The sequence below is a fragment of the Xiphias gladius genome, chromosome 4, assembly GCF_016859285.1.
Source record: "Xiphias gladius isolate SHS-SW01 ecotype Sanya breed wild chromosome 4, ASM1685928v1, whole genome shotgun sequence".
NCBI classification, from domain to species: Eukaryota; Metazoa; Chordata; class Actinopteri; order Istiophoriformes; family Xiphiidae; genus Xiphias; species Xiphias gladius.
In genome coordinates, this window is record NC_053403.1 from 6,493,897 (window position 1) to 6,701,447 (window position 207,551).

Genomic DNA, 207,551 nt, shown 5'->3' on the forward strand with positions numbered 1-207,551 from the left:
ATGAGAAATTTTTTTTTTTTTAAAGAGAGCAGCAGTTTCCTAAAAACAGTAGGCTTTGCTTCAGTACTTGCATATTTTTAACAAAACAACAAGGGGGGTTTGTCTTGTCACATATTAAATCATTCACGAAGCACCAGCCCTTTTTGAATGAAGAAATTTACTAACATATGCTGTAGTAAGAAGAGTAAGAACTTTGTCGCCAATAAACTGCAAGCGATTTTGAAATATAATAATATAATGACATGCTGGTCATCATCACATTCAGAGATTTGACCTGAAATGTGACCAAAAGTTTGATGAGTTGGACCTGAGATTTTGGCAAACTGCTGCAGACAATTGTGAGATTAGGTTTGTGTGTGTTAATGACCACCTAATATGCATTACACTGGACTTCCAGAATGAATTATGACTAAAGGCAACTGTTAAATGGTTCAACTCCCTCTAAACATGCTCCTAAACCCACATTTATGTGTTCAAAAGGTAACCTTAACATGCCAGGTATAAATTTAGCTCCCGAGAAATCATTTACTTGTAATGAAAATGATAAAAATAGAAGATTTAACCTTTATACAGTATCTTCTCTACTGTATTTCCAGTCTGTCTTTATCTCAAAGAAATATATGCAAAAGAAGGGTAAAAAGAATACCTCCAAACATTTAAAAACTAAAAGAAAAGGGATTTCAGGTCGTTCACTGACACGTTAGAGCCAAAAAAGCTGTAACCCACTGCAGCTTTTTGGATCCCTCACTAAATGTCAGGATGCCATTTGAAGTTGATTTCAGTGCGTAATGTCGTCAACTAACCTAGTACAGTATGCTTCAAATCAGGATTGTGCTTGAGTACAATGACACACAGAAAACAGAAATTAGGCCCTCGGTGCAGAGGTAGGTGTATGCTTTTCTCTGTGTGGAGTGAATAAAGTGGGCTGGTTTGACTTTATGACGGATTTCACAAAAGAGTGAGAGTTGAGTTCAGCAACACTGAGTGATTGGCCCGGGGTAATGTTTTAAGTATTGCTTAAAGGCTGTGGATCGGAGAAAATAATTGAGGCATGCCTGAACAAGTGGTGGTTAGAGCACACCTAACACCTCCGTCGTTACAAGGCCCCACAATTGACTAGCATAGTTTTTGCATTACTGGATCATGGCTTAAAGGAATACTCCACTGTTTTTTTTTTTTTTTTCTTTAACCTTATCTTTATGTCTTTAGTGGTTGGAGTGACAAGAGCATGTGCAAAAAGTAGCCATTGTTCATATGCCGTGTATTGTTATATTAGATGCAATATTCCTCTTTTCAGGCAATTTGAAACGTTCGCATGAATATGTATCCAATGTAAATACGAGCACGCTCAAATGTACGCAGACCGGAGCTAACCAGGGAACCATGGCTGGTTAGCATCGTGGTTTAATCCCGAGGTCACGTCATCTGGGATGGATGGTAGAGAAGGGAAAGACTTCCATGTGAACAATTTATGAGCATTCACGACATCAAGATTTTTGTATGACTACAGACTTGGCTGTGTGAGAATTAGTTGATGTGACCCATATGTGTTTGGTTTTCAGGAGATATTTGAGTTTTCAGGGGAGAAAACATAGTTTCCCCGTCGTAATTACGATTTGGATGTTGGAAACACATAATTACGATAACTCCAACGTGACATGAATGCAGCATAACATACAAGGTTTGCAATGAACAGTGGGTGTTGCAGGAATGGTTGAAACAAGTTTGAGGAATGGTAAATGGTTTTTGCACAGCCAGTAACACATCTGAAGGTAACATTCAAGATCCACAATAAAATCAGTGGAGCATTCCTTTAATCAAGGGCAGGCAAATGAAATCAGTGATATCCAGCCATTTATAACAGATGGCACAGTATATGAAATAATTGGCATACTGAAAAAAAAACAAAAAAACAAAATCATCAAGACGAGAAAAAAATTGCCAGTGACAACCAGCTATGGCAAATTTGTTTTCAGGAAAAATGTTAAGACCACATAAATTTTGAAAAGGTAAACAGGACAAAAACTTAAAGATACCTGCTGGCAATGAGACAAGGGGCCCACCCTCCGTCATGTACCAATAAGCAAAAAGGCAACACAGGATGAGGAGCCATAAGGGAAAGAGTGGATGTGCTGTGCCAGTGTTTGATTTAATTTGGAATAAATGGTAGAAAGAACGTTGGTTAAAACTAGTTACACATTGGTCGAGATCTTGTATTTGGGAGACATGTTATTATGAAACCAGATGAAGCTAAAAATGACTCCCATGGTTTTGGGTATACGCTCATCGTAGGCGAACGTCATGGCCTCGTGCAGCGGGACTTTGACCACCTCGATAAGCTCTCCCTCTCGTGGCTCACCTCCACCTGCGCTCACGCAGTTGTCATCGGACACCTCGGCGTAAAACATGGTCTGCTTTGCGCCCGTTACACCTACACCTGACCTGATGGGAAAAACATGGAAAAGGAAAAAACGGTTGGTTTCTGTATTTCCTGTATTTTAAGATTTTACATGGGGCTGGGTCTTTATTTTTCTTTTTTGCCTAATAAGATACTTGATTTGCAATACCAATACCAAAATGATACTCTTTTTGGTAACCTATGATAAGGGATATGGACGTGTTTTTGTACAAAACTTTTTTTCATCCATTTGACAAAATAATTCAGTCTTTTTAAATGTAAGGTCTTCTCAGTGTGTCAGCGCATCAGGGTACCCCATCTCACCGAGCACTTCATTGGCAACACCTGTTCACCTGGTTATTCACGCAATTATCCAAATCAGCAAATCATGTAGCAAGCATTGCAATGCATAAAATCTTGCAGATACAGGTCAGGAGGTCAGGTTCAGTTAACGTTCATATTAAACATCAGAATGGGGAAAAAATGTGATCTCAGTGACTTTGACCATGGCATGACTGTTGGTGCCAGACGCAACGGTTTGAGGGTTTCTGAAACTGCTGATCTCCTGGGATTTTCACTCACAGCAGTCTATAGTTTTCTCAGACTGGTGCGAAAAACAAAAAACCGCCTTTTTAATGAGAGAGGTCAGGGCAGAATGGCAAGGCTGGTTGGAGCTGACAGGAAGGTTACGGTAACTCAGATAACCACTCTTTACAACTGTGGTGAGCAGAAAAGCATCTCAGAATGAACAACACGTCAAACCTTGACTGTTGGTGGTGGTGTAACGGTGTGCGGAAGGTTTTTCTCAGCACTTTTTGGGTGCCTTAATACCAACCATCAGCACTTGAATGCTACAGTCCATGTGCATCCCTTTATGGCCACAATTAACCGTCTTCTAATGGCTACTTCCAGCAGGTAATTCACCATGTCACAAAGCAAAAGTCGTCTTAAACTGGTTTCATGAACATGACAATGAGTTCAGTGAGCTTCAGTGGCCTCCCCAGTCACCAGATCTGAATCCAGTAGAACACCACTGGGATGTGGCAGAACGGGAGATTTGCAGCATGAATGTGCAGCTGACAAATCTGCAGAAATGATGTGATGCAATCACATCAACACGGACAAGAATCTCAAAGGAATGTTTCCAACCTGTTGTGGAGTCCGTGTCATGGAGAATTGAGGTTGTTTTAAAAGTAAAAGGAGGCCCTACCCAGTATTAGAATGGTGTTCCTAATAAAGTGCTCAGTGAATGTAATTCCATAAAGAGATTACTTAAAATTTTTTCTCAGACTTGACAAATTTAATACAGAGCCACAGAAGACATTTACGGCTAGTAAGCTGACATGTAAACTCTGTCTCTTCAGCGCCCCTTTAGGATACAGAAGGTATAGAAGAGCCTTTCCCAAATACAATCTAAAATGAGCAAAATTATTATTTCAATCCGGAAATATTTGATCAAAGAAAGACTAAATGAGACTAACAATCGGACAAAGCATTCAGTGCCAACTTTGTTTTCGTGTTGCTACAAACATGTTTAGTAGCCTTTACAGACCTCTGAGTTGCTGTCCACATCTCAGATTTGTTCAGTTTATCAAATAGGTCTGGTGTTGTGCTCACTGATGACTGTTTCCGACGGCTGGAGAAACAGGTCAGAGGGACATTGTCTTCCTTCATAGCTAGCTACCTAGCTAAATTCATGAATTTGTGTGGATGAGCTTTATACGTTGCTGAAAGTTGACTTACAGAAATAACAACTACTAAATTGACATACTTCTTTTACTACTTTTAATCAATGTGTGAAATGTTAGCTGCTCCTACTGTTGCAACCACGACTGCAGCCTCCATGTCAACTAGTAGATACGTCTCTCACCACTCATTGGTGAAGGCAAACAAAAAAAAACAAAACAAAACAAAACAACCCCCCCCCCAAACAACAAGAAATTGCAGAACATGAACAGATTGAATAGATGAAGTGAAACAAAATGGCAAATCAATCTGATTATCCAGCAACACATTTTGGTCTGTACTCAAAAAGTATTAAGTTCAAAATGATTGCATCTGAACAACTGATCTGTACCATCTTATTTATCAATCTACTCTGATGCTCAAAAGATAAAGAGCTTGAGTATGGCTGTTAGACAGCACATTATGAAAGTCACATATGAAAGCTGTGATTCTCTTATCTTTGAATTTTGATACCATGCAACATACACCAACGCCAGTATTGTTTTTGAGTTTCTTTTTGCCATTTAAACCAAACTGAATTCCTCTGCTTCAGAGGTTTGTGACCTCAGGTTGCCTGCTCTTAAAACTGAGCTTCACCACACAATCTGCTTCTGCTAAAAACACCCTCATAGGGGTCATGAGGGTTAAGACGATATGTATCTATATAATAGAAGCAGCCCACACATAACAATGGCCCTAGACGACACCAACAAACCTGGAGGAGGTGCATGAGTCAAATCAAAAGCACAGTTGCGAGAGCAGTCAGTCAACGCTGTCCAGGTGCTGCTGTCTAATGTGGGACTCGTCTCCTGACACTTTCAACTGCTATGTCTCAATGTAGCTTGTTAATAATATACTGACAAAGATGGATGGTTCGCCTAATGCTTCTTTTAGGCTCACTTACATAAGCTCGGCACTTTTACTTTATCGTTTTTTTGAACTTCTTCCCAAAAACAATGTCAGCCATTGACTGTAGGGTATATTTTTTGAACCTTGATATATTTTTCAACCAGAGCATTTTGATTAATCAAAGAATAGATCATGTGCCTGATTAGAATATGTGCCATTACCTAAAATTTTACTTTATAGTATCACAATCTCAGGACTGCTCTACCCTAGTTTGCTCAAGAGCTGCTGACTTATTCATTTTCTTCCTGTCACCATCCTAGATCTAGATTGTCATACAGTATACCCGTGGGCACTTTCACTAAAAAAGCAGTACATTACAATCCCTGTTTATTCAACTGGATCTTAGTAACAATGCAGACTCAGAAATAGACCGCAAGAGGCCCCTGTAAACCTGTGTCGTTGTCGTGGACTTTTATCTGTTTTTGTTTTTCATGGATGTAGCTATTTTTGTGGCTCTAGCACAGGAAAATGACATTTCCATTCCTAACCTACAAAGCTCTGACTGGCCCTGATGTCTTTTCAACCAGAGAAACAGGCGTCAATGAACACAACACCAAATCCAGTTGAATTGTTAAAAAAAACTGGAGATGTGGGTAGCAATTCAGAAGCAGGCTACGTTCTGAGAATAGTGGTTGACGGTGGAGAACTGGATTATGCTGCGGAAGTGTATTAATATACTGACAATGTTTGGAATCCATCTGTCAAGGATGAAACAAGAAACGTTTTACCAGCCACCTTTTTAAGCATATAGGGATGAGTGTTTGATGCTCAACAGATTTGGGTGTAGGATCATTTTAAAACTTCTGAATGACTTTTTTAATACTTCCTGGAATTGAATTTCATACCAATGAGTCAAAATAAAGTAACAAAGCTGCAAATGTAGGTCATTTCTGAGTGAACATAGCTTAAGGAGATTCAGAAATTATAGATTACACAGAAATTGTACAAAATAGGACAACAGAAAGTTAATTGTTATGGGACATGGAGGCCGGAGAGTGTAACAAAAGCAGATATTCAAAAGATAATGAAAAGCATTTTCCTAAAACTTCTTTGTGTTGGGAATGGATGAGTCCATAAATTAAAAAAAAAATAAAAAAAACCCTTAAAGACCTTTGTTAAGTTTATTTACACAGTATTTCTTGACTTAAACCTCAACCAAGATGTTTCCCAGACGTTCAGTACACACAAATGTGCAGTCAGCTAACCTGTAAGACGTAATCCTCTTCAGCTTAGAAGCAGGCACATCGTAGCCACACTCCTCCAGCACCTCCTGCCGGGCGATCTCCTCCAGGGAGAGGTCAGGTTTGTCCACCAGCCCGGCACAGAGCTCGTAGGTGACCCCCGCTGAGGCTGGGGGCCACTGAGAAGAGCTCTCCCCCTCCGGGGCCGACTGGCCCTCCTGAGACTCGGGGGCGGCGGCTTCGGCGGCGCCCTCCTCGGTTTTCTCAGCAGACTGAGGCAGCTGCGTCTTGGTCCTTTCCCACTCACACATGTATACAGCTGGTGGTGGAAAAGACAGAATGTGTTGTTATCCATTTTGCCACATATTTTCAAAAATGTGTAATGGTGCCTATTATTTACAATAACTTACAGGACAATTTACAGAGGCAGAGTATGGAAATTTTTACAAATATCTGATAATCTCCCCAGTCATTTTGGCAAATAATGACAGATACTATTAAATTCACTGAATTACCCCTAGGTACTGTATAGTTTCCTCCAGTGGCATTTAGCTATTATACTTTTACTGTGATGCTTAGTGCAGAGTCAGATAATTAAAACAGTACCTGACCTAGCACTGAAGAATTTGTGTCAGTGTAAATTAAAATTAAATTAACTCAAATGTAGACTACATGTAACATCTCTTTCGCCCTAACACATTTAATCATCTTTATCAATTTGCTGCTTTCATTTGTTTTATACCAAAGTAAACTGATTATTTGGGGGTTTTGGACATTTGGTTGGGTAAAAAAAAAAAAAAACTTATCTGAAGACGTCCCACTGGGCAATTTAAAATTATTATCAAACATTTTATAGAGTAACTGACTAATGACTAATAAATTAAATGGAGAAATAATGAATGGATCAATAATTAAAATAATCATCAAGCCCTACAGCCCAAATTTTACACCTTGAAGGCTTCTCTGCTTCGTATGTAAATATCAATTGATATCAATTGAAATTCACACTTTACATAATCAAAGAAAAATGACAAATGTTAAGCACATGCAATAGAATACAATCATAACCCAGTATAATCATTCAGACATTAAATCAGTACAATATCAGGGTTTCCAGCAGCGTTTTATAGTGGAGGTGTCCTGCCCCACCTGAAACAAAGAGCGCCTCTGCTAACGTCAGTAACGTTGTACTTGGGAATTAATGGGAATTCAATTTCCTCAGGGAAAACCCTGAATATACTGATTTTTTTGTTTTTTTGTTTTTGGCCCTCGTACCTCGAACATTTCTATGCATTTGTTTTCTGATATCAATAAACTGACCAATATATTGTACACTCCCTGTTTTCAGATGAATGAATGCCATTCTTAGCTGTAGACAAACTCTGATTTCTTTCAGATAAAGAACAGTTTTTTTTTCCCCCCAACAGCAATGAGAAAGGGGAGGAAAAAAAATATATCAGTGCCCAGACTTCCTTGAATTTAGCACACTGCGGTGTGGAACAGTCCCTGGCGACTTCTAACAAAGGAGGCTGGGCTGCTTTGTAATGGGGCCTCTTGCGGTCTATTTCTGAGTCTGCATTGTTACTAAGATCCAGTTGAATAAACAGGGATTGTAATGTACTGCTTCTTTAGTGAAAGTGCCCACGGGTATACTGTATGACAATCTAGATCTAGGATGGTGACAGGAAGAAAATGAATGGACTGTACTGCACAGTACTGAGACTCACCTGGACGGAACTGCTTGACAAGGACAAAACAGTGTGAGGTGGTGTTGAAGATCAGCACTGACACACTGAGGAAAAGAGAAACCAAAAAATGTCCATGTTAAATAAATGTCATGGTCAGACTACTTTTTCTTAAAATACTGTATATCTCAATATGCCTAAATGATATATCACTGGTGTGGTAATCTCTTCCAGTATATCTGAGAATTTAGATTCAAGAGGGCAGTAATTAATGGCTGGATCACCTTTTAAATTCCTTTTAATGGAGTCACCTGTTATCAAAAAGAAGGGAGACGGAAGTGGGGGGTTTCTGAATTGAGAAATCACTATCGAAATACCACAACAACAAGCCCCATTAAACAAAAATCAATTGTCAGGATGAATGGACATGTTTCTACTGATTGTATTAAAAACTAAATCAACTCTCACCCAATCAGAATACCACGTTCCACCTAGTTTGTCTTTCATTGGACAATTCTTAAATCGACAGGGCAGATATAGTCCAAAAATGGAAGTGCACATGGTTATTTTTATTCTACAATGGGTGCCTTCATATATACCTGAGTTCAGGTTCACACAGAGTTTGCAGGGTCATAAATTTTGGGCTGTAAGTGAACACACCACACCAACCCTCCGTGAGCAGGTGACGAAATTTATGCCACACGTAATTTCATGGCCGCACAGATGTGGAAAGTATAATCTGGGCTCAAACTGTGGCAAAAATGAAAACATGTGCAAGGGACTAAAGTCAAAAAGGAAAGAAAATGTCATTGAAAAAAAATTAAGAGGAAACAGACTCCAGGAGTGTATGACACATGGTAAAACACCGATGCCTGTTGTTTTTAATGCCTACCCATACACTGGCAGCATCATTCATCAAGATACGCCACTATGCGTTTTACCAGCAGCATTCCAGGAGAGCAGCAAGTATATCACATTTGCTTCCTGGATTGGCACCTCCCAGTTACCGTACCAGACCATACTGTCTCTATGGCAGATCTGGTGTGTGCTATGCTCCTCAAATGATGCAGGTTTGCCCTTAATGCTGAAGCTCTTGGGCTTTTTGTCAACTACATTTTAGGTATTTTAAGTCACGCATAACAGCATGTGATAACTAAAATCTCATTTAAATAAAATTTTGCAATGTGTGAATGACTAAGCATTAAAACTAAAATAAAACTATAACGCCTTCCAAAATTTTCATTATTTTGAAATAAGACACTCACATCATTCCAGATTGAAATGATGAGTGTGTGTGTGCGTGCGCGAGTGTGTGTGTGTGTGTGTTTGTACTTGTGAGTGTGACTGTCGCTGCCAGTGGAGACTTGAGGCCTGGGGTCTGTGTTGGGAAAGCGGATGTGTCTGAGGCGGCAGGAAGCCCTGCCCTGTCTTTCCCATGGTGAGAGGGAACCAGGAGATTGCTATTACAACTTGTTTCTAGCTGCAACGCCAGGGATACTGATTTAATATCTGTTTGCAATACATATGTTCAGAGTGAAAGTCCAATGTGTGTTTTCAACAGGATGTAAAAATGTTAGCTGACCTGGTTTATCCTTGCTAAATGATTTATAGTCATTGTCTGGCAACTGCTTTCTGTCTGCAGTTAAAGCCTGTTTAATAGCTTCTTCTAATTTTACTCTTTCCACACGATTCAGGTGACATTTAACCTTCCGTAAAGTTGAGTGACCTAAAATTTCTGATCCTGATGAAAATAAGAATTTAATTCATTAAGTTGGGCAAAATTATTTTCGATAATGCTGAAGTCATTACGTTGCTGCTTGGCTTTGCCAACAACTGCTTGCAATGAGAGAAGAATGGGTCAGTTTTGCTTCAGCTGCTGATCAAAAAGCTTCTGGTCCATTTTAAGTATACTTCAAATAAAGTGATTATCGTGTCATCTACCGGTGTCTAAAGCCCAACTTCCGATGGCACAATCAGGGGTGGAGGTGAGTATTCTTTGAATACACATTTTTCATGTGTATAAAATGATGAAGACCTTCATGGAAAGGCTGTCCAGAAGTGTGCACCGTCATTCCTGTTTGTACATTTCATTGTGTTCAGACTACAAAGACGCAAAAGACAGAATGTTTGAAGTGAGATGTGGAAGCATTAACAGCCCCGTCTTTGAGCGTGGCCTTTCAGAATAGCTGTCAACAATTGTTCCTTTAGAGATGGCAGAACAACACATCCAACAAATTAGCCTGTTTGAAGGATACGGAGACCTTCAGGGACTCATATATAGGCCCAACCAGCTACAGAAACCGACAAACAGCCAGTTCTCCATCCCCTGCCCACTAGAGTTTAATACGGCATCATTTATAATGCCATTATTCAAGTCTTAGCTTTTGTACACAGAGTTCCCTGACATTTCCAAAGGGAATTTTTCACAAAATTTTGGGTTTGAAATCCCTTCAAAATAATCTCTTCCTCCTAAAATCTTCTGAAAGTGTCTAACAATCATTCAACAAATTTAAAAATGTTACTGATTTACGTGACAGTCTACAGCTGGAACAGAAAGAGCATCACCACTTTACAGCACAAGTATGGACTAGGTAATGTGGTAGATCTAGCCCAAAAGTGCCACACAAGCCTGAGGCATGAAAGCTGTCCGCTGAGGCAGGTCTGGGTCTTGTAGAGCTGTTCCACACCATTACTGCTGTTCTACAGCTTCCTGCTGATTTTTTTTTTTTCCAATGGTTAAACCAAAAAGCAGGCTAAACGGACACTCAGGACTTTTCATGCTCCGTTAAGTTTTCTCTGCAGGGCTTCTGGCTGGACAGCGGGAAAAACTTGGTTATGACAAACATTAGGAACACAACTAAGGTGAGTAGTAATCCCAGCGGAAAGCTTTTTGTATCAGAGCACTATCATCAGGCTCTTGCTATACAAGGTCTATATAATCCGTCTTCAATACTAGAACTGAGGCCATGACTCAACCAACAACTCTACAGACAAACTTGCTTGACGTTCTTGTAACTTATTGTAATTATTTGTAACTATTTGTATACACTGTTGGCCTTAATTTAACCTCTGGTTTTCATAATAGTTAAGTACAAAACAATTATGTAACTAACAATTATTTTCATTATCAATTACTCTGCCTCTGATCTTTGACGTGATTAATCACTTCCTCAATCGTTTAGTCTATAAATTGTAAAAAAAAAAGTGAAAAAAATTATATTTACAATTGTTCAGTTTGCTTATTTTGTGCAACCAAAAGTCAAAAACCCAAAAGGTATTCAATTTACTTTACTAAAGAAAAGCAACAAATCCCCACATTTGAGAAGCTGAAACCTCAAAATTTTTTGGCGTTTTTGCTATAAAAAATAACAGAAACAATTATTCAATTATTTAAAATCGTTGACAATTAATTTTTCTGACAATCAACAATTTAATTAACTGTCTAATCCTTGCGGCTCTAGTTCATTCTACTCATAATACCCCATAATTACAAGCAAAACATATTTTTAGAATCTTTCTTTAATTTCCTGAATTGAAAGAGAAATTCTTCATTCATTAAAAAACAACGTCTGCTAGAACATACTTAATTGAGTATGGATGCATCTTATTTCCTTTAATTATCTGAAATTTCAGAGATAAAACCACTGGTGCCCAACAGTGGGAAATTAAACTGATTGTGTGTTACAAATTGATTCAAACTAATCCAAAACATGACACACAAAATAATGTTTCCCTCCACAGGTATTAGCTGGCTGGAGATAGAGGAATACTGGCATGGAAGTGAACAAAGACACATGAGGAGGACTACACCAAGACCTCAACATATGCAAATGACTTCATCTTTCTGCCCATAGTCTCTTACATTTTTTGCACTGATAAATAATCTGGCTCTCATTACAAGTCACGTCCAGAAATAAACAAGCACCACTATGCAAACACTCCCATAAACACATAGTTCTCAAAATAACAAAGCAATGGGAATTTGCCAATGCAGTCCACGTGTTTTTGTAAATTTAGAAAAGGCTTATGAGCGGGTCCCTCTAGATGTGCTCGAGACTTTGCAATCATGGCAGTTAGTTACACAAGTTCTAGGTGGGCATTTTGCCATGTTACCAATGTTATTTCATGGACGACATCTCAAGGCACAGCCAAGAATTGATCAGTCTCCAGTATGGAGATTTCAAGATTGCATCTCTGCTTTTTTGGCAAAGATGCAGTTCCCCTGGCTTCATCAGGCTGAGACTTTTAGCGCATACTCGGAGGTTGAGGGCCAGGACCTCCCATTCAGAGCCCATCCGACATTTGATTGAAAACAGTGGATTACCCCTTTTCCAGTCCCGTAGAATGTGTGACCTGGTGTGAGCTGATGGAAGGATTGGTGACGCCAGCGTTGTACTGGATTGTCATGGTGAAGAGGAAGCTGAGCCTGAAGGTGCAATTCCAAATTTACCAATCTACCCTCCAGCTTTTACATTAGAGACCAAGAGCTGTCTGTAGTAACTCAGTAAATTTGATTGCAAATATACTGCAAGTACACCAAATCTCCACCCTGCCCCCTGAGGTGAGTCTTTAGCTCTAAAGGAAGCTTGAAGTAAGACTATTGCTCCATCACGCTAAAAGGAGAAAAATAAGTGATGATCCAGCACATGGTGAAGTTAAATATCCCATCAGATCTTGGAGCACCTTGGAATCCCAATGAAGAGCTGGAGGACATATTTGGAAGAAGGAAGTCTGGGACACCTTACTATTAATTTTAGCACTGGACTTACAGCCAGATAAGTGTTTGGAAATGAAAGAATTGATGGATGGTGTCAAAGTAATGGTGACTATCTGAGTGGCCATCAACATCTTGAAAAACCAACAAAGCTTAATGTTGAGCTCAATTTGCCTTGTCAGTTGCCAATTCAAGTGACCAAGCTGACCAGAAGAACTCATCATATAGCAGTCACTTGGTGGAGTAATAACAAGTTAAGATGAAGGTGATGTTTGTTAACCTTACAGCCAAATTACTGTTACTTAACTAAGAAGAGTCTTCATACTGTGAGGAATACATGTCAAAACCTACAAAGAAGCAGCTCATAAGAAACTGATCTTTGGAAAAATTTGAACATCAAGCAAAGAAAAATCTTCATTTAGACACAAAATTAAATATTTCCAGTTACTCTCATGACGTCATACAACCTAATGTGGTCTATGGAATAGAGCAATGTGGCGCCTGCTGAGAAGAAAATGTTACGCACACTTAAACAAAAATGCCAAACAGTCCTGGGTCCATTCAATACTAGCTAATGGGGGAATAACACTTCGGTTGAATTTCCACCTGAGGAATAGCTGGATGTTCCCATGGGCTCTTTTCTCTTTACTGCTTTTGTCTCAGTGGTACTATTTTTCACAGGGACCTCCTTTTGGGGTCAGGGGTGGAGGAAAGAGGGCTTAAATGACCTGAGACTTACCTCAGGGCATTATGGTACCCTGAGCAAAACAGAGAGGAGGAACCAAGGTTTTGACACGATTGTGTGATATTTCTCTTACAGTGTCCCCTGTGAAGTTCAGGCATTTATAGCCATTTCCAAGTAGAATAACAGGGCACTAGATCCCAAAAAAAACAAGATCTGTTTGGGTTGACCATCCTCCCAGTGTGGGATCATGAGGAGGAGATGCTAATAACAGCTACAGGTGACAAGTTGTTTTCTTTGACTGTATTTCTGTCAAAGTGTCCACACAGCATCAATATACTGCTTCATTATTACATGTATATGTATTTTATGCTGCACCAGAAAGCCCCCCCAAAAATAATGAAAAAAATTACAGCAGATTTTTTTTTTTTTTGTGAAAAACAGACAGTGCTTTCCTTGAAATTTTTACCCCGGTTGGATTGCAAAGATATCCAAAGGCAAAGGATGGAGAGAGGAAATAAGACTTAGAGTTACAGAGAGAGTATGGGTCAGGATTGTTGCAAATCAAGCTCCTTAGCACTCAGATCACCACATTCATCCTCATTCGTTGATCCCTGAGAGCTAGATCAGATCCAAATACTGTAGGACAAGCTCTTTAGATTGCAAAATGCCTCCTGACATAATGAACATGCCGCCGTTTTTACATTTCAGAGCAATTTCACTGGCAGACATTCTTTAGAAGTGAAGTCTTGGCTATGCAAGCCAAACTTGTTTCTTGGCTATTCCACATCAATGTTTCTAATCCAGTCTTAGTCTTAGTCTGAAAAAAATTGTTTTGACAGTATGTGTGCATGCATTTGTGTGTGGACACAGACAGTGTGTATAGGCGAACTGCTTCCACCCAGCAGTAGTGAATAAAATTTGTTTTACCTGTCATGAGTTCGCATGAAGTCCCAGGATTTCTTTGTGCCATTCTGTGAAGGAATAAGACAAAACAAACAGCATAAATAAACACAATAGAGACTATATGAACCCTCCAACACTGTGGTTAGATAGTAGTTAGGTGGAATAAGATGCATTCGGTTTACCACACCGTCTCCCTCCCTTTGTTGCATACATCTTGTATGACAGACTGTCAAATCATCTCAGATTTACTTAACGTGCTTACTGTAAATGCGACAGCTGCTCCATAACTGATGCTTGCTTGGGCACGTAAAGCAATATCACAAACCACACCTAACAAAAACATCTGCCGATGCGAAGCAAAAGAAAAGCACGGTGCCTGCATCAGATGACCTTCTTAAACTTCATCAACTGTAACAACAAGCACATGAAAGGAAAATGCAAACTTCAGCGTTTATAAGACTATAAAACCATATTAGATTACTTGCATAATATTTTAAACTTTTGCCAAAATATGAGAAAGAGCAATGTGTGTTATTCTTTCATCAAACACTTGATATCATTGTGGCTAATAACCTATCAACTTAAAGCAAATGCTGGCAATAATAGATTGTTTTGCATAAGTCAGAAATGGAGGGAATTTCTGTTGAATTAAAACTGATTAAATAAAAATTTAAAAACTTATTTTGTATTGGGTTTTTTTTGTCTTATTAATGTCCTAGTATTCATTGATTTTTATTTACCCGCCCCCTCAAAGACTTCTGCAGGTGATTTCTGGGAGTCTAACACAGCGACTGCTTCTTATGCAACCTCAGTCAGAAAAGGATGCACAGTCCACGCTGTTGTGGAATATATACGGAGAGAGACTTGGCCTTGAAGAGCTGGATCGAGTTGCAGGGACAGATTCCTGATGACTAAATGCTGAAACCTGTCCTGTAATTATTCAACTTAAGTGACTGAAGTTGTTTTTAGTGTTTTTATGCCCTATGGTCACATCATAACATCAACAGGATGTGAAGCTGAACGCCTCTCCAGTAAATTTCCAGCAGGACAATTACAATCAAACTGCCGACGCAAGGTGTGTACCCAGCACAAAAGAGATCACCAGAAACACTCTGGCGTACAGAAATCTTAAATATGTGGGCAGTGACACACACATTGTCTGAAGTGTTGGTTCATCACATTGCAGACAGTATAAACCGACAATCAGGTAAACATCCTAAGAGTCTGGTTCATTTTCTTTCATACCAGGTGAAGTGAGGGAAGGTACTTGCAGTACTTGCAGGTTGCCAAACTCTATAAAGGAAAATTAAAATGATATGGGATTCATCATTTCATTCCACTTTACTTTTAGTGTGAAGTCAACAAATACTTGTCATCCACTGACGTGTAAGTGGCTGCGGCTGTGGCTCTGTCTGCACCAAAGACTGAGAAGAGACTTCTGCCCTAATGGTTTTTAGTTTAAAACATTAGGATGTGAACACGGACGGGGAGAGTGTTATGCAAAATCTGGTCATTAAGTCCTCATTCAAATAAATTGGCAAGGTGCATCATGATGGCCTTGGGACGAAGACAAGTAAGACATCTCTCTCCCCACGTTTCCTGTCTGCCTCTGCCTCCACAGAAGCATGAACTCTGCAAGACCTCTGAAGGTGCCCTGCGGCATCTGGCATCAAGACTTGAGCAGCAGATCCTTTAAGTCCGGGAAGATGCAAGGTGGAGCCTCCGCAGATCAGACTTATTTCAGCACATCCCCCAGAACCCTGTTGCTGGTTCGCGATGAGTCCCTCCTCAGACCAGTGTCTGACAGTAGGTACTCACCGCCGCTGACCGGGAGCACCCCACAAACCTTGCCGCTTCGAAGAAGTTTCGTTCGCAAAGTTAGCATCACCCATAGAGTCCCAGTGATCACATTTATGGGAAATACACCAGGTTGAAATATACAGGGATTTTCGCTTAACAGTAATCGATCGATCATCTCAACCTTGCAGATATCAGATATTTAACCCCCTAACAATGTGCACCATAACACAGCAGAGGAAAGTTTAAGTCCAGTGGCTGAAAACAGTCCACAACGAAAGCACTATTTTTATATACATACACACACACACACACACACACACACACACACACACACACACACACACACACACACACACACACACACACACACACACACACACACACACACACACACATATTTATGAACTGTTTTAAAGAATTGGACTGGTAGGAACCAGTGCGCTTGGAGCTGAGTACCATGGGACAGGGAAGTCAGAGACAAAAACAATATTCCCCTCAATATAATTTGACTTTTATTTTTTATCATTCACATCAAATCAGCAAATGTGTGAATTAAACGGAATCATTAACATATTCCTCTCTCCACTTGTATAAGTATGGTATACTTGGCCTACATTTTCTATGCCTGAGGAAATATGGCCTGGATTCAAATTTAGGCTACATCTCCTCTCCACCCACAAGCTTTTCCAGACACATGGATGACAGCTTTACAACAAAAGGCTTATTTCACCTACAATAGATGTGCCTTCTTGTGTGCGAGTGTGCTGGTGCAGTTTCAGTGCCACCCAAGAAATGGGAGGAGGTGAAATGGCAGGCTAATTGCACTGATAGAATCCGAAATAATGGAGCTACTGTTGCAGCAACAATATTTGCGTTAGGATGTGCCGCTGTTCCAAAGAATTACTTTGAGCTGCAACGGGTAAGGTTTAGATTTCCCTCTATTAGGGAATAAGCCCTCACATGCAGTTTTACTTAAAAGTGACTGATTGTGCGGGAGATTGTTTCCTTTCACCTAAGACTTTCTGATGTGGGCGAACATTTTTCCCTTGTCAAACGTAACTAGAAGGTTCCCCAACGAATTATGGTAGCATGATATAGACCTGGTTTTGACCAGTTGTTTTTGAAGAAATACTGTATGTTGTGGACAACACAGGAGGAACATCTGTACAATATCGTGCAACCAAATGCCACAAACTATGGCCTCAAAATGGAGTTTAATCTACAACTCTGACACAACCTCCTCATAAAATGAGAATTGGAGTTTGCTACAACTAATGTTTATCATACTCATTATCAGTTACTTAATCTGTTCAGGTAAATGACTACTTATTTGGTTGATGGAATGTCAGAAAACAAAGAAAACAATTCCCAAAGCCCTGGAGGTTGTATTTGAATTCCTGGTTTTGTTCAAATGAACATTTACAATATTAACACAAATGGGAGCAAATCCTCACAATTTAGAAGCTGGTCCCAGCAGGTGTTCGGCAGTGTTGTTTGATAAATGTCTTAAAAGATTACTTGATGATCCAAATTGTTGACTAATTGCCTAATAATTTCAGAACTACACTTAACCTTCAAATTGCAGTATTTATGGCAGGGCTGTTGGCTTGTGTTCATCTCCTTCCTTTTTGAAGACAGATCTATATCCAGAGCCTTCTAACAACAACAGGTTAAACTGCTTTCCATTCATTGGCGTTTCCAACTGGATATCATAATTAAGCCTTTAACATTACAGATATGGTGATAGTAAAATACATTCACAGGTGCATCTAAGGAGAACGACTGACGGAAACCACTGCAATGTTTTGTGTTATTATTCACAAAACCCTATCACCATCCTTAAAAACCACTCCTAATTCCCACTTTTTACCCAGTTTCTGTTTTACAAGTTTGGGCACAGAAAAAAAAAAAAAAAAAGAGAAAGAGATGCAGCTAATGAAGACTACTTTAAATCATGTCAACAAACAATCAAATGACTGGTGGATGACCTAACGGGTCACAGCCACAGGGCCTGAATGTGAAGCCAAGCTAGCATAATGCTGCTCATGCATCATTAACTAACGTGTTGTGGTGTGAAATGAGAGCATGAAGCCAAACTTTGTGAAGGTTTAGTTGTGGTCTTACTATGGTGTCATCTCTGCGCACTGTAAAAACTGCGTGAGGCTTAGGTAAGAATTTTATACATTTGCACAGGGGGGGCTGAGAAGACACTCTGAGGCAACTCTGAATCGCGATTGCAAACAACGGGCTTGAATCATAGCAAATGTTTTCCATCATTAAACGTCAACAATGTAACAATACAGCAATTTTCATTTTAGTTGGGCATGTACTATAACACAACTGAATTGCTCATATTAAATAAATGAATTTTACTTTGCCAAAAATTCCAAATTTTTAATTATTAAAGACATGTTTTTTGGTCCAACAGTAAAAGATTGTTCTCCAGCCACGTCTGCAACGTTACAATATGCATACTGTATTTAAGGGGGTTAGAGGTGCAAAGATTAAATCGATCAACAGAAAATTAATCAGCATCTATTTTGATAATCGATTTATCGTTTTAGTCATCAAGCAAAAAACATGCCAAACATTCGCTGGTTCCAGCTTCTCAGATGTGAAGATTTGTCACTTTTCTCCGTCATATATGACAGCACACTGAATATATCTGGGTTTCGGACAGTTGGTCGAATGAAACAAGCAATCTGAATACACATCCCTAAATTGTGGGCAATTATAAAAAGGCATTTTTCAACTAGTTTTGGACATTTTGGAGACGAGAAGAAGGGACTAATTCGTTAATCAGCCCAAACTTGTAAACTATTAAACGCTAAGACTAACAAAAAAATCTATCAACAACAACTCTGTAAAATGCTTTAACATATAAGCCATATTATAAATTATTACTAACATTGAAAAATGTAATGCTTTTGGAATTAGGACTCTTGGTCAGATAAAAAAAAGGGATTTTTTTTCTCGATGTCTTGACATTTTATGAATTGAAATGAATCAGTGTATAATTGTGAATAAGTGAATAATTAAAATTATGCATTAGCTGCAACCTTTAACAAATACTATAATATTTAATGTGTGTGTATAAGTGAGGAAATTTAATTTAAAAAAGACCATACATTATGTCAGATTTAGTTTAAATAAACCAAAAGTGCCGGTTCATACTCTGGGAATCCGTACGCTTATGACCTCTGTAAATGTAAAAGCGATGGCAAGCGATGATAAAGACAGATACGATGCCTGTCATCTCTTCTCCCACTGTCAACCATTAGTGAAGCGTTGACATCATCAAAACTCCTGGCTGTGTCTTTCATGTTATGAAAGACGCTGTGGCTGCGCTGCCGACACTCAACTGCTCTCACAAAACCCTGTCACGTCAACAAAGTGTGCGAGTGTCTTACATGCAAATCATTCCTCCGTGAGGTCGAGCCAGCCGCACCCCTCTCTCTTTTCATCCGCGAATGCAAAACGAGTGCGAAGGCTTGCGTGTGTGTAAAACTCACTTGTCGCCACTGAGGCGGGGCCGCACATCTTGTGCGTTGTTGCTTCGTAAAGAGTGGTTACTGAATAATGTATGAGGGATAGCAGTTTTCCTGTCACTGAAACTTTTACAGGTATATTATAGGGTATTTAGGTAAATAATAATATAGATACTAGGACTATCCTTTCCCTGATGCTGTTGCTAAAACCAGTCCCATTTTGGAAAGAAACAACAATTTAAACATTACAGAATGAGGCAAAACCAGCCTCCATCACACTTTTGTTCAATGATTTGTTGGACAAGATAAACAAACAAAAGAAAACTGTGAAACACAATGTTCCGCTCTTTTAGGGATACACTCCTGGTTTCGTCGCACCACTCAGCAGCAGGCACACATTTCCTCCCTGCTCCCTGTTGAACTCACTCACAGCTAAGGGGATTTTTACCTCACAGAAACCTCTGTGACAACAGTTATGATTGTGATATTGCATTGTATTCTACATTGCTGCCAGAATATCTACCTAATAACTACCTAAAAGTCATTCAACAGGATACTATTGGAACATCTTTCATTTTTGGGACATTCTATTCTCTCTTTTGCTGAGGTTCTTGAGGTAATTGTTTTAATAAATGTTAAGTAATTAGAAAGTTGCTTTCTGGAGGATGAAATTAAAAAAAAAGAAAAAGAAAAAAAAAGGCACAAATATTTAGAAAACAAATATATGGTTTTTGGTTCTGAAAAAGTTACGATAGAGGAAGTCATTTGCAAAACAACTGACAATTCCCATAACTTAATCAAAAGCCTACTTAGTCTCGCCCGACCACAATACATGACACAGACATTAGGGTTCAACATGCAGCAATCCTACTGTTTGGAGGTATTTACTGACCATCACATGCTTATCTTAGCCCCACGGGCCATGAAGCAGCACCAGGGAAGACCTCACCTAAGCCTAAACCTTAAAACAGGTGATTCTGAATGTTGGTTTACTGGTGGCTACTGTTAACAAATGAGCTAAGAAGACACAACGTTTAAGTACGACAACTTTGGAGTTATAGGGGAGTTGTATTTTCCTGTTGTGGTAGAGGCGCACCACCTCCCCACACCCCGAGGCCCAACTGACTCTCTTTGGGTTTTGGAATAATAGAAGCCATCAGTTGACATCAACTTTGGACTGAGGGAAATTGTAACATATTTTTTTTACTATTCTCTGACATTTTATAGACAAAACAAAATAATTGATTAATAGTGAAAATAACCGTCAGATTAACTGATAACTGCAATCATCAGTTGCAGGCCAAGATGGCATTTTCAGACTTATCCACTCTGCAGACCTTTGTCGAAAAAGCTCCACTTTTTAGTGAGCTGGCCACCAGTAGACCTGGTGTGAGACTGCTTTACAGCACAAACAGGAAAAATGCGCTGTCCTGCCAACTGTAAACGGACATTTGTTCGGTACAGCCGATGGTGGAAGGTGTTAAAAGCTGACGGAGAAATCACTTCAAGAACAGCAAACAGTGAAAAGAAAGTCATCCAGAGTGATTCCAGGGAGGGGAAACATGTTGTTCCTCCAAAGGGAAGTTGCAGGATAAAGAAAATGTGGTCTTCATTTTTGAAAAACACCAGTACTAGCAATACCAGATATATCAGTTAGGGACTATGAAAGAAACCTGAAACCATCTTGATTACGGTCTAGTGTGTTTACAGTAATCACAACAAAATATCTCAATTAACTAGGCAATGATTGACGTTTAAAACACAACAAAGATGAGATCTTCCTTTTCCAGCCACCGCACAGTGTATGAGGTAAAACTACTCATCACCACACATTGACACACACCCACACACACACACACACACACATATTCCCTCTCTAGTATCCTGTCACCATTCACAGATGGTGGGGTTCCCCTCATTACTTGGGCCACTTGCTGAGAGAAGGGGGGCGGGTACAGCTTGAATGACCCAGGGGAGACGGGGAATCATGGCCGACATGGATTACGACAGAGAGATTAGCCCATGGGGAGAGAGAGAGACATAGACACAGACAGAGAAAGAGAGGGAGAGGAAGGGAAGCAGGAACAGGCTACACAGGACCTTGAAATTAATGTGGTCCCTCTGGCTTTGGGCATCAGAAATGCTCCTGTGTGAATGGCTATTGTTGTGGGGGGGGGTGTATGGTCTTGATCTTTTAGGTGCTTAAAGTCTAATAGCCATCACACACACACACACACACACACACACACATCTCCTGTGCTGACTGCACTATAAAGCTGGCAGCTGCGGCAGGAAGAAGAAAGAAAAAAAAAAAAAAAAAAAATCAACTACCTCCTCAAATACAATAGAACTCTTTGATTCTCAACATGTGCTCTTCAGTTTTTTCCTGGATTTAGCCACAGTCCCTGTCCTCTCGCCAGCCTCAACAAAGACAGCACGAGTGTCATACAACCATTACAGCCAGTGAAGTAATGATCAGCAAGGTCTAAAAATGACAATGGCAAAAGCATCTGCACCTGCATGAACGGATCAGGCTGAATTACAGGATCTGCAGCAATTGAAACAGCTTCCTTAGTGGGACTTATGTATATGTGTCAAATCCAGTGTCAAGGACACACTCTTCAAGTACACACCCATGTGACTGTGTCCTCCAGTGAAATCCACAGAGAGCATGTAAACCGCAAATCAGACACAGTCAGTTTACATGTCAGTGTCCCCCCAGTCCAAACTGACTACTTGGGGGAACTGTCCGCAGCTCATTTCTGTTTCAGCCTCTTTTAAACACATCTGCCAAAATGCTTAAACATGTTTTCCATGGTGCAGTCAGTAGCACTGATATGAGGTTGTTATTTCAAACACATGCATGCTTCGAGTCATCATAACACGCTAGGGCTGGCACCGCGCCGACACCGTCGATTTTGATCATAGATCACTCATCTGTCATCACTCAGGAGTTGCACCGTTGTGACAGTTTATCGGTTAGTGGATTGACAGGATATTTAATCAGCAACTATTTTTATGATTGATGGATCTTTTCAGTCATTTTTCAGGCAAAAATGCTCAAACTTTGATGTTTCCAGGTCCTCAAGTCGAAGACATTGCTGTTTTTTTTTTTGGCAGTACGCTGAATATCTTTGGGTTTCGACTGTTGTTTGGACTATACAATACTTCTGAAGATATCTTCTGAAGAAACTGGGATTTCACTGTTTTCTGATGTTTTGAAGACCAAATGCTTAATTGATTATATGAAAAAATGATCGGCAGATTAGTCTATAGTTCAAGTAATTACTGCACTTATAGTTACAGCCTTATCTATTTTTAATTCCGTTTAGTGAAGCCAAAGACAATTTTCCACATTGTGGACTATGAAGACTGACTATTTAACTAACTAAATGATTAATAAAATTATTGAAAAACTAATCAACAGATTAATCAATAAAGAAAATAATCATTATTTGCTAGTAGCTGATAGACAGGGCTCAAATTAGTATCATAATATTAATAAGAATACTTCTTACGGGAAACATATTTAAAATCAAATATAAAGCGACCAAATTGAGATGCGATGTAATGTTATTCATTACTTAAGACAAAAATGCTGAAAACAAGAACCTCAATAACTCATTTGGTTCATTTTTAATCACAATTTGCTTTGAATCGTTGAATTCAAACTGATTTTTGTGAAATTAGATACAGTTCCTCTCAAAGTTAATAAATGATTTAACTGAAATGTCACTCTGCCTTAAATCAAATTTTTAAAAACACGCAGACAATCATCTCTCCATGTACAGAACATACACAATCATACAAATAAGGGGGAATTTTACTGCCATGATTCAAGCTCAAGCCAATAAATAACTTTTCATTTGAGAAAATGTGCGTTTTAACCACAGATCTCATATTCACTGAAGGAGTAAGGGACCAAAGACTGTATAATTACATATGAATAATTCAAATCATTATAATGAATAAATGGAAGGCAATTATCCTGCTCTAAGTATCAGGCTGTGATTCAACGTAAGCACAGGGCAACAGAGATGAGAGGGGTTTCCCAGAGTCAACGAGGGACAATCAACTGCTTTGTAGGGCGAGGCGAGGGAGAGGAGACAAAAAACACCAATAAACACTGATGATGAAGAGAGCCTCTTATGCATGACATCTACTTTTAGAGTGCGTTTTCTGTGTGCGTGAGTAGATTTCGGTTAGTGACCAGTGGCTGGGCTGCAGATGTACTGATGAACATAAAAAGGCTTTGGGGAAGAGGTGCTCCCTCAGTGCGACTGAAAAGCCTTTGTGGGGAGTCCCTGAACGAGCCCCTCCTGAGCTGCAGAGGAGAGACGACGAGGATGAAAGGGAAGGCAGGACGGCGAGGGAGTCCACCATCATCTCTTTTGTTGTCCATCTGCTGTCTTAACCCGTTCCGCCATTCTCCTGACAAGCTTAGCCGCCCCCCCCCATCACAGGTGTGAGTCTTTGGTAGGCAACACTACAATAAAGCATCTTCAAATCATATATGCACACCAGTTGCAGTTTTTTTTTTTTTAACTTTTCTTCATTTAAAACAAACACTAAAAAGCAAAAAAACAGCCTTTTTGCATCGACTAACTACACAAATCTGACTTCATCAGTATCGCTAGGTTAAACAACATCTTCTTATCATCTACAATGTACGTCATAAGCATGACCATGCATTTTCTGATTTCTAAGAGTGAGGATCCTCTACGATACTTCATCTGTGCTACTGTCACTATTCAGATTTTACACAACAGAAGCCAATTCAATAACCCAGGAACAGAGAAAACTGCATGAATATTTTGAGACCTAAAAATAAAATTCATCCTGGCCTGCTGCCTGTGTTTGGGTAAGGAAACCTTTCTCGCTTTGCTGGAGACCATCACACAGTCATCACACTTCGCTTTCCTTTAGATTGAAGACAAGTTTTTACATGCCAAACCTATAAAAATCAGACAACCTAGCCAAGGTAATATTAACTTGGGCTGATGCTTTGGGGTTATAATTTCATACCTTTCCATTCCCAGTACGCAATTAAATATACTGAGTATTTACTGCTAAAGACCGAGGCAATTTTTGTGAAACGTGACAGCTTTTAAACTCCTCCGACAAAATGTACAGTTAACAAGATTTTAGTCACAGAGGATCCACTCTGCCCACCCTGCTTGCCATCAGGACCTGGGTAAGCCGCCAAAAATGGATAGACGAATGATTGGATGGGTGGATACTGACTATACCTGCACCCACAAGCCCTCTACAAAACGCTAAATATGCTTTGATGGCTCAATGCAGAGCCATAACGAAGCAAAGAGGGCTGCAAGGGCATATAAGAGATGTGTGATGTTAGGAAGTGACTTAAAGGCTTGAATGTTAACCTGTCATTATTGATTTCATACTAAGGTTGGGCAGTATGATGATACAGTTAGGTACATAAGTATTTATGGACAGTTACACAATTTTCGTAATTTTGCTTCTGTACACCACCTTTATCACATTAACTGTTTAGGAATTACAGCCATTTTTATACATAGTGCCTCCATTTTCAGAGGTTCAGCAGTAATTGGCCAATTGACTGACAATCAGTCTCATGGCCAGATGTTGCCTGTTCCCTCATTATTTCATGACAAATTAAGCAGATAAAAGGTCTGGAGTTGATTTTAAACACGTGTTGATGCAAACGAAAGATGATGATTAGGCAGAAAAAACAAAACAAACCTATCAGACAGACAGCAGAAACTTTAGGAGCGGCCAAATCGGTTTGTAAAAATAAGGAATGCACTAAAGTGGAAGATCGCAGAATTCTTTCCTTGGTAAAGAAAAACACCTTCACAACATCTAGCCAGGTCAAGAACACGTTCAAGGAAGTAGGCATATAATTGGTAAAGTCTATAATCAGGAGATGCCTTCATGAATGTAAATACAGGGGATTTACCACAAGGTGCAAACCACTGGTACGGCTTCAAAACAGAAAGGCCAAATAAGACTTTGCCAGAAAACATCTAAAAAAAAAAGAAAAGAAAAAAAGACTTGTCCAGTTCTGGAACAAGATTCTTTGGACAGCGGAAACCAAGATTAACTTGTACCACAATGATGGGAAAAGAAGAGTATGGAGAAGGAAAGGAATAGCTCATGATCCAAAGCCACCACATCATCTGTCAAAGATGGTGGAGGCAGGGTTTTTGCATAGGTATGTATGGCTGCTAATGGAACTGGGCCACTCTGTGTTTCTTGATGATGTGACTGCTGATAGAAGCAGCAGTATGTATGGCCAAGTCAGTCACATGACCTCAACCCAACTGAGCATACTTTTCACTTACTGAAGACAAAACTGAGGGCAGAAAGACCAACAAATAAGCAGAAAACTGAACATAACATACACACATACATACTGTATGCATCTATGAATATACAACACATAAACTTAAAATGATCGCCAACACGTCTACATACACATGAAGAAAAAAAGCTAATAATGCAAGGGATTAACTGATCCAAACTGTTCTCTCGTGGTACTTTTCCCAAATTTAAATACTTTTACTTCACTGTATGGAACCTAACACAAGGCCATAAATTGATGTGGCACCAATAACTGAGTTACCTTGACTAAATGAATGTAACTGATAGCAGAAACGCTTAATTTTAGAAAAACATCGACAAAGAAACGTATTTAAAGGGGCAACACTCGCGTCATGATCGATACCTGATTTGCTTAGTAAGGTCAGTATCAGCAAAGATCTGCATCTCTAAATTGGGGCTGCAACTAACGATTATTTTTATTATTGATGAATGTGCTGATAATATTTTTGATTAGTCGTTTTGTCTATAAATACTGGAAAAATATCTTTAATAATGACTGAAAGACCAAGGTGACATCTTCAGATGTCTTGTTTAGTCTGACTTACAGTCCAAAGTCCAAAAATATGAAGTTTACTATCATTCGAGACAAAGAAAAGCATAAAAATCCAAATATTTAGGAAGTTGGAAATTGCAAATATCTGACATTTTCTCCTATAAAATAAGAGTAAAACGATCATTCAATTATGAAAATAGTTTTAGATTAATTTTCTGCAGCTCTGCTCTAAATAATACCACCATCAACAAATCTTTCCAAAATAAACATATCAAACCACCATCTGTCGCAGCAAAGGGCAACAGTTTAAGGCTTTATTAGGACAAAATGTGATTGGTGGATTTGAAGGCACCGTATCAGGCATGGTTTACGTTTAAAACAGAAATTTTTTTCGACACGTTCAGTGCCAACAAAATGCAGTATGTGGGGGTAAAGATTCTTACAGACTAACTAACGAACTTCAGGAGCATGTATTTTTCCACATTTTGTGAAAATATGAAAACACACTCTTTCACACTTTTGTCAATATAAAACAGCAAACAAAAGTATGGAATTAGTGACCAATGACCAAATAATGATCCCAACAGGCTCCAGTCTGTCAACATAAGCAGGCCTGAGACGGACTATAAGACAAAGAGACTTGCTAAACGTTTACCTTTAAATAATTTCACTTTCATGTTTAAGACTGCACCTGTCCTGAGCTGTGTGCATATTTCACTGCATTTTTCTCATGTTATATCCTGGACTTGTATTTTTCTTATAGTGTGATAAAAGGGATATTTAGGGTAGTTTTAACTCTACAAAATTACCATAGGGTCTGGACAGTCAAGGCTCTACAGTGTTTCTCATAGAAATGGGCAATTAAGCTCAATGTAAACCTGACCTATCAAGACCTCTGATCAACAGACTAATACCAACCAGACTGCATTCACAAAAAGGCCAATTTAACAGATGACATCAACCAGTCTCACTAGACGGAAAACATCTTCCCTTAGCACTGCTAAACCGTGTTATCCACACCTCTTACACTAATGTAAACCATGTGCTAATGTTAACGTGATGCTCCACCATAAAAAAAAGAAAAAGAAAAAAAAAAACCCCTCTGCAGCAAGCTACCGTTAGCACGTTAGCTCCCAGCTGCCCCTTAGCCGTCTCGGGTTCACGTCAAACACAGTGGCAACTGTTGATCCACCGTTTGTGAAAACACGGCGATTCCGGCGGTTGTGTGATTGGTGGTTAAAGCCCTGACAATTGTTGCTGTCAGCGTCTGTATTTAAGGTCATAATTCATTCATGTTATGCTAGCCTGCTAGCTGCAATATGAATGGAGGGCTGGGCTAGCCCACAGCATCCAGCAGCCTCCGTCAACCGTCATCGGACCGAAATGACTCACCTGATTATAGTGCACCCTGAACGGTTTCAGGTAGTCGGACTCTGTGCACGGAACCACTTCAATGTTGTTAATCTCCTCCATAGTTTAGACTTGCAGCAGGGCTGGCGGCTCAGCGATGGTTGTCTGTCAACGCACACTGACAGTGAAGGAATGTCTACGGAAGCCCGAAGAGGACCCGAGACTCGACCCTCCGTTTTGATCAAGTTCTTGTACGCCGTGGAGCTTGAATTTGAGCACACGGGAGTCTGGGGACTGAAACGTTGCCACTAAAGCGAACGCAATGCGTGGGATTCTTTGGCCGGCTTCACCCTCAGAGATCGTGAGGTGACACCCAGCTCGCACTGGTTGAGAGGGTACACCGTGGACAGGCCACTCAGAGCTGACACATACTGTACAGCAAACCATTCCCACCCACGTTTACACTTATGAAGGGTAATTTAGAGTCAGCAATCCACCTAGCCTGCAGGCAGTATCGGGCAGTAAGGGATTACTTAGTAACGTATTAGATTAATGTGCTCACTTTCCCCCGGTGAAGAGCAGTGTCAGGGATGGCGGTTTGAAATGCAACGCTGAGTAACACCAGGGCTGTCTTATCCAAATTCAGTCAGTCCTTGGCTGATGTGGCAAATGTTAGCCACGAAGTGCATTAAAGTGGCACCCCTATTTCAGAGTTGGAGGGCGCGTAACCGAACCTCCGAAAGGTCTGGGACTTCTTGATAGCTGCGTGCAGTCCCAGAACACAAGAGAGCATAACATAATATAACTTAATCTGTACTGAGCAACTGATTGCACTTGCCCGACACTGACTGCAGGTGTTGTGGTTGTAGGGAACAACCGGAGCACCTGGACGAAACCCACGCAGACTTGGGGAGAAAGTGTCCAGAGAGGCCCGAGCCTGCTGGTGGATTCAATCCCATGACCTTTTGGAGTGAGACTTACTACTGTTTTATGCATGTAGCGCCTTCAGTTTGGCCTGGTGACATGAAAGGCATCAGCACCCGCTAATTAGTTTAATTTTGTGTATTTGGAGGTGGACTGTACCTGTAGCTGTAGTCCGCCTCCAGGTTATGAGAGGCTTTGCAGGAGAGCACGCTGCAGTACAAAGACTATGATAAATAGCTTGCCTCTCAAATACAAACAAATCTGCATCCCCATTGGCATCATTTTAAAAAGAGGAAATCTACAGTCATAAAAATGTTCAAAACGCATGCCTGACAGCAGACACAGGTGACAGCCAAGAACTAAAGACAAAGACAGAGCCTGGTGTAATGGGTTCTGCATCTCACTATTATGTTTTGGTGTTTTTGTTATCCCACTGATTGGCTCAGGGGAAAAACCAGCAGTAGGTCAAATAATTGTTACTAATTGTCCTAGAGGAGGAGTGCATTATTCATCAAGGGCATAATGTTTAGCGTTTTCGTGCGTTATTCTGTGTAAGAAGAAGCTAAAGGTATTATATTATATTTTAATCTGCACCCTTCAGTGAATCTAATTGGACAAGATTTCTTTAAAGACCGAATTGTTAAGTATTACACATGGTTTATAATAAAAGCCTTTTTTTTATAGATGGAAAATCTGCATTTAACTGGTCATTCAATCAAGGTCATTGTCAAAATGTGTGAGTGTGAGATGCAGTTTAAAGCTCCAGAAAAAGATAGTTACTAAGATTTGTTTGTCAAACAACTATTTCCAAAGTCAGGAATGAACTTTCCCCCTCAGAACATCAGCAGGTTGAGAAAACCTCAAAGGAGTAGTTTGACATTTTGGGTTTCAGGCTTACTTACTTTTATGACGAGAGTTAGATGAGGAGATTGATACCACTCCCATTTTTACACTTTTGTACAGACTGAACAATGGAGATGTCACGGACAGATTACTAAACGGGCCTACCGGGCACAGGCCAAGGGGACCGAGAGGTCAAGAGACCCCTGGGCCAGAGCCTCTGCACGAGGAGACTGTATGTTAGTATTTCTTGTTTGAAAGTCATAAAGCTCTGTTAAAAGGCAAAAAATTACCACAAAGTGACGCAAAATGACCAGAGATGCAAGATGAGCGCAAAGAAAAGCAAACGACAATAGAAAGATTCCAAATAACCACAGAGATGCAACACAACTACAAAAGAGACTAAAAGTTACGACAAACAGATGCAAAGGACTACAGAGACATGCACAATAACCATAAAGAGATGCAAAATGACCAAAAAGGGACTAAAAATGACCACAGAGGGAGGCAAAACAACCACAAAGAGACAGACTGACAATAAAGAGACTAAAAATGACCATAAAGACCAAAACTACTGCTATGACTATGTCATTCGTGGCCGTTCTGCGTCTCTTTTCAGCCTGGGGGCGTCCTGTTTTGGAGGGGTGATGGGCCTTTTACCTGTCTTTGCCCAGGGACCCATTTTCTCATAGTCGGTCCATTGAGATATAACATATTAATTAATGAACTTTTTGGCTGCTGGAAAGTTGTTGTTGTTGTTTCAATTAGCTCAAACTATTCCTTTAACAACTCGGTGGTAATAACTTGGTTGTTGCGTTGTGCAAGCCACGGAATTAAATAACCTATCAATCTGATCCTGCGATTCGGGTTCAAGATGGGGGACCCTTTAGATCCCAGACTGCACCTTTAAAAACCCTGCACAGCTTCATAGAAATGGAAACATGACGAGAAGCCCGGCGTCCTCGCCATGCTGCTGAGTAATGAATACGAGATTGGTGTGGGACCTCTTTCTCACCGGCCCTGCCTTGAAGGGTGAGGCTGCATGATGTCACCCTCTCACATCAATAACAGTCTTATAATGGAAAACAATCTGCAGAGCTCCAATCTAGATGGGGCTGACTTCCTCCAACAAATGAGCACAAGTCCACCACCCACTACACAAGGACAGGACGTAACACTTTTGCGAGCTGATTTACATCTAAATAAATACAGGCCTAGACAAAACAATGTGTGGACCCAAAAGAGGAACCGGCGTCTCTCTTCTGGGCACGTCCAATTTATATTGCCCAATCCGGCCAAGCTGCAGTGCACGATAAGACGGGAGGGACTGCTGAGTTGAAGTATTGTACGGGAGTCACGCTGCTCTGGTTTATTGCCATTCTCAGAAAAGTGGACACAAATAAACTATGGCAGAAGAATGAGGTGATAAAATGACACTTGGAGATAAAGAAACAAGAAAAGTCACTAAGCATACATGAATCATTTTTGAACAAGTACCCATAACCCACTACCATTAGTGTTTAAGAGATGGTTTGGGAAAGCTGATGCTGATAATAATCTTTTTTTGGACTAAAACTCTTTGCAGCCAATATTCTGTGTCGGTAGCTTCACATGTGCCTGCAAAGAAAATCAAAAAATGACCAGGAGTCTGTGATTTTTTTCAACATGCGTCCTTGATGAAGGGGAAAAGTCTCTTTAATCCGCTGTGAATATTGGTGTTCTCAGTTTCCAGTTGGTGTTTGTCGTTAGCTGTTTGTCTGTTAATTTTTTATAAGGCTGTCTGCGCTCATTTATTTCCAGGCCTTTTGCATCTTCCATTTGACAAGTCCAAACATCTTCCCCATCATCCTACCAAAACAAAAGCTCTCGAAACATCTGCTGAAAAACATCACACGACCATCTGCCGTAAGTTATCTATCTCTGTAGGATGTCTCTTCTGTGATCTCTCCCTGGCACGCATTCAATCAACCGACCAGTCTAGTAATGACTTAAGCACGCAAATAAATAACAGTTTTAACCTTTTCACTGGGAAGAAGGAGTATTACAAATTATAAAAATGTTATAACATTCAAGACTCAAAGATTTACAGGATAAAGCTGGTGTTATTCTGTATTTTTCTGTTAGTTGGTCTCTCACTACTTCAACATTTCTGCCTAGTCTGTGGCTCTCACCTCCAAGTCCACATCGAAGATGCAAAACCTTGGAAACAGGTCACAAATGCTGTATACACTGTGCATTGTTTCACTTCTCAAAAGGGGACTATTTTTAGCAGCGGATTAATACCCATTTGTTTGCTCCAGTGTGTATTTACAGCAGCTGAACAATGCATGTGAGATAGACTCAGAAACAAAACACAGTGCCCATGTTCATGTTACTGAATGAACATGTCACGCAGTGCAACAAAGAGGTCTACTGATGCGGTTTTAATAGTTTTGGACAACAGTGGAGCTCTATACAAACTCTATACTTGTTAGTTGGTTTTGGGCTTTTCGGGGGATATGTTGAAAATGGGAAAATATAGAATATCACCAGAATTGTTAATTAAAAGCTTTATTGTCATATGCGGTGAGTATTAGTTGTGCTATACAATAAAATTATATTTTCCGTCACTTACGATGTTTATTTTGAAATATAATAATTGTTCATAAAAAAGGAGACTGGGCCTGTTTTCAAACCGTTCTCTGTCCTCTCTCATTGCCATTCATAAACAAATATTGAAAAGTTAAACGTAACAGGAGGTTGCAAACAGAAGAAAGAAGGATACTCCCTCATGCAAAGCAGAAATACAAGATGTGCAGGAAAGAAAGTGAAATACAGGCTGACAAAACACTCCTTTAAACGGCAGTGAATATCAGAGAGAGTTACATGTTCTTATTCATAAAGACTTGTCTGACATGTCTACACTGACACCTTCACATGGTGCAAATGGTGCATAGTAACTTAATGGCACTTATTGGACACAGGTCAAAATAACTTACTTACTGGCTGCAAGAGGTTCCTGCTTGATGTGTCATCAAGATTTACATACTACATGAAAACGGCCTCTATTGGGTGATACATCACTTCTTTGTGTACTTGGAAATGCATCTGAACTTCTTTCAGTCACCAGAAGAAGCTAATACTCTATTTTTTTTTCTTTTTTCTTTTTTCTACACGGTGAACTTTCCTTACACTGGATCCTTTCAAGGGCCTCATCTGAACATAACCCACAAAAAGGCCTCCCAAAATCTTATCAGCTTCTCAGCCGGGTCCTGGGGTGCCCATAATGTGTTAATCCCGTCCTTCCACGAACACGCAAGTGCAGGGTCCTGACAGTCACGACCAATTACTGTCTGCAGACGGTTGATGCAGGCCAGACTTTCCTGAGCTTAGCACCACGCCAAACCTGGAGCCTCCTGAAGCCACCGAACCTTCTCTTCCCGTCTGTCCATGATGCTCTGTCTTTTTATGTCTCACTGCCTCTTATTTAACTCACATCTTCATCCTGTGTAATTATGTCCATCTTTTTTTGCTCTTTTGCTTCATGAAATCATAACTTTTACAGTAATTTCACTACAGTTTAATACTTTTCGATGTGTCCTTAAGCCACTTATTTATTAGCTATTACATGTGATACTTATGTGAAACTACTTGTCTTTTGCAATATAAGTCTCATTCTGTTCGCAAGGTTTTAAATGCCTTAAATAATGTGACTAAGAAGCAGTTTGATTAATATTTATTAATCAAATTCACAAATCAAATCGAATTATCAACTGTACCCTAATTTCTATGGGATGTAGATATACTCTAGAGCAACATTTTGATGATTCTAATTCTGTTTCAGTGAAGTTTGTCGTTTTTTGTGTTGTGGAGTTTGTGTTTCTTTGTATGAATGAAGTTCACGTTTCAAGAAGTAGAGGAATACATCTGTGGATGAAAACGGATCAGAAACCCATTCACTGTCTCGTGTGAAGTTATTCATATGTTCATAAAGTCACAATATTGATTCATAAAATACAGATATTGGCAGGTCGATTGGACACATCACATGGGTTTTTGGGCTTCAAAAACCTTTATAGATGATAACATGAACCACAGTAGCCTAAAGAACCATTTGTTGTTATGGAAACCTTGGACTAACCCTTATTTTCACAGGAAAAACTCTCCAGTGGTCTATCCATAGAATAGTTTATCAGTCAGGGTCAAGCAGGGATTTGGGCCAGGACCTCGGGGAATGCACTTAGCCAAGGTGACTGCTGCACCTCTGTTAGCAGGCTCAGAGTGTGGGTCAAGATGGCCGGTATCCACCCGTCCAGCGGTCTGGACGTTCAGCCGCCACTGGCCTCGTCCAGGAGACGCTCCTGAATCCTCCCACGCGAGCTTGGATGTCAAAATAGCGCCACGTGTCAAAAGGCCACTCGATATCTCAACACGGAAATACGTATGTTGTGTGCTGGAGGCGTGTGAGGTGTTGATAGAGGCTCCACGGTGAAGACAGTAAGGCATGATGGTGACAGGACTGAGGTTATCAAATTCCACATAAGCTGATCATGCATAAGGTTCTCACATTGTGGCACATGGCAAAAATATTTGAATACTTAACCTTGAGTTAGACTTTAAGCTTTTAAACAGTGGATTAAATGACCCTGTGTAATGTGAAAGTCATCGCTGGTAGTGTTGAACCCACAGAGCATTATCACATGACTCTAAAGTTCCCCTTTGTTTTGGTTTTGCAGCCCACAACTCAGCTGTTTAGGGTTTAGTCTCACTGCTCTCATCGCCTTCGTTTCCAGCAGCGGGCAACTGTTTTAAGTGAAAAAGCTCCACAAACCCCCCAGTGGGCTACTTGCTCAGCACCAAACAGCAGTCAGGCGCGGCTAGACACTTAGCTGGTGAATGTAGTGGAGCATTTAGCAGCGAAAGAGCCAGGAGTTGTTGGCGACCAAAGCGGAGGTGAAAAGAGAGACTTAAATTCATCAGGTGGCCAGAAACACGACTCCAAATGAATGATAACGTTGCTCTCTCTCTGCTGAATATGTAGATAGGAAGCTGTCTGCTCACAAGTTCCCCAGATTCACCTTTATAAAGTGATAATATGTCACTGCTATGTTTAAAGCTTGTTGCGCTGCCCCCAGGTGGCCAAAAAATCTATTCGCGTGGGTTTGAGTCACAAAAATGACTTGAGTCATCTATGTATTGACTTAACCGAGACTCGAATTTACTTCAGTTGAAACTGAACGCAAAAATATTCGAGTCTCAAATTTTGTGCATGGAAATAGTGACATGGTGGCTTTGAATGCCTGCGCTCCTTCAATATATAACCATATGCACTGAAACAATTTGGTGACCAGCAATGTAAAGAACGCTATTACAGCTCTGAAAAGAAAAATATGCAAATGCCAAGTCATCTAATGGCCAGGATGCAGAAACCTGAAAGACTTTCAACTGACTTGCATTTTGGTAGTGAAAACTTACACCGAAAGATTTAAAAAAAAAAAAAAAAAGCTCTGCAAATGATCTCTGCAAATTTACTTCCAGTACTGTGTATCGACTTTATCTTCAATAAAATGTTTATTAGCAGAGATTATTGCCAAAAAAAAAAAAAAAAAGAAAAAGACCAAGATACAGTGTGTACAGTAAAACACTACAGCCAGGTGTGTGGCACGTGTCTGCTCGCTAGCTTCCTCGGTACCTCTCTTCCAAGCAGGGCCTTAAACAAGTGAATCCAATCTATGTTGAATTGTCTCTTGAAGAAAAAAAAACCCCCTCCTCCTTTGCAACCCCTCAAGGCCATTGTAATGGAAAACCTCCTCTGTCAGGCCCTTATATTTTTAGGAAAAGCTATTATTGTTCTGTTCCCTTGTTGCTTGCGTGCCCCACGATGTGTTCCCCCAAACAAGGTCAGAACTCCTGTTTTGTCATCCTTACTCCACCGGGGAACAGGCACCTCGACCGCGGTGCTCTCTGTGCGCTGGGGTTCCTGGCGCTCCTTTGTCTCCCATGGATACAAATAGACCTGAGATGGCATTCGGCCGAAGCTAAGTAAAGCCACTGTGGCAGAGAATCGCAGGATTTCAGTCTAACTCAGCTGGAGGTTACACTGAAGTCATTTGCTACAGATGGACGTGGCTTTTTAAAAAACATTTAATTAATTAATCCCCTTTAATTAATCCCCTTACAGCACATGGCTGGACTGGGTCATTGTTGCTGGTGCTGGTCTTTTTCAGTGACTAGATAACTTGATGTTACTACAATTCACACAATTTACATTGCGGTAAGTATCCCTTATTATATGCAGTAGATAAATACAAGTGAAAATGTCCTACACATTGTCTCTTACCACTGGGTTATGTAAAATTTATTTTATATAACATCAACAAGATTGTAAATCCGAATTTCGTGGGCAGAACCTCATCAACCAAAGGAGTATTTTTTTTAAAAATCACAAAATTTCACATTTTATCTATAATTGAACTGTTTGGTCATATTTCCTTTATCAGGGTTTAAATGTTGTGTCGAAGTCTTCCCTGCACTGTCAGGCATGTGAAGTCAAATCCTTTTATTGTGATAGAATTAGGTTGTGTGGCCTAAAAACTATTAATTTTTAATATACTTAACCTAAAAAAATATCAGAATCTGACTTAAGACCTCCAATACAGGTAAAATAATCAGTATTACTGAAGACATGGCCTCTGTTTCCTCACTGATGGCTATGATCGTTGCCCTCTGACACACGCCACACACTCAGGTGTGCAAAAGATGTTGCTTTACAGTTTTTTGATGGGATGCAGTAGGTAAACCTTTATTTTGAAATCAAAACTATCCTTTAAGTTTAAGTAAGCTTAATATATAGTGTCAAAACTCATTTTTAAAAGGAGTTTTCAACAGGTTTTGAACACTATGTCTCCATACAACAAAATAGAGATTGAGCAAACATTTACGTTAATGTTTCTTGCTGCTAATGAGATGTATTTTTTTTTTTTTAAAACCCAAAAACCTCTGGACTGGATGGTTTCTGAGGCTGCTGGGACCTGCGAAGCTTGATACTGTGGGACAGCTGCTGCAGCTCCTCTGTCCCCCCGCTGAGAGGGAGCCTATTTTAACAAGCCAGACCTATTGTCTTTTCCCAAGAATGACCAGAGAATGTGGCAACTCTTTGGGTCACGCAGTCTTTATGTGTGTGTGTGTGTGTGTGGGAGTGTGTTTGTGGTTGGGGTGAGGGGGTGGGACATGGCTCTGTCCTTGTCATTCGAATCGCTATGGGAGCGCATGCCATCAGAGCTAATTACCTGCCTGGAAGGACCAATTGAGACGCCCTCCCATGTCCCCGTAACAAGAAAAACCTCGGCTCTACGGAAGGCCAGCAGCGGTGCAGGACGGCTGCGAGTGGGGAGTGGGGGAGGGTCCGATATGGACATAAGAGCACGACGGTGACATGAGCAGTGACATTTGAAGTCAACTGCGCGGAGGCGTGGCTCCCTGCATCTCTGTGTCAGACATACGGACGGTTTATTTGGGAGCCATCGTCACAGCGGAAAGCCTCCACATGACTGTCCTTTCTATCAAAGATGTCCATTACTCCATCCTTTTGGTCACAGGAGCAAAATATCATACATACAACACATGTATGAATGTTTCCCCTCATCTGAAAGTGTATTTCTGGCATGAATAACGGAGTGAAATGAATGGGTCAAGAGTGTTACTATAAAATCAACACTACTTTTCTTTTTTCTTTTTTTTTTTTTAAACTACCTTTACTATAGTTTTGTGCGATTTTTACTGATATTTCAGCCACTGCTTTTGTCTTGGCATATTTATGTGTCCTAACCTCGCATGGTCAGACCCCAACTTCATTACGCTCATAAATCTGGAGAAAAAAAATCTCATGAAGAATATAAAATAAAGAACACTGGAAATTCCCAGTTAACTATTACATTGCCGTGAAACTGAAGCATAGATTCACTGGTGTGAAGAATAATAACCACTGTGTCGCTCTACCTTTTTTCAAACCCATCTTTTCCCAGCATTTTCACCTTTATGGGACGGTGTGACTGGTACAGACGGAGACGGGAAAAAGGGGGAGAGAAAGACGGCATGACATGCAACGAAGGCCCCCCCCCCCCCGGACTCATGTGCTTCTTCAGACCTCTGTGAATCTCATGTGGTCAGAGTATCTGCGTGCATGGCTGTACATAAAATATTACAGTAACTCTATATATTTTCCTAAAGCTTTTGTCTGCTCCATCTTGGCCTAATATAGAGACATGTACTGGCTTGAGGCGTCACGCCTGTTGTGGCAGATAATATCTAATTAACATATATTTAAAAGCGCGTACATCATCGTCTTTATCTCGATCAAAATCAACAGTATAACTCTAGTAGAATCCCACTTTACAGACTGGCAATTTTTTCTCATTGCAGTGGCAGATCTTAATAAAGAGTATGCCTTCACAAAGCAATTCCTCACTTCCACATACTGCAGTGTACCATGGGACTGCACCGATGCATTCAAATTCTCACACATTGTGTTAGGGCCTCCACACAAGCCCTCCCCCTGGACTTGCAGTAAAGTCCATCGCTGCTTAAACCGTGCTACCGTCATCATTTCCTAAGCGTATGAGTGAAGCCGCCACAGCTGGACTCCGGCTCTACAGTTAGATGGTCATGATAAGACATGGCCGAGTTGTTCCGTGAGCCAACGTGGCCACCAAGGCCAACGGAAGGGAGGGACAATGGAGGAGAACTACTGCAGACTGAAGGTGTTGGCAGTCTGTCAGTGCTGTTACAGCAACAGTTGTTGGTTTACTGCGAACGATCTCTCCGTTGAACTCTGACCTTCTTTAAATAGGGCCCGCGAATGAAAGCTCTGCTGATGAGCGTCTGAGCACTCAGATGCTCGATTTCGTGGCCACATATCTGGTTCAAATATTTGTCCATTAGCCAGCCGTAAAACCATCATTATGACGGTCCAAAAAAGTCCTGGCCGAACATTTCGTTCTTGACTAACTGCACTATGGAGCACCGATACCCCACTATCCTTGAGGTCTTTTCTTCTCCTTCTGTAGTGGGAGGCTTTGGCCACTCAATCAACCCAACTGGACGTTTTTTAGAGGTTCAGCCAAATTTCCATAATGTGGGATACCCCACATTATGGAAATATAATGTGGCAGCTGTATCAAAACCATTAATAGGGTCTCAATTATATCTTAAAAAGTAGTTTATTATCCAAATTTAATCCAAGCAGGAACGCTGCAGGTCCTGTGATGGACAATACATTTAACGTTTTGGGACCACATACAGTGGGTGTTCTTACTTTAACTTGTGGTCCCCTTGGATTCAGTTGTGTTTTTGTTTTTTTGTGTCAGCGTTTTTATGTATCCATAAAAAAAAATATAATTATAACAGGCTGGTCGAAAATGCGGTAATCACGATTCTGTATAAAATGCACAACACTCACAGCAAGAAGTTATGAAGTTTCTAATCTTATTTCTAATCCTATTGCTAAGATTAGAAACGGAAACTAGTCCTGCTAGATTAAACTAGAATAAAGTGCATATGCCCTTCATTGTGTTTTTGTCTTTACTTTAAGAAAAAAATGGGCCCCGATGCCGTTTTCCATCTTCCAAAACCAATTCTACCTGCCTCACTGCTGATGTTGGTGAACGACACTGATGAGGTTACTGAGGTGAAATACTGCCCCTGGATCTCGGGATAAACAAATTACAACCAGGTCGCCTGCGGCCAAATGTTCCACTTTACAGAATTACGCTGTTGGTGTGGTGACAATGTGTTGCCATCTAATTTCATCTAAATCTCAATTACCTGCTACATTACATTACATTACACTGGCTCAGAGGGGAAAACAATATTTCATTGTACCTCTCATATGTGACGACGCTTTTATGATCTTCACTTTATTGGGACATACATGACTAAATACAGGTCTAAATGTAAAACTTACCTCTGTATAGTAGATAAACTCTGACGAATTGTATCGTTAAACTTTCACTTTTTGCAGTAAGTCTTCTGCTCTAGTTTTTTTATTTGTGTTTTGACTAATTTGGATCCTCTCTCTCAATAAACTTTTTCCTGTGATGTCATAAAATGGATTTTAAGAAATCATTCATGGTTTTTGAGCGAAAGGTCTTAACAAACTATAGGACGGACTGTCGTGAAATTTGTTAGACGCTCACGTTCGCCCACAGGGTGGGGGATATTTTCTTTAAAGTAGTTTAATCAAAGTTCAATCCATTCTCAGTCCAATTTCGCCAAATGGCATTCTCCCATCTTATGCCCAGTATTTTGTTTATGCAACAGAAAGTCCTGTTGTCTGCGTACTGTAGAAAGAGCTAAAAAGATTTTAAAAATCAAAAATGAAGCTCCTGGAATTAGGTTTTGCTTTGCCAATGTTATAATCAGGTAACTACATTAGGATGAGATGTCACATCGTAATAGAAGAAAGGGCACAGACAAGCAATGATTGATCTACATATCGAAGTATTTACAAGTTAGAAATTCAATCACAAACAGAAAATGAGACAATAAGAATTGTCAATTGACAATCAATTTGATTGACTATAAACCAGAGGGGAAAAAAATGTAATTTGTACTCGTATTGTTGTATCATGAGCTAATGAACGAATCAGTTTCATACGTGTAAATAATGAAAAATCCTTCAGTGGATCGATTGAAATGAAATTGAGTTGACCCCCAGGCTGAGGTCAGCAGACCTAAATGCCGCTTCAGTCAAACTTAACCCCCACCTGGACACCCTGTGTGTGTCCCCTGTCTGGTTTTGACAGCGGCCGTTGTTCCCGAGGGAGGGAGGGAGGGAGGAACTCGTCTCCCCTGATGGCTCACTCGAGGGTGACGGTTTGGAAAGTCCACTTTGACCCTTGACGTCAGGGCTTCAGGAGTGTCTTCAGTCATAGTCAACCCCCCCCCACACACACACGCACACACAGCCTCTCAGTGGCAGTTCGACCTTTCAAATGACCCTTCGACACTGTCCTTGTCAGTCATGCTTTGGTTGTTGCAGTGTGGGATTGGACACAGCAAGATCATGCAAACGTTCAAACGTCCCACTTCCTTTGCAGCTAAAGAATACTAACTTAAAGACAGGTTTGTCCCGTCTTTGATGCTGTGGTGCAGCTACTGTCTTGTCATTGCTGAGAGGAATAAATCATGCTTGTACTTGAACATAAATTGCAGGATTACAAGGCTGTCTGTGGTTTGAGAAAACCGTATAAGTCTCAAAGTGAAACATTGTACAATTACTTTTTAAGAAACACTCTTTGGTTCAACTGCTCACAACTCATATTGACACTAAGGCCACACACTTGTGCCCCGCAAGAAGGTTGGGAACCACTGCTTTAGCACACACCAACACATTCTGCAGAGATAGAATTTATTCATCAGGAAAAAAAAGCCGATTCCTCAAAAACCTCTCTGTTTTTAAAGGTAAACATACATTGCGATGTTAACTTGACACAAAGATACTGTTTTCACTCAGGATGGGCGGTGGCATTGGAGTAAATTGTAACTCTAGCCCATAGCGCCATCTGAAGTCTAACCACAGTACAGCAAGAGCAGAAACTGACACTGAAGATGCAGTGCGACATCTTACTTACAGGTAATGCTTTAAATGTCTGTATAAGTGAGAATGGAAGCAAAAAGTTCAAAACAAAAGCCCATGTTTTAGGTTTGACTCTCTTTTTTTTTTTTAATTTTATCAACCAATCTCAACACTGACACCATATCTGTATTTAGATTTCACATTAAGCAGATTGATCTTTATTATTGATACATTAGAAAAAACAGTTACAATGTTGTAGACCGCAGATTACTGCTGAGATGTATTATCGTCAGTGACGTAATATAAGATGAAAAAAGACCCCCCCCCCCAAAAAAAAAAACCTCTGAAAGAACATGCCACAGAAAAAAATCATAAACATGTTTTTTAATGGAATCCTGAGTACATATGTTTTGTTTTCTAAATTACTAAAGTTCAAATCTTTTAAAGAAACTGATTTACAATGAACAAAATGAAGTGAAATATATTTACATATGTTCAGTACTGCACAAAGCTTCAATAACATGTGACAGATATACAACCTTCTGTTGAAGCATGTCTCAAATACAGGGATATGTAGACTGTAGATATCGGGATCCCTCTGCAGGCGAAACAAAATACTTTAAAGTCAGTCCATGTTCACCATCTGGAGGCGACCCTGGAAACTGCACAGGAAAAACTGCACTGTCTGCAATTCAGATCAATGAAAGACAACTGCGTTTAATATTTTAAAACGTGAATCATGATAACCAAGCAAATATTAGTTAAACCCAATTTTCTACCTCAATAATATAGCTAACACAATAATGTAAAATATAATTGGGAGCCTAAATGTTCTGAACACAGGAACTAGAGTTGAAACTGATCTGATTTGCTGTATTGTAGCAGTTTGACTATTTGTGTTCATGTACTATGTTGCCCATTGTTCTAACACCAAAGTTCTCTATTTCTAACCAAAAATGCAATGACTGCGAATTGTTAATGGGTGTAGTTGCATTATGAGGACACAAAATACAGTGAAATCACTTCTTGCACAGTGGAAGAAAAAAAAAAACTGACTGGAAGCCTGTACACTGTATTTATTTTTTGATTTGTAAAAAAAAAAAAAAAAATTGATAGAATTTAAGGTCTTTCATTTTTAAACAGCTATATTTTACAACAGAGTTTTATTACAAACAACTGGAAGCAAAATTCACCGTATTCCTGGTCTCAACAGAGTAGACTATCATGAATCTTTTTGACGATCTTCGTCAAGAGGTTCTTGACTGGACTGAAAGATGCCACAATCTCTTCAATCTGTTGGATCCTGCAAATACATTAAAATATAAAATATTATAGTGGGTTGTTTTGTTCTTGCTGGTCCTTAAAGAAATTGTGTAATGCAGCTTTAACAGTCCTACCAACAAAGTCTCTATGCTAGCACAACACATGGCTTTAAGTAAGTGTTAAAGTTACATGTACCTCCACCTGAATGTCAAGAGAGTACGAGGTCCTAAATTTGTCAGCTGGTATCTTGAGTCATACTTACGCTGTGCTTCCGATCATGTTTTTAAAGCTCTCTACTTGTAGGACACAGAGGTTGCTGATCAAACTGACGGAGAAGACCACCTCAAACTTGGAAAATTTCTTGAGACTGCTGAAGACGATATGCACTCTTTAAGAAGAAAAACCAAAATATTATACGTTTGTGATGACCTGAGCTTTGTCATAGTTTCAAAAACGCACAATGGAAAATTAGTGAAAAATTTTTGGAGCAGTTTTTTTCCTGATGTGATGTTGAGTAAATGTTGTAAAGTTATTAAGTCAATGTCCATAAGTAACAGTGCCTTAAGCGGTTTAGGGATCAGAAAGATTTGAGGCCATTTGTTCGTCTTTGGACTTCAACTTTATCAAATTCGGGCAAATGGCAAATGTATCCTGGTGCTTTAAAAGAAAATGTGCATGAGGATGTTATCACAGTTTCGAAGCCCCATCCTTAATAAATGCTAATTAAATTAGTTCCCTTAAAGAATTTGTTGTGTAAATTCACCTTTAAAATGTGCTAAATACGGCAAGCAAGCAAGCTATCTTTCAAGAGGAAAAAGTCTTACTGAGTGTCCACACAGCTGACGTCCAGGATATCTAGCCTTAGGCCTCCCCACATTTTCAGCAGGCGCAACTCCTCTCCCAGCAGACGACAGCGACTCACCACCAGGCCAACGTCATGGAGCAGCTGCATACAACAGGAGACAAAAGGTCGTCAGTGGGAAGTTTCAGTCCAACTTAACTGTTCAATGTTACTTCCACCATGGCAAAAACACAATAAAAATGAAAATGGTCCGATTTAAGCACTGACTTATGGCTGTTAGTACCCTCAGTGTAAAGTACAATAGCTGTTCTGGATTCACGAATTGACAGAACTTTAACAAGACTGACCATAAATAAAATGTACATACCGTTGGCACATGTCTGCTTGTTGGGTACTTCTCCACCCAGGAAGTTTCAGTCTCAATGTACTGAGAGAGCAGTTTGTGAACAAGGCGGGCATGGCAATGCGACTTTTTATCTAGTCGGGAGACAAAATGCACAAAATGTACAAAATTGTTTTCACAAAGTACCAGTGACAGCTGTCCCCCATACTTCAAAATATATCATCATTATAAAGGGGCATGGCGAACAATTAACTACTAAAGATTTAAGTAATATTAATAGGGCATGGTAGGCAGTCAGATAGGTGAGTAGATAAGAAATAGACATAAATCTGGATTTGAATCCATGTTAGTCCAAACACAGAGATTTGGAAAATCTATAGCAACTGACAACTCGTGATATTATGTTTTGTATCGTTTTTTTCTCACCATCCAGTAGAAGTTTGAAGGTGATGTGAGATATTTTCCTCTCAGCCTGATTATCAGCTTCAGTTCCTTCAAAAACAATAAAAAAAAAAGGAAAATTTTATATACATACATATTTTTAAAAACTAAAAAAAATTGCTTTAAATGAAAACATAAATCAGTCAAGTCTGCAAACACACTTTCACCCAATATCTACCTAGTACACAGACTACAATTCTATAGTTTGGGTCATAAGCAGTTATAATGACAAACCGTGTCCTGACAAAAATGATTGAGGTGTGGCTAAAAGTGCCACATGTATCTATTTTTCTTTTTTGCCTGTACAAGTGGATAAACATCTTAATTTAAAATGTTAAAACTACAGTAAAAGAGTATTATTGCTGTTCATTATATAGGGAGCTTATGAGCATGCTACTGTAAAAAAAAAAATTTCACCTTTGGACTTTTCATACACCAACTGTAGATGCATGGTCTCATGGAGAAAAGTGTAGATTGAGCAGTTGTCCTTCTTCTCTCCAAACTTCCATTCATTCACCCTGAGGTAAATATACAAAAAGGTATTAACTTGAATATACTTGTGTACAAATACTGAAAACAAAGTCCAATAAAGAGAACTGACTGAAATAAGCTAAGGGCCTCATTAACCAACAGTTGAGGAGGGTAACAGAGAAAACACACGTGAAAATTGTAAAATCAAAGGAGGATTTTCCCAATGTGTGTACTTTAAAGAACAGACCCGGTTCAGCGTAAGCCGGTCCCACATGTTTTTGAAAGCAAGACGTGCCTTAACATGGTAAAACTCATTAAACCTACATATGCAGCATGTAGACATGGCTCTCGAGGTTTCTTGTCTCAGCTTTCAGTCTGTTGAGTTTATTTGAATTCTGCTTCTTCTGCAACTCCAGTTCACACATTTGCCTGTGGCAGGAACAAAGCGAAGAATGAGAAACGATCCAAATTCCCGTCAAATGTTCCATGAAAAAGATACTTATCAATATTCGTAACTCACCTTTCATTATCGGCCAAAGCTTCGGTGACTTTATTCATTTCTGTTTGAGAAAAAAACAACAACATTAAAAAACAAACAAAAAAAACTCCCACTGGCCAATTCAAAAATAAAACAAATAAAAAATTCAATAATCAGAAATCATCCAGTACCACACGTTACCTTCCTGACGTGATTTCAGACTTGGTTTGTCTTCGAAGCCTTTTTCTTCAACTTCAGCAAGTTCTAACAGAAGGGAAAAATAGGTAAGGTGTTTCAGCCGTTTCACCCACTGCTCTACCTGTACGTCCACCCCAAAACCGGCCCTTTCTCTGGTGTGCTGTAGTACTGTTGTTGGTCTGAAGTGTTAAGTCCATTTATAAATTCTGCACAGATAAGGCACACAAACCGAACAGCCATGGGTCAATTTCCTACAATAGCCATACCTTTTTCTAACTCACAAATACAGTCATCCAGACTTCTTATCATTTCATCTGCTTCCCCAATCGTTCCTCTCAACTTCTTTTGCTCATCCTGAAAAGATTAAATAAGGCCAATTACCGTCCGCTTTTAAAAAACTCTCCAATGTTGTAAATCAGAAATTCTGTGTGAAGACTCTTACCAGATTAGCCTGCACGAGATTCGAATACAGGACCTCCTTCATTTCATGTGACTGAGCTTTGCTCAACTTTCTGAAGAAGTTATTTCTCTCTTTTAGTTTTGCACCAAAAGATCTGAGCTGTGGATTCAAACAAATAGTTAAGGTTAGAAATAAGGCAATGCCATTCTTATTGCTACATCTACACACAGCAAAGGGCATCAACTAAACCCAAAAAAACTATTCAACACACATCCTTAAAAAACAAAAAAACAAAAACATGGCAATTATACTGCAAATGGTTATTTATGGAGAATTCAGAAAAAGCAATATTTTCGCTGTGATCATGGTAACAATTAGGAAAACAAATTGCAGTTATAAATAAACTGAATTATCCGCTATCCAATACCTCTTTCTCTGAAAACGTTCTCATCTCTTCCCACAAAGGTCTATTAACAATTTTAAGAGGTTTGTCTAGGTCCTGCATTCGCACCTTCAACCTGCAGAAAAAAAAAAAGAAAAAAAACAGGCCTGTTTCAGGGCTTCATTCGTAAAATCTGAGTTTCCAGAGTTTAAGTGTTATCTTGAACTTCTCATAATAGGGTTACTATGCCACCCCCAATTTTATTCTGTGACTTCTGGCACTCTGCTAAAAGAAGTGATGCTTCGCATATTAAAAAACCGAACAAAAAATTCCTTTGTAAATTACGACAAACTCCTAGTGAGAGTTTTCTGAGGTTTGAAGGGAATTCATGCCAATCTAAAATGAGTTATAAACCCCTCTGATGGAAGTAAAACCACAAGGATAAACAGTTTCATTTGACTAACAATATTTGAATAGTTTTAGTCTTAGTGATAAAAATATTTATACAATCTGACGCATACATACCCCTCCACCTTTTCTGTGAGGTCCACGACATTTGTCTCGTACACCATTTGTTTAGGACGCATGATATGCCGGTCTTTCAATAAATCCATTGGTGTGCGATCTGTGTCTGACAAAAGCTGCAAAAATAAAATAAAAAGTCACAGCACTACACATTGCTCTTATTTTTTAGAATTAAAAAAATATTTTTTGTAATGAATAAAGATGAACCTACTCTGCCAGGAAGGACGCTTTGCCGAGGATTATGGATGACGAAGTCTATGTTGAAGAGGTTAAAGAACTCCAACACTGTAATGGTGCCATCATCCAATTTCTGTACTCAAAACATGGAAGACTGTTAAATAACTGGCATTAAGGAATTGAAATTTCACGGATATTTTTGTAAAATATGCCAGTAATATACCTTTTGTACATCACTTGCATAGTCTTCAAGTTGAGATTCAAACAGGCTTTGTTTAAAAGCTGAAACAAAAAAAAAAGGAAATATATTTCACAAACACACAAACATTACTAATAATTGTATAAAAAGAAGCAAAACATGGGCAAATAAGGATCTTCATCCCATCCATGTGAAACCATGAGAACTTACTTGACTCAAATGTAGCTTCACATCTGATGCTGGCTGTGTGACAACTACTGGAGCAGTCGGTGGTGTGTGTAGTCATGTTTGGAGCTGTAGTATTGTTACCATCACACTCCACAAAATCAGACTGTAATTCCTAACACAACAAAAAAAACATCATGCAAACAACAAAAGGAAAATGCAAGACACGAATGAAAAATGTCTCAAATAACCACACAAAACAAAGTGTAATATAATAAAGCGTTAATTCTCAAATAAAAGCCAGTATAAAGGCCTCACCTTAAATACTAGCTAGCTATTGAGGAGAGGGGAATTACCTTGAAATGCCATCAGCTCAACAATATCAAGTCCTGTCGTACTTACTATCTGCTGCTCTAAATTTCACTTTTAAACGAAATCACTTCAGTCACTAATTAGTCCCTGCCAAATCTATATTCCTACTTTACCACCATCAGTTACTATCAATTACACCCAAAACACTTCATGCATATGTTTCAAACTAAAAGCTGACAAAGAAAAGGCTTGATTACATCCTCTGGCTCATTGAAAGGATTTTAATGTGAATCATCAGTGCAGGAAGTGTTGTGTTTCACTGACAGAAACTGAATCATGCTTGAAAAATGGCAAAAAGAAACTACTGCAAATAATTGGTGAATAAAAACTGTGGTGGGTATGACATGACTGTGAAACGTACATTACCCTGAATTTATCAAAACAACAAATAAAGATGGAGGAGGTTATGAGTTTGGATTAATAGCACATTGAAAAAGGATATATAAAGGACATATTAGGAATATATTAGAGGCTTTTTACTAAAATATGATATAAATATACAAATAAAACAAGGGCAATTAGAAATTAAGGGTTTTTCCTTACAACCTTGGTTTTCTGTAGTTAATAAAAAGTGAATTAAGGTTAATGAAAGCTAAATAAAGGCCCCTGCCATTATCTGAAGAATTTACATTACTCTAATTTGACTTACCATTTGAATGACATCAGTGGCCTTCTCAGTGAATCCTTTCATTCTTTTCTCATCCTCCATATCATTTTCATCTTTTGGCAAAGGTCTCTTTTTTCCATGGACCGCTCTAACTAGGTCCTCCTCAAATACATCTTCCTCTAAAGGCTCATCGATGTTGGACTCCTGGGAATGACTCACTTTTTTAGGGATTTTATGGGGGCTCCTCGTGTCCAGCGTTTCTGACATATCTTCGTAGCTTCCGAGCTCTTCATCGTAAATATCACTTACATCATTGTCAAAGTTGCTCGTTTGACTAGTAACGTTGACAGTTATTGTCCTTGTATGCTCTCCCACAGAATTCACCTTCTTTGGCTCATCGGGTTTGCTTCTCAGGGGGAGTTTCGGCTTAAAGCCTCCCACTGAGAGTCTTGACATAAGTTGTTTAGTCTTCAAGTTGAAAGGGGTAGTAGTAGTTGAGGCTTCTTCTCCTTGTGTAAGACACTGAGCTTGTGTATTATCTTGACTGTTTACCAAACCCATTTCGAGTTCAGGCTCCACTACAGGCAGGGATTTGGCTTTGTCTTTTGAGTTTTTGTCCAAGTCATGGTCCAAATGAGGTAAAGGTGCTGTGCAGCTTTCCATGGCAATAGTATCAGGAGCTATATTTATCATGTGGCTCAAACGCCTTACTTTGGACTGGAGATCGGCTAAACTCATTCGTCTAGACTTCCTCGAACGAAATGCATCAGCATCTTGGTCGACAGCACTGGGTGAACTTTCCATCTTCTGTGATAAAGAAGAAGTTTTATCTCTTGGATCGGGTTCTTTCCTGGCCTCGATTTCATTTGAGTCAAAAGAATCTGGACAGTTTGTGATTGCCACACCATCAGGGTTGGATGAACCCAGTACTTCATTGCTCTGTTGTGAAGTTACCTCTGTATGCTTCAAATGGTCAAAATTGGGGTACGAGTCCTGTGTTGAAGAATGACGCTGAGGGAGTTCATCTGTGCAGGTTTGTCCCAAAATATGGCCCGTTTGAGCTTCAGTCAGATCCATGTTCACACTGTTTTCTGGACAGTCTGTTTCATTGGTTTCATTTTGTGGCTTCTCCATGGTAGCTGGAACAAAACATGGAGCTACATTTTCAGTATCCATGTCAGGCTTCTGTGTTTGAAGCTGGTGAAGGGAGTCATTTGTACTGACACCTTCTAGAGGGCATAGTGCAGCAGGAGTAACTGCTTTAGTGATCACAGGATTTGCCCAGGGCCCACTCATCTTAGACAGGGAGTTTTTAAATCCTGGATCCAGACCGTGTGCTGACGAGGATCTCTTTCTTTCCCCCTTCATCACAGTTAACGGTAAATCCGTATTTCTCTGAGTGGATAAAATGTGTGTTTCTTGGTGTGGAAAAACTGAATCTGATTCTGAATTACTGGCAATATTTACAGTGAGGCAGTGAGTCATATCCATAGCTGCATCATTTGCATTGAACCCCACCGTTTTCTCACCGCAAGTAGGTAAAAAGTCAAAATTTTGTTGTGACTTCGGTCCCAAATGACTTGCAATGTTTACAGTGTGACTTCTTGTCACATCCATAGCTGCATCATTCGCAGTGAACCTCACTGTTTTCTCTCCACATGTAGGTAGAAAATCCACATTTTGGTGTGACAGCAGTTCAAGATCAGTGGCAATGTTTACAGTATGACTTTTTGTCACATCCATAGCTGCATCATTTGCAGAGAACCTCACCGTCTTCTCTCCACAGGTAGGTAAAAAGTCCAAATTCGGGTGGGACTGTGGTTCGAAATGAGTGGCAATGTTGACTGTGTGACTTTGTGTCACATCCATAGCTGCATCATTCGCAGTGAACCTCACCGTTTTCTCTCCACATGTAGGTAGAAAATCCACATTTTGGTGTGACAGCAGTTCAAGATCAGTGGCAATGTTTACAGTATGACTTTTTGTCACATCCATAGCTGCATCATTTGCAGAGAACCTCACCGTCTTCTCTCCACAGGTAGGTAAAAAGTCCAAATTCGGGTGGGACTGTGGTTTGAAATGAGTGGCAATGTTGACTGTGTGACTTTGTGTCACATCCATAGCTGCATCATCTGCAGAAAACCTCACCGTTTTCTCTCTGCAGTTGTCTTCAGCATCAACCTTGACCTGAGGGAGACAGTCATAAAAAAAATTAATAAGCTTTTTATGGAATTCTGAGTTAGCATCATCATTTAATTTTTACTACTTCAGTGCAACTATGCATTAAAAAGAAACAAACAATACAAAACAGGCTACAACACCACTCTAAAAAAAAAAAAAAAAAAAAAAAAAAAAAAAAAAAGAAAACTTAATTCATGCAATCCTTGCAACATACCACTAACTAAAGAGAATACACCGAATACAACTATCAGGATTTAAACAAATACATATTATCATCTTATAAAATTATTAGAGTGAACGTGTTGGCCAACAGTTGTAGATACACACATTAAATAAACATATCAACATTAGCATTCATTCAGAGTCATGTATCTGTCCTCTTCATGAATAAATACTTACTCTACTTTTAGGTTTATTTTGGTCTCCAGCAACTATCAGACTATTAATGCTCACCTGATGTCTTTGCATCTTTGTCTTCAAAGAAGTCTTCAACAAGTTTTCCATACCTACATGTGGAAATTAAATTTTAAAATTAAAGTGAATTGAGACACTATGGAGGTGTCTCACAGTTCATTTATTACAATCTGTTTAACTGCTTTATTCCAGATACCAGGAAAAACACTACATGAAATAAAACATCATCCCTAAACACATTATAAAATTTGGATTTTTAAAGCCAAATAGCATAAATCACATTGCCAAAATAACAATTTGTTCTTTAGCTCAAATGTTATATTTTCAATTCATGATTTCATTCTAACCATAGTCCTGAATGTCCAATTTTGGGTTGGATATTATTCTCCCTCCAGAGTTTTTGGTCTGCAGTTCATCTGAGGTAAAAATCTGGAAGGTTTGTTGTTTCCATACCTTTACACTTAGATGATCCAGGTACTTTGCTGCTCTGCACTTGTGAAGTCAATTCTGTTTTCTTCAAGTTACCACTTTGGGGGTACATTTCTTGTCTGGGAAAAAGACACTGAAGAGGATGGTCTGTGTCCATGATTCCTAAAATCTGGCCTGTTTGAGCCTCAGTCATATCCATGCTTACATCATATTCGGGACAGATTGTACCCCCATTAGATGAGTCTCTAATGTTAGAGGATGGTGCAGCCGTCGGTGTCATTCTTGCAATCTCAGGATCAACGCTGGGGTCACTTGGTTTTGAGAAACTCGTAAGGAAGTTATTGAATCCTTTATCCAAACTGTGTGCAGTTGAAGACCTGTCTCTGGGTGGACCACATTTCTCACCTTCTTGTTTCTTCACAAGAACTGAATCTGATACTAAATTGCTGGCAATATTTACAGTGAGGCACTGGGTCATATCCATAGCTGCATCGTTTTCATTGAACCCCACCGTTTTCTCTCCGTAGGAAGGTAAAAAGCCAGAATTTTGGTGTGACTGCAGTTTGAAATCAGTGGCAATGTTGACAGTGTGACTTCGTGTCACATCCATACAGGCATCATCTGCAGAAAACCTCACCGTTTTCTCTCTGTAGTCATCTCCTGTGTCAAACTGTCAAACGAAAAAGTAAAGTAAGTGTATTGTCACATTCCTTCATTATTAATAAAGCATTATTATTTCAAGGCCACCATAAAAACAAAGTCATCTACCATTTGCTAAAAGAAAGAAATAAATGCAGTCACTGGGATTCTGCATTACTTGAGCAATGTGTTTATTTGAGGAGATGTGAATCACTAGTGTGTAACAACACAGTACAAACCAAATACAGCTATCGTGAAGGAATTTTTCCTTCCTGAAGTCTTCAGATAGTATTAGGCAATGTTTGCACAAGTCACTTACAAGTGGGCCCTAAAAAACAATAGTTCACTGTCTGTCTAGGACAGCTGTAAAGACACTGTTAGGGTCTAACTGGTCCAGTCCCCAATGGCAGCTCCCATAGCAACCAAGGTTGTAGCACAGACCCTACGCTCGTAAAGATATGACAAACCGAGCCTGCAGGGAAGATGAGTTTCGGAAAGGGGGGACATTACACAGTGTTAACTTGTATTGCTCATCCCAATCCTCATTGGCCGAGCTTCAATAAATGCTCTTGCTTAAGACATCTAGGTCTCCTGAAACTTCTTCCATTGCAAGTTAACCAGCTCACAGATTTCCATCACAGCTTAACTTCATTTGAAATACACAGTGTTCAGTGCGAGTAAGCTGTATAATAATTCGTTCTGGAAAAACAAAAGTAAGTGAATAGACAAGCCCACCTGATGTCTTTGCACCTTTCTGTCTCCTGTCTTTAAGGATGGCTTCAGTGAGGTCTCTGTACCTAATGTGGAGATAAGGAATTTAATAACCAAATTCCCCCATTTGAAGATTATTAAAATTAATTATGGCACTTCTAAAGTTGTTCTTCGTCCTAAACATGTAAGCAAAATATAGGTTTTAAAATCCATACATCATAATTTAAATCAGCAAAATAACAATCATAACCAAATGTTATATTTTTGGCCTATGGTCGCATTTTGTTTGCTCCCACTCAAAATAAACTGGAGGGTTGTGGTTTCCATACCTGTACGCTTAGATGATCCCAGTGCGTCACTGTTCTTCAGTCCTGAAGTCATCTCTGCTTTCTTCAGACTTTCACTGTGGGGGTACATATCTTGTGTCGGAAAAAGAAACTGAAAAGGATCATCTGAACCAGTGATTCCTATAATGTGGCCTGTTTGAGCTTCAGTCATATCCATGCTCACGTCATTTTCAGGACAGATGGCAGCTCCAATAGATGATCCTCCAAAGCGCCGGCTTGTATTTAGTGACCCATTATCTTTGCCTACATCAGCCCTTGGTGTTTTAAGCTGGGACAGGGAGCTGTGTGTGTTAATAGTTTCTTTAGAGAATGCTGCAGTAGTGGGTACCATTCTTTCAATCACAGGATTAACACTGAGGCCACTTGGTTTAGAGAGACTTGCAAGGAAGTTCTTAAATTCGGGATCCAAACCCTTTGTTGACGTTTGCTGAGGGGCTGATGCACCATGGGCAATATTAACAGTGTGACTCTGAGTCATGTCCATGAACTCATTTTCTGCAGTGAACATTATCGTTTTCTCTCTGCATTCATTTCGTGCATCAAAGTTGACCTGAAAGAGAAAAGGTACTTTGTTACATCATACTAAGACATTTGCTTTCAAGTTTAATCTGTAATGGGCATTGAAAGTGAAAGCATTTTGAAAATTATACTGATGCATGTCAACTCCCATATACATAAGCTGATTTTCCCAAACTGAGCATATAAATACATTCAATGTTGTACTTTTCATATGGTCTTTCGTATCAGTGGATGTCAGTAAAGAATAAAGGATTATTTTCAGACAGCAAAGTAAATTTACAATAAATCTCACCTTGTCTTTTGGATGAGAAGCATGCAAGGGACTCTTCCAGGATGCCATATCTAAATAGATAAATAAAATAGATAGATAAAAAAAATTAATCGAAATCTATTTCAATAATCTAAGAACCATTTGAGTCATTTTTAAGCAAAAATGCCAAATATTTGCTGGTTTCAGTCTCTCAAAAGGGAGAGTTTGATGCATTTCTTTGTTGTAAATGATACTAAACAGAATATTTCTGGGTTTAAGACTGTTGATCGGACAAAACAAGACATTTGAAGATGTTACATTGGACTGCTGGAAATTAAAATAGGCACTTTTCACTATTTTCTGACATTTTACACATCAGTTAATCAAGAAAATAATCTGCAGATTAATCAATAATGACAATAATCATTATTTGCAGCCCTAAACAATATGCAACTTTAATTAACTTCATAAACAATTTTTCAACATACCAGTTATTTGTCCACTCCCTTCATCTGTGATCACTTTTTGGACCCTTTAGACAAGAAAACAGAAAAAAATCTTGTCACTCATTCACATTAGAATTTTGACTGGTTTGATCAGAATTTATACCAAAAAATACTTAATGTCTTATTGAACTAACAAACCAAGTGATAGTGTAAGTAATCTCACCTATTCTCAGTAGTTGCTACTGCTGCGGAAAAAGGTTTGGACAAACGTTACAAAGCCACTTCCAACGGATTATGACATTCTGGCTTTCTGATGCCAATTATCAAGACAAGACATGATGTACACTAGTAATGAAAGAATTAACCCATTAATCAGCTATTTTATTGACAGAAACTTCAGTACCTTTGGGGTCAGAATATCCCAGGAATTCACTGCTCTGTTGCTGTTTGGTCTTCTTCATCTCGGTCGTCTGTGATACTCTTTTGTCAGAGTGGGCATACATTTCATGAGTTGGAAAAAGACACTGAAAAAGATTGTCGTCATCAGTGACTCCCAAGATGCGGCCCGTCAGAGCTTCAGTCATATTCATGCTAACATCAACTTCTGGACAGAGTACACTTCCATTAGACAATTCCCCGGTCTTCCTGGATTTATTAGCTGACTTCTCCATCATAGCTGAAAGTGAAGTTGGAACCTGGTTCTCTTTGTCCACATCAGCCTTTTGTGTTTTAATACGGTCAAGGGAACTGTTTGTCTCAACAGTGGCTAAAGAGGAGGGGCCACTAGGTTTAGAGAGACTTGCAAGGAAGTTTTCAAATCCCGGATCCAAACTAGGAACTGATGAGGACATGTTTCTCCTCTCGACACTTAAATCCATGTTCCTGCCAGTGGGTAGTGATACTGACCCATTTGTCACGTTTACAGTATGACTTAGGGTCATATCCATGGATGGATCATCTGCATTGAACATCACTGTTTTCTCTCCACCAGTAGGTAAAATGTCGTAGTTCTGGAGGGAAATATCTGCAAGTAATTCGGCATCACTGGCAATGTTTATAGTGTGACTGTGGGTCATGTCCATGAATGCATGATCAGTGGAAAACATCACTGTTTTCTCCCCGAAGTCTTCCCCAGTATCGAAGTTGACCTGGTGAAGTAACTTTATGTCAGTGAACGGTAACTAAATATTCAAGTTTTACATGAAACACTAATGAAAAATTATTATAAAGCTTTATAATAATATAATAAATATTATTATTATAACAAAGCAATTCAACCATTTATTGCCTGTAACAGTGGTAAGAAATACGAAATTGATAAAACAGCAAAGCAACACTGCAAAGTGACTTCAAGCTCACCTTATCCTGTTGTTGAGAAGCATGCAGAGGAGCATTCAAAAGGGTTTCCATTCCTAAATTTGGAGACTTGAATTTAGTAAAAGCTATCTTACATTGCAACAAATTATCTATGCATTTAGTATTAATTGTTTTAAGAAAAAAAAAGTTAATCTTTCTACCCATGATCTGTTGTACCCCATCTTCAGTAACCGCCACCTGGACCCTTACACAAAATAATAAACAATGTTAAGACAAATTTAAAATTATCATCTGAAATACAGCTGAGCTTGACAGGATCAAGTCAACTTACTTATTTTGTGTGGTTGCCCCTGCTGTGGAATAACACAGGATAAATATTACAAAGCTGCTTAAATTAAAAAAAAAAGATGTGCTTGTAAATATTACAACGCATTTACTACGTACTTGCTGTCATTAACTCTTGTAAAGGACTTCGGCCTGGAGAAGCATTTTTCCCATCCCTGTAAAGATAAAGATTAATTGGGATGAAATATCATTGTATTTGTATATGAAAAATGAAATGACTTTGGTTCAACTAGTGTCTCACTTTGAAAACAGAAGAACATCGTTGGCAGGGGCAAAACTGACTCTTCTTGAATTCCTTTTTTCCACAGGTTTGGCACATTCGACCTTAATTAAAGTAAAAAGAATATAAAAAGGTTAAATGTACTTAAGGATACTTAAAAATATATATTATGGTGTCAGGTAAAAAACTCAAACTAAGCAATCCATGTACCACATTTTCCTGTTGCTCTGGGTCAGGGAATCTGGCCGATTTCCGTGGTGCTTTTAAAATCTGAAATAAATTGCAAATGATATGGCTCAGATTTATTCACGGACAAGTAAAAAGTATACATATTTGTCTATAAAATTATTTGTAGCACTGACCGAGGAAATGCGCCGCCTAGAGAATCCACTGATTTCGCTGTAACACAAAACATGAAACACAGTGAGCTCTGGTGTACGTCCATGTGAGGTGGTTACTATTGTATACAATTTGGATCCAGCCAAATCTCAAGACACATGTCAATGCCATGGCCTTTAAGTAATGTGTAGACAGCACACATAACTCATTCACATTCACTCACTCATTCTTTGCAGGTTCCTGGGGCTCCATCTTCAACTGTGAAAATATAAAAACACGGTTTCATTCCAGTAAATCACAGCTTCTGCGGTATAAGATTGAAGTTACGTTGATAAGACATGGCCTTTTCAGTGACATACAGTGCTGTGCTAAAGTTTTAGGCACTTTGGATGTTTAGATTCTTATCCATCGTGCAACACCATCAGGGCAGCGTCTGATCATTACCAAAGTCATTCTGCAGCATGACAACGAGCCCGAGCATACAGCCAGAATCATAAAGAACTGTCTTCAGAGACCAGAAGAACAACATAAACAACATTGGCGAGTCAGTCTGGGATGACATGAAGAGACAGAAGACACTGAGATGGTGTAAATCCACAGAAGAACTGTGGCAAGTTCTCCAAGATGTTTGGAACAACCTACCTGCCAAGTATCTTGAAAAACTGTGCGCAAGTGCTGTTTTAAAGCCATAGGGTGGTCACACCAAATATTTATTTTATTTTGGTTTTTTCTGTTTACTGGACTTTGCACTAAGTTAAGTGATAACTAAAAACTACTCATTACATTGTTTTTGAGCAAACTTTACGTTTGCACAGTACTGTATATGGTAAATATGCCTGAACCACCATTGGCATACTGCACGAACGGCCATCGCACCAAATTAATAACAAACTAAATCATATTTTTGGGTGAGTCAGATGACAAAGCCTGTCAGAAGCCACGGTACGTTTGATAATTGTGCCTCAATGACATCAGGGAAACCTCGGACAGTATAAACATTTGCAGTGAGTTTTTGACTTTTCTAACTTTATCACCAAGTTTATTACGCTGCTCTATACGGAAACGTTTTTGCACAGTAATAGATTTTATCGACACAAAGCTGAAATGAGCACCTAATAAGTAGGTAAGACGTCAGCCGGACACGGATGCCCCCCTTGTCAACAAACGCCAACCATCCCGCCGTAAAACAAATTTTACCCAATTCGTTAATGAGTTCGTAATTTCTTTTCGTTTAATACGGAAAAAAAACGTAAACATTTACTGACCTCGCTGGCAAGAATAAAACACTGACTTAAAGTGCGCTTATTTATTTAATGCTAACGCTCATGTTAGCTTGCCATTCACAATATGAACAAGAAAACAACGGAGCACCAAAGAATCATTACAGCGCATACCTTGTAGGTGGTACGGGTTAATCCCTCGGCCTTTACAACGGTCACGGTTTTGTTATTTCTTATTAACAAACTTAAAATACTTTTCCATGTCGCCTCGTTTTAAATGGGTCGGTGTGCGAACCTGCGAACTGGAGATAACGTCAACGAGCGTCGATGCTAACGTCTGGAGTTTTGAATTTAGCCGCCTCCACGCATGCGCGATGCACGATGGGCGCCCGTGGCCGTCGTCGACTTTCGCCTGTTTATTTCTGTTACCGCAGCAGAGTAACCTCGACAAAAGCATGCCAATAAAATATTACACGACGTTTCGTAATTTGACAATTGAAAATCATTTGACAACCCAGACATAGTAAATGTACTTCATTCGTACAGGAAATAACGTAAACAGACCGGAATTGACAACAGAGGGCGGGACGTTTTTAAAATTGGTGCGGCACAGTTTTGACTGTTGACAAATCTCATTTAACGTATCCATAAAGGTAAGCACTGGTGTTTTGTTATATCTCAAAACCATATCTCACATATTAGCATGTTTCAGTTATGTTGAACGCTGAACTTATACTCAAGCCAATCGAACTAGAGCTTGTTGTGGTACTTTTTTGTACTCCTGCACTGAATGTTGTATTTGAGGGAAACCCCCCCCCCACCAAATTCCATTCAAAATCTGTCAATTTTTATGATCCGCGTAATAGCAAATTTATCGGGATTGGCGAACCATGTTTTAGCTGTTGAATCTTTGGAATAAATATAAGCAGACCCTGTCAGAAAAGAGACTAACTTGTTCAATTATAGTCAACAAGCCGATTCTGTAACGATGTCCAGGCTAGACTAAAATCTAACGTTACTTAACCAGATTAATTGTCAATAAAGGTGGCCCTGTCCTGGCTGGCATCGCGAAGAGAAAAATGTCTTCAAAAATTCCTAGAGGTGAGCAGACTTATTTAGTCGTTATTTTTTTTTACTTTGTAGGCCATCAAATGGAGATGTATTTTAATCTAATAAAGTCAGACAAAGCCGATGTCTGATTACCAATCTAATGTGTCTTCCAGGTGTGCAGTTACCTGCAGAAACGAAGAAAACAGGTCATAAATTTGAATCCAGAGACACAGCAAATGCGGCCCAAAAATCAGATGGTATCCTTAAACCTCAAAAAGAAAACGTAGCAAGGTAAGAACAAAGTTATGACATACACAAATGGCATAGATGGTCACTCAGAGGTCCACTTAAGCAGGATGTAATGCTAATCTCTGTCACTTACTGTACTGCATATTCTTATAGGCTAATAAACATGATGCCAAAACCGGTTTTATTTTTGTTTTTCTCAGTTTAACGCAGAAGGTAGTACAAAACTTAAGATACCACACAGCTCAAAAGGAGGAGAAAGAGAGAAAAAGAGAAACAAAAAAAAAATGTAATATTAGAAATAGACAAAAAGGCAAGGATTTCAAGGGTGAGAGACTGACTTTAACAATATATAGTTTACAGTTTGGTTCATGGGACTGTTTAATTATCTCCCTTTTCCTGAAGCAATCCCGTGCAGCAGGCAGTCAGCCTATCATCAGACACCAGTCAACCACTACACGCGAACACGGTGCCGATTGTAGATAAAATTCAAGAGGAAATGCCAAATTTTCCTGCTGACATGACACGGAAATGACAAAGCAGAGCTTTCAGTTTTTTAACCTTCCTACAGAACGGTTAGGGGATTGGCGGTAAATAATGGGAGTGAGTACAAAAACGTAGAGTGAAATAGAAAGTAAGTACATGAAGTGAGTGCTCCATCTAGTCCAGAGAAACCTGGACTTAGTAGCATAAGATCTTCACAACCTCCCATCTTCTCCTTTCTATCTGGTATTTTTTGGTGTAAATCATCAAAACCTATGCCTGATACCTGCCGCGCTCCGCATGTTTGCTTCGCAGCTGTTGAATTAAAATGTTTTCACTTTTGCCTTCCAGAAAAAATGCTGCCCCTAAAGCTCACAAAGGGTAAGTCGTGCATTATACTGCACATCCGGGCCATGCAGTGGGCTTCAGGCTTGTTTTCACAACTTTATGTTGCACTCTTCCACAGGGTCTCCACCAGGTATGGGCAACAGGCAGAGCTCAAGGAGCAAAATCAGCATCTGATGACTGTTAACGACGAGCTGCAGAAAAACCTCACAGAGACACAGGTACAGGAAGTACTTGTAGGATTGTAACAAAACTAAGTACTTTTATTAATACTCAAGTGTTATTTATGAATAATTAGGCTCTTGTTAGAATACATGTCACTAGTTGGTTGTCAGCTGTAATTGTACAGCATTTATTCCTTTTCTTTTTTCTTTTTTTTTCACCTTATGCTATTAGAATTTGTGTTGCCTTGCGTAAGTCCTTGTTCTATTGCAGCAAAGAGTAGCTGAGTTGGAGCTGCAGTTCAGTGACCTTGAAAAGGAGAATGCAGAGTTTCAGAAAAACCTGAAGGACTGTCACGTTCTCCTAGTCGCAGCAAAAATAGACCCAGGTGACTACATATCCCTAATTTCAAAATGTGCTTTTGTCTGCGCAGTTTCAGTCGCTGCTGGGTAGATATTTACGTGAAATCTCCTGGACTCTTAGTTTTAGGAGAAAGGGTTGGAGAAGCTGCACAAGAGAATGAAGATCAAAGGAAAGAAGCTATGGTACATACACTTTATTTCTGTTTTCTTACATGATGTTATACATATTTAAAGACACATTTTATTTGTTATGTGCTTTATCAAACTTCACATCCGAGTACATTTTAATCAAAGTTCCACAAATAACCACACACTGGGATATAGAGGAAAATAGAAAAGTGCACTTATTAATTTGTTCCATACCTCATAATCACACAAGTCCCAACAATGAAAGAAGTTACTTTTTTTTTTTTTTTTACATTATTCAAATCTACAACATACTTGTATTCTACACACACAAGCGTTTGGTTATTATAGACAATAGCATCTAGTCAACACATCTTTCCTTGTCTCTATTTCAGAGTGTCTCCGCAGACCTGCTGAATGAATTGAGGACATTTGGTGACATTGCGTCACAGCAACGTGCTCGGCTAGAGGTGAATCAAAATAGTCACTGAAAGATTTTGCATTGACAAAATTTCTGCTGTTTTGTTGTAGATGATTTTAGGGATGTCTGCAGTGTATTTGAAATGTGCCCTCATTCCCACACACCTGTAGGAAATCCAAAAAACAATGACAGACCTCACTAAGGCACGAGAACGTATGATGCAGGAGAGGGAGGACTTTTCCCTGGAGGCTGCTGAATTGGAAAAAGCTCTCAAGGAAGCAGAGGCTCTCTTACTGTAAAAGTGTACAATAATCTCTCAATTCAAAAGAATCTTTGTGTGTTAATATTTAATGTGTGTTTTAATGTTACTGTGACTGAAAATGAATAAAGGAAATTAACATTCTTTTTTCCTCACGTTCCTCGTCTCTTCATATTTCAGCCAATTTCACATTCTTATGGCTTCAACAGGATGTAAAATATTTTTTAGTATGTCACCTCATTTAGAATTACCTGTGTCCTGTTTGAGAGAAAGCTTTATTTTTACAGTATGTCTACAACTGACGATATTTTGTATCTAAGTTGAAGATTAGAGGGGCCTGAAAATGTAATTTAAAAAAAAAAATACCAAGCATTGAAGAGACTCAAGTCAAAGATTTTTTAAATGTTTTGCAGTTTACCATTTGAATGTCGTTCACATATTGTTGGTACATTTCACTGTTGCATTAAAAGAGGGCCTGAAAGTCATTCATTTAACTGCACGAGACATACACCCTTTCCGATCCCCACTATATGATTATGTCGGAACCAAATTGTGGTCATAAATATGAGATAAACTGTAGTAGTAAAGCAATTGACCTATATACTAATAATTATCAATGAATATGACAGGAAATAAGCCTGCTATTGCAGCACTCTATTACAATGTTATGCATCCGAACACCTCACGGTCAATTCTTTGTACTTGCTTGCAGTCTGTACATCTAGCGGACCATGAACTCCTCGTCACTCGTCAGTCCCCGTTGGTCCTCCAAGGAGTTACTTTTTGTCTGGCAGATTGTTGTAGGGGTTCTCGAAGATATCTAGATGAGTTTTAAGAGTGTTGCTGTCTGAGTTATCATTACCACTCGCACTAGCGTTTGTCTCCCTTGGGCGCCTGTTGTTGTAGTAGTAGATGAACAGGAAGAAACCTGCCGAGTAAAGAAAGATGGTCACTCACGGGGTCAGGTTTTTGTCCTTTATCCCTATTTTACGCTCACTGTTCATAGGTAGGCTTTATCCCCACAGCCATACTTCCTTTCACTCCCATTGAATATGCTGTTTCGGTTTGTCTTTCAGATTTCAGCTCGGTGAGCAGGGGGAGATGATGCAAGATTGTCATTCAGGGCAAAAACATGACTCCATATTTCAACCAACGCTACAGTAAGAAAATGGTAGAGCACTCTGATTTGAGTCAAATAATAGAAAATTGGGTATGTCAGGATACCCGCAGGCCTTGAAAAGTCTTAAAAAGCATTAAAAATGAAAAATAAAAAGCTATCAAATGTTTTAGGTTTAATTTACAAATTACAAACTACTTTCTCTTGCCTGTCATAGGCAGTAATGCCGTTATAAAATGTTTTTGTATCTGATTGCGGGGTTTCGGTGGACGTTTCACGCCTATGACCTGAAAGTGGGCTCGTCGCCGCAGTGGATTGTGTCTGCGGGAGGCTGCTTAAACCTTTGTATTGCGGCGTTTCGGCCAGCGCCATCAGATCTTCAGCAGACTGTCGCTACTGCTAGCTACTGTAGCTAGGAAGCTCATCATATCATAATGGGCAAGTGTGAATTAAGGCAAAGACTTAAGCGAAACAGGCATTAGATTGCATTCTATGTGGTATTAGGAGGTTCTTTAAAAGTTTTAAAATTAACTTGGAGGACCCTGCAGAAATCCTGGTACAAGTTTTTGACAGTATGCGGGGGAATAAATAAGGAAGTAATTTTAAGAGATAAGTACTGAGTGGATTGTCTGTTTTAAAGGGGCAGTTCCCTTAAATCGCAAAAATCAGTTAACTGTTTTTTGATGGGAAAAATATTTTAGTTTTGAAAATGTAGTTTTTAGTGTCTTGAGCACCCAAAACAAAATTATTATATTAAAATAATGGCAAAACAAATTTTTTTTTAAACTCCGAACCATTATTGTGCATTGGTCCCTCAGTTAAAACTGCATTAATTGCGCTTTACCATGGGGTGGGGGGGAGTAAAAAAAGCAGTAAACATTTACACGTTATCATGTTATGACATTGATATGGCAAATGTGTTATATTCACATGCAGGACGTACAGATCAACATTGGCCTACATTTGGAGTCATGTGTTTGGTCACCTAGAAAATGTAAATCAAACGTTCACTCTCCTTTTAGCTCTTTTTTTTTTTTTTTTGGTCTCCGCCAACTCCTGAGGGAAATGTCTGGCTCATTAGCTACTAAATGGTCCCCTGTTCTTTGTTGCTGGGCCAGTAGTGTACAGTGGTTTTATCAGAGCTTGTTTGCTGAAACCAACGACCTGCTGCGGCTGGAAATGGTGCTAATGGAACAGGTGAGACCGAACCAAGACTAGAGATTCGGGTGACTGTCGGCGAGCAACCCTTTCCACATTGCACATAGTAATTCGACCCATTGTTAATATAAAAATATTGATTAAAGCCGCAATATCCTGTGAGGAAAGTTGTAAAATCCTGCCTACATGAGCAATGAGAGTAAAATAGGACTCAATTAAAATATTAACCAGATTAATATGAGATTATTAGATATGACTGTTGGATCATATCCAGGCTGATCACAGATGTGGATACCTTGAAAAGAATTGAGGACAGTGAAAATGTAGTGGGAGGGGATCCGGAGGATACCTTGGGCTAAGAAGGCAAAACCCCACGTGATACCCAGCATGCAACACAGTCCAAAGATGGTTACAATACTTATGCCATTTCTGTTCACTTGCACAGTGGCAGTTTTGGTTCTCTTGAGACAAATGAGCCAGGACAGCATGATGATGAAGCTATTGAAGGTGAAGAGGAAGACCAACGCATAGTAGCCTATGTTTACAATGTAGTGGACGTCATTGTCTGTTATCCAGCACCTTGGAACAGAGGGATATGTCAGTAAAGGAAATGAAACGCGGCTCTATGGCATGATACTGGGTATTAAATATAAGATTCACAGACTTCAAAATTGTTTCCCAACTCACATGGCCACGTTGTCTGCAGTGTTATCAGCGTGGATGACTTGCTCACCATATTTTCCTATGATGAGCAGGACAATCCCAATGACACAGGGTATCACTGGAAAAGGAGAAAGAAAATGAACAATAACCAATTAACCGCTGAACGGCAAATGTCTTGTCGACTGTCGGGTCAAACAGCACGGAGAGAGGTTTGCAGCTGTCAAGGCCAGAGAGTTTATAGACTCTTTCTCTTCTCACAAAGGAAAATATCGATGTGAACTTACCCCAGCTGATGATGGAGACTTTGAGTAGGTAGCGATGGATTACAATTTTGCCCCCCTTGTACAGCTGCAGGCAGAGGTGGAAGGCCTGCGCCGCGAACCAAGTGAAAGTGGCCAGCATGAAGTAGTGCATGAGAGCCGCCATGATCTTACAGACCACGGAGCTCTTCAGCTTTGCCACAAAGTTGTTGATCAGGAACGTGAAGTTAAGCAGGAACATGGCCGACACCAGGTGGATCAGGATCCTCGTGCCGTTACTGGCCTCGGTCTTCCTGCGAGGGGGGATAAACAGAGCAGTCACGTTATGCTAGGATCTCATCTGGGTGCTCATGATCTTTTGATTGCTGATAGAAAAATATGTTTTCGTGATTGCACATTCTGGTGGAGGGGTTAAATGTGTTTTGAACCAATGATGATGTACATTATATTCACGTTATTTTGGCTACGAGCAAGCTGTAAAGAGGAAAGGGTAGGAAACAATTAGTCGATTCAACGATCGGTCGATCAGCAAAAAAATTAATCATCAACAATTTCAATGAACAATTCATCGTTAAGTCATGAACTAGTGTATTAGATAAGAACACCAAATATTTGTTGCTTCCAGCCTCTGAAATGTGAGCATGCATCACTGTAAATCCAAAGCATTTGGTTTGGTAACTGTCCAACTGTCAGTTGGAAACAAACACAAACAGTTTAAAAAAACTAACAAATTCTGACTGCAAAGTCTATTCAAAAATTTTGACATATATAAGTCATATTTATTAACATGTTACATAAACATATATATATATATATATAAATATATAGAGATGATTATCTTCACTGCTTTTGTCTGACAATAATATTTGTTTGTAGAGGCCGACACAAAACATTCCCGTGACCATACATGGTGAGCACAGGGACAGATGTGATGTTGTTCTATTTGCATAAGACATTCACTAAACACGGTTTTTTAACATGGCACTCCAACAATGAAGCTACTCTTCAACAATCTCATTTCCCTAAAGGGACTATTATGACTCAAACCACCACAGTCTTCTGCTGTTCTGCAGAAGAGTGACTTTATTTACATGAACTTTCACTACACTGACCACTATGGAACAGGCTTTTTGTCCCTGGTTTCCTTGTGTGTTGATACTTGTATTTCAGGCAATTGGCTTAGGATAAACACTCAAGCATCCTTGAGCTTGTGATTTTCAATATAAATATTAATCATGGTAGTAACTCTGGATCGATCTTTACCAGTTGCCTTCATCTCTCTTCGTTTTTGCTCACCCTGCCTCCATAGATTTCTCTCTCGCTCTTTTTCGTACGGGAAACATCTCAGCGTGTACGGCTACATACTGAGAAAACTTAACAGGCAAATCACCCGCGTGCTCACATCGCCTCACGAGCTCAGCGGTTTCCATGCAGATGCAACTACCGCGTTTGCTGCAAAAACACAGTTTCAGTCTCTGAAAGGTTGCCGTCTACTGCCAGCAACATCTGCACTGTAGCTGGGGTGGCACCGTTTAGTACAATGCCTAACGTAAATGACGGAATGATTTAAGATTGAATCGAAATCGAAATCGTAATGAATTCTGCCGAGGCAAACCATCCAATACAGCCAAGGAACGTGCAACTTGTCTGCTATTACCCCTTTCCTAAAACACACCTTTTCTAACTTGCTCTACCAAAGAAACTTTGGCTCCATCCTTCCTACGCGACAGTATTCCTGGTTTTCTTTTATCCACCCAGTAAACCTTTCAATAGTCAGTGAGCATTCGGACACACACTTATGTGGGTGGTTTTTAAAATTAAACCTGAAGGCATGGAAACGGACGCAAAGACTTTTATGGGCGGAAAACGTAGAAGTTAAGACTTTTTAAAAAAAAATCACCTCTATACACCAACTTTCAAAACAGAGTTTCCAGGTACAAGCTTAAATGTAGAAGCGTAAAAAAACAAGACAAGCATAAACCTCTATTTTCAAGCATGCATTTATAAATAATTTAATAGTCATTGGATTTTCTCTGTGTCTACTTTTAGCAAGTCTTTTTATGTGCATTCTCATCTGTTGTAGAAATATTTGTATTGGATCTATTTCAATAGAAAGTGCCAAATAAATGAAAAATATAGTGAATAAAATTACAATAAAAATAAAATAAACATGGTTCCATCACTGTTACCTTGAAAGGAAGTGCATGAAGAGGACTATGCTGAGGAAGAACATGGACAAGCCACAGCCAACTTGGGTGATGATGGTGAGGTTGTTCAGATCAGAACTAGAGATGGTTTCATTTAGGGGAGCCTGCAAAGGAGCAAAAAAACCCAACAAAAACCACACTTTTCGGCACTTTGTCACATGCATTGGCACTGGTAATCAGGACGGTTTATGATGAGATTCATTACGGAGGGCTGAAAGTCGATACTGAGGGCAGAGATGTGAAATCAGGCAGCTGCAGGGTGCAAACTGGTAAAAATGGCCCTGGGAATGCAAACTAAAGGGGTGAAGTTTGGTGCAAATGTTATGAAACAAGAAAAAAAAAAACACACCAGCAAGATGGCAAAGAATGTCAAATGTGAACACTGGCACGTAATGTTGTTTCCATTTTTCACCGTCTGACATCCGTCCTCAGTCCAATTTGGTCGATTGCCTATGAGATAAGAGCAGCACGTGTGAACAGCGCGGAGCAGAAACCGCAGGGTTCATAAACTCATGGGAGCGAGGAGCAGAAAGAAAGGAAATTCTAACTTTTGATTTCTATGAAATAAATTTCTATCAGGAGAAATATCTTAATATTAAAACTAAAGAATTCAGCAGGCGATCGCGCTGGCTGTCAGGACACACTCACACTGTTGAAGACGCCTTCACACGAGCCAATCCCCTCACTTTTCTGCCTGCATTCAATACTATATACATGTCCAGTAACATACATGTCTGTTCCCGCAGCAAAGACTTCGAGTTTCCAAATGAAACAAAGCACCACATTAGCCTCTGCTCACAGCAGTGTGTGAAGACTAACCAGCAAAGCTTGGTAACATTTTTTTTTTTTTTTTGGCAGCCTTGTGCAGTGGCCCTCCAATATACAGTTGGCCAAATATGTAAAGTGACAGATTTTGTCTCTTTTTCTGTTTTGCCCTCACGCCATGACCTTCCAGCTATAATGGGATATAGTGCACTATATCCAACAAGAGTCCCTTTATTGAATACCTATACTCATGTTTAATAATAGACCTTTTTCACAGCGCACATTTTGTCTCGTCATAGCAGCAAAAAAAAACCCAACAAAAAACACGTGATACTGATAATGTTAATGACGATTCTGCCCCATTTTGGTGTCCCATTAATGGTGCCTGTACACTGTATATCTTGCAAGTTCATAGGGCTTTTTCACAGCAGACGGTTTGACGTGTCGTGGTATGAGAAGCACAGGTTTTAGTTATAACGATAACGTGGCTCTGTTCTCTTAAGTGGCCCCGTAAAATGGGACATCTAAGTGGGCCCGCAGGCATCCTTGACGTCATTAATTACACCCGCTCTCATCCGGCTATGCCGTGCCAACGTGTCTGGTGAGGAAAAGGTCTGACGTAGTCTTCAAAGGAGCGGGAGTTCGGCTTTCTTATACGACCTCGCTCAGCTCGGCTCACAGTTTTCACACAGGAACATTAAATTACATGTAATACATTAAGTGACAAATATATACAGTGGAGGGAGCGAGGGTGGCCGTTACTCCTCTGGGGGCGTCGGCCCAGCCGTTATTTAATCAATGCAGATTTGTAGTAGCAGTGTCTTACATACCATCACCGTTCCATGAATGACAAGATGGAATTCCTTCCTGTAAACAGAACAACAGAGCCCCATTAAAAACGTGCTCTCGAATGGCAAACAAACTTAAGTCAAAGAAGAACAAATAATGTGCATTTCATTATACACTTTTTTAACTTACGTATTTCATGTTCCAAAAATTGATGTTTATTTTGTCTGTGAGTTTGGTGACAGTGGCTCCCATTTCAAGGGCTAAAATCTCATTACCTAAAACAGTGCTATTCAAGTCATCCTGAAAGAAAATGGGATCACCACAAATGATTACCATAATCACATATGTAAGGCGTATCCATCATTAAAGGTGATGCTGAATTTTTTATTTTTTTTCCTTACCTGAGCCAGATTCAGGAATCGCATTAGAGCTGCAAACGGCACACTAACGTTCGCACTGACAACTTTCTCAAACGCTTCTCTTGACACTGTGACAGACCTCGAATAGTGAGCCAGAGTATCTCGGTTTTCTATAATCTGCAGGAAAGAGCACGACAAGTGCGGCGTCAAAAGGTCAAAAAGTGTAAAAACCGGCGGTCTGTGACACTGAATGTACGGCAGATCCAGAGAGATGCTTTATTTTGAACCCCTCCTACTCTGTGTCTGTCAGTTGGCTGTCTGATGAGCACCAAGCTGGAGCCATAAGACACACACTAGTTAATACATAATAAAATAGAGTTTAGTCCGCCCGGACTTATTGAGAACCACAAATTTCTCGCTCAGTTTTGCATGAAGTTTTTGTCATGAAGGAAGTATTCAGATATTTAAAAATCCTCCATTATGAGCTAGTCTTGCATCCTAATGTTTACTTTATACGCCAGAATTATCAGCAAAGAATACTTAACCGTTAAGTACATTAGTACAAGTATTAATCATGTACAGTTTTCCACTTTCAGACTGTATTGTTAGATTATTATCACTGATTTAATCACATGAATCCAGCATTGTCATGTTTTATTTATTTAGCTGGAGCTGATTATAACTAGCTTATAGTCTTCAGTAGTTTAATAATTAATATTGCAGCAAATTATATAGACATTGCGGATTAAGGTCAGTCTTAATCTGCAAAGTAACTAGTGACTGTAGCTGTCAAATAAACATGGTGGAATAAAAATACATCCCTCAGAACTGCAGTAAAGTATGAGTATAAAGTAGCAGAAACTAGAAATACGTAGTATAAATGCAGTAAGTGAAGTGTAAATGCCTCACAATACCTCAAAGTATTGTACCAGAGTAACTGTAATTTGGGGAAGTTGTGGTTTTAGGGGGAGAAATGTGCAGTAACTATATTTATCCATCCACCCAATATGTTTATACGGCATCTTTGGTAATAGTGCCAGTTATGTGGTGGGCGAGCACAGGTTTCGGTCACGGCACCTGGCTGTTGTTTGCCAAGAAATAGTTCCGGCGCGTAACTCTGCCTGAAACCTCGCAAGGTGTCCTGTGAACATGTCTGTCTCCGCACAGCTTAAACAAATGAGACACAACCTGTTGATGTGTGAGTTTCAGAGCTGTCGAAGGGCCTATACGGTAGCCGTTTCCCGTGCCTCCAGTCTTTACGCTAAGCTGCTTTAAGTTACTCTCTTTACATACTCCACATGTATGACGGTCAAACCAGAGTAATGCACCCACGATTAAGCTCTCATTTGGAGACTCATACGCAAAGGAGACTTCTTCCAGGTGCTCGGGCTCTGTTTCTCTCACTATGATACCCTCGACTCCTTCTCCCCCATACAGTGCAGCTGCTGGCTCGCTGATGGAGGAGGCCAGTTTGGCCAGTCCATTCATTACTTTACTGTTGACAGATAAAAGGGTTTCATGCACACGCGCACACACACACACACACACACACACACACACACACACACACACACACACACACACACACACACGTATATATGTATATATATTTAATCGTTGAAACCACAACACAGCTCCAATAAGCAATCAGTAAACAACAAAATCAGGCTGATGTCGGAAAGTGGAAACACAGGAGTGAAACTAAACTCCAAATCACAGAGATTCGGGTAGAAGCTACATAGGTCCTGAGAGCTGAAGACAGGACAGATTTTAAAAAACGGAGCCTTTTCTCTGGTCCCCAGCACAGACACAAATGAGTTTAGCTGTCAAAGACACAGCCGAGAGGAGGACACCGTCACAGGTTGGCCGTGGTCGGCCCTGCCACCAAGCAGAGCCACAGCAGCGCGGCACGGCACAGCTATGGTAGGAACAGGGAAAGATGTCATCAGGCCTTGGCTCGGCACGGCAGACCAACCCGGGCTAATGGCAAAACCCTACTAGATGAGAAGATCGAAGCCACTCTCACGTCTGTGCGTTAGGTATGGTACCCGGAGACGGAGGGCAATTAGCTTAGCTTAGCATAAGGGCTGGAAGCAGGGCGAAACACCTGCCAGCGGCTCTAAGTTCACCAATTACCACGATGAATCTTGCGTCCCCTAATTTTCAGGCAAACAAAAATGTAACGATTTGTGATTTTTTTGGAGGAGTTACACGCTCCAACTAATTCATGGCGAGCAACAGCTTGCCGCAGTGACCTCTTGTCTTGTCGCGCCATGAGCTTGCCAGGCAAATTGTCATATGGGCATTTCTGTTTGTGTCGAGATCAGATAAACAAGATACTGCATAATACGTTAAACAGTGAGCTGTAGAGGTGCTGCTTTGCGGACTTTTTAAAAATTTTTTCTCAACTTTAGACACACCCGGGTTTGCTTTTACCCCCTGCTTCCGGTCTCCATGCTAAGCTAAGCTAATCCCCTCCTCAGTCTAGCTCCACAGTGGTGTGGATCTTCTTACCTAGCCCCCTAGCAAGAAAGCGAATAACTCCGTTTCCCAAAATAACTATTCATTTAATACATTTGTGGAGCATGTCTTACACGGCTTCGACTGGGTCAAGCTTTCCTCCTTTATTTGTAAATGTTGTATTCAGAGGAAATTTCATCTTGGGCTTTTTCACTGGATTATCACAGTTGATACATTGCTTGTTGGTTGCTGTTATGTTGATGATGTACTTGTTCTTGACCAGTGGACCTGAAAGGAAGGTTGATCTAGTTATATTTCAAGTGTCAGCTAGCGTTTTTGTCAACATTTGCCAAGTATCAATTAAGAACTTTCACTTCTGGCAGTTTAATTCATTATGTCATCTTTTTTTTTTTTTTTTTTTTTTTAAATCTTAATCATTGCACTTTACTTCACCAGAACTGACGTCTGTAAGGTCAAATGCTTATCTAAAGGGAACTCACCCATACTCCTGCAGTAGTTTTCATCATAGACAGAGTGGTCGCATACGGTTTTTGTATTGAAACATCTAACCTGGCAAGGATCTATTAATGGAAACACTGTCAGAATTTAGCAGCCATCCACAGCAAAGAGGAAATGTAAACAACATAGACTTAGTGGGATAAAACTATACTATAAGTGCATGTCACTTCTGAAAGTAAGCACATAAAATTGTTTAATATTGTCTTTGAAATGACTCATTTGAATTTATTGATTTGAACCAAGGGGTGGCTGACTATGAGGGGTGTTAAACAAAAAAGGGACTGCCTGACTAATATTTAATAATTTTTTCATTTTTTTGTTTGTTTCCAATTTTTAAATTAAGTGCAAATGCAATTTTGTTTATATTTTCAATAGCTCTGTTTTTATCATTTAATTTTTCCACCCCAGACTGAACTGTGAAAAAAATATGTGAGCTTACCCAAGACAGTGTGATTGAAGACACATATTGAATCTGGATTTTAAAGAAATCGTATTAACAAAACAATACATATCATTAGCTTTTTTTGTCTGTATCCTTAACCTACAAATGTTATTTTAACTTTGTAATGGGCCTGTGCTTCCAAATCACACACACACACACACACACACACACACACACAAGCAAACAAACACATTTCCAACTCCCGCCCTCTTGCTGTGAATTTTTCTGCTTACACCCCATATACAGTAAAGTACAATTCACATTTGTAGCACTCACAACGTTGGAAAATGTAAAATGTAACATAGAGTACTGTAATAATCACCTGTGAGGTTAGATACTGTGCCATTGCATTGCTTTCCTTGCAGGACATACACTTCAAAGGTCTTTTTAGTATGCCATTTTGAAATGTACAGAAGATAAGAACCATTCTGTCTCTCCATTTTAGGCCAGTGAATACCCAACGTTTCTGTCGATTAAAAACAGGAATACAGTTCAATTTGTATTTTTGTTAAAATGCTGATGAAAGGTTTAAAAAATTCGTCATCTGTGAGTATGACAAGTAGGCTGTACTCACGTTTTACAGTTCCATTTTTCTTCAGAAATACTATGCAAGCATTTCCCTCTGAGAGGTAAAGAAAACAGTTTTTTATAGTCTTAATATACTATAAGAATGGGACTTTACTATACTGCACTATTGACTTACTCTTACGTCTCTCACATACTTTTACACGATATTTTACAGCTGTTACTGCAAAGCAGAATTACCTTCAAACAAAGTTTAGTATCTGTGAATAATAAAAATCAGAATCTCCGTATCATTTACAGTAATTCAATGGATGAACAAGGAATTTGACCTGGTCATTCAGTTTAGACTGACTAAATGAGAAATAAATTAAGCAATAAATTACACTGTAAGTACTTATTTAATTACGGGGGACCTTTTTTTTTCTTTAATAAAAGACTTAGCCTGCTTTAGTTGTACTCTCACAATGGCAAGGTCATGAAAAGGAGCCAAATTTCGAACATGTGGTGTTTTCACCCGTGAGACGGGTCCTACATCGTATTTCGCTGTTCCCCAGTATTTTATCATCATTTTAAAAATACAAATATGGCTATTATATAGATATAAAGAGTCACCCTTCCCCCCAGACTTAGCGTGATGTTTTGATCCCCATCAACACCAATAATAATAATAAAAAAAGATATTAAAATTTAAAATAACCAGAGTATATTAATTTTAAAAAGACCAACTTTAAGTATTCCGAACAAAAATCTTTCTACCATATACTGTTACTCTAGGTGCCACTGTCAAGCCTTAAGCCCTTGCAAAGGCCAATCGGGCTTCAGAAACATTGGCAGAGTGTTGCAGCAGAGATACCACCTGGATACCGCAAGATTCAAGAACCATGATTGGTCAGCTCGCACTGTTCCTTGTGTCTCCTACTGGTCTTGAGGCGACCACACGTACACGTACACTGTGATTAAAATGTGTTTTACGGCTTTGGACCTCACCATGATTCCAATGGTTTTGTGCATTGATGAAGCCATTGAAGTTGTCAGCAACAAAAAGAATTGGCTTCGCCTTGTTCAAACAGTTTTTGAGCTCCTCCCGCTTGGGCTTTTGTTCTTCTGGGGCTAAAAAAAAAAACAGATCTCCAATCAGATAACAAGTAAAAACAACAACAAAAAAAGCCATATTCTCAACACAATATCTTTACACATTGTTATAACCGTAGTAGAGCTTAAGACTTACCCAGTTGTCTGTTTTCATTCTCAAAAAAGGCAATTCCAAAAGAGAATAATACAATGTGGTACACAGGGGTTTGATGTGGCGTTTGAAATTGAACAGAGATCCTAAGGTTCCTATCAGGCTTAAGTACGTGGAGATGGTGTCTACTTACAAACAGGGAAAAGCCACAGAAGGCCCGCCAACAAAACCCACGCCACCCAGCTCTTTCCTGTCATGTTGCGTCGATGGAATTGGGTCTCGGTCAGCAGGTGTGATCCATTCGCCGCTACGGTGGACAAAATAACAAACACCGTTTCAAAGTACTTTTTCCGTGAGGTGTTATCAGCCAACGATGAGCCAAGTATTTTAATTCTCACCTTTCCCTGGCTGAATCAACACTGGACAGCAGCAATAAACCAGGGCATTTGGATGTTGTGGCCAGATGACTGTGTCGTCAAACTGACTTTGCATAGCTGCCCGCTGCTAAAAAAAAAAAAAAAAAAAAAAAAAATTTGCAAGAGTTGCAAGAGTTATAGGAAATTAACCCTGATGCCACTCTCGCATGCAAAATAACCCAAATAACATTACGCCTGGATGGGATGATGCAGTGGTGAAGTAGCAGTATAATATACAGTATAATGTATAAACAGCACTATCGTCTGCTTAGAGTAAAATGTGAACACTGAATAAATGATAAATAATTATCATTGCCTGAGTAGACACTGCCCCACAGAGCAATCATATAACATGACCCATAAGCGTATAAAGTGACCATATGGCAGGGGGGCTTCTATACATTGGCCTCAGATTGTCAGGGACTCAGTGCCGGTCTGTGCTGCGGCGGCATACCGGACCGCAGACGCTAAAGGTTTTGCGCAGCAATGTGAAAGCTTTGTGATATAATGAGATAAAATGATTTGTTGTCATGGAAAGAAAAGGTCTTGTAAGAACAGAATGAATTGGTGTTTCATAATAACAAGAAGTATGGTCACGATAACATAAAAAGTTGTTTTGTTGTTATCTGAAAAGGATCTCGTGAGAGCGGGAACATCTGTTTTTGTCACGCCGGCAGCAATGCGCCGTTGTGGGGTTTTTCGATGTCATTTTGACTTTGTGAAAACGAATGAAGCTGCTGATTAAAATCACCTCTACTTCATTAGGATGGGGACAGAAAATGTAATAGACAGTAAACACTATCTGGATGGAGAAATGAGAGCCTGCCTTTCTGTCACTCGGGTTAACCGACCCTTTAATGGGATTAATGCCATGTCGAGCTTTGTCCTCAAGAGGGCACCACGGTGGTTTTGTTGCACCTGCTCCGACTCAAGTCGAATGAAGAAGTCCGTGGCGGAAGGAGGCACAACAGTCGCCCTGCGGCTGAGAGCATGAATGAACGACATTGACCCGCAGTGAGTAAAAAAGGACAACAACTGAAGAGAAATCTGGGCAGTTAGCTAACTGGCGCGATTAGCGTTCATCTCTGATTTGACCGTCTGTGCCTGCATTGATGTTTGCAACCCAGGATCCCGGTTTGTGTGTAAATGGAGAACGAGTTAGTACGCGTAGGACGCCCTGTGCCAAGTGACAGTCAAACCGAAGCTTCGTTAATTCTCCTGGAATTGTCTCCACAACATTACTCGGCCTAGGTCACTGTGAACGTCTCTCTGTCACCTCCAGACTCCCCTTTAAAATCTTGCAGTTTAACGTTTACATATTTATTCCACGCCCGCAGTTATTCAGAATGCCAGGGGGAACGATCTCCGTTGATAACCAAATCATTGTAAAACTTCCCAAAGCCAGTAATGAAGTGAGTGTGGTGTATCCCGAATAACAGAGTTGGCCCCGATGATTTGAAAAAAAAAAAAAAAAGTCTTTACTTGTGACGTGTATGTTTTGGGAATTGACGGATAATTTAAGGAATCTTAAATCAGACATTTTTTGAACGGAGTCTGGTGTGACGGAATGGCTATGAAAACTGGCAAAACTACAACCGACTGTTGGTGTATTGCCGTTGTGTTTCTTAGTTTTAAACGAGGGGGCTACTAATGATGTACAGATTAAGTTTACATCCATTGAATTTTTTCGTAATCTCAGGTCTAACTAACCTGTTAGGTTCAGATAGGATATGAATGATTAATTATGGCCTTTTTTTCTTGAAGTATGCTTCTTCACATAATCACATCTGGGATCTCAACTGTCCCCCTTCTTTTTATTTAGGATATGTCTGGAGGTTGTGTGAGGTGGGTGCTAAACCATGCGGTGAGAGCTGTGTGTGGTTTAAGTCCTGGCTACCGGACCCCAGCGTCGAGGTTTCTCAAATGCAGCGAAAGATCAAACATCGTTGCTGCCTCCTGGAGCCGGCCCCCATTCTCCACAGCAGTAGATGACACCGAACAGACTCCTGCCACGAAGAAAAAAAAGCAGGACCCCAGAGCTCATGCCACCATCAGCAGCGTCGGCCGGAAGATCCCGCAGCGACAGATACAGGTGATAAGCGAGACAGGCGAGAACCTGGGCACCATGCACCGGGCAGATGTGATCAGAGTCATGGACGAGCAGGGTCTAAAGCTGGTGCTGCTCAGCGAACACAAAGACCCTCCGGTCTACCAGCTGATGAGCGGCAAACAGATCCACCAGGAGCAGCTGAAACTGCGGGAGAGGCAGAAGGCGAAACCAGGTATGTGGTGTCCCGGCATCACAACCTTAGTATTACTCAGCGTGTTGAGACAGTGGTAGCAGCTTTGTCAAGTCTGAAAAATAACCTGACATCTGTCATCAGAATTTGAGACGATAGATTTATAACATAGATTATAACATCTGTGTGACAGATTGTGGGTGTGGGGTTCAAAATATGCAGGCATCCAATGAAAGATGCTGTTGAGTCTAATCATTTTTACTTATATAGCACCTTACAAGGTGCTGCACAAGTTTAGCAATGATATTTAAAAATTCAACAGCAACCGGGGTAGAAATTGTGCTTAGGCTGTTAGTGAATTAAGAGTTGCATTATGGGAAACGTAGGATCCAATGTTTTTGGAGCTTGATCCACACCAAAGACTAAAAGTCAGGATGTCTCGGCTTCTGCTGCTTCAATTTTGAACGTTCCTTTCTTATCACAAGTAGGGCTTCAGCTGACAGTTATTTTCATTATCAATGAATCTGCTGATTATTTTCTCAAATTAATTGATTAGTCGTTTGATCTATAAAATTCAAGTTGACTTCTTCAAATGTTTGTTTTTTTTTTTTGTCTGTCCAACACTCCAAAGCTCGATGACGGCAAATCCTCACGTTAGCAGCTGGAAACAGAGAGTATTTGGAATTTTTGCTTGAGAAATGGTTTAAATGATCATCAGAAAAGTTGCCGATTCATTTTGGATGGACTAATTGTTTCATCTCTACTCACAAGTCCTGCAACTTTAAGGAAGTGTTACGCAAAATTTCTGTACCGCCTCTTTCATTTTTCCAGCTGTCAAAAAACATTAACCGTCTGGTGACTGCTGCTGACAGCTTGCACATCAGACCTGTTTTGCAGCACTAGATCTGAACCAAGGTTAGTTCCAGGGAATATACGTTTCGGACCCAAAACTGTAATATCTATTAACTAATGTGTCCCTAACTAGAATCTAGTCCGAAGGTTTCCTAAACGTTGTACACGTAGTATTTGAAACACAGTGTAACACGCTGTCTAGAATGGGACTGAGTGTATTGTCTCCACAGCTCCTGTGCAGGTGAAGGAGCTCACCTTCTCCTGTGGCATCGCATCTCATGACCTCACCACCAAGCTGAAACAGGTGGAGAGCTGGCTGGAGAAGAAGCACCACGTTAGGATTACTCTGCGATCGGGACGCGAGGACCCTGCGGTCAACCTGGTGAGGAAGAACACGCAATATGCATTGTAGAGTGGTTCAGAATTATTTACATGACACACACAATATGGTTTTCTGTTGTCTATTTCCTCTTCCCATGAAACGAGTTTAAAAGAGTTTGTGAGATGTTTGTTATCCTCACAATCCAAATGACATCTGTATGCATTAGAATCCAGCTGAAACATCATCCAGTACTTTTGGCTGAACTTCGGTTTATCACAGGTTTAACGTAATTGGCATATACTGTATGGCTACCAAATTTATAATAATAATAATAATAGTAGTAATAATAATAATTTAGAATAAACTCCATAGTCTGTGCCATAGTCTGTTTTTCATCTGTAAAATGTTCCAGTCAGTCCATATCTCACTCACAAATTAAAGATTTAAAGGATCCTTATCAAAAATACTTTAAAAACAAATAAACAAACAGTTTTTTTTTTCTTGTTACTTTCAAATATCAATGTCTTACATGGAAAATCCTCTTTCCACAGGACACAGCTTTGGAGGAGATGGTGCAACAAATGGAGATAATGGTGGGATTCGTTTCCAAGCCAAAAATCATACGTGACGGTCGAGCGGCCATGTGCGTCCTCCGTCCGCCTTCGGCAAAGGAAATCTCACAAAGAGAAAAGAACAACACTGCAGCGCCGCAGTCTGCCGACTCCGGTTCGAGGACAACTCCGAGCAGCGGATCCCCTGTTAGCACCCCGGACACAACAGACGGGTCCATACAGCAGTGATCTGACGGAAATAAAACATTTTCACGAAAAACAAGTACAGGTCTTTGCCTAAATGTCACGGTTTGGTGTAAATCCCTTAATTCTACCCGTAGTGGGCTGTGTAGGTATTTAACAAAGCTTGGGTAGTAGCAAAGGAAAAGGGAGTAGCCATTAGTCGTCTAAACGTTTCATCCGTGTGTGCTGTGTCCTTTTGAAGGTGGGGCCGAGCTTCATTGGTAACAAAAAGTTCGACATATATACCAAATGAAAACCTTTGTGTTTTTTTTTGTTTTTTTTAAATGAATGAATACCTGGGGCCTAATGTTTGAACACTGCACTCAGCTCTAATACGTCCATTACAGCCAATCATCAAATACCTCTCCTGGGAGGGACGGCACACCGTTCTTCCAGAAGATATTCCCCTCATTTGGTGTTTTGATGACGGTGGCGGCGGCGGCGGAGATGGTGCTGCGAAGGCCAATAACCTACTGTATCCTTCACGTCATTAGCAAGCCACCGGGTGACCTTTTTATGCCTTGTGGATCGGGACATTGTCATCCTGAAGAGACCACCCCCGCCAGGATATAAATGTTTGCATCATACAGGATAAGGTCACTCAGATCTTCTCCTCTTGCCGTCTCGATCCAAAATCAAAATCAGCTGAGCCTTAACAGCATTTTTACAGTATCAGACAGTGTCAGACAGTATCATCAGATGTTAATAGCTTAATTATATCATGCGGTAGACCTGTATGGAGGCATATGCATTGTTTATGTTTCTCCGCTCTTTTATTAAGGTTTGTCCTTCAGTTTGTCACCCGTCTGTGAGTGTAACCAAATGTGTTTGTGGCTCGATGGGAGGCGAGCCCCCACGTGAACAGATTTCTGTTCCTAAAATGCGATGAATACACGGCTCAGACACACACACGCATACGCCGATGACCCTGGCGGTCCACTATGAACAGGTTGACAGCGCGGGAGGTCTGGATTCGGTTGCCAACCTGTGTGAAGCAAGTGAAGATAATAAATAGCGTGGCGAGGATTTTTCACACTAATAATGTGAAGACATTGTGAAAGAAGCAGTGATTCTTGTCAACAATGCCCCTGTTTCACTGGCCCATAAAAAAGATGTGGGGAACATATTGAACCAACACCGGTGTGTGTCTTTCTCTGCTTTATTCCAGATTCAAGATTCTTTATGTTTTTGGTAAAAAATAAAAATAAAAGCAAATTTTTCGTACAGATACATTCACTTGTCACAGATAAACGTGTTGGCTTGACTGAAGCGCCAGTTCCACACTTTATCAACGCCTTCCTCTAACAGCAGAGATACCGTCCCGGAACTTTTGTTTTACTTGTTTTTTTTTTTAAAACTAGAATCAGACTTTTCCTATACATAAAAAAGAAACCAAGGAGAAGAGGGAACTTAAAAACATAAAACCACCTTAAGGCCCAAAAAATAAAATCTTTCCTAGATTGTGTTAGAAAAAACAATGACAACACAAGCAGCTTAACTAGCATGCATGGACAACATTTGTCAATAAGCCTCGAGTACTTTGTAGGAGGAGAAGGGTTTAACAAAGTGATAGTCCAGGTTGCCGCAGTGGGGGCACTGCTGGACGTTGCTGTACTCGGAGAAATACTGCATCCCGACTCGAACGTCCACCACCGGCTTCCCGCAGTGCTTGCAGTTGAGACGGGCCTGAGGACGCACAGGGAGGAGAGGGGACACAGGTCAGTTGACAGCAGGCCGAGTTTTTAAGAGTTACGAGGCCAAATTTGAGGGCGGAGGTTCACTCTTGACCCTGCGTGACGGCATGCGTGATGAAATGATCTCAACCCAAAAGGTCCACTTAGCATTTCTACTGCATCCCAACGTGTTCATCGTCAAAATATAATCAACAAATACATTATTATGTCTTATTATAGGTTAAGATAAGATAATATAAGACGCTGCAATGTCAAAGTGACACATTAGTGCGTCAATATTACATTATTATGCATAATAAGTGTTTTTGATGCTAATAATTTTGTACTTTTACTCAAGTAAAGTTTTGAATGCATGACTTTCACTTGTAACTGTTTCTCCACCCTGCGGTATCAGCACTTTGACTCAAGTAAAAGATTTGAGCACTTCTTCTAACACCGGCTGTCTGTGGACACCAGACCAAGGCCGCGCACAGCATCGACCGGGATGGGGTCGGAGTCATCGATCAGGAGCCAGCAGACGGTCGGATAAAGATCAAGGAGTACATCCACATTAGTCAATATATAGTAGTATATATAATAGTTTTAGTCATTTTTCTAGGAAAAATACCAAACATTTATTAATTCCAGCCTCTCGAACGTGAGGATTTGCTGCTTTTCGTGGTCACATGCGACAGTAAACCGAATATCTTTGGGTAAAAATAATCGTTAGTTGCAGCCCTAAAACACGCTGAACACCGAAGACAGTCCTTGAACCAAGACGGGGGTCATGATATCCTCGGATCACTCAGCCAGTTCTATTTGCTGATGAAGACCCTGAGATGCAGTGGACACCTTGAAAAAGCTGGTAAGTAGGCCTTTGAGTTGAGATTACATGTGTCTCACACAAGGCCAGACTGATTTATAAGAAAACAACTGAGTTGTCAGTGTAAACCACAACAGAAGACAGCACTGCGGCACCTCTATCCGTAGAGCTACAGTATTTACCAACTTTAAATTTATTGGCTCCAGCCAAAAGAAGTGATAGAATAAAACTCAAGGATAAAATAGAGAATTTTTTCCTGCTGTCTTCTGTTTTAGTAGCGAGTATTTTTCTCCATTTTCTCACAGTGGGCTTCTTTCATAATTTGTTCGTAAAAAGGCCAAATTGGCATCTGCTGCACTGCATAGTAAAATCTTAGCAGCTCGACAACTACTTTAACATTCAAGAGCAACAGTGTTGGCAGCTGCAGCTCTTGAATCTCCCACCGCTTTAAAGCCGTGTGGGTTTGTAGACCAGGCTGGGGGCGGAGGAACAAGCTCTAAACTCAAAATTGACATAGCGTCACATTGTAAAGTTGACATGGTGAAGGTGTTACCAAACAGTTGCCTATTCACACATCCTGCAGACACACAGCAGCGTTAGCGTTGATAAGAATGAGGGGGATTGGAGATCACCACTATTTGGTTTCACCGATCATTGACAGGAAGACAGATAGGTCACTGGTTTTTGGTTTTAATAGTAGTCTGAAAAAAAAAAATCACTGCTCTCCTGGATAAAGATCATTTTCTTTTACTAACGCACCCCTTACGTCACCTGACAAAGATCAAATGTTTCTACCTGGCAACACGGAGAAGCAGCCAGTATGTCGTAGGTGTACATGGTGCCCAGTTGGTGCCAGCTCCCGTCCCAGCGTGACTTGCACTTGATGCAGACAATCTTGTGGACGCCTTCTAGACAGTCCACGCAGATGGCGTACAGGTGCATTAGCCTGCCTGTTAGAAAGGAAGAAGCACAATCAGTCAGAACCGACCGTTTATCAGCCAGGAAAATGAATTAAATAACAAACTCCTGACTGCATCCTTATATCATTACCACGCTTTTACACTTTAAGCAAGATAAAATGACAGTGTCTCGAAGAAACAAAACTGCAAAGAGAGGCACACGTGATCACCATGGTGCCAAATTTCCCCCACTGATTCCCGAAATAACAGCTTAGCCAACACCAAAATGAAGCTTTCCCGGCTCTGTACGACTTCTGTGAGTGACTCTCAGTGTGCCGAGAAAGCCACACGTGGAAAATGGTTGCACGTCATTTTATTTCATTTTGGGTTTTATTTCAATCTATACTACTCGACTGAAAATCTGAATGCATTAAGAGCCACTCGCTTAAAATTGGTCACAAAAGGGTCATGATTACGGTGTTCTGTCGTGTTTTCGGTGATTTGTGTTGTAGCATAAAGTCCCTTTAAACTTACTCAGTAAAGCTAAGAAGGCACTTCCATTTTTTCAGAAACAAAACCAAACACTTTCAGGTCTCAGCTGCAACATCTCGACCACTTTCCCTTGGCCAACGTTTATATTCAGCCTGACACAACAGCATGAAAAAACAAAATAAATAAACCTGCCGGCGTGCCGCAGGCGCACAGCCTGACGACAGTATTTGCTTCGTGCGTTTTCGTTGCTCTGTGCAGTAGTCTTAACAGTACCACCGAGATCCTGAGATCTCAACGCACTGCAGCTTTCAGTGCAAAACACGCGTGAATAGACAAAACAAAGGCAAATGAAGAAAAACATCTTCAGCAATCTGAAAACACAGATTCAGCATTTAGGAAACGGAAAAAACCTGCAAAGTGAGAACATACAGAAGTGCTACAAATCAACTTCAGGAACTCCAGTTGCTGCAAGTTGATCTTTCTGTATTTGGTTGTGTTTTCTGTTTTATGTTGCACTTGTTTTAGAATTGGTGCGTTTTCTTGTGTTTTGTCTTTCTGCATGTTTTTCCCGGAATTGCAGGGCAGTGACCTCTCAGGGCCACCTATACCCCTTTTATTAGGGCCCGAGCACTGACCAGTGCGAGGACCCCGTGTTTATTATTATTATTATTATTATTATGTCTCGAAATGAATCGCATTCGTTGAACGGCGTGTCTGTGGCGGTACGGCAAATTTCCATGTTTCGCCATGAAGGAGGAAGTTGATGTAACTCAAATGCACATTGTCCAATCTGCTCGAAACTTCACGTTTGATACGAGTCCCGGCCCGAAGACATTTACACGCCAATATTCAGTTATACTCATAGCGCCGCCTACCGGCAACAGGAAATGCCATGTTTTATACTTTAATGTACTCCTCCTACCAGGTTGAACAGATCCACCTCGAATGTGGTCAGAAAATCCTCAAGACCTTGATGATGCTTTTTTTTGAAGAATGTGAGTTTTTGTTTAATGCCGTTTCCCTGGCGCTGCGGAGAGTGTCAAAGTTTTGACGTCAAAACAGAAACTGTTGTAACTCAAAGCAAACATCATCAGATCTTTCCCAAATTTCATGTTTGATTAGGGTCCCGGCCTGAAGACATCTAAAGGCCATTATTGAATCATAGCACTAGCAGCACCTACTGGCAGCAGGTGGCGCTATTGTGGTAATCATGATTTTACTTACATTAAAGTTTCGTGATCTTGTCTACACATGGTATACAACTGTAGAATTCGTGTTTGGTGCGTGTTCTCTAGCGGCACATTCTGGACACAGGAATTAATACAAAATGTACAACATGTCATGTCCACCGCCATGCACTCCGTGAAGGAAACGACATCTTACTCATCCGCGCAGTCTCCAGTGGTCGCGAAAGCGCACAGCTGCGTCGACCGGCATGCCGTCACCACCCCATTAATGTATTTAATAGTACAATATAATAGTTTCAATAATATGTGACCTAAATAAGGAGCATAAGTAACACAATCCCAGGTCTCATGCCGCGATCTTGAAACCGGGTCTGACCTTGAAGGTGGCAGGGCACGTCGTACTCAATCTCGTCGTGGCGTGAGGGGCTGAGAAACAGAGTCCCGTCCACCAAGGGAAACTGTTCAAACACAGGCAGCGCCCGGTGGCACAGCGCACAGTTGACCACGTTCCTCTGGCTCGCACTGAGGGCTGACAGGATGAACCTACGGGACAACACAGACGGACAAAATGATGACAAGTTGTAATAATATGGCGTTCAGCATTCAGTATAAAGTCCAATATTCTCTCTCCATTTCATTCCGTGTTTGGTCTGTGCCAGCTCCTGAGGGAAATATCGGCTCGAATGCTCCAGTGTGTTCACGAGCTAATCATTTACTTTCTATTTGTGCCATTTGGCGCCGAGCAGATAGTGAAACGTGGGTTTTTCAGAGCTTTTTCACTGAAAAACCGCCGTCTGCTGCGGCCAAAAACAACACAATTAAGAACAATGAGAGTGAACCAAAACAGTAAAATTGCGGGGCCGAACAGCTGAGTTAAAACACATTAAAAATCCCTTTTACATACACGTAGTCATCTTAATATAATTGATTGTAGTCGCTTTAAATATTAATCATTAATCAGTATCAATCATTACTGAGTAGTCAGGTTTATTATGTTAAGTAATTATATGATTTATAATCACTGTAAGTGAAGTCTTCACAGCTATTTTTCTTGTATTTTTTTTTTTTTTTTACCTTGTTTATACCATCAACCGAAATGAAAGTTACTGTCGTGCATAAAAAGTTGGTCTGATTGGCCTTTTGCAACATCGTAACCACCACGAGCATTCGCTGTGTCATTTTTGCCGGTGCTGACGGTGAACATCCAGTAAATAGAAGCGTAATAATAACTGCACCATCTTTTGACAACAGTTCTACAAAAAAAATAAATAAAAAAATGAATTAATAGAATATGCACGAAAGGTGTGTCGTTAAATCCTGTAAATTTTCTTTGGGATGTGATTCCTCAAATTAGGAGCATTAAAGCTCAAAATTAGGAATTGACCACATGTGACTATGCCGTCTGGTGATGTTAGAGCTGCTAAAAGGTGTTATAATTGCTAAGCAGAGTACTAAATAAAGAAAAGTTTTTCTTTGACACATCTTTGAATGTTTTTTAATCATGATTATAGAAGCTACCCTAATGCTGTCTTTACAGGTTTCTCTGAAAGCTCAGAGTCCTAACTAAGACCAGGAAAGCCGATCACTTCACTCCAGTGCAACGGCCTCCCTGTGTGTCGAGGAAGCGATTTTGAAATGCTACTTTTGGTTTTTAAAGTGCTGAGTGGTTTAGGGATAAAATACATTTCTGATCTGCTGCTCCGTTCTGAGCTGTCCAGACCTCACAGATCATCTGGGGCAGATCTTCTTACCGTCCCCAGAGAACCCAGAGCTGAACACGGAGAAGCAGAATTCAGTTGTTATGCACCACATTTCTGCAACAAACTCCCAAACTCTGTCAGTTCTGCTCCAACTCTCAGTTCTTTTTAAATCGAGGCTTGAAACTTTTCTGCGTGCCACTGCCTTTTTAATCTAGCAATTTCAATCAGTAGATGGACAAAGATTGAGATGCACGAAAACTTTGATGTGGCTTTTTCTGGCGGTTGCTTGCCTACGGACGGAGGCTATCTAATGTTGCTGTAAGTTCTTATCAGATATTCGGTAGTGGATGTGAATAAGCAAATCAGGGCTGACAAGCACAGAAATCTGGTTCACAGTAACACAAGAACTATGAGCTGCATTAAAACTATTTTTAAAAATTGAACAATCGTGACAATTTGTTAACCAAGCATAGAGAACAAATGTCCCAGAAGCTCTACCTGCGCAGCTCTTCCCCCTGGCCAGCCTGGGCATCGTCCTCCAAGCGCACGTGGTAGGTGTTGAGTTTATGTCGAGGGACGTGGGTGAGGAGCTCCGAGAGGTCCAGCCTCCTCAGGAACTGCACTGGGTGAGGGTGGGTGCCGTCACTCACACCGCCAGAGGTTAGGCGGTGGTGGAGCGGGAGGGCGAGGGACAGCGGCAGGGGAAGAACAGACCCGGGGTCGAGGTGAGGACCACCGGCTCCGCCGCCGGAGGCTCCCATCGAGCAGCCACCGCCCCTGCTGAGGGCTCCCCCGACCAGAAGGTGTTTCCTCTGCGGGTCCATGTGGACGGCTGATTTGAGGAACTCTCCCAGCTGACGGGAGGCCCGTAGACCCGCCCCTCCGCCTCCTGATCCGAGAGCAGCGGTGGGGGAGAAGGAGAAGCCGGTAGGAGGAGATTGTCCCGGGGAGTCACATGGAGATTTCTGTAGAGGCCCCAGAGGAAAGGGTCCTCCTGAGGTATGTCCTCCCCCTGCTACTGCTGCTGCTCCTCTCTCTGTAGAGTTCTGTCGGTCCACTGACTGTCTACGAGGTAACTCCTGACTGGAGGCTCTGTGGGATAGTTTACCTCCTCCTCCTGCTCCACCAAGTGGCTTACTTTTCCTAGGCTCCTCAAAAAGCCCGTCCCCAGACCCCACAGCCCCTCCGCTGGCCCCGGCCCTGCCCGCACTCCTCTCAGACGGCTTCTTCTTGCGCTCATCCTGCATGCGTTTCACCTGATACCAGTCGGTGTCTTTCTTCAGGTGACCTTGGCCACAGCGGCAGGAGCAGAACCTGAAGGCCAGATCGTAGCCCTTCTTGGTCCACATGTTCTGCCGGCACTGCTTCTCGTTCCAGGACCGCGCACGGCCGATGCAGTTGAACTGGACGAGGATGGAGCTCTCCCACTCGTAGAAACACTGCAGATGCATCCAGTTGCCGTAAGGGCAGAGCTCGTTGTTGCAGAGCACCCGCTGGTAGTCGTCCTTCTCCAGGTCGATGGCCCGGCTGAGGCTGCAGCCGAGAGGGGATGCACACTGGACCTCTGAATGAATAAAGACAGAAGGGGAGGGGGGGGAGAGGAGGATTTTAATGTTTCTCATCACATCTCATCTCATGTTTGACAAACTGGGACCAGAGGTTATTTATCATTTTTTTTTGCATTACAAAATGATATAAATGATTAATCAATTACCAAAATTGCAAACACATTTTGGGGGACACTATATCTCTGAGCCACACTGATCAATAGTTCTATAAAGCATATAACCTATAATTTTTTTTTTGGTTAATTGATTAAATGTTTTGAGAAAATCAAAAATATTCTCGTATTTAAGAAGCTGGACCAGCAAATGTTGATCATTTCTTTTCTTCATATGCGACTTTGCTTGATGAATGGCTTAGAGCTGAAACAGTCGACTGACACAGAAATCAATCACCAACAATTTTGATAACGGATTAATCGCTGCAAGTCATTTTTCAAGAAAAAAAATGCAAATTATCTGATGGTTCCAGCTTCTCAAACGTGAGCATTTGCTGCCTTTCCTTGTCTTGGACAAAACAATCATTCTGAATACATCACTTTGGGCTCAATGGAATTGTGAGTGTGATTTTTTTTTTTTTTTTTTCACTGTTTGGACCCTACTGGTATTTTGTAGACCAAACAATTAATCTGTTAATAGTGCGCAGATTAGTCATCAATCAAAATAATAGTTGCAGCCCCTAAGGCTGCAAAGACATTTTGGCGGACGTTACATCTCTAAACTGATTTAAAGGGACAACGTTATCATTAAGGCAGTGTGTCTCCGTCACGAGCGACATTAGCAGGATCATCCTCATCACACAACAAGAGCACGACACGAGGTGAAAATGTTAAAAGAGTGATTTCCGCGTCCTTGCTGCCTTGTCGGCATCAATTTATGAAATTCAACTAGGCCATCCAAGCCTGTGAGCAGCCCTATTCAAGCCTTGCCAATTGCCAAGTCTGGATGTGAATCAAACAAATGTGGGCACACAGTCTACACAAGGAGCAGCTTATGATAATACACTGTGGGTGTATGTGGGGAGGATAGTTTCCTCCTTCCTTTTCCGGTACACTGTCAGTGCCTTATTTTTTTTTTTTTTTTTCAACCTTGCAAGTCACCATACAATGAAGAAGAAAAAAAAACCACACTGATCTGTGCGTTTTTAAGCCGCGTGCATCACTTTGCTGGATAAAACCGATGAAGTGCTACCCTGGGTTCAGACTTCTCCATGAATGCACTTTACTTATTTTACTGTCCTGAAAAGTCAGTGTACGTACATTTTACTCAGGGCTGCAATTACTCTATCATCTGCTTGTTAATTAAGTGATCGACTGTTGGTCAGTGCGACATTAGAAAAACGGGGAAAAAAATGCCCATCACAATTTCCCTGAGCCCAAGGAGTCAGATTCAGATGGCTTGTTTCGTATACATCAACAGAACTCAAAGATAATTCACTTCACTGCAATGTATGACACGGAAACTGAGAAGCTGCAGCCACCGAATGTTTGGCTTTCTTGCTTGATAACTGACAACTGATTAATCGATTATCAAAACAGCCGCCTACTAGCTTTCTCTCAATCAAGTAACCGACTGACTCTCTCCAGCACTGCTTCGGAGGGATATCGCCTACTGCGCGTCGACTAAAAATACACTTTACAGTTCTGTAAAAAGTAAATGTAGATACACTTAATTAGGATTATTATTTTATGAGTGCAATTACTAAATAGCTAACTTACAGTGTGTTCATTTTCTCTATTGAATTCAGCAGTACAAGAAGAGAAATGTACTGATTTCTGTTTTTCTTTTTTTTTAATTAGGCCTAGTTACAGTAGGTTTACACTTGTAAGTCTTATTACAATATAATAAATAGACTCAGTATGTTTACTAGGCCTGTAATATTGCACTGTACCTACAGATTAAGAAAGGGTCAGTCTACATATGGTGTGGGATGGTTTTTCGAACCAAAGGTGTGTTTTAAACCATATTTGTAATATTAGTGAGAGGGCGAGGAGGCAGGCGTGGGGTGGCTTCGTCAAGTATCGCTGAGTCCGTGCGGGATGAAGTTGAACTTGAGTGCGCGGACAAGCGGCGAGGTGTCAGTATTACCCCTGAAGAGGAAGGCCACAACCAAAAAAAAAAAAAACCAAAAAAAAACCGAGTGGACAACGTGCGCGTCGGGGGGAAAGACCAGCTGAGGCCTTGCACACTGGACGCAACGGGCCATCGATGGTCGGCGTGGATGCATTGGGGGAGAAGTGCTGCGCCGTGTCACTTCGACCCCCCGATGCCGCCTTCGACAACGAGGGAATGTCATTCTCACGAGCGATCGTCCTCCTTTTTTTTTTTTTTTTCCCGGGAGGAGCTCGAGGCGCCGAACTCCATTAAAAGACTCGACCTTTCGTAAAAAAGTCCCGTTTATCGGGAGTTATTGAAACCCGCTAAAACATAACTGAAGGCGGTTTACTGGACAAAACCTGTCGCTGTACAATTCGGCTTACACCCGACACGCCGAGCAACGCATGCTTCAACAATATTTTAACTTGTTCGCCAACTGTTTCCACAATATTCTTGTACCAAAACAGACCACGGTGACGGTAAAGAAAAAACAATGTAAAGCAATTATACGAACCGAAATTTCATTGCAGTTGAGTACTAGCTTTTTTGCTAGGTCACATATACAAAAAAAACCCCCAAAACATTCCATTCATGCGAGGCCTTATGTCGTGATCGCCCAATAGTAGCCTGTATTTGCCGATGATTGAGGGACCGTTAAAATGCCAACATTTTTGACCGAAGTTTGGTACGGCGTTTCTCTCCGTGTAGGAAAGAGCTGTGTGTGTGTGTGTGTGTGTGTGTGTGTGTGGGGGGGGGGGGGGGGGGTAGAAACATTAGCAACGTCGCAGTGCATGCATGTCACAGTCGCACAGACAAGACAGAGCTTCCCCTGGCAGGAAGGCAGCATCACCAAACTTCACCACATCTTTGTCCGTTTCCTCTTACCACTCGAGCGCTCGTTTCTGGGTGCAGCCGCCGCCGCGGCCGCGCCTCCTGTTGCGGTCGCACAGGCTCCATTTTCCTGCTCATCTCCGCTACTGTTGGCGCGTTTGCTTTTCTTTCCCTTGTTGTTCTTCTGGTTGGGCATTTTACAGGATTCGGATGTCAGTGTTATTTTCGACCTCTATCAGCGGCTGCTGTCAACGCTGTCTGACATTTCTGTGGACTCCATTTCTGCAGTGGGCTCTGGTGTTTTTGCAGTGTTTTTTTTTCTCTTTGTGTTGTTATTGGTCTCCTCGTGGACGACAGGCAGGTTTTTGTGCAGCTCTGACAGCAGCAGTTACAACGAATATGCTGCTATAACCTTTAAGAGCGAAGGCGTGTCCGTCTCTTGTTTTGATTCCTGCTCTGCCGTTTTCTTCCAACCCCCTGACGTCACGGGACCACGCCCCCGGCCATTGGCTGTCAAAGATTTACGCTGCGTTCGAGACCTGTCAGAATGCTCGGAATTTCCTACTTAAAATGGCCTCTGTTGGTCGAGCGAAAGAAAATCGATCAGTCGCTTATTTGATAATCGATTAATCTTTTCCACTTTTTTCGAGCTAGTTCCAGTTACTTAATTGTGAGGATTCGCTTATTTGATTTTAAACTAAATATCATTCGGTTTTGGGTTGTTGGTTGGATTAAAAAAAGACATCTGGTCTCTTAGAAATTTTACTTGGTAATTTTCACTACTTTTCGAAATTTACACAATAAATCAAATCAATGAATCAAGAATATAAAAAATAATGACAACAACAGTTAGTTGAAGTGAGATTTTGTTTGTTTAAGTTATTTAGTTTAAGTTGTCAGATATGGTCAAAGGGGGTGGGGGTGGACAGAGTTTCAGCTATACCGTCTTCAGTGTGCAATAGTCAATAGTTTCATGGTTTGAATGCTTTCAACATTTCACCGACAGTGAGTCAGTCATTGGTAATAACCGTCATAGTGGCAACTGCAGTTGAAAGCGCTGGAAAAAGCTGCTTTTTTGTCAAACCACTGGATAATGATTCGTATGACCAATACATGCAGTAAGCAATATGGCAAATAAAACTGTATTTATTACCAACTACTCAAGTACTATTATTTTTTTACTTATTGAGACAAGACATACTACACCACTATTACTGTTTTATTACTTACCCTCTTACCCTTGTGTTTTACCAGGTGTCACCAAAAACCAATAGCAAGTTTATCCGGTGTTTCACTTTTTCCCTGGAAAGTGATATAAAATTAACAACGCTCGTTTGGTGATTAGTCCAGTTTCTCCAGGCTCTGACTCAAGAGACTGTCATCAGCCAGTAAATACAATGTTGTCCTAAATAAGTGATGAAAAATATTATATTCTCACGAAATGACACAAGCAAACGCAATGGGAAAAAAATGCTCTTTTTAACCACAACTTTTAAACTCTCCTAGCAAGACATAACAACTGGGAACACCTGCTAAAAATAGACCAGGAGATATGCATGTTGAGACAAAGGTGCAATTGTGGCATCCGGACAAGGTGAAACCATGTGCTCTGTCAGATGTTCCCACGGCACCCGAACGCAGCGGCAGACTCAGCTAGGAGATTGGGGACATACAGTAAGTTGACGAGAAGACATAATCAGCGTCGCATACCTGTGAGGGAGGCATCACTGTCTTATTTAGCAGTCATGACAGCAGATATTTTTTTCAGGCTGGGTGGTGATATTTCAAGGCTGAACCCTGTCTCCGCCACGCAGTGAATCTGCTCTGGTGGATTCTACTTGAGGAATGCTTGTAGCTGACACATGCATCTCAGTGAAGTAGAATATTCGAAAAAGTTCAAAACTCTGAGCTGTAACTGGAGCATTTTTTTTCTACAAATAGTAAATGTATATTAAAAAAAAATACCCATACCATCGATGTTAGTTAAATTCAACCGAATACTTTAACACCAGAACAGATTAAAAGTTTGACAAGACAAAACTAAAACTATTTTTTCCAGTGGGGAGATTGGGGCGCCAAACTCCCTTCATAAATCTGTCAATTTAAAGATTTTTTGTGTATTCGGTACTGCTGAAGCCTGTGACAACGTGACTAATGGCGATTTATTCAACAATAGCAGCCACTCTCCAATTCGGCTTAACACCCAACACGCCAGGAAGCTTGACACCCTCCAGTCAGGCAATAATGTTGCATGTCTTGTCTCAGTATCACATGGTTGCTTTTATAAATACAGTATATCTAATAATAAAATGTAATTTAAGCCTGTTTTGAGATCAGGAAACATCACAATAAAAAAAAACATGCATCAAAGCAGGCTGAAGGCTTAAAGTGTAAAGTTTTTATTCTTCGGAGTGTATTCAACAGTAACAGACACCTTTATTCTTTTAGGAATCTGTTATTGCCAATACAAAAGACAGTGATGACGCACTTGAACACATCATGCAGGCATCCCATTAGTTCACAGAAATGGCTCGAGGTATTGGCACTGCTCTGATCTTAACTTTCTCCTCTTGCTAAATGCTGACTTCTAATTTGAACTTGTGGAAAGCCATCTGAAACTCACACCAGTGAGACACACAGATCTTAAAATCCAAAATGACAGTGATGCCAGCAGCACGTTTTCTTCCCCTCTCTTGCTTTTCTCCATTATTTCCACAACTTTTACGGACTTCTACTTAGCCCATTAGTTTACTCATGAAGTATATATTTCACGTGACCGATCTTTTATTTTCCAGGCTACGTTTCAGTTTCATTCATAATTAGGTTACAAGTAAGCTCGCTCTCTTGATTTCGGCAAATGTTTTGGTCCCATCCATCCAACGGACGCCGTTTAGAGAGCAACCATGAAGCAAGTGAATGGTCTCTTATACTGTTTAGAAAAAATATTTCAAGTCAAACTTCATCAAAAAAATCAACACCTGAACCCAAAAGATTTAGCGAGGTTGATACAACAGCAGTGAATGTGAAATGGGTCTCAGAAACCTTGCAGACCAGGCGTTCAGGCGTCGTTTCACAAGTTGCTAACTTGCCTCTTATCGCTGCGGGAGGCAAACAATTGCCTGATGTGTGGCTGGTAACACGACCAAGGCCCAGTACGTATTCAGAAATAGAAAAGAAAGTTTGATATTATGTCGATGAGATCAACAGTTGCCAAGTGGATGTAACACTCAAGAAAAACACTGATTGTTGGTCCCTCTTGTATATGTTACAGTTCCCAAAGCCATGGAAACCCCAAATGGTCAAAATTAAATAAATAAATTAGATATTATTCAATAAATTACAGTAGCAAATATATATAAAATATGAAACGTGAAATAATCCAATAGATTTTTAAACTCAATATGAAATGCTTTTCAAAATAAAGGTTATTTTTACATTTTATTTCAGCAGTTTTTATTTTTGTCCATTTTGTCTTAAGAGACTGGCAAATACTGTACTAAATGAAAAGTGGCACTCTGATATTAAATGGTCACTTGGAAAAAGATCATTTTGAAATAGAAATAGCCTTTAAAACAGGGGACATTTTGAAATAAAAACTGCTGGAATTAAATAAAAACGACATGAAATGTTACTGTGAAAAGAAGCAGGATAAAACAACATGTCATATTTCTGAGATGAGTTAAAAACTACATTGGATTATTTTACAATTTCTTGTTTTATTACATATATTGTCTGTGTTAATTCATATGATTATTTCATAATGTCTTATTTATTTATTTAATTTTGACCACTTTGGGCCTCCAAACCGAGCAATGATAATTTGGATTTTTGGATATTTTTGCTTAAAACTTTGCAAGTGATGAGTTTTTGAGTTTGTGGGGAACCGGGCAAAGTGGTCACACCTGATCTGCAAGTTTCATTGGACCTACAGTACAGAAAAAGTACTTAAAAAACCCCCAAAAACAAACAAAAAACAACTAATAAATCTATAAATGCACATCTTGTGTCACAAGTAAGACACCTAATTTAAGCCATAGGACAGTTACTTAACCAATTTTGGTTGTGTTGATTTGGTCCTGAGAATCATTACAAATTCATCTTTTGCATTTGGCACCAATCATCCTGTAATGATACATCAATAGAAATTGCACGAGAAATACATTCGTTGTTTGCTCATCAACCGTTTGTTATGAAAAGGCCAGTTTTGGAGTTCGTTTAGCGGAGAAATTCACTATTGACCACGTATAAAATATTCTTGGACACTGCAATGAGTACAAAAGGTGCGAAACACTTTCTTAAAATGCACTTGCACTTGTCTTTGTAGTTTCTATGAAGGAATTGTTCTTATATTTCCAAAAGCACTGGTCTAATAAGGTCTTTTTAAAAAGTCCACAAGAGGTAGTATAAATGGCTCATGTAAACGAAAAAATGGAATGGCCATTTGGAGACACTGTTGGTGGACACGCGCAATACACTGTTTTAAAGCCGCACTAGATTAATATGTAAAGAAAATACTCATTACAATACATAATTTTTTGGGCAATGAGGTGTTACTGTAACTCCCACTGTCACTTGAGGCTGATAAAGGGAGAATTTGCTAACGCAGCTTTAAAAACAAGTATCTGTCACAGACTATTTTGTGAAGATCAGAGTGCTCCAGTTAAACCTTTGAAGAAGAAGCCTGTTAAAGTTGCTAAATCTAACCAGTATCTTGTCCTGTGTGTCTGTTATCATGACACCGATACCATCAAGAGAGGCATTTGGTTGTGATAATTACCATATCCTGTCATTTTCCCAAAAATGAACAAAAAAAAAAAATACCCAAATGAATGTGTTACACAAATAATTACATTCCTGATGTGTGTGTTTGTAGTCTTAAAAGTGTATCAAAAAGAGATTTGATGCACTCAGTGAGACCCGCATTTGTTGGAAGGCTGTCTGGTCCGTATGTGTCTCTCATTCTTGGAGCAGGACGATATCAACGTTGTCATGGACGCCCTGAAGAAGCAACTCGCCCTGGAAGGCGACCACCTTCTTCTTCTTGGCAGCCTTCAGGGTGCCCACCAACGCTTCGAAGATATTGGCACAACGGTCGTCATTAAACAACACCCCAAATTTCACGCTGGTTTGACCGTCAGCATCTGAAACGAGAAATTAGCAACGATTGATGAAGTTAATTTCCTAGAAATCCCACAATCTTTAAAGAATAATCCTTTTCATTAACGTTACAATAAATGATTTGGGGGTGTCCACACTTCACTGTCAGTGAAGTCTCAGCCACTGACAGAAATTACTGTATGCTAGTGACACATTAGCAGTTCGTTAACAAGAGAAAACAAATACAAACAGTACGTAGTTCCCTTTTAATTGACTGAATTGAGTACGTTAGTGTCAGTACTGGATTTTGTGTAAGTGTAACTGCCAGCGACGGTAGCTTTAGGGCTGCAACCGGCAATTAGCTTCGTTATCAGTTAATTTGTTGATTAGTTTTATGACAAACTGATGAATTCTTTAGAATAAGAAATATCAGGAAAATGATGCAAATGGCTCATAATAAATTCCCAGAGCCCAAGGTGACTCACTTTTACTGCCGAGTCGCTGAATCTCCTGCACCAGCAGATTTATTTCGTGTGGGACGTCCATTGTTGCTAGAGGGGAAAACAAAGTTAAGTAAATGACACAAACATTTCAATCAAAATAGACTTATCTTGAGAATAAGTCTTCTGATTTATTAGAAAGGTCCATACAATTTTTGGAATGGGAACAATAATCCCTGGTACATACCACTCATGAAAGGTTGCCCACCAAGCCCAACGCTATTCAAGACTGTGAAATTTTAATGTTGTGTTGCTTTTATGAAACAGTGAATGCTTTCTTAAACGTAGCTTCTCATGCATTGAAGTCCATTCCTCAAATCGGCATAAATTTAATCCAGCAAGCAGCACTTGTTTCAATTAAATTTTCAGCTTTCCTAACTGACATCAAGGGCACTTTGGACAAATCATGCTAGTGTTAGTGATGTTGGGAGTGATGCTTTAAATCAAATTAAGTGATGCTTGGTGATGTACTGTATGCCGAAAATTCCAAAAAAGGGTAGTAATTCAGAGTAAGTCTTAACTTTTATTATCCAATTGATTAAATTGGATTATCATCACGGCAAATCCAATTTTGACAGATAAGTAAACGGAGTCTGGGACTTCGATTTTCTCCTTAAAAGACAAAAGGGGATTATGACTAGTGCAGCAATACAAACGCAATTTCCATTTCCATCCATCACATCTACGCACGAACACCAGCACAGACGCTAAATTTAATAGGAGAACTGACAGGACTGTGTAGCGTTCAGTTGAACGTAACAAGCCACAGCATGAACAGGGCGGACCGTCAATGCGGAAACAGAGGATTAGCACACAGAGCTAGCCATCACAAGGCACAAATGCTTGTTGTAATACGTTAATTTCAGAGAAGGGTATTAGTTCATATGTGCGGGTTCTTATTCGCAAGTCAATTATGTTTTTATACGACTTCAGGCACGACAGAAGGATTTGCACCGGGAAGCAGACTCGAGCTCGCCGGTAACGTTAGCTTCTAGACAAACGAGCCGCTGAGAGAGGACCGAGGAGTTGCTGAGGTCGCTAAACGGATGAAGATGTATGTTGGCGAGAAAAAAACAAACAAACAAACAAATCAAAGTCAACACAAAACAGTCGTAAAAATAACATTTACATATACACATTTACCTCGTTTCCTCTAATTCCTCTTGCTTGTAATGAGGCGATGGACGACTTTTCTGACAAATCGGCACCACCGGCATATAATGTTGCCGCGTTCAGGGTCCGCTCGGAAATTACCACCACTCAACTTTTGGTAAATCGAATGATCGAGTGGCAACAGAACTCACGTAGTTTTTGCTTGGGCGGGAGCAAGAAGAGGGGGTTGACCCAGGCGGGATAGCCAAACCGGCGGAGCGGACAGCTGCCCGGGGACCCCCCCCCCAAAAGTCCCAGGTTTACTCCATACCATTTGGGTCCACATAATTCCATTTACTGCAAATTTGTTAGAAATTTGCAACACTTGAGGTAGAATATCAGCTATGATGGGCCCTACATCCTCTAGGTTGTAGCTTTGTTTGAGGACCCTGTGCCAAAATACAGTTTTAAGACCGTATCTGTTCTAGCTTATACTGAGTTGTTGTACAGTTCTGTTTTTATCAGATTGCTTTCATCGTGTTCCGTGTCAACACACAGAAAACCCCGGGTAATGTAGTATTATTCCATCACAGAAGTACTTTAAGGCTGCAGCCACTCATCATTTTCATTATAAATAGATCCAATAATTATTTTTGAGTTTTCTTTAATAATTACACAAATTGCTTAGTGTATGAAATTTCAGAAAATAGGGAAAAGTGTCCAACAAAAACCGGAGAGTTCTTTTTTTTCCCCGACCGACAGTCAAAAACTCGAAGAAGGCAAGAATTTGGGGTATTTTGCTCAGAAAATTGATGAATCAATTATAAATTTCAGCTTTAGAGTACTATTGTGTTTTGTTTTTTGTTTTTTTTTTTTTGGGGGGGGGCGTCTGCTGCATAAACGTAAAAAACATTTTCACATGGACAAATGAAAGTGTTAACGTGCTGAAACTCAAATCCCAGAAGACCCTTTTTTTGTTTTTTTGCTCTACTACCAGAGGTTCTTTGATGCGTGTCCCAACTTTCCCACGACACTGGAAGGCACCATTAAGGGCTCATCTGACTTCACCGTGACAAACTGGCGCCTCCACGGGCACTGCCCCATATATGGCGAAGAAGAAGAAGAAGAAGAAGAAGAAGAAGAAGAAGAAGAAGAAGAAGAAGAAGAAGAAGAAGAAGAAGAAGAAGAAGAAGAAGCGCGAGGTGTCTCGTCTTCTTCTTCTCTGCCTCAACAAAAAGGTTCACCTTTTCTAGTCACCCCTGAATGGCTCACACATCCGGTTGACCGGGTTGTCAGTGAGCAAAGATGCACAACTTCACGACAAAAAAACAAACAAAAAAAACAAAACAGCTTTCGATATCAGGCCATCGTAACAATTCGTTGTGGTAAATATTTGCACAAATGTAGGCACGTAAAGGCACAAAGAAGTCTGCAAGGGATTGCCTTTGCTCATATACTGAGCAGGTTAAAATTATTCATGCACTGAATGGCTCCCTTTCCTTTTTCTTTTGAGTTACTTCATCCGTTCGTTTCAGGAAGCCCACTTTTCCACTGTTTCACGGTTATTTCACCACCATCCTGTTCATTTCTGTGGTTCTCAGACCACAGCGTGACTCCTCTCTCTGTCCATCATCTGTCCATCATCTCCGTCACTTTCCAGGTACAGTGAAAGACATGTTTAAATTTTTTTTTCTGTTGCTCATTTCTTCTAATATTTTTTGAAGAGTAAAACGATTCCATTAAAAGTTGTCATGTCATTTTTACCACCAGTCATTGAAGGCTGACAGAGTTAGTTTCTTATTTTTGTGGCAAAAAAAAAAAAAAAAAAAAAATCAACGTGTAGATTTATTTTCCGCGTCTCACTCCGAAAGAGCAGGCGGTATGAGATGTTGTAAGGTCGGGTGTACACGAGTCTTGCGCGTATTTACATTTTTGTCCACAGTGCACTTGAGAAAACTCATGGAAAAGTTTAGATGTAAACCAGAAAACGAAAACTTCATGTGCTCTACACCTTCCTCCTCTTCTGTTCCACCCTGCTTCCCATCCCTTCTCTCCTCCTCCCTGCGCCCCCTCTCCCCTTGTGTCTCCTTCCTCCACCACCTAGTCTGGATGACCAACCGGGCAAGTGGGCAGCTGCCATGGGAATTGGGGACAACGCACAACCAGAGCACACGATGAGGACCGACGATATGTCCTGCTATATTACCCGATCTCAAGGCCGTGTCTTAAAAGAGGGGTCTATGTGTCAAAAAGGGGGTTTAATGACCACCGTTGTTTCAGTTTTGTGTCTACATGTTGTATATTCCTAAATGCGCACGTTGGGAGAAATAGGGGTTAATAAGGGGCCCAGCAGCTAATTTTTGCCCCCCCTCAGCAGATTGATCTGGCCACGGTCCCAAACTGACATGAACACACAAAGTTTTTCAGTAGTTTTTATTGTAAATTCGGAATTTGTGGAAGTGATACGCTTGTGTCCTATTTTAATACGTGAAAACGAAGGAATTATTATATCTATCAATTCACAGTCAAGGACTCAGCGCAGCTTTTATTTTGAAATCAGTCATCCGGGTCCCTGCAGGCCAGGCAAGCTCGCGCTGACTCGGACCGTAGCCCAGTGACGTCGCGAGACATCAAGCTAGCCACATTTTACACTAGATTATACCGGAAGTTTAAAGAGTTCTACTTCAGAATAAAAGTTTACCTGTGTGTTTTTTGTTTTTTTTTGAGCAGTCTTTATGGAATACATGCCAGGAGATTCTCCTGTTAGTATCATGTCCTGAGTTCTATATGTTTAATAGGTATAATTAATTAGTTAAAAGATCTTTTTTTGTGCCGTTTTCATTAATGAAAACATATTTAAAACACTTTCACCTGAGAAAAGAATACATAACAACTACTGTATAATTGAATATTGGCTCATTATCGCAATATTTTGTTTCTAAATTAGTTAAATGGATTGTTTTCTTTGTGAATGAACACCTGACGCTTCATGAGAAGCTTCTACACCCCTACCAACCTCATTTGCCTCCCCATCTCTGTGCTCTGTGTACAGTTTTTCTATGCCGGAACACTGCTTGGCCCCAGGTTTGATGTCTGGTAATCTGAAAATTATTTAAGGAATATGCAACATGAAATCAGAACACAAGATGTGCGTTCATCAGTATTGTCTATATTCAGATATACAGATATTCAGACCATGACCTTGTGCTGCCCCTTATTGTGGCTGCAATAAATCCTTCTAGAGGGCCAAAATTAGATGTGGGCCCCCACTGACCCCACAAATTTATTTAGGAATATGCACCATGTAAATTTTGACATAAGGCCCCTCCTCCAGACAGAATGCGCCACCCACTGGAAGGCCCTTATCATTTCAGTTTCTACTGTGCTTGTACACATCACCAAAAATTTTTTTCAGTTAATCAAATTACCACAAATTATTCATATAATATATTGAGTGTGTTTGGGGCCCCTAATGGCCTGATGATCCAGGACATTTGCGTACTTTGCCCAGTTGCTAATTCAGCCGTGACTGCAATTATACTCACACTTCAGCTGTAGAGGAAAATGTTATCATAACTGGCTTCTGAGCACGGCTGGTTTAAGCTCCTGGGAGGTCACAAGGAAAACATTCATTGTTGGGGCTTTTTTGAGCCCCATCATACATAAGAGATTCATTATTCCACCGAGCACCCAGAAAATTTTATCTGAAATGATTAGCTGATTAATACATTAGTTGATGAACAGAATATTAAAAGGCAACAAGTTTTATAATTGATTAATTGCTTACATTTCCTTTTAAAGGAAAAATGACAAAAATGCACTTGTTTCAGTCGCTTAAATGTGCATATTTGTTATTTTCCCATGTTTTCTATGATAGTAAACTTGACATCCTTCGATTTTTGAGTGTTGGTCAGAAAAAACAATTAATTAATAAACAAGAAATTAGAATATGTTCTCTTAGGCCTCAGTCTTGGGCTTTCAATCAATTATTAAAGAAAACAATTGTCAGACCTATTGAAAATTAAAATAATTGTTGGTTGCAACCTTACAGTGCTCCTATGGTGGAATAATACTACTTTGCCTGAGATTTTCTGTGTGTTAATTTTTTGACACACAGAAAAAACAGAGGGTATTTGATAAAACACTTTACAACAAACGACCACAATACAAACTAATACAATTTAGACCATAAACCTATAAAGTCCCCCTGCAGGGGTCATTGTTGATATTTTTCTTCAGTGGTACACATTTTTACCAAATTTATGATTAATTATTAACTATGTAGACTTAAATTATATAGAGTAAACCTGGAGGTATTGGGGCCCCTGGGGATCTTTGTCCGGTTGGTTTGCCTGGGTAAAATTGCCACTGTAGTTGAGCCTATGAACGGGTCTTTTAATTTGAACACCCGTGCCGGAAGTCTTCTGTTAGCTCCGAGTGGCTTGACGCTGGTGGTGGGAATGGCGGCTATGATCACTAGGGGAAGGAACCCAAAGACCCTGAAAGTTTACGTCTAACGGCCCCACAGAGGAATTTATTTCTAACGAAACGCAGAAACACCGTACCGTAACGGTTTAAAGGGAGAAGAAGTGCTATAACGCGAGTTTGACGCGGTAGATGTCCGGGCTGAGCGACTCGCTAGTTAGCTTAACGTTAGTGCCACTGACTTTGAATCAAGGTAGCTGTTAGCTCGCTGCTCTACTAGCCAGCTGTTGGCTGCTTGGCTTGGCTGGCCCAACAAGTTAACTAAGTGATTAACTGTATGAAAGCGTTCCGCATTTAAGTCGTGGAGAGGGGATCGGCTCTCTTTGTCCGCAGCTAGTATTAGGGACTTTTACAGAGAGCAGGATCAGACGACAACAAGTCTTACTCAGCGCGCTGTGAACATTATTATTCCTGCTAACCTCTACGCTAGCTAGTGCACAAACGCTAGCTAAGTTGGGATCCTGAAGTCTCGCCCATTTTTGGATCCTGCCCCGGCCATTGGCTAAGGGCTAATCATCAGCCAACTAGTCTGGTTTTCAGGTCCGATTGGTACTACGATGGAAAGTCTAACGCTGAGTGATGTCGAACAGAAATACTACTCGGATTTGTTCGTTTACTGCGACACGGACAACACCAAAAAAGTGGCTTCCAACGGGAGAGTTCTTGACCTTTTCCGGGCGGCCCAGCTACCCAGCGAAGTTGTCCTGCAGGTAAGCTAGCGTTAGCGACTGCCAGTTTTTAAAGTGTTATCCTTAGACTGCGAGGCCGGCCACGAAACGCAAGGCCTTTAATAGATATTTTAAAAACTTGCCAGGCTGTCAGAGCCGACCTGTCAGCCAGTATAGCTGTGCTTAGCCTTGGTGGTTAGCAATGCTGCGCAGCAGAAGAGACACACCTTCTTCTCGCTAACGTTAGCCTTAGCCATAGAGACTAGGCAGCTAAGTCACACATTTAACCTTAGTGTGAAAATTGTGGCTCAGATTAACACGTTAGACATATAACAGAGGCTGGTGTGTCTGCTCTCTAAGTGCCTGTTTGTGGGCGTGTGTTGAACACCGACATAACGTAGCAAATCATGCCCTCGACAGCCCTCTGCTTCAGATTACTGCCCACACTTTCCTGCCTTTTCACTCCATCAGCATCTGCTACTTCATTCGTTACTGGGTTGAGCTGACATGTTGGAAATGCAGCACCGATGTCACAGCGTCCACTTGTAAATGTGATTTATAAAAGTTGTCATCTAATCTAGACTGTCCCAGAAATCCATGGCTGAAGAGTCTGTCCCTTACACACACTTTGTAAATATGTACTAACCCACAGATACAACTGTCTCCTTTGCTAATAATCCCATCCAGACCTTCCCCGCTCTGTCTGTTAACTGTGATTTATGAGTAGCCTGTTAAACATCGGCAGCCCATTCTTGTGACTTCAGGTCTCTGAGCAGGCCAATATTTGCAGTTTGTGAGTCAGCATCCTTTTCAAGGTCAACAAGGGGAGCTATTTGGTGGAAGAATTAGGCAGTGTTGTAATCCTCTACTTTCAAAATGTGAACCAAACACTGCTGTGGCACTGCGAGACACACACAGCTTCAATGTCATGTTGTAACAGGCTGAGAAAAGTGACTGGTGCTTTGTATCCAAACATACTCAGAATAAGTTCTTTGTCAGCAAGAAAAGGGATCAGTCAGCTGTGGTGGGCTGTCGGTGTTGTGGCTCACAGTGCCGAAGGACACACGCTTAAGGAGTCGTCCTAACATTATGGAGTTTAGCTCCCTGGGTGTTCCACAGTTTTCTAGTGTCCATATATTAATCATGTAACCACACTATGCGTTATACAGTCTCACTAGAAAATTCTTTATCTCCTATTTGTTTCTGCACACATTTCATACATTAAATATTTTCTGTTGCGCTACTCAATCTACCATTATGCATGAACGCCTATTCAGCATTAAGTCAAGTACAACAAAACATGAGATAATCAGGCTTATTACTTGCGAGACCCACCGAACATCTGCCAACGAGCAGAGTAAATGAGACTGCTGCTTGTGTTGTTTTTGTGACATAAAACCGGGTAGACTGCATCACAAAATGCTTCGGGACTTGTGCGTATGCATGTTTTACACGGTCAGTTAAGTCTTTGGAGAACTTCAGTACGACATTCAGTGGTTCCAGTGTTTCTTGCGACCATTCTCCTCTTATGTCTCGATTCAACCTTTGAAAATGTGAAGGTATAAATTGTGTGAGAGAGAACCAGTTCTTCTCTTCTCTTTATCAGTAATGGTTCATATCAGCGTTTCAGATAAATACAATGTTGTTAACTGTTCCTCCCTGTCCTTGTGTGTGGGCTTAGATCACAGAGCTCTGCGGAGCCACTCGGCTGGGTCACTTCGGGAGGAGCCAGTTCTACATCGCACTCAAGCTCATAGCCATCGCCCAGTCTGGGCTGCCCCTGAGGGTGGAAAGCCTCAACTCGGGTGGGTCCACAGTTGAATTTATTCATTGTCACTGTTTGGCACCTTTTTTGGCCTGTCCTCTTACTCCAGCACCCCCTCTAACACCAGCAGGAACAGATTCCCAAAAAATACCATGGCATAACTGCACACCAGGATCCCTGGCAAGTGCCACTGGACTTTTCTTTTTAATTAAAGTCTTTGAGTACATCAGGATGTTCTGCTCTCTTTGCTGCTCCATACTGGTGCAATTGGTTTTTATGTCAGAATTGATAACTTACTGAATTTTGAGGAGGTCATGGGACAGGAAGCAAAGGACAGTTGTTTAGCAAGATAAAAACAGAAATAGAATTCAAAAGTATGTAATATGCTCAGAGACTGAGTTGGTTGTCCACATATGAAACATTTAAATTGGCCAGTCACTGGGAGTTACTTGGGTTTATCAGCATGAATTCCATGCTTGTAGCACTTGTTTTTGGTATACAATTTATTTGAAGGTTTGCACATAAATGTTTTATTTAAAAGTGTATAGAAGTACATATGATGTTGTATGTTTTGTGTATATGTGTCCCCGGGAGGTGCATGTTGATTTTTCTTCATGTTTGATAAATAGCAGTGTCTTGTAATTGCATATGTGATGGGCCAGATGTTTGGCATGGAAATAAACAAATTAACTAACTAACAAAGTAACTAACTAATTAACTAACTTAAGTTTTAAGCTCCAAAGAAAGCGGTTTATATTACAAGGACAGAACAAAGGACAGGCCGGTGTATATATATAAAAAAAAATATATAAAAATTATTTATTTGAAGGGCTTGTCATTTAACCTTTTTAGATTCTTCAAATGCTATCGGTGGACACAATTTTTGTTGTTAAGATAGATCAGCGACAGCTCATCGACAGTCGGTCATGAATAATGGAGTTGGTGGTTCCACCCCCTGCTCCTCCTGTCCACATGTCCTTGAGCATCCCCAAATTGCGGATTATGTATGGGGGGAAAAAAATATTGGTTAGTTTGGACAGAAACGTCTTATCAGAAATGATTTAATGCATTCGATGCAAGCACTGCCAATTCTGCACTGTGGATCGCTGTTGCCCAATGTTTGTGTTATTGGGTGCTTGAAAATAAGAGCTGTTTCAACTAGTTTCTATTTTCTTAGGTAAAACCTCGAGGGTTTAACTGCAAAATTGCATTTTTCCGTTTGCTTTTGGTGTGACTCCTCTCGAAAAACACAAGGGAAGATGTCACGCACTGCTTGAAGTTACTTGTTTGGGGTCAAATATTGCAACATGAAGTTGCTGAAATGATTTCATAATTTGATTTAAAAAATATAAGGAACCACAGAGGCCAGCCACTTCCTTATAGCAAAATGGTACAATGTGCAATGCAAAACACGGTGTACAATGTGATGATCTTCAGATGTGGGGATGTCTCAACTTTGAAAACTTTTCTCTTGTAAGGATGTTGCCGTCTCAGAGCGCGGTATGGATACAACTTGTTAAAAATGTTGATTTACTTTGTGCTATTAGAAAGCCTAGAGTCACCTTAGTCATGCAGAGATACAGCACTGAATCGAAAGTTAAATCATATCAGGAGCTAGAGCTTTCACAGGTGAATGGTGAGAATTCATAAGAAAAGTTACGTACAATATGTAGAATATGTGTATAATGTTGATTCAGTTGCTGTGTGCTTTCTAGAAGACAGTCAGTTGCACACATTGGTCCTGTGTTTTCTGTTACATGCATTCAGGTCTGTTTGGCCACCACACACTGGCTCTTTCAGTTCAGGTCAACCCACGGGTCTGGTGTTTACTGTTAAGGGGCTTGCGTATCACTTATTCAAGGATCATTTGACCAAGTTAGTCAGTTTTGGTCGTGAATGTATATTTTTATTGAGCTTTAGGGCTGCAGCTAATAATTATCTTCATTATTGATTAATCTGAAAATTATTTTCTTAACCGTTTAGCTTATTGTAGATATATTGGTATCAGCCGATACGTAGCAGGAAATTGTTATTGAAATGACAAACTAGGTTTAAGTAATTTAGAAATAGTGTCACCATTTCATAGTTTGTCCACCAGAGACCAATGACAATTAGATTTTCACAAAAAAATTGTCCCACTAAGTCTTTATCTTATCAAGTTTATTATTGATGTAAAAAGAATCAAATCAAAAACTTTTCTCATTTGATTATGGCTAATTATGAGAATCCAGTACAGCACACACCTAATTTATTTCCCTCCCAGCTCAGTTTGGCACGGGGAGTTTTTAATCAGAAAAAAGTTTTTGGTTGGTTGGTTCATTGTAACATTGATTTTGAGAAATGCATCACAAAGAAAAGATAAACTAGATCTTTTTAGTGCTGCAACGTTAGAAGTTAAAAGCACAGAAAAAAAACAAACAATGCCTGTCTGACACAATACGTTTTAAGTTTAGTTGCCACTCCTATGGCAGAACAAGCGTAGGGGTTCTTTTTCTATTTTCACGTTTTGGCTCTGTCGCTCAGCATCATCCAAATCCCCAGTAGAAGACACAAACACACCATTTACAGCAGCAACATTATCTTTAATAGACAGGCTTTCACTGCGTGTTTCATTTTGAGGAAGCAGCCCTGCTCTCACTGAAAGGGATAGGCTCACGCTGTTCTCATTACTCACTTTCTGCATAAACATATATAAACCACAACTGATTGCAAACCATTCACGCTCCTTCTCTAGGCATTCTGGGAAATGTAGGGAGTCAGTAAGTGAAGTAGAAGTGGCTACGCTAGAAAAGTAAAGCCAAACAGTAAAACACAACTCCTGAAACCCACTAAAGTTCACAGACTGATGATATCTGACAATTTTAGAACAGTGGAGGGTGAATTTAGTCTTCAAGCAACTCCTGAAATCAATCTCTCCTCTAATCCTCTGAATGGATTCCTGTCCCACCAGTCAAGGACCTGCCGCTGCCCAGGTTCGTGGTGGGGAAGAACGAGGCAGAGGCGAGGCACGCAGCGCTGTACCAGGACACAGACAGCCAGGGTTTGTACCCAGCCTCTGCTACTGCGGTAATACCCAGACCCCCGGGCAGGGGACACCAGAACAAGAAAGGTCCCCCGTCTTCAACTTCGCTTCCTGTCCATGAGGTCATCCAGCCCCTGGCACCAAGCATAGAATCACAGGTGTGTTATTCGTCTACCCTTATGTAAGCATGACTGTTTAAATATGTTCTTCTTCTTATCTTTACCTTTTAATGCAAAAATCCATTATGTACTTAGATATTAAATGAAGGTATAGGTTAAGGGTTGATGTTGATTTTAAAGACACACATGCTCTCTTTTCCCACAGTTAGTCATGCAAGAACTGCATTAAATAAGGACTTTACTATTATCTATCATCTGGGGAACATTTTATTTCCTGCTGTAGCTGAAACCTGCAGTTACTAGAAATATGCTACTGGAATACTGCTGCATTTCCTATGTTTTTTTTTTTCCCTTTGTATGTTTGATTGCTTCTAGCTCATAATACTGTCTGAAGTTTTCTGCTGCAGACTTTCCTTTGCTGAAACCAGCAGCGTGTTGCCTGTCAGTCATATAGACCGCTTCCTCAACTCTTTATCTATTAGCATTTAATCTGAAACGTTCATTCACTGCTTGCTTGAACATCCCATATCAGATAAAAAGTTTGTGAAGTAGCCTTTATTGGCCTCTACTAGCTCAAATGTGGCATGTTCACGATCACAATCTTGTAGTATTTGAGATGGGATCAGAAAGTTAACATCAGTATCATGTGAAACCATAATAAGTCAGTAGTGGCGACGCTTTTACCCACTGAACTTCTTTTTTTCTTTTTCTTTTTTTCAATGTGTGTGATGATTTGTGTTGGTCATCCCTAGTAAATCTTAAGTCGCTTTTATGTTTACCAAATGCCTTTTTTTTTTTTTTTTTTTAAATCTGCATGTGTCTCGTGTTTCATTGTATTTCTGTCTGCCACTAGCCCGAACCGACGTCCCCGGTGGTCTCCCCTCACCAGTCTCCCCCCACCTCCCCTCACTCCTGGAGGAAACACACGCGACAGCACAGTGGAGGAAACCCAGACAGACAGGCGGTGGTGGCCGCAGCTGGAGCCGTGTGGACGCAGTTCAGAGAACCACAAACAGGTAACAGCCACTGACCCACTGCTGCTGAATAGTAGTTTCTGAATACCAGTAATGCCATGTTCACGGTGTAATTAGGGAGTTTAGGTCAGCAACAAGGTTCAACCGACAATTCTCTTAGCATTGGTTCATTAGGGGTGCCAGCGTTTTCCAGGTATGGTGGAAACAACATGTATGTTTTCATTATGTTTTGTTTTTCACGTTTCTTTTAATTTATTTAAGAATGAAATAGTGTCATAAAACCGACCATTTTAGTATTGTATAATAAAGGCAGAAGTCAATTTACCACCAGCAACTGACTGGCCAACAGAATTACAGTATATTACAGTGTATGTTATTATTACTATGGCAAAAAAAAATATTCATGTGCAGATTTATTGTCTGTGTTTCACTCCAAGACTGGAGAGTAGGCAGTATGAGATTTTTAAAGGCCAGATTTATTGTGATTTACATGAGTCTTGTATGTATTTAAATTTCTGTTAAAAATCATGTAAAAGTTTTGATGTAAACAAGAAAGTGAAAACTTCAGCTTTTGTCCGGGGACCAGACATTTTTGCTGGAGGCCCACAGCTTTAGCTGACATGCTAGCATCTTTTCTGAATTAAAGTGGAGCTACACTGAGCAAATTAAACAGCAGCTACTTTGGTGATTAATTATCAGTTTTTGAATCATTTTTGTCAGAAAAAAATACCAAGTGTACCAAGTCAGTTTGATCTTGATTTTAAAGACACATATGCTCTTTAGTTTCTCCAGTGTCTCAGATTTTCTGTCTGCTGGTTGGACAAAACAGGACATTTGAAGATGTCACCTTGCACTCTGACATGAACATTTTTCGCTATTTCCTGAAGTTTAATAAACCAAACGATGAATCGATTACTTGAGGAAGTAATCAACAGATTAATTTATAATGAAAAACAAAATCTTAATTGCAGCCCTAAGTTCAAATAAAGTCAATAGGAAAAGGCCTCAAGTTGAAAGATAATGGTTTCTTTTTTGGGGGAGTGGAGTCTAAAGTTGAAAAGAATACATTCAATGTAAAAAAAAAAAAAAAAAAAAGAATGTGAGAGACGTGGCAGAAAAATTGCCACTAGCTCTGATTATAGTGAAAAAGAGTCACCATATAAAGCATACTGGTGCAATTTGTGTTACTTCCTATTCTTTGGAGCTTGTACATGCTGTTTAAAATGCTTGCTAGGAAAGGCAGTTACTGCAGTTAGTCATTAGGGGAACAAAGTGAATATCACATGACCTGTGTCCTACTACTTTTGTCAGCACAAAATGTACTGGTGATATTACAAAAATGATCTTTTCTAGAGCTGCATCAGTTAAATTGGTTAGGCGATTAATAGAAAATTAATCGGCAGCTATTCGGAAACATTAAGTTACTTTTCAAGCAAAAATGTCGAGCATTTGCTGATTCATTCCTAAAATGTCAGAATTTTAAGCTTTTCTCTGTCACACATGACAGTAAACTCAACATCTTTTGGTTTTGGAATGATGGTCAAATAAAACGATCGAAATTGGTTTTCTTTGGGCTTCAGGGAAGCCCAATGAATTTCTATAGCTTGCATTTTCACCTGTTTTTGACAATTTATAGACAAAATCTGAAATTAATTAATAGAGAAAATAATTGTTAGTTGCAGCTGTAATCCTTTCCCAGTAACACTTGCATTATATTTAATTGTGTTGCATGGGACTGTACGCTTTAAACTCTTCCTCCCTCCAGGTCCCGTGCCCAGCGATGGCATGTGGGCATCCCACTCGCCGCCTCCTCCAGGTCAGGAAAGTTGGGTCAGTTTCACAGCAGACACCCCACCATCCAGCACACTCCCAGCAATGCATCCCTCGTCAGTCCAGGTAGGGCAGCGTTATGCTTTTGCTGCAGACTCAGATCGAAAGCTGGACAAAAACACTGAATTTTCCCAGTAAATGACAATTATAGTTTGTATGACTCACTCGCTGGTGCTTCAAATTGCTCTGTGAGAAACAAACCTGCTCTTCTCTTCTAGCCCTTTAAAAAAGAAGAACAAACTGTTCCAGTAATTCTTCACCATCGCCACAGAATTTTCTACGATGCTAAAAAATTAAAAAAAGACAAAGCAAAAATAAACTTACATATTGGTGAGGCATACATTCACAGCCTCAGGACACACCAGGGACCTACAGGAGATAATACAATAATAAATTAATTTAGATTAGCGGGTTATGAGATTAACTCCACACCATATTGTGAAAGCTGTGTTAATCATGATGCTAAACATCATCGGCCTCTTTCATCAGATGGAAAAGTGCATTCAGACACTGCAGACATGAAGCATGAGATAACATACTAACCACAGGGGTGCTGCAAACATCAGCCATCGTTCTATATCAGTGCTTTATCTGATTGAAAAGTGCGCAGCTTGTGTGACATTGCTCAGACAAATCCAGAAACTTTGGAAGCCCCTGTACCCTGTGGCTAATTTTAGATGGATGTCATGCTGATTTTCAGTTTCTTAGATAATGTCATTTAGTTTGTCATGTTTTGATTGTGAACTAGATAACATGTTAAGCTCAGAAGAAGGGATCTGATGATGGGCTTTTGTTTGTCCTACTAGTCAAGTTTCTTAGAATTGTGTGGGATGTTTGGTACAATAAAAGCAAAGCCTTTTGCTATGCCAGCTTTGTATCAGGTTCTTGAGAATTTCTAACAACTTTTTGCAGTTCAAACTGTTGCCAGAAAGATGCATACAGTTCATTCAACCACTGAAGAAACTGCATTTAAATAGAGGGATTTTTATCCTGACCCTGCTTTACTTAATTCTGTAATGAATTATGTATTCCTTTTAACTCTTGCTACTTTCTTAAACGTTTCTGTAAACGTCCCACGTGGTTTCCCACAGGAAAGCACAACAATACGAACAGTGGCCTCGGCAGCAACGACCAATGAGATCCAGCGGCAGTCCAGCGGCTACGATGATCCCTGGAAGATCACGGATGAGCAGAGACAGTATTATATTAACCAGTTCAAAACCATCCAGCCAGACCTCACTGGCTTCATACCTGGTAGGAAAATGCATAAACACACACACACACACACACACACACACACACACACACACAAAACAAGCTCTCTGTAAAACATGAATTGACTGAGCCCTCTCCTCAATGTTTCTTTGTGTCCCAGGTTCAGCAGCAAAAGAGTTCTTCACCAAATCAAAACTACCGATTTTAGAGCTGTCACATATTTGGTGAGTTGTCACTCCGACAGTCATTGTCTATGCTGTATTTGTGATAGTAGTGTGCTGTCAAGCTGTCTGAACCCTCTGTGCAACCATTAATGGTCTCGTTGACCATGTTTAACAGTTAATCGTTTATATATCTTCCACAGACCAGGACAGGATGACAGAAAAAAATGTGTTTAGTTATTTGGAAAGTTCAGTAGCTTGGTAATTATTCTACTTGATATGGAGAGTTTTATAGTTTAGTGCAACTAACGATTTCTTTACTACGATGTGTGACTGTCAAAATGTGGTGCTACTGATCTGACAGTCTGTGCACCTTATCGTGAAGTTGCACAGCTCTCTGTGTGATATGAAATGGGAAAAAAAAATTATCAGTTCCTTACAGTACATTTGAGATGTATTTGGGATTTTACTTAATAAACTACTTTAAATTATCAGTTGAACAGCAGTTCACCGCACCGCCTTACCAATGTGCCCCGATTAATTACACAGTTAGTTCTGCATAACGAAAACCAGGTGTCAGCTCATTTCGCCACTCTTACAGGCTTGTTTGTGTAGGAGCAAACCTTAATTTCAGTCATCACAGCTTGTTTTGAGCAGGACTAATTCCAACTATTATCATGAGCCCTACACACTAAATGTCGTCTGAAATAGCGCTTTCGTGTGTGAATGGGCCATCTGCATAAATACTGATGCTCCCTGCTTTCACGCACCCAATACATCTGAACTAGCACAAGCAGGAGTCGACTTTTTGAGTAATGTGGGGAAGATGTCTTCGCAAATCCGATCCATTTTGAATAAGCTCTCCGCTGCAGCTTCTGTTGCCATTGTGATGCATTTTGTCAGGACCGCAGACTCACTAATGTGTAATGTGTGTTTGAAGGGAGCTGTCAGACTTCGATAAAGATGGAGCGCTGACCCTGGATGAGTTCTGCGCTGCCTTCCACCTGGTTGTGGCCAGGAAGAATGGCTACGACCTCCCTGAGAAGCTGCCCGAGAGCCTGATGCCAAAGCTGATTGACCTGGATGACTCAGCAGGTACGCAGACTGACTCTCTCTGTTGCTCCCTCCCCTAATTTCTCAACCTCAGGTCTCATAAAACCTGTTGGATGACAGCACTGCAGTGTGCAAAACCCGCCTCTTGTTGGTTGTAGTTCATTCATTTATCTGGGCTGTACTTTCTGTGATGGAGCCACATATTCAGCTGCCCATTTAACATGGCATCTGCTCATTAGCTGATTATCAGCATGTTTATTAAACATTACTTATTAACTTACTCATATATATTAGATAATGTTAGAATAGCAAAGAAAGCAAAAAAGTCTTTGCAGCGGAGCTCATTGTTTTCTGTATTGAGAGTTGTAGCTACACGTTAAGCAAAACTATTTAGGACACAAAAACAAAGCTGTTGGGGTTTCAGGTTTCATCGTTTTTAGCAAGGAATTTCCAAGTATAATACCTGTGGACTGTTTGTTTATCATTGCGGTTTAGAAAACTGCTGCTGTGTAATATTATATCCTCCAAAGAGAAGAGTTTATAATATTCACCTCACAGAAGTTGCGGCTAATCGAAATGAATGCTGATTCAAGTGGATCTTCAGTAATTCAGAAAACAGTCCGCCATGACTGCCTCAGTCCCCCCAGTATCATGCTCACCATGCAGATGAGTTTCCAGACCTTCGTAAGCTTTTCTGTCCCGCCTCAGTTTGTAATTTACCCCATTTCTGCCTGAGGTATTTAAGGGGATAGTTCAACCTTTTCGGAAATATGCTCATTTTCTTTATTGACGATCTTTAGATGAGGACGCTGATGCTGCTACTCTCGAATCTGTTTGATAAATTAACTACTTTCAGTAGCCAATAACTTTGTGAAGTCTCTTTGACACTGTGAGGAGACTCCCCGTAAAACCACAGTGTGTTGTTTTTCACTGTGATTTTTGTATGGATTAAACAAACAAGTTATAACCTGTTAATTAGTGAGCTTTTGTGGTGCTGGTAGGAGGATTTCGTTACCTTTAGACAGAGCCAGGCTAGCTGTTTGCCTCTTTTTTTAAAGTCTTTATTCTAAGCTAAGCTCATCACCTGCTGGCAGTTGTTTCATATTACAGCTCAGACATGAGAGAGGTATCATCCCTCCCCTCTAACTCCTGGCATGAAGGCGGATGAATAAATTTCCCAATGTGTCAAACTATCCCTTTTAAAGTGGTAAAATTGAAACAGAAGAGCACACGCACAGCAAACTGGTTTCAGTTGGCATAGATCCATATCATTCATTTATATATTTTTTTTTAGTCACGTCATAGCTTTGGTAGATAATATCTTTTGAGTGTTATATTCTCGTAAAGGAAACTGCAAACACTTGTCTCTCTGATAAAACCAGAAGCAATAACTGGTATAGTTTATGCAGGTCTCTAAACAAACACACCTGACAGTAATTTGTAATAATTGCATTTTGCAGTTAATTGATCAGATTTGTTAATTATCTGAAGACTAAATACATGAATCTAACCTTCGTCTAATTTTTCCTCCACAGAGGGCCCGGAGTCCACTGCCGACGTTGGATACTCGGGCTCTCCGGTGGAGGTCACCCCCAACAAGTCTCCCTCCATGCCTTCACTCAACCAGGCATGGCCAGAGATGAACCAGAGCAATGAGGTTCCAACTTACACACATGATTACTTATTGTACATTCTCCCATACTGTAAGCTCTGCGTCTGTTTGCTTTTGCTGTGTTTTGCGTTTGATTCGTCTTAAAGAATTTCTCAGGGTTAATTGGGTGACGTTGCCTTTCCTTTACCCATCCATCATGAATTGATTGCCACTCTATCCTCTTCGTCATCAAACATCATTACTGCTAATTCACCACCTCTTCTCTCACTTCTTGGACTGCGGTTGGTTCTGTGCGACAGTCTCCCTGCCCGCCGATGATGTCGCGTCACCGCATCGCCCGTCGCCGACTGACCGGCGATGCCACACATTACGGGTGGCAGTGGCGTAGACTGATGATGTAAATGTGTGATGTCACTGCACTGGCTGACTGACGTGTTTTTTTCTCACTGTCTGTCTGTCTCCTGCAGCAGTGGGAGACGTTTAGCGAGCGCTCCTCCAGCTCACAAACTCTGACCCAATTTGACTCTAACATTGCACCAGCTGACCCTGTAAGTCAATCACTTAGTATGCATGGTTTCACCATTAATGGACAGACATTAACCCTCTCTGGATCTCTCTGCATTCTCTCTCTCTCTCTCTCTCTCTCTCTCACCACTCTCTCTCTCTCTGGCTCTCGTTCTCTCCCTCTCTCTATGTCACCCTGTCAGTGCATGATGTTCTTTCAAAAGGCAGTCCGCTGCATCAGCAGCGGATAGTGTGTGTTGTGATTTGGCTGGCTTAGCTTCTATTGGACATCACCTTTTTTCCTACAGTGACATCCACCAAGCACTAGTGCAATTGTAGAATGTGACAGATAATTGTTTCCTTTATGGTCATTGCTGTAAGTATTTAAAACTGTGTCAAATTGTGTGGTGCTTTTTGATTACCTGTTGATCTGTCCAGGTAGTTCGTAAGGTTTTTTTTTGTTTTTTTTGGTCTCTCAGGCAGAATTTCTTCTGCTTACAGCAATAATTGGCTCTGGAATGGCTCTACACAATTAATCTGACAAATTGAAGTCAGTGTTGACCACCACAATTGGGCTTACTGCAAGAGTGTGCATCTTTTTTAGATTGCTTTTAAGTGCTCAGAAATTCTGGGCAGCATAGGAATCACCGAGCTGAACCTAAACAATGACATAAAATGTACCCCTTAAATATTTTAATTTATAACTTTGCCTCACAATTTGGAAATGCAAATCGATGATCTGCCTTTTTTTGGAAATAGAGACTACGTTTTACTAAGAGGGTGTAACATGCACAGAGGCTCATATAGATGGGGAAGAAGTATTCAGATCCTTAAGTAAAAGTAGCTGTACTGCAATATTAAATATTCTGTTACAACTGAATGTCCTGCATTGAACTGTCACTGTCCCTTGAGTAAAAGTATGTTGGTATTTTTTAAAAATTGAGCTATAAATGTACTAAAAAATAAGTTTTCTCCTGTGAGTGTTAAGTGTTTATATATTATATTATTGGATTAGTATTACTGATGCATTGATAAAAGTAAGTAGCATTTGGGGTAGTTTAATACATAACAGCATCATAGTTTTTAAGATGATCATATATTTTGTATATAAATTATTTATCTGCAAACTAACGAGTATCCAAAGTCAAATAATTAAAGTGGAGTAAAAGTAAAATCTCTCCTTTTTAAATTGTAGTGCGGTAGAAGTATGAAGTAGGATAAAGTGGAACTTCTCAAGTAAAGTACAAGGACCTCAGATTTTGTACACAGGAGCAGCAACCAACCAACTCACCCCAACTGACAGACGTTGCCACTGTTAGAGCCCTGTGATCCTACTATCAGAGTTAAAAGACAGTGCTTCTTCTGTCAAAATGATATTTCAATAAGAATGTTCACTAAAAGGTTCTTTGCATTTAATATACACGTCAGGGCTATTATTTGTCAAGCCAAGGCAATGAATGACTCCTGAACAAGTAAACGGATAATAATTGTCGGCTGTTTCTGTGGAACCTGTCTGTCTCGCTTCCTAAATCTGCCTGTCTCACCTCCTGTCACTTTGTCTTTCTCTCCTCCAGGACACAGCCATCGTTCACCCAGTTCCCATCAGGATGACACCCAGTAAGATCCACATGCAGGAGATGGAGTTGAAGAGGACCGGCAGCGGTGAGAAACCCTCCAGCTTCATGCCTGACTGTCGCCATCCTGATGTATAATTGAATAAATGACAGTGTAATCGGTTTCTCTCATTATGTGTGTGCAGCTTTATAACATAAGATTTTTCCTCGCTCTTTGGCTGTTGTTATAGATAGCATTGTTAGGACTTCTACATCACTTAAGAATCTGACTTATTATGGATATGGAAAAACGATTTAAATCTGCATTAGAAGGCATGTCAGCACATTTTAGATCTATAAATAAATCTGATTTGAGCATCCCGCGTATGACGGGTGTGAAAAGATCCAGACCCGACAGTACAGTCAGTATGAGAGTGTATGTTTAACGCCTTGAAACACTGTGTGCCCTGCTGAGGTTGCAACATGGGAAAGGTAATGGCAACCCAGAAGGCTGCCATTTGTTATCAGTAAACAGAAACTGAGATGTCATTAAACCTAATCGGACAGCCCTTTTTTTATTCATAATCATGCAGTGGAAATCTTTGGTGGTCAGGCTAATTATTAGTTTCTCAAACTGCTACTGAAGACACTTTGGAGTCAAACTGATAGCAAGCCTGCCACCGGTTATTAACTCGCCCCGACTTCAGCAGACTCAACACTTTTCCCTTCCCTGTTATTTCCCCAACCTTTTAGACCACAACCACCCCACCAGTCCTCTGCTCGCCAAACCTCCAGAACTGTCAGAGGAAGCCAAACTCCCTGCCTCCATGAAGTTTGTAGCCGCCAACACTGTAGGTGAGTAAAGGAAGGTCTGCTGTTCAAGAGGCTGCACGCCGAATCAAAGCTTTATGTCTATAAGGTACAAGAATATGTTTGAAAGCTTGCAAAAAATAGAAATGGCTGTATTTTTTTTTTTAAGCATGGTATCATTTTGTGCTGTGTTGATATTATATTTCTGTGTACTTTGTGTGGTTAGCAAAACAGTATTAAAAGTTTTATATGTCAGAAGGTTGACCAAGTGGTTTTTTTTGTCTCCATGAAGGTGATGGTTATAGCAGTTCAGACTCCTTCACATCGGACCAGGAGCCAATTACAAGACAAAGGTCAGTGGCTATTGTTTCATTCTTTCTTTTGCTCATGAGCAGAGCTCAAAACGATTTGTCGATTAATCGATCAGTCGCTCAACAGAAAAATAATCATCAACTATTTTTGATATTCGATTAATCGAAATAGTGAACAGATGCAACACAGTGTCAGGTTCCAGCTCCTCGAATGGCAGGATTTGCTGCTTCTCTTTGTCATTACATAATAACTAAAGTGAATACCTTTTGGGTTTTTGTCTTTTGGTCAGACAAAACAAGACATTGAAGGACATCACCTCTGTGAAGTTTTGATGCGCATTTTTTCACTATTATTTTGACATTTCTTAGACCAAACGATTGATCGATTAATCGAAAAAAATAATTGGCAGATTAATACATAATGAAGTCCCTACATTTGATCTTTTGTATATTTTTTCACTACTGTTATCAGTAGGTCATAGACAGTCATGTTGCAAGTCTGTTAGGTGACCATTTCTAGACACGAAGGAGAATTCTGTTTGTATCTTTAGCCATCCTTCCACTTGGATTAACATTTTTTTCTGGATAAATCACACTATCAATAGGTTGAGTAAAAATTTGTATCCCATCCAAAATTTCCTAAACATAAATGTTTGTGTTCAGGTCTCAGTCGGGTACGTCTCCAGAGGCGCTGAAGGTGGTAGCCCCTCCTCCCCCTCCACCTCGCCCTCATCCCTCTCACTCTCGCTCCTCATCTCTGGACATGAATCGCACCTTCGCTGCCGCGTCAGCCGCGGGACAACCGCAGCCCTCTACGATAGCTTACCCGCCTGCTGTGCCTCCTCGACCGCTGCCCACGCAGGTCAGACATACACCAACAGAAAAGAACTGAAAGTGACTTTTTAAATAATATATGTGCAGGTAACCCAATTTAAGCAGCAGTGGGGTCAGGGATAGAAAGCCTCTGTTCTCCTCTCCACAGACGTCCGTACCACACACCGGGCATCGTGTGGAGGCAGAGGCCGTGCCAGGGGGCGGGGCAGCGCTCACCACCACCTCCCCCCAGCAGATTCCTCAGCAGCCCAATTTCGCAGACTTCAGTCAGTTTCAGGCCTTCGCTGCTTCTGAACAGCCTTCCAGCCTGCCGGAGGTCGACAAACACAGTGAGGCAGGACAGGTAAGTTGTTACCTGGACTGGTGTGTATATATTTCTAGGTAGCTGTTCGTGGTAATTATTTAATGAATGATTTTGAAACTTAGCTAGTCAGATGGGTCCCGACCATGCTATTCAACCAGTTCGGACGGACTTGCCGTTTAACTGTGAAACAAGACTGCGTGTCTTAACCTTATATCCACCAAAACAACGGCACTTTGGCAACTCTTTGCCATTTCTCCATGACTGTGTGCCACTCACAGTGATCGAATTCAGATATTGTTTTTGTTCAGATAGCAATGTATGCACACGTAAAAGCTGTAACTGTATAGCTGATGCTCACATGCATGTATTGAAATAGTCTGTATCCGGGTGGTTGTTTGGGACAGACTTTGACATGTCATTGCTTTTGGAAATGTTTTCGTGTCCACAGGCGGATAAGGCATCAGAGGGCGCTGGCCCTTTGAGATCAGTGAAGAGTGACGGCCAAGCAGATGAGAGGGCCCCAACTACTGTCAACTCTGTATGTTCACACGTTATGAAAACTACTGTGCAACAGATTATCCCATTCTTGATAAAATTACTGCACTTAACTGAGTGATTTCTGAAAAACGAAATGAAGTTGCATGTCAAGTGTTTTGAAAGCAAATAGATATCCAGAGTTTCAACCTTCTTATTGATATGACAGAGCTCAGTGCAATACTCCATTCGTTAATTAGCGACTTCTACTCGGTGTTACAACATGAAAACAACTGAAAGTTTTTTTGCAAACAGTTAAAAAGACACAGAGGAGAACATGTAGTGTGTTTTTTATCCTGCTCAGTTACATATATGTTCATTTTATTTGGGTTTTGTCTTCCCATCAGGCCAAATGTTCGTCTGGTCCACTGGCTCCTCCTCCTAAACCTGTACGTCGGAGGTTGAAATCAGAAGATGAGCTACGACCGGAGGACGAGCAGCACGGTCCCCAAAAATCAAACGTCATAGCTGCTGTCCTGGCCACTCAGCCCTCCATCCCCAGGTAGGAAACTTGGCTGACTGGTTAATAAGACTTTGGAAGGTCTTGGTAAACGTAAGTTGTTTTTTTTTTTGTTTGTTTGTTTGTTTTTGTTTCATGTTTAAGTAAAAAGCTTGTGTATTTGTGTCTTCAGGTCAGTAGGAAAGGACAAAAAGGCGATTCAAGCTTCAATCAGAAGAAACAAAGAGACTAACACAGTGTTGGCAAGACTTAACAGTGAATTACAGCAACAGCTGAAGGTATGGAGGATATGCACTTAAATGTATTCTTTCTCACTCTTTCCCCTCTGGCAAAAAAAAGTCACTCCTAACTCGTCGTTTTCCAGGACCTGCTCGAAGAGAGGATATCTCTGGAAGTCCAGCTGGAGCAGCTCAGACCTTTCTCTCATCTTTAACCAATGGAGGAGGGAAAACTCGGCTGTAGTTCATCTGAAGCAAGGCTGTGGGCCTCGGTGTGACCCCCCCCCCCCTCCATCCTTCCCTCCCTCCCTCCCTCCTTCCTTCCATCCATCATCCCCGCTTTCCCTTGAGGCTCTGATCTGCCGCAGCGTGCTCCGTTAAAACTGTCACACTCAGTCACACAGTTATCAATCATAAATCGGAAGGAACTGAGAGCACAGTCTTAAACAAGAGGCAGGTGGTGACAGGAGTGTGGGGGGGATTTTACAAACTGGCACTTTTCAGTTTTCTCTAAAGAGACGTGAAGGTGAGGACGACAGTGAACTGAGAAAAACGGTTAGGAGAAGCAGACAGGACGCTGCAAATGCTTGTGTCTGATTACTTTACTCTCTGAATGACTGAAGAAGACAGGTGGAGTGTGTGGTTCACGTGTTTGTGTGACTGTTTGTGTATTTGTGTTCCCGTTTAGTGACTTACTTGAGGCTCGCATCAGTATCTTTGTTCTCTCTTTGGGTATAGACTCTGCCACACCAAAAATAAAAAAAATTAGGCAAATTTAAAGAAACGACTCAACACTTTGGAAGTATGCTGACATACTGTCTTTCTAAGAGTGAGATGAGAAGATCTGTATCACTCTTATTAGCTTCAAGTACAGAGATGAAATCTGCAATTAGCCTAGCTTAGCATAAGGACTGGAGGCAGGGGGAAACACTTGGCCTGCTCTCTCCAAAGCTCCAAAATCCACCTACAGGCACCTCTAAAATTCACTAATTAACACATAGTTTCTCATTTGTTTAATCCAGAAATGTAAAAACAATAATTTGTGGTTTTAGGGGTGTTAAAAGCTAAAATTATTTCATCTAACTCTCAGAAAGAAAGTGAATAAATGTTGTCCCAAAATGTTGAACTACTTCTTTAATTGTCATCTTGCTTATCGGCATGACTTCTCTCTGACTGCCATGGATACGCATATAAAACAGGACTCAAAAACATTTCTGCTTTAAATATCTTCAGAGACAGTTTCTACTAAACATTTGCCTTCTGAACGTCACTGGCTCTTTACACCCCCACCCCCCTGAAAGAAAAAAAAAAATCATTAACAATAGATCACAGAAACATGCTACAGCACATGTTAGAGGCTTTGAAAACTTTAGAAAGTCTACAGCAGAAACCTACGTCTGCCAGTAAGCAAGGAATGCAAAATTGACATTTCTTTTGACCAGAGTTTGGTGTGGTTGGTCTCCACATAAAACACATTGGGCTACTTCCGGACAGGACTCTTGTGTGTATGTTTCTGTGATGCCTTTAATGGCTAAATCATCGTGGTGAAGGCTTTTTTGACTCATCCTGTGACATGAATTCAGCCCACCTTCTTTTCTTGAAGTGCGTGTGTGTGTGCGTGTGTGTGTGTGTGTGTGTGTGTGTGTGTGTGTGAGAGAGACGGCATGACATGATGAATGAACGCTTCGTCTTCTGTTTTTTCCTTCGTGTTACGCAGTGTTTGGGGATTGATGTGACTGACTGGTTCAACTTTAATGCCAAATGACTGAACTGTCGCTCTGCTCTCTCACCTCTACCTGGGCTGTGTTTTGAAGATTGAAAAAAAAATGCAGTCCCTCTTCCTAAAGGTTTTTCTTTAGCGTAGCTGTGGCTCAACATTTCAGCTTTCCTTTAAACCTCTTATTCTTCATTCCTGAGGTTATTTTTCAGTTGTTTTCTTCACCTGGATGGGAAAGCATTTAGTCAAAACTGACATTGAAGATTTTTCAGCTGCTTGACTGCAGGAGGCGACATTTATGAAGAATTGTGTTGCTGATCAAGAAGAAGCTTTCCTGTGATTTTTTTTTTTTTTCCCCGCTCAGCAAACACACGTGAACAGATCCAAACCAATGGTGCAGATAGAGTTGATAATGATTTGAAAATTCAGCTGTTTTCCAACGGGGCAGTCGGCACTATGCAAGTACGGGCGATACATCTCCACAGACCAACTATACTTAGCTGTTTGTACTATGATAGTAGCAACTGTGTGAACAGTGTACTCTGGTTTTTGTATCGTAGATCTTCCAGACAACCATCTACTGTATGTTTGTGATTCATTTTGCCTTTTTTTTTTTTTTCTTTTTTCGTACTGACGAGCAGTCCACTTCCCCCACTCCCGGCTCCAGAGGGAAGTAAACTCCAGATCAGTGTTTTATCAGGGCAGTTTCACCTGAAATCTGCAAGATGAAGCTTAACAGGACTACAGAGACCAGTCAACAGAATGGGAGACCTGAATTACCCAACAGCACTTTGAACTCACCCCCCCCCTTTTTTTCCGTATTTTTATTTGTTACGTCCCTCCTTAACCTTTGCTTTCTTTTAACCTGCATGTTGTTTTTGTCTTTCACGTGTATTTAAAAAAGAAGATGCTTTAAGATGAAAAAAAAAAAAGAACCACTCAAGTTTTATTTCTTCAGTACAACCCTGGAAACTAAGGTTTTTGTGCTGGTACCTTTAAAATACCCCGTCTTGTGTGGTTAATTTTTTTTTTGTAATACCAAGTGTTTTGTCCCTGGAGCTTCCTGTGTGTTGGTGAAGAATCTGTCTTCTTCTAAAGCCTTACTCCCCCGACTGGTGTTCAGGTTTCCACGGTGGCTGACTGACCTCTCTTCCTTGTTGTATCAAGGCTCGCCTTCTTTTTTCTGCTGTTGAGGACGATGATGTATTTGGTGTGTGTGTGTGTGTGTGTGTGTATGTGTGTGTGTGTGTGTGTGCGCGTGTGTTATATTGTTTCCAGACCTGGAACTAATACCATTTAAAACTCTATTAAACACCTTCATGTTGGATTGATTTATGTTTGCTAGCACAGTAGCTCCCTCATCGTCCCCAAAACCAAAAGGCAATCCAGGCAGGCAGAAGCAATCAGTCATTAACGAAGTCTTTCATGGGATTTTGAATGCTATTTGCTCCCAGATCTGTGTTGTATATTGTATATGATACACACTTTTGGACTCATATGTAAATTTGCATTAATTGCTGACTAACAGCGAAAGAATATTCTATTTAATTCCTTCTCTCTTGGCTGTGGGATCCTAGATGTTTAACTGCATGGATGTACTGTATCTCTGCAGAGTCAACTAGCAGCTGTGTGATTTTTACACAAAAATAAAAACGGCACAATATTTTAAACACTGCTCTCTTTACTGACTTCTCTGTTTATACGAGAGACTGGTCCTAAATTTGGACTTACGGGTGAAAGAAAATCTAGGACTGAGAGGCTCTGTATAAAGAAGCTAAAAGTAACTGAGTGTAATTCTTCAGTGCAGACTGCAGTGACTCCAAAGTGCTTTAAAATATCTACCTAAAATGCCCTCCTGCAATCACTGAACCGAGGAGTCAGGGTTGCATCGCATTGATGATCATACTGTAGCGTCATGATGTATAAGACTACCCATCATGCATGGTATCAATTCATTTTCAACAAAGTTTATCTAAGGTATTTCCCCCTATAGTTGTATGTCTAGCCATCCCCCGTTAAGTGAAAAGAAGTAAATACAACCCCTACAGCAAACACAGGTTTAAAAAAAAAAAAAAAAAAATTGAGCCTTGCATAAACGCACACGCCACAGCTGTGATTTTGGCATGTGCAGAAGTTTGTCAGTAGTCAGTAACCCCCCAACTGTTAAACATGGGGGTAGCAATATTCTGCTTTGGGGCCGTGTGGCAGCCAGTGGCACAGGGAAACATTGCACGGATAGAGTGAATAATGGTCTCTACGAAGTGTCAGCAAATTCTCGATGCAAACGCCCTGCGGTCAGTCAAGAAAGTGAAACGGAGAAGAAGCTTCTACAGCAGGACGACGATCCAAAGCAAACTTCAAACTTCAGAAACACGAGCCGAAGCTGCGGGGGCAGCCCTCACAGTCCCCCCGACCCGGAACATCGCCGAGAAGCTGTGGGTGGGTCTTAAACGTGCTGTGTGTGACCTTGCAGGGCGACCTTGAAAAAAAATATCTCAGAACTTGGGAGTGATCTGCAGGAAGAGTGGGTGAAAAGTCAATCAAGAACAGAAGGACACGTAGCTGCTACAAAAAGTGTGTGCAAACTGTGATATCTGACTAAGCAGGTACGGTGCCTAAACTTGCGAACATGCATTTGTGAAGTTAATGAAATAGAAAGTAACGGTGCAGTAACGTTTTGAAGAGAGGCACATTTTTAATGTGTGTTTGCTGCAGTGGTTGTATTTTCTTCTTTTCACTTAAAGAAATAATTGAGAAAAAAAAAATGGAATTTGCCCAAACTTTTGCAGGCGGTAGGTGTTGACCTAAATTTCACCGGTGAGTTTATATATTTAGAATCATGTTGATTTATCACATCGATGTTTGTTCCTCGTTTTCTTTCAAACTTTTAGCTTTGGCTAAAATCACAGGGATTGTGTCATTTTATAGTGGATATGATGTACATACATGTGATGTGATCATTTGAGTGCGTTCATGCGGGATTCCATCGTGGCATGGGCGTTGTCATGTGTTTCTAGGGGTGAAACACATGAAAACGTGACGTCGTCATGTGTTTCTAGGGGTGTGGTGTTGAGACAGACCTCTTAAAGAACGTGTTAACCAATGCTCAACACCTAGGAACATTTGTGTGGTTTTTTTTTTTTTTAATTAATAGCAAAGAAATGCTTTATTAAACAATTGTCAATTACTCTTAAATGCTTAGGTCATCTCAAGAAGCCCAAATTCAGAAGGAGAGTTCACAGTAATTGCAAAGAGACAGAATAGGTTTGAGCAGGTTTTATTAAATCTCTATGTGTAGCTTCACTTCTATGCTGTTTTACAGAGAGGCTCAAAGCAATCCTGAATTATTATCATGATCATTTTTGCACGTTCATTTGCAAACAAATCAATTCTTTGTTTTACTGAACCGAACCGGAGAAAACATCCATTTAATCTACATGTGTTAGACAGGCTTGATTCAGGGAATAAACCGTTCACCCCAGTCGATTACATCGGTTTTGGCTTTTGAACGGAAACTAGCGTAAACCATTTAAGTGCTACGGCCTGTTCTTGCAAAAGCCCAGCTCACACACGATGAGGCCCTATGTTGGAGTCACAACAGACACGGGTCAGGCCAGTTAACTACTAAACATCTTCTCTTACAGCAGGATAAAGAGCTCTAATGTAACAATATAAATCTCTGATGTTAAACTGTGTCATTTGCAAAAACAAGACATGGGGAGGATGAGGGGTGGGGTGGGGGTTGTGTTTGTCATCAGGGTTGCAGGTATGTTCTGATGAATCCAGAACATTCTCTTGTCAGCAGACAGCGAAGGCCGGGGCTTAAATCCAACCGTGCCTTTACTTGACCACACTAGGGGAAAAAAACAAAACAAAACAGAGAGAATGAGATCAGAGACTGTCGCCAGTGATGCATAAACATCCTACCTTCCTTAGAAAGTAAGATGAGGTTCATTTACATTCCCCGCGATCCAACTGCTGTGTCCCCTACAAAGACAGCAGGATTTGGGGAAGAGCCCTAAACCGATCCCACTGAGTATAACTTTAAAATTCAAATCACATAAAGTAAAAGTACCATGACCACTTTGGAAAACTAATCCGCTGCATTGAAAACACTGGTCCAAGGAAACAAGTATTAGCAGCAAAAAAGTACTCCGTATGAAAGAGCTTAACTTGTTGTTGTTAGACGACAAGGTAATATTTATATTCAAGTTTCAAGATCAGATGAAGAAAGTCAGAGGAAAGAAAAAAGGAAGTAAGGAAAGAACAAAGAAGGATAAAAGCTGCGGTGATAAAGGTGATATTAGAGACAGATCGTGAGATTATCTTACGTTACATATAAAATCCTACAAAGTAGTGTCAGATAAATGTAACGCAGTTTAAAAAGTAGCATATTTCCCTCTGACATGTAGTGGAGTGAAAGAAGAAAAGGTTCTGTAAAAGAACCAGGACCTCACATTTACACTGAAAGGAATGATTTGAGATTCTGGGGAATACGATTCTTCGCACGCTGAAAGTCAGATGAGAAAGACTGTATGGTTAATATGAAGCTGAAGCCAGCAGCTGGTTAGCTCAGCTTGGCATAACGCCCGGAACCAGCGGCAGTTTCGTATTTACTGTAAAGACATGACAGTGGCTTCAGTCTTCTCATCTAACTCTCTGCGGCGAGAGCATATTTCCCGAAATGTTGAACTCTTCCTTTAAATGCGTCTACTTTGCCTGCTGTAGCCCCGTTCCGACACTCACACGGTGGTTCCCTTGTAGCGGTCCAGGGCCTCCTGGGCCACCACCTCGGAGAACTTGGGGTCGGTCCAGGGGATGTCGCCCGGCACGCTGAAGTTCATGGGAGGAGAGTCGAAGAGTTGCACGGACACGTTTGTTTCTCCGGGCTGCTTCTCCTCGCCTGGCTTCTCCTCCGTGTCCCTGCAGATCACCTGCAGCAGCGGGGAGGAAGGTTCGACTCGTTCAACTCGCTGCTCCGCACGTTACGGCATGAACAGTTGCTCAAATAACCGATTCGTCAGTTCACAGAAAAATAATCCCCGGCTATTTTGATTGCTGGTTAGTCGTTAAGGTCATTTTTTTCAAACTAAAAATGCCAGGATTTGTCGCTTTTCCCTTGTTGTGCGTCAGTTGGACAAAGCAACCGATTTGATAAAATCCCCTGTGATCTTTGGAGAATTTTTGATGGGCAATTTTCACTATTTTCTGTCATTTCATAGACCAGATGATTAACCAATAATAGCAGTAATGGCCATATGCAGCCCTGCTGCGCACCGTGACAGTTCTTCTGCATAAACACATCTGCGTTTACATGTCAAGACCAGACTGATATATACTGAATGTGTGCAAATATGCAGGGCAGATACTGGCATTTAATTCTCCGGTTGGGGTTCATTAGAATGACTGTCGTAACTTTCATAACCCGTTATATAGTTTCTGAGTGCTTCTCTAATAGAATGAAATCTAACTAAGCTAAATGTAAGGCTCATGGTTGCTCACATTGACTCCCAAAAGAGAAATGTCTCTTGGAATAAAGGACTTGCTGCACAGACGACAAGTATTCCACAAAGAGACGCTTAATAAATCAAACAAATACCCATGCAGTCACTTGAGGTAACCACACTACTCACAAACACACGTACGGTGTTGAAACGATATGAGAAAGTTTGAGTTCATCCTGAAAGCTTTTTTCAGTGCAGTTCAGCGAAGCAGCCCCACGCACCGTCTGAAGGCGGAAGATGCCGTCCTTGCTGCTAGTGCTGTTTGCCAGAGACGACACCCAGCCGAACTGCCTGTTGAACAGGTCCAGGACGGAGGAAGTGTTGAACATCTGCTCCTCGAACCTCCTCAGGAGGGCGTTGTACTGCTGAGTGAAGCGCTCGGCCATCACCAGAGCCTCCTCCAGCTCCTCCTTCAGGGGGCCCTCCAGGGGTTTCTTCCCGGAGCAGTCTGCGAAGGACAGCATCGTTTATTCAATTATCATTCCAGTGTTATTCCCATTGTGTTATTTACTTTTCCGTGTGGCTCGTTTCTCTTTGCTGCTTATATGTTACACACGTTTTTCAAACTTTTTGACTTCCAACTTTCGTTTTCAAAGTCCATATCACTGCGACCTCCATCATTCTACCTTTTTTTTCGTCTTCATGTTTACATTTTGCATTAATAGTAAGATTTCACCGGAGGGTTATCGTACCGACATGCTGGATGTCTTTGCACTTCTGACACTCCCCGCGGAACTTGAGGCAGCCGGCGGAGTTTCGGCGAATCTCTCTGCAGGTCATCCTGCCGTTGCCAAACGGTTTGGTGATCACCACGTCCTCGTCCACGCTGCCGTCTGCAGCCAGACAAACACACAGTTTGGAATAAGTGTTTAAAGGTTTTTGTCGCCCATTGTCCCCCAATTCAGCACTCAGTGTTTATTTTAACTTTACATGAATGTTTGAAACTAACTTTGTGCGAAGTTAAATGATAAATAAAAGCTATTCATTGTATTATTTTTGAAAGCATCTTCACATTACTTTTAGTGCCTAAACCTTTTGCACAGTACTATGTAAAAACCCCATATTTAAAAAAAAAAAACATAAAAAAAGCCCTGCATTCATATGGATGCATGTAAACAAAATAACATTTACACTTCATTACAAAAAGGACGTTTAGGTAATTAAATACTCAATCACTACATTCAAATTTGCAGTTCAATATGTATTTGTCCATCATATTTCCTGAGATTTAACTTGTGAGTTGGTTGTTGCTTTTTTGACTTTAATGGGAAACATTTTACCCTTGACGCGTCAGCTAATGCTCCAGCTTTTTTACAGTTTTGTTATACAGATGGTTTTGGCTTCTTATAAGGTATTTTGAGGTATTTTGTCTATTGCCTGCACAGGACACCATTAAAATGTTAACCCAAAAAAGAACTATGTTAGAACAAAATGACGGTTGTGCAGTTTTGTCACGATGAATAGTCAAAAGACAATTAAAACGGACTTCTGCATCGGAGCGCACTGGATTTCTCAACCAAACTTGCCGCAAATGCCACGAAAGCATAAAGTAAACGGGGCATCTGTAGTTGGGATTTTAGTTTAGGATGTCAGAAATCGTACCCTCACTGGGAAGAGTGTCAGCGTCTACGTCCATCATGGAGCCCATAGATCCAAAGAAGTTCCTGCCCATTCCCATCATGGGGGAAAACAAACTCTGGAAGCCGTGGAAAGGGTCGTGGAAAAGGGAGCGAATGCCTCTGCTCCGGTGCGTGTAGGGTCCCAATAAACCGGGAAGAAAGAAGACCGGAGGGTCGTAGTGGACATGATCAGCCACCTGAGGAAACACCAAGAACACAGGGACAGAGCTGATCATGTACCTCTTTCATTAGATTAGATTTTTGCTCTTTACAGCAGATTGCCCGATTGGGCTAATACTGTGTACTCTGGTTGCACATTAGTGTATTCCCTTAATGGTAAGGTTAGTTCAGTGTCATGGTCTAGGGTTTGAGGTCTGCGAACTGCCTCGGCAGGTCCGCCAGTACAACCGCCACTCAACACACGAGTCTGGCGCTTACCTGCTTGACCTGCGGGTAAACAGTACCTTCATACTATCCGAAAATATGCTGTCCACGCCATCGGCCATCTCGGTGTATTTCTCCTCCAGGTTCTTGAACTCCGTGTTCTGTCGCTGTCCCTCCTGCTCCAGGACGTCCAGTTTCTCGCCGTTGATCCAGATGGAGAAGGGGGACGTTCGGTTCAGCACCTCCTCCAGCTGCAAGAGAAACGCAGAAGGGGGACTTGTGTTTGGTTACTATTTCATCAGAAGTGGAAAGGAGAGCAAAGGGTGGTGGGAGAGACCGTTTATGTTGCATTTTGAATCTTTCTAACAGGAATTTTTTGTGACGATAGTGATTTGTTTTTTTCTAGTCCAGTATTACCGACATTTTTGTGCCATACGATATCATCAAATTTGATGATTTATACGTCAGTGAAATTCCAAAGTATTGACGTTTTTTTTTGAGTATTTTACTCTTGTCGGAGAAAACACTGAAACTTTTATTCGAGTAAAAATATACTCAAGTAATAAACAAATCTCCGTTGTAAAAGATGGCATTGCCCGGCTAATATCTGGATTATAATCACATGAATATATAACATCTAGTATGAGTGTGTGTGTGTGTGTGTGTACAAGTGAGTGTCCCACCTGGCGTCCCACCAGTCCTGATCCACTGCTGCATGTCCTGGAGTAGTATTTAACGCAGGTGTTCTTCAGACAGGGCTTGCACTCCTCCCACAGAGCCTTCATGGTCTCGTTGCAAACCTCCTCCTCCTGCTCCAGCTTGGCCTCCATCTCCTGAGCCGCACGCATCGCTTCCTGGAGCGAAACAGAGAAAGACTTCAGGGGGCAAACTGGTTTTCCTGGTTTGTTACCGTTGCCTCATGTTTCCTCGGGGTCGAAATCTGTAGTTTAGTACGAAAAGGATTTTTCTTTGTTTGAAAATTGCCTTTAATATAGAAAAGCTTCTCCCTGCAGCTGTTTAACTGCCAATCTCACTCTATTCTACTTGATAGCACCATGTTGGCTTTTTTTTTTGTTCTATGCCGCCGGTGGTTGTCAGCGCTGATCAGACACCAACAATGGTCTTTAAAAAAAACAACAACACATTTTTCCCCCCAGTTTCCCGTTTTTTGTTTTTTCTGCATCCTGTCAGGATACTTGTCAAGCTTTGCTTGCGTGCCAGTATTTCTCATTTCAATTTCACTTTCACTAAAATAACACATACAACATCTGCCTCCTTTTAGTTGCGCTGTAAGAGGCAAACATCGCTGGATGTTGTACTTTGCAGTGACTTTAGTTTTACTCTGCTTTGCCAGAAAAAAGCATTTCAACTGTTCTACAATGGTTAGACTGCTCTACTGGAACAAAATAAGCCCATTCATTTTTTCAGCGGATCATATCTCACCACCTACTCTAATTATTTATGAAAAATACGTTTTTAATCTATTTAACATTGGGGAATTCTACAGTATAAAGAAACACTGTCTCATTCTGGCATCAGTGCTGATATCTGACACAAATATCGCTATTATAACGAACATCTTTCTGCTGCTTGGTCTTCTCCAGGGCATCCAAAAACTTCATGTGGTCCACTGAAGACTTCTGCATCACACCCTTCATCTCCTTCACTCCGTTAATGGCGTTTTCAATCTGTTTATCCAGATACTTCTCTCCCTGAAGGGAGAGCTCTGCAAAGAGAAACATAACACAGGTTCACGGCGAGGCCGGATCGAAACCGATCCCTTCCACAAAGTCATGTGAGAATTATATGTTTAATATTTTTGAAACTTTATGTAATATCATGACAGTTCTTACTGTCCCCTGCGCCCCCTGCTACCGCCACATCCCCAAATTCATATTTTAAGCATTTACATTGAAACATCAATCAATACCTCTGTTACTTAGTTGAGGTTATTTTTCTATCATTTTTGCAAAAGAGCCAATCGACCCCTCTCCTAATATATATATATATTAATATATAGCCATTGAGTTAATGTAACTTTGTTTTTATCTGTGCAAAACATTATGTAGGTAAATGATATTTCGTTTATAAAATACTTTTGAAAGTTCCAATGGAAGGGTGTTTTTTTAAGAAACAATGTCCTGGTTTCTGGATAATCCACAAACTTCAGTTTGTACAGATTTCATTGGGGAAAAAAAAGTCACCATAAAAATGAAAACTACACAAATGCATAAGGCTTATTTTTGTAATTTGGCTGAACTGACCCTTTAAAGCTTTCTGATGTCGGTGCGGGGAAACTTACGGGTAAGATCCTCTTTCGACGGCGGGAGGATACAGTTGGCCGAGGCCAGGAGGAGAGCCACCGCAGCCAGAGGCTTGGAGCCCTTCTTCATCATCATCATCATCATCATTAACATCCTCTCCGACTCTCACGGGGCTCGCGGGCAACGATGAGAACAAACTGGAGAAAAAAAGAAAAAAAAGAACAACACCACCAGGCGTGATCGTGCAGGTTCGGCCTTCCGGCTCTCGACTGCGCTGCACTGTTGCATGTAACGCCCCCCCCGCCTCCAGTGGGGGGCGACGCGCGCCGTAAAGACAGCGGTCGGAGAGCTACGCAGCGGGAAATGCGCGTGCACTCTTCTGCCCTTCCACGCGCCAAAAACACAGAACGAACTGCGCCAATCGATACTCGTAAAAAGATCCGAAGTGACGCCCGGTCGACTGGACCCAACCACCGGCGGGGACATTATCACCAAGCCGACGTGGGATCAGCGTTTCCTGTGACTTTGACCGACAGGGGCCATTGAAAAGCATTATGTAAAGAGAGCCGCAGGCCCCAGTTCTGACTCCGACGTGTGCTTATGCAGCTGTTCAACAGTGACACATTCAACAGAGAACGACCGTGACTGAAAAAATGTTTCTCCCTCCTCCTCACACACACACACACACACACACACACACACACACACACACACACACACACGAGACAGAGAGAGAGCCATCGGACGGATGGACTCGCCCTCTCTCCTCCATGCAGGACAAATCTTCTTCATCTCCGTTCATTATTTCTGCAGCCCAACATAATCCCGCCCTTCCCGCTAAACGCACCAGCCGACCTGCCCTTTGTCTTCCACAGCAATGGCATCGTTTAAACTTTTCAGCCTTGAAAACGGTATTTCGGTGAAAAAACCAAAAAAAAAAACAACCTGTTTGCCCCGTTGTCATGGAGATTGTTCGGCTGTCATCCGTCTCTAATCACGTGACGTGTCGCGCTCAGGTCACACGGCGACTAAGCCATTTCCACGATTACTTCGCAAACTCCATTTGCTGATGAAGTTCACAAAAGCGCGCCCGAAAGCTCCAGACAATTTCCAGTGACGGGGTCTCGATGAAAAGGCGGGACATTATTTGAAGAGAATCGCTGGTTCAAGCCCCTCGACGACCCATCAAAAAAAAAAAAAAGTGGAGGAATTGAATGAGTAACACCTGGAGATCGATTACGCCCCGCGGCCAAAAGCAATGCAAAAAAAAAATAATCAGGTTCAGGTTCTTCCGCACCAAAGTCAGAAACTCAGATTTCCTCAGGGACCTGGCTCTGTGCAGGGGGGTGCTGGTCACGTTGAAAAACCGGCCACTGTAAAATGTCAGTGCGAGCACGAAACAAATCACGTATTAAAAGGCAACGTTGTTTTACAATTCGTCTGGCCAAAAAAAAAACAACAACAAAAAAACGAACTACAGATGTTAAAGTGAGCAAAACTGCTCCAGAGCAAAAGTACACAAACGTGTCATGACTGGGTGTCCACGTAGCTTCGGCCAAATGATGCAAGTTGGTCAATATGGCGGGTCAATAGGTCAGGCGAGGTGAGGAGATGCTGACCTTTTAGAGGCGTCTACTCTCTTACTCTCCAATCGGTACGAATTTTGAACATGAAGCCTGATTTGAATAACATGTATCCAATCTCCACCAAGTTGATATCTTTGCCTGTTTCAGAGGAGAGAGAAACAGCGTTTGTTCGTCTCCTGTAGGGACTTTTGTGCACAGTCACCTGCTCGCCCACCATCTCCTGTTCCTATGGAAACAAGCAAAATGCAGTGTGCACGGCATGGTGTTTTGTTGTTTTGCATCAGTTTTCCTATAAATTTAAGCAGTCGACACAGAAAGATTCCTGACTTTTAAAAAGAACCGACGCACAATATTCATCTTATTCCACCGTCCGACGGTACCAGAAACATCCCGTGCTCTGTTGTTTGCTCGCTCCGGTCCTTCGCTGAGGCTTCACGGAGCACCGAGAGAAACGATCAACCTGAGGACCTCGCGTTTTTTTTAAGGCCGCACCATCCGATCAGATGCGAGTTCACAGTCTGACCTGTCTCGGACGTCATTTTCTACACGCTTCCCTCCAAAGTTCAGCCTGACACATTTGGCGTTATTGCAAACCTCTGAAATACCTTGCAAGGATTTGAAATGGTGGGTTTCGACAATGGGGTTTTTTTTTTTTCTTCTCACCTTTGAGATGAAGCAAGTAGCAAACATTATTGCGCACAACACGTGCAAAAGAGTTTCTGGTATCTGTTCCCACCACGTTGCAGATTAACTCAGTGCGCTGATGGTATAAGCTCCCCTTTATCTCTGTGCATGATTTTAATCTAAAAAAAAACCAAAAAAAAAACCGTCACTAACTGTTCCAGACCCAGCAGGACTGGACGCCCACCTGGGAGCTACAAAAAAAAATATGTCCCACTTCCTCCTCTGAAAATGAGCCTCATGCGTTTGTGAGTTCGACACTCAGAGTACGGCAAACTACAGCCGCCCGCGCAGTAAGGTCGTTTATTCAGAGGAGAGCAACACTGGGGAGGAGAGAAGAAACAAAGTCGGAGAGGGTTAAACGGGGAGAGAACGGGAGACGGGGAAAAGTGAAACGAGTGAAAATGAAGAGGAGAGCTACGGTGAAACAATTCGCGGTGCAGATGCCGGGCTACATTATTTGCCGAACGGCAGCTGCAGGGATCCCGGTTACACAACCGAAAGACTGCAAACCATCCCACCATCCTCCAGTCCAGATGTTGCCTGCAAGGCCTTCCAGAAAGTTCGGTTTCAGCTTCCTGAAATTAAATACAGAGCTAAGGATAACACCTGTCCACTACGCTGCAGATCAAGGAGCAGTTTCTTTTTTCTTTTTTTTTCCTGGCCAGCATCTTCCCATCCCAGTTTAAAGTTGCTGTCATGCACATGTTGTACAGAGCTTGATGTCATTTCTTTTATTCATTTTATCTGACCTTTATTCACTCTACTCACCCAGTTCTTTATGCACCGTGTTGCCTTTTAGCTTGTCTCTGTGCCGCTGTAACATGTGAACCCCCCCCCCTGTAGATCAACGGAAAACTTATCCCGTCGTATCCTCTTGAACTGCCGCGTCCGAGATACCCGTTGTCGTGAGGGAGCTTGCGCCCTGCTGATGCCTGTTTTCACTGGTATTTCACTAATTGCGCAGCTGTTTTCCCCTCCCGTTCTCCCCGTCGGAGGTGGAAAAATCTGCACAAGTGTCTTTCCCCGATGCCGGAAAAAGAAGCAGGGGCAATTAATGAATCTGGATCATTCAGGCTCCGATCACGACAAATGGGACACTTGAACATGTGGCCTCCTTTTGGCCTAGTTTTAGGTGGTTAGGGGATTTTTGCACCCAGAGGATTCACTTGCCAGGCAGTCATGCTAAATTCAGGGCCAATTCTAAAATCCCTAAAATCTAGTTTGGGCAGAGATAATATTGCCAAAAAATAAATAAATAAAATCAATCTTATTTTGCAGTAAAACCTGCTGCTGCGCCAAAGTTTAAAGCCCCAAGGGTATTAAAAGTGAACGGACCACAATGTCCTGGTGCCCTCTACCCTAATCCAGTTGTTTTGATCCAAAGATGGAGGTCACACCCATGAGTAAGCAATACAAACAGCACCTACAAGCAGTCAGCCATGAAGCCCGCAATTCTGCAGGAAGAAAAACAACTGCAGGGGGCCAACATTTCAGAAAAAACAAAATATATATATATATAATCATTTAATGACACATTTTTAAAGCCAGATCAGAGCTAGAAATGTTTACAATATGACACTTCACAAGACAAACCTGGGAAATGCACTATTCTGTTCAAATTTGTCAGGACACAACTGTTATAAAGCATAAAAACTGCACATGAAGAGATCACCATCTTTTCTCCTCCGAGCATCGCCGAGCTGCAGACTCTTAAAAAAAAAAATAAAAGCCCCCCCCCCCCTCTTGACCTACCTCTGCTTGTTTCCTGAGACTCCAGACTGTCTGAAGCTGCTTCCGTCTCGCTGCTGCTGGTATTTATAGCGGGGGGGATAACGGGGACGGTGCAGACACGTGACTCACTGGCCAGGCATGCCGTGTGTCGCCGCCGCTGTCGAGCTGGCGGGACAGAGGAGACGGTTTCCTGCAGCGCCCTTCAAAATAAAGCCGCCGTCGGGGCCGCTTCTTTCAAGGTCGAGACCAAAAAAGTCCGACGCATATGGGAGGACGCGCTGGCATTTTCTCATGGGTGGTGTGTAAAACCTCAGTCGGCATTAAAGGCTCATAAAACTGTCAAAGAATTAGTTTGCCATTTTCCGATTAAATTAAGATATAACCAATTAATTAGTGATCTTATTGTACTTGTTACTCCGCTACATTTATTTGACAGCTTTACTTATTGGCCAATTTACATTAAAAACATAAGATCCCTTTATGAAATACAACACATTGTTATAGATTGAACCGGTGCTTTCCGACCTTTCTGCTTGCGATCCCTGGCTATAAAGTAGTGTCAGATGGGGCCCGTTGTCACAGGTTTCATTTGTCAGTGAGTTGTTAGCATCTCCGGCAAAGATCTTGACCTTGCAAGTGGTTTTATTTAAACGACCATCTAGGCTTAAAGAGACTCTCCGACATTTCACACAAAAGCAAAGATTAGAGAAAAGTCTGAAAGATGAAAAAAAAAAAAACAGATTCACGTTGCAGAACTTTGTTTGTTCTTCTTTCCTTTCCCATTAATCACATCACGACCCCTCAGAATGGTCACTTAGTGTGGATAACACTAAACTAGCTAATTGTATATAAGGTAGTTAAAACCAGCTTCAACTTGTGCAACTACAACAGTAAAATGCTGCTGAGGCATCGTTGCATCAGGTATTAATAATGTAATTTATTATATTAGTCACAAAGGACAGTTTTTTGTTTTTTTTTGCAAAACAAGTACTTTTACTTTTGATACTTTACCTATATTTAGCTGATAATGCTTGTGTATTTTACTTAAGGGACCTTTACTTGTAATGGAGTATTTTTACACTATGTTATTGGTACTTTTACTTCAGTAAAGGCTTCAGTTGAAACACCCACAAGTCCTCCAACCTAAGCAGCCACAACGGTCGCTCATCCCTACCCTTGAATACGACCCATAGGAGCGTACCAGCGGCAGGGATACTCGATCTTTGACATCAAGGTGAACAATAAACATTAAAGGTGCTGTATATAAATATTTTAGTTTAATTTAGCTTAGTGTAGTTTTTTTATTGTGACGAAATATTTTACTTAGGGGCTATATATTTCATTTGAAATTACTTTACTCGCTGTAAAACCATCAAGTCCACTACAGTTCATTGATTTTTCTGTGTACTGTTCCTGAAGAGCTTCTACCTTCCCGCCACTTTTAAATAAACGAAACCTTGAGCTTTTATTCTGAAAAAATAATCCGTTTTCCTGTTGATATGGTGTTTAACTCTACATGACATGACACTCCTGAGCCCGAAGACTTTTCCAGAAGTTTTGTAATTTATTGGCTGGAGCACTCAGAGGTGCTGAGCAGAAAGACAAACATTTGATTCATCCCGACTGTGACTCAACATTTAATAACTTCACTTTCAGGTTTTTCTTTATCTGTATATGATTTAGGCAGATTATATGTGGCCCATAGTTTCACAAAAGAATCATAAAGAAAGAGAAAGAAATTATATAGCTAAGAAATAAAACAAAAATTACTTTTTCAAAATTCAAAATGCAGATAATAACACAGTTTAAACATTGATAGCATGCCTTAAGCAAACCACTAAACACTGTAGTATTTCTAATTAATAATAAATATTAAATAATAAATTTAATAATAAATATGGTAGAGAGAGTGGCTCTGTTGTGCATGTCTGTGTTGCTTTAGTGCCCTGAAACTAATAAAACTGTTTTAAATCAGTGCTAGCTTTCTCAGTTCAGTGGAAGTGAAAGCACTGTTATGAACCTCCTGGCATTTACATAATGCATTATTCAAGCCTAATACAGCTGTTACAGCCGTGGATGGATTACTAACTGGTCCAAACAGGCAAAGTACCCGGGGGCCCAGGATGTCGCAGGGCCCCCCGGCTCTTCACCTCCAAAATCTCCCAGAAGAGACACACAACAACCACAAAGAGACGCAAAACCACCCCAAGGAGACATAAAATGACCACAAAGACATGCAAAAAGGGTACAGACGCGAAACGACAAGGAGGAGACGCAGAACAACTACAGACAGCTGCAAAGCCTCCACAGAGACACAAGACAACACAAAACCATCACAAGGAGACGCAAAACATCCACAAAGAGATACAAAATGTCCTCGAAGAGCAGCATAACAACCACAAAGAGATGCAAAACAACAAACATGGCAGCGTGGTCTTGGTTTTTTGTTGGAGAGGCGAGGGGGCCTTTTACATGTCCGTGACCAGGTGCCCACTGTGTCATCATCCATCCATGGTTACAGAATAAAATTCCTATGCATTATTACATGTAGCCCTGTCAACACTTTTGCTTCAACATTTACATTTTTCTTAAAGTGATAACAGGATTTTTATATACATTTTCTCCCAGCAGATATTCCGACTTGTGATACCAAGAGAAACACAGGTGTAATTAATAACATTAATGACGGCTCTGTTATGTTTCGGGGTCCCAGTAAGCTGCTGTGCACAATATCCCGGCCCTGAAACCGGGACACCGAAATGTACCGCAGCCATCGCTATTAATGACACCTATGCTTTTTCTTCTATCTCATTTTAAAATGTCTGCTGGGAAAAAGGCCTGTTGTTTGTGTCCGTCGTAAAATACTTTTATTAACTTAAAAAATACTTAAGTGCAATGAATTAAAGACATACCAAAGCTATATCAAAACCGTTTCTTGTTTCATGTGGCCTCACTGAAGAACCATTTATCTCCAAATGTGGTGATCGTAAACTCTTAAGGTCAATGAAGCCTCAGAGCTTGTGGCTGTTTTGACTGAAAACGAGGAGCTTGTACTAACAAGCAACATTTTTAAGTGTGACCAAGGAAGCTTTGAGGAATTGAAAACAGCAGTGGGAGGAGTGCAGAAGGGTTAAAACATGAACATACACTCATGAAAACACACGCACACACACACACACACATAAAACAGGGTTGTTAAGTAGGTGAGTCAAGTATGAATCAAGTACCTGTCAAATAGAGTATTATTACTGCGAAAGGGTCCTTAAACAAAACCATGACTCTTTAATACTAATAAATAGCATCTGAGGGCTATATCATCACAGGGAGATGTGATGTTAATGTTCCAGTAATATTCCATTCACACACACACACACACACACACACACACACACACACACACACACACACACACACACACACACACACACACACACACACACATTCCTACCTTACCAACAGTGCACTGTCGGACTACGCTGACCAAGTGTGTACCACTGGCGCTTTATTCACAAGCCAACCCACCCTGCTACTGATCGCAGCGGGAGCTTCCCCCCCTGAGCACTTTTCAGTCTTCCCTTTGGGTGTTGGACTTAAAAATTCACTGGCCCTCATAAGCATCGAACTCACACACTCAGAACTTCCAAGCAGTCCTTTGATCAGAGACACTTGAGGAGCAATTCCTGGAGTCCTTCAGTCCTTCATCTTGGTGTTGGACTTCGACATTCAGCAGGGATTGAACCCACCACCCCAAAACTTAAGACGTTTCTGAGCATTTGAGTCTTTGGGTGTTGCACTTCAAAATTCACTGAGCCTAACAGGGATCAAATCCACATCCTGAAAACTTCCAAGCACTCCCCTAACACCCTAAGAGAGTTGTAAACAGACAGTTAACCAATATTTGTTAGAGCCATTGAGTGTTTACTTTCAGTGCAGTTCCTGAGAATTGAACCCAAGACTTCAAATCAACAACAACATGAGCTATTTGACCAGGAACACTCGAGCTTTATTTCTTTGAGCTTTGACTCTTTCCTTTGGACACTGGACGCATCGCGGCGATAAAACCCTTTGACTCCCTGAGACACTTCCATACTATCCTGGTCCAAGTCGGGTTCGTTCTCTGCAAAAACAGCAAAGCGATATAATCGATACAAACAAAACAAATTTTATTGCAGTGATCAAATATTGCTCACATCAGCAGGATGTTTCCAAACCAGACTACCAATTTTTCATTCATTCTGACTCATGTAGGAGGTTTAAATCAGGCTGACATCAATCACCATGGAAACTCGTACTTCCACACTATCCTGGTCCAAGTCCGGTTCATTTTCTGGTTTGGCTTCACCTGTCAGGTGACATCCCTGTGACGCCACAGTAACACCTTGACACTTTGACAGCACTGTGACACTTAGCCGAGAGAGTCCTCAGTGATTTTCAACTTAATTTAAGTCAAGTTAATGGTCATCTCTTTCATAAAAATGCAATAAGTTAGTACATTTTGTGGGCCTGACCACACTGTTTTTTGGCCTTGTGGTAAGTTTAGGCATATCCAACCATACTTTCAGAGTTTAATCTCATGACAAGTGTTTCCATAATTTCATCATAAGAACTGAGGTTTCAAACTTCAGCTCCTGTTCATATACCTTTACAGGTCACTGTCGACGAAATGTAGTCCTCTGAACGTGTCGATGGTTTGTGGCGCATTTGGCTGTCGGTGTAAGAGTCGAATGTGACACTAGGTGGCAGGAACTTCATTCTTATACACTCCCCCCTTGAAGCCTAAACACTGTCTGATTCAGGTACTGCGTTTTACTCTATATGTTGAACACTTACTAGATGCTGGTGAAGACTAGCAATCTTTGTGGTTAACCAGTGACAGTTAACCGGTGGAGCTGCATGAATCAAGAGCATTGTTGCCATGGTTACCTGCATTTCATATGTCCTCTGGCTCTACCTTAAAATTCTCAAATTCACCTTTGTTCTTTGGAGTACGTTGACATGCACACGGGTGTTTTGATCTCAATCTGTATATGAAATGTATACAGGAAACCTGCCTTTTCAGATGCTTGTAGACATGATCCAAACAGTATCCAGGTTTCTTATGATCTGCATGCAGCCGAGCCTCTGTTGCCCTCCCTGGCCTGATGGGTGCAAGAGTGGGGCGGGTTCATACACCCTGCAGCTGTAGTGAAAGACGAAGAGGCAGAAAACTTCGGCTCGCGCTCAGCCCGCGTGCATGACTTATGCTGCAGCACTTGCGTCGAAGGGGTTTTAGGTTCCTCCCCAGCTCTACGCACCATCTTGTCACCTGTTTGAGCTTCGCGCTGACACAGTAACAACGGATATTGCACAAAGCACAATGAAATCGGCATTTAATAAATATTTAATGACAAAATAAAACAAAAACAAAAAAAACAGGGTTGTTGAACTGTATCTAAGTCCCATGATGAACTGTACTATTACTTTTTAATTGTCTCCACTGCATGTTATTTATATCCTATACATATATATCTATCATCATAACCCAGTTAAAAGGCATGTAAACAAAACTCGTCAATTTGAGCCTGTTTAGAGCGTCACACTGGATCTAAACAAAATAAAGAACAGTGACCAGAACATTTGTGTTAAGATAATAATGATGGTGAAAATGCTGGAGTTATAAACGCGAGTAAAAAAAATAGTAAGTAAACAAAAAAAATTTCCTCTATACTCCTTCCAGTATGGCCCCTGCTTATAAAATTCTAGTCATTAAACAGCGGCTCAGCTGTTGGCGTGACGGCAGCTTTAGCTGATTTCAGCTATTAAACAAAGTTTCTGTCAGTTCAAAACACTGCACGGAAATGTGACAGTATTTAAAGGACTTTTTGTGGCTGTCATTTGCTCCTTTTTTTTACGCCCCTTGCTGTCTCTCTTTCTGGAGACTCGTATGCATCACAGCGTACTCCGGATGGGGCTTCATCAAACCAAGATGGATGTTGTTGCAAAAGAGCAAATTGCTGTCAGAAGGCAGAGGTTGGGAATGTTGGAATGTTTACAGCCTTACTGCTCTCTTACTAAAGTCCCTCACAGTAGGAAAGTTCCTGAAAGATGCTCCTCATCACACACATGCAATATATATAAAAAAAATTTTTTAATAGAGGCTGCAAGTAGCATTCTCACTAATCTTGAGAGTTTGTTATAGTTACTGATATCAATTACCAGTATGAGAATGAAGCCACGGGAACACCATGGCCTTAGATAAAGAGTTCTGGACAACACATGCAGTAGTTTGGTCCAACTAATTTAGACTAAGATTGTTCCAGAGCCTTGACCGGATAAACATGCTAGAAAAAAATTTGCACAGCGCAGTCATGTGTTACTGGGTGGACTGGGGAGATGTTTTTTTTCTAAGTCTAACTCTGCAATAGAAACGCCACCCTGTATTGTTGTACACAAGCTGTTACCAAATATTATTTTTCCCCTCAAGAGCTGTTGTACTTCTGTGTGCCAGTTTTTCGTTTTTTATCCTTACCTTAAATTGTTGTGTGGATCTACTGATATAGAAATGTGCTGGTCCCTCTGATGTCCTCCTGCACAAAGGATCTTCCAGCCTATGCTGCCTGCAGGAAACCTGCCGTATTACCCTACAGATGATAAGTCCAACACCCGAGGTAAATTTTGAGGCTGTGAGGTCAATCCTCAGGTAACTTGGTGTATTTTGAAGTCCTAATTACACAAGATGGACACAAAAGGTCTTAGAAACACCACTTAAATGTCGCTGACCAAATGGCTCAAAGAATCAGAGGACTATTGAGACAGTTTTTTCAGGTCAAGGGGTTCACTACACTGCATGATTTTTTATATATATATTTTTTTGGAATATTTGTCAAAACAAGATGTTTAAGGTTAAAAAAAAATAAATAGTGTATATAATTAAATGGTCAATTTTTGAAATACAATGTTTTTGTATGTATTCGGGTCTCTGTGTTCACCACAGCCAGTTCCACTGCAGGCTATAGAGGTCCCCCTTTGATAGGTAGACATTGGCCAGTGCTGCAAGACCTCTATTGACAATTTTGAAAAGAATATTGCAAAAGCAGTTTTGCACTTGTACTATGAAAGAAGAAGAATTTGTGTTTCTTTTTTGTTTTTTCAAAATGACAAGAAATAGTGGTCCTCACTTGGTCGGCATAGCCTGACAGTCCACTGTTGGTAAGGCAGGATTGGTGTGAATGTGTGTGTGTGTGTGTGTGTGTGTGTGTGAGCGAGTGTGAGTGCATCCTGTGCCAAGATCCTCTAGTGTTTACTTGGCCAACTTTTCAACTGAAACCATGTAGCTCTGCAGCCAATCCTCAACCAGTGGCATGAATTTCAACATTTCAACACACACAGACACACACACACACACACACACACACACACACACACACACACACACACACACACACACACACACACACGGAAAGAGACAGCTCTGAATCAGACGCTCTCCTGGCTTCTAACACAAAACATAATAATCACCAGGCTTAATTGGTCCCATTGGTGGCACTGAATGACCTGTGGCTGACAGGCCACAGATGAACTTCAAACATTTGGATGATTCTGGTATCAATTTAGGGGAAATTGTGTTTCTGTGTGTACGTGCGTGAGTGCGAGTGTGTTGGAATGTGCATGAACCAAGCTGATCAGGAAACTTCACATTCAAATCAAAGGCTGGTGGCTTCGTGATCAAAGACCAGCCAAGCGACAATGGTCATTAAATTGCTTCATGGAAACCTAATTTTTTTTTTTTTTTTTTTTACAAAGGTTAGCATCAGGGCTGTAATAACTTTCCTTTACTTTTCTGTTGAAGGGAAAGAAGGGAGAGAAGAATGTGGCTTCAAAACCATTCAGGGATGTAGAAGTAAAAAGGGAATTATTGGCGCTTATTACGGTGGCAACGGCGATGCAATGCAATCACAAAACAATCAGGTGGCACTGAAATGTCCTGATAAGAGTAGAGGAGTAATCAGAGTAAGGAATGTCCCTCAGGGTATCAGGAGTTTTAGTTCTGGAAAGTGTTTATCTAAAGAGTTTTTCTTAATTGGCGGGCCATTATGTCAGCTTGACTTCATTAATTTTGTGCCTGGCTACTGTAAATAGCTTCCCCTTTGACGTGTGTGCCATTTGCATGAAGAGCCACCAGGGCTCTAACGTTGTCAGATTCATAAAATAAAGTTTGGAAGCTTATAATCTAGTAACTCTTATTAGTAAGGTATACTCGATAAGGGCTTTACTTTATATTAATAAATCATATATTAATGTTTTATTGATCTTTAATAAGCCATTTGTGAGAATAATTTTTGTGTCATCTCGACATGTTTGGATGTGATTAGATGAATATGATGTTACTGGTCATTTTGCGATCTATATATCCCTCACTTCCTCCCCTGAGAAAGATCTTTAGGCGGTCGAAACGTAGCTAATAAAATCAAAGGGAGCTGATTTTAGGGTGCAGTTACTACTTGGATTGCAGTTTTATGGATTGTTTTTGTACCAAACACCTATCCAAATGTGTTTTTTTTGGATGTGCACTACTCTTTTAGCTTGTAATAACTTGGGGCCAAGTTGTGAAAAATCACTTTAGCTGGTATATACGCTTCTCTATCTCAAGGGCTGGGGTTAAAAAAATCACGACCCTTTATCCACGACTTATTTATTTTCTAATAAGACATCAAATCTTCAGTCATAACAGTTAGTTAGTCATTAATTAGAGATCTTGGTTTTCTTCAAATATGTATTTGAGGATGTTATTGTTATAAGCAGCCACAGATACAACTCAGCGGCTGAGTTGTACTCACATTTTGTGGCTGAGTAGGAATTTAACCCCCTAGAAATCATAATATATAACCATCATCTTATTTTGCGGCATATAACTATATTAAAACATCACAGTGAGTTGCTGGAGAGGAAATAAAGGAGCTGAAAAGCCGGGATGCCAGAGAGCCACTGGGGCTGCCTCGTCAGCTGGATGAGTCGGTGAGAGAACTACACCTGCTGATAGTCTTACACACTGGTAGTTGACGTTAGCGGGGCCGACTCCAGACTGGTGCCAGATAGGGATTATAGCTTGTGTGTTACTGCGTGCGTGTGCGTAGGTGTGTGTTCACGGAGGCCATTTTCCTGTCTAGCAGGCCAAGGCCACAGATATTCAAGGTGCTCACCCCACAATGTTCAAACATTTGTTAGCAATTAGCCTCGGCCACAAAACTGACTTTCAACAAAACACGGGGACCCTCCCTCCCTCCCTCTCTCTCTCCCCCTCCTTTTTCTGTCTTTTTTCATCCTGTCCCTGTTCCAGTCCCTCCCTCATTTTCCAGTTTCTTTGTTCCCCTCCCGTCTCTCTCTCTCTCTCTCTCTGCATTGCTCTTTCTTTCTTCCCACTCTTCCTCCTCCTCTTCCTCCCTCCCTCCCTCCCTCCCTCCCTCCCTCCTTCTCTGAAGTTGCACATGGTTTCTGTCTGAGCAGGTTTAGTTTTCTCGGGCTCTGGATGGGAGAGGGATGATGCCAGAGAGCTGCAGGCAGACACGCATATTCAAAACTTAGACGAACTTTGGCCAGTTTCCTTTAGCACTGATAGACTTACAGAAACACTTGAACACTCGATTCTTTTGCCCATATGGGCTGACTTTCAGTGTGCCTGAGGTGCTCCTGTCCATTTTTAAATCTGTGGAAGTCATTTGGGGACTTTTGGCCTTTCTTTTTACTTTGGAAATTTGGAGACAACTGGAAAATGTTGAACGAATGATTTTGCTGTCACCTCAACGGTAAATTGTTGACTACTTTTGCTGTTCCTGTACACTTGCTTTGTGTAAAAAAAAAGGGAAGCATCCCCACTATCATCAAGCTGAGCTTCTGCAAACTGGACAAGTTGTTTGTACTGGATTCTTGAGCCAGGAATCATGAAAGGTAGAGCAATTTCTCTGATTTCTTCTGTTATTTCTGGAAAGTGTGAATTCTGAGCACCTACGAATCACCTACTACATCTTCCTGTTCGCATTTAATGCAAAAAAACATTTCTTTACAATTCGCTTGATGCATTTGCCGGTGTGAAAAATACTCGAAAATGTTGACGGGAACAGTATCTGTCATGGTGGCATGCAGGCAGGCACCTGCACAGGGCACCAGCGACCACATATGTTTCTCATCTGCTCTGAAACTTGGCAGTTTGGCTCCCGAGAAAGTGTCGACTTGTTGCTCTTGGACGTGAGACTTTGATCGGTCAGCTTTAAATCTGTATATGTGTGTGCATACACACCATAGCCCCATTTCATAGAACAGAAAATGTTCTCTAGCCCTGCGAACCTGCCACTGGCTGACTTAATAGCCCCTTTAAAACAGGGAGAGTGAAAACAGAACGTATGAATTTGAGCGTTTTCACAACATGGCATGAAAGGGGAGCTGCCACCGGCTTTAAAGAGTGCAGCGGCTCGTACACGTTTCCCAGAAAGCAGTCGGGTGACAGTGACGGGAGAAAACAGTAAGAGAGGATAAGAGAGAGGACTGAAAAGAAGCAGAAAAAAGACCCACGTGTGGGTTAACAGCTTGAGAAGATGTTGACATGTTCATTACTAACGGTAGTTGATGTATGATGTATCGTGCCCTGAATTTATTATCGTTGCTAACTGAAATATAACAGCATTCTTTCCTCTGTTTTTGATGATGTTTTTAAACTTGGAGGTGTTAACCTGCAAGAGCCTAATTTGCTCAGCGAGGACTGCTGTTTTATTTCAGTGCCCCACTTCCCACAGATCACTTGTGAGTCTTGTGAGTGTGTTCATTACTGTTAAGTCTTTTTTGTCCCGTTTTTTTTTTTTCAGTTTCTGCGGTGGTGCTACTTTTATTGACCATCCGCTAACATCCCTCTGGCCATTGTGCAAATCACAGTCAAAATACTGGTTTGTTTACACTCCAGCAACCCCGGGCAACATTACCGGAGATAGCATCACGTTTGCCCGAATTAATCATTCTGTCGTCATGTCACGTTAGAGCCACGAAAAACAGAGCTGCTGACTGGTGGAAAACACTCATGTTTGTCAGAGGAGTCCTCCAACCTAGATGACAAATTAGGTCAAAGTCAGCGCACTACAAAACAATCCACATGAGCTTTTTCTGATCCTTTGTCCCTTACCATCAGGATGATATTGTTTGTCAGTGCCTTTCAACATGAATATAAGGGCTACAAAAGAGTCATTCAAGCTTCTGCTGCTGAAAAAGTAGAACATAACCCTCTGGAGAGATGTTTTCTTGAGAAATGAAAGGCTGATTTAGGATATTAGACTACTATCGAGACTATTAGTGGAGCTGCTGACCTGGAAAAATGCTCACTTCTGGCACCTAGTGGTATCTACAGGTAGAGTATTGTACCTACTTGCTCTACACTGTGGTTATGGGTCGTGAAATGTGTCAACCCATGCAGAAAAACAGGTCTCAGTGATTACTAAAAGAAGCCACTTCTAAAAGGAAGCCACCCTCCAACAACATCTTTTTTTCATGTATTGAAAACAAGGTATTGCAAATGTAGAATTTTTTACAAAATGAACTGCGAATGTTTAATTTCAGCCTTTGCTAGAACATTGCAAAACATATATATTAGGAGCAGGTTATTACATTAATAATCAGTGTTTAGTCCTTTTTTTATGTAGGTCCTTATGTTTTAGTGCAGTTTTTCTGTTTTCTGACTTTTCTGTTGAATGACTCTGTTGAATTTGAATTATTTTACACAGGCATTAAAGGGAAATCAAGGTAGGCTTATAAGTAAAAATAAAAATAAAACAATTTAAACTCCAATTTGAGTAAGCATTTTGTGTCTCTGGTCCTGTCAAGCTTCAAGGGGAGAAGCTGCCATGAACCACGAGACAACACAGCAAATTGACTCCTAGAACATATGCAGCACACTTCTCAGCCAAACAGTACAGGAGGTCTGCTAATGTGGTTTCCAGTCTTGCTGAGAAAGAGTCCAGCCCAGCACGACCAGAATTAAACATGCTGCCTCATACATTCCTAGCAGGGCTGGAAAGGAGATGTGGGGTTGGTTGGGGGGGGGGGTTAAGAGAAGAGGGAGGCAGAAGAGTAGGGGGAGGACGGGAGACAGGTGTATGGCTGGCAAAGGCAAAGGAAAAGGAAAGAGTGAGTGAAGGGGAGAAGAGAAGGGGAGGAACAGAAAGAGAGAGAAAGAGAGATTTTCTTGTTTTGAATGCCATTTTTCCTGTGGCAGTGTCATAAATTGACAGTCAGACATTGTTTTGATTTATTTTTGCTCATTGGAATCATTATCTAAATGTTTCTACTGGGCCTTTTCCTGAACACTTGCAGTATAGGCATAAAAATGTTGAATGTGCAGCAACTTGACACTTATTTAAGAAGGTAGGGATATTATTATTCTGGTTAGAGGTAGATCTGTGTTGGTTTTTCTTCCATTTTATGTAGATGTTTTTGCAATTCAAAACTTTTGTACTGAAAAATCTGAGTTAAATTAGACTCTATGGCCAGACTATGGTCTTTTTTGTTCCCTTCATTTAGTTAAGAGAGATCTAAATGATACAGCAAACGAGTGATTTTTCAGATAGCTTTGTGCTTCCAACTTTGTTGGATCAGCTCCTGGAAGGCCCTCTTCTGTTTCAGCATGACAGCGCCCCCGTCCACAAACCCAGGATTGTGTTGAACAAGCTATTGGAAAGTGCTAAGTGCTAGGTTCTTAGTAACTGCTACCTACTTTCAGACTAGTTTCAAACTAGTTTTAAAGCCAGTTTTTTACTCAATCAATTTGCACCATTTCACCTTAGAAATGTCTAGGAAAGACTATGTAAATGAGATATAACTGTAGCGTCACAAGCTGTAGCATAACTTCCAAAAATAACGGTTTAAGGGGCCAAGATTACGTAAAGATGCATACAAGGACCAGGATGTGATGGAGTTAGTTGCATTCATACCATTTAGATTGTGTGGGAAAATACCTGATTATGCTAACCTAGCCAACGCTATTTGGACATTTAGTCTAATGTAAGCACAATGTTGTATTTTGAGGTTTATTGTGTAATTTGTGTGAAACTGAAATTTAAAATCTTCCCAGTTCACATTATTAATAAACAGCATTTCGGACCCATTGCCTTTTTTCACTCTTCAGTCTGAACAGGTAATACGCTAGCAAGCTAATGTTGTTGTCAGTTTGTTTCGTAAGAACTATGCAACAGTTATGCCTGGCGGTAACTGGGTTTACATTTTTAGTACATGATCAGTAAAAACTACATGTAACTTTATGTAAGAAATAGTGTGTGTGGTGCAACCCATTGTAATTCATTAAATAACCATTTAGTAAACACTTATGTTTTAACTAGGCTAAGTATGAACTTGCGAATAGCTGGTACAACCGACTCTGGGACCATAAAGAAGAGATGGTTTTCCTGTTTTGGTGCAGAAGAACTTGATTGGTGTCTACATTCTTAATTCAGGTATCAACACACTTTTAACCACATACGTTAACTTCCATTTTGAAAAGCTCTTCTCATTCTTACCTTTAATTAATCTCTGTGGAAAGTTCACCTAAGATATTGGAGAGCAAGTATAAAAATACCACGAAGCCCTCAAATAAAGCATTAGAGAATATTGTACACACCCTTTGGCCTCACAGCCCTGTAAACCCAACCAGGCTTGTCTCTGTGTCTCAGCCTGGCTTTCCGCAGCGGTTTAGTCCAGAGAAAACGCGATGCGTTTATGGTATTGAGACTCTAAAAAATCTCCCGTTTCACTGCCGAACCACAATAAAAGAACATTCCCTTGTAATGGCCCGTCTATAACTTCAGCTTCGCAGTCTGCAGCAAAATATACCAGGCGTTTATAGTTGTGTGAGGAGACCACACATTCCAGTCAGAGGGCACCTAAATGACTTGGATGAGTTCAGAGGTTTGGAAAGGGACTGATTTCGCTTTACGAGTTGCGTTCAAAACCTCCATTCTGATCTGCAGCAGGGCCCATGACTCCTGGTTTCATTTAAGGCCAGGATTTGATGGAGGCTCTTGAGGAGGATTTTCTGGTCAGGATAACTTAAATGACATGTTGAAACGATGCATCTTTACGTGGACATCACATCAGGGAGCGACCTGGTGAGGTTAGAGGACCTTCAGGGCATATTACTCAACAAGGATAACAATTTGCACAATCCCCTGGCGAAAGTAATGTCCAGGGGAAGAGTGAAGGGAGGGGAGGGTGGGAAGGGGTTTGGAAAGTCCAAAACTCCCCAAGAGAAACCACGGCAGAGGAACCACAAACATAAAGTGGCGCTGATGGTTAGCTGACTCAAGTGAAGGCCTGGCACTGTGTTCAGGAACACCAAAGGTCCGATGGCAAAAGAGGATGAAGGGAGGAGGGTTGATTAACTCCATGTGGTTGGAGAGCAACATCCTGATACTTTATTTTTTTTATTTATTTATTTTTTTTTTCTTTTTAGTTTTAATCTTAAAGCCCTGCTTTCACCTCCCCGTAACCCTGTGTCTAATGCTGTTATTTATACCTACATTCACCTGTACATGTATCCTTATGGAACTTCTTGGAAACAATCAGATCTGTTCCGAAAAGCTCTGCAAAGCAGCCTGTAACACGTCTGTCTCATGTCCCGTGTGTGCTGTTTCAACTTGCTGCTAGATTGATGTTTTGATAGGTGTGGTGGCTGGCCGCTGTACACCATCTGAACTGGCAAAATACACTACAGTATACCTACTTGGCCAGAACACTGACGTTCACTGGAAACAAAACAAGCTCCTACCCGAATGGTTAAGAGGATAATGTTGCCTTGACAGAAATGTTTGAGATGATTTTGTGGTGATTTCATTATGTTTTGTAGACGCTGGGCCTCCTGTAAGAACATTTTTGTAGTCTTATCCTCAATCTCTCTTACTTTTATCTGTGAGTTTTGCTTTTACGAGGATTCTAAGTGAAATTCCCCAGACTCTCTCGACTGTGAAAACATGTCATAAATTCTGAGTTTCGGCCTGATGAGTGCCACCTGTTCATGAGGAGGTGTGCATTAGTGAGATTTGTTAATTAGTATAATCCGTGCCCCTTGCGATCGCCATATAAGGCTACTAGTTCTACTCAGTGTGTGGGTTTTGTTAACAAACATGTTACCAAAGAGTGAAAAGAAGAATTTCGCACTGCGGAGGTCCAGGTCCTGTGGCACAGAGCGCTGACTTCCACACCTTTGGGATCATCTGGGACGCCGACTGCGAGCCAGGCTTAATCTCCCAACATCAGTGTTGGACCCCACTAATGCTCTTGTGGCTGACTGGGACCAACGATCTTGCGGAGGCCGCTCCCAGAAGAGTGGGGGCTGTTCTTAAAGCAGATCAACGGTCATGGATTTAGAAAAAGATGCTCAGCAATCACATATGAGTTTAAATGTCCATGTGTCCACATACTAATGTAGTGCAATTCTTGTTTCACCACAGTTGTTATTTGTGTTCAGTTTTACAGGAGCACTATTCAAACACACGACGTGAAATTAAAACAACATTCAGTGGTGTTGTATTATTTCTGTGGAAAGCAGCAGTGTTATTTTCACTTCAGCAACTTTGACCAGGGAGAATAGTCAGCTGCTTTCCAGTTAATTACGAAACCAAGGGACCACTTGTAAAAACAGGATTTAATAGCTGCATGATATGGTTTGTCACAAAGAGTTTTCTTGGTAGAATTTGGAAATATGGTCATTTTCCTGACCTTATTGTACGTTTATTGAATTGTTAACTGTTCAGTGCTACATCTTTTGGAAAAAAAAAAACTATTGGAAATGTTTAGTTTTGGTGGATATTCTTTAGCACACACGTCTCCTGGGAATACACATCCTTACATTGTATTTACTTCTTGTCACAGCTAAGTGTACACTGGCTGGGCTTTCTGTGTGGATTCAAACTGCAACCAAACTTTTCCATCCTCAGTCCGCCCCTCAATTTGGATAAACAACCGAAAAACCTGGTCTAGTTTGGCCGATTTTTCACAGCATTTAAATGCTAGTTATCTATGTTTAGTTTGCAGGCTTTACTTTAAAATGTAACCATGTCAATTACACTCACTGACCTTGATGTATTTATTCATAATATTGTTACATATGAAATGCATTTTACTTTAAATCATGATTTGTTTTATTGTCTATTATGTTGTTTAAGGCATCTTCACGCTGCAGCATTTCGTCTGAAACAAATTTCCCTTCTAAGAGAAAAGAGGTCAAACCAAACTTGCCTTGTAGCCTTAGAGTTGTTTATTTACCAAATTATGGAAATCAGTTGTGCATGTTAAGTAATGAACCTGGATAAAATCGCTGTCCAAGTACATTTACCTTATAAGCTTGAGTCCCTGTCATCATGTTACCCATGTCATCTTTCCAGCCCAGTGGTAAGATTTACTGCCATACAGGGACTGGTGTTCCCTTTATGTAGCGAGGTGGAAAGTTAGAGTCAGGAGGTGAGGTTTGTGGGTGGGCATGTAGCGGGCCTGACTTTCATGCTCATGATCAGAGTTTATTTCCCACGACAGATCTCTAATTAATCGCCTTTGCATTAACCGTGACCGCAAGCTTTCCCTCATCTTAACCACGTGTTTGCCTAACCTTAACCACCTTAAACATAAGGCATTTGCCATAACCATGATCTTTACTGTTTTTTACGTAACGTTTTTATCACTTAATGAATTTTTTTTTTTTAAAGAGAAACAAGAACACAGAAATTCAAAGCAGTTGCAGGGTGGTTTTAAATGATCTCTTCACAGCCAGTTGCAATGCAAAGTGTGGTATTTGTTAAACACGTCAGGAATGGTTTATGAAGATGTTCCGTGTTTGTCAAATTTGAGAAAAAAATCATTTGCTGTGCTAAATAAATTATGAAATTGTTAAACATACTTGAACCAAAGTGCGCATTTGACAAACAGTTTATCCACTGATTCAGACTGAGCCAACCACATTTTTTATGAGTTCCACACTGTTTTTGCCTTGGCCTGACTGTATAGGTATGACCTGGTGGAGCTGTGTTGTGCTCCTGTCAGATCAGCTCAGTTCTGCTTTGTATGTGTTGGACAGGTCAACTTCCTCACTAACGAGACAGACATGAGGGTTTTTTCCACAGGGAGTGGGAAAAACATGAGGAGAGAGAGGAGCAGGAAGGAGGGAGGGAGGGAGGGAGGGAGGGAGGGAGGGAGGCAGGGAGGTGAAGGAGGGGAAATATAACCGGGGAGCCGATGGATATTTGAGGGTAGATACTGATTGTGATATGTGCTGACATTCAGATGTTTGAATCTGACCATTTTCATGCCACATGAGTCCAAAAAAAAAAAGGACAGGAATTCATTTCTCCCACAGAAATGTATTTTAATCAGGGTGGGAAAGCCTGTGAAACAGGATTTGAACTAGTATTGGACATGAAAACTCTTCAGTGAAACACAGGGTAGTATGTGTTGTTATTATTTTACCACTACCCCTACTATACTCTAAATACTTTTACTAGTCTTGCTATTACTACCACTACTGCCTTCGTACTGAAGTTGTGAGTTTACGTTTTCAATCTTTTTTCTACTTGTCATTCCTCCCGTTGAAAAATTGGTGAACAATTTTGTGTGTTCCACATTCAAAGCAGTGGAGATACATCTTTTTGGCCACTTGGGGGCAGCACAACAAGGTATAAACACATATATTTCTATATTTTCACCTTACAATGTCGATGAATATGTTAGCATTCAGTTGCCTTTTTACACATCCAGGAGATATGGAGCAACATTAGCATTCATTTGGAGTCATGTGTCTGGCTAGCTGGCCAATGAGAGTCCACTATTCACTCTCCCTTTAGCTCCTTTTGGCATGTTGACCCTCAACTCCTGAGGGAAATATCTGGCTCTTTAGCCACTAATTGCTCTACTACGCTCACCGGCTAGTTGCTAACTTTGTCAACCTGCTGTTTGTTGTTGGGCAGTTAGCGTACAGTGGATATATCTGAACTTTTTCCACTGAAAACAGGTGCCAGCTGCTGCTGAAGACAATCTTAATGGGTTAAAGTTGCAGGCTATAAAACAAAAAAGAAAAAAAAAAGCGCTGAAAGACACTAAAATGCTCCATAGAGCTGAGGGGAAGAGCAGAATACACTGTTAATTTTCTAAAGGTTAGTCACTGTTAGAGACTACGTTAAAAACTTGCATAGCCATTTGATCGACTGTCAATATACAAATATGAGTTAAAGCAGATTTAAGGCCAATAGAAGACAAAAAACTTACATTACTTTCACAGACTCTACTTTTTTTGAAGTGTGTGTTTTTTGACATGGGAGGCCGGTGTTCATATCCCGTCTACTGCCAACGATCAACAGTGGTTTCTTTTAACCATGACCTTGAGTTTTCTTTAACTGTACCGAAGTAGTTTTGCAACCTAAACCTACCCAAACTTTTGCCATAGAAGTGGAAGATCATGTCAATCATTTTAGTAACAGTCATATGCTTTTGAAAGGCACTGACAGACAATGGCTCGGTCTTCATCCAAATGTATCACAAATTTTAACCGTATTTTTGTGAAGATTCGGTTAAGGTTTTTATTCTAATTGACAAAATGCAAATGAACGTACATTTCCATCCACTATCAATATGTAAATATTGCTTAATGCATGCAGTTGGTTGCGCTAATTTTCCAGTTGAATGCCATTAAACCATTGCAGGGGAAGATTTCTGTCTTTGATGTCCTTTCCTGATAGCTGTCTTTTGGTTTATTTTGTAGATGGTTGCCTCCACCTCTCCTCCCCCCTCTCTCCCTCTCTCCTCCCTCCATTACTCATATAAACATTCACCTCATGGTGCCGTTTGCAAGCCAAGTGTGCTTTGTTCTGTCAAAACTGTATTTTACCAACGTTGTTTTTGGAGATACATCTTGTGTTTTATCTTTTCACTTTCTTTATTTGGTTTAAGCCAAATAATAATAAACAACAACTTCACTTGCGGAAAACCCAAATTTCATCCTCGTTCTGACCCTGTTCGTGTCACCACCATCATACCATCATGCTTCGTGAACACTGTTATTTGCTTCTCATAGACAGTGAGTAGAGGTAAAAGTGTTGAATTCATACCCCATGTGCAGTGGCTAAGAAGTAGGTAAAAAGTACTAGAACAGTCTGGAGAACAACTTTGTATTTGTTAAGAAAACATACAACAAATTTAGTTTCTGACCCTCAGACCTTCATCAGACATTGTGTGGAACTGCTACCAGTTTCATTATCTTTCAAGGCATTTTTCTCTGGTTCTCTCCCTATCGGAGGCCAGACTTCGCCTCGTGACGAGATGATGATGATGTGGTTAACCGCAGAGATCGATCCACAGCAGACATTTTGTCTTCAGAAATTTTGCAAAATTTGCTTTTGGCTTACGACATGGAATAACACACAAAAAAATAAAAAATAAATAAAAGATCTTTTTACAACTCAAAATGAACTATAAACCACGATTCCAAACTTACAGTTTCACAAATTTTTCTACTCAAATAGAAACACACTAAAGGACAACAAACAACAAAACTCACACTTTATGAGTTTTGCATCCCTTTCGTTAAGTATTGCAACATTTGACCTATGGTCGCCACAAATTTATTGTGTATACTAATCAATCTTCCATTAAAAACCTGTGTTGTGAGCTCAAAACACCCATAAAGTTTGGGGTCCAAAGGGGGCTCTGAAATGTTTGTTTTTACACAGAAGATGGCAGAAACTCAATCTTGAAATCAGAACAACCATATTGGATACCAATAGCTCCCCAGTTTTCTCTCAAACCACAGCATGATCACTGTGTTCCAATATTTCCCCATAGTTTTGGACCGAATGTGGCTTCCATTTGTTGCCGGCGTGGTTAGCTGTTTAGTGTATCTGCGTTACCTGTGACGAACATATGGCAAATAGTTGTACAGTGAGATCTGTTGGTGGAAAGGGCTCTTCTGTTTGAACTTATACGTGAACAGTAAACCTGCGTAAAATCAACAATACCAAAAGATTATCCAACAAGGTAAAACGACAAAAATGCGTTGTCTGCCCATGCTCTCTAGAACAGCCATAGAGGGGTTTTTCTGATCTGTCGTTTCTGTCGGCAGGACGACGTCATTTGTCTGTGGCTTCTAAACCCGCTACAAACCACTGTTGAAAAATGAATAAGTTTTATGATGTGACGACGCTTTGGTTTAACGTTTGAGGAAAGATCATGGTTTTGGTTCAAATAAGTACTTTTGCTAAAATTAAGTCACTGCGAGATTTTTCTGTATTAAACCAGACCATGCTCCTTCCTTAAATTTAACGAAGTGCTGTGAGGGTCTAAATGTAACCATAAAAACATTTAATAAGGCTGTAGCCACTACAAGTGGATATTGTACTGATATTGTATCGTAAGACCAGATCTTTTTGCAGGTACAAATATGTTGTCTGTGAACACTTTACTGATGTGTTCACCATCAACATGTTTGCAACTTGCCATACCCCCTAAATTAACAACATATCCTCATTGCGTTAATAGAAAAACGGGACCGCAATTACATTTCCTTCAAAACGTATTTGCTGCTGCCAATAGTTGTATATACATTTAATTTCTGGGAGGCAGGGTAGTCCCCATGCAGACTTTGTCACTCTATAATAATACCGTCACATTACTCCCTCCTTGGCTGCTGTCATAATTACTATGGCCACCAGAGGGCTTCTTCACCTGAGCATATGTAGTTTTGGAGCACTTGCCGGAACAACGGTTGATGTTGTTCTTCTGGGAAGGACAGTTCTCAAATTATATGATTGGATCAGGTCACATGACGTTAGTTGTCAGCTGGTAGCCAAACGGCTGATGGCGATACATGAATGACGCCGCTGATGCAGGACTTCAGTGTTCTGCCTGAGCTAATGCTATGCCCCATTTGCGTACAACAAGCAGAAACCTTTAAAAAAAAAAAAACCTTTAAGAGGCCCTTTAAAGCTTGAATGTATTTGATACATTTTTGGTGGAATATTCCTTTAAGTTATACCACATCTGTCTGGAGTCGGCCAGTGTTAGCTATAAGACCAGCTCCTCTGGCAGTATCACCACGGGAACACGGTAGAGTGTCCAAGCTAGTCAGCAACCTGCCAAACCCCTTCTTTCCCGTGTCTGAGTGTGTTTCCCGGCGCTTTTCTTTCAGCGACCACCTCCCCAGCGGTCCCGCTGAGTATTTTCGGTTTCCTAACATCGAGCTCCATACCCGCAGTCCCACTGCCGTGGGGTTGGGTACCAGTATAGGTGGTGTACAGTTAATGACGTGCTGTATATTCAGTCCACTGCTGTTACATAAAGTTGTAAAAACATGACGTCGAGTGTACCCTGAGATTTTAAAGTAAATTGTCTTTGTGCGGTTTATTAAGCCCTCTGGTTATATTCTGTCATGCTTACTTCGATCTTTTGCAGCCTGAGTGTGTGATGACAACCTCCTCAGACACATCTGCACACAAAACACCCACAATACTCCCACTAGAATCAGCACACAAAACCAACAAGTGTTCTCATACTTTTTTACACTGTGGGGCTGTTTCTCCTTGAGTGAGGAATGGCTCGGAGAAAACATTTTAGCAGAACAAAAATATACATTTTTGTTGTACTTTTCTAAGATAGCAGCCTCCCACCAAACACACTGTACAATGCGGAGACTGCAGGGGGAGAGAGTGGTTGAGTGTGAGGCAGCTGGTTTGTAGGATTTATGACAGGAGTAAGCTGATAAAACATTTTAGTGGCTCCAGCAGAATTGGTTACAGTCTTTTCATTTTTCTAAATGTCTGCTTTGTGTCTTTCTTCCCTTTTTTTTGGCAGATAACTATGGTGGATATGAGAACCAGCTTTTCAAAGGTAATGATCAATATGTCCTCTTGTCCCGAGCTAAGAATCATAAACGTCAACCAGTTCATTATAAATGATCGTCGGTCTCTTTAAAAACACGGTATTGTCTATGGAATCCAAAGTCTGCAGGTCAATTTGATAGAGATGCATGAGCAAAAGTTACACTTTTGAATTTCCAAATTCTTCCGTCCCTTAATTGTCTCTGCACACACATTTTTTATACACACACTGGGCAAGTGAGGGTTATAAGCACGAACAGGCTCAGGTTTAGTTTTTCTGATGTGAATCAGCCTAAGTGGTTTCAGAGAAAGGTAAATGAGCCTTAAACACATATTGGAGTTACCAGTCGTAATCCATCGTAATTACCAGTTTTTAACTGGAAAAAGCATCAACATAAATATCCAAATCGTAATTATGACCAGGAAACTCTCGACACCGAAATGCCTGAAAGCAAACAAACATGTCAGCCAAAGTCTGTCATTCATGGTAGTTAAACCCAGATTTGATGGATATAGTGCTCTAATGTCAGTGCAACTTTTTTTTTTTTTACCCTCCTAGACCGACTCTACAATCATACAACCATCTTGAGTTGTTTTATGATGTGAACTATTGTAAACACGGAACATTTACCCATATCTACAATCCATCCCGTATGAAGTGCATGTGGCATTTTGTGTGCTTTGAAGCATATTCCAGTACATCTTAACACAATTACAACAGTTCCATGCAATTTGTAGGCTTGTATCCCATGCAAGGCTGGTTAAGTCCATGTTGTCTCTGTTAAGAGAATGACTGTGACTCTTTCGTGAGTCCCTTTTTAAGTTCGATACTTTAAACTGCCAATTTAACCAATAAAAATGACATGAAAAGAAACTTCAAAAAAATCATGTTTGTGTTGTCAGTAGTAGAAAGTCCTGTTTTCAATTTGTCATTTTTGCATTTTCTCCCTGTCCTGCTTTTCAGAGGAGGACCTCACTGGAGAGGAAGAGGAAATACCTTCATTTAGAGGTGAAGGCCACATAGGCATGCACACAACAAACAAGGTCACTCAGTCTGACAGGACGAATAAAATACGTGTCAGATGATCAGAAAGATAGAGTGGTATCAACAGAGCACCTGAAGGGCCAGCTATAACTCTGAACAGCATAGGAGCACTGTGTGTTAGCGCATAACTGCACTAAGTAGGTCAAAGTTAACACAGGAGCTCAATCAGACAGTAATTTCACGGTTCGCCTTTTTTTCCCTCTCCAGTTAAGTGTGACTAACTTGAGGGCTTTGTGTAAAACCTGTATCATTTTCTGACTGCCCCCCCCCCCCCATCTGACTTATTTTTAGTGCAGTTGCCGCATTTTTTCCAGAACTGAGGAATTAACATGCAGCATTATTGGTAATAACGGAAAATGATGGTCAAAACTATGAAAATAAGATCCAAGTTGTAATAAGACAAAACTCTCTTTTAAAAAGCAAAACCAACCAAAAATGATTGTTGTTGTCGACTTTCAGCGGTTTAACGACGTACCGTGCTCATGCAGACCCGTACTCTGGGGGGGGGTGTTGAGTATGAAGGGGCACGGATACTCGTCCAAATCTTTTCTGACTTTCGTAGCTCTTTTTGTTTGCGCACACCATTGCTTTTCAAACGGCGATCCACTCACTCACACACATCCGTGTCTACATTCGTTCGATGCGTCTCCAGGTCGTACCAGAGGTGGCTGCGTGAGGTGCCAGCAGAGCCATTCTCTCCAGCTGGCTGTCAAAGTCCTCTATGGATTCGTTGCATTCCTCATCATTACGGTGGCGGTGCTGGCATCACTTGGTGAGCTCAGTTTGATTTTCACTTTACGCAGCCTAAAATGAAAAAAAAAAAAAAAAAAAAATGGAAATTATGTAGCAGGTAAGTGAAAAACAGTGGTAATATCCATCCAAGTTTCCTAGAAAGACTAGGAAAGTTCCCTTGTAATTAGTAAAAAATTGAGTAAGTAATTGAGTAAAAGCTTTAATTAATGTTAATTAATTAATGAGCCATATAAAGCTTTACCGACTATGCATTAAGAATAGTGAGACGTAAGCTTGTCATGGGAAAAAGTCAGACTCTGATTTGTCTGTACGTCTGTGTCTCAGTAAAACAAGTTCCATTTAACTCCCATAGATCAAATGAATGGGTTACTGGGTCCTGTTTGCCATGTTTTACGTAGCTTTCAGCTGCTCAGCACCGAAAGATGCTTTTCACATTAACATGACTCTTTATTGGGTTTCAAAGCTGTAAATCTTCATCTTTTACTACCGTTCAGGGACCTCAGAGGAGAGAGTGAGGCATGGTTGAGTGATGCAAAATCCACACATCACACACACACACACACACACACACACACACACACTTGTACGCTTGTATTCAGGTACACATGTACTGAAAGGTAATAAAAGTCTGGTTTTTTGTTCTAGGTCCGCTGTGAACTGTGCGCGGGCATTTCATATACATACAGGGGTTCAAATGGGCCGGAGCGATTCGGAGCGGCGATCCAGCGCCTTTGATTAATAAGAAAATTAATCTGATTGGCAGATTCATGCATAGCCGGTCGGTGGGCCGTCAAAAAAAACCCATGTTGTGGCTGATCGGTGTATTTATTTTCCAAATTGGCAATACTACGCTGTGTGTCTGGGAGAAACCCCTATCTAGATGAATTCAAATGTAACATTTTAATTGTCCAACGAGTCAGTTCTGCACGAAGACAGGCCATTATCCTGAATTTTACTGGAGAGTTTCAGCATTCTGATAAAAACGCTGTTTCAGAAATGATAAGAGTAAATGTGGGAAACACAATGACCGTAATTACTGTGCATGTGCCCAAGGAAAAACACCAGCCTTTGATTTTCCATTCCCCCGCTGAACATCTGTTTTACAACAGATAAATTATTCAGCAAAAATGTGTCAAGTAACAAGTGTGGACTTAAGCAACACATTTTTTTAGCTCTTTGCCTCACTGACACAAGCACTTTTGGAATGAAATACATTCATCAAGTCATCGCATACAAAGCATTAAAAATACATACTGCTTGTAATGCATGTGTATTAACAGTTTCTGTGTAGGTCTAAGGTCTCAGTGTTTTATGAAATATTGCTTAAACATCTTTGCGCAAAATGTGGCCAGAACCATGCCCCGTGTTCAGCATCATTGTCAGAGCAGCTAATGCAGCAGAGCAGGCTATATGTGCAGAGAGCATGTGGAAGTATTTATATATGCGGACACACTGTGGAACAGACCTGCAGTAATCCCCTGAGTCAAGGCCTCGGATGCTGACAAATTCTGCAAACACACAACTTGCACTCTCTCAGATGTACACTTACATTCACAAAAACTCACACTCGCTAAATAGTTGCTGCTCTCTTGGGAAATATGTTGGGGGAGCAGGACCTGGCCAGCTGGCGAAACCACCATTTATCAGTGACTTGTTCCCATTTGTTAGCTAATGAAAACTTGATGTGTTTTGTTGTCAGGGCTTAAATTGCAATTTCCTGTTTTCTATTCCTAAATACCTCCTTTTCCCTGTTAACGCCAAGGTACTGGTGATGTTAATTGTATCTGCATCCACTCAGCAGCTAATGGTTTAATTCCCCATGGACTTACACTGACTATTACAAAAACGAAAACTGTGACAGCAGAGTTTAGCAGGGTGCAGTAGGCTTGTTCCTTTACTGAAACGTAAACCCTGATTTTTGGAATAATATAATGCCTTTACATGAATTCCTAGACATTTCCCCTTTACTTAATCAACTTCCCTGTGTCTCCAGTGTTCAGGAAGGTTGACAGCCTGTCCGAGGAAGAGTCCGTCTACCACGAGAAGATCACCAGAGTTCAACAAGGAATTGACGGTAAAGTAGCTGGATTGACATGCAAATTGTTTGTATTTTGTATTATTTCAACTTTTGCTATATTGTTATTCATTATCTGTTAACTGGTCTCCAGTCGTTGTTTCCCACAGGTGGAGTTATGGTTGTTGACAAATACATTCTTAATTACAGTCTGTTGTATACCATGTATTACATGTTTATATGCTGCTTATGGATGCTGAAATGCTTTTTCACTTGAGTAAAGTGTTACCTTTACTCAAGTAAAAAAAAGTTACTTGTAATAGGGTATTTCCACACTGTGGTATTGCTACTTTTACTTAAGTAAAGGATCTGAGTACTTCTCCCACCACTGACGATAGCAATGGAAACTCACTTAGCCACGCCAAAATAGGAACTCAAAGGAAAAAAACAAAAAACTTTTGTAAATAAAAAATTATGTGGTAAATTTAATTTACTTTCCTACTAACTTGGATTATTTTACACATTCTTAAAAGAAATAGAATTGTAGAACTTGGTTCATTTATAGAATCAAAAGAGCCTAAAATAGCTTATTTTCTGAATCATTTAAAAAACACAACATGTAAAATACAGGGTCCATTTAGCAGCTGCTTTATTGTCTTCTCATCCACTGAGGAAGAGGATATAATCAAATGCTCCTCAACAGCTACTGAATGGATCATGTGGGGAGACTGTTTTGAAAACTGCATTGACCCTGCATATGCGCCTGGTGCGTTAAGGTCATTCCCGAAGTGTAAAGCAGTACAGATGACTGGGTATAATGTCAGGAGAGCTCAAAAGACCAAGGGTTAAATGTTTACCAGAAGCTTTAATATACAACATACAATGTCGTCTACAACTTTTTATCCATAACGCCTCACTGTCTCTCTTTCCTCCCTCTCCATCCCCCCCTCCTGCTTTTCTTTCTCTGACTCCGTCTCCCAGATCTGGGCTCCACCTCTAACTGTTCAGGCTGTCTTGATGTGACTCTGTACAGCGAAGAGATCAGCAGGCTGAAGAGGGAGTTTGAAGACATCCAGAGAATGATACTGGGACAAGAGCAGGTATGGTGGATCACAAGTTCCGAGAGATGAAAGTGACATCTTCGGGTCCCTTGCTTTGGTAAAACAACAGTCCAAAACCCAAGGATATTCAATAACTTTTTTTTTTTTTAACAGAAAAGGTAATATTTATTTCATGGGTCTCGTATTTTCCAGTTAATTTCCTGAAACCTTTCTTCATAATTTCCTAAAATTTAGCCGGTATTCAGCTGTAAATACACTGGATATTTCCAAGAAATGCCTACGCAGTGCTGCTAATTATAAGGGAATTGGAAAAAAAGTGTTAGTTGCTTCAGTTATTAATTTCCTGCTTGTTATATTGAAGTTTTAAGAAAAAAATAGTAAATGAAGTAATATTTAAGTGAAAAATTAGCCATGAACTGACATCAATATCCATCAGAGTTTCCTGGAAAGACTAACAAAAATTCCTAATTTCGATTCTTCATGACTTTGAACTGCTATATGTTATAGATCCACTTTGTAATCTGCAAATATTCATTTGATTGACATATTTGCTGCATTTTGGCTGAACTGTCTGCTTACCAGCACTTCTCAGTTGCACTGAACATGCCTTTGTTTTACTGATATGAAGTTTCACCAGCTCAGCAGGTATGCTCACAAACATATTTCTACCTAATTTCCACAGACCAGACCTGTAAAATAAAGTGAGTCCGTGTGGCGTGGTATATCTATATCAATATCTATGGTATATATCTCTCACTTACTCTCTCTCTAGGTTACAGCCAAATACTCCGTTCACTTCTCTTTCCTGATCCCTGTCACCCCAGATCCTGGACCAGGCTTCCCAGGCCCAGGCCACTCTACGTGCCACCAGCAACCGGCTGGCGCGCGACATGCAAAACCAACTCATGTCGATCAAATTTCTCAACCAGTCCCTGGAAAGATACCTGGATCGTGTGGAGGGCTGGAGGGACGTGATCGAGGAAACTGAAGAGAAGATGAAGACTCTGACGGAGGATCAGTATGACGTCAAAGCTACAGCGCAGCAAGTTAACACTACAGTGGCTCTCAGGTGAATGAACATTTCTTAATATGATAATGAGCCCATGTGTGGACTTTTTCAATTATGTATCCACGTTCAATAACCTTTATCAGCACAATATCAACTCCTACATGCCTACCAAACTATTATCATCATTTCTTATTAGCTATTAAGTATGCGTTCATTAACTTTTAGTGACTTGGCTGAATTGGCTGAGTGGGAATTTAATCAATGACTGAGAAACAGGCACAGCTGTGATTTCAGCTGCATGAATGGGCTGATGATATCTTCCGCAACTTTTTCAATTATTTATTAACAAGGAAAACTTATTTTTCCATCATTATTTCCTGTTTACAACAGAAAAGGCATGTCGGTGAAATATTTAGATAGTTAACGTTAGTTGGGTAGTTTGTTTACAAAAATTCTCATCAAACACTTTTTGGCTGCCTCCTAGTAGTTTGTAAAAAGAAAAATATGGCAGACACAATTGAATAAGAATGAGTCTAAAGCCATGCTAGCGGCTTTGTGATCTCAATGCTAAAGTCAGCATGCTACCATGCTCAGGCTTTAAATTGTTAACAGATGTTTAGCAGGTAATGTTCAACATGTTAGCTTAGAGCATACTAAAATATGCCAATGAGCGCAAAACACATCATATAGCTGAGGATGATGGGAATGCCATTACGTTAGTGGGAATTTGGTTACTGACCAAACAACTGAACAAAAGAAAATTTTGACCTCCTGCTGGTGAGAGATGAGAAGTCAGAGGATGTTCAAAGTGATAAAAATTAAACCTGAAGGGGAAAATAAAGCCTATACCAAATTGAATGGGAAGCCATTCGCTGTTTGTTGGGACATTTAACTCAAAACCAAAACTGTCAATCCCTTGATGGCGCTAGAGGAAAGGTCAGGGGATCAACAGAGCCATCAGAAATCTTTCTGTTGGGACCATAAAACTCTGCACAAAATTGCATGGCGATCATGGAATAGTTGTTGAGTTAATTCAATCGGGACTACAGTGGTGGACCGACCGACTGAAATTGCCATCCCTAGAGCCATGTCACTAGCATGGCCAAAAAAGCAGAATAATGTGAACACAGAATAATGTTTTATCCACTGCAACTCACATGTCTTCTGTGTTTCCCCCTGCTCTCTAGTACGATATGGATAAATGCCCTGCAGAGGAAAGCAGATGAAGAGACTCTGGTCCTCCAGAAGTTGACCAGCGACTGGCAGAACTACAGCCGAGTTCTGAGCGCTATGAAATCCAACACAAGCAACACCATGCAAACCATGCGCCTCCTCCAAAACAACATCGTAGCAGATCACCAGAGAATTGCCATGTCCACCGAGGTGTACTATGACCTAACTCAGCAGGTGTGTGTGTCTGCTTGTGATATATCAGATATTACTAATGGGGTTATTTTACATGTAGCATTACACACAGGTTTTAGAGATTGTGAAGGGAAAGCCCTTTGCAAAAACAAACTGTTAACAGGAAACAATGAGTCTATCAGCAGCTTAAAAAGTATCTCTTTCAAAAGCCCATCAGCTGATGGTGTTTTCTTTGTGTGTGTGCTCATGTACTTGTATACCAAATTGGAGCCCAATTTGAACTTTCAAAGTGCCCCACAGTTTTGGGAAGTAAGGGCATTTTGGCTAAGCCTGACTTCTTCCAAAGTTTGTTACGACTTGGTTTGAGAGTTGAGAGTAGTGTTAGGTTGAAGCTGAAGAAAGGGTTGGGTTTAAACACGTAGTTGAGATGGTTAAGGATAGAGTTAAGGGCCAGTTAATGGATTCTCTTAATGGCTTTCCTCACAAGTACAGAGCTAGAACATGTGTCTGTGTTTTCTCCAGGTGATGAGCCTGCAGATGCAGCTTGACAATGTGACGTCTTTCATGGATGAACATGAGGAGAACATGCATGACCTTCACTACCATTCCAGGTAACACACATACACACAAATTTGTACCATCATACTTGCAAGAACATTGTATTGAATGACATTAGTTCCCTGGAGGTTTACTCGTTTACTTGTAATCTTTCATGCCTAATCCCTACCTTGGCCCTTACCTTAACCTAAAATCTAATTGTACCCCTATATAAATGATTAACCTTCTGGTGACCAGATTTTTGTCCCCATAATGGAGGTAAGTCCCCATATGTAACACTATGAACAGATGTCCCCACAACATGATGAATAGATAATGTACACACACACAAGCTCAACACACAGACACAGGAAGAAAGGGTATTATGGCAAATATTATACTGGAAATGTGAAAACATCCCCAACCATCGCGTTTAGGTACTACGAGAACCGCACAGGTGAGCGTTTCTCCGCCTTGGATGGTCGTCTGAACTCCATCGAGATGGAGATTGACACAGTCTCCTCCAGCATCAACGCCACCGTCAGCCACGTCCAGAGCATGTACAAATACATCAACATTGAGAGCTTGTCCTGCCAGACCCGCCTGGGCAGACACACAGAAGATCTACAGGTTGTAAACACACTCTTGTCTGTTAGTCAAATACAGTAACACCTACTGCAAATCCAACACTGGCCAGCAAAATACCACTTTTTTCAGCCCGGTGTACCCTTTAAAAGTTCTTCGTTAAGTATGTTAAGATAGCTGAAACACACTGGTTATAATAATAATGTTGTTCTCAATACCGAAGCATCTGTTTCAGGAGCTTTGATATTTTAGGGAGAAATTATCAAAAGAGAGGTACAGTATTTAAAACATTTGATTTGTTTGTGAAAAAGCTCATGTATTCTTCCTTAATATTAATGACAGTGATGGCATGTCACTGGTGGTTTACATGCCCAGTCAGTATATTTTTTTATCTTAAATCTGGAACCGGCCTCCATGGGTCAAAAGGCAGAAGCCTATTGAGCTTTGACCACATCCAACATCATATCTGGGTGTGGTCAGACGTGATCTCTTGTACCTGTGATCACACCCAGCTGTGATGTAGCTTGTTACTATGACGCCACGGTACATCACTGCTGCAAAGTTTGTGGAGCAGTTTCTTGGATTGAGTGAAGTTACTCCTTAAAGGATAGCTAAACTGACTTGTAATTTTTTGACACACAGTCCAGACTGAGGATTAAATGTTTCTGTATTTAATCTTACTGAGTTCTCCTTCTATTCTTTATCTCCTCATTATCCTCCTACTCTTTCCTCCTTGTTTTTGGTTTTCTTATTTTGCTTCTTTTCTTCCTCCTCACATGCAGAACCTGAACGACACAGTCTTGTTACTCCTCCACTTAGCTGACACTCTAAGGCAGCAGAATATGTTGTTAAATGTCCGTCTGGATGTGGATGTCAGGAACCTGTCCATGGTGATGGAGGAGATGAAGCTTGTGGACGTTCACCATACCCAGCTCATTAAGAACTTCACCATACTAAAAGGTAAAATATATTGTCATGTAGAGATAAAATCTGACCGTATGTTTACACTCTTCTTTTTAACTTCACCTCACTGACTTTTGTCAACAGGTGCTCCTGGCCCTCCAGGGCCCAAAGGAAACCGTGGTGAAACAGGTGCAAAAGGGCCTATGGGACTGACTGGGAGCAAAGGTGACCGAGGCTCCATAGGAAGTCGTGGATCCGCCGGAGAAAAGGGGTCTCTTGGGCCGAAGGGAGCTCCGGGTGAACCAGGTCCCAGTGGCAATAGAGGGGCAGTAGGGATCAAAGGAGCCAAAGGGTCTCTTGGTATACCAGGACCACGTGGTGAGAGGGGCCAGAAAGGTGACATGGGCCCCTCTGGTAAAGATGGGGTCCCAGGACCCACAGGGCCTCAAGGGATCCAGGGTCAGGCAGGACTCCCGGGCATCATTGGGCCAACAGGACCAAGGGGCAAACCAGGGCCAGTAGGGCCGCCTGGACCACCAGGAACCCCTGGACCTCCAGGGTTGCCGTACTCCCATGCCCAAATCAACATCCAGCAGCGGACCGAGATGCCTGCTGCTGGGTCCAAGAGGCAGTAGAAAGATGGACAGAGACATGGGCTAGAGGTGATCTGTCATTTCCAAAGGAGCTTTAAAATCATAGTCTGATATGAACAGAAGAAATATCATCCATTGTGACTGGAGATGCAATAATCCATTTGTATGGGACTGTGCAAGACAGTGGAGAACTATATACACAAAAGCAACAAATCAAATTGGAGATGGGGCATTGAAGGAGGCATTCCCTTGATGAAATAACATGGCCACAAAAAAAATTAAAAAAAAAAAAGAAAACAGAGCTGCTGGCACAGATTGAACTGCTGCTGAGAAGTGAGATATGAGAGCACTCAAGGCTGAAAATGGACTGTGTTTGGACAGACTTTGAATTTTATATGGTGGTGGTCTTCATACAACACATGGGTCTCATATCGTAACAAATTTTCATGGGTTCTGATTCTTGTATTAGACCCAAATACAACAGACTTCCCCCCTGGTATTTCATGTACAAATAACAAAGTACAGAATGAGCTTTTACAAAAGTTAAAAACATGCCTTAGATGAGGAGATTAATAGGAATAAAAACACATCCATTAATAATAATAATTTTGAGTTTTGCCTAGTTGAATGTACTGGAAGTAAAGAATGTGTTAGAGGTTGTTGTCAAGCCACCAAAACCTCATGGGGCATAATGAATAGAAGGTCTGTTAACCACAGATTTGGACTAAAGTGGTGTTTTCCCATCCAGAGTACTCAAAGGTTAACATGTCCATGCACTACTACATAGGCACAGAAAAAAAAAAAAAAAAATCTTTCTGTTTTTACATTATGTACACATTGACACATCCTTTTCTGGTGGATAGCACTTTATTGGTTCTTAAAGTGTAAAAATTAAAGTCAGTTTGCTTATATTTTGGTATTTCAGAGCAGGTACTCTGAAGACTTTTTTTCATCTACTGGGCAAAACTGTCATTTTATGATCTGTGTTTGAAAAAGTAAAGTTGCAGAATGGAGTATGGAGCCGGAGCCAGGAGGTGATTAGCTTAGCTTAGCATAAAGACTGGAAGCTGGGGGAAACAGCTCGCCTGGCTCTGTCTAAGGCTCACTAATTACCACGTTGTATCGCATTTGTTTAATCTGTACACAAACTTAAATGTAAAAGCCACAGTTGTGGCTTTGAGGGGAGTTACATGCTTTTTCTTGATAAACTAACTCCCTCTAAAAAACAGAATAAACAGACGAGATACAACACGGTAATATGTTGGATTCACAGGTGCTGGGAGGCCAGTTTTTATATTTTTATTTTTTGCTAAGCTAAGCTAATCACCTCCGACCCTAACTTCGTACTTTATGCACAGGTATTAAAGTTCTAATTGAACTCTTGAAAAGAAAGCATATAAGTGTATTTCACAAAATGTTGAACTATTCCTTTAAGAGAAGTGTAGAAGGTTAATGAAACTTATTCAACACATAAAAAACCATGTTGGTAGAGAAATGACTTTCGAGAGTCTCATGATACACACATAAATAATCATTTATATCTCAGAAAAAAAAAAGTTTTACAAAAAGGAAAACATGCTGTTTTTGTAAACCTGTGTGTTGTAATGAAATGCGACTGGCTTGCATCGAACTTCATTAAATACATTTTTGAGCGGTCCCGATCTTGTGAGTTTCCTGCTGTACCAAAGCAGAGAGCTATTGTGGCCCTGTGAAGGAAAGGGAGTGGTGTTGTCATTAATTCAAAACACATGTCAACCCCTCCCATTAAATTTTTGAGGTCTAAAGCCACTAACTCAAAGATATTTGATTGTCTAGATTTACCCTGTTTTTTTAACATAGGTACTCCACACAAAATGTAGCCTATAATTTATTTGTTTGTAAATAATTTTATAATTTACATTTTGCAGTTCATAGTAGAATGTAGAAATGTAAAGGGTACACAAAAATTAAGATTAAGACTAATGATTAAGATTAATGACATACTGAAAATCACTATCTGTGATCATTAATATGCGATACAGATTTGTACAGATGTGTTGTTGTAGAGAACATCTGATAACCTCCCGGCAGCAGGTTGTGGCGACAGCGCTGATCCCCTGCTGAATGCAACTCTCACAGCAGTTCTCCCTTTCTCAGCGCTGGAACATGGCAGGCCTTGTGGGATTTTAGGAACCTGATCTCCAGCAAAAACTTCCTTCAAGAATCCACCCAAATCCCCTATTCCTGCAGTCCCCATGACTGTTAGTTAGGAGCGTGGAACATTTGCTCACTGTATTCACCCCAGAAAACCTGAAGCAAAGGCATAAAATTGCCACTGCCTCTAATCTATGGGGCGAAATCATATGGCTCAGTCTCATGTCTGATGTTTATGCTGTTATCTCACTTCAGACATCCTTCATTCTGACTAGCACCCGCTTCCCTGCCTTTTGATCGGACTTGTGGCGAGGGAGACCTCCAGCAGACAAATATTTCCACATGTGGAGCCATAAATCACCAGGACTGTTGTTAAACTGTTGGAGGACAAATTTGCAGGGCACGGTATCACAGATGTCCCCACATTCCACACAAACAGAAACACTTCGAAAAACAGAGACATTGGGAGAAGGCGGGGGAGAATGAGTAAGAACGAGAGGGAAGGGAATGCACATAACATGCACAGCCATGCAGCTAGCTAAACACAAAAACCATTAAAGTTTAAAGACGGGGGTTGGCCTTTGAAAATTCAACTGCAAGTAACTGGCACACTGTATAACAGCAAATTCAGTGACAGTGAGCAGTGATCAGAAAGAGATACATCATCACAGCAAGAGTTAGAGGAAGGTATTGTAACAGTTAATTAGAGCAGTTACAAAATGGTGTTCACAAAAGGACAATAGATTTAATAGATGATGATGAAGGTCGTCTAACCATTAAGGAAGAAGTTATTTTATCCCAAACCCTGATCTTTTCCTAAACCTAACAAAACCGCGACCGCTCCATAGGCTTACCTGCATTTTTTATTATTGTTACCATGACGACGAAGGTCAGTACGCCCACCACTGGTGGGTTGTATCTTGTAATTAATCCAGTAAATATTAACACAAAAATTACACATAACAAAAGTCCAACAGTAAATTAACAGAATGTTGCCTTAGCAACACATTAGAGTCAGACAGCTTTTATACCGGCTGGTATGAAACTCATTTAACACTGCAATAAAAGGTATTATAGTAGGTAAAGTAAGTAAGTTAATCTTTATTTATATAGCAGTTTGAAAAACCAGGGTTAGGAAGTAATTCACAAGCTGCAAATGAAAATATAAAATGACGAAAGCAAGACAAGCAAAAATTTATTAGAGGAATAAGAACAAAGAGAAAACAAACTGGGGCAAGGATGCATCGATAAAGCAACTTTGAGAAAAATGTAGGTCTTGAGATTTAAAACATTCAACAGAGTCTGCTGACCTTAGCCCCAGAGAGAGACCGTTCCACAACCTGGGGGTCAGGACAGCAAAAGGTCCGTCAGCACGGGTCCTGAACTTTTAGGATTTTTAATCCAGTCCTTAATTTAACAGGGGGCCAGTGTCGTGAGGCCAGCTTCAGGGTGATATGGGGAAAAAAAACAACGATGAGGACTATCAAACAAACAAGCAACTGTCTCCCGTTTTAAACTCTGATGTTTGGTTGAACCATTCATCCACCCCGACCTCCTCCCTGCTCTGACTCTGCTGCTCTGTAATACCATCACCTGACCTCCTTCTTTCCCCTCATCATGATTACCACAGCTGCTAGAAGGCTTTGTCATTTGAACTTTAACAGATGTTGTTTTGCGGCATTTGCTGCAAGGACTGGTGCCGTCGTTCTTCTTGGGAGGACAGTCTCTTTGAGTGGATCCGAGTCCTGCTGGACGTGTAAACTGCTGGCTAAAATGTTATCCACAGAAATGTTGCCGATGCCTTACCATTACAGTGAAGTGAAATTTTAGTTGGGCTAATCCCAGCCTTTACCTGCTAAATTGGCTATCAGATGGTTCACCATAGACCCAGAATGGCCCAGAAACAAGTACGCCTCATTTTGTTTATCAATCCCTACTGAGATACATAGCCTACATTACTACTTAATCCTTTATCCTTTACCAGTCTCAGCCCCATCTAGACCTTCAAACCAGTGACAGCGACACGCGGCGATTCATGTTTCGCTTCCTTCGTGAGCTTCACTTCAGTAAGATGGGAACAGGGGCAGGGGACTGAGGCCTGTTTGAACTGGCAGGAATCCCCTGTTAATTTTGGTTTGCCCTGTACACCACCCACTTATTCGCAAGGTATATTTGAAAACTATGATATCGCCAGAGGTCACTGGAGGGGGATTTTTGAGGAGTATAATTATTGTTTTTTCTACTCATTATAGTGGCTCAGCATCTCTAATCCTAGACTCCTGTAAACATACTGCCTTCACAAAATACACCACAAATGTTCATCAAGAGTTGCTGTCAAATGAAAACCACTGTATCTTTTTTGGTGACTCGGAAAAGCAGCAGCGTCTTTACTTTTGCAGCCCGGGGTTCGACCAGTGAAAACTGCAGCAGCGAATCTGGTTGGAGCGTGAAAAAATCTCCGGCAAGGACAGAGAGCAGCTCTTTGCTGTGTTAAAGGAAGTGAAGCGCAGACTGTTGGAGAGGAGGGCACGGTGCGCCAAAGCCGTGGTGAAAAACACCGGGCCCAGCCGGCATAAACCCTGCAGCCAGATGTCAGGCTCTGCCGGGCCTGACTTTCCCAGGTGGAACATGCTTCACAGTTTCATATATGTGTAATTTTCTCACCCCCACAGGCTCCGCAACGGGCTGAAAGCTTTTTCTGTAGATCATTAACGATGGGATGTAACACCCCTTCTCTCCGCATGAACACTTCGGGGCCGATTGGCTGTGAAGTGGATTGAGTAGCTGTGATGTACTGTGACAGAGTAATGGCTTGTTGCCTGACGCGCCACACAGGACCAGCGCTTTCTGCCCACTCAGTGGTGTGTTGTCGTGCCTGCGCATGACCGAAGTGTGAGTGAGGGAGTGCCGGGTGTCTACAATTAAAATAATAATCCGACTTCAGAGTATAATTCAGATTTCGTCGTGGAGGGTTTTTTTTTTTTGTTTAGACAGTTGGACGGAAAATTTGTCCGTCGGTCCGCGTCTGACAATTTACTGTAACTTTTCGCAAACCGCCGTTCACACCCACTTCGTGTGATCGTCCAGCTGTGCGGAGGTGAGAAAGCAGGCGGTGTTGGAACTTCTCTCTCAGGCTCTGTTTTTTTTCCTTCCTTGCACAACTACTTCTGTCGCTTTTCGTGTGCACAAACAAGTGCAACGCAGTTAAACGCCTTCCAGGAGGGGACGGGAGTGGACCTTGACTTAAGATTTGCCAGAGTCAAGATTAATATGCACTGATTTAACATTGACACAAAGTCATCACTCTTAAAACTCTAAGTAGGTGAAGTGGGAACGTCACCTACCGTGCCTTCAAAAAGACCAAAATGTGACACCTACGTATTGCTGCAATGAGTCATGAAATGATTACTTTGCACATCGGCGTCCCTTCAGAGTCTTCCTTCCATTTCACAGCCTCTCAAAAGATATATTTTACAGAGCCATGTGACCTTAGTAATGCTGTTTGACTGCTTACGTTTTCATTAAGATCGACGGCACTGGCAACTGAACCCATTGCTTTTGTTAATATCCGTGCCACTCATTAATATAACAGCTTTGCAATGGAGATCATTTCCTTTTACGGCTTCTCTCTTCTCTTCTAAGATAAGGTTAAAATTTACTCATCTCGACGGGGAGAGCAAAACAGATTCAGCGCGGAAAAACGTAAACGACTTGTCGATAAATTCCCCTTTTAGACTTCATGCCTTGTCCCAGTCTTCTGTCACTGTAATTCCCAGGTCGTTTGTTGTGTGATTTTCAGCCTTAATGACATTAAATCTGCCTGGAGCGGGAGCTGGCACAGGGAGACATTACCTAACCTGCGCCAACACACACACACACACACACACACACAAACACGTACATATATGCAGAAATGCACACACAATTTGAGACGTTAGCTAACCGTTGACTTGACAGGCCCCCGGAGAACTCATTACGTTGACAGCTGTAAAAACCCACTCCGCCTTTTACTCAAGCTCAGGTAACTATTTTGTATGTGTGATCACACCTGCTGCCATGTGTGCAGTGAGTCAGCAAGGAACTCTGAAAATAGATTGTTATAAGTTTTTTTTGCATTTGTTTACAGATTGTTAATCACCTGACATGTGTGGGTTTGGGTTGTATTTGTCACAGTCTCTGAATCCACAATGCATGGGTGTTGCTTTTCAGTGCTGTCTTTTCAGTGCATTCGAGTGGAGAAATTTCTCTGAAATTGTCTCGCACTATTATAAATCTTGCTTTTATTTGTAGATCATCAAACGCATTTATTACCATTACTGAATCTGATTTGTCTCCATAGTTGTTGTGCGGCGTGGACACAGTAGGAGGAAGTCCCCATTGACTCTTAAATGGTTATTGCTGTTATCAAGGTCGAGTCGGGAGCGTGGGCTGACTGCACACTGGTGTTTTGTTCTCGTCGTTTTATGAGGGTGTATATTGTCTAAAGCTACAAGCAGTTCTACCTTGACCTTTCGAACCCACTGAGTCATCCAGCTGGAGGCACTGTTTCTGTTGGCAGTGACTGCGGCGAGGAGGGCGGGAGGGCTGAAGGCCCACTCGGGGTACGAGAGCGTTTGCAGGATCGGGGCAGACGATGGAGGAGCAGTTTGAACCCTGCCTTTGTCTCTACTAAGACACTCTACAAGCTGGGAAAAAGGTGTGGGCCCGGTCGTCGTTTTGTCAAGTCGGAGCACTGCAAACGCACCAGCTTGACATGGTGATCACAGCAAGCCAGATCAACTTGTTGTTTATGTCCAAAAATGTAAAATCGGTGTTTAAACCAGACATTTTTTCCACTGTCACTTATTGTCTCGCAGCGGCAGCCAGCACCAGCGGTCCCTGGCCCGCTGCCACACTCCACACAACGTCGAAAACCTCTGCGGAGGGGCGCCTCCCTGCTTGAGAGCTGCTGCTTCGGTCAGGTCTGTTTACGTTTGCCAGATTTCGCAGGCTGAACGTCTGTTTTATTGAGTCCCCCGTACATAAGGAGCATACCGTATATGTACGCACGAGGTAGTCAAAGAAAAACTAACATACATGCGGAAAAAACCTCGTGCGTTATGCACATGAAAATACAGAGCTGCTGCATTCACGTCACACACCTGTTTACCTTGAGCACAAGCCCAATTCCTAATCCTCTCACTAGGACCGTCTCCCTCCAGCAGAGGAAAAATGACTCGCCTGCAAATCAGCATCCTCCAGACACTGCCCCGAAGTCAGGTTTTTTCAATAGGTAACCTAACATTTAATACAGAGGCTAAATTAAAGTATTATATGTTTGTTTACTTTGCATGGCAGCAGAGGGGAAAAACGAGGTCTTGCATTATCATAACCACGTGTTTGGAGGTTGGAGGGAATCTGCAGCCAAATGAGGAAGATTAGTCTGCAGTCACCGGCTGGAGAACATCGTCTTATTTGTTTTCCTTCATTTCATCTCTGGCACAGTGATCCAGCGTTTCCCGCATTGGCTCGGATGAACTGGTTCGGTTTTTAAATGCTTATTTTATTTTAGCGAACTCCAATAAATGCCCCTTGCTGGTCGCTGAAGCCTGGCAAGAAATGGTAATGAGTAATGCGGCCCAACACCTGTGCACTTTCTCTAATGAACAACAGAAAAATGACTTCAGTTCGAGGCGGAATATTTTAATAGTTGCCACTAACTTTGTTGTTCTAGTTTTGCAGTTTTTTCACCAACAGCAAAATAAATAATCCCACACTCCGGAGCTTTGTTTTGGCAAAACTCATGTTCAATTCTGGATCAACAGCTCCACAAATAGATTTAAGGGTGGAATCACATTCCCAAGTAATTTTGGGTTTATCTGTGGGAAGGCTGTTTTTCTGCAAACCCTTTGGGATTTTGTCATCAAGGCGGAGGTTGGTCCTCTGACCCCCTCTTTTGCAATCGGAGGTGTTTTTGTTCTGTGAACCACATTTGCCGTTCGTCTCTCCTCTCCGGCTTTGCCAAACAACGGGGATGATTTCGATAGCTAAAACTCAGGGTCCTGGATATCATCATTGCAATTTATTAGCAACATGACGGTGGTCTTGTTATGTGTTGGCGGGTTTTCTCTCATTGCTCTTTCCTGTTTGGTAAAACAGGCCAAATTAGGTATGAGTCCTGTGGGACCCACATGGGAGACAGCTGTGGTAACTGTCATGACAGTTTCTCAACATTAATAACCAATAATTTGGTTATTGAAGTAAAAACATTTTTTTCTATTCTACTCTGAATATCCCTCATTTAAGCCACAAATCGCCTCTGACAGTTTGCAAACTCTTAAGAAAAAAAAGCAATTCAGCAAAGATTTACCACACATTAGGGATTTCTGGTCTTACTGTGATTATCCTGGGAAGAAACAATACCGTTGTATTTCATCATCTCATTTCAGTTTTTAAGAATAAAAATGTCCCTTTTCCGTCCCTCATGTTTGTCTTCAAGCCTGCAAGTCCCGTCAATGTTTTCAGTGTCACTGCAGATAATGATAATTTTCAGTAGCCGAAGCAAAGGTCGAGCCCCTTTAACTCAACAAATGCAGCATCTGAGACACGAGTTTCCAGTAAAGTTCTTGTCTTTAAAGCTCCACGGATTAAAATTCTGATATCAACAGTGGATCAAAGGACTGCGTAACGTGAAAAGTGTCGACTGTAGTGACATACGCACGGATAATGTTAGAGGTTCTGAAGAACCGACTGTAGGCTACCTGTCCGGCGCCAGCAGACAGACGAAGGCGGCAACGAGCTTGTGAACATAGAGGAGCAGCAGGAGGAGGGAGGGTCGGGGTGGATGGATGGGTCGGCAAAACGCAGGAGGCTGCTGTTTGTTTCCCATTTGAAACCAATATTCATTGGGTTTTGTTTTTTTTTACCCATTACCCCAACTGTGTCTTTATTATTGCAACTGTGACGACGAATGGTCTGGTAAGACTTTTTCTGGCCAAAAAAAAACACACTGTTTTCAACTGCTGTAATAATACTGAAATTGAAGGCAGAGATCATGCAACCCATCAATCTACAACAATTGAATGTTTGATTTTAAAATTTATGAACATAGACTGAAATCCAGACATTTTTTTTTTTTTTTTACCACTAACAGGTAATTCTTCTCATTTTGAAAAATGGTTGCCGCTTACTCTACTCGAGCTTAGTTGATGCTGACCTCCAGAGCCAACAAGTCGTACTTTTCTGATATAACTTAATGGCTAAATTGACAGCTTCATCTACCTAAAACATGGTATGTTTCTTTTACAGAGCTGCACCCGGGACATTACCCTGCACCGACACGCAGTCGGACCCTTGATTAACCCTCTCTCAGCATTTTTGGGAGGAGCTGCAGTATTAAAATCCTCTCTTCATTTCCCTCCCTGTGTTTAGAATAACAGAAGTCCAGCTGCTCCAAGTGGAAACTGCTGCTTACAGACACTTTACTCAGCTCTCGGCCTGCTCTGTCTCTCTCTCTCTCTCTCTCTCTGCTCTCTGTTTTATGTCAAGTGAGTCGCAGCAGCTCTGCCAGAGGAGGGATGTAGGCCATCACATATTTAAATAACCTCTCCTTCGTGTTATGCAACCAGGCTCCATACCCTGCCTGGGTATGGTATCTGTGTTCCTCCATACTGTCATACTGGCCTTGCCCCTTGGTTTTCATTTGCACAAGTGCAGAATACAAAAAAGCAAGTAAAGCTGAATTTATATTGTTATGTAAGGAATCTTTCAGGGTTCGAGGTCGTTTATCAAGCAGCAGCCCGGCACCAGACAGTGGATTCAGGACGCTTCTTACATGCCTTTCTCCAGCCTCCCACCGATCACTTACCTGCCAGGTGATCAGACACTTTTGTCACCTCACATCCTTTCAAGAAATTAGTGCTGGCCGAAGGTTAACAAAGTAATATTTTCGACTGATGTTTTTGCAAGTTCAATACGAACTGAGTTCACACTTGTACATACTGCCTCCAGGAAATAGCCATATGCTGCGGTGCAAAGAAAGACATACCAAACGCTCTCAACTGCTCAGCTCTTATATGTTACAAAGCTGTCAGCCACTTAAACGAAAGCTTTGCAACCTTAAACTGGGTTACAAACTCACTTAAGGACCCTGCGACGAAGTTCAGCTAGCTGAATCAAGTATTCCTTTCAGGGCTTACCGTCCCGTGCGCGCTTGCTGCTGAGAACCTGTATAATGGACTCGACTTGGCTGCCGCTGATACCCAGCCCTCATACAGACTCCCTGCCCTTGACACTTCCCGTGCGTATCGAACAGCAGACTGTACGCTGCAGAATGTCGAAGGGACCGACCGGGAGCTCCGGGGCCCGTCGGGTACGTTCAGAGTCACAGTCGACATCGGTGCGTGTTAGCCTGTGGATATTACCCCCGATTCCTTAGAAGAGACAAAACTTTCAGTGCCTGTTGGTGTTAAAAAATTTTTTTGCACTGATGGATGGATAGATGGATGGAAGGATCTCCAGGTCATTTTTAAAAAAATTTCTGCTACTGTCATGATACAGCCTACATATGAGTTTTATTTACTGTAAAAATACACACGTAGCTCCAGCACAGTTAAGTGAAGTAAACTTAAGTAAAAGCTGGTATAGATTTAGTGATTTATCAGCTATATGTAGCCTGCAGCTTAATATTTTGGGAGGAATGTGACCTGCACTTGTGACCTGAAAGGTTTGCAATACTGGAAAATTTAAAAGAGTCGAAATACTCTATTTAGAAGTCCGCAACCTGGTGCATGCCAAGGGACAAAAAACACTCAAACATCAATGAATACATCTGATGGCCACCCGAACCACCAACACGTGCTATGTCGTACTCTTGCTTGACAGGAAAAAAAATCTTGCAGAAACACAAATAAAACAAACTAGTCAAACATTTTGATATCGATAGGAACCTGTTAAAACAGTGTCACGGTGGTCCAGAGTTGGCCTGACTCCTGATGCATCAGAGACGGGCCTGAAGGGAAGAGCCAGGAAAGAGTTCAAACCACAATCGAATTTCAAAGACATGCTCCGTTTGGCATATTTAGTGTCTAAAAAAGTGTGTTAAACGCTCGTTTAATGAATCCGAGATGCTCGACAGAACGATTCAGAAAGTTTTCTGTGCCCACAGCTGTGAAACCTTGGAATGACCCGATATTTGTCCGTTTCACGAGATACGCATATGGTTTGTGTTTGACATCATTTCTTTTTTTAGAAATATTGAATGACTTTGCATTTAACTATGTATTTGTCATGTAAGTATATTACATTTAAATGTTCTTGTGGTCATTTCAGTTTATTATTATTATTATTATTATTATTATAACCATTGTAATCATAATGAGTTTATGAGTAATGACAATAATGAACTCATTGAGATTTCAATTACCATCATTATGATTTTTAAACATTGTTTCAGGTGGGAGGGCGAGGAGGTGAGCATGGGAGGGCTTTAAAGGACAGGAGACATATCGAGAATTCGAGTTTTTTTGCCGACACTATGACAATCCTCTTCAGTGATGTTTTAATAAGGATGATGTTGAAAAAGAAGGAGAAAAAGAAAACAGTTTTCAGTTCTTAAGGTTTCATTTCATATTTGTCTGCTTTGTCGATCCCATTTTAGGTGAATTACTTATGGCCACCTTTTTATTTATCAAGTGATTGACTGTATTAAATACAGTGTTTTTATTTTAGTAACTAAGCCACAGTAATGTCCTCTTGGAACATCTGTTAGTTTGCCTGTTGATAGTGTTGTGGTGACAGTGTGTCTTTTGTAAGTTGTTGGCCGACCAAACTGGTTTCCGCCTCTGTTACTAATGAAATCAAAGCAAAGAAGCAGAAACTGAGAATATGACTGAAAACACAAGTTGCAGCTGACACTGTAAAGTCGGGCTTTGCTTTGCACTGGTGTTACCAGCATGTGGTCTTTTGCTTGTGAAAGATGCTGCGTGTTTCAGTGTGTCTGTTTATTTGTGTGCAGTGACATATATAATCTTTAGTAGAACCAGATGTGATGTTTGCTGTATGCTGGTGCAGAAACAGAATGAACTGCACAGTGTAAATAGTGCACATTTATAATGATGATGAATAGCGGTATTAGAAAAAAAAAGTAGTTTTGGGTGCAAAGTAAATACAGTAAAATGTGACAAACAAGAGTCTTTATGTACATGAATCCATTTCAACACAGATAATTATTTCCATGGGGTGCAGATTATGGTGCAGCATTTGACAGGGTCTCAGACGTCGTGATGGCAGCTGTATGACTGTGGGTTTGTAGGAGTTAGGGGGTCCCCGAGGCAATCAGAGATAATTATGGGATGTTTATAATGTCGCAAACATGCACGCTCACGCAACCACCCAACTACACAGCCCATTCTTATGCACACACTCATGTAAACACGGAAAAAAGACACGAGATCGTTCTCTGAATGCAGTCAGATCCCTTTTATTTGGGAAATGGTTTTAAAGGTCCCGTATTTGACACTTTTCTGGTGTGTTATTTGAAGTTTTGATATCAATGAGAAGATATATTTGTGGTTTTAAGTATCAGACGCCATCCAAATGTAGTTTTACATCTCCTCTCTCAGGCTTCCCTCGCGAGCTCTAGCAGGAACATGGCGTTTGGTGTCGGCTCTGACCCTCTGTTCTGATTGGCTGACTGTTTTTTTGAGTGACAGGCCAGGACAACCAAAGGTAATGGACTGTAGCCTACCACTGTAGCTCTGTAAAAGTGGCAGTTAAATGCAAAGGGCGATGGTCAGTCAGCGCTGAAATGAGCCGAACAGACATTCAAATTCCGACTAAAACGCTCCGCCTGGATATGGTGTGGAGCTATACTCCGGAGCCCTGGGCCTGGTTCCAGTGCGAACCCCTGGATCATCTGGGACGGGGTGACCGTCTGCGGTGTTGCGGTGTCCAGGTGCATCGAAGGGATGGTAGAGCTCTGCCAGCCAGGGGAGCGTGCGTGGCCACAAAATCCGAGACCGTCAGGGACATTAATGAGGTGGGTGACGAGGCGGCTTGGACAGCAAGAGTGGAAGACTGCATATATGAAATATGCTTCGCCTGGGCAGCAGCTACGGGGACAAAGATGTCAAGCAGCTTAACCTTTTTTCAGAGCTCTGACTCCAGGCGGCGGATATCTTCCCTTAACTGTGAGTTAGCAAGTTCACAGTCCACACGCACAGCCATAATAACAGTTCGGTTTTTCGGTCAGACTGAAACCTAAAACGAAACACTAATAAGAGTACTTACTGGAGATCAATCATAAAGCACAATAATGAATAAAAAAATCTAGCAGATTTCAGGTAAACAGTGGAAGAAACCAAATCCTGCAAGATTGGACAGTGGGCCTGAGTGGGCCATGCTGGGGGCATGGCCGGGGGCGTGGCGGTGACGGTCTTGTTGCGACATCACAAAGTTACAGAAGTTGTTTACAGGCACAGTTTCTGAATACAGGCTGTCTGCATTTCCCCGGGGATTGAGCGTTTTGACACTTTCACGGTATTTATTACAGCACCCTAGACCTGCTTTATAATCAAAAAAGACATGGAAAGCTCACTGTCTACAATATGAGACCTTCAAGGGTGTTTAGGCCCAAGTTTGATTGATTCTCTAGAGCTCACAGTATTCATTTCCAGAAAACCCTTTTATTCCTCAGGATGATGGGTATCCACTGAAAATCTACCGTAGAGAGTGGCTAATGAAAACCCAAACTGAACCCTTTTTCTGCAGGAAATTCTTTCTGTGTTGCATCACACGTCACATTTTCCTTAATATTTGAGCTTTGTCCTTGCTATCCAATCATTCCTCTCACAGACTCGCAGGACCTGGCTCTCATTAGCATTTGGTAACCGTTCAGATATTTGTATCTGTGACTGATTGATAGGGCTGTTTACCCTGGAAAAGTCGTGAGTTAAAATGCTGACACTTCCTCCACCCGAAACAATGCTCCAAGGGGATTAAAGTAGATGTTGGCCACGGTTTTCAACCCCTGCATGACCCAGAGACACTTTATTACACTGTCAGAAAAACATAGTGAATGAATGATCAAGTGTCATTTTAGGCATCGCGCTGGAGGGAACACAGTACTAACTGATCTCACAGAACTTCGTGGCAGCTGTATGTTCTTAATTACTCTGTCATCTGAGCATAAACTTGAGATAAACTGGGAACAAAAAATAATCAGAACTAAAGTGAATAAACATGGAGAATGCACTGACCAGGCAGAGACACAAAAGTGAACTGATTAACTTCTAATTTCAATGGAAATGCATCATTTATGAAATATTAATGGAAACCGAATGGATGTTTTTTTTCTTTTTTGTTTTGGTTCAACTTTTTAAACTAAGATACTCACTCAACTCAAGACCAAGATGCCGGAGGAAATATTTATACCTCAAAGTAGCTTTACTGTGTTAAAACAGTATTAACTGACCGGAATAGTACATTTGTTTTATACACTTGGAAGAGGAGATTTATGACCCTATTTTTGCCAAACTGAAAGGAATCTCATGTCCATATTACTGTTATAATATATTTTATTGTCTTTTGGCATTTTAGCCATTCAAACACTTGATATTGTAGATATAACATGCAAAAAAGATTTGAACCAAGGATGTTGCGGTTAAGAGTTATGGGCCTTAACAATTCCAGCCCCCAGACCTGTTTTATTATTATATCCCCTTTAAGGCTGTGGAACTTTGTTTTCTGAACCAGTTATAGGTATGATTTGATAATCTGTTTGGACTAAGCTGCACTTTTGTGTCAGTTTGTGTTAGCAGTAGTGAGATAAGATCAGTGGTATTTAGTCCCTGCCCGGCATTCTTATTACTGTAAGATTGTTTTAAAAATGTGTGATTTTTTTTTCGACTGGACTCGGGACCCCTAACATCACATGTGTGAGCGAGAGAGGGAGCGATCATATGTTTAAAAACCTGGCCAAGCTTAACAAGCAAAAGGTTAAATAAAGAATGGTCCGGTGACTGAGTACTATTTTATGGCCCAGTTCATCAGGTTTTGGTCCAGGGCCACATCTCAGCTGAATTTTACTGCTTTGGTTTTCTACTTTAGCGCAGGGGAGATGCAAGAATTTGTGTGTTCGTGGTATATCGAGTTCTGCTTGATAACATGACAGTGATTATAGTCTTAAGTCTTTATCGTTATTTCTGGCTGTCGAGCCTTCAAAAGAGTACCACGCCCATTTAATATTGCAGATCGATTGAAAAGAAAAGGATCACATCTTGCTTCTTCCTTGTCAAAAACCTGGCACCTACACTACCCACAATGCAACACAGTTGCTGACAGTCGGGTAAGAGATTAAGCTGTGTTATGTAAGTTGCGGCTAATGTAGCCCTGAACCGCTAGCCTCAAGCAGAGATGATGAACGGGCTACAGAGGTCTGCTAAGCTCGCTTCTTTCTAACTCTACAGTGTAAATGTATTACACCAATAGTTTTTTTTTTTTTTTTTTTTAATATATATATAAAACTATAAACTTTCTATCTTTTGCCCCAAGCAACACTGACTCCGGTGACATCACCTGAGGCAATTTTTCCGGACTTCACGCAATTCGCTCTGGAGACACAAAAAGCTTTATATAACTCCTGCAGTAGTGCTCCCCAGCACCTGTAAACAAGCTTTGATGTGTGAAACCAAATGAGCCGACCCTTTAAGGTTTGTTTGCATCTTCCCTGTCAGACCAGCGTGAGGATTCAAAGTAAAATTTCAAAGCAAATGGTCTTTAGACAATTACACTGTCTCATGATGTTCCATGACATTTTGGCTTCTCCTGGGTTGTTTACAAGGTATTACAGTAATTGTTGTCGTTGCCTAGTTACAGACCTTTAATCTGACCAGACGAGGATAAAAACCTATTTTGAAAACTGGGAGAACCATAACTTCACCAGAGACCCCCTGATCCAACGTGTTGGTTTAAACAAATGAGGGTTGACCTTTTGACTCCTGATGGGTGATTGGTTTGCACGGACAGGGAAGCATGTCCGTACACAGACACACACACACACACGCACGCACGCACCCTTCTTTAGGCTGCCACGTTAGTTTCATTATCCAAAAAAAACAAACGCTGCTGTTAAACACAGGTTGGTAAAGTGTGGGTGTTTGCGCAAGAACATGTGACACTGTGTTCTAGTGTGAGGTAGGTCAATCTGGCCAACACATGGGGCAGGAAGGAATCATTTCAATCAAGTGTGAAGACAAGATATGCAGAGCTACTCGTGGGATCCATGGCATTCGTGTGTTTGTGTGTGTGCTTGTGTGTGTTATCACAATGATAAAACACTGAGATGGTTCACTATGCGTACCTGTACACTTAGGGCCATGGTATCTACGTGTGTGTGTGTGTGTGTGTGTGGTCCTCTTCTAAAATTTTCGACTACCAGCAGATGTTCGGTTGACCACCACACTGGCAGTGCATGCTGTTTCCATCATGTGTGTGTGTGTGTGTGTGTGTGTGAGGGAGAGAGAGAGAGAGAGACCACTGCAAGGGTAGTTGAGGTTATTGTGAATAAAACAACATGAGCTAACTGAGACCACCACAGACCTCCCTCTGGCTCTAACCTACACACACACACACACACACACACACACACACACACACACACACACACACACACACACAGACAGACACACTAGCTGTGTGCAGACCAATTGGCACCATGGGCAATTTTACTGTCTTACAGGCGTAAATAGAAAAATATGTTTCCCTTCTCTTTTGCATAAGTCCTCTCTGTCTGTCATTTGTTGTGGGTGGAGGATTTGACTGCAGTGTTGAGCGGGTTGCAGCACATTTCCTGTACATAGGAAGGAACACACATACACACGTCAGTGAAAATGAAAAACACAATGACTGAGACGGACTGCTGCCAGAGTAGAACTGCTACCGTCACTGTCACTCACAAATAGCGCCGATGCTATTGTTACTGCAGATACTGTTGACGCCGCTGCAACTTCTGCTTGAGCTTGCAGTATTACTGTTGCTGGTAATTCTACCAAAAAATATTATAAGGTGAATTAAGTAAATCAGGCATAAGGTTAAGGAAAGGGGACTTTTTTTTCTACCATAAATGTTCTGCAGTTCAGCTGGTCATGCCTGGTCAGCCTTCAGCTGGTCGACCTTTTTTCCTCGCTTGTTCAAGTGGAAGTCCTCACTTCTTTTATCATTTCTGGCATCCCGGATTAGTGGTTTTCCATTGGAGCACGGCCACTGGGGTAGACCAGTGACGGGCTTAGAGACCATTAGCCAAGGATTTTTTAAAAATCTATTTATTTAATTATTCCTTCATTTATATTGGAGCAGAGGGGTTGCTGTGGGTGTCTCTGGACGTATTGCCAACGTGCCATGTTATGAAAGGAAAGTGTTTATGACATAAACGGTGGATGAAGTTCATTAGTTGATCAATGTCATTTATGCAATGTAAATCTTTGGTTTAGGTGCGATGTGTGTGGAACTTTTTATTGGATGGCACTTCATTTTACATTCCCAAAATTTTCTGAGTACTTCCTTACTTTCTTTTATTCCTTCTTCACATAATTTCAAACAAGTGCCCTGGCAATAACTTTGTAATTTGTTACCTATTTAAAAGTTCTTTCCGGGAAAGAAAAGCTCAGTTTAAACCCAGGTAAATATTCATTCATTACACATTTAGTATTGAATTGTGTGCTCGGCTTTTGGCAAATTTTTTTATTTTTGCATGTTCACCTAACATCTAATGAACTGCTTATACTAGCAGTTAATTGGAATTAATGAAATGGAAGTGTACTAATTGAACACAGTCTCTGTTTTCCTCGTAATTTATACCAAATTACTTAAATAAAAATAAAAAAATTCATTAGGGTGTGTTGCCTTTGATAGCAGCCTAATTTTAATAGGGTCGAATGTAGTTGAGGGAACCAGTAAAGCACATCATAAAGGTCTACTGTAATAAAGGAGGCAGCTGGACCATCTGGGATGATGACTCACATTTTCCAGATAGATACAAATACAGGGTCAAGTATTTACAATGAATTCTCAGCCTCCCTTCAAACCTTTTTTTCTGGTGCCAGGTGGGTGTAGTTTACTGCTTCAGGATATTACTAATCTGCTTCAGGGTACAGCAGTTTAAACTGGTGCCTGTCAGTCACAAGCAAGCAACGAAAGACATGCGCTAACACCGTGAGGATCAGTTTGCGATGAAGTTAATTAACAAATAAAATCTTCCACCACAGCTACCAAAATATAGACTGGGCTAAATCAGTGCTTCTTCTGGAGTTTTCTAACCTGCTCCAGTGCATAGTGGGAAAAATAACTCTTAATAGGCAGAATAAAAACCTCCTCTTACAGCAATAAAATACTGGAAATGAGGAACGGGCTGGCTGACTTTGGGGGCCTGTTAAAACCTAAATGACACATACGTGGACTGAAGACGTGAATTATGGGAACCGTGGGCGTTTGGCAGGACATCTGCTCATTTCTCCCCACAAATATCAAATTAAATGTCAGTGACAGAGCTGGACCTGCTCCCTGCAGGGGAAGCAATTTGTTCTGCCACTCTGGCTCGCACAGAGTCACTGCCAACACTTTTATTGTGGCTGATTGGGGCAACCTTTTGCCCTCCTGGAAATTACAGCGTCCCTTGCCAATATTTTACTCCCCCGTCACTCTCACACACATTTCACTGAAGCCTATTGACAGTACTTCTTTCCTCCTACCCGTCAGACCACACAAACGTATGATAGCGAACACGCATCACTGTAATAATTACTGCTATAATGCTGGTATTACTAATTTATTAAAGGGATTTGTCACAGGTTTTATTGTGGTAACAGCCCAAGTCCTAAGGCATAAAATCATAACTACATGGCAACATACAAACATCCTTTCTATACATTTCAGATCAATATTCAGTCTAAATGCTCTTGACTAAATTATTGTCCTCAAATGCAAAGAATAGTGATAGTGACAGCCAGTTTGTGACGTTACTGCACCTTTTTTGCCCTTTTATTAGTCTGTGTGTCTCCGGTATCTCTAGTCGTATCAGAAGCTGCATTCCCCCTCTGTCCTGCAGTAGTCTTCAGTGTGTTCTCATCTTGTACCATCACCTGTACACCTGCTCCCAAATCCCTCATTATCTCCCCAGTAGATATACCTGCCTTTTAGCAATCGTTCTCTGCCATTTCGTCTCTTGGGCCATCCCAGCTGTAGCACTCCATCCTTTTGTCATGTTGTTCCTGCCTGACTTTTTGGATTTCTTGCTCGCCTGTTTTGCCCTTTTGGTCTTGGTTGCTGATCCCTGCTTTGAACAATAAGACAGTAAACTTTTTCTTTTTTTGTCTATAAATTGTGGATTTGAGTCCAGAGCCAGATATTTCCTTCATGAATTGGTGGAAACCAAAACAGATTTAAAAGGAGAGCAGATGTTATTTGCCAGGTAAAATGAATGCTTAAGTTGCTCTATGCCTGCTGGATGGTCAGCAACTCTTTGCCAACATGTTAGCCATATATTAACATTATCTATTAAAATGTATAATGCTATGGTTACAGCTGGTTGCACTGCCCCCAAGTGGCCAAAAGCCAACCAATGCAAGATTAAATGAACAGTAATCCAAGTTGTTTACTCATGAAGGAGTCCAGGTAACGGTTTCTTATATCATGTAATACAGAATAAACAATACAGTAACTGCTGTAACTACTTTCCCTGGCAATACTAAATTCACCATATGAACTACAAAAAAAACCTTCTTACTATCAAGGCTGGATTAACAACTGGACAAAGTCCAGGGATCCAGAAAGGTAGATTTACACCATTACATTTGGGTCTACGTAATTTGCTTGATTAAAAAAAATTGTCAGAAATTTGCACCGCTGAATTTGCTCAACTACGACAGCTCCTCTGTCCTCCATCTTGTAGCCCTTGTGTTGTAGAGGGACTCTGCATCAAAAAGAGTCCGCTTCCATTTTTTTTGTGTGTGTGTGTGTAAACCTCAGGCAAGATCGTATTATTCCATCATATAAGTACTATATGGCTGCAATCAACAATTATTTTCATTATCAATACATCTGATAATTATTTTCTATACTAAAAAATTGTATAAAATGTCAGAAAATAGTGGAAAACAGCGTATTACCATATTCAAATTGCTGTTTTTTTTCTCTGACCAGCCGTCAAAAACCCAAAGAAGTTGAGTTTATTGTCATAGAAAACCGGGAAACCAGCAAATATTCACATCTGAGAAGATGCAACAGGTACATTTTCGGCCATTTTGCTTGAAAAAATTACTGAAATGATTTATCAGTTATGGAAATTGTTGCCAATTCATTTTCTGTCAATCAACTTATCGAGTAATGAACTAGTCATTTCTGGTCTAGAGTACTGTTAGTTGGTTTCTGGGTCCATGAGGAAATACTAGAACTGACATGTATAGTGGGGGGGGTGGATAGGGGCCCAACAGCAAATCTATGTCAGGGACAGAAAACACCTGTGTGTGTGTGTGTGTGTGTGTGTGTGTGTGTGTGTGTGTGGGAGCCGTACAGATGAGTATGAATATTTCAAAAAAGTTACTCTACATTTTACTACAAACTAGATGTGGTTTCACAATATGGATAACTAGGGTAATACTATAAATCTGTAAAACTATAGGATCAGTTATATACTTTTGCAGTGCAGCTGTAATGGTAATTTACTGTTATAGCAATTTCTAGTGGTAAAACCTACTACATAAAAAAAGGAAGCAATTCATACCTGCAGACAGCTTCTATTTAGGCGGTGGATTCGCGGTTCTTCAGTCACAAACAAACTACAAAGCAAACTGCGGACACCAGTTTTGACTTTCATGATCCACAACAAACCGGAGCAACACATTCTTCTTTTATGGCACATTTTACAGCCACATTAGAACAAAGACCTTCTCCACAGGAAGACTAATTTATTTTGCAGATACATTTCGTTGCATTTAATATTATAAGCACTCTCTTGTCTTTGGGTGAAAATGAGAAAAATACAAATACTTAAACAGTCACTTACACACTTCAGTCCAAGCGCTTGTCTCTCTTATTCCTCTGTCAAGCTTCTAGAAAGAATTCCTGCACCACCTAGTGTGGAATTAGCAGACTTTAAAAAAGATGGCTGAACTGAAACCTTGAGATTTTGAATTTCAGTTTAAATGCATCTACAATGAAGTCTTACTTTCTAATTTAAGCTTGCGTCTTACCATCATTTGCAAGAATCATATCTTGAATCTTGAATCAAATTTTTTGTTTTCATTATTTACATGCTAGTGCTGAAGCATGTAAATATCTGAAAAGACTCACTGCAGAACAATGTTAGCATTTAGTTGTTGTTTTGTAAGGAAAGAACTTAAATGATTTTTTCAGTGTCAGATAAAATGTGTGCCCTCTCTGCCTCAGGCAAACCTGTATATGACAACAAAGGCACAACCAAATATGGACGTGTTGATGTAGAATCTGTCAGGTAGAATAAACACAGCCTCAGGTGTAGGAAATAAAAACATGTGTTGCACAATCTCCTCATGAAATAGATTTTTAATCTTGCTGGTTGCTCCGTAGAAGGCGTTCAGCCTGCAGAAACAAAACACAATATACAGTAAGTAACAACTGCAGAATCAGTTCGCCGATGTTCAGTAAAGACAGTTCTGTTCAATATCAACTGAGGATCTGTATAGGAAGGAAGGTAGGAGGAAAATACTGAGTGGTACCAGGAAGTCGACGGGGTCCTCTGGTTTGATCTTGCAGCACTCTAACATGGCCTCATTGAGCGAGGGCATCACATACTTCATCAGGTAGTTCCTCAGAGGAAGAGAGCGAGCTTCCAGCAGCTCGTGCTCCTGTCTCTTCACCTCAGTCAAATTCTTCTGCTAATAAATGATAAACAAATCGAATTGATGGTTACATCACATATACAGAACCATGTGATTTGGTACTAATCATAGGGAAAATAGAGACAGCGGTCAACTGAGACACCTTTAGTTACTTAATTTCAATTAAATTCTCACGTTACCTAGTGAGTCTGCAAAAATGTCAAATTTGTCTACAGTCAGCAATACAATTGTTTCCAATAATACATAAATAATTAATGAATATTTACATGCATAAAAGACTTGGACTTCAACTTTTTTATAGAACCTATTCATTTGCCCAAATGTTTCCTGCTTCTTCCTTTTTTTGCACCGATATCTCCCTACTTGCCTGATTTGTGAATTAGGGATTTTCCAGGCAGCAAATGTGAGTATGCACTGGTTTTATTTTTATTTTTGTTTTCTTGGACTATAGCACTGTTACACCCTGCTTAACCCAATGTAGCATGACAATCGGAGCTCATCATTGCCAGCTTCTCTCAACTTACCCACTCCTCATACAGAGCAGCCATCTCAGCCAGTGCCGCCTCATTCCTGCATTTCTTCTCAGCAGCCTCTGCTGCCAGTTTCTGCTTCCTCCCTTCTTCTTTCTTCCTGTCCTCCTCCTCCTGCTCCTCTGGACTCAGGCCATAGTTTTTGGGAATCCCAACCATCTCAGTGATTTTCTTCACAACGTCTGTGTACTCTGGATCACCTGTAGTGACCTCTGGAGAGGAACAAAGACACACTTGCTGTAAAGAAACAGAACGATGCTGCTCTGAGCCACTTTAAAGACAATCACTGTTAAACACACAAATAAGGGCACAGACACACATACCCCCAGTGACCAAACTCTCACCTTTTCTACAATTTCATTTTCTAGATCTGAGGTATTTTTTTTAATATTCTGTTTATGACTTGTCATTTATGCATTCTGCAATAATCTTTGTTTCTTGTTTGTGGTCTAAATCCTGTTGTCCCCTGACATGTCCGATGTGGTCTCACAGTACCGATATGTTCTGGGTGAATCTCAAGCTCATCAAAGAAGTCCAGCAGGGTTTCCTCAGCAGTGCTGAGTTGTCTGTATCTCATCAGGCGAGGGAGAAATTCGTCCTGGGTGTAATACATTTTCTCTGCTATACTTTCTGGGAGCCCTTGTACTCGTTTTGTCAGGAAATCATCAGCTGCTTCTAAGGCAATAACATGCTCTGCAAAACATAAAACAAGTGGGATAATATAGGGCTTTAGTCAGGGAAGTTTAGGTAAGTTGGTCCTGAGACTAACATCCAATTCTTATTATCAGTTTGTAGTGAATCAAAGTCAGAAGTATATTATCAACCTGGAGTGATCTTCTTGTTGTACACAGGTATTTTAACCACCAAACCCTGGTTCTCTGTGTCCTCATCTGAACAATAAGAGCACACCATACACATTAGGGTAATAAATATTATTAAGAGTAATACAGTAATTAAATTAATGGACGGTACTTACCCAAGAAAATCAGCCTTGCCTGCTCATAGGTCTTAGGGAAACCATCAAGAACGAATCCTTGGTTCCTACATGGCTTTGAATTCAGCTTTTCTTGCAAAATGTCAAAAACTAGATGGTCAGCCAGTCGACCTGATGGATCAGAATGCTGGTTTAAAAAGAGACTAAGAGTCTCTCAGATATCTTGAGTATACAATATCAATCTATGAACTATCCATGAACCAGCTTTATCCAATTGATTGACCACAATTCCAACAGATTATGTGCTGTAGACTGTAATGTGAAATTTACTCTCCTCCACCACAACAGTATTATGTGACAAAAGCACAAAAGAGGAAAAGAATTTTGGTTCAGCTTAAAAGTAAACAAAAATTTCGAGCTGTCAGACCTGTTTCTGGTCATGTTCTTCAAACGGGTTATAGCATAACGACATGTTTCTCTTACTGTTACATTGTATGACATGGTCAAATCCAAAAGTATTCAAATGATGTTAATAAACCAAAATGAAACAACAGTAAAGTATTTGATTTTTTTCCACTAATACACACTGAGAAAGACTGGTAGTATTGCTCTTGTGATTTTACAACTAACCTGCATTCATTTCCATGCTTTTGTTAATATTGTCCAGTTGTGTGTGTGCAGCAGCTGCTACTTCTTCACCAACATATTCAGGGTCATCTCCATTCACTATCTCCTTCTGTAACATACAGAAAGAAACATGACAATGAACAATGAATATGTATTTTCTATAAACCACTGTTGCCTTCAAATCGTATCTACATGGTCATTACATCTCTGGTTTTCAAAGAGGAAGAACTTCCACAAGAGGGCAGTATATCTCCTTTAGCCGCATGACAACAGGGAGAGAAAAAAGACATCTGTCTCGTTGGCAAATGAAATTCTTGGCTTCTACTGACCAGTTGTGTAATCTTTTCCTCAATGACCTCTTTGATCTTGATGTGGTGTATCTGGTAACGGCTGCAGAGCTTCTCTGAAACAGTGGTTTTACCCACAGATGGTGGTCCAACCAGGCAGATTCTAATGGGCTACAACGATGGAAAAAAGGAAAATCTGGTTCATGAATGAATCATGGCAGCTTTTACCTGGTATCGAGATAGCTTTTTACACCCAAAATACCCCATAAAGGTGTACCATTGTGGGTGACATATATCGAGTCCAGGCATACTGTAGATCAGAGTAACAGAAAGTATCTAAATATATTCAAATATTTCCTGCTAATTGTATGAGATCTCTCGAACACTCTTCCTTCAGTGCTGCTGACAAAGTTTTCCAGTCTATCAGTGGCTGCCTCGAAGCCTCGTATAATATTTAGTAATAATGGGAGTCAAAAACAAATGCAGTTTTAGATTTTCCTCGTCTGAATGACTTGAACACTCACAAGTAGCTGCCTGGTGTCTTTGTATTCCTCCACAATACTCTCCATGTTCTCTACCATCCCAGATTTAGACGTCCATCGGAGGCTGAATGAGTCTTTTATAATGAAAGCATCCAGACGGAGGTTGATACTTAGGTACTCCAGCTCCTCTGGCTGAAATGACAGACAGATAGAAACTTCAAAGATTAACAGCACAGTTGGTTTTATACCAAACTGTTTCAAACAAAACATGCAAAAATGTACAGCAGAGGACAAAGATTATGCAGATTTTTTATCATAAGCATAAAACAACAGCAGGTGGTTTCTTTGAGCCTGTATCTATAACTAGTGAAGCTACTGTAGAAACAACTCGAATACTTATTCAAATGTGTTTTTCTTTACTCAGTTGTAAATTTATATTAGTGACCATGGCCAACTCGCACACACAGACAGAAGTTAGAGAAAAGTTGTGAGTCTTGAGTCTGTGTCATAATTGTAGATATAAGTCTAATGCTGCTTAAACTGTGTCAGATGGTAAACATTTTTAAGGTGTAGAGCAACATTTTACATTTTCAACTGATAATAATACTAGATATTCTATGCTGAAACATGGTTGAGTATTTAAACGGAAAAAAAGAGTTTACAAAAGTAACCTTCCAACCATTTTCCACGGAGCACTTGTTCCATATTTAACTGCTTAATTGACTAGATTCTCACTTTGGGAGAAATTTGATCACAGTCACAAATATTAACTGGATATGGAAAAAAAACTTGTGAATGGAGACAATGGATATAATGGACAGCAATAATCCAGGCTAGATTCTAACTCATGTAAAATAAGAAAAAAAAAATCAAAGGCTTTACCTTAAAAGCCATCATGGCGATGGCTTCCTGCTCTGGTACTTCGTTAATTTTTCCTGGCCCAAGCGTATCACTTATCATCTAGTTGAGAGTCAGAGAGAAATGTTTTTGTATCATTTTTTAAATCTTTTCCCCCCCTTTTTTTTTGTAATTTTGTCTATGTAGTTCACATTAGAGTGAAGTTTAATAGAATAGAGTGAATAGAAACACATGGAGAGAGAAAGGGATGACATGCAGCAAAAGTCCAAAGCTGGATTTCAAATCAGTCTTCGACCAGAGTCACAAGAACCAACTACATTAGTATTTTTACTACAAATGTAGGGACCATTTTCTTTAATGTACATGCTGCACTCTCTGTTTACAATAAGGTTACCTTTACAATTTCCTCCAAAGTGTTCTTGGAATCATCAACAGCGAGGATGTACTTTGACTTTGGCCTGAGTTCAATGATGTTTTGGATCACTCTGAAAAAGGAACAGTCAGTTCAGCTCCACGCACGCACGCACGCACGCACGCACGCACATATATATATATATATATAAAAGTACAGTTAATAAAAAAATTACCCTGCAAGGTCATATACGTGAATCATGGGGATGTGATTTGTGCCCTGTCCAAATACAGGAACTTTTGGAAACTGCATCAACCAAGACACCTGTTAAAAATAATGATATAGCAAATTGTGCATGCAGTATAAATGCAGACATACAGTACATTGTGTCACATTATTGTTATTATGTTTGCATCTACCTTGAAAAAGTAGTGAAAGAGGTTCTCCCCCTTTCCATACTGAAGACCACCAGCTACAACATAGCAGGTGAATTTGGACTTTTTCTGTAAAGGACAGTTGAATCATTGTAGGTCACACACTTTTTCCAGGCTTTGTCTTTTTATAGCTAAATTCATTTTCCAGGTGCTGTTATCCACTGAACAGTTCAACAGTTCAATGTAGCTAATTATGAAAACTGAGACTCCATTAAAATATTGTGATGCCGTGAATTGCGACTATCGTGTTGAATATTTTTGGGAGAACGTTGAGATTGTCATTCCCATAATCTACTTACCCCTCTACCCAACTTTAGCACAAGTTTCTCCAGACTGTTGCTGTTTTTGAAACTGGGATGAGGCCTTCTTCTTCTGAACTCTTCCTCTGTAAGCAGAACATCTGGTTCCTCCTGTAGAGAGAAATTAAAATCATGCTGGATGTTTTTTATGCACAGGACAAGTCAAAACCTTGCCTTAATTTTCTCCATGTTCACCCGATTCTGTGGTTTGGTCATGGCCCAGGTCATCACTGTCGAGACTAAGATGAACATTTTCCGAGACTTGAAGTTTTCCGAATCAGCATGAAGGGCTGTGTAAAAAAAAAAAAAGTGAAAAAAGTGAAAAAAAGTACAGGGAGGACATAGGAAACAGAATTAATCCTACATTTTAGCCACAGGATGGGATCATAGGGGATAATGCAATGTCTTTTAACTATAAGAGATCAAGGTATCACCAAAATTATAAGGCTCATTCATGCCCTTTACCTGTAACTGCCCACGTTGCCTCTTCAACCTGTTGTTGTGCCGGATTTTCTGAGATGTTGTACACCACCACATCACACTCCAGCAGGCGCTCAAGAAGCTCATCTCGAGTGGGTGACTAGCAAAGAAGGTTATTTACCCTGTTATGTAATGTCTTTTAATTGCATCACCCAGAAATAGACATAAATTAAAGCTGCTGAAGACCCTGTTAGCTGTTTTGGAGCAATAGTCGCATCGCATCCTTTTCTGAAGAAAAAACTGGCATTGCTACAATATGAAAATAATACATTTCAAGTGAAAATCCTTTGTTCAAATTTACTTAAGTAAAATATTCTCAAGCATTCAAAAGTACTCATTATTAACAATCCTACTGTATGTTATTATATTATAATTAAATTACTGATGCTCAACTTAAGCAGCATTTTAATGGTTTGTTTGGTTAATGTGGGTCCAGTTTAATTACTTTATATACTACTGGGCAGTTTAATCTACAGAAATGAATCATATTATACAACCTGATCATATGCTTTGTTTGGAAAAAAAAATTAATATATATAAAAAATAAAAATAAAATAATCTGGACTTTAGCTGTCAAATAAAAAACTGAATTGCTGTTTGCTTCTTAAATGAAGTGGAGTATAGGTATAAAGTATAATAGTTACTCAAGTAAAGTGCAAGTAACTATATACCTGGAATTTGAGTATAGCCCTTAAATAGATGCACTTATTACTGACTTTCCGCTACTGGCGTACCTGTATGTAGCCTACTGTATTTGTCAGTAAAGCCTGGAAGCAAGAGGCGCCAAATTTTTGTGCACAAACGGAAGAATAGCGGTGTTTTATACCTGCCATTTAGCACCTGACTCACCGCATAGCGTTCCAGCAGAAAGCTCGTCTCTCCGGCTTTGGCGGAAGAGGACACCGTTCCCACTATCCGGAAAGCAGGCTCTGCGCGCCCGGAGGCTGAGGTCTCCTCTGCGTCGGCATCTCCTGAGGTCCCTGCGGCCACGCATGTCGACAAGAACTGTTGACGTGGGCCAGAGAAATTACCGTGAAGCGGCGAACGAGAGGCCAAACACACATGGCGCGTAGTTATTTTCACCCTACCGTGGCGATGTGCATGGAGGAATACCTGTCGACGTCGCTGACAAAAACACGTTTGGGGCGAGTCTGTTGCTTTTTGTCGCCCATGTTCAAGAGGCGCCGACTCGCGGTTACCAATGTCTTGAGCCCTTGTAATAACAACTAAGTCGACTCTATCACTAAAACGAGCGTGTTAACGCTTTAAATTGGTGCTTTAGCTACACTGTTGACTAAAAGAGCTTGTCCCCTTCGCCCGTTGCTACGGACTCGCTCCGGTTGCTAGCGCTCGGCCAATGAAATACTCCGCTGCGAACGCGTCCGGTCGACACGTTCCGCTAAGGCTTCCGTTCGCGTGCGCCAACTCTGCCGCTGCGGACAGCCGGATTAGCTGCATCTCGCATACATCACTGTCAAGTTACACCTTCTGTACATTTAACCGCTAAATCATTGTGGTCGCATTACAGCATTTTTTTTCTTGTCGGGGCCCCGGAAAATACGTGCCCTTCCCGCAGTCTCTAAAATGCTATTTGAGTGTACACTCGGGTGGCAGTGGATTAGCTGCTCCTAGCTAAGAGGTAGTGCGGTCCAACGCAACAGCTCCGCGATAGCTCCTACTTCCGTGAAGGTCATAGAGTTCACGCTGTGTTGAAAGTGTTTTAGACGGTGTTTCCCTTTTAGAAAGTGTTTTGATTTATCTGAGCGATCGTTTTGGAGGATGCAGTGTGTGTCAGTGAGGGCAGGCTAAATAACAGAAAAAAAACACCTCTCTGTAATGATGCGGTGCGGTTCAACAGCACCACAAACTTCATCCTCCACAATTATCATTAATTTAAATCTACACCGCCGCAAAACAATTAAAAAAAAAAAAAGAAACTGAACGGTACATATATATATACTTCATGAGGGCGGGATTTGTGGCAGGACTGCGGCATTGGACTGCACTAGTTTTAGAGGCAGGTGTACCTAACAAAGTGGCAGGTGAGCGTAGGTCACACTCAGATATAAGGTCTGGGAAGGGAGCAAGGACAACAAGCCTGCTAGTTCTGATTCTGATGGAGGCTTACTGTACTTTTTACACATTCACCCACTTGACTTTACTTCATGCAATTCTTAGTCGATACAGTTCTTTATTAACCCCATTAGGGGAATTGTATATGATATTTTGCGTAATTGTGCAAAACGATAAACTGTGTTGCATTACACGTCGCTCTGGACTTTTGCAGAGTATAGATTTGCCATTATTACTTGACTAGTCATTATTTCATTATCTCTTACAATACTATTTAATGTATTTAAACAAGTGTTACATTTTAGTTGCCCATTTATGCCCCATAGGGTAACTTTAATTCATTTATAGTGTCATTGTATAGTGTGAGTCAGTTGTGACTTTGATATGAATCCCAAGAGAGTAACTTTTTTTTAAACTGTATTTAATTGGTGTTGATTAAAAACGATTATTCCAAGAGAAATTTTAACCAGCTTAACAACCCAGAGAAACTTCAGAGTCCAGGTTTACAATTACATGCTGCAGATTTGCAGTATCCATTTGGCCTCTAAATAAATATTAATTAAGAGATACTGTATGTGGAAAGACAAGATAGAGTACGACCAAATTTATCACATGTGGTCTTGATATATCTCTTTTGCTCTTTTGTATATGGTGTTGCAACAACACTCCTATAATGCTACTGCAAATATAATGTAATGCCCCCTTACACACAAACAGACCTCACAAACCACACAAAGACATCCGTGGGCCTGTAGATCCCCTAACGGCACAGGACAATGGAGCGCTGACATGGAAACTTTCAAAGCACCCCATATATTTATAGAGCTGACAGTATCTGAGAAACTGCTCGCAGCACTTGATGGTGTCTGCTCTACACAGGTCTCAGCACTCAGCAAACCGCACCCTTGTCATTATATTCAAAGCACAGTGATACTGAAAAGAGCTGCTCCGCGGATGATTGGTTGGTTCATGCCATGTATAGTAAAACCCTAAGTTTAAATTAAGCGGCTGTTTTTTTTTTTTTTTTAATCGGCGTGCTCCATTCAGAGAACTGTCGCAAGTTTTGCTGAGAAGGTCTGTTCAGAACAAGGACAGTTAAGGTGTTCGATCCGTTTTCACAAGAAGACGGGGAATATATGGGGATTTTAAAAAATTATCAAAATGCAGCAGAACATATTTTAAAATTACATTTTTCATGTCAAGAATATAGAATTTATTAACTATGTCTCCATTACATCATTTGCGGACCAGATAGAACTCACAAGTTTATTTTTCAGCTGTAAAATGTCCCACTTATCACATTTATTGGTAACAAGTCTTAAATAACCTTGTTAAAAAAAAGTTTGCTTATGTTTTGCTTTAATGTTTTTAAAAAAATAAATGAATCAGCAGATATCGGATTTTTGAACTCTCAAATATCAGTATTGCTACTAATGTCGAAAAGCCGGTATCGGTCAGGTACCTGGAATAATATTTTTAGGTGATGACAACTTCTGGACTTGTCATGGAACTTTATATCTCTGGTGTCACATCCTCTCTCCTTTCTCAGCCTCGCGCATTATAGTTTGCAATTACAAAATAGCTCCTGATGTGATTGTCCTGATTAACATGTCTACCAACATGCAGTTTGTCAAACACTGCCGAGCCATCAGCTGTTTACAGTAGGCATGTGGCACATTACGATAACGGCGGCTGGTGCCAAGGGCAGCACTGCGACACTGAGAATAGGATATTGTTTGCTGTCAAAGGCTGTTTTCCATAATTCACTCCTCTGCAGTGACAACGTTTTGGTGTCGGTAATCTTCTGCTGTTATGTAAGAAAGCAAAACATGGAACTACCAGTGCAGGTATCGAACAATTAGTTAAACAAGTAGTTATCTGAATTTATTTGAAAAAAACAAATTTTTACTCATCTTGAAATCCTGTTTGTAGAAATTTAAAGTAACGTCAATATATTTTATAGTCTGAAAATTAGCCACTTGTACTGTGTGAAATATAGTAATCTAACTGAAAGTAATCAGCTTCATTTCAGCGGTTCCGATGTTTTAGTGGTCAAACATGGAAGAGGTGTTTGATTTCGTGTAATTCACATACAAATTATCTAACCCACAAATTTGAAGAACATTTTAAAAAACGTGCAATTTCTTCAGTTTTTACACTAAGTTGGAAACAAGGGTCTTTCAGCAGCAGTTATCATGTGATCTTTGCAGAAAGTGTGGCATAAGATATATGCTTATGCCAATATGCACAAGCATATTCTGCCGCACAGAATATGCTTGTGCAAACACATGTACTGCAAACAGTAAACAAAATTCTGTCTGAGTTGGGCCGACTGTAAAGAAGCAATTGTTGGTAACAGCTGCTGAAGTGTGTTTCCATGTGTGTCTGTGTGTTTCTGGAGGGGGCGAGGGGGGGGAGGAGAGGGGGCAGCTGTCAAGACAGACAAACCGTGTGCTTCCTACAGGCCCTTATAAGGACGAATGTCCCTCAAAACCGCAACCCATTTAAGGCCAATCTGCTTTATCCTGATAAAGAGCTGGTGATAAAGATAGCACTCTGCCAAAAAGTGCTTCTTTGACTTGAAGGGAGCTGTTGACAAAACACAGCACCAGTTTCACGCAAAAACTAACGGGGATGTCTCTGCCACATACTTTATGCTCAACAATGTGCAGAAGTTGTGCTTTCACTGAACATGGCAACAACTCTCAACACACGTAACTCAAGCTATAATGACTAATGACGAGGAAACGGAGGTAATGATCATGTGCAAGTCGTTCAGAAACTGCGGCCTGCACTGACTGTTGCTGAAGGGCAGCATGACAGGGCAGGGGAAACCTGACAGACGGTGTTCACTCAGTATCTCTACTGCTGCCGCTGTAAAAAAACAACAAAAAACAAACAAACAAAAAAAAAAACGTATACATAGAAGCTCTACTGAGGCCAGAAGATCAACACTGAGTCCAAATATGACCACAAATGTTATATGAGTGCCATGTCCAACATCAACACAGTTTTGTCACGTGCCTGTTTTGTTTGCTTTCATTGGCTAAAGTCCTGATTGACCGAGACCACCAGCCATATATTTTACCCTCTTTATGATATCAAAACCCTTAAAGGCTAGATTCTAATTTTTTTAGAAAATAGTTTCAACATTTGTTTTGTTTCAATAGAAATCGTCTGTCTTGACTCACAAAACTGTACAAGGAAACTGTTTTTGGTCACTGTCCATGGTTGCCAAAAAGAGATCCCCTGTTGATGCCATTCTGCCAAAAGAGATGGGGTTCAACACTTTGGTTACTTTTTATGTGCAAACAAGCCTTATAAAATTTAGCCAAACTTAATATCGGCTTTAGCTGTCTCAGTTACACAGATTACAGATTTTTTTATTTAAATCTGTTTGTATAAGGCTACTATTCCTCTACACTAGGTCAGCAAGGAAAACACTGTCCAGGCAAACGATAATGTTATGAAATGACATTTTGTCAAATTACCAAGATACACGATATAAAGGTAACTCAGGTCGCTGTTATGTAAAAACTTGGAATAGAAATCGACAAGTGGGTCAGTAGCATCTCTCCCTGAGCAGCATAACAGCAGCACATGGCTACAAATGGAATATTTCAAAGTGTTGATGGTGTGGGGGGCATTTACATTCTTACTGGAGTCACAGTGGCCTGATAGGGCTCCAGTGTGGGGATGGAGGTGCTGTGTGTGTGTGTGGGGGGGGGGGGCAGTACAAGTTAACGAATAAGGAGCCTGAGCACTTGACGTTCTACCCTCGGTCTCCGGCGACATGCAAACCGCTGGCACCTGTTGCACTCCATTTCCCTAAAAGGAGACACTGGAGCCAATCAGAGCTGAGAACCGTCACTCGTCGCTCCCTGCACAGGCCATCCCAGGGATCTGTCGTCTGCTGGAGGTCTGGGCAATGGCCTTAGCTCCCTCCCACCCCTTCTTACAATATTACCTCTCAGCTGTCTGGCATGTCGCCCCCCCCCTCCACACATGCCATGACACTGGCAAACCCGCTCAGGCAGGTCCCCTTAGACGGTTCTTTAACCAGATTGCTCAGACATGATCTCAGATTACCATCACACCCTCCAATCACCCACATCCCCAGTGCCCTGTTTGAGCTTAGTCATATTAACACATCCTTAGGGACCTGAAAGCAGCTCCAAAAAGTACGAGTGCAAGAAAGATGCTGCCATGTATGAAGCAGAAATCTGAACTTATAGTTGATGATACTGCAGTTGAGGGTTTTCATAACTGTCCCAAACTTTCTATAGCTTTGAATTTAAAAAGGGCATAAGTTGATTCAGTGGTCATATTTTCATATTTAAAGAATACACATGAACTAATATACAATTAACATACTGTTGTCTAATAATTTGGCATGTTAAATACAATATTTGTCTCATTTGTCACATATAGCCCATTTTTCAATCCTTTATCATCCATACAGGCAGAAGTCATCAGAAAACCAAGGCATCTTTTCTCCAGTTATGTGGTGTCTCTGACACAGGACCCACTTTACTGCACCATTTCCTAAGCAGCACTTAATTTGGGCTTGTGTGAACTCCTGAGCCCACCCACCGGCCCGCAGCCCCAGGACGCTGGGACATATTTAAGGACTCCCGTGCACCCTCGCCCTTTGTCCCAGTGGAAAGTCCAGTCTTGTGGTTACAACTTGGTGAGTCGCTGTGCAGTCTTGTTGCTGTGTTTGAGCTGTTGGTTTGTGGAGCGCAGGGAATAGGGACGATGAGTAGACACTGCTGCTGTAGAACATACTGCTGCTGCAACATGGGTATTTTTATTTATTTATTTTTTTTACAGTTTGGAGTTGTTTCTGTTTCTTTGATCAGAGTAGGGGATTGTTTGTTGGGAGAGGGATGAAATCTGAGCGTAACTGAGGGAGAAAAGTGGAAAAGTGGAAAGACAGAGAAAAAAGGAAACTTGGTGTTTGTTGAACTGCTCAGAGACTATTTCAATATATGAACACGTTCTCGGTTCATTAACAGTGACTTGCACTCCACAGATAGGAAATACGCTGAGGTTTAGGGTGCAAGCATGGGATGCTTACTGTGGAGTGGCAGGAATGCAGCTCTAACTCAGGTTAGATACAACCTGAGGAAGCTTGCGTTATTTAAAGGCCAATGCCAATATAGCTAGATAAATTTGACATTTTAAATAAAACAAACACTTGACTCAGTGTGTCACACAAGACAGTTTTCGTGGCAGGGATGCAAACGCTCTGCAGTAGCATTGATAGCATTTTGGAAAGCTAAAATTCTCCACTGAAACTAATTAAAGTCTAGTCTGTCTATCTTGGCCAGGAGATTGGCCAAGATAGACAGACCAGGAGAGAAAGAGGAGATTTTTAATCTCATTGAGGCTTTTTTGGTTAAATAAAGGTTAGATGCAAATTGAAAAATAAAATAAGAATAATTTGAGTAATTTTTCTGCATCAGAAACAGCTATTTAAATGCAACATGGAAAGCCTAGGATACAGTTGGCCTTTTTTCAGTTATTTACCTTAACCTTTTTTTGAAAATCATTTTTAGCCTGTTGGATTATGCTACAATGACAAGACCGTGTTTACCTATATGCAGGTTGAACTAAATTTAGTTTAAATAAGTTAATGAATAATAAGATATGTCTACAAAGTCAAATTTAAATAAGAGCTTATTGTACTTGAGCTCTAGTTACAGAAGAACCTCCCTCATGAATGGCACTGATTTGCTTTCCAGGTTTTTTCAGAAGTAACATCACAGTTGGCTCATTTAGAGTTCTGATAAAGCTGTCAGAAAAACTCTCATTGCAGTGATGCATTTGTCAAAGGCCAATTTTACTGTTTCACAAGTCTCATCCACAGTACTGAGGCTGATCTCCATGAAAACAGTACAGTAAATTCATAATACAGCGGCCATTTAAATTGTACTTACAGATGTTGATTTTAATGGGGAGGCCTGTTTGAAAGGGGGGATGCTGCCACTTGGGATGCAGGCTGTGGCCGGAGATCCTGGAAGGATCAGAGCACATGGTCTGGCTCCAAACAGAGGAGTCCTCTATGTGGGGACAGCTGAGGCGAGACCCAGGCCACTTGTCAAAAGACACACCACCTCAGCTGTTAACTGGCTCCACTTTAACGATGACATACAGAGGATGGGTTGTAGGGGCAGAGGGGGTTGACAAGGTTCCCGAGGCTGAAAATAGACCTGTGAGTGTGTGTGTGTGTGTGTGTGTGTGTGTGTGTGTGTGTGTGTGTGTGTGTGTGTGTGTGTGTGTGTGTGTTTGTGTTGAGGGGGGGGTCGAGCCATGTCCCGTTTTGGCTTTTCGGGGGGCTGTGACACTCAGAGAGGAGATTAGAGCACTGAGAGGTGTCTTCATACTGAACATAGTGCTACATTGTTTCTCAGCATTGCATGGCTTTGTTTTGACATGAGTAATTATCCTCCATTTAGATTTCAAATGGAAATATTACACTTTTCAACACTGTTTAAACATTTGATAGGGGTCTTATTTCCTTAAAAATAATCAGCTTGTTCTAAAGTATAACTGAAACCTTGTTGAGAACCTTGAAGAGAACATTAAATTTTCAGGACAGAATAAAACCTTTCTATGAATATCTCAAACTAACATTTCGACTGTGTTTCCATCATCTGTCTCGTATAGAAGACCAGCCCAGAACAGACCAAACATGTGTGACGACGACGAGACCACCGCCCTGGTGTGCGACAACGGCTCTGGCCTGGTCAAGGCCGGGTTTGCCGGTGATGACGCTCCCCGCGCTGTCTTCCCATCCATTGTTGGACGCCCCCGTCACCAGGTAAGAATACTGACAGGGCCATGAGTTTTCTGAAAGATTCGATTTTTGCAGCTTTATCGCAGGCTGTCGGTCTTGTTTTCGAGATTCTGAGATGCGTCTGTTTTGTTCACAGGGTGTGATGGTGGGTATGGGCCAGAAGGACAGCTATGTGGGAGACGAGGCCCAAAGCAAGAGGGGTATCCTGACTCTCAAGTACCCCATCGAGCACGGCATCATCACCAACTGGGACGACATGGAGAAGGTGAGAATTGGAGATAGTGTACATATATAGTAACAGTATTATTTCTAATTTTTTCCTGTCCTACACAATTAAAAAATGAGAGGGTGGAGAAATCATTTTTATCACCAAATAATGAGAAAGCCTGATGTTGTGAAGTGTTACATCCACTCACTAAAATTCTTCATCCCTGTCCTGGATTTAAAAGATCTGGCACCACACCTTCTACAACGAGCTCCGTGTGGCCCCAGAGGAGCACCCCACTCTGCTGACTGAGGCCCCCCTGAACCCCAAGGCAAACAGGGAGAAGATGACCCAGATCATGTTTGAGACCTTCAACGTCCCAGCCATGTATGTGGCCATTCAGGCTGTGCTGTCCCTGTATGCCTCTGGTCGTACCACTGGTGAGTCTCCACCAAGGACTTAAACTGGCTCACCGTGCAACATGGCAGGCCGATAAAAATGCCGTTTATATTTTGTTGTCTGAAAAACTGCTGTTTTTTTTCTGGACAGGTATTGTGCTGGACTCTGGTGATGGTGTGACCCACAACGTGCCCATCTATGAGGGTTATGCTCTGCCCCACGCCATCATGCGTCTGGACCTGGCTGGTCGCGACCTGACTGACTACCTGATGAAGATCCTGACTGAGCGCGGCTACTCCTTCGTCACCACTGGTAGGAGAGCCTTTCAGCAGTCCTCAACGACTAACTGGGAATAAAAAGCGGAAAACTTCTTAGTTTTAAAGAATTTTTCTGGAGGTTTATATACACTACGGCACATAATTTACCTTTACTGAAACCAAGACTATGTAACTTATGACTACCGTTTTGCTGAACAGTGACCACTGTTCAGCAAAACGATAGCCCCTTTCTAAAACTAGATTATCATATCTATCATCTGATTATCAGTATTGAGTGTTTTAGCTGGCAGAGATAGTGCTAATTTTAACTACTTTATATCCTGTTGTATAGTCTGATATATAAAAATGCTTTGTTTTATTTGTTGAGTAAGAAGTACAATATTTCCCTCTGTGTTAAATGTGGTAGAGTTGAAGTTTAAAGTAGCATACAATGAAAATACCCAATTACAAGTACGTCAAAATCCTACTTAATTGCAGTACTTGAGTAAATGTACTTACTCGGTCACTTACTAGCCACCACAGAGCTCATGTTAATGATAAATGTTAAAACATAACAGTAGTGCAAGCAGAGTAGAGTCATAAAGCCAGTGAAGTGTAATGTCCATTAACTTACATAGCAATATTGCTAACAGTTTGCAATAACCACCATAAGCTAACGGTCATACCAGACCAAGTAGCAACAGACCGGAGTGTATTGAAGTGAAAAGGGGTGTTTTAAGTCCGCTAACTGCTTCAGTAATGTCCATTAGCTACATAGCAATATCAAGCTAAAGCTTGCTAACATTAGCTAACATTAGCCATTAAGCTACTGGTCGAACCAGACCAAGTAGCTCCTAGCAATCCCTGAGTGCCTTTAACTGAGCAAGTGAGTGTTTTTTTTTCTTATTAATTCAAGTTTTCATTCAGAATGTGTTATTGTTGTTTTCCTCTCGAAAGTTTGACAGTCTCACTTTAAATATGAATTCAAGACAGGCAATAAGAAAGATAAAGAATTCACCTCATTTACTTCCAGTTCACTTGACTCCTGGCTCCAGAAAATGAACACACTGCATGGCTGCTTGTACATTATGTATCTCTGGCAGTGTTGTCTGAACTGTGAAATCCCCCAGCTGAGCGCGAGATCGTGCGCGACATTAAGGAGAAGCTGTGCTACGTGGCTCTGGACTTCGAGAACGAGATGGCCACCGCCGCCTCCTCCTCCTCCCTGGAGAAGAGCTACGAGCTGCCCGACGGTCAGGTCATCACCATCGGCAACGAGCGTTTCCGCTGCCCCGAGACCCTGTTCCAGCCCTCCTTCATCGGTGAGTCCACTCGGCAGACGGGGGTCACCTTCTGTGAACCCCCGCCCGCTCCGCAGGTCACGTTCAGGATTGGTTGCGTTTCACGCGCGCAGAAGCAGCCCGTGTGCATTCACGCCACCTAGCGGTCAAAGGGAGTTGATTTCGTACTTAACAATTGGTGCAATTTCAGAATAGATTTAATGAAAAAAAAATCAGGGGCAGTCATTTTAACAATATGAGAAACTAAATTTTCACAAAAATATTGTATGAGCTGAAAAATACAACAACAACAACAACAATCGTTTGACTGAAAAAGTGTTGATCAAAATAACCTATAAGTAGTATAAGAATGTATTTATTTTATATTTCTCTGTTTTGAAAAACTTTGTTTTGAAAGGTGCTACATAAATACAGTTTTTACCATCATCATTATTAGTAATATTTCTGTCCCTTCTTTCGTATTAGTTCATATTTACTGTCAGAAGGATGAACGCTCACCTTTTCCTATCTCATCTGCCCAGGTATGGAGTCTGCTGGTATCCATGAGACTGCATACAACAGCATCATGAAGTGCGACATTGACATCCGCAAGGACCTGTACGCCAACAATGTGCTGTCCGGCGGTACCACCATGTACCCTGGTATTGCTGACCGTATGCAGAAGGAGATCACCGCCCTGGCCCCCAGCACCATGAAGATCAAGGTGAGCCCTCGTGGACCAGCACTGACCGGTTTAAATCAATTTAAATACGTTGCAAGGTACTCTCTTACCAACCTGTACCTCTGCTCCTCCTCTCCCCTCAATCCAGATCATCGCTCCCCCAGAGAGGAAATACTCCGTCTGGATCGGCGGCTCCATCCTGGCCTCTCTGTCCACCTTCCAGCAGATGTGGATCAGCAAGCAGGAGTACGATGAGGCCGGCCCCTCCATCGTCCACAGGAAGTGCTTCTAAGTCGCCAACCGGCACCAGGAACCCCCACACCAACCGCACCAGCTCTCCCTTCATATCTGTATTTCTACTGTGCCTTTTGCTGTATATACATGTACCGTTGTAATAAAATTAGTTGCTTTTAACAGTAACCTGGAGTGTTGGCGTATGTGTCTGTATACAGGTAGCGAGCTTTAAATGAACACAGGCCTTGACTCAGCACGGTACTAGGCTATGGCCGCACTATAAATAAAAGGGCCGTCATACTTAGCAGCATCCATCATTTCCATTGTTCCAACATCCAATTTGAAATCTCGACCAAACTGTTTGGATACACTTTCAACAAAAACTGAGTCATCTGCAGAACTCAAATTACTCTAAAGCAATAGTTTGACATTTTGGGAAATCATAATTTAGTTTCATGCTGAGAGTTAGAGAAAGAATAAGCTTTCGTGCCTGTGTGTATGCCTGTGTGTGTGCCTGTGTGTGTGTGCGTGTGTGTGTGTGTGTGTGTGTGTGTGAAAAAAACAGGTTTAGCGTGGATTAAGTGAATGATGAGAAAATGGTGTGTGTTTAGTTTCAGGATGGACAAAGTGGACATTGTCTTACAGTAAGTGGCTGCTATTAACGGCCTTTTTTGGCAAAAGTCTACACAAAAATTATGCAATTGGCAAAACCACCTGAAATCTAAAGCGAGCTGTTTTTTGGGCCGAAAGGTCGCATCTACCACCTTCCCCGTGTGGACTGAATGCACCGCTTTTCCTTCAGCACTCACTTCCTGTGCCACAGGTGATACGGATGAGCATAATAAAGCTCCGCCTCCGTCATTCATCGGTGATTCCAACAGATCAGGTTGTCAGTGGAAGGCTTGTTGAACCGCGTAGTCTTTGAGATCTTTTTCGGAGATATTTAAGTCATGAAGGTAACAGACAGTAACGTGATTCGGTTTCACCTTCAAGTCCTTTATGGGATAACTCTGAAGAGCTTGGAGAAGAAAAGGGAGAGACTGTTCATCGGGGGTGCAAAGATCTTTGGTGTTCCTCTGGAAAATTTACCCAGGCGATACATTCCCGAGTTTGGACTCGTACCCTGGTGAGTGGAGACTTCAAGTTTCGAAAAAAAACTTGGGACAAAGCGCCAGAGAAGAAGCAATGTTTTGAACATGATTTGTGTCTCAGTTTTTTGGTGGACGCGTGCTCTTTTCTTCTGGAGCGTGCTGGGACTGTGGGCCTGTTCAGAAAACCAGGTTCTCTTCCTCGCATTAAGACCCTGAGGGTGAGATTTTGAACCTTTTCGTTAAGTTACATTAACATAAACTCTACTGGCGCAATAGTTTCATCGGGTGGTTTGAGCACATTCTTGTCTTTTAACTGTTAACTACAATCAGCTGACAGTTTATTCTGTAAATCTTGCAAAAACTGATGCAGACAAATGCAACATTCCTGCAATAAATGCTACGGTGGTGTAGGTTATAATGTTCGGTTTTTGTCGAAACTGTGCACGTCGTGTTTGTGTGTGTTTTTTCAGGCCAAGCTGAATAGTGGAGAGGGGAGTCTATCCAAAGCCCTGCCCTACGACGTGGCCACACTCATCAAACAGTTTTGCAGGGAGCTGCCGGACCCATTGTTTCCCTCGGAGCTCCATGCGGCTCTGCTCAAGGCCCAGGCGCTGTCCGACATGCAGGACAGGACGGCAGCCCTCCAGCTGCTGTCCTGTCTGTTACCTGCCAGAAACTCCTCCTGTCTGCATTACCTGTTCAGCTTCCTCTCCAAAGTTTCCCAGAGGTAGGACTGTGGGGCCACGATACCCTACTGTGAAAAAGTTTTAAAAAATATTTTAAACTTTACATATAGCTACCTTGGATAATTTAGATTAGTTTATCTGCACTTCCCCTCATGGGGGCCATGACCCCAGAATGGGTACCTCTCATCTGCAATGAGGTGATAGCAAATCTGGCTTTAAATCATGGGCTACGTCCACTATTTTTCACCTCCCTATCTGGGTTAAAAGTACTGGATCTTCCTCATGGTTTCATGTGTTCTCCCGCGCATTCTATGCGCCGCCGTCAGATGCACCGAAAACTTGATGACCAGCTCCAACCTCGCTACGGTCTTCGCTCCGTGTCTTTTACCCCCTCCCAACAAGACCGAGATGTCAGAAGGGCGACTTGAACTCAGAGTTCTTGTCCTGCGCACCTTCATCGAAAATCCTCACTTGTTCGGTAAGAAACCCAGTCATTCTGCGTCGACCCTCTACTTTTAGTTATATGTTCTTGTTTGGACAAGCCTATCTGCTGAGTTGTGACCTTCACTATATTTACCAGGTGTGATTCCTAAGGCTGTAATGGACAGTACGGAATTTCTGGTGAACTTCCATTTTCCGAAACCTGCCCATTCAAAGAGAGGACATAGAAAGAGACATAGTTTCAAAGGTAAAGAAAAAAAAGAAGTGGACTTCATCTCCAATCAATGTAAATGCAAATGAGGGAAAAAAAACCCCATTAAGCAATAACAATATAAGATACAAAATGGAACTGTGTCAATCTCCTATGTGCTCTTCAATCTATTTCTTCAAATATGTAGTGATGCGGTCTATGAAGACGGTGCCCTGGATTCAGGGGAGGTCAAAGGTCACGCCTGCTGTCTCTGAGCAGAGCCAAGGGTCCACATCCGGAGGGAGAACAACCCTCAGGAGAAGCCTGGGTCTGGAGACTTTCCCCAGTGTCCTGCTGTTCAGGACGTGTATGCCTTGCGCAGGTAAACGCAGTATGAAGAAAGAGAGGAATTTTTAAATGAACATGGTACCAAATGTAATCAAACTTTAAAATCGTTTACACAGACCAAGGTTTCAGACCTGCAGCAGACTTATCGGATGGTGCCAGTCCCGTTAGCAGAGAGGCATGCAGGACACCGCAAGAGGGGCTAAGAAGGTAGATTATAAAAGTATGGAATTAATTTCACAAGACTACTCAATG

General features: G+C 40.9%; 13 protein-coding genes across 23 annotated transcripts in view; 6 read left to right on the forward strand and 7 right to left on the reverse strand.

The window, feature by feature from the left end:
- Positions 1–1,184: 1,184 nt before the first annotated feature.
- On the reverse strand, positions 1,185–28,236 carry nudt14 (nudix (nucleoside diphosphate linked moiety X)-type motif 14). Its single transcript, XM_040124433.1, has 5 exons — positions 27,743–28,236; positions 14,225–14,268; positions 7,941–8,005; positions 6,238–6,532; positions 1,185–2,442 (listed from the first exon to the last, which is right to left on the reverse strand). The coding sequence occupies exons 1-5, from the start codon at positions 27,821–27,823 to the stop codon at positions 2,193–2,195; spliced, it is 735 nt and encodes a 244-aa protein (XP_039980367.1). The 5' UTR covers positions 27,824–28,236; the 3' UTR covers positions 1,185–2,192.
- A 12,657-nt stretch (positions 28,237–40,893) lies between these two features.
- On the reverse strand, positions 40,894–57,573 carry knl1 (kinetochore scaffold 1). Of its 4 annotated transcripts, none has more exons than XM_040125538.1 (35): positions 57,393–57,573; positions 56,222–56,256; positions 56,022–56,058; positions 55,870–55,929; positions 55,681–55,763; positions 55,539–55,594; positions 55,426–55,447; positions 55,295–55,338; positions 55,137–55,189; positions 54,181–54,925; positions 54,001–54,019; positions 53,820–53,863; positions 53,374–53,423; positions 52,545–53,112; positions 52,240–52,301; positions 50,890–51,535; positions 50,476–50,528; positions 47,884–50,028; positions 46,908–47,037; positions 46,722–46,780; positions 46,533–46,631; positions 46,322–46,437; positions 45,842–45,932; positions 45,457–45,573; positions 45,281–45,368; positions 45,018–45,080; positions 44,859–44,898; positions 44,663–44,767; positions 44,285–44,385; positions 43,853–43,918; positions 43,451–43,560; positions 43,106–43,227; positions 42,544–42,669; positions 42,212–42,321; positions 40,894–41,703 (listed from the first exon to the last, which is right to left on the reverse strand). In XM_040125538.1, exons 2-34 carry the CDS (start codon positions 56,248–56,250, stop codon positions 42,225–42,227), a joined length of 6,246 nt encoding a protein of 2,081 aa, XP_039981472.1. In that variant the 5' UTR covers positions 56,251–56,256; positions 57,393–57,573; the 3' UTR covers positions 40,894–41,703; positions 42,212–42,224. The 4 variants fall into 4 exon arrangements, with proteins under 4 accessions (XP_039981472.1, XP_039981471.1, XP_039981470.1 ...); XM_040125537.1 differs by having other exon boundaries at positions 40,894–41,616; positions 54,001–54,022; XM_040125536.1 differs by having other exon boundaries at positions 40,894–41,689; positions 54,001–54,022.
- A 12-nt stretch (positions 57,574–57,585) lies between these two features.
- Positions 57,586–60,838, forward strand: knstrn (kinetochore localized astrin (SPAG5) binding protein). The gene is made up of 9 exons (XM_040125539.1): positions 57,586–57,871; positions 58,263–58,319; positions 58,442–58,559; positions 59,349–59,378; positions 59,464–59,563; positions 59,778–59,892; positions 59,988–60,049; positions 60,388–60,462; positions 60,584–60,838. Exons 2-9 carry the CDS (start codon positions 58,298–58,300, stop codon positions 60,710–60,712), a joined length of 651 nt encoding a protein of 216 aa, XP_039981473.1. The 5' UTR covers positions 57,586–57,871; positions 58,263–58,297; the 3' UTR covers positions 60,713–60,838.
- Positions 60,839–63,630: 2,792 nt separating this feature from the next.
- LOC120789306 (adhesion G-protein coupled receptor G2-like) lies at positions 63,631–71,994 on the reverse strand. Its single transcript, XM_040125960.1, has 13 exons — positions 71,986–71,994; positions 71,734–71,877; positions 71,409–71,441; positions 70,951–71,031; positions 70,585–70,738; positions 69,323–69,485; positions 68,033–68,167; positions 67,821–67,931; positions 67,673–67,709; positions 66,427–66,527; positions 66,060–66,181; positions 63,895–64,163; positions 63,631–63,728 (listed from the first exon to the last, which is right to left on the reverse strand). The coding sequence occupies exons 2-13, from the start codon at positions 71,849–71,851 to the stop codon at positions 63,631–63,633; spliced, it is 1,422 nt and encodes a 473-aa protein (XP_039981894.1). The 5' UTR covers positions 71,852–71,877; positions 71,986–71,994.
- Positions 71,995–74,440: 2,446 nt separating this feature from the next.
- Positions 74,441–77,783, forward strand: mtif3 (mitochondrial translational initiation factor 3). 2 transcript variants are annotated; one of them, XM_040125591.1, is made up of 4 exons: positions 74,441–74,549; positions 75,358–75,817; positions 76,858–77,009; positions 77,501–77,783. In XM_040125591.1, the coding sequence occupies exons 2-4, from the start codon at positions 75,361–75,363 to the stop codon at positions 77,747–77,749; spliced, it is 858 nt and encodes a 285-aa protein (XP_039981525.1). In that variant the 5' UTR covers positions 74,441–74,549; positions 75,358–75,360; the 3' UTR covers positions 77,750–77,783. The 2 variants fall into 2 exon arrangements, with proteins under 2 accessions (XP_039981525.1, XP_039981526.1); XM_040125592.1 differs by lacking the exon at positions 74,441–74,549 and adding an exon at positions 74,569–74,669.
- Positions 77,784–78,377: 594 nt separating this feature from the next.
- Positions 78,378–89,498, reverse strand: heca (hdc homolog, cell cycle regulator). The gene is made up of 5 exons (XM_040125590.1): positions 89,062–89,498; positions 85,016–86,081; positions 83,194–83,360; positions 81,035–81,189; positions 78,378–79,429 (listed from the first exon to the last, which is right to left on the reverse strand). Exons 1-5 carry the CDS (start codon positions 89,201–89,203, stop codon positions 79,265–79,267), a joined length of 1,695 nt encoding a protein of 564 aa, XP_039981524.1. The 5' UTR covers positions 89,204–89,498; the 3' UTR covers positions 78,378–79,264.
- A 1,885-nt stretch (positions 89,499–91,383) lies between these two features.
- abracl (ABRA C-terminal like) lies at positions 91,384–95,891 on the reverse strand. Of its 2 annotated transcripts, none has more exons than XM_040126134.1 (3): positions 95,748–95,891; positions 94,590–94,652; positions 91,384–94,148 (listed from the first exon to the last, which is right to left on the reverse strand). In XM_040126134.1, the coding sequence occupies exons 2-3, from the start codon at positions 94,648–94,650 to the stop codon at positions 93,964–93,966; spliced, it is 246 nt and encodes an 81-aa protein (XP_039982068.1). In that variant the 5' UTR covers positions 94,651–94,652; positions 95,748–95,891; the 3' UTR covers positions 91,384–93,963. The 2 variants fall into 2 exon arrangements, with proteins under 2 accessions (XP_039982068.1, XP_039982067.1); XM_040126133.1 differs by having other exon boundaries at positions 94,590–94,655; positions 95,748–95,887.
- A 4,209-nt stretch (positions 95,892–100,100) lies between these two features.
- On the forward strand, positions 100,101–121,515 carry reps1 (RALBP1 associated Eps domain containing 1). 3 transcript variants are annotated; one of them, XM_040125062.1, is made up of 19 exons: positions 100,101–100,891; positions 102,531–102,654; positions 105,565–105,794; positions 106,609–106,771; positions 108,495–108,559; positions 109,651–109,813; positions 109,935–109,998; positions 110,876–111,030; positions 112,524–112,645; positions 113,068–113,148; positions 114,679–114,766; positions 115,411–115,512; positions 115,760–115,820; positions 116,442–116,640; positions 116,761–116,955; positions 117,365–117,454; positions 117,798–117,952; positions 118,083–118,188; positions 118,275–121,515. In XM_040125062.1, exons 1-19 carry the CDS (start codon positions 100,739–100,741, stop codon positions 118,341–118,343), a joined length of 2,385 nt encoding a protein of 794 aa, XP_039980996.1. In that variant the 5' UTR covers positions 100,101–100,738; the 3' UTR covers positions 118,344–121,515. The 3 variants fall into 3 exon arrangements, with proteins under 3 accessions (XP_039980996.1, XP_039980997.1, XP_039980995.1); XM_040125061.1 differs by having other exon boundaries at positions 100,102–100,891; positions 108,495–108,625; XM_040125063.1 differs by lacking the exon at positions 113,068–113,148 and having other exon boundaries at positions 108,495–108,625.
- A 1,591-nt stretch (positions 121,516–123,106) lies between these two features.
- clu (clusterin) lies at positions 123,107–133,722 on the reverse strand. The gene is made up of 10 exons (XM_040125806.1): positions 133,639–133,722; positions 129,655–129,813; positions 128,930–129,078; positions 128,036–128,206; positions 127,433–127,603; positions 126,952–127,165; positions 126,042–126,182; positions 125,571–125,797; positions 124,592–124,779; positions 123,107–123,698 (listed from the first exon to the last, which is right to left on the reverse strand). The coding sequence occupies exons 2-10, from the start codon at positions 129,767–129,769 to the stop codon at positions 123,686–123,688; spliced, it is 1,389 nt and encodes a 462-aa protein (XP_039981740.1). The 5' UTR covers positions 129,770–129,813; positions 133,639–133,722; the 3' UTR covers positions 123,107–123,685.
- A 9,402-nt stretch (positions 133,723–143,124) lies between these two features.
- Positions 143,125–166,991, forward strand: scara3 (scavenger receptor class A, member 3). Its single transcript, XM_040126206.1, has 12 exons — positions 143,125–143,541; positions 155,455–155,490; positions 156,445–156,489; positions 157,178–157,297; positions 159,272–159,352; positions 160,274–160,392; positions 161,178–161,422; positions 162,550–162,769; positions 163,250–163,338; positions 163,702–163,894; positions 164,632–164,809; positions 164,897–166,991. The coding sequence occupies exons 1-12, from the start codon at positions 143,535–143,537 to the stop codon at positions 165,385–165,387; spliced, it is 1,824 nt and encodes a 607-aa protein (XP_039982140.1). The 5' UTR covers positions 143,125–143,534; the 3' UTR covers positions 165,388–166,991.
- A 19,301-nt stretch (positions 166,992–186,292) lies between these two features.
- On the reverse strand, positions 186,293–203,469 carry LOC120788980 (adenylate kinase 7-like). 2 transcript variants are annotated; one of them, XM_040125342.1, is made up of 18 exons: positions 203,366–203,469; positions 193,461–193,616; positions 192,597–192,711; positions 192,327–192,421; positions 192,132–192,242; positions 191,818–191,901; positions 191,634–191,722; positions 191,441–191,531; positions 191,071–191,148; positions 190,231–190,380; positions 189,749–189,877; positions 189,423–189,528; positions 188,835–188,963; positions 188,683–188,748; positions 188,354–188,551; positions 187,853–188,070; positions 187,206–187,364; positions 186,293–187,068 (listed from the first exon to the last, which is right to left on the reverse strand). In XM_040125342.1, exons 1-18 carry the CDS (start codon positions 203,432–203,434, stop codon positions 187,033–187,035), a joined length of 2,079 nt encoding a protein of 692 aa, XP_039981276.1. In that variant the 5' UTR covers positions 203,435–203,469; the 3' UTR covers positions 186,293–187,032. The 2 variants fall into 2 exon arrangements, with proteins under 2 accessions (XP_039981276.1, XP_039981275.1); XM_040125341.1 differs by lacking the exon at positions 203,366–203,469 and adding an exon at positions 193,700–194,265.
- Positions 199,266–204,729, forward strand: actc1a (actin alpha cardiac muscle 1a). The gene is made up of 8 exons (XM_040125351.1): positions 199,266–199,374; positions 201,357–201,510; positions 201,623–201,751; positions 201,936–202,131; positions 202,241–202,402; positions 203,478–203,669; positions 204,170–204,351; positions 204,458–204,729. Exons 2-8 carry the CDS (start codon positions 201,382–201,384, stop codon positions 204,599–204,601), a joined length of 1,134 nt encoding a protein of 377 aa, XP_039981285.1. The 5' UTR covers positions 199,266–199,374; positions 201,357–201,381; the 3' UTR covers positions 204,602–204,729.
- A 637-nt stretch (positions 204,730–205,366) lies between these two features.
- Positions 205,367–207,551, forward strand: part of LOC120788982 (rho GTPase-activating protein 11B-like) — a 2,929-nt gene continuing 744 nt past the window's right edge. Inside the window, exons 1-8 of one of the 3 annotated variants that reach the window (XM_040125349.1) lie at positions 205,367–205,669; positions 205,756–205,852; positions 206,105–206,244; positions 206,284–206,361; positions 206,647–206,798; positions 206,901–207,008; positions 207,160–207,333; positions 207,416–207,506. In XM_040125349.1, coding sequence (XP_039981283.1) covers positions 205,494–205,669; positions 205,756–205,852; positions 206,105–206,244; positions 206,284–206,361; positions 206,647–206,798; positions 206,901–207,008; positions 207,160–207,333; positions 207,416–207,506 — 1,016 coding nt within the window. In that variant the 5' untranslated portion in view covers positions 205,367–205,493. Of the gene's footprint in view, positions 205,670–205,755; positions 205,853–206,104; positions 206,362–206,646; positions 206,799–206,900; positions 207,009–207,159; positions 207,334–207,415; positions 207,520–207,551 lie in introns of all 3 variants that reach the window. The other 2 variants (XM_040125348.1, XM_040125350.1) reach the window with 2 other exon arrangements.

Excerpts from the sequence above, each read along its gene's own strand:
- nudt14 (XM_040124433.1), bottom strand. The coding sequence starts at position 27,823 with ATGGAGGAGATTAACAACATTGAAGTGGTTCCGTGCACAGAGTCCGAC. Across the intron at positions 14,269-27,742 it reads TCAGGGTGCACTATAATCAG|AATGGCACAAAGAAATCCTG; the intron begins GTGAGTCATTTC and ends ATTCCTTCACAG. Across the intron at positions 2,443-6,237 it reads AAGAGGATTACGTCTTACAG|GTCAGGTGTAGGTGTAACGG; the intron begins GTTAGCTGACTG and ends TTTTCCCATCAG.
- knstrn (XM_040125539.1), top strand. The coding sequence starts at position 58,298 with ATGTCTTCAAAAATTCCTAGAG. Across the intron at positions 59,564-59,777 it reads AAAACCTCACAGAGACACAG|CAAAGAGTAGCTGAGTTGGA; the intron begins GTACAGGAAGTA and ends GTTCTATTGCAG. Across the intron at positions 60,463-60,583 it reads AGCAACGTGCTCGGCTAGAG|GAAATCCAAAAAACAATGAC; the intron begins GTGAATCAAAAT and ends ACACACCTGTAG.
- reps1 (XM_040125061.1), top strand. The coding sequence starts at position 100,739 with ATGGAAAGTCTAACGCTGAGTGATGTCGAACAGAAATACTACTCGGAT. Across the intron at positions 102,655-105,564 it reads GGTGGAAAGCCTCAACTCGG|TCAAGGACCTGCCGCTGCCC; the intron begins GTGGGTCCACAG and ends CTGTCCCACCAG. Across the intron at positions 108,626-109,650 it reads TGCATCCCTCGTCAGTCCAG|GAAAGCACAACAATACGAAC; the intron begins GTAGGGCAGCGT and ends GGTTTCCCACAG.
- abracl (XM_040126134.1), bottom strand. The coding sequence starts at position 94,650 with ATGGACGTCCCACACGAAATAAATCTGCTGGTGCAGGAGATTCAGCGA. Across the intron at positions 94,149-94,589 it reads TCAGCGACTCGGCAGTAAAA|ATGCTGACGGTCAAACCAGC; the intron begins GTGAGTCACCTT and ends TTCTCGTTTCAG.
- heca (XM_040125590.1), bottom strand. The coding sequence starts at position 89,203 with ATGCCCAACCAGAAGAACAACAAGGGAAAGAAAAGCAAACGCGCCAAC. Across the intron at positions 86,082-89,061 it reads CAGAAACGAGCGCTCGAGTG|AGGTCCAGTGTGCATCCCCT; the intron begins GTAAGAGGAAAC and ends TTATTCATTCAG. Across the intron at positions 83,361-85,015 it reads CAGGGGGAAGAGCTGCGCAG|GTTCATCCTGTCAGCCCTCA; the intron begins GTAGAGCTTCTG and ends GTTGTCCCGTAG.
- mtif3 (XM_040125591.1), top strand. The coding sequence starts at position 75,361 with ATGTCTGGAGGTTGTGTGAGGTGGGTGCTAAACCATGCGGTGAGAGCT. Across the intron at positions 75,818-76,857 it reads GAGGCAGAAGGCGAAACCAG|CTCCTGTGCAGGTGAAGGAG; the intron begins GTATGTGGTGTC and ends TTGTCTCCACAG. Across the intron at positions 77,010-77,500 it reads AGGACCCTGCGGTCAACCTG|GACACAGCTTTGGAGGAGAT; the intron begins GTGAGGAAGAAC and ends CTCTTTCCACAG.
- knl1 (XM_040125537.1), bottom strand. The coding sequence starts at position 56,250 with ATGGAGCCCCAGGAACCTGCAAAGAATGA. Across the intron at positions 55,190-55,294 it reads TGGGGTACAACAGATCATGG|GAATGGAAACCCTTTTGAAT; the intron begins GTAGAAAGATTA and ends CTCCAAATTTAG. Across the intron at positions 44,768-44,858 it reads GCTTTGGCCGATAATGAAAG|GCAAATGTGTGAACTGGAGT; the intron begins GTGAGTTACGAA and ends TTCCTGCCACAG.
- clu (XM_040125806.1), bottom strand. The coding sequence starts at position 129,769 with ATGTTAATGATGATGATGATGATGATGAAGAAGGGCTCCAAGCCTCTG. Across the intron at positions 127,604-128,035 it reads CAGGACTGGTGGGACGCCAG|CTGGAGGAGGTGCTGAACCG; the intron begins GTGGGACACTCA and ends TTTCTCTTGCAG. Across the intron at positions 125,798-126,041 it reads CAAAGACATCCAGCATGTCG|ACTGCTCCGGGAAGAAACCC; the intron begins GTACGATAACCC and ends TGTCCTTCGCAG.
- LOC120789306 (XM_040125960.1), bottom strand. The coding sequence starts at position 71,851 with ATGGAGAGACAGAATGGTTCTTATCTTCTGTACATTTCAAAATGGCAT. Across the intron at positions 70,739-70,950 it reads AAACTACTGCAGGAGTATGG|GTCCACTGGTCAAGAACAAG; the intron begins GTGAGTTCCCTT and ends CCTTCCTTTCAG. Across the intron at positions 63,729-63,894 it reads AGTCTCCATCATCAGCTGGG|TGATACCCTGTGTCATTGGG; the intron begins GTAAGTTCACAT and ends CTCCTTTTCCAG.
- scara3 (XM_040126206.1), top strand. Across the intron at positions 155,491-156,444 it reads TGAGAACCAGCTTTTCAAAG|AGGAGGACCTCACTGGAGAG; the intron begins GTAATGATCAAT and ends CCTGCTTTTCAG. Across the intron at positions 160,393-161,177 it reads TGATACTGGGACAAGAGCAG|ATCCTGGACCAGGCTTCCCA; the intron begins GTATGGTGGATC and ends CTGTCACCCCAG.
- LOC120788980 (XM_040125341.1), bottom strand. The coding sequence starts at position 193,783 with ATGGGCGACAAAAAGCAACAGACTCGCCCCAAACGTGTTTTTGTCAGC. Across the intron at positions 191,902-192,131 it reads TGCTAAAGTTGGGTAGAGGG|AAAAAGTCCAAATTCACCTG; the intron begins GTAAGTAGATTA and ends TGTCCTTTACAG. Across the intron at positions 191,149-191,440 it reads CTTTGGAGGAAATTGTAAAG|ATGATAAGTGATACGCTTGG; the intron begins GTAACCTTATTG and ends ACTCTCAACTAG.
- actc1a (XM_040125351.1), top strand. The coding sequence starts at position 201,382 with ATGTGTGACGACGACGAGACCACCGCCCTGGTGTGCGACAACGGCTCT. Across the intron at positions 203,670-204,169 it reads GTTCCAGCCCTCCTTCATCG|GTATGGAGTCTGCTGGTATC; the intron begins GTGAGTCCACTC and ends TCATCTGCCCAG. Across the intron at positions 204,352-204,457 it reads CCAGCACCATGAAGATCAAG|ATCATCGCTCCCCCAGAGAG; the intron begins GTGAGCCCTCGT and ends CCCTCAATCCAG.